The sequence below is a fragment of the Acinonyx jubatus genome, chromosome C1, assembly GCF_027475565.1.
Source record: "Acinonyx jubatus isolate Ajub_Pintada_27869175 chromosome C1, VMU_Ajub_asm_v1.0, whole genome shotgun sequence".
Taxonomy (NCBI): domain Eukaryota; kingdom Metazoa; phylum Chordata; class Mammalia; order Carnivora; family Felidae; genus Acinonyx; species Acinonyx jubatus.
Window position 1 is genome coordinate 18,859,459 of NC_069381.1, and position 283,397 is coordinate 19,142,855.

The following is a 283,397-nucleotide window of genomic DNA, read 5'->3' on the forward strand; positions in this document are numbered from 1 at the left end:
GTGTGGCCTCCGGAATGAAGCTCCCAGAGCCAGGCAGGAGGAGGCAGCCCTGTGGGGCCCCGGGCTTGGCCCTAAGCTGCCAACCCCGCCCATTGGAAGTGCCTCCTGTTGTTCTGTCCTTTACGTCTGAGTCCTTGGCCGGGCTCCTGGGTGATTGCCTCATCTCACTGAGGCCAACAGATGTGCACAGCTGGAGGAGGGGCTGTCCGTGGAATCCAGCCCTGCCCGTCATGGGCCTGGGCCACAGGAGATGGAAATCTGGGTTCTGATCCTGGCCGCCATCTTTCCCTGGTTGTGCGGCCCCGGGCAGGGCCATGGCCTCCCTGGGCTTCAGTTTCTTTTCTGTCTAATGAAGGAGGCTCTTCGTCCGTACGTCGGATGTTGACTGAGGACCCACGATGTGTCGGCTCTGTGCTGGGCCCTGGGCTCGAGCCAGACCCAGTGGTCCCTGCCTTCAAGGAGTCTATGCTCCAGGGGGAGCTGACATTGAGCATCTGTAGTCAGTTTAATGAGCAACCTGATTACAGGGGTATTAACAGCAAACAGTTCCATTTTTCTCCAGTCACTGGCCCCAACTGTTCAGTGGCAGATCCCAGGGTGTTGTGGTCACATTCAGTTATTACATGGCCATCTGTTTGAGATCCTAATCCCAGGGGCAATTCAAAGCTTTCCCTTCCTTTGTTTTCAGATAACAGACTTGTGGGATATGGAGTGTGTGTGTGTGTGTGTGTGTGTGTGCAGCATGGGTGGGGAGGCAATGGGTTCTCCAGTACCTTAGAGGATTTGGGAGTACACAGTCTTGTTCTGGGATACTTCCCTCCCCTTCCATTTTTTTTTTTCAAATTTAAAATTAAATTTTTATTTTTAAAAATTGAGGTAAAATATATGTAACATAAAACCTATCATTTTAGCCATCGTTAAGGGGACAGCTCAGTGACATTACGTACATTCACAGTGTTGAGCAGCCATCGCCCCCGTCGATCTCCAGAACTTTTTTGATCACCCCCCAATAAACCCACCTCCATTTTGAAATAACAGCCGTATCGAGATACCATCCACACAGCATGCAATCCACCCGTTTAAAGCGTACACGTTAGTGGGTCTGTGGTATGGTCACAGCGTTGTGCAGTCAGCATTACAAACCGTTTTCGAGCATTTTCATCGCCCCCACAAGAAATCCCCTCTCCATCGGAAGCCCCCCACCCACCCGCCACTACGGGCTCCTCACCTTACCCAACTACCGGTCTACATTCTGCCTACGGTTTGCCTGTTCTGGGCATTTCATAGCTGTGGAATCATACGCTATGTGGCCATTTCTGCCCAGCATGGTGCTTCCAACGTCTGTCCGTGTTGTAGCACGTGTTGGCATTTCATTCCTCCCTCCCTGTGTTTAAGGCTTAGATGCAGGGACTGAGGGGATCAGGGCTCAAGAGGCAGGATCTCCATGTAATCTGCCATGACTGGGCTCCGCTCTGTGAACCCCTCCTGCTGGCTCCCAGTGCCCTCAGTGTGGCAGGTGTCTGAATGCTGGCTCTCCGCTGGGCGTGCACGTGTGCTCTTGGGTCCTAGGGAGTCCCGGCCTCCACAGCCCCCTGATGTGGGTGTCTGGCTCCCCCATAGCCTCCTCTCCCCAGCTCCCCCCTGCAGGGATCTGCCCCCGTGGATCCTGTCACGGGGCCCTTGTGTGGTGGGGTGCCTTCTTGGGCGGGTACCGAAGACGGCACAAGCCCAGCTCTCCTCTACGATGCCTCAGGACATGGCAGGTGTGCAGGCTGCCCCATTTCCGGTCCTTTCCAGCCTGCCATTCCTCTCTGCTTCTCTCCTGCCCCACTCAGGTGGGCCCAGGTCAAGTCTGCCCCACCAGCAAATATCCCCAGGAGGGAGCTGCCACCCTGGCCTCCTAGCAGGGAGTTTCTTATTTCCATAATAACGCGTGATGTTCTTGGTGCCTCACCCACAGGCTTCTTTGGGAGGAGTCCCTGGGTGAAAAGGGGCACCTGGGCAGGGTGTCTGTCCTGTCCCCTGCCCATTCCCTCTCTGGTACTGCCTTTCCCTAGGAACCTGCAGGGGCTGGGACATGAGCAGGGTATTGGTCAGTCTCAGAGACAAAAGAGGCCAGGTTGGCAAGAGAAGGGTTTTGGTGCTGTAGCAGGCCTGGGTCCTGGTCCCCACACTGCCTCACTGGGCTATGTGACCCAGGATCAGTCCCTTCCCTCTTTGATTGTCAGTCTCCGTATTTATCAAATCCTCACCCTTCTTGATTTAATTTATTCCCGGGGCGCTTGGGTGGCTCAGTCGGTTAAGCATCCGACTTCAACTCAGGTCATGATCACAAATTTGGTGAGTCCGAGCTCCGCAGCAGGCTCTATGCTGACAGCTCAGAGCCTGGAGCCTGCCTCAGATTCTATGTCTCCCCCTCTCTCTCTGCCCCTCCCCTGCTCATGCTCTGTCTCTGCTGAGAGCCCAGTATCCAGTCCAGGGCTCTTTATTCTACACCTGGTGATCCTCCTCCCAGGGGTCTAGGCAGGGCCTGTCCTAGGGGACTCCCGGTGGGCAGTTGGCGCAGGGGCCCAGATTTCTGTAGGCTGGTGGCACTGGGCTCTCATGAGAGTCAAGCTGTGGGGAGTGCAGCCAGAGCCCCCTCCTGCTCGCTGCAGCCACCTTTGTGCCTTCCTGGGAGCTAAGTTTGATTTCCCTGGGGCCCCATCTGATCTGTGCAGACCATTCCCTGCAGACACCAGACCTTAGCAGTGCCACAGCATTCCCAAGGGTCTCATACCTGGATCCGTCCTTCCCACCTGTGTGTGTGTGTGTGTGTGTGTGTGTGTGTGTCTGGAGCACAACACTGCTACAGTGCAGGGAGCCTCAGCTGGGCTGACGGCAGGGTGTGTCTGTCCTCACAGAGTGTTTCCTGCCTACTCCCACCCTGGGCAGGGCTCAGGCTCCAGACCTGAGGGGCTGGGAAGCCAGAGGCCTGACAGTCTTCAATCCAGTCTCAGACGCAGATTCACGTCCCCGAGCCCCAGGCCCAAGGCTTAACCCTGGCTCTGTTTCCAGGCTAAGACCCAAACCTGCCCCTAGACTGAGCCTTGCCCCCACTTCCGTGCTAAGCCCTGATCATAGTCCCAGACTGAGCCCTGCTCCTGGTTCCAGACTGGGCCCCTGGCCTCATTCTAAAACTGAGCCCTGACCTTTTTTCCAGCCTGTTCTTTGACCCCAGTTCCGGGCTGAGCTCTGACCCAATTCCAGACCATTCCCTGACTCTGGTTCCAGGTTGAGTCCTTACTACAAATTAAGCTCTAAACCTGGCCCCCAACTAAATCTTGGGTCTGGCCAGAAATTCAATCATTTTTCAGCCCTAATTTCAGTCCTGCCCTCTGTCCTTGGCCAAACCGTGACCATGGCCACAGACTGATCTCAAATGTCCAAACAACAAATCAACCCTTGACCTAAAACCTAACCCAAGCGGGAGCCAGGATCCCTTCAAATGGCAGAGTCTGCTGGAGCTAGAGGGGACGTCAGTGTCTCGCTGGGCAGAGCTGCAGGGACCAGGCACAAGGGCACAGAGGAGAGAACAGAGAATGACAGCGGCCATCTCAAAGAAGAGAAGAGTGACAAGGACTGGCATCCAGATTGAGAGTGGGGTACAGGAGGGCTCTGGATTCGGAATGCACAGCTCTGGTTCTAATCCAGGCTCTATCGTTTGTTGTAACCTTATTTGGGGTGAGTCCACTGGCCTCAGTGAGGTTGTTTCATCTTCAAAGGGACCCAGCTGCCTTCCTCCTGGATTATGCAGCTCCTGAGAGCACTGTTTCCCATCTTGCCCTTAGGTTTTTACATACCGCCCCCTCTGCCTGAACCACTGTTCTTTCCTTACTCATCCCTACATCCCCAAGGCAAAATGCCTGTTCCTCCAGGAAGTCTTCCTGAAGCTCCTTGTGGTGGACATAAGATGCACCCTGCAGATCCCCCTTCAGCCCAAGACTCGGTGCCCTGGGTCTGGAGTGCTGCCCGCAGACAGCCTGCACCCTTCAGCCTGCACTCATTCCGGGCTTCCTGCGTCCGGTGACTGAGCGATGACCGAAGGCTCAGAATCCGAGAACTCCTTCCAGCCATCCCAGCCAACTCAGGACAACCCTGAAGGGCTCATCTCACTCCAGTGCTCCCCTAGGGTCAACTGAGGTTCTTGGGCCAGTACTGGGGGTCTCCCCGTTCCCCCCACCTGGTTTCCTGCCCCTCCCTTCCACAGGTGTTGATCTCAGAACCCTCCCTGATAAGCACCTACATGCTCACCTCCGGCTGAGCCTCTGCCTCCAGAGAACCCAGCCTGGGACACCCCTAGTCCAAGTCCTAAGTTACTCCCATGGTACGTGGTCATAATAATAATTTGACACCAATAATTGACCAAATAACAATAATTTGGTCACACTCATAATAATTTAGGGTACTTGTTTCCTCTCTGCTTCCACTAAAGTTGCCATGCAGGGGGGCGTGGACACAAAGCCTTAGCACCGCTGGGTGTAGGTAGAGATCTCCTGGGAGGAACAGAGAGGAAGAGAAATGGTGGAGTGTCCCCAGCCCCCTGAACTCTGAACTTCCTTAGCATGGGTCCTCAACATGGTCAGTGTTCAGCAGAGAGAGGCCAGCCGCAGCCAGGGGGGCTGGACGTGCAACCAACTCCAGGAGAAAGGACCAACCCCACGCTGTTGGGCTAAGAGGAAGGAGGGGACACGCAATTTCTCTAAGTAATAAGAAATAACATCAAAGGATGTCTGGACGTGAGCCGCACCCCAAGGACTCTGGGAGAGCCTCGAAGGTCTCGGCACCCAGGAACACCGCTATCTGCTAAAGCTGACGTTCGCTGCTCCTGGTGGGCTTGCCTGGCATCTACTGGGTCCAGCCAAGCCAGCTCTCCGCCAAGATACACGCCTCATGAGGGTAGGAGCTGAGTCTGTCTTGTTCCCTGTTCGATAAATTGTATGCATGCCATATGGATAAATAAATGAGCAGATCAATAAGTAAGGGATGGAAAAGCAATTTACAGACCTGAAAAATTACGCAAGGCAGAGGATCACGGGGGGAAGAGTGCTTCTTCCAGGAGTTATTCCTTAGGAAGGGAAAAAAAAAAAAGTCTATTAATAGACCCGATTAATAAACATTCAGCCAAGGTAAATGTTAACAGGAAGTACCTCTGCAAATGTTGGCGGTCTCCCCGGCAGGGCTCAGGGTAGGCTGGCGGGCAGGCGAAGAAGGCATCCTCCCCTTCTGTTTGCCCAGGGCGGTATCCTTCCTAGGGGAGCCTCCTCCCCGAGTCCCAGAGTGTGGGCCGCAGCCCAGGCTTGCAGCTTCCTGGAAACTTACACTGCTCCCGCTACCCCGGCCCCTTAGATGTTCCCTTGAACACGCCAAGCTTGTTTGTACCTCATGGTCTTCCCCCTTGCCACCGTCCCTCTTCCCCTCACTCCCTTCAGGCTTCTGTAGAAATGTCACCTCCTCAGAGAGGAATTTCTTGACCCCAATCGAAAATAGCAGCCACTGTCCCCATCGCTGTTCCTCTCTCTCTCTCTCTCTTTGAAACATTTTTAAAAAGTTTTTATTTATTTTGAGAGAGAGCCAGCCTGAGTCAGGGAGGGGCAGAGAGAGAGAGAGAATCAGAAGCAGGCTCCGCACAGTCAGCGTGGACCCTCTGTGGGGTTCGATCTCACAAACTGCAAGATCACGACCTGAGCTGAAAATCAAGAGTCTGCTGCTTAACCAACTGAGCCGCTAAGGTGCCCCCCTCTTTCTTTTTTAATTTTTTAAATGTTTGCTTATTTTGAGAGAGGCAGAGACAGAGACAGAGACAGACAGACATTGAGAATCCCAAGCAGGCTCTGGGCTGTCAGTGCAGAACCCAATACGGGGCTCGATCCCACCAACTGTGAGATCAAACCAAGAGTCAGACACTTAACCAACTGAGCCACCCAGGTGCCTCCCCTGCTCTTTTATTAAAATTCCCTAATTCTGTTTTAATTTATTGCAGGGACTTATGACAACCTGAAGTTGTAGACATAATTGATACGGTTTTTAAAAATAATTATTTATATTTGTCCAACTCCCCTCTCTAGAATGAGGACAGGGCCTTTTTCTGTCCCGTTCACTGCTGTATTTGCTTGAGCAGTGCCTGGCCCTTGGGTAAGTGCTCAGTAAAACAAAGGAACAAATAAGTGAGTGGTGACCTGGAGAGTCCCTGTCCTCAGCCAGCTCCCCTTCCAGTAGGCAGCGAGCCAGGCAGTTTCTCCGCTGCAGGCTGGGTGATGTGACGGTTACAGTGGGGACAGCATACAACCCTGCTGGGAGGTTTCCCGCACGAGGCCACATCTGACCAAGACCTGAGAATTCTCCAAGCGAGGGTGAGGAGGAGTGAGTTCCGGGCAGAGGGAAGCAAGGACAGGTTCAAAAGCCTGAAGGCGAGAGAACACCCAGCAAGTTGGGAGAAAGTAAAGAAATTTTGTGGGACTGGACCAGAGTGGGGAAGGGGAAGGGATACCGTAGAGACTGGGGGGTGGGCCAGGCAGGGGTCCCCTAATGAAGGATCTGGAGTAAACATTAAGCCTGGAACGACATGACCAGCTCATACTTCTGCACACTGCTCACAATTTTCAGGAATTGTGCCACATCCGGCATCTCTCGTCCCGGGGATCAGTACTGTTCACGTGATAGTTTCACTTTGCTCGTATACATTCACTTAAAAGGGAAGCCCTTTGTAACACCAACCTAATTTGTACCAAATATACAAAGTGACAGGAAAGTGAAACCTAAGGAAAATGAAATACTGTTCCGTTGCGTCGCCTGCTTGAGGCTCTGATTCCAAAGTCTACCTTCTCTTGTTAAAAAGGGAGATCAAAGTATCAGCAAGGTCCCGAAGACACAGTAGCAACAGGTGGGCCTTTCTCCTTGACGTGATCATCAGAAAGAGGCTGCAAAGGGAATATCTCTCTTGCTTCGTGATTCAGTGTTACTTCAAGCTGTGTCTGGATTTCTTCTGAGTTATTGTATAGCTACATAAAATAATTTTATGCACGACCACGTGTACAATTTCCACACATTGAGAAACTCACTGTAAACCTTTCAGGTGTCTTTGACTCATTGGGAGTATGGAAGATGAAATGGGGTAAATGGCCAAGAAAATGGAACAAACCAATCAAATTTTATCCCCCAACTCTTTTTACATTAGAAAACCCACCGGGGCGCCTGGGTGGCTCCGTCGGTTGGGCGTCCGACTTCGGCTCAGGTCGTGATCTCGCCGCTCGTGAGTTCGAGCCCCGCGTCGGGCTCTGTGCTGACGGCTCGGAGCCTGGAGCCTGCTTCGGATTCTGTGTCTCCCTCTCTCTCTGCCCCAACCCACTCGCATTCTGTCTCTGTCTCTGTCTCTCTCAAAAATAAACATTAAAAAAAAAAAAAAAAGAAAAGAAAGCCCACCCACCCATCCAACTACCCGGGAGTCCACATGCCCGCGCCTATGCCCACCCACCTTTTTGCCTGTCTACTAGCCCACTCACAGATCCCATCTCCTCACCTGCCTTCTACCTACCTGAATATATGCACCTGTCTCATCTGCCAAATGTATGCACGCACACCCTCCACCCAAATAGTCTACTGAACATTCCCCACCCATTCCTCTGTCTACCTGTCTACTAGCCAGCCAGCCAGCCAGCCATCCACCCTCTGCCCACCCACCCACCCACCCAACCTTCCATCTATCTATCATCCCACAAATTACATTTCACACACACTGTCTTAACTCCTGGTTCTGTTCTTCCTGAAATAGAAACTGTGGCCACACCACTTTTACTGAGTTCTCCCTGAGCTGCCCCTCGGGTTGTCCCTAAATGGAATCCCTGAAAATCACCTTATTTTTGCTGTCCCTGACCTCTTCCCCTTATACACTCCTCCCCACTGTGCGTCTTATTTTCCCATAAGCTTACCAGGTGGTGTTCTGGGTTGTCAAAACTGAAAGGGACTGCAGCGACCACTGAACCCAAAACTTTCAGCTTCTAGATGGGAAGGCCAAGGTCCAGAGTGGGCAAAGTCACAGGGTAAGCCAGTCACAGTATTAGGAAACTTTTCTTTCACAAGATAAATCCTTTATCCCCACAAACTTCACATGGATTTCCAAAATGTCAGGGCTTGAAGCGTCCTAAGACATCCTAAGAGTGGAAAGCCACTCGAGGACATGGGCTTTACAGAAGTGGGGGTTGTAAGTGGTCTCGTCTCTGAGTCCCTCCATCCCTATTCAACTAGAGGACAAGACGATGTAAGGTTTTGTTTTTGAACAAAGGGTTTTCCTGCTAAGAAACAAAGTTTAAATCCTTTGTTCTTATCCAATGCCCTCATTTTATGGACAAAGAAATAGGTTCAGAGAGGAGAAGGTTCTTGTCCAAAGTCATAGAGCACGTAAGAGGCAGAACAGGTTTGCTAACCAAGGTTTCCTGGTCTTGTCTTTTTCCTTCGCTGAGTATCTGCTGACTTTAGAGAGACTTGAGTTGTGGTGGCCTGGGGAAGAGGAAATGGCCATTCTTTTACCCCAAGAATTCCCACACCTAGGGAAGGCAAGCCAGCCCATTTTCTGCTTATGGGCTGAAGACATATTACATTAAAAAAAAAAAAAAATCAAGCGTGGTCCTCTGGACTCCTGGGCTCCCTTCACTGGTCCCTGGTAGCCAAGGGGAGGCAGGCAGGGGCACCAACGATACCCTAAGCCCTTCATTTATGATGGTTCTCTCTCCTTAACAGCTGTCTCTTTGCTCTACAAAATTCTCCCTGTTAAAGTTATGAGAACTGAGCATACTTTGTTCACTGTGATTGTGGGTTTTGCCAGCGAAATTGATAATCCCTCTTGGGAGAGACATGAGATGCTTTCCTCCCTCGATACACACTATGAATTGCTCTGTGCTCTCTGGGTAGCAATGTCAGGGGCCTGTGGACTCCTCTAGCTCAGCTGTATTTGAAACTCAGCCTACTGATGTTCTCTGGGAGCTGGGGCCAAGCTCCACGGCATTCGACCTTGTCCTGAGACCTCCCACCTGCGCTGCCTGTCACTCGCACTTTTCTGGGCTTGTCAACATTTGCTGAAGCGTCACCCTTGTTTGTCTGTAGGTGGGGGCGGAGGCGGGGGGCGGGCTTTATGCCTTGCCCCTGGCCTTTTAACACAGGTTCACTGGTCTTTGCCTAACATCCTGCAGCTGTTAAGATCAGACTCTGGAGTCAGGCTGCCTGGGTTCAGGCTCCAGCTGCCCTGTTCACGGGCTGTGTGCCTTTGGGCAAATTACTTAGCCTCGTTGGACCTCAGTTTCCTCATCCATAAAACGGAGATCTGAAATAATAGGAAAGTCAGAGAAGATCTGACTGAGATCTGAAGGAAGAGGAGAAGGAGAGGAGAGGAAAGAGAATTGTGGGCAGGAGAGAAGAGCATGTATGAAGACGCTGTGGCAAGAGGAGGCAGAGCGATTACTAGGGACTGAGAGAGTCGGGATGGTAGAGATACTGTAGCTTGGCTTGCTCAGCATCGTTTGTGGTACAGCCTTCCTGTCCTAGAGAGACCGAGGAGCTGGGCTTTCTGAAGCCAAGCCCCCCGATGTGATTTAGGTTCTATCACTCAGACATACCGTGGACATTAACGCTGTAAGGCAGGGGCCTGTCTCTGAATCGCAGGCGAGGAGACTTAGGAGGGATTTGTTTTTCTGCAGCAGCCGTTGCAGAGAACTCAGCGCCCTAGACGCTCATTTGCAATCGTAGAAGAGCTTGGGGCACCCACTTTCTTGGGGAGGGGATCAGGGCAGAGTTCAGCCCCCGGGGTCAGCAGTGCTGGTGCCAGCCTCCTGATTCCCCAGCTCGTTGATCAGAGCAGAGGCTGCGGTGTCGATCTGGGGATCGTTTCTGGAAGCTCAGCCTAGAGCCGGCCTCTCCAGCCCTCCCGACAGCGTTGTCGGCCCCTGCCCCCTGTGTTAAGCTCCTCTTGGCTTAAATGAACTGGAGCGATTTCTGTGGTCAGAAGCTGAGACTGGCTGTGGTGGATGTGAATGTTTCTGCTTTTTACCTTCTGGAATGCTCACTGTTATTTTATTTATTATTTATTTATGTATTAATTTATTAAATGTTTTTATTTTTATTTTTGAGAGAGAGAGACAGAGAGACAGAGTGTGAGCAGGGGAGGAGCAGAAAGAGAGGGAGACACAGAATTGGAAGCAGGCTCCAGGCTCTGAGCTGTCAGCACAGAGCTAGATGCGGGGCTCGAACTCACGAACGGTGAGATCGTGACCTGAGGCGAAGTTGGACGCTTGAACAACCGAGCCACCCGGGTGCCCCTGGAAGGCTCACTTTTGAGACACTCCAGCTGGCATGCTGGGTGAATCCCAGGCCATATGGAGAGACCACATGTAGCCTCTGGTCCACAGCGCCAGTTGAACTCCCAGGCAACAGCCAGCATCAGTCACCAGATGTGAGCAAGCATCTCGGAGGCCCAGCCCAGTCACACCTCTAGATGATGTCAGTCCCAGAAGAACCACACGGCTGAGCCCAGCCAAGCCCAAGAATCATGAGAGATAATAAACCGTGGTGGTTTTAAGGCCCCACAACTTGGAGTGATTGGTGATGCGGCAACAGATAGCCAAATGCTGACTGATGCAGGCAAAGGGAGTAATAGGAAGTTAGGCAGAAAGGTGACATATTCGCACGTACCTTTCATGTGGATCCCCCTGCCTGCCGTGGGGAGAACAGACCGGAGAGGAGAGCCAGCCTGACCCACCTGTTGTTGGGCTGGGGGAGAGGGGTAGTAATTAAAGGGGAGCAAAGGGGGTGGCTCAGAGATGCTTAGGAGATAACATTGTAATGCTGGGTGATGGCTAGGGGACAGCTGGCCATCTGCGTGGGCTTTACCCGACCAGTTCCTGCTACTCTTGGGGCCCCTCTTCTCATGCCTCGTACCCCTCCAGAGGCATAAAGGGGAGGGAACAAGGGCTTGGGTGTCAGATACATTGGGTGTTCATCCCAGATTCACCGCCTCTCTTCTGTGTTACCTTGGGCAAATCAACTAACTGCTCTAGCCATCACTTTCCCTCTTCAATCAAATGGGAGCAAGAAAAAGATAATTGTAGAATTACATTGGTTTATTGAGCAGTGCCTGGTGCACAGGAGGGGTATGCAAGAAATATTTGTTGAACGAATAATGAATGCAATGGGCTGGAACCAACAGGGTACAAGGAAGAAATGGCCTTAGTTTTCTTCTCCACCTGTAAACTTCCTCTGTCAAAGGCAGTTTGTCCTTCCTTGACTCCTGATGACAGTCAGGTAGATCCATGACTTTCTGGTTCCTTTTGGTTAAAATAACAGTTGCATTTGGGGCGCATGGGTGGCTCAGTCGGTTGAGCATCCGACTTTGGCTCACGTCATGACCTCACAGCTTGTGAGTTCGAGCCTCACGTCGGGCTCCGTGCTGATGGCTTGGAGCCTGGAGCCTGCTTCGGATTCTGTGTCTCCCTCTCTCTCTGCCACTAACCCACTCACATCCTCTCTCTGCCTCTCTCAAAAATAAATAAACATTAAAAAAAATTTTTTTTAAATAACAGTTGCATTTGGTAACTAAAGCTCACTTCCAGTAATTAGAAAGTCCACTCTGAGTCAGTGAGATATGACATTGTGATTTCCCATCCGTCTCAAAGCTCAAACAAACCCCTTCTTTACTGAGGACCTACTATGTGCCGGACCCTGTGCTGGGGGCAGGTAGAGTTGCCAGAAAAAATATAGGAAGCCCCATTACATTTGAATTCCACACAAATTAGTGAAGAATCTGTTAGTATATATTGCATGGGCATACTTAGGGTAGAAATTATTTGTTACGGGTGTCTGGCTGGCTCAGCTGGAGGAGTGTGTGGCTCTTGATCTCAGGGGTCATGAGTTCGACCCCCACGTTGGGTGTAGAGATTACTCAAATAAATAAACTTTGAAAAAAGGCAAGTTATTTGTTGCTTATCTGAAATTCAAATGTCAGGGCGCCTGGGTGGCTCAGTTGGTTAAACACCAACTTCGGCTCAGGTCATGATCTCCCGGTTCGTGGGTTCGAGCCCCGCATCAGGCTCTGGGCCGCCAGCTCAGAGCCTGGAGCCTGCTGCAGATTCTGTGTCTCCCTCTCTCTCTGCCTTTCTCCTGCTCGTGCTCTGTCTCTCTCTGTGTCTCAAAAATAAATAAATGTTAAACAAAAATTAAAAAGAGAACCCCAAATGTAACTGGCCTTCCTGTGTTTTTATTTGCTGTATCGTAGCCCCCATATGCCTTGCCGCATCTCGTGGGAGTGGGAGCCTTCTCTGCCTCGGCCAGAGGCATTTGGCTCTAGGCGAGCAGGCAGACAGGTGGGGGAACACCTTTCCCTCTGTATTCCCCATAGCCCATTTGATCATTTGACGTGAGCATGAGCATCTACGGTACAGTTTGACCACTGCTCCTTTGTCTACCCTATCGCCCCCATTGCCTAGGTTTCCACCATTAGAGCTACAATCCTTTGATCTCTGGGAAGCGTGTTTCTTTTCAGGCCGTTAGAAAGTGCATCTGCCTCTGGGAGGGTTGGAGCCTTATCAGCTAGTGACCTCCGATTGGGAGTAGGAGTTTCTGAGAAAAGCATTCAGTGGTGATTTCCTGGAAGGGGTGGGGCCAGTGCTGCCAGGAGGGTGGGGAGTGACCTGATGGACGGGTGAGAGGGACCCAAAGTGCGGATCCTGGGCCCAGCTACTGGCCGGCCGGGATACTTCCTGCACTGATCTGAGCGGCAGGCTGAAGAGAAAGCATCTGGAAAGGGCCTGGAGGAGGCTGCTGTCTGCCCCAGTGAAGGGGAAGCACAGAGAGAGCTGGGGCTGGGGACAGGGACAGGCTTAAGAGTATAGGTTTGGGGCAAAGTCCTTCCTCCTGGGCCTCGGAGCCCCCGCCTTAACGTGGGCAGTTGGGGCAGCCCGCTAGGCCCCCTGTCCCAGTCCTCTTTGCTCTTTATCTCTGACTCACCACGGAAGGCTGGCCTGTCTGCTTGGTCCCGCAGAGTCTCTCTCCCAGGAGAGAATTTTCTTCATCCTCCTCTGCCACGGGCACCCAGGGCCTGGCACAGAGTGGGCTGCGCGTGCCCATGGGAGCGACAGCCTTTCCCCCCATCTGTCCTTAGGCCCTGAGCCCGGTTTTCTATCCAGAAGCAGTAACTGGTGCAGGGGAAGGCGAGGAAGAGAAGGGACCGCTCTGCTGTCCTTAGCTCCTCCTTACCTTGGCCTCTGTAGGGAACCACTGAGCCTTCTGGGGGGTTCTACGGCATAAGTAGGGCTTCTTCCAGCTTTCCCCATTGGCAGTTTAGGGCGGAGGGTGCCTCTAGGTTACAACCCACCGAAATGCTTTTCCGCCTTCCAAATGTTGTTAATGTTATCTCTTCTGTGCTAATTATCCTCGTGGTTTTACGCCTTTAAAAAAAAAAAAATCCCTTTGCCTTCATGTTAGTGGAGCGTCAGGAGGGAGCAGAGGTGTGTGTGTGTGTGTGTGTGTGTGTGTGTGCACGCGTGCGTGTGCTCAATCTGTCTTATTTAACCAGAATTCATAGTCAGCCTAATGTAATCTTGACAACAGTACCAAGAGGCCAGTTATTACCCTGGCTTTCCCAATGAGGGAACTGAGGCTCAGCGATGACGTCCACGGAGCTAGTAAGTGGCAGGACGTGGTACCTCCCACAACCCTCTGTCTCCAACGCTCTTTTCATCTTACACAGCTCTCCCAGCAGTGCCCCGAGAAGGCCGTGCCCTCCCCACCACCCACAGAAGTCAGCCTGTTCTGTGGTAAAACCCCAGTTTGCCAGAAGGACACCTTGGGGCGACCATGCCTTCCTCTGTCTGCACGTGTCCTCTGTGCCTTCTGCAGGAGCCGAGCCACTATGAGAGCACTGAGCTATTGTCAAATGCAATTAACAATCGGAAATGACCTTAATGTCCAGCGATGGCAGATTGGGTAAACAAATTACAGCACACCCATTTAAAAAATACTATCCGGCTGTCAGAATGATGAGGGAGAAGAATATTTCATTTCATGGAAAAATGCTTTTGACATATTGGTAAATTGAAAAAGCATATTTTCCAGCAACCATAGCACATGCATATAATAACAAATTAATAAAAAGGCAATTAACACCGACCTGCAACCCTTGATCCTGGCGTATACGTTCCAAGCCAACATCCAAAGTCAAAAGGAAGCCTCCCTACCCCAGGATATGAGATCAAGTTCTATGGCCTTAGTCCACCCATCTCCCGCCTCTGTCTCCCCTCCCTCACGATCCTGAAGCCTACGGTTCACATACCCTGGAGAAGAAAGTGCCTTGACTGTTCCCCCACCCCCACCTGGGGCTTAGTGAATCTCTACTCCTGGAATACTGTGGGTACTGAGAACATTGTAAATAGTCAAGTTTTCACTTTACCGTCAAGCTGGGCACTTGAAAACAGCCCCCCCCCCTTCTCTCTTTCTTTTTTTCTTCAAGGGAGAGTACAGGCGAGTGAATTAGCTAGAGGGAGGGAAATGGAAGGGAGTCATAATGATGCAGGGAGAACAGCCCCAGTGCACACTAAATGAGGAAAAATGTACCAGAGATCTAGCCACAGCCTATCTTATGAAACACCGAACTTCCTTTTCAAAAGATCCTCTGGACTAGAATCAAGGTTTGTTTATTCAGGATGCCTTAGAATAGTATGCTTCAAAGTGAGGGTCACCAGCCATTAGAGCTGTGCTGTCTGCTCTAGGAGCCACTAGGCACAAGGGGCTTAGGGCACACTGGAAATGTGCTGTAATGTAACACACACCAGCCCATGAAGACTTGCTATATAAAAAAGAATGTAACTTACCACCTAACTTATTAATAACATAAATGATAATATTTTAGATATATTGGATTAAGTCAAATATATTGTTACAGTTAATTTCGCCTTAAAACTCTTTTAAAGTTGAAAACCTTTTGTAAAGCCCTGTGGTCTCAGTGGCTCAACAGAACACATATTAATTTGTCATCTAAGTTCCATGCCAGAGCCGCCAGTGCAGATATACAGAAGGTTCTGCTCACCAGAATCATGCAGGAACTCTGGCTGATGGAGCAGCTGCCATCTCGAGCCCTGTAAGTCACCTTGCTACGGGGAAAGGTTTAGCTCTAGAGGATACGGCTCTGGCCATTAAATGCTCTGGCCTGGAAGAGACACCGCCCATTTCTGCTGACAGCTCATTGGCCAGAATTAGTCACGTGGCTCCATTCCACCCAAAAGGGGTGGGACAATCCTACCATGTGCCCCAAAGGCACAGATCCAGAAACATTTGGCAAATAGAACACATAACTAACTTGATTTCTGTCAGCTTTTTAATTTTGTTTTAATACAGATAATAGAATAACAGAAAAAGTAGAACGGAACAGAATAAGAAATAGAGGGAATCGCAAAGCCTTTAAATTATGGTGGAGGTTCAATAAATATTTGTGGAATGATGCAAACTCTTTCTGAAAAGGGACCGTAGCCACAACAAACGTGTCTCTTGCTTTCTTACTAACAGAGTGCTTGGCAACTGGTTATCTCATATAGGGTATTATGGGTCCCGTTTCTGGGTGAAGAAATTGGTTCAGAGAGGTGAGTAATCTGCTCGGGTCACCTACTCAAATGGCAGAGCAAGCACTCGGGACAAGTAAGATAACTGGTGGGATTCTGTCTTGAAACCCCAGCCTTCCCTTTCTATCAACTGTGAATCCTAAACTTGCTATTTCCTGTTTCTTTTAATAATACAGACGTTTAACTGGGACTGGGTTTGGCAGTAACATCATAGCTATGTTGCAGCCAAGGATATTGAGGCTGAGCTAGATGAGGTGGCCTGCCCAAATTACACAGTCATCAAGAGGCAGGACTGGGATTCGAGGAGATTCAAGGCTGTAACCACAATTCTTTTGCCACTCTGGCTTATTGACCTGGTTCTAGAAAACACCTGAATGGCATAATGGGTAATGTTTAAGGATACTTCCCGTCCTACCATCCTAACACCATAGGAGCAGATACTTTGAGATCCTGCCTAGAATCTGGAGCCTCAATAACCCATGGACACTAGAAGACAAACAAACAAACAAACAAAAACTCCCTAATATTGGCAAGTGGAACCAGATGACTAAATTATGCCAGGGTTACATTTTAAGGATAATATTTCATTTCTAGCTCTATGGGGCTTGATGTAAGCTTTTGGAAATGTACTTTTATGTGATTCAAAGTTATTTATTTTACATGCTCTTTAAAAAGTGCCAGTACCATAAATAATAACTAACATTTGGTTCCTGCTATATGCCCGGCACACTGCTAAGGCATTAATGTGGATTATTTCATTGAATCCCCACAATGATAATGAGGTAAGTATCACCCTGGATCATAGGAGTGAAGAGAACCCTGATCACTTACTATGCCTGCCTCAGCTGGTATCTGCCTCCAACTACAAGTTACTTACATGCTTTGATCATTAGATTCCACATCTGCAACATTCTACCACTGATCTGCTGGATCTAGAGACTCCTAGAGAGGAGGGGCTTCCTGAGTCACGCTCAGCACAATAGAACTTTCATCTTCTGAAATGAAAATCCATGTCTAATTCAATCTTCACTTGACAAAGGAGAATTCTCATAGAGTCCAGGGACAAAGTGCTGGAAGTTGCTACAGTCCCTGGAAACTTTGTTACAGAGTTTCAGTTTGGGTTGCTAGCTGGCTTCGCATCAGGAAATGAGGCATCACGATTCTTTTTGTCTTTTACAGCATTGGTTCACACTGATCAAGTGCTCACTGTGTGCCAGACTCTGTGCTCAGACATTTACAAAGATTAGCTCCTGTAGTCCTCATATCCACCATATGTGGTGGGTACTGTGATCACGTCCATTTCACAGATGAGGAAACTGGGGCTTCAAGAGGTGGGCAATCTGCCCAAGGTCTCAATGCTGGTAGGAGACTGAGTCCAGACTCAAAACTGGTACTCTGATTCCAGGGTTCTTGTTCTCACCACTCTGCTTTCCCTTCTCCAGCACACTGAGGACTTAGGTTTGGGAGGTAAATCAAGAATAAGTTCAGCTCAGCTCCTGCTCCTTTGGAAGATGAACCCAACATTTGCTTCTTTATAGTCACCTATCTCATTTAATTCTCACATCATCTTCCTGAGGTATGTATTACTATTGATTGTTCCCCCACCACCCCTTTGACAGATGGAGAAAGCGAGCCTCAGAGAGATCAGATGGGCTGCCCAAGCTCAAGCGGTCAATGTGTGGCAAAGCCAGGTCTCTCTGACTTCAAAGCCTTGGCATTACAAGGTTTCTCACCCTTGACACTGTTGACATTTGTGGCTGGACAATTCTTTGTGGTAAGGGGCTGCCCTCTGCATTGTAAGATGTTTACTAACATCCTTGACCTCTACCACTAGATGCCAGGAGCCCTCCTCCCCCAACTGTGACAGCCAAAATTATCTCCAGACTTTGCCAAATGTTCCCTGGGAGCAAAATTGCTCCCAGTTGAGAATTCTTGCTCCTGGCTGACCTCTGATGCAGGGCTGGGGGACTCAGGTAAGAAGAGGTGAAAGGAAACCCCCGTGACTTTCTTTTAAGATCCATGAGGGCAGGTGTTCAGGGCTCTGTGACTCTGAAATCAGCCACCACTGCACAGCGAAGTATTGACTAAGTCCCGTAGCCGGCTGGAGTGAGCCCAGATGTAGGGCCTTTTATCTCGAGACTGACGGGGTGTGCTCTCACTGGGCAGGCCCCCAGTCATCAGTGTCTCTCCTGCCCAGGGTTCAATTTATCTGGAGGCCATTAAGGAACCTGCCTGATGATTATCTCTTGGCTGCAACGTGGTTTTATCTCTAGGCTTCGATTCTAAATGGGACTAATGACCACTTGAGATTCAAATTCTGCACCACCCGCCCAGCACCTTCTTGATGAACAGAAGGGAAATCCCTCAGAGCTTGGTTCACTGCTCCCATCTCAGCAAATGCCACCCCCCCCCCCACCAACTCCAGGGCAAGTTAGAGACCTGGGAATCAGTGCCAATGTCTCCCTCTGGATCAACGTCCTATTTCAAGTATTCACTGAGTCCTATCAATTTTGGATCCGAAATGTAATTTGGACCCTGCCGTCCTGGTGACTCCCACTTCCCCAGGCTAAGGCACATAGACTATTGCAATATCCTCTGAAACGCTCCCATTTTGTTCGCTCCTGCCTTCCATTCTGTTGCCCACACTGCAGCTAGAGTAGCCTTTTTAAAATGTTAATCTGAATCCACCCACCCACCTACGCCTACACACATTCCCACTCCTGCCCTGAATCATTCAGCGACACTTCCTGTCTTTCCCCATCACTCTCTCTACTTCAGACTTTTTCTGTTCTCAAAAGAACAGACTTTTTCTGTTCCCTCCACCCCAGGGCCTTTGCACATGGCGTCCCCTCAGCCTTGTGTTCTCACTATCCCTTTTGGCTTCGGTAGTGCCATTCGGCCTTGGGGGAAGTCTTCCCTGACCACTTCTCATCCAACCTCAGTCTAGGTCTACATTATTCCACATTCCTACAGAAGCATTTCTCTCTTTTCTCGCTCCCCTCTCAGCCCACATCCGGATTTGGGGATTGCTTGTTTGTTGAAACCCTTCTTCCCCGTGAGACTCTAAGCACCACGGGTGGAAACAACGTGTCTATTTTGGCTCACCATTACATCCCTGAGGCTTTGTATATTGCCTGGAACATAGTAGGCACTTTATATGCACATGTTGAATGACTGAATGAGCTCATACAATCCTCCCAACAAGCCTGTCCTCTGCCCTGACCCCTTACAGCACCTGCTCTCATGGTGTTATAAGATAGGAAGCAGTAGACTTTGAAAGACATAAAGGGCTGTGGAGCCTGACTGATTGGACCAAATCCCCCCCCTCTGCCACTTGCCAGATGTGGAACATTGGGCACATTCCTTAACATCTCGGTGCTTTCGTTTCCTCTTCTGTAAAATGTCTCATGGGATGGGTGTAAGGATCAAATAAGTGAGCTTCTATACCATGCTTTTATAAGAGCTTGGCACATAGCGAATGCCCCATTGATCTTAGTTATTATTAATATTACTAACACAAGGAGCATAGATTCTGGGAGCACATGAATCTGGTTTTCTCTTATATTTGCAAATCACTCCCTGTGTGACTCTGGACAAGTCATGTCGTGCGCCTGAGCCTTGGTTTGTCTATCTGCTAAACTGGGATCTCAAGGCCTACTTCAGAGAGAGTCGTCACGAGGGCCTGATAGAATGAGATATGAAGCACATAGACCAGTTCCCCGTGGCTCCCTTCCTGACGGGCTGGATTGGTCCCTGTTGCCTTTTAGACAAGAAGCTTCCTGAAGATAGGCTTCACACCTACCTTATTCACGGCTATTTTCTCCAGCCCCTCCGTCCCTGGTAATTGTAGGTGTTCAAGAAATAGTTCTTTACGGAATGACAGGAACCATGCTTTGTTCATCTTCGTGTCCAACCCGAGACTAGTGAAATACCTAGCATCTAATTTCAATAAATGTTTGTTGTCAGAATGGATTCTTTAAAGGGCTATTTAGCTCTGTTACCAGCCCCATTTGAGTTTCTACATTAAACTGAGAAAGATACTTGTTAACCTATCTTAACTCTCTCTAGCCTTAGTCTTCTTATCTATAAAATGAGGCTAGCAATAAAATGCACCACCTAAGCGTGTTCTGAAAAGTAAGTGAAGTAATATGCATTGAGAACACAGAGAATGTTAGTTCATTATTATTCCCTTCCCCGAGGCTCAGTTTCGTCCTCTGTGGAATGGGCATCCACTCACTCATGTATCCATTGGTTACTCAACAAACACAGCACACATGTGCAAGGCATTGTAATTAAGACCTAGGGCAGTTAGAGAGGTGAACAAGCCATGGTCCCTGTCGTGAGGAAGTATCTGCCGTGCGACAGCATATCAATAGCAGAACCGAGTGACGAAATGACGAAAGAGTCATGATGTGTGTGAGGTCCACGGAGGCTGGGATGGGGACCTGCAGGGTTTCAGTGAACTCTCTAGGGAGAGTGTAAAAGGTCACCAACTCAGTGTAACCACCAACACGACATCAATCAGATGGAGTGGTCCTCTCTGTGCTCTGGGTTTTGTACCCTGGATCTGTGGAATGTGCTGGTTTTGTTGCAGCCCCACTTTCTACCCTGGCCCACCAATGTGTGAGAGGTGGAACCAGGTATCGAAATCCCACTGAGTATCCAGTTCAAACAGACATACCCTCCTAAGACTCAGCCTTGCTTCCCCTGTCCCCCCCTCCCCCCCCGCCCCGCCTTCCCCTGGATTCTACCTCCTCAGGGGACTGAACAGTGATTCCCCTTACACTCTCAACGCTGGGCTCCTGGTTCTCCAAAGACAAGCCCGCTTCTTCCCGAGATGGGACCCAGTGAAGGGATGCTTGGGCACTGGAAATGGGAACAGGCCAGGCCAGGTGTCTGGGCTCCTGAATCTAAGTGGATCACATGTTTGTCTCTGATGCTCACAGCTGGTTCCAGGGAGCTGACTCCTGCCAGTCAAACTCATGAGGGATTGAAACATCCGAATTAGAATTTTACATTTAATCTAGGTATAACTTGTGGGATTTGGGTTGGGGGGACTATTCATCTCCAGTGACCAACATATATGCACCTGTTACCCAGAGCAGTCTTTTACTTTCAATGGAAAGAAATTTACATGCCGAGGGTATTTAAATATCAGGGGAGGGTCTGCTGTCAGTGGCCTGCCTGAGGTAGAAGGATGTCTGAGCCTCAGTGGCCCATCCTAGCAGGCCTCAGGGAAGAAGCAAGATTTACGAGGTGAGAGCCCGCCTGGGCCGCTTCTTCCATCAGTAAAGGCCTCCCTGCAGTATTTTCTGTCTCGTCAATGCTGCATTTCATTTTAAATTGCAGCTGAAAGCAGATATTTTCCCTCTTGCCTATTACACCTCTTAATTTGTCTCTCCCTCTGCTGTTATTTGTCTCTATAAAGTGTTTTGCATGAAAGACCCACACAGCACAATGTTGCTTTGCCCTGGGTTGAGTTTAACAGGAAGGAAAGCACAGAGAGACTCAAGTCCAAGGAGGAAGGTGTGAGGGCCCTCGGGTCGAGACACACGTGTCTGGGAATATATGCCTGGCAGCGTGTACAGGTGCATGGTTTGGGGCCTGTCTGCTGTGAGTCAGTGGATATGTGTGTGCACACGTCAATATTAGTACTAATATGTATGGATGTCTATCTTTGCTCTGGTATAATCACTTGGTATTCATACCTAAATTAAATGTGTGCTTGTGTGCGAATACTCATAGGCAATCCCTGAGTGCATATGTATTTATGCGTAGGAGCACACATGTGCACATAAACACACGCAGGCATCTAGGTTCGCATGTCACATGATATGTGTGGTCTCTACACACGACCAGGGTTCTCCTCTGCGCTCCCATCGCATGTCTCCCTCCCCCAGCTAGGGGCCCCAGCCCTTGGGGCTCTGGGAAAAGGAAGGCAGAGCAGTGGTCTGCGGGGGGGGGGGGGGGGGGGGGGCAGTGGAAACGCTGCCTTAGGCTGGCCCCACCGCGGCCACAGCTCCCCGGCTTGGCCCCGGCCACCCCTTCCTCAGAGCCTGCCACAGCAGCACCACCAGGGCTCCTGCGGGAGCTCTGGGGACCCCTGGGCAGGCCCTCAGCTCCCTGTCAATCCTGGACTGGCACCGAGGAGCGAAAGCTGCTACCGAATGACGGCCAGAGCCCTTCAGCCTGGCCGGGTCTCCGGCCCCCACCCGCAGACCAACAACAGGAGCGGCGCGGGCGGGGACGGCAAGGGGGGGGGGTCTCGGTCGCCCCCAGTCCAGCGAACGCTGGCCACTAACCAATGGGCGACTGCAGCCCAGCGGGGATCCCTCCGAGGCAGCCAATGACCTCGCTCCGCTCTCCACCCCCGCCCGCGCCAACTCCGCGCAGCTGGACCATTGGTGCTGGTGGGATGGGGGGAGTGTGCGCGGCGCTGGCCACTTGAGGGAGGGGGCGTGGCCTGGAGTCCCTTCGCCTCTCCCCACCCGCGCTTAGGCCCCGCGCTCCCTACCCCCAGACGCGAGGCCATTGGCCTGGCTGCGGCGCCGCGGCGGAGGTGGACCGCGGGGCGCGCGCAGTGGGCGTGGCCCGAGGGCGTGGCCCGGAGGGAGGCGGGGCCGCGGGCGCTGTCTCAGTGAAAGCCCGAGCTGCGGCGGCGGCGGAGGCGTCCGGGCGGGTGTGCGCGCGTGTGGGGCGCAGGCTCGGCGGCGGCGGCGGCGGCGGCGGCGGCTCAGCCTGCGGAGGCAGCGGCCCGTCTGGAGCGGCCGCTGCGAGGACGCCAGCTGCAGCGGGAGAGGTGCAACCGGGGCTGCGCGCTCCGCGGGGCCGGCGGGGGCCGGGAACAGGTGATCCCAGCGGGTCGCCGAGCCCCAGCGAGTTGGCGGGGCGGGAGTCCGCACTCCCGGGCGCAGCTGCAGCCGCCCCGCCGCGGCTGGTCGCGGACGGCGGACTGCGCCCGGCGCCGGACCGCGCGGCTCGGGCGTCCCTCTGCTCCCGGGGGCCCAGGAAGCCCTCTGCCCTGGGGGCTCAGAAGTGCCCGCTCCCGCTGCCCAGCGTCCGCTCCGCGGCGGAGCAAAGTTGTGGACGTGTCCCGATAGCCGAGCCGGGAGCTGTCACGACCCGGCCGGGTCGGCGCGCTCTCTCAGCGGCGCTGACACGCCAGCCCCGCCACCGCCTCGCCCCCTGAGCCGGCCCCTTCTGGAAACTGCTTCTGAGGCTGAAACTTTGGGCCGAGGGGCTGCGGGCGGCGCGGCGCGGGGACGAGGCCTGCGGGCGCCCCTCCGCGCGGACAGCCTGGGCGCCGAGGACGGCATGTGACGGCCCCGGCGGCGGCCGCAGCGCGGGAAGTAGCGGGCCCCGCGGGCTCCGGCCGCTGCGAGGAGGGGCTCCGCGGCGGCCGGAGCGAAGGCTGTGGCGCGCGGCCGACCCCTGCGGGCCCGGGCCCCGAGCCGTGACGCCCGGCGCGCCCGGGCCCCGCCGAGGCCCTTGCGCCCCCGCCTCGGCGCGGGGGGACGCGCCCCCAAACTCCCTGAACTTCAGGGGCGGCCCCCGAAGCGGCGAAACTCTCAGGGACCCCCACCCCGGGCGGCGCCCCTCGACGACCTCCCCGCGCCAAACCCCCTGCCGGCCAGTGCCTGCCCTCCGAGGGCCTCGGGGTGGGGGGGCCCGGCCGGAGCTGACCGGCCCCAGCCCCGCGCCAGGCCACGATGCTCATGAGGAAAGTGCCCGTCTTCGTCCCGGCCTCCCCGTGGGGGCTGCGGCTGCCGCAGAAGTTCCTCTTCCTTCTCTTCCTCTCGGGCCTCGTCACCCTGTGCTTCGGGGCGCTTTTCCTGCTGCCCAACTCCTCTCGCCTCAAGCGCCTCTTCCTGGCCCCCCGGACCCAGCAGCCCGGCCTGGAGGTGGTGGCCGAAGTCGCCGGCCACCCCCTGGCCCGCGAGCAGGAGTCGCCTCCCAACCCGGCCCCCGCCGTGCCAGCCCCGGGTGAGGAAGACGCCAGCAGCCAAGCCAATGCCCGGCGCCGGAAAGGGTGGCTGCGGCGCACCCACCCCACCGGGACGCGCGAAATGGCCACGGCGGCCCGGAGCAGCGGCAGCGCGGCCCTCAGACCCCAGGAGCCGAGCATTCCGTTTAGCTTTGACTTCCACGCGTTCCAGAGCCGCCTCCGGCACCCGGTCCTGGGGACTAGGGCGGATGAGAGTAAGGAGCCCCAGAGCCTAGTTCGAGCCCAGCGGGAGAAAATCAAGGAGGTAAGGACTCCCCTTCTTCGGAAAAGGAAGACTCTCTGTGCTTCCATCCGTTTCCCCTGGCCCCAGTCACTTCTGGTCCCTGGACCACTCACTACTTTAGGCCCTCCTGGCACACTGCACCGTCCTCTCTCCTCCCAAACTTTCCACTTTCTCCTTAGTGGGCACTTTCCCACTGCTGGGTTCAGTTCATCCTCCCCATCACTGACAGTAGCTGAACCGCTGGACCGACTCTGGTCCTTCCGGTCAAGTCCCCAGTCCAGGTGGGCTCTGTCCCTTTGTGGAGTTGCTAGTTAGGTTTGTTAATGGACACCCTCTCTGCTTGCACAGGGCCAAGAGCCACTTTCTTTCTCACTGTGTGTCCGTAAGTCCTGACTTTCCCTAAACCCCTGTAGGATCTGCTACCTGGAAATCCAGGATTTGGGGGTGTATCTGGTGTCCTGAAAGTATTTTATAATTAAGCCGGAAAGTGTTGTGGATTCTTGCTAACTATTTCTGTTGAGCTTGGGAACAGTTGTACATAATAGCATGTGATGCAGGAAGGAATGATCAATAGGGTGGTGGTAATGTTACAGAAGCTCTGAGGTGATTGGCCTAATGAAGTGGGTCTTGGACTTGTTCCCTGTAGGGATTGTGGGAGGGAGGGGTTTAGAAGGATCACTTCGAGTGTGAGTCTTGGTCTCAGCTTAAGAAACCAAAAGCAAACGCAGCCTCGCCGTGGCTTGAAGATTGTTGCCAAGCCGCCACTGGTAACTAAACACTCAGCTGTACCACTGTTACAGCTGCCTGCCTGAGGTTTTTGCCCAGCAATGCAGAGGGGGCTGCAGTGACACCCCCAGGCCACGAGGGGGCTATGGGCAAGCAGTGGGCCAGGGTCTCCTCCCTAGAAACGAGAGGATGCTTCCCCCACACTCCCGCCTTGGCCCTCCCCATGCCATGGATGGACCCAGAAGGAAAGGACTGTTTCTGTCTGGACTTTTTGTTTGCTGCAAAGGAGTCAGCAGGTCTGATTTCCAGGGGGAGCCGGCAGCAAGGGTCAGGACCTGCCCTGCCGGGATCTGCTCAGAGCCAGTGGAGAACTTAGCTGTTCCTTTCTCCGTGTCTGGACTGTCCTCCATCGCATTGTCCACCTCTCCCACGCTTCTTACCTCTGTTGGTACTCAGCCCTTCCAAGATAAGCCCCGTTTGGAGACTATCTTAACTAGCAGTCACAGGACATTTTATGACGTCAAGATAGAAAGCCACAAAGATGAGTCCTTGGTGTGTGTGTGTGTGTGTGTGTGTGCGTGCGCGCTCTCAGTTTTCAAATTCTTGTTGAAATCTCAGACGTTAATTGAAGGCTGGAACTTGCAGGAGCTAAGGAAGGGACATCATTTCCCCCTTTTTGGTTAAAAAGTGTGCCGTTGACTACTTATGTGAACCACCCGCAGCTCCCTTTCTTGAAGCCAGCTCTGAGCACATTAGCCCTTTCTGCCTTTTTACACCTCCCTGGAGAGCAGTAACTCCCAGTGACATTACATATAAACTACACGCATGCAGCTTTTCGTGGGGGTGTCCCGTGCTGCCATCAGATTTTCAGAAGCCTCCCCCAAAGAATGAAGAATTAACTGCTGTCCTCATCAGAAGAGGTGCCTTCTGCATTTGCATGTAGATATGTGACCTATTTCTGAAGGCCTGGGGCCGGGAGCCATGGTAGGAAGGGGGTGCTGGCTAGTGGGGACTTGGTTCTGCCCCTCTACATACAGAGACAGCTTCCCTTGCCGGCAGAGGCTGCAGGCTGCAGCAGCTGGGGGGTGGTGGGAGGTGTGGAGACTCTGCTCTGCAGGTGGGTGTAAAATAACATGACGGGCGAAGGTTTGTGTTGGCTGCCAGATGTCTGGATCGTTCAGACTGGCATCTCTGAGCACCCCTGGTAGCAGCTGGAGGCCCGCTTGCATGTACCTGCAGTTGGTGTTCAGTGAGCCCTCTCTTACTCTCCTGAAGACCTTAAGCCCCTCAGCACAGAGGAGGCTGAACCAGATATACTAGAATATGTTGAAGCCTGCTGTCTCTTCAGGCTTCTTGAGTTTGGACCCCCGTCCCTCCCAACAACCTGGAAAATGTGGGGCCGAGTTTTTGGGTTAGCTGTCAACACAGAGCTACCTTCCCCGGTGTCCTGCCTGATAGGGAATGCATAGGACTATGGCTGGAGGATGTCTTTATTTCCTTCTCATTTAAATTTCTATCTGTGCCGTGCCCAGGGGTAGATCATTTTAGAAAGGTGCCTGTTTTCGTAAGAGGGACTGGTGCTTCCCTCTCTGGCTTGTTTATTTCCAGACATGGATTGATTAGACCCCAGGAGCAGAGGGGGAGCTAGTATCAGATAAAAAGGGCTCTGTTCTTATAAGACGAGGTTTTTAAAGTGAAAGTAAACGTCAAGAGAGACACAGAGAGGGTGATAAATGAGAGTGAATGAAGACTGGACACCCAGGCTCTAGATCAATGAAGTATATTTATAAACTTCTGGTTTGAGAGATGACCATGGCCATGGGGTCTGTGCTGATAAGATGGGTTGAAGCCACATGTTCTGGGTGTGTACGTACATCAGGAAACAATCTGTCCATAGAACCAACTACTTTTCTTCACTCTGCATCCATGGAACCTTGCAGGAGGCAATGTGGTGGAAAGGGGGGACCCAGAGAATGTGAATGACAGTTCAACTGTCAACATCTGACTTTGGGCAAGCTACCTGCTCTCATTCCTGGACCTTATTTTTCCTTCTGTAAAATGGAGTGAGGGAGTGTCGCATACACCCTTGCTTCCAGACGCAGTCCCTAAGTAGACTGCCAGTCTGGTCAGGGACTCCTTAGCAGTTGGGCTTTTCCCAGCTCTGTTTGCAATGTGCTAGTTAGTTCCATGAGGTGACAATGGCGTGCTGTTGTTGACGATTGTGGTGGTATTCACTGTTGCATCCCTGGCACTTAGTCAAGAATAGATAAAGCAAGCTCCCACGCTGGGCTCGATCTCACAACCTATCAGATCGTGACAGCCCAAATCAAGAGTTGGACACCCCAGCGCCCCCAGATGGGACTTTAGAGATGGGATTGAACAGTGACAACTCCTCAGCCTGGGATCATGAAGAGTAAAGGAGTTGGCGAGAATGTAAAACAGCTTGCTAGCAGCCTTCTCTTCCAGATCTGAAGATGATATAGGAAATTATTGTCATAATCATTAATTATAGGGGAGCTTTGCCATTGGTGGATTCCTTACAGATTCGAGTTCAACAGATTTTCTCACTCATAACAAGTGCTGGGGGGGTGTGTAGCTTGTCAGGGTTACATCTCAGTGAAAGGGTTCACATTCTCCTGGGTCCTGCTGCTGATGGTTGGTTGCCAATCTGGGGAACCTCAGTTGTCCCTTCCAGTTTAGGGGGCTTTTGTTAAAGGCAACTGGGAAGTCTGAGACAGTGAGAATGTAGTATTGGAATGGAGCTTCCCCTGGTCCATAGGCAGAACATGGGTTGAATTTCATCCCCATCCTCTCTGTCCAGTCCCCTTATGCACCACCGAATGTGGCGGTCCTGCTAAGAATCCAGCCTGGGTTCAAGACCTAGTCATGCCATCAACTCTGACCTCAAAGAAAAACTCCTGTCTATCACTGGACCTGTTTTCCTGGTAAAACAAAGGGACTGGCATTTAAGGGACCCTTGTCTTTCCTTCACTCCCGCCTGTTTACTGTTTTGTTTATGGATCTGCCCAAGCACCTAGAATAGGGTCTGACACCTAGTTGGAACTCAGTTACTTAAATGAGTGGCTACAGCAGAGATCTATAAACTAACAGTTAAAGTTGCTGGTGGCAAAAGTTGGGTCTTCTTCCTGAGGGTACCTGCAATTCTAAGAGTGTCAGCGTAGGGGCCATGGCAAGGCTGGGGACTTAGCAGCTCCGTGACCTGAGAGGCCTTTTAGAAGTTGCAGTAATTTTCCAAGTGCAAGTAGTCTACCTTGAAGAGAGTGGGGAGGTGGCAGCCATGAATAAAGTCTTTTCATGCCTGGATAGCAGGCATCTGGAGGATGCCCGAGTTGCCCTGGAGTGCCTGAAACTTGGCAGGGAGGGCCCCAGCTCTTGCTTTCTATGCTTGCTGCGTTAAGCCTCCAGGATATCGCTGGTTATGATATGTGACTATGTCTGAATAAGTCATCTTGGCAAATGATCTTTGCTCGCCATTAATGGGCTGGTTCGTTAGTCATGTGTGGTTTCCCTGTATATCTGATTTATCACCACGAGGGCCATGGAGGGGTAGGAAAATTAAAGGGCTTTGTGTTCTTTGTACCATGTGAATCTGAGCCTGTGAGATGTTCAGGGTAATTAATATTAGGAACACTCTTTCCTTTGAAGAGCTCTGTTTAAGTCGCAGATTCATTGAAGATCTTTTCTTCTCCCTGTCCTTCAGTTTCACTCTTGTCCTGCTCTATGATACATTTCATGTAGATAGGAAGTCTGGCCCATAGTAACTGGACAGGTCCTTTGGGAGACCCTTACATCCTAAGCCCAGCCACACCTCATCCTTCTTCCTTGGAATGGAGTACTGTGTGTAAAGCTTAGACCTTGTCCCTACCAGGTGGACAACTTCACACCCACAGGTCGGCTGGATCTCTTATTTTGCATTGCACTATCATTTGGGGGAATTAGGTGCAGACATTTCGGGAGCAGTTGTTTGTTGGGACTCACATCCTTACCTCTGTCGTTAGTGTTAGGTCTAGAAACAATGACTTTTAAAAGTCAGCTGTGTAGTTCACACTGTAGTTAGCAGAGGGGTAAGAATATAGATTCCCCTGCGGTTTTTGGAGTGACTGATTTACATCCAAGCTCAAGAAATGCTTTTTCTCTAGCTTTCCCTGAAGACTGATCCATTACTCTACCAAAAATAAATATTGTGATATATATCAGGCATACTTTGCTCAAAGGGACTTACATCTTTTCTCTTACTGAAGAAAATAAATCAGCCTCACAAATTGGAAAGGAATTCCATTCAGGGAAGCGGCTTCATAATCTTGGTGGGCAACCAGTCCTGTGGGTACCGCCTCTGGCCTTCCTGTATCCTGGGTTGAGTCTGTGTTACACAAAGGGAGGTGGTGGGAGAGCTTTAGGGAATTCTCTCCCTGCCTTGTTTTCATTGGCCAGGTTAGGAAAGCCTTAGCAAGGGAATGATGGACATGATTCAGAAGAGTAGCTGCCTCAGGTGAATTCATGGGTATTTATTACATTACTTTAAAAGAGGAACCGTGCATGGAGCAGGGACGAGTGTCTTTGATCCAAGATGATGATGATGATGATGATGATGATGATGATGATGATGATTCCAGTTCTCTACACCTGTGGTCCAGAAATACCAGGCTCATTCAGACAGTAAGCCCTGGTTCTTGACCTCCAACTACCCCAGGGCCAGGGCCTCACAGGCAAGTGTTTGCATGATTTGGGGAAACAAAACAAGACTTTCTTAGCTCTGCATCGTCATGGCAGATGATGACAAGACATCAAATTGAAGACTCCTCAAAAGAATATTGAGGACCCTAGGGCCTAAGTCCCTCTTCTTTCCCCCCACTTGGCTCTGGAGGCTAGTTAATAGCCAAAACAGCATAGTTTTGGTTCTCTTATTTATTACACTTTAAAAAAAATATTTATTTATTTTTGAGAGAGAGAGAGAGAGCATGAGTGGGGAAGAGCAGAGAGAGAGGGAGACACGGAATCTGAAGAAGGAATCTGAAGCTCTGAGCTGTCAGCACAGAGCCTGATGCGGGGCTTGAACTTGTGAACGTGAGATCATGACCTGAGCCGAAATTGGAAGCTTAACTGACTGAGCCACCCAAGCACCCCTATTTTTAATTTTTTAAAGTAGGCTCCACACAGTGTGGGGCTTGAACTCAGGACTCTGAGATCAAGAATAACATGCTCTACCAAGTGAGCCAGCCAGGTGCCCCAATTTGGGTTCTTTTATTTACAAAAAAAATTTTTTTTTACATTTATTTATTTTTGATAGGCAGAGAGAGACAGAGCACAAGTGGGGGAGGGGCAGAGAGAGAAGGAGACACAGAATCTGAAGCAGGTTCCAGCTCCGAGCTGTCAGCACAGAGTCCGATGTGGGGCCCGAGCTCACAAACTGCGAGATCATGACCTGAGCCGAAGTCGAACACTCAACCGACCGAGCCTCCCAGGCGCCCCCAATTTTGGTTCTTTTAAATGTAGAGTTGATGTGGCTGAGATCACTACAAGTCAGACCTCCACCGCCAAAGAGAGCAGAAACCATGGAGACCACAGCTATAGGCTTCAGGCTCAGTATGTGTGGTGGCCCAGGCGTAGGTGTTTTCTTCCCTGAAAAGGCTGTTTTCTAAGATTTGGGTTGAGAGCTCCCCAAACTTGGCAGGCAGGCAGGCAGGCAGTCAGAACAGCTCTTACTCACAAGGAGGCCTGAGTATGTCTCTTAACTCCGCCTTTTCATTAATTAAAGGCCAAGACCAGGGCAGTTGTCCATCTGTATTAGTGCAGAACCGCTAGTGGTAACTTTTACAGAAGGAACTTTGGCAGACTGATTAGCGTTCTTTTTAATCGATGAGCAATAATTGTGCTTTTATCTGGCATGCTCGGGGTATCGCCTGCTCCACAGGTGAAACTTACAGGCAAACAGTGTTCACTAAATAACAACCATTTTCAGTGGTTGAATAATAGATTTCTCCCCGCTCCTCCACCTCTGTCATGACTTGGTGGTCCAGAAAATCGACTGTGCAATACAGCATGTTCTGTAGGGCCTGCTGAGTTGTATAGGTGTCTTTTGGCCTCTCAGTGCCTCTCCCTGTGTTTTTGTCCCTTTTTTTTTTTTTAACAACAACCCTGTGATGCAGGTACTACCTATTTATTTAAGTGTAGTTTACATATAGCAAACTGCACAGATCTTAAATATACAGTTTGCTGAATTTTGACCAATGCAGAAAACCGCATAAAGCACCCATGAAGGTGTGGAACATTCCCATCGCCTCAGAAAGGTCCCTCTGTTCCTTCCCAGGCAATCCCCCATCACCCACCTCCCATCTCCTATTTCAGCGTGTCACAGGAGATTTGTCTGGCCTGTTCTGGAACTTGAAATAAATGGAGTAATATAACATATGCCCTTTTGTGCAAGGCTTCCTTCACAAGGATGTTTCTGAAATTCATCCCTGAACATATTCCATACTTCATTCCTTTTTATTGTTGAGATATGTTCTCTCGCATGAATATACTGCAGTTTGTTTATCCATCACCCGTAGTTGGACTTTTTGGTTGTTTCCAGTGTTTGGCTATTATGAATAAAGCTGCTGTGAATATTATATGTACAGGCTTTGTATAGGCATCGTTCCATTCCTTTTGTGTCAATACTTGGGAATAGAATTGCTGGTTCATAGAGTAGACATATGTTTAACTTTATAGGAAAACTGGAGATACTCTCCCTAAGTAGTTAAGGCCATTTTATTCTTCTGTCAGCAGTGTGTGAGAATTCTGCATCTTTGTCAACACTTGCTATTGTCCACCTTTTTAAGTTTAGCCATTCTATGTGATGTGTAGTAATATTTCATTGTAGCTTTAATTTTTGATTCCTTGTTAACTATCGGTATTGAACATCTTTTCATGTGTTTACTATTTATGTATCATCCTATAAGTGTCTATTCAAATCTTATGCCCTTTTTTAAATTAAAAAATTGGGCTGTTTATCATCTTATTGGATATAGAAATACTTTATATATTCTGGATATAAGTCCTTTGTCAGATATACATACTATAAATATTCACTCCCGGTCTTTTATAAATATTAGCTCCCAAGGGTGCCTGCGTGGCTCAGTCGGTTTAGCATCCGACTTCAGCTCAGGTCATGATGTCATGGCTCGTGGGTTCGAGCCCTGCATCAGGCTCTGTGCTGACAGCTCAGAGCCTGGAGTCTGCTTCAGATTCTGTGTGTATGTGTGTGTCTCTCTGCACCTCCCCAGCTCACGCTCTCTCACTCTCAAAAATAACTAAACATACATACATACATATTAGCTCCCAGAATATTTCATTTTCTTAGTGCTCATTCAAAGAGCAGAAGTTTTTTTTAATGTTTATTCGTTATTTGACACACACACACTTGCATGCGCGCGCACACACACGCACAGTGCAAGTGGTGGAGGGGCAGAGAGAGAGGGAGACACAGAATCTGAGGCAGGCTCCAGGCTCCGAGCTGTCAGCACAGAGCCCGACGCGGGGCTTGAACTCACAGACCATGAGATCATGACCTGAGCCGAAGTTGGAAGCTCAACTGACTGAGCCACCCAGGTGCTCCAAAGAACAGAAGTTTTAAATTTTGATGAAGTCAGTGTATCAATATTTTCTTTTATGGTTAGTGCTTTCTGTGTCTACTTAGAAAAAACAAAACAAAACCAAAAAGCCTTTCCCTTCCCCATGGTCATAAAAATAGTCTCCTTTTAATTCCAGAAGCGTGATCATTTTAGTTTTTACTTTTAGGTCTCCTGTCTACTTCTAACTAATTTTTGTATGTGTTATGAGGTAGGAGTTGAGAGTCATTATTTTACTTTTAGATGTCCAGTTGTTTACCACTTTTTGTTGAAAAGTCTCTCCTTTCCTCCTTGAATTGCTTTGAATACATGGTAGATTAATTGAGCATATATACATGGTTCTGTTTCTGGACTCTTCTGTTCTACTGATTTATGTTTATGCTAATTCATACTATCTTGATGCTGTAGCTTTATAATAAGTCTTAAAAGCAGGTCCTCTATCTTTGAGCTTCCTTTTCAAAATTGCTCTGGTTATTGTAGACCCTTTGCATTTCTGCAAACATTTGAGAATGAGCTTGTCAGTTTCTGCGAAAATTCCTGCTGGGAGTGTGATTGGGTTTGCTTTGAATCTGTGAGTCAAATTGGGGAGAACCCATATCTTAACAATATTGGGTCTTTGATCCATGAATGTGGTATCTCTTTCCATTTATTTAGATTCTCTCAACGATGGTTTGTACTTTTTGATGTAGAGGACTTGAACGTCTTTTAGTACAACAGCCATTTGCTACTGTAAATAGTAATCTTTAAATTTTAAATTTTAAATTTTTGTTGCTAGTACACAGAAATACAATAGATTTTTGTATATTGATTTTGTGTCATGTGACCTTATTGAGTTCATTTATTAAATTTGTTCTTTGTAGATTCTTTAGGATCTGTTAGGTATACAATTATGTTGTCTATGAGTCAAGACAGTTTTACTTCTTCCTTTCCAATGTTTTACGCCTTTTATTTCTTTTTCTTCCTTCATTGCACTGGCTAGGACTTCTGGTTCAATGTGAGATAGAAGTGGTGAGAACTGACCTCTTTGCTTTGCTCTTGATCTCAAGGGAGAAGCATTCAGTCTTTTACATTAAGTATGATGTTAGGTATAGGTGTTGGTAGATGCCTTTTATCAGGTTGAAGTTACCATAACGTTCCTAGTTTGCTGAGAGTTTTTATCAGAAATGGAACTGAATTTTGTCAAATACTTTTTCTGCATCTCTGGAGATGGTCATATTTTCTCTTTAATTCTGTTAATATGGTAAGTCATATTGATTTTATCCTTTTTAAAAAAAATTTTTTTTTGAGAGAGAGAGTGTGCAAATGGGGGAAGAGCGGGGGTGGGGGGGGTGGGCGGGAACAGAGGACCTAAAGTAGGCTTTGCAGGGCTCTGACAGGCAGACAGGCTGACAGCAGCTAGTCTGATGTGGGGCTCAAACTCGTGAACTGAGAGATCATGACCTGAGCCGAAGTCTGATGGTTAACCAACTGAGCCACCCAGGTGCCCCCAAATCATATTGATTTTAAAAGAATGGTAAACTTGCATTTGCTTTTCAAGTATTTTGTTAAGAATTTTTGCATCTGTGTTCATGAGGCATATTGCTCTATAGTTTTCCTGTAAGGGCTTTGTCTGGTTTTTGGTACAGCATTATGTTACTTCATAAAATGAGCTGAAAAATGTTCTCATATTTTCTGCACAAGTTTGTGGGACACTAATATTAGGTCTTCCTTAAATGTTTGATAGAATTTACCATTTACCACCACCAAAGCCATCCAGGCCTACAGGGTGTGTGTGTGTGTGTGTGTGTGTGTGTGTGTGTGTGTGTGTGTGTGAGAGAGAGAGAGAGAGAGAGAGTGAGAGAGGTTTTAAATGATCATTTCAATTACTTTAACAGATATAAGGCTATTCAGAATTTGTCTCGTCAGTTTTGTCAGTTTTGCTTTCAACAAATTTGTCTATTTCATCCAAATTATAGAATTTACTAGAATAAAGTTGTTCCCAAGATTCTCATTTTCCTTTTAATATTTGTAGGACCTGTAGTGGTGCTCCCTCTTTCACTTTCCATATTGGTAATTGCTTTCTTGTTGTATTCTTTAAAAATAGTGTAGCTAGGGGGCGCCTGGGTGGCTCAGTCGGTTGAGCGTCTGACTTCAGCTCAGATTATGATCTCACAGTCTGTGAGTTCGAGCCCCTCATCAGGCTCTGTGCTGACAGCTCGGAGCCTGGAGTCTGCTTCGGATTCTGTGTCTCCCTCTCTCTCTGCCCCTCCCCCGCTCATGTTCTGTCTCTCTTTCTCTCTCTGTCAAAAATAAAATAAAAACACTAAAAAATTTTTGAAAAAATAGTGTAGCTAGTAGTTCATCAATTTTACTGATCTTTGGAACCAACTTTTGATCTTTTTAAAAACATTTTTTTAATGTTTATTTATTTTTAAGAGACACAGAGCATGAAGGGGGTGCGCAGAGAAAGGGAGAAGCAGAACTTGAAGCAGGCTCCAGGCTCCGAGCACAGAGCCTGACATGGGGCTCAAACTCACAAACCATGAGATCATGACTTGAGCTGAAGTCAGGCGCTTAACGGACTGAGCCACCCAGGCGCCGCTGATCTTTTTTTTTTTTAATGTTTATTTATTTTTGAAGGAGAGAGAGACAGAGTGTGAGCAGGTGAGGATCAGAAGAGAGGGAGACACAGAATCTGATGCAGGCTCTAGGCTGTCAGCACAGAGCCTGATGCAGGGCTCGAACTCACGAACTGTGAGATCATGACCTGAGCTGAAGTCAGGCGCTTAACGGACTGAGCCACCCAGGCGCCCCTGATCTTTTTTTTTTTTAATGTTTATTTATTTTTGAAGGAGAGAGAGACAGAGTGTGAGCAGGTGAGGATCAGAAGAGAGGGAGACACAGAATCTGATGCAGGCTCTAGGCTGTCAGCACAGAGCCTGATGCAGGGCTCGAACTCACAAACTGTGAGATCATGACCTGAGCTGAAGTCAGACGCTTAACTGACTAAGCCACCCAGGTGCCCCAACCCCTGATCTTTTTTTAAAAATATCTATTTTTTTTTTTAAATTTAATACTTACATTTGCCTCTGTTTCCTTCCTTCTGCTTATTTTGGGCTTCATTCACTATCTTCTTATCACTTCTTTATCTAGTCTGACAATCTGCTTGTGTTACCCTCTTTTCAGTTTTCATTCTCATGTCATATATTTTGCTTCTACATATATAGTTCATAACACATTAGTAATTTTTTTTGCTTCAAACGGTTTTCTTGAATAAATGAATAAATTGGAGTCTTTTTATTCATCCACATACTTACCATTTATAGTGTCCTTCATTCCTTCTTGCATGTCTGAGTTCTGGTACCTCTTTCCCATCAGCCTGAAAAACAACTCTTAATATTTCTTGTAGTATAGGTTTGCTGGTCATAAATCCTTGTAGCTTATGTTTACCTGAAAATGTCTCTATTTTGCCTTCATTTTAAAAGGCTATTTTTGATGGGTATAAAATTTTATTTTTCTTTAACGAAAGACCCATTGTCTTGTAGCTTTCATTGTTTCTGATGAAAGGTTGGAGTATATTTCCCTGTATATATTTCCCCTCTCTTGGTATGCTACTTTTGCCTTTCATTTTCAGCAATTCAACTGTGATATGCCTAGATGTGGATGTCATTGGTTATTTTCTTGGGGTTTGTTAAGTTTCTTATATCTGCAGATTGGTATTTTTTCATCAAGTTTGGAAAAATTTTGGCTCATATTTCTTCAACATTTTTTTTCTGCCCCATTCCATCTCCTATTACTTTTCTTCTTCGTTCCTCCTCCTCCTCCTCCTTTTTTAAAGTTTATTTATTTATTTTGAGAGAGAGTGTGTGCCCAGGGGAGGGGGCGGGAGAGAGAGAGAATCCAAAGTAGGCTCCTCACTGTCAGCATGGAGCCCGATGCAGGGCTTGAACCCACGAACTGTGAGATCATGACCTGAGCCAAAGTTGAGAATCGGAGGCTTAACTGACTGAGCCATCCAGGCACCCCCATTTAGAACTCCAGTTACATAGAAGTTAGATTGCTTGATACTTTTTTACAGATAACTGAATCTCTTCATTTTCTTTTCAGCCTTTTTGTGTTTTGATGTAGATAATTTATATTAACATATCTTCAAGTTCACTGAACTTTTCCATTGGTTGTTAAGCCCACCCAGTGAATTTTTTATTTCAAGGATTTTTAAATTTTATTTTTTTTACTTCTAGAATTTCCATCTGGACCTTTTCCATTGTTTCTGTTTCTCTGATATTTCCCATCTGTTCATTTATTATTTCCATAGTTTTCTTTAAATTCCAAGGGGTATTTATAATAGTTTTTCAAATGGTGTTTTTTGCTGTTTCCAAAATCTTTGTCATCATTGAGTCTGTACTTACTGACTGTTTTTATCTCCTGGTTATGGGTCACTTTTTTGTACATTTTCATATGTCTACTCATTTTTTAAAAGAGTCTGTGCTAAACATTGTGAATCCTACCTTTTAAAGATCCTAGCTTCATCTGCTTTTATGTGGTTTTTCTCCCCTCTTTCTGTTAAGCTGTCAGCTGTCACTTCTTGTAGTTGTCAGGATACCTGATCTGGCTGCTTTATTTTCTACTTTCCCAATTTTGTGATTTTCTAATCTGTATTTGGCCAAGAAACCATTCAATCTAGATTTGATAATTTAGCATCATATGTAAGTGCAAATGAACACTTTGAGTAGGTTTCTAAACTCTCCTGAATCAATGACGTGAACTTTATCAAGTACGTATTTTAGTGTAATTTAGATATTTAAAGATTCTTATTTATTTTTAGAAATTGGTACTGGGTACATGAAATATAATTTTGTACTGAACCTACATCCTAAATAAAGAGAACATCAAAGGGCTCCTAATTTTTGGTTGATGTGATTTTTAAATTATTTGTGTTTTTTTTTTTTTTTTTTTTTTTTTTTTTTGCTCATCTGTTTTTAGATGTTAGAAGAAATATTTGTTGGTATCTGTGATGTTCCAGAAGCCTCCGTTAGTGTCACTTTCTTCCCAGGATTTTTTAACCTGTCAAATAATTTTTCTGGCCTCCTTACCTTAAGTCTATTTACTACTTTTTAAACCTTGGTTTGTAAATTCTTTCATTAAAAAAAAAAAAAAAAAAAGATGCTTATGTAGGCCAAATTGCTGAATTACTGATCAGAAGAAAGCTAAATACATGTGGCTCAGAATTTCCAAGGTGCATTCTGTGAGATCTGATTATTTCCCCTTATTCAAGAAAGCTCAGTGTGGGGCGAGGATAGTATCTTATGGCACAGGCTCTCTTTAACTTCGTTTGTGTCCTTTGGAATGGGTGGGGTGTTGAATAAAAGGTATAAGTCACTTATTTAAGATCCTTCTCCCCCATTTTCACTCCTGGAATGAGCTTTTCAGAGATTAAGGCTAAACTTTGCCAAGTAGATGCTGATCTCCTGGGAAGACATTACAGAACCATTTTTGTTTTTTTCTGTGCTTGTGTTCTTGACCTAAATCAGCAAATCTTCCTCCTTTCCAACTCTCCCAGAAGCCGTTCTCCAGGTCTACCGCATACCTTACAGAACTCTGGAGTAGTCTTGGTTTTTAATTATAAGAATCAATGGGGAAAGAAGACTTTAGTTTCTTGCTTTCAGGACTGGCCTAGAGAGCAGCCTCTAAAGTATGACCAATGTTGTTACTTTAGGGTATAAGGAAACCCTTTACAGAGAAACCTTAATGCTTAGACAGAAAAATAGCAGCTCAGTCTAGAGACTTCTCTAGCAGTTTCAGATATAAGTCCTTTTGGATGTATAATTATGTAAGGGGCAGAGACTTCACACGGATGTACTTTCAGAGGTAGTACTGTGGAATAGCCTTCTTATAATCATGCTAGGAGGTCCATCTGGTTATTGATCCTTGAGTAGCTAAGAATGGTACCAGAGTAGTGTCAGTCCAGATGGGGCTGAGGGAGACAATGTTAGACATTTCCTGTGATTAGACACTGAATTAGATTAAAGCATAATAAGATTCTCTGTACTCTGAGTAAAGTGCTCTTAAACATGGCACCAGAATTCCAGATTGTCAGCCCTGGTATTTGAAGTCGTCTTGTATGTTATAAAAAGGGTTTCTGACTCTCTGGCCTCTGTACCACCCACTGGCATTTAAATGCCCAGGGTGAATCTGCAGGGCATCTGATTTGGAGGGGAGTGGGGGTTGGGCTGGGACAATGCCCACCTCCTCCTGGGGAGCTGAGATAAACACTCCTTGTGTGTGTGGTATTTTTAGTAGAGCCCTAGCATCCCATTAAGAGTTTAGCTGATCCCCACAACAGCCTGTGGCATACATGGATGGCATGGACTATAATCCCACTTTATAGCTGAGAGAATGAAGACACTGAAATGGCAGTGACCACCTCCAGGCCCTGCCAGATTAAACTGTGATACACTGATGTAAACCCACTCTTCTGACGCTTTGGTTGACATTCATTCTATTACCTCATTTAAGGCTCATGAGTAATAATTTAGAGGAAGAGCTTTCACTTTGGGATGGATTAGAGTAGAAATTGTCAGTCTTGGTAGGTATCAAAAGAACTGGTCTGTTGAATCTTCAGAACAGGGATTCTAGGGGTGCCTGGTTGGCTCAGTTGGTTAAGTGTCCAGCTTCAACTCAGGTCATGATCTCGCGGTTCATGAGCTCAAGCCCCGTGTCCCGCTCTGTGCTGACAGCTTGGAGCCTGGGGCCTGCTTCAGATTCTGTGTCTCCTTCTCCCTCTGCTCCTCCCCTGCTCACACTCTGTCTCTCTCTTCCTCTCTCTCAAAAATAAACATTAAAAAAAAAGAACAGGGATTCTAACCTTTATTACCCCCTGGAACCCCATGGAGGATTTTCGTAAACACTGACACTTGAGTTTCTCCTCCAGAGATTGTGACTTAATTGGGTGCAGTCTGAGCATTGGGATTTTTAAAAACTTCCATGTGGTTCTAATGTGCAGCCATGCTTTAGAACGTACCTATGGCAGTTCTGTCTTCACGTAGGCTGTATCTCCTTCCTGGCTATATTTCCCTTTTACCCACTTATAGAAGAGTTGGGAAATTTTCTGTATTTATTCAGACTGAGACCAGGATCAGATAAGGAAAAAATGAGCTGGAGAAACGACTCAATTAAAACAGAGTTTTCTAGAGTTAAGAGCCTATACTGTTAACGTGATCAAGGGAAGCCATGAATTTATTAAAACTTTTAAGAAAAAGTGTTGAAAACACGAACTGTCTCTTGAGCCTCAGTTATGCCCTGAAGGCTATATGAGCTGAAGGAAAGGCAAAGATGAGTCTCTGGCTTTAAGGGATTTTATAGTGTGATATTATCGTGTGTCTGAGTCACTTCCCACCGCATACAGGTGCATGGAAGGAGGAAAACATTCGTTAGCTGCGTAATATTTGCCTGTCCCACCGAAATTCTTTCTGGAGGAAGCAGGTTAGGACATAAACATCTGGAATGAAAATATTTGCTTGTCCAGAAGTAGATCTCCCAAAAGACCATCGCCCTCCTGCCTATGGCTGCTCCGCCGCTTTCCGGTTAACAGAGCGGCCTTTTCACATTGCTGTTTGGGCCTTAAAATCGAGTACCAGATGCTCGGGAGAAAAGGAGATGCTGAAGAAGTGAAAAGCTGAACCCAGCTCCCAGCGTGTACACAGCAGGCAGCCAGGTCTGCAGTTTCACACGGTCTCTGCCTTGCCAGGTGCTAAATGTGACTTAACCTGAGAATTGCTGTCCTGGGTTATCGGATCAACTCTACCCAGGCCACGTCTGGTGGAAGCTTCAGGAAGTGAGAATAGCTACAGATCGGTGTGAGTGTCGTCCCCGTGGCTTAGTGACAAGTCCTCTTGAGAGCTCTGTTTCCATGCAGGAATCTTCAATCTGTCCCAACTATTTCTAGCAAATTCTTTGGCTGCTGTGGCATCTAGAACAAGTCCTATTTGTCCCAAACTTATTTCATTCCGGCTCCAAGGGGTGGACATTTAGCGTAGGAGCATTAATGGAGACTCAGACTTCAGAGAAGACATTTCCTTCTGTTGTTAAATCTTACATTAAACCGTGCTTACTCAGAGGCCTCTGGCTGCAGGAAGTGGTGACGAGGATGGAACTTGGCAGATGGCTGTGGCTGCGGCTTCATGGAGGCCTGTGTGGGGACACGATTGTTTGTATATTGGTTTTCATTTATGTATTGGTCTTATTTTCATCTTCCTGAGGTACCCAGATGCTATGGTGATAGATTGGTTGGAAACGACTCATTTGTCAGGGTTCCGTGGGGGACGTAGGTTTCCTTCTCCTGTGCACTGGAGTCTAAAATGTTTAATTAGATGCTGAGGCATTTCTGCATGGGTCCATCTCTGCCAGGTCTCCTGGGTGAATGCCATTCCTGGCTTGGAGAGGGACTGGGCATTTCTGGGCCCGACCTCCCCTCCCCTCTTGATGCAATTCTCAGCCCTCCCTTTCTATTAGCTGCTGGGCTTCTCCCCCTATCGTTTTTGTTCTAGAAACTGCCTTTATGTGACTGCCGGAATTTGCAGAGCTGATCCATGTTGGAAATCTAGTTGTCAAACAGGTCCAACCCAGACTTTATGAAATAATGTAGTTGCACTGATACGCAGTGAGAGGAATATTAACTACCCGCTGCTGATCTGTTTTGTTCGGTGCAACTTTTTCGGAGAACTAACCCTGTTCTTCCTGCACACCAGGCAGTGCCTGAGATCCTGAGGGTGCAGAGATGAGGCTTCTGCCCACAACGAGTAGAACATCTGGCCAGAGTGCGATAGACGTGTATAAAATTCTAGCACCGTGGAGGTGCCCAAATAAAGGGGTGACCAAAGGACTGGGGAGTCACATCAATTTGCTATGAGCTTGGGGGAAAGGACAGCATTTCAGGCAGATGTGGAGAGAGTACTAGAGGTAGTGGGCTTGCGGGATAGCATTCTGCTCCACGTGCTGGATCTGGGCAGGGGTCCTGGGTGTGCATGTGGGAGGTGAAATGTGGAATGCCCAAGGTTTCTACTGGGGTAGATGGGAACATCGGGGAGTGGGAATAGTGAGAAATCCTGGGAGGGGAGATGAGTTGAACTCTAGGCAGGATAAAGTGACATGCTTGTGAGATCGAAGTGACACATCCAGTGGGTGGTTGGAAATATGGGTTTGGGACTGGGGGTGATGGCGTGGCAGAAGTCACAGTGTGGCACGACGGGGGTCGAACGCTTGAGTGCAAAGCCATTCAAGGAAAGCTTCGGGAGCACCGGTGTTTAAAGAAGAAACAGATTTGGGGAGAAGGTAGAGTCAGGTGGCAGAGGGACCAAGAGAACCACCTCCAGCCTCCTTTTCCCAGCTGGTTCTGCCACACCTGGCCGCCCAGCTCCCAGACTCAGGCTTGCAGCGCCGTGTCCTCTCCTCTTCACCCCTGCCCTGCTTCGGAGGGCTGTCTGTACTGGCCGCAGACTCCTCGGCTTGCCTTCCTTGCTGACATCAAGGATTAGAGTCTGTTTCTCCCCTTTGTTTTCTGATGCGGATCAAGACTCACCTTCGGACCTTTGCTAAGAGGAGCGAGTGTCCTGCGTGGTCTGCTTTTTGGCTTCTGATTGAGAGCCCACAAGCTAACCTGGCAACATGTGACTCTTGTCCTGGCCTGGTGCTGAGTGACCCCAGCCCGTGGCTTCTTCCTTGCCCCAGCAGAGCGTGCAGACCCGTGCCTCCACCTTCTTTCTGGAAATAGGATGGTGCGTCTCCGGCCTGGCCACGCTCTAAAGATTCGCAGGCCAGCTCCCTCATCAGTAGGAGGAGGCCACGCGTGGAGGGAGAGGGCATAGGTTAATCTTCATTGCTGTCGAGGCAAGGAAGAAGTGGTGGAGTAGTGAAGATACATTTTGTCTTTCCCCAGTGACCACAGGCAGGCAGTGGCCCCACAGATACCACCACATTCTTCTTAGTTTGTAGCCGGAATCCTCCATCCAGTGAAGAGTTCTCTTAAAACCGAGCTGCCGGTCACCCAGCGGGGAAGGTCACTTGGCAGAGTCCCTAAGGAAACCGCCATGTACAGAACATCTGTGGGGCATTCTCACCCTGGACACCCTTCCGGATTTCCTCGTGATGTGTGAGCTGCAGAAGCTGGCCTTCTGGCCCCAGCCTGCGACCGGTGTCTGGAAGAAATCCCAAACGCCCCAGTGCCAGAGCTGTCCCTGTGTTGCGGCAACGAGGTAGTCTTGGCCTCTTCTGTCTTGCCCGAATTGCTCTAAGTTTCCCTGTAGTGGTTTGAGCATCTTGAAGTCTGAATATTTAGGTCTGTTTGTCTTCCTGGGAAAACAGGTGAGCTGTGGCCAGTGCTCGTCAATTCCAGTTCATCACATCAGGACTGAAAAGCGGGTGGTGTCTTTCTCCCTTGTGTCACCGTATTTTCAACAACAGCCTGTGCTGGGTTGCTCAGCCTCCTCAACAGAAGTGACAGAGGCTAAAGTGAGTTCCTGTGCTTTCGTCCATGCTTGTCCTTACACCGGGTTTGTCGGTGCTGGTGGAGGACCTTGGAGCAGCCCCACCAGCTAAGTTGAAAAGCGTCCAACTTCCTGAGTCTCTATATCTATGCAGTGCTACTCGCCCCCACCCCCATCCCCTCCCCAGACCTCCCACCACTGGGCCTGGACCTTCTGCCCCAAGCCAGCACCCCACCCCCGCCAGTCCTGGAGCTGGCACCCCCTTCTAGTCCCAGAGCCAGCACCCCACCCTTGCCAATCCCAGAGCCAGCACCCCCTTCCAGTCCTAGAACAAGCACCCCCACCATCTGGTCCCAGAAACAGCACCCCCCTCTCCAGTCCCCTTGTGCGAGTACGCCACATTTTGTTTATCCATTCACCTGTCGATGGATACTGGGATAGTTCTACCTTTTGGCTATTATGAATAATGCAGCTGAATAATGCAGCGTGAACATCTGTGTACATGGTTTTGGGTGGACATATGTTTTCAGTTCTTTTGGGTGTCTACCTAGGAGTAGAATTACTGGGTCACATGATAATTCTTCCACAAACTTCCACAGCGGCTGTACTGTCTTACATTCTTATTAGCCATGTGAGGGGAGGCAGTGACTTTAGGAGCTCAGTGTGCCAACCCCTGTGGCATAAACCAAAAATGTTATGTGGAGTCAGCCTCAGTGCAGGGCAGCAGGGACTGGTGGCATCAGGAGTGGGCAGAGAGGAGACTCAGGGCCTGGGGAACTTGAACGGAGTTCATAAGCCTACTTGGGTAGCCTAGGGTCCAACCTTCAGGGACGGCTGAGCATCTCTAGTTTGGTGGGAGTGTGTGACAGGAAGTGTAAGGAGCAGTGACTTGGGTAGGAAGGGGCCATGTGGTCGTCTCAGGAGGGCTCATCCAGGTGATGTTTGTGGGTGTGAGGTGTTAGACCCTGAGCCTGGGATGGTGGCAGAGGATGGCCTCACCCAAGGAAGCCTGGTACAGATCCAAGCCCAGCCCACCGATTAGGCTGATGGGGACGTGGGGGGAAGGAGAGTATGATGAGGGATGGGGGTACTTTACTGGGCTCCGGTATGGAGGGCCGTGTTTTACCCTGAAGCAATGCCCTTTTCCTGAGGCAGAGGCAGCTAGGTGATTACCCTCTACATGGGGTTAGGATCTGAATCAAGCATGTGAGGTTAAAGTCACACGTATCCTTGAAAATCTCTCATTGCCAGGACCCTTGCCCTTGGAAGCTCAAAAGCCAAAATTTAGCAGCTTCTTTTGTTTGCTATTCAGTGATGGCTTCTCTTTTCTTGGGGGCACTGGATGCCAGGGTCTAGTTTGCTCGAGGAAGGAGTCATAGGGAAAATAAAGAGATTAGGGGAGGGGGTGGCAGATAGGTAGAATCGAATATGTGTGAGTTAAGTGTACATATGATGCAATGCCCAGGCCCTCTGGCTGCTGTACTGAGTGGCTTAGGACCTAGGGTAGGTGTGGGGGGACTTGGGAGGACCACAAGAGCCTACATCAGAGCCTCTGGGCTGTGGCGGGTGCTGCAGGACTGTTCTCTCACCGCTTGCTGGCTGTACTGGCTCCTGGAGAGACCGGGGAGTCACCATAAACCCACAGCAGCCCCAACTCAGCACAAGCAGGGTTGGGGTGGCCCCTTCACCATATCCAAGCTCTGGAAGCCCAGCCTGCCTCTTGCAGAGGCCTCTTTTGGCATACGTGGGTCAAGTCAGTGCCACCTTGTAAACAGTGTTGTGATTTATCAGTGTTACAGTTTGATAGCCATGCTTCTCCATTCACTGCCTCCTTGATGCATCTGGTGATTCAGGAAGCTTATTCCCAGTTTACGGACTGAGGCTCAGGAAAAGAATGGCTTTCTGAGTTCCACGATTGGGAAGAGATGGAACTAGGACACACACCTGGGACTCCTGGCTGTGGATTCAGCATTCTTTTCCTTGTGTTCCCCTTCTTGGGGGAACTGTCTGATATCAGTGCTAGTCTTTCCCAGTGTTCTCTTTGTTGGAACAGATGACAGTCTTGGGGTCACGGGGTGCCAAGAACCTGGGAAAGGATCAGGGTCACGTCTGATTCTTAACACACATAGCTTTCTTTCTCCCCAGGCTCTGCCCAAACGTGACATAGATCTGCTTCCCTGTCTCTGCCAGGGCCATCTTGGCCCCCTGGTTGCGCCCCCATCTGTCTAAGCCCCTTTCTGGGCAGCAGCCTCCCGAAGAGACAGCCCTCAGCTCAAGTCAGCTGAGATATTTGGGTCGAGCCTCAATTCTGATGAGGCAGAGTTAGCATCTCCCTGCTGCAGCCCCAGCTTTCAGCAAATGGTAAACTCGACTTGAGGGCAACATTCAATTATGAAAATCTATTTCTCTTGCCACATTCAAAAAGTCTCCTAATGTGCCTTTGTGCACATACAAATTTAGTGACACATCACTAAATGTGTATGAGGTTGCCATGGAAATGTCTCTCTTCTAACATGGCACTCCAAAAGCAAAGAGAAGGGAAGTTTTCTTTGTAAAGAGAAGCAGAGCAGAACTTGGCTAATTGTCATCACATGAATCCCCAAACTGTCATTCTTCCCTGACTACCTGTCTCCTACTTCCTGTCAACAACATAATGGTGGAAGCCAAATCAGCATGCCACATTTCCTCAGGACTTCCACAGGCATTGTCCTTCACCTCTATGCCAGGCGCATCCCGGGAAGGATGCCGGGACTCCTGATTTGAGTTGTCACCTAGCTTAGAAAGTGCACCTTCCTGGACCGTCTGGCACTTGCCACTCAGGAACACTGGAGTCCCAGAAGAGCTCTTGGCCCCAGTTTCTTTGTAGAAGTTGCAGGCTGAGTAGGTCTTCTGAGGATGCTCTGCGTTTTCCACCAGAGACATGGGGCTTTGGTTGTCTCTGTGACAAATGCATGATGTGACAGCATACAGAGCGTGCTGATACTAAGGCACCTTTTGAATGTCAGCAATCCCAAATATTTTCCTAGTAGTGGTGTGAATTCCTGGAGTGTGGGGAAAGACGAAGAAGGACCTCAGAGACTTAAGTTTGACTGAATGCCTTCCTTCCTGTCTCTGGCTCACCTTGCCCTGTTTTCACCTCTGTCCGGTTGACTTTCTTCATTGATCTTGTCTGTGAACAAAGAAGTCCGTGTATTTCTGCAACTTCTGAGGTAATCCTTTTCTATATTGGCTAATCCTTTGGTTAGGTCATTGAGTTCATTGGCTTTCCCAGTTTTGGAGCTGGGTACCTGTCCTTATTGGTTCTCAAGTTGAAGCTGATGGGTCTTTTTGCAACTGTAGTTCACTAGTGGCAAGTTCTGAGGTTGGGAACCTTAGCGCCTTGCCCTGCACACTGCCCTAGGAGCCTGTCCTTTCTATTCTCTGTTGTTCTGGATCTCTCTGCAAGCCCCTTTGGCCTATGAGGCTTCGCTGTCATTTCACGGGTAAGTGATGGTTTCGGGGCTCAGAGGCCAGTTCACCCATATGCATGTTTCTCTTCCTGGGTTATCCAACACACGTGTGGCTGTTGGGCTGGAGGATCCCAGAATGCTGGACTCCCTGTCCCCGAGGGGACTTCTTGGTTCCTTGGGTTCCGAGAGCCTGCTTGTTGTTCTTATCCAGCTGCCCTGCATCTGTTGGAAGCATCTGGTTCCTATCTAACATCAGAGGGTGAACTCCAGACGTTGAGTGTACTCCAGTCTTGTTGCTTTTAATGTTGAAAATCCTAGGATGCCCCACCTTGCCCGTGGCTGCGCTGGCTCCCAAGAGGACCTCTGCCACTAACCGAGCCAAGTTGCCCAAGCGGTAGGACAGAAACAGCTTCTGATTCGAAAAGCAGAGGATATTGTGCTGTGAGCCCCCGAGTACACAGATCTGCATTCCCGACGGGATCCTACTGCGTCTCCCCTTAACCTTGGCCGGGCAGCAGGTCTTCCCTGCCACGAGACAGATTGTTCTTGCTTTTACAAACCAGGTTCTCAGCATCGTTTTCTTACCCAACATTTATTTCTCCTGCTGTCAAGGGATAGGTGAGGAGTCACTTGGCTCATTGCTGACTGTGACCTTGTTGATCATATGTAAGTCTGACCAAGAGCTGAGGGGGATCCCAACCAGAAACCCTGTTGTTACCAAGTCAGTGCCCAGAGCTCACCACGCTGGGGCCTCTAAGAAACCCGTCCGCCTCTGCAGGCAGCCACTGCTCCAGGCTGCTGTGGATGCTTCTGAGTTTGTTATGAGCTTATATTGGGACCTGTGTTGGCAGCTTGTGACCTCCCCCTAGAGAGACCAGGTCAGACATTGCCTGCTTGGCTCTGTGACCTAACCACATCTCCCCTCCAGCAAGGGGCAGGGTTTTTTAACGGTAGAAAACTCTGTTTGGGACAATATAGAACTTAATCTCTGACATACAACGTTCTGAATTCTTTTTCTGCCATTTTCGACTCTGGTAAATCTGCCACACTTGAATGTGTAAATACCTTAGAGGACAGCCGGCTGCCCTTTTTTGCTCTTGGCTCGTGCCAATAAATACCAGTTTAGTTCTTACAGAAGAAAACCAAAGGAGACTTGGTTGTCTCTCTAATCCACAAACCCTGTAATTCTCACCTGGAATATCTGGCTCTCCTATCTCAAATCAGTTCTAATGGCAAAGGCTAAAGGGAGGCTTTATTGCTCTTATCCAAGCTTATTTCTAAACTTATTTTTCAACTTGTTTGTCTAATAAATGAGAACCCCTCAAAAGAGAACTGGAGGGGATTGGCGCAGGAGAAAGGGAGAAAGGCACTAATGACCACAGAAAGAGTTAGGGAGGGAAGCTTGCTTCTGGAGAGATTCCTGCCTACTGGACACTCAGAGTGGAGTCCACCAACTAATAAGCAAACATTCTAGAAATCAATGGATGCCAAGAACCAGGGGGCCAGCTGCTGCTGAGTTTTCTAGAGTGCCAGCTGGAAATCCTCTCCTGTACTTTCTTCTGTCCCAGAGGAAAGTGCAGACTTGCCCTTGCCAGAGACTTCTATTGGGCACTGGGCCAGAAAGACAAACTGCCCAGTTGGAGAGGTGAGAGGGCTCTTGGTTCTTCTAGGCCGACCTTGAGCTTGCTTGGCTGTTCAGCTGTACTTTAAACCTCTCTCCAAGCTCACTGCCTTGCTGGGGCCGGGAGGGTTGTTGTTCATTACCCTACAAGTCGTTTGAGTTGGACAGATCCCTGTTCTGCCCTTGTCATTTGTGAGCAACCTTCCAGCAGCTGGAAAGGGCAGCCCGTGCCCAGCACTGTGGATACGACCCCTGAAGGCAGTGTCCGACCCTTCTGTGTCTGTGGGGCCGTGACGCAAGGCAAAACTCCATGACTTCAAGTAAGATGCTGTCTGCAGGGAGAGACTAATGTGCGTTCCTCTGGCTCTTGTCGCTGAGCAGGTTGCCCAGAATTAACACGCTCACCCTTTAACCACAAGCCGATCCTTCTGGCCTGGTAGAGTGCATTCTAATTCCCATGCCGGCCGGGGCCTGAGGTCACCTGTCAGAAAAAGAAAGATGTTCCCCACGGGGAAAATCCGTGCATTGGGGGTTATATCAGGTTTATTCCGGGCATTTCCTTAGACTGCTGGATTGTGGGACTTAGAAAAGCGATGAAGTCCCGTTCAATCTGAAGCATGCTAGCCGCACGGTCCCACGTCAGTGCTGTGCGTCAGTCCTGGGGGGAGGGAGGACACTGCTGCCTGCCTGCTGTGGCCTGAGACTGGCCTGAGCAGGGATTGCTGAGGAGTTTGGGGACCCGGAAGGCCTGTCCTGCTTCGCAGCATTGCCCACCCAAAGTCGAGTGCTTGATCTTTCCAATTTGCTGCTCCAGCAGCTCCGACTCCTGAGTCCGAGTGGCCGGCCCCAAGGCCTCCGGGCACTTCCCCAGGACGTTGGGAGAGAGCAGCCGGAGCCAAGGAGCCTTTGCCCCGCGTGTCGGGGCTGGAAGGCCGTGTGGCCCCTGGCAAGAGGTTCCGGCAGCACCAGAGACTCCTGCTGCAGGACAGCTGCCTCCTTCCTGGTGGCCGTTGGGAAACAAATGGCTTCTCTAAGTGACACCGGGACTCTGGCGAGTACTAGTCGCTGCCAACGAAGTCTGTTCAGCGCGGCGGAGTCGTGCTCTCCTGGGAAGTGAGACTCTGCTAATGTGTTCTCAAGTTCTGTTCCAGCTGGCGCTGGCCCTTCCCCCCCCCCCAGCACCCGCTCGGGCGCGGGGCTGACTTGCCCGTGGCACTTGGCACGTGGCTGCTCAGCAAATACCGAAGCTGCTGCCGGCCTCGAGCCCCGCGGTCTTTCCCCTGCCTCGGTGGGTCTTGCGATCTGGGGCCAGAGCCTCGTGAGCCGCCGTCGTGAAGCAGAGCTTGGGCGTCCTCTCACGCGGGGGCAACGGCCCGCCTCAAGCAAGGCTCAAGCAAGTTATTTAGCTGCTGCCTCAGTTTCCTTTTTTATGCAATGAGCGATGGTGGAACCATCCTCGAGGTAGGGATATGCATAAAGCACTTAGCCGAGTGCCTGGCACATAGTAGGTGTTTAATCAGTATTAAGCTTCTGCTGACACCCCTGAAAATTTCCCAGCACTGCTGGCCATGGCCCAGCTCTTTAAGAGGCCTTTATAGGAAACCATCTTTTCGTGTAGTGATGTGACCACTGTATGCCCTTCCTTCAAATGTGACCACTGTATGCCCTTCCTTCTAATTAGATGTCCTATCACCCTGCCCCGGATACGGTCCTCTGGCTTCTAAGGGGGGAGCTCCGCAGATGCCCTGATTTTTGTGAACTCTCTAAGACCCAACAGCTGTCAGTGGCCTGGGCTAGGGGCCACGCAGGAGAGGGTATTGGTGCTAAGCTGCTTTCTCCAGAACTAGGCTGCTGTGGCTGGCCTCAGTTTCCCTCAAGTCTGGCTCCAACAGGAAACTTGCTGAGTGGCCCAGCTCTTACCTGGGGGGTAAGGGATGAGGCATGTTTGGGAGGACAGTGTGGGGACTGCACCCTGAAACTCACTTATCTATTCCAGTGGTTCTCAGCTGGGATGATGTTGTACCATGTGTCCCCTCCCCCCCCACCACAGGTGACATTCGGCAATGTCTGGAGATACTTTTCATTGTCACAACTGGGGATGCCTTTGCAGTAGGTAGAGGCCAGGAATACTGCTAACCATTGACAAGGCACAGGACAGCCCCCACAATGAAAAATTATCCAGCCCAAAATGTCGATATTGCCGAGGTTGAGAAACCCTGATCTATTCCCAGCTGGATGGGGTGACAAGTCTGGGAACTCTAAGGATTGTAGGAGCAGCGTCACCCAGAGAGATCAGCCCGAGTCCTTTATCCCTTCCTGTCCCCTAGCCCAAAAACCTAGGATCTCTTATCCCTTTCTGATGTGCTGTGAAATTGTGGGCAAATGAGCCCCTCTGAGCCTTAGTGTTCATTCCTTATACTCGGGGATCCTAGAGATTGCCTTTCCAGCTGAGGACCTATCCAAGGCCTCCAGGTCTAATGCTGAGACCGTTATCCTAGGGGATCCCAGGCTGTAACATTGATTCCTGAGGCACCCTACTCCTTCCAGAGGGTAAGGCTTTGTAAAAAGAAAACAGCTCTGACTTCTATTCTGGGGGGACCGTTGAGCTGGATCTAGACCCTGTGTTAAGGAAGCTCTGTCCCGCAGGGTGGGTCGATACTTACCCCCAAGTCCTCCCAAGTCCCAGGATCTAGCTGCTGCTGAAGCAGCCTTTCCCCGTCTCAAGTAATTGCCGTTTCTTTATGCGTCGCGAGCTTTTAGTCTGTGTGTGGCCGCGTTGGGAAGCCTGACTTTATGGCAGATGCTGTGGAACGTAATCTGCTCACGTTTAGGCTGTAAATTTTCTGTGGTTCCAAAGTGCTGCGGAGTTCACCAGAACACATGCTGTCCTCTGATAATTGAAGTGGCTTAAAACAAAGCAAGGCCTTCTTGGTTTGAAATAAACCATTTTGTGAGCTAGGCCGTTTTAAAACAAAAACAAAACTTGGAGCATGTCTCGGACTGAGGACTCCAGTTTACTTCATCCCCACAGGTCGTGGATTAAGGAATTAATTCACTCTGTGATCTTGGGCAAGTATTTTAACCTCCCTGGTCTGAGATTCCTCTATAAAATGTGGGGCCAAGGCTAGATCCCCATGATCCCCTCCTGCTGTGGCCTCTTGCCCAGCTCCTGGGTTTTGTGGAATTTAGGGAGGGGACCTTATGCTGCTCTTCCAGGGTGAAAATCACCGCTTCTGAAAGGTGTGGGCGAGCTGAAGAAATGACCCTCTCCTCCTCTCCATAATTACGCTTCTCAGATGCTCTCGAAATACCAAATGACTAGTTTAGTTACAAGGAGCTGGCTGACACTTGTAGTTTAAATCTCTTTCCTTGGCTTCAAGGGAGTGAGCGGAGTTTGACAAATACAAATGGAAGACTATTCTCCGGCTGTTTCCTCTGACCCTTGGGAACGGAAGATGATCGATGTGTGGGGCAGAGCGTAGCTGGTTGAAAAGGGGGCTCTCCTTCCCACATCCCTCTTCAACTCCTGGTTTGTCTCCTGGGGTCTATTGTTGGCCTCCTATCAGGGGCACTGACTTCCACATCTATTGGTTGAAATCTTTCCCTTTTTAAAACCCTCTGGAAAATGCCAATTTTCCCTCAGAGACTCGTGCCAGGGGTTAATACGACAATGGAAAGAAATTCGCTCTTACCCTGGGACCCCCATTTCTCCTGTTGTGGTTTGACTTAAAGAAAAAAAATCTTGTCCTTGAGTCTGACAGTACGGAATAGCTCCCCCGGAGCTGGGGGTTGGAGAGAGAGCCCAGGGCCTGGACTGGGGGTCCTCATGAGCTGCTTCCTCCTCCGGAGGGGAGGAGGTGGTGAGGTGTGTCTCTGAAGGATTGTCTACAAAGCCGATGGAGGTCTTAGGTTGGGATTCACATGTCCTTTTAAAAAAAAAAAAAAAAATTTAATGTTTATTTTTTTTGAGAGAGACAGAGACAGAATGCGAGTGGGCTAGGGGCAGAGAGAGGGGGAGACACAGAGTCTGAAGCAAGGCTCCAGGCTATAAGCTGTCAGCACAGAGCCCGACGCGGGGCTCGAACCCACGAGCTGTGAGGTCATGACCTGAGCCGAAGTCGGACACTCCACTGACCAAGCCACCCAGGCGCCCCTCACATGTCCTTCTAAAAGATATCATTTCGTCACACAGCTACGGGTACCAGGTCTAGAGGCTCACCAGTTTGGTCGTGCTTCGCTGAAGTGTTAGCTGAAATAGGTTCCTCGGTTTTATAGGGTCAGCTTCGTATTTGGAATACGTAAACCTGAGCGTTAAATTCCTTCTGGGTCTTTGCCTTCTGCAGGTAATTCCATGTATGTTTCTCTGCTGTATTCAGGCTGTGCTTATGTCCGCTTAACTGCAGTGGGTCACGTGAAGGTGCTGTTAGAAGAACAAACTGAAAGGACAAGACACTGGTTTGGTCTTGCCCACGCCGGCATCTTGCTTTTCAAGTTCATTGATCAGGAAGGAGTCAAAGAGGAGAGACGGGGAGCGGATCGAGAGGCCCACTTGGCTGGTAGCCAAGCAGAGGAACGGTCTTATGCGTGGATCTGGGTGGAAATGGATCCCAGGGCCTTCAGCCTTCTAAGTGAGAGCCCGACGTGGTCTAGTTTCTCATTACCCAGCCGGACAGTTCTGTGTCCTGAAATCCTTTTCTAGGAGTGAAGGAACATTCAGACTGAGAATGCCACCCTCCACCTGAAGCTTCTTCCAGAGGCTGGGGAGAAGGAGGGGCAACAGTTACAAGGACAGGGGTCAGGATGGGTGGGGGGTGCTTGAAGTAGAGGAACAAAGCAATGAAGCCAAGCCCCGAGGCTTAAAGTGGTGACGCCTGCCATTGGTGGTTGGAGGTGCTTACCTTCTAGTGAATCATCCACACACACAGCCATTTACGGTCTTTATTATTCTTTAGCAAGAAATGATTTCCTACTCCTCTGTCGGTTTAAGACCAAGGGCCTTACACTCCGAGTGCTGAGAATATAGTAGCTCGTTGTGCCTCAGTTCTGTTCATGTCCCGTTTGGGACATAAGGGGCTGGCCCTTTGACAAACACAGAAAAGAGATTGATGCAGCCAGAGCCGTAGAAGAACAAGAAGGCGGGACCAGGGAGCTTGGTGACCTCAGGTCAGGCCCTGTTACCCACAGGGGCTTTGGCCTCCGTGAGTGATCACCAGCTACCACTTCGATACGTCATTCTTCCTAGAACAAAAACACCTATGTAACTTGCAGGGCGAATCACCCATCCTGTGGTGTGATCAGGGAAAGGAGCTCCAGGCTGTGGATGACCACACGTGGAGCCTGACCCACCACTGGACACCTGCCCACTTTGAGGGCTCACCCACTTACGGAGCATTTACAGCGAGGCCCCTGTTGTGTTCTTCACTGTTTTCTGTGCCCACTTCCCTGCACCACCCCCCCCCCCCCAACTCCCTAGCCTTGAATGGTCTAAGCAAGACACTCCCCTGCTCTCTAAGAACGCCTGGTCTCCCTCTGGGTGGCCTGGCTGGTGTTAGTTATCCAAAGCCACAACTCGGTGACCACTACTCAGTGACCTTTCCCATAGGTTATTCATTTTCACGGTGGATCTAGGAGACAGATAGGATCGTTCTCCTTGTGTCACAGCCGAGGAAGCTGAGGCTCAGAGATGTTAAGCAACATGCCCAGTTACACAGCCAGAAAGTGGCAGAGCCAGAGTGGGAATCTAGAGTGGGACCCTTGGTTATCCCTCCTGCCCTTAATCCTAGGATGCACAAACTGTAGGCTATAAGGGCTGTGTGAGTGGGGAGGGGACTGGAGGTTTCGTGGCAGTGAAGGAGGCTGGCCCAGGGGTGGGAGTGAGCCTGGTAAGGAGACAGCCTGCTGTTCCTCCAGACCTGCCTCCTAAAATTCTTTCTCTTCTCTGAGAACCCTCCCATCTACTCAGCCCATTACAGCTTCTGAAACCCCTTCTCTTCCTTTCCTTTGATCTTTGAAATGGTTCTTACAAGCAGCCGTCTTTTCTGGATGAGGAAATGGCAGCTCACGAGGAGGGCTTGCCTGGGATGGCGTGGTGAACACAAGAGTTAGCCAGACTTTGGGTCTTGAGTTGTGCTATTTCCTATGCCAGGCCCAGCCCTGCTCTCCCCGCCCCCCCCGCCACCCCCCCCACCAGTGTTTCCTAAACCCCAGGTATGACTGTTGCTTGGGAAGGACTCTGGGCCGGGCCCTGGGATAACCAAGCTGGCTCACCGCATCCCTGCTTTTCCTCCAGGTCCTCTGAGCCCCTCCCCAGACCCCCCCTACAGCCCCTCTCAGCCCCTCATTTCCCTGGTGCATCCCCAGTCTACCTGCTCCATTAGACTGAGTCTCCACAGACCATGAAGAAGCTGAGAGAGGTTGCCCTGTTTCCATGTGTCTTCTGCAGTCTGAAACTTCCAGGCCAGGCCAACAGCATCACCAACAACGCTGGCCCTGCCTGCCTCTCCCCTGCATGCTCTACGTAGTTTCTGAGCCCACTGCCTCAGGGAGGAAGAGCAGGAAGCCACAGCGGGGCTGAGGGTGCTTGTCCCCAGCCCCTGACAAAGGACATGAGCTGTGAAGTCACCCGCTTGCCTAGATGGCCCCTGGTTTCACCACAGCCGCTATCAGCTGGAGCTCGGATGTGACTCAGGAAGTTGGGGTTGAGGACTTTCTTGTTGCCTTAGGCAGCCTTCAAAGTCCGGGCCATTTTGTTCTAGAGCCCTTGTCTTCTGGGACCTTTCCCCACCCCCCCCCACCCCCCATCGAGTCAACAAAGCTAGCTCATGGTTCTACTTGTTCAGCACGCCAAACTCTGTCTTCCCACCACTGCCTCAGACCTAGAATGACCTCTCCTCTGACTGACCTGCCAGGGCCTCTACTTGACCCTTGGGCCACAGTTTCCTATGATACGTGCTTCACTGCCTAAAAAGCACAGTACTGGCTCTGTCTTTTTTGAGCCCTTCAAGAGGCAGCACCCTTCCCTCCGGGGAACAGAGCAAGTGTAGGGTGGGGCTGCAGCATAGTTTTTGGAAACCCTAAATCCAGGCAGATTAGCAGGCCCAAAATATAATTCAAAAGAATACCTTCTTTCTCTTTTCTCTTTAATGATAAAACTTACATGTTGTGCACACATGATCACACAGTCCTGGGGGAGTCCATTGAAGCTGGGATCCTATGGTCCCAAGGCAGGGTTCGGTCTGCCTGTGGGATGCACCCAGTGACATGCCAGAGCGGAATTGGTGAATTTTCAGAAATTTGGGGAGCCAGTTGTCAAAAACAGCCATTACTTAAAAATTAATTATGTAAATTTACGATTAAATTATATTAAAAGCAAAGGTAGCCAGTATTTAAACCTCATCACTTCCTAATTAATTTACTGCATTATTATTTATCTCTGCTCTTGAGGTTGGATGCCTCCACTGGTATCTATATATAATGCTGTTCTGCACATCTCTTCCTAACATTATGTCGGTAGCTTGAAATAGGCAGTGGTAGGAATGTTGACACCACAGAAACTGGCAAATGCTATAAATCAGGATTTGATTTATTGTTCTGATGATTATCTAGACTTAGGAAAGTGGTGGAGAAAATGTTAATAACACGGACTAGGCTTAACGCATATCATTGTAAATAGCGCAAAAAATTGAAAATAACATCTTTCCAGTTTTCAAAAACTGCCATCAAATTCAGCAAAGAATCTGCTACTGTCATAGACGAACAAATGGAATTTCTGGTATGTTTTTTGTTATTTCATTTTTGCCTTACTTTTCAAGGTAAACGAAAATATCAACCAGAGCTCCCGTGGGAAGGAGACATTTGCCAGCACACTGTTGGTATAGCTTTGCCACATGTCCCGTGTATTTTGCCACCTGCCTATCTTTGACGGGCACGGCCAAGTCCCCTTTCACTCACCGGCTCATTTAGCAAATAAATATTGAGTGTGTACTATGTGCCAGCCGTGAACAAAACAGACAATAACCAAAATAAATGTCTACCCCGTAGTATGCATTTTCAAACTCTTGCCTTCTTTGAGACACAAGCCCCCCTCCTCTGTGTCCTGATCTTCCCTACGGAGAGTGAGCTCTGCGTTTTCAACCTTTTGCTGACGGGAATGAGCCTCAGCTCCAGGACAGAGTCTGAGCAGAGTCATGTGTGAATAGCTTGGAACTTGAATGAAGGCCCAGGTTTGAATATTGAAGTAGCTTTGTGGGAGAAAGCCAGTAAGAGGGAAGCGAAATCCATTTCTTGGGAGTTTGTGAAATGGGATGAATTCTCTGAGTTTGATGATTTTCTAGTTGTTCTCTGTGCTGTGGTCTTGAAAGAGATCTCAAATGAGACCCATGCACCTGAAAAGGCTGAAAAATATGTCATATAAAAAATAGGACAGGATAACCTGCAGATTCACTCATCTATTTGTTCAGCAAATACGTGTGGTACCCAGCGCCAGGTGGTTGCAGGCTCTGTGAGCTGCCAAGCCAAATGATCCGTGGTCTCTCCCCTTGAGGATGTTCAAACTTGTGGGGCAGTTTATAATCCAGCTTGCTGGCCAGTGAGCACAGAAGCCTTGCTCATCTCTCTGTAGTCAGGCTCCCACAGGCAGCCCTTCTCCTCCTTCTCTGCTCCCCCCCTACTTAGCATTGATCTCAGTTTGTAATTATTTATGTCTGTTTGATGTCTGTCTTTCTTACAAGAATGTCAGCTCGAGGAGGGCAGGGACCTGTGTCTGTCTTGCTCATAGGGCGCAGCGTAAGTACGCGCTCTGGGAAAAACTTGTTGAGTAAGTGGATGAGGGGAGGAACAAGCGTGGAGGAGGGAGATTGGTGTGGGTGAGGGGCCCAGAGGGCATCTGGAGGAAGAGGCTTGAGCTGGAAGGATGCAGCCTTCATTCTTTGACTCCAGGCAGGCAAAGCCAAACCCTTGCATTGGCCAAGACCTTGCCCAAACATCACCTCCACTGCATAGCCTTTCCTTACCCCTTCTCTGTGGGTGGATGTTGGTGATAGAACACAGCTAACGTTTCTTGAGTCACAGATCCCTATGTTTATCTGATAAAAAGTATAAACTGTCCTCTCCCAGAATAATGCTCGTGGTATAAACCACCCAGTTTTATGTACAGTTTCATGGGGTTCATAGGTTCCAATCCCATCCATAAACCCCAAGTTAAGAACCTGCTTTAAAAAATAATTCCCCACATAGGTGCACATCTTGTTCCTCTGAACCAATGTCTAGCATGGTTCTTGGTGTATAGACAGTATTTGATGTGGAATATTGGGTGGGTGAATGAGTATGTTAAAAAGTGTCCTGATTTGCCATGACCCGTTTAGAGTCGAGCTAACAATTCCACTGACGTCATCAAGGGGAGAGGGGTCAGTCAGCTTGAGCAGAGAATGGTAGCACTCTTTATACCCCTGGTCTGTCCTGGCCCTAGGATTATGGTTCAGCCCACACCCAGAGGCCCACCAATTCCATGAGGCCATTTTCCAAATAAAAACTTAAAATGTGGTGTCTGACACATTGTCTGATAATGGGGCAGAATATTTGAAATTGGGCTTGTCTCAAAGAATCAGAGATTTTGTGATTCTAAAGGAACAGAATCTAATCCTAAGGCTGATTGGGTTGTTCTTGGAGCTGCTTTCACTCTCAGAAAGGGGTGATTAGGGACTGGACTGCACTTCCCATAGAGTCTAAGTTAGTCCTCCGGTTCTGGGTAGAGGGGCCCAGCCTGGCAGGCTATCTATCCTCTATATTCTTCTCCATAGTCACCTGTGCTGAGTAGGTGATTGCTAGGTACCTCTAAAGACAGCCCATCTTCTACTTATTACTGTCTCCCCCCACCTACTCACCCACCCACACAGAAGGTGACGTGAATCCCTGGCTTTTAAAATATTCAACTCTGGAGGCTTAGTTTTTTTTGTTTTTTTTTTTTTGTTTTTTGTTTTTGTTTTTGGTGTTTTTTTTTTGCTTCTGTTTTGATCCCTGTTTTTCACATTAGGGCATTTGACAATGTTGATTTTCAGACACTAGAATATTTCAAAACCATGGGAAAAAAAAACTCTACAGTACTAACATTTGCTTGGAAAACAGTTGTCAAGGAAATAGATTTTGCAAAACACTTCCTCCCAGGAGAGCTCTCTCTTTCCATGTATCTCCACATTGAACATTATTCTCCTGTGCAGTGGTGGTAGGCAAGGTACCATTGGCAGGTAATTTGTCTAGCCAACATCTAATTATGAATTAAAGCCCTTGCTTTGCTGGCAAGTTCTCAGGTCGGCAGCCGATGGTGGACGAAGTTCAAGTTCAGTTTATAGTGCATCTGAAACGTTCTTGGACTTACAGGAATGACGGAAGATTTCTTGGCTCTGGCTATAGACTGGGGAATAGGATTCTGTAAACTCTATTAGCAGACAATGGAAGCGCCTGATAGATGGAGCTGAAATTGCAAAACGTTGTTCGATTAAAAGAAAAGGTGAAGGCTCTTGGGGCAGGGGCTGTGACTCAAGGCACTCACATAAGGAGATACTTATCTCATGATTAGAGTGCCAGCAGCCCAGGCACCAGCCAGTGATTCTCAGAGAATCCATCACTGTTAGACATGCCAACGTATGTATGTACTGCTCAGTTGTGATCAGACCTCACAAGCAAGGCTGGCGGGTTTAATTATCACTTGTGAGAACTTAGGGAAGAAAGTGCTGGCCCGGTTAGAGTTATGGCCACCGACACTGGCAGATGGTTAATTACAGACTTCGTCCGTCCAGCGTAGGGTCCGCATGTAGACAGGAAGATGGTTGCTGACAAAGAGGCAGAGAGATGGCTGTGTCTCCATTATTCCCATTTGTGTTAGACTCCATTGTACTTGCAGTAATCTTTAATTATAAAAACTATTACGATGGGATTGATTATCAATGTTATTCATTTCTGTCACGTTGCCTGGTAACGTCCCTTTGTGCCCAAGACACACATGTTTCTGTAGTTACAGGTTGAAGAAGTGAAGCCTTCCTCTCTCTTGGCCACTTTGCCATCACAATATTATAAAAAGCTATTTTGAGAGACTAGTGGAGCCCAGTCCGCGGCATTAAAAAATGGACCTGGTCTGACGACAGCCTGAATCTTCAACAAGACTCCATTTTAACAAGAGCCACCCTTCACGATGCAGCATTCCCCAGTAGCAAGACAGAAAAACATTTCTAAATGGCTGCGTTCTGTTCTCCTCTTCCGGATAATGTTCTGTCCCATTACAGACCAATCTCTACTGCGGGACCCATTTTGCACGTCCCTACGGACTGCGTGAGGCGTGAGAAGTTGTGAGTCTTTAGGTTTTTGACGATTTCCAACCTAAGAAATGATCACTGATGGGGAAAATAGGGCATTAGATATTGCAGGTGGTCCGTTTGCACCTCTGTTCCAAACTCAGGTTATCTCCATCACCCTGCTGGTTTTGAAAATGCCCCATTAGTGGAAGAAATGGCAGAGTTATCACCAGAAGTACTCAAAATCCTTCTCTTTAAAGGTCACAGTGGTGGAATTTTCAGATAACACTTGGCATTGCTGTATTTTTTTTAAGTGGAAAAGAAGCTGCTCTGGGCCCGAGGAGAGGTCATCTGTTGGGTTTCAGATCTCTAGTGAAGGCTGTAACCCCACAAAAGTGGTTATCGCTTAAAGATAATTACATTCCACATTGTTTCTGCTAAACTCTTGAGATGGACTGATTGGCATATTTAAATCTCATCTCCCAGGCATTTGCTAATTATCATAGCCTCATTGGGGGAAAAAAAAAAAAACCTAATCAAATAGCTGTTTAGAGATGCTCTGCATTTTAAAATTTTGCTGGGTTTATCATAAGAAGAGGAGAAATGTGCCTCTGACTTTCCTCTGGTTCTTTCCCTGACCTCAAGAGGGTTTAAACTTCTAATGGCTTAAATAGCCACAGCTAATCACTCAAGAAGCATTTTTGCATTTATATTCTCTGTCTCTTTTGAGTCGTTTCCATCCCTGACCCCCTTTCATCACCCTCGAATGTAGCTTCCTCACTTAGTGACTTCTTATCCAGGAGGGGGCCGCTGGAATCCAAATAATGAGGCTCATCCTTTTTATTCATTTTAAGCGGTACCAGCCAGGCCTGGCTGGAGTCAGATCTGAGAGCAATCGGTTACTCACATCTTTCTCAGGTGCATAAATAGAACACCAAGTCCACAGCGAAAATAAGAGGAATTTCTTCCTCTTGACCAGAAAGAGACACAAAATGAGCAGCTTCTCGGGTCAGCAGGTTGAGTAGAAGCCACCTTAAAGGCACCTAAGACTTGGTGTTATTCTATTAACAGCAGCTGGAAAAGACCCCCCCACCCCACCCCCATGCCCCTGCCTGCTGAACTGATCTCATTTTAGGCAACGTTTTTTTGTTTTGTTTTGTTTTTTGTTTTTTCTAGACACTGTGCTCAGAATTGGGAAAACATGATGGTTTTTCCTTTATACAGAATACATGGCTGTCAGTGACAGAAATCTCACCAAGGCTTTTCTTTTGTAGGGAATGTCTGAAAGGGCCTGTCTTTGAGATTTATGAAAGAGCGCCAGTGAGCCACCGTCACCCAGAGTTGTACCTCCAAAGCAAATCCAGGGAAGAGGAATTTTATGAAGGTTCCATCAAATCACCTGTCACGGGCCATCAGTCTGCTTGTCTCCCTCCTGTGAAAGGGTCTGTTTTGCCCGCTCGGCGGGAGCTGCCACCTTCCTGCAGCAGGTTTACAGGCCCCAGCAGGAAGCCCAGATCTGGAGGCAGCTTAGGAGAGAGAGAATCCTGGTCCTCTTAGAAGCCAGAGCAGCGGAGTGGAGGCAGGTGCATCCAGTTATCTGGGATGCGTGGATTTGAGGGAGGAGGGGAGGAGAAAGCTACAAATCCAGCCAGCCTGAGGCCTGCTCGAGCTTTGATTCGATCACTCACACAATTCAAGAATCTGAAACTCAACAGATCCTAGTCTGTCCCATTAGCTCATCAAGGTTAGCATCTTTTGGTTTTCATAGTTAATTATTCTTTGGTATTCTATTTCAGGGTTTTGAAATCAAATTGCTTGAAATCAAATCACTCCCGTGTGATTAGGTTATCTTTCATAATAGGGCTGCAATAATCCTTTCAAGAACGCTGCCTTTTAGATCAGCACTGTCAAGGAAAATGTCCTGTGTCCCATGAAATTCAGTCTTGTAGGAGTGAGAAAACACCACCAGCCCCTTATTATGCATCCAGAAGTGTGCCACCCCACGTGATCCGTCATCACAGACCTAGAGAAATAAAAAGAAAACCTGTGTTGAGCTGTCTGATTAATGCAAACTCAAAGAGAGCTTATGGGGTGGCAGATACTTGGCTTGGTAGGGTGACTGAGCTCCAAGACCCGAGTCATTTTATCTGGTGTTCATAAGGCTGAGCGGATCTGTTTACGGCTTTGGAATTCTCTCTCCTGGTGTGAACAGGTAACCTTATCAGTGGGTTTCGCAAGCCTTGCTAGCCAAAAAAAGAAACTATGCACTTTGGAATCTCTGCTGATGGAGACCTGGAAGGAATAAAGAGAAAAGTCAAATGCATTTCTCAGGCTGCACATGGAAAACAGGAGGAGCTTTGTTTTTCAGATACTAATTAAGGTCTCAGCTCAGTTACCATCTTGGGGGCCTTCCTCTGCCATCCCCACCCGCTTAGTCATCCTCTACCCCCTCACCTTGCTCCGTTTTTCTTCATAGTGCTTATCAGCATTCAGAATTACCCTGCTTGCTTGTTTCCCTCTCGTTGTCTGATTCCCCACACGGGTGTATGAGCCATGACAGCAGGAACTTTTGCCTGTCTTGTTTATCGCTGTAGGTACCAGAACTCAGGGTACATAGTAGGGGCTCAGTACAGACTTTCTAAATGGTTGTCAGGTGAGGGGAGGTTGAGGAAAGAACAGGAAGAGGCAAAGGGTGGAATTAGACCTGGGTTTGAATCCAAACCTTCCACTTATTGCCTTTGTACCCTTGGAGTAATTACTGAGCCTCAGTTTCCTTGTCTATAAAATGGATATAATACCTGCTTCCCAGAGTAGCAATAGAGGACTAAATAAGATAAAGTATACGATAACATCTGGTGCAGGGGCTGGTACATGGAGGTGGGCAGTAAATACTGGCTCAGTATCCAAGCCTTGATTGAAACCGTTTTACTGGACATTCACTGCCCGTGAGTGCCAGTGGTTCTCAGGCCTCCTTCTTGAGTCCAGGACTGGGACCTCCAAGGAGAAGAGTCCTGATCCTTTTTGGGCACCAAGGAGAATCACCAGAGAATGCAGAGGGCTCCACATGGTTCTACATGGATGAGTTAAAAAGGGGGCCTGACAGATTGTATACCCAAAGCTCATTCTCAAGAGATGGCATCACCCAACTAGAAGAGAAGACTCCTGTCCCCTGGGAGCTATTGTCACCCTCCTCGGCCAGAGGCCTCCCTGTGAGTCCCGAAGGCCCTAAAACAGGTCACTTAGGCTCCTTGCTGTCACTGAGGTGCCACTAGCAGTCTTTAGGTTATCAAGGACGAACTGCCAGATTTCAGATAGCATCACCTCCCTAGGAGACCCGGATTACTCTTCTCCACGCTCTAGTCAAGATCTGTGCAGTGCTCACTTTGATATTTTCCTTGTTTTCACTTAAATCTGTTTTTATTTTCCTTAAAAAAACCAAAAAACAAAAAAGCTCTAACATTTAGGCAAAAGAAATCGTTCTGCCTGTTTCATGTTTCCAAAGGCTCTAGCCTCTGCTGGGGCAGCTTTAAAGCAGGCCATCCATTCCTTCCAGCAGCCTGAGCCTTCGGGAACTGGGAATGTGGACGTTTCTTGTTTTCAAAGAGAAACAGACCTCAGGATGGGCCATTCGGTGCTGGCAGCAGGCAGTAGGCCGGTCCTCGTTTTGATTCTCTGCATGCCACATGCTGTCCAGAGGTGCCGGGTTGATGTTTTGTTCATTCACTCATCAGACAGTGGAGCAGCCTGGTGGGATGGAAGGGACACACAGCCTTTTGAATCAGCCAGACCCCAGCTTCAAACACCAGCCCTGCCACTCTGCACAGCCCCAAATGTTGGGAAAGGGAGCTGCTGATCTCACCTAGAAGGGTGGTTGGGTGGGAAGCACTGTGCTGTTGTGATGAAGAGTGCAGGCTTCCAGGTTGTCTTCTTGCATCCTGGCTCTGCCACTGTTCGTTCTGTGTCCGTAAGCAACTTAGCTAACCCTCCAGGACTCGACTGTATCCTCCTGTAAAATAGGGGCAATAATGGTAGCCCACCTTGCAGGGTTGGTGTAGGATGAAATGCTGCTTCTTTTTTTTTTTTTAATCTTTATTTATTTTTGAGAGAGAGACAGAGTGTGAGCAGGGGAGGAACAGAGAGAGAGGGAGACACAGAATCCAAAGCAGGCTCCGGGCCCTGAGCTGTCAGCACAGAGCCCGACCCGGGGCTCGACTTTACAAACCATGAGATCGTGACCTGAGCCGAAGTCAGACGCTCAACCGACTGAGCCACCCAGGCGCCCCTAGGATGAAATGCTTCTTAAGGGCTTATTAGCCCGGCACTCGGCACACAGTAAGTACTCAGCAGGTGTCTGTTACTGGATATCAGAGAGAACGTGTCTAGCCATTGTTATTACTAATGTGCTATATTGACTTCCTCTCTTGGCCAGCCTCGGTACTAGGGGTTGGGAATGTTTTGATGAATAGGTCACAGAGCTTAAAGGCAGGGTAGACAGACTTGAAAGACATTATTGCCCTGCTGAAGTGTCAAGTATTGTCATTGATGGATGGCAAGGGGCTGCAGGAGAATAGTGAATTCCAGAATGTTGGTACCCATGCTCCAGAATATCAGAATTCCTAATGCAGAAAGAAGGCTGTGGAGGAGTGGGAAGTGCATTGGGAGATTTGGTGGTTTATTGATTCAGTTTTTCATTGGGAAGTGCAAAGGTCCTGCGGTAGTGTGTTATTTTCCTATATAGTACCAAACAGTGACTTGAAACAACACAAATTTATTCTCTTACACTTCTGGAGGTCAGAAGTTCAAAATGTGTCTCACCGGGCTGAAATCAAGGTATTGGTCAGGCTGCATATCTTTATGGAGGCTGTGGGGGAGAATCCATTCCCTTGCCTTTTCCAGCTTCTCAAGGTGCCTGCCTTCCATAGCTCATGGCACCTCCCCCATCTTCAAAGCCAGCAAAGGCCAGTGGAGTCTTTTTCACATTTCGCCACCTGGACACTGACCCTCCTGCCTCCCTCCTTTACTTCTCAGGACCCTTGTGAGTACATTGGGCCACCTGGATAATCTAGGATGATCTCCCCCATGTCAAGGTCGGCTGATTAGCAACCTTAATTTCATCTGAAACCTTGATTCGATGTTACCCTACATACTCGCAGGTTCTGGGGATTAAGACATAGGCACCCCTGGGGGCCATTACCTGCCTCCCCCAGACAGGAAGGGGGCTGTATGCACTTGAAGTGTTGTCCAGAGGTCCCTGGCGTGGACCCCCAGAGAGTGAGAAGGGGCTTGGGGACTGCCCCAGAGCAGGCCCTTCGGGAATGGAGTCTTGGGAGTCTCTTGGAGGCACTTAACATAGAAGAATGGCATTTAACGGTTAACATTTGTAACCCTCTGGCAGTTGGAGAAAGGATGGGGGTGAAGTGGGGCAAGAGAGGAGGCGGGGAGACTGGCTGAGGTTCAGAGGCAGTGGCCTGGGAGGGGAGGGGTGACAGCCTTGCTGGAGGGTGGATGTGCCGTGTGGAGGAGACTCCACGGTTTCAGGAGGACGGCGGTCCTGTTTCCTGATGTAGGAAAGTGATGCACGTGGAACCCAAGAAGGGCAGCCACGAGCGCTGGTGCTCACCACGAATTTTCTGTGTGCCTGGCCGTGCGCTGAGTGCCTCGTGTGGTAATTCATCCACTGGGCGGCACCCGCTGGAGGCCGTCACGCGGTTGCTCCATTCTGTGAGAGGCGATGGGGCCTCTACAGCCAGGAGCGTAGACTGCCTGGGTTAGAATCCTGGTTCTGCCGCTGACTTGCTGTGACACTTGGGCATGTGCCTCAGTTTCCTTATGTGAGAATGGGAGTGATAATATAGTAACAAGGTTAACGTGAAGATCGAATGCATTAATATACATGTAAATCACTGGTGACTTGTGGAAACCCCTGGAGAAGCCTAACAGTATCATTATTTTTAGACAGATGGATAATAGAGGCACAGAGAGGTTAAGTACGTTGTCTAAGGACACACAGGTGGGGAGAGCTGGGATCCAAAGCCAGGCTCTTAGCTCCTGTGCCTTGCTTCTTCCTTGAAAGTGCCTTTCAGAGCCGTGGTGAAAACTGTACATGCTAATACATACAGAAGCCCTTATCATGCTTGGTACATGGTCATGTTCCATAAACGTATGTATGTCGAAGTGCAGTTTCTTTTTCTGTAAAATGAGGGTGATGACACCCATCCTGCCACACTCACAGGTGACCGTCAGGCTCTAATGAGAAAGGGAAAGCACTTTGGAAAGGGTAGAGCTACCTGCACATAGGTGCATTTGTACTAAAATCCTTCAGAGGGCCTTGTTGAACAGTTTCCCCCTGGAATTTCACTCACAGATGAGCTGAGGTCTTCCCCGCTGTCATTTATCTTTGTTCACGCCCCATCTCCCTGTCCTTCCCCCCACACCTAATCTGTGATAAAGTAGAGGAGTGGGGGGGACCCTTCACTTTGCAGGTGGGGAACCATTCTCGATGCCCTGGTAGAGCTCAGATCTCCTTGTGGTCTTCTCCCTCAGTTCCTTTTGTCCGGCTGCAGACTCTGTGTCAAGATCATAAAGGTATCCATAGGAAAGAGTCTCGCTCATTCTTGCTATCCCTTGTGGCCTCCCAGTTGGAGCTTTTCTTGTTGGGCCTTTGGTAAATCTTGCTGAGTCAAAGCCACTGGGCAGTCCCGGCATTGCCCTTACTCCGTGGTCCTCATGGCATGCACCACCCGGGGGGATTCCCCCTGTGTTGTCACCATCCTCAGATGTTGATTTCAGCATGTATTCAGGGAAGGCCTCTGTGTGTTGAGCACTCTGCTAGGGGCTGGGGAGCAATAGTGATCAATGGTGGGGGGAAATAGATACTAATTAATCACACAATTAATACAAAATTCTGACTTTGATGATCTTCTCTAATAGGGGAATTCGACCTGATCCAGGCGGCTAGGCTTCTATAGGACTGAGGTCTGAGAGATGAGTGGAATTTGTCAGGCATAAAGAAGACAGGGGAGTGGTCCAAGGAAAGGTGCTATCAGATGCAAAGGCCCTGTGTCAGGAAGAGGCGTGGTTCTTCAAGGAACTGAAAAGGAAAGCTGATATGGCTAGGGCAGGGATAGGGAAGATAAGCCGAGGCTGGAGGCGTGAGTGGCTGGGACTCTACAGGGCTTGATGGGCAATATTGAGTTTGATCTTTATTCCTGATGGAAGTGTTTTAGTATGTTTTGAGGGTGGGGTAGATAGTAGTGTATTTGCATTTTGAATAATCACCCTGGCTATAGTGTGGAGAGCAGTGTAGGAGGTGGGAGAGGACTCCTGAAGGCCAGTTAGGAAGCTGCCACATGAGTCCCACGGAGAGGTGGGAGCACCCCGGATCAGAGTCTTGGGGCAGAGAGAAAAGAATGGAAGGATGCTTCATGGGTAAATTAACAGGGCAGCTGTGATCCTGGGGCTGTTCTTTATTGAGCACGTGTTATGTGCCGGCTACTGTGCCGCGCAGTTTACATATGTTATTTACTTTCAGGGTTATTATAAGGATTAAATATTCCTGTCCTTATTTTACTGATGAGGAAACTGAGACTCAGAGAGGTTAAGTCACTCACTCCAGGCCACACAGCCAGTTCATGGCAGAGCCCTGTAGCAGCTTCTCAAATTTCAGTGTGCATTTGGATCACCTGGGGATCTTGTTAGAATGCTGGGTTTGATTCAGCAGGTCTGGGGTGGGGCCCGGGATGCTGCATTCCTAACCTACTCCCTGGGTATGCCCAGCTTCTGGTCCCTGGACCGCACTTGAGCGGCAGGGTCTGTCTGCCGCCAGGGCTCACATTCTCAACCATGGCGCCTTAGAACAGCTATAGATGAAGTAAGATTTCTTACACTGTCAAATCTGAATCCCCACGGGCACGATGTGGGAGAGCTGTCTGGACCTCAGATAGGTAGGGAGTGATAGGACATTTTCATTTCCTACATTTGCCTTTCACCCTCTCGAGCGAACCCCAAAGTGAAAAAAAGGTTGGAGGCAACACTTCCCCCTTCTATTCCGCATCCCACCCCTTCACCCCTCAGCACAACCCAATCCCACCTGTATCCAGCTTCTGAACTAGACCAGGGGTTACGTGTAGCCACGGATGTCTCTTCAACAGCCACCAATCAGATCACACTGTGGGGCACAGTGTGATGGGGTTAGACTGAGGAATCTGATATGGATGGTTTCTCAGTACCAAGCTGTCGGCTGTTTCCCTGGACCGTACTGAAAGGGAAGGGGAAAAAAAAAATCAACCCAACATTCCAATCTCTTTAACTGTATGGTCATTAGATCCCAGGATCATTAGAGACCAAATCTTCTCCCGGCTCAGCCCCTGCAGATGGGGCCAGGTGTCACTGCTGGGAGACGCCAATAAGGCTGTGAGTCATGGTGTGCGCACTCGTCTTTAATGACTGGGAAAATCCAGTTCCCTTCTTGGCAGCTTTGAGACGTTGCAACTGTGGTTCTGGGTCACTGCCAGGCCTGATGCTGTCTGTGTGTGGGTTTTCTTTAAAAAGGGGAATGTCTCACCGTTTCATTGACCACTCCTTCCTCCCCAGTTGCCCCAAGGAACTTTGCAACACAACCTTCCTCTTAGTTTTCCACTCTAGCGGCAGGCTGCCAGTCATTCCGATGTCCTCCCTTCCTCGAACGCATCCTTTCTCTCTTGGTTCCATTGTTCTGGGGCTCCTGAGCCAGACCGAGCATCTGTGTCGGGTGACATGGTGGATGCTGGTCGCTTTTCTCAGGAGAGAATTCTAGAGCTCGGAGATAGGTAGAAAGAACGTCTTAAACAAAATAATAACGTCTGCATCAGACTATGAAATAGTTTTCATTTTAAGATTTCATGTCATTGCAATTCGTTCAGGTGGACAAGAACGTCTTTTGTTTGACAGAGAACTGAAGGGATGTCTTAGGATTCAGCTCCCAATGCTCTGCCTGTGTCTCTCTCTCATTGGAGCTTTGTTTCCTGCCTTTGCAGGACTTGGCCAAAGGAAGGCTTTGTGGTCTATTGTTAGGTGTTCTTTGGAATCTATAAATCACAGACTGCTGGGAGGGAGGGGCTTCTCGAGCTCATCGAGAGCTGCCTTCTGTCTCCAGCACAGACGTGCATGGATGCACACGCAAACGATGACTGCCTGTTGAGTATTTCTGGAACCCAGTGGGGGCAGAGGTATACTTTCTCTTGGCATTTAGTTCTCATGTCTCTTGATTCTTAATGTCACGTTCTCGAGTCCATCCCAAATCCCTCTTGCTGTGGCTCAGGCTGCCCCTGCCCTAGTCAGCTGCGCTGCCGTCCTGGCCCACATTCTTGGAGATCGCACCATCCCGGTGCAGTTAGGTGTGTGTCCTGTCCACGGCGAGTCACTTCCCTAGTCTGAGCCTCCCGTGGTTCTTGTAAAATGTGGCTTTGGGAATAGACTGTGTCTCTGGCACTCAGATTCTGTTTGTCTTTGAGATGCAGGCTCTGTGCTTCTGTTGTTTCTCTTGCTGGTTGGCCTTCTCTCTGACGCCCAGCTATAAAGATCTTCTCTTCTGTCAAGCCCGGTGCCATCCTATCCACCCTATGGCTACCCGCCTACCCAAGCACTCCCTCTAGACTTGGGAGTAGCAGCATATCGTTTCTTCCTTATGTTTTTCATCCTAACAACCTTTAGCTTGTACGTTACAAACATTCCTGGATATTCATTATAGAAAATCCAGAAAGAATAGTTCAATAAGAAGAAAAAAACTAACAACCAGTGAACTTCTCACTATCAGACATAAGCACTGTCGGCACTTTGGTGTATTTCCTTCCTTTTTTTTCCCCCCTTAAAATACTTATACATGGTCCAGTAAATTTCACATTATATAATTTGATGCCCTGCTTTTTCACTGAATATTCTATAATTAGCATTTCTGTGTATCACTACGCACACTTAGAAACAATTTTTATTATCTGTTTAATACTTTATATCTCATCCCTTATTGAGCTCTTGCATGATTATATGAACACCTATCCTGTCAAGCCTCTGAACTACCCAGATCAAATGGGATGAAATGTGCAAAGAGCTACACAAATATAAATGACTGTAAGTTTTATGTCCCCAAGCGAACTACATTACTGAATTGTCACAAACTTGTCATATATTTTTCTGTCACCAGGTTTTGCATATCAATGGGCACAACAAGCCGTCTGCATTTGCTCTTTAAAAGGGAACATACATATTAATAAATTCTGATTTCTCCCCCCAGCAATTTCTTAGAGCTTCTGGCCTAAGGAGCTCACTCGAAGTGCAGAAAAGGAATGTGCACAGAGATGTTCGTTAGGGCATTATTTACAATTGCCGCAAAGTAAAAGTCCCTGACACATCTGATTATATGGGAGGAGGGCTGAGTAAATGATGCTGAACCGACTTGCTAGCCTATTGTATAGCTATCGAAAATGATGTTTGCAAAGCCGTTGTAATAAAATGGACCTTGTTTCTGTCATCATCCCTGGAAGAAGCAAAGGTGAATGGAAAAGAGAGGAAAGAAAAGTACCCAAGTGGGAATGGTGGTTATAGTATTCAAATAGTGGGTGGTGGTTTTCTTTTGCTTTTCTACAGTGAGCATGTACATGTTGGATACATTAAGAGATGGATGGACGGATGGATGGATGGATGGAAGGAAGGATAGATAAGGTTAGCAACTTTATTCTTTAAAAGTATCATAAAGAACGTGTACAGAAGAGGGAGGTAGGGGGACCAGAGCTGAGCTCAAGTGTGGGGAGTGACCTGGATGTGGAGAACGAGAATGGGGGCTGAAGCCTGGACCGAGCTGAGACTTCTGGCAAATGCTCAGAACCACAAAAGGGGACTATTTATTTTTGGAATGGGAAGAACAGAGTACGGATGGGCATCTCATTTGAACATAGTAACATCATTATAAAAGGAAAAGCCCAGACTGCTAGTTCCTCATTTGCTCCTACTTTTGACTAGAGCTGGCAGGACAGGCCTTGCAGAGAGTCTGGCAACCGGCACGTTCTGTCATAGTTTATAAAAGTGGAGGTAAACAGCGGGCACCTGGGTGGCTCAGTTGGTTAACCGCCCGGTTCTTTTTTTTTTTAATTTTTTTTAAACATTTATTTATTTTTGAGACAGAGAGAGACAGAGCATGAACGGGGGAGGGTCAGAGAGAGAGAGGGAGACACAGAATCGGAAACAGGCTCCAGGCTCTGAGCTGTCAGCACAGAGCCTGACGCGGAGCTCAAACTCACGAACTGTGAGATCATAACCTGAGCTGAAGTTGGACGCTTAACTGACTGAGCCACCCAGGCACCTCTCTAGCCCCCCTTTTTTAAGTAGGCTCTATGCCCAATATGGGGCTCAAACTCACAACCCTGAGAATAAGCAGTGTATGCTCTACCCACTGAGCCAGTCAGGTGCCCCCCCCAAATGTTTTTTTTTTTTTTAAATAATCTCAGACTTGTAGAAAAGTTGCAAAAATATAAAAAAGATATCACATTTACCCTTCACTCAGATTCCTCAAATATTACCCTGTTTTCTCTTTTCTCTTGCTACACACACATAACAGTTTTCTGAACCATTTGAGAGTAAGTCGCAAGCATAATGCCCCTAACCCTTAAATACTGCATTGTGTATTTCCAAAACCTTCATGCCACTTTTCTACATAACCACAGTAAAACTGTTAAAATAGGAAATTGAGGGGTGCCTGGGTGGCTCAGTTGGCTAAGCATCTGACTCTTGATTTTGGCTCAGGTCATGATCTCATGGTTCGTGAGACTGAACCCCGTGCCGACAGCATGGGATTCTCTCTCTGCCCCTCTACTGCTCGCACTCTCTCAAAATAAATTGAAAGGAAGGAAGGAAAAGAGGAAAAGAAAGAAAGAAGGAAAGAAAGAAAGGAAGGGAGAAATTTGACACTGATATGATACTGCCACCTGATTCTTACACCCCATTCAGATTTTGTCAGTTCTGTTGAAAGTTGTCTTTATAGAAATAATAATAATCGCTGCTCTGGGATTACATTCAAGTTCACATACAGCATTTAGGTCATGTCTCTCTGGTCTCCTTGAGTCTATAACAGTCCCTCCGTCTTTCCTTTTCTTTCATGACCTTAATGTCTTTGAAGAGTGAAGGTCATTTATGTTGTACATTGTCCCCAGATTTCAGTTTGTGTTTTGGGCAGGAATGCCACTGAAATGATGGTGGTGTATCCTCAGTGTGTCATATCACGTGGTGTATGACATCTAATTGTCCCTACTAATAGTTTTTAAAAATATAAATAACTTGGGGCACCTGGGTGGCTCAGTCGGTTAAGCGTCTGAATTCAGCTCAGGTCATGGCCTCACGGTTCGCGAGTTCAAGCCCTGCATCAGACTCTGTGCGCTGACATCTCAGAGCCTGGGGCCTGCTTCGGATTCTGTGTCCCTCTCTGTCTCTGCCTGTCCCCCACTCGTAGTCTGTCTCTCTCTCTCTCTCTCTTTCAAAGATAAATAAACATTAAAAAAATTTTTTAATAAAATAAAATTAAAAATATAAATATTGAGATATAATTCGCATACCATAAAAATCACTTGTTTTGAAAGTATAAAATTCAGTGGTTTTTAGTAATTCACATAGCTGTACAGTCCTCATCCACCAACTATAGAACATTTCCATCACCCAAAAAGGCGTCATACCCACTAGTCGTCATTCTCCATGTCTTCCTTTCCCCAGCCCCTGTGACCACTAATCTACTCTCCGTCTGCATGGACTGGCCTGTTCTGGACATTTCATAGACATGGAAGCCTACATTCTGTGGCCTTTTGTGTCTGGCTTTCCCTTAGCACAGTGTTTTCAAGGTCCCTCCCTGCTCTGGTGTATATTGTACTTCCTTTCTGTTTATGGCTAAGTACTACTCCATTCCATATGTATTCTACATTTTGTTGATTCATTCATCAGTCAGTGGACATTTGGGTTGTTTTCACCTTTGCGCTATTAAAAATAGCGCTGCTGTGCACATTTGTATACAAGCTTTTGTACAGACTCGTGTTTTTTTTTATTTTCCAGGGGACGTGTCAGGGGACCCCTAGGTTCAGTGATTCGCCAGGAGGGCTCACAAGCTTCAGCACTTAGCCCTACTCCCGGCTGAGATTTTTACTGTAGCGACAGGACGCAGAGAGAAATCAGCAGAGGGAGAAAGTGCATGCAGGGAAGCCCAGAGGAAACCAGGCACTGCTTCCAAGAGTCCTGTCCCGGTGGAATCACGCAGGAGATGCTGAGTTCTTCTAGCACGGAATTGTGACAACACGCATGAGGTGTTATTTATCAGGGAAGCTCATTAGAGACTCAGTGCCTGAGGTTTTTACTGGGGTATGGTCACATAGGTACTATTTTATTTTATCTTATTTTATTTTATTTTTGATTTTTTTTAACGTTCATATTTGAGAGAGAGAGAGAGAGAGAGAGAGAGAGAGACAGAGTGCAAGTTAGGAAGGGGCAGGACGAGAGGGAGACACAGAATCCGAAGCAGGCTCCAGGCTCTGAACTGTCAGCATGGAGCCCGATGGGGGGCTTGAACCCGTGAACCGTGAGATCATGACCTGAGCCAAAGTCAGACACAACCGACTGAGCCACCCAGGTGCCCCACATAGGTACCATTTTAACATGTACCAAAACTCTAGACTCCCTGAAGGAAAGCGGGTGTTCAGCATAAGGTCAGGAAACTACCCTCACTACTTAGGATGGTGGGAACATTCGCGAAATCCACGTTCCCACATGCCAGCCAAGGACCAACCTTGCAGGCAGGCCTTTCCAGGGATAGAAGCCTGGGGCCAGCTGTTGGCTCTTTTCTACACAGGTCCACACCTAAAAGTGCAGTTGCTGGGACTATTTAACCAAAATTCTCTCCAACACCAAACTTCTCTCCAATGTGACTATACCATTTTGATTCCCATCAGCAATGCATGAGGGTTCCAATTTCTCCCCGTTGTGGCCAACACTCGCTGTTGTCCGTCTTTTTGATTACAGCCTCCTAAGAGACAGTAATAGGTTTTTAAGTTAGTGATTTGCAAGCATTTAGAACAAAAAATGCTGATTCGGAGGAGCCAAAATGGGTTCTCTAAGAACAAATCGTGCCAGTCTAACCCCTGATTTTCCTTTAAAAAAAAAAAAAGCAGCAATTTGTTTTTTCCGTACAAGCTATGCTAGGGGACTGTTTTGTGTTTCAGCCCTGTCCTTCAAATATCTCCATGTCCAAAAATGGAGACACGGGGCTTGTAGTGATTGGTGGGCTCCTCACTTGCTGACAGATGACACTCAAAAATGCTACATCCAGGAGAAAGGCCCCTGCTGCTGTTCCCCGACGCCGTTCTCAGCCCCCCTGTTTAATGTTTCTGTCCAAAACTCAGGGGGAGACACAGATGGCAGTCCTATCAAGTTTGCAGATTACCCAAAGCAGACAGACACATGCACACTGAATTATAAGATCTGGTTCCAGAAAGATCCTGACAGCACAGAATGGTAGGCAGAGTCCTACAAGATGAAATTATTAGGGACAAGTGGCAAGTCCCCGCCCACAGGATCTGGTCCAGATGAGAGTAGGGAGAGTCTGCACTTTGGTTTTCGGCTCATTAACAAAAGTATAGCCAGCCATAACGAATGGGCAATGAAGTCTCGGGGCATCTTGGAAAAACGGTACGACGTGTGGGTCTGCCGTTTCAGGGGACTCAGGGCTGTGCCGTGAGGGGTGCTGTTGAAGGAGCTGGGCACTCAGTTGGCCAACAGACAGCCTGAGGTGACTGGTGAGTTGACCTACCTGTCGGAAGGTCTCTGCTATGAAAGCAGTATGAACTGTCTTCCCCATGGCCCATAGGGAAAACAGATTTGGACTGATTAAGGAAGAACTTTGTGAAACTACAGTCAGATGGGCTGCCTGGTAAGGTGGTGAGCACCCCGTCACTGGGGGTGTTCAAAGAGACATGGCATAATCTTTTATTAAAGAACTTGCATGAGGCAAGAGGGAGACTTGATGACCTTTGAGGTCTTAGAATTGCCTAACATGAAGCCAGGGACTATCTACCTCTCAAGCCCAGTCTGAGGGTCACCCAAGGCATGTATCACCAGCTGCAGAGTGAGATTAGCCTTTCTGTGGGTCATCCTCAGCTTGTGCCCCTCACAGTCTGTGTGTCCGTCAGCACACTGGGGGATCCACTGGAGACACACACACTCGCCCTCTTCTGAGTGCCTCTGTTGTGCAGAAGCCCCGCCCCTCTGACCCATTACCTGCCTTGCCCATGATGTGTGTGGTCTGCCAGTCTGCCAACCTGATGTGTTAAACTCTACAGCCATTTTCTTGTTCTTACAGTCATTCAGCAAATATTTAGTGAGCCACCTATTACGTGCCAGTCCCTGGATGAGTTGCCAGGCATGTGGCAATGAATAGGGGTTTAGGGGGCTTACCCCATAATCCAAGTATAAAACTTGACTGCGGGCTGCTGCAGGGCGTGACATCAGGAATGCAGGGGAAGGAGTGGGGGTGGGGGCAGGTCTGACTTAGGCCTCCTGCCCTGCAAATTGCCCTGCACACTATTTCCACTGGGATCTGAAGGAAGATAAGCAGTTGGCAGGAAGTAGAGGGTGAGGCCAGGGGAGCATCCCCACTGTGGCTGTGGCCCAAACTGCAGCTGAGCACAGGACAGGACACCTGGTCGGTGCTTGCTTGCGGGGCTTGAGGAAGAGAAGTAAGGACTACCTGGCTGGGGTCTTTTCCCGTCCCCTGCTCATCCAGTGCCCAGGTTGAGCCACTTGTGACCCGAGATGGGAGACATCTTGTGTGTGTGTGTGTGTGTGTGTGTGTGTGTGTGTGTGTGTGTGTGTATGTGAGAGAGAGAGAGAGACCGAGAGCCACTCTGGTTGCTTCCTGAATCTAGTCCCAAGTGGCGCAGGGATTATTTGTGCCTCCGTTCCCCTCCACTGATGTGGATGACTGAGAACGCGGGCCCCGTTCCAAACGTCTCCACAGTGGCAGCTCCTCTGAGAACACGTAGATACCTACGATTCTCCTAATTACCCTGGTATACCCACTTCTCTCTCTTTCTCTTAAGCAGGGGGGATTGGAGGGGAGGGTGCGGTCCTCCCCCTCCAGACCTCTGCTGCTGCTTCCCTGCTGTCATTTATGTTTTACCAGCCTCCTGCCGCTCTCCCCCCCTCCCCTCCCCCCCTCACAATGGCTAAACTGAGGGGGCCTCCAGATAAGAGAGACTGAGGGAGGAGGCCAGTCTCCCTTAAGCACTCATACCCGGCAATTAGTTTCTGTTATTGCCAATTCAGGATAAGTAGAAAATAACAGAGGAATAGAACTAGGACTCAAAGCCTGTGCCAAGTGCTTGGCATGCGTTACCATGACATTTTCATGTATGTCACATGGGAAGCCACATATCAGGCCAGGCATGGGGATGGGCTTGGCCAGTGTGGGAGTCGAAAGAGCTGGATTCCAGCCCTGCTGGCTGTGCTTCCCTGATCACTTCCATCTCGGAGCCTCGGCTTGAACGTCTACGAAATGGAGGGGTGCTGCTAGATTATTCTGCCATTTCACAGGGAATGCGGCACCTAGGCTTGTCACGTCTGCCCTCCTGGTCTGTGTGTTTGGGCCACAGTGGCAAACACAGCAGAAGTTTTGGTCCAGATGTGTCTGGAAGGGACTGCTTCTAAGCCTTGGTACCCGGAGTGGCAGAACATGGAGGATGAAGGTAGAGACGTCCAGAGAGAGGGAGCTGAGACAGGAAGGTAGGCTGGGAGATAGGGGGAGAAAAGTAGAAGGGTGCCGGACAGCGTCTGGAGGTGAGGTTGGAAATAGAAAGAAACACATCACCAGATCTGTCGTTTTCAGGGGTGGCCGATGGACCAGCAGCATCACGCGGGAACTCAGTAGAAAGGCAAATTCTTGGCCCCACCCCCCCAGACCTGCTGAATCAGAAACTCAAGGATGGGGCTGATAGTCAGATTCAGCAAGCTTTCCAGGTGATTCTAGTGCACACAGAGTTTGAGAGCTAAGGGTGACTGGAAGGAGGGTGGTGGCTGAGGCTTGGGGGACCGGATGGGAATTTTAGAGGCTGAGGAGGCTTGTCAATCACGTGCAGGTCGGAAACCAGGCATTTCCAGCTACTTTCTTTCATGCAAACCTTTCAGGATTGGGGATTAAACCTTTCAGCAAAGTAGCCCTTGCTGTTCCCATTTCAAAGAGATGTCCACTGAGGCTCCGTGACTTGCCAAAGTCAAAGCAGAGGTGAGATGAGAACCCAGACCGCTCTGGCCCTGAAGCCTGAGTTCTTTCCACCACACCAGCTGCCTCCTCGCCCACCTGTCCCTCAGCTGTGCCTCTGCCGCCTGCCCCTGCTCCCTCCTCTGCTTCGCTGTCACCCAGGCAACCCACCATACAGAGGCAAAAAGACAGCATCCTTGAGGCAAATAAGGGGGACCCTGGGGGACGGGGGAGCAGGGCTGAGGGTATATTGTTAGCCTGGCTTCCTCCAGCCTCCGGTGCTAAGTGCGGCTGGAGGACCAAGGTGGTTGCATGATGTTCCTACAGGCCAACATAGTTGCCTTAATGTAGTAAGAACTACACAGCCTGGGTGCCAAAGTCAATAAATACTCATTGCTGCCTCCATGTACCAAGCCCTGTGCTGGGTGCTGTGGGAGAAACTGAGGCAAGCATAGTTTCTGGCTTCAAAGAGCTTATGGTTCAGAGCCAGGGAAACAAAAACTGACAGTGACTAGCTGGGGTGCTAGGGAGCCTGGGATGGCCAGGGTACGTCAACAGGTGTTGGAAAAGTTCAGAGAGACTCATGTGGTGACTTTAGGGGACAAAACAAGGACTTTGGGGGGGACAGGTCTACGGCTTTGGGGCCGCAGGGCACCGGTTCCATTCCCAGCACTCTCATTGACCCTGGGTAACCTTGGACAAGTGACCTCATGTCTTTGCCCTGTGTCCTTATCTACAGAATGGAGTCAACAATACCTCACTAGGGGATTGCTTTATTAGATTACACCTGGCACCACTCAGCGAGTTATTTCCTTCCTTTCAGAGGATCAGTTTAGGCCAGAGCAAAACAGGAAGGCTTCATGGAAGAGGTAGCTTTTCTCTTTGGCACTGAAGGGTGGCTAGAATATATTTGGTGCTTTCTGTGTCTTCTCTAAGGAATCTGTGGGTAGACTCTGGACTCATGGGGTCGTCTGAGGAGAACGACCTTTCAGGCAGCTGTGGAGAGGGGCAGAGAGAGAGAGGGACACACACACAGAATGTGAAGCAGGTTCCAGACTCCCAGCTGTCAGCACAGAGCCCGATGTGAGGCTCGAACTCACTAACCGCAGGATCATGACCTGAGCCGACGTCGGACGCTTAACCGACTGAGCCACTCGGGCGCCCCTGGAAGGTTATTTTTTCCATGTGGTTTCGGATCCTGTTGCAGAGGGCAAGGCCAGGTGGCCGGTACAGGTTGTTGGGAACGGCCGTGCTCAGGTTCCGTTTCCTGCTTTTTCTTGTAGATGATGCAGTTTGCCTGGCAGAGCTACAAGCGTTACGCGATGGGGAAAAACGAGCTCCGGCCACTCACGAAAGACGGCTACGAGGGCAGCATGTTTGGTGAGTTGGTGTCCGGCAGACCCACTGCCCCCCCCCCCCCCCGCTGCGGACCGAGTGGGGTGCGGTTTTGACTTTTCACCCCCTGAGTTGTGTTCCTATTTCCCCAGACCTGGGGGATCCCAAGGCTGACTTCCTTCTGGGCTGTTCAGGCTTCTGAGCTTTCTAGATTTGGGGGAAGCCCACACGCTTCCGTCTCACTTCACACTCGTCTTTGTATGTACTTAGTGTGTGTTTTCGAGCGAACACACTCGGACGTGTGGCCGGGGACAGTGAGGAGTGGAGACCTGCTTCCAAGGAGTAGGTTTGGAGCTCTGAAGGACACGGATGCGGAGGGGCTTTAAATCCACTCCTCCAGGCGTAGCTGTAAAATGATCTCGGGTGATTTCATAGAGAAAGAGTGGAGGTTTCTGATGACGTGGGCGTGGGCACTGCCTCCAGGGTCCTACAGGTGCACCTCGCACGCTGACTTGGTGGACGGACAGAACTGTAGCCCGGCAGGGAGCGGCACGGGTGCTACCTCGTGTCACCAGCTCGTGTGTGACCTGCAGCCTCACTTGCCCATGTCTCTTCCCTCTCCAGCCACAGTTCTAACTCGAAAGCCTCTCTCAGCTGGAGAGACTGCAGAGTGCCTTATTGTGGGCATGACCTCACGTTCCAAATTTAACACCCTTCCAAGTCGCCAGCTCTCCTCTCTGTAGGCCTTTCACAAGAAAAGCCTCCCGGCTTGCTTCTTCCTTGAGAGACGGGAGCTGTCTGGGGCTGGAGACAAAAATTCACCTGCTGTGTTCCTTACTCCTTAGAGACACAGGCTCCTGAGGTCCAGACCCAAAGAACCAAGTCAGTTGAAAGGTCCCAGGAAAACCTTTTTAATGTTTATTTATTTTGAGAGAGAGAGAGGGCAGGCGAGAGGGGCAGAGGGAGCGAGAGAGAGAGAGAATCCCAGGCATGCTCCATGCTCAGTGTGGAGCCTGACTCAGGGCTTGATCTCACGACCGCAAGATCACGACCTGAGCCGGTATCAGGAGTCGGCCACTTAACCAACTGAGCCACCCAGGCTCCCCTCCCAGGAAAACCTTGAAGACAAATTTAAAGGAATGGCCTCTGTGTGTATGGTCTTATTAGAAGCATTTGTGTTGCGGGAAAAGAGACACAGGACCTGCTTTCCTCCCTGTAACCAGTCAGCATCACATCCTTTCTGGACGTTCAGATAATTCACTCAGGGTGCGCGCGCGTGCGTGTGTGTGTCTCGGGGGCGGGGGGGGTGGAAAAGGAAGAGAGAGAGAAAGAAAGAATTTGGGTAGCTGCTTTTATTTCTCTGATTATCACAGGAATGTAGGAGAAAAGAAAAAGTATCAAAAGGTGTAAAACAGAAAACAAACAACTCGTTCTGCCACCCGGATGCAGCCTGTGTTGATATCTTGGTTCACTTCCTTCCAGTCTTCTCTGTACTTTTTTTCCCTCTCTGTATGCAATTCCATGTCCTCTTTCTCTCTCCATCTCTCTCTGTTTTGGCTTAATGTTACATTCATAGGTATTTCCCTAACTTATTCAAATTTTTTTCATAAAGAATGTTTTTAATGGTTGCAATTAATGCATGGATGTGCCGTAGTTCATTTAACTATCCTGCTAACGTTGGACAGAAGCCGTTTCCATTTTTTTGCTATTAAAAACAATTCAGCAGTTACCATCTTTGTGCATAAAATGTTGTCTTAGCATAGATTGCTACGGAGGACTCTTGAGTCAGAGGAGAGGAAGACAGATGTTTCCTTAACCTCAAATATGAAATGTGCAGATTTCTGTTGAGGAGCCTGATTGTCCTCCCTGCCTTAGAACAGACCTTCCCCACCATCAGCCCGGGGGAAAGGCGGCTGGCGTGAGTCTCCTCAGAGTTGTTACACCTTTGGCTCCTGGTGTACATCGGGGCTGGAACCACGGAGGCAGTGTGCGAATTTTCGGGGAATTGGTGGAAGTCGGGGGAGGCTGATTTCTGAAACTGCGCAGCAGGGGCATAGCTGTTGCTCAGACCATCCATGGGGACAGAGGGAGCACCACGGGGAGCACTCCAGGGAGGATCGGGCTAAGCCACCTCCCCTTGTGTAAACATTCCTCAAGGCTGCCATTTGCATCTCAACTCTTCAGCCCCTCTTCAGTCACCAGACCTGATGGAGAGTGGGCAGCTGGAATGGTGGCAAGAAACTTGGACCTGGGTACAGGTCCTCACTCTGCCCTGCACTGTGTGGCCAGATCCAAGTCACTTTGCCTCTCTGGGCCCCTGCTCGTCCGTCCTTCACACTGGACTTCTGTGTGAGCACGTATGACCACGTAGAGGGCCAAGCGTGTACGAGTGATTTACGATTTACAGCATAACAAATGCAGTCAGCGGTTGCCCAGGTGAGGCCATGGGAGGTCCTGAGGTTCCCCGGGCATCTGTCTCCCAGAGCAGCCTTAGCAGGACCCCCGGTGCCACATCGTCCAGTGTTTGCAACAGTCCTGGCAGTGATGCAGCGTCTTTCTTCTGCCGCCAGCAGAGAAGTGGCAGTGGGCGGCTGGCTCCTGGGAGAGGAGGGTGGGCAGGGGCCCGGGTACTGGGCAGGGAGAGCTGGTCTCAGTTTACTCTTTCACTCAACGAGTGTTTATTTACCAGCTCCTGGTTGTGTGAGCTTAGGCAAGTCATCTCTCTACGATCCTGAGTTTTTCTGCACAGAGGAGCTAAGGAAGACCTCAGAGCCCCAGCCCAGGGCCTACCTGACACGGAGAACCTGCCAAGTGGGTAGTAGCTATGACCGTGGCGACCGCATGTGTGTCTTATGAGACAGAGGCTTATGGGAATGCAGAGGAGGAAGAGGTTCTGGTTTGGACTGGATCCATGAGGGGCTTTGAAGCCAGACTGTTCCCGAAGACAGAAGGAGGTGAACTGGCCTGAATTCAGCTGCTTGTCACCCTGCCACTTCTTTTTCTGGACTCACGTGGGCCGCTGGGTGGCCTCGTTGCTGGGCTCTGGCCGCTGCCGTCTTCCGTGACTTCGCCGTAAACTGAGCCCCGCCGAGAAGGTCGGGTGGGAGCAGTGCCCACCCTGCCCCACCCGGCCGAGTCGTTTGGACGCTGGCTCTTGCAGTCCCCTCTTCCTGGCCTGCAAGGCCAAGAGGGCTGCATGCGGGGAGGAGTGATGGGTTCACACTGGCGCCTGGCTCTGCAGGGAGAACATCAGATGCCGAGCGTGGTGTCCTGTGCGGCCCTCCTCCGCATTTCACCACGTTGGTTCCCCTCTCAGCTGCCCGTGCACCCCTCCCTGAATCTGTTCTCACTCTGAGAGCGAGACCACTGAGCGAGGTGTCTCTCAAGCCAGTGTTCGTGTCCTAAGCAATTCAGTATCAAAGTGGCTTCCTTTTTACTAACATCCGGCTCAGCAGGCCCTGTCCGAAATTGTTCCCAAGACCCCGGGGCTGTGGGTAAGGACACAGCCTGCTCCTTGCCTTGTGGCCCAGGCCACGGCAGGTATCCGCTTCTTTCCCCGTCCTCTGAGATGTCACCGGAACGTCCCTGTTAGTGTCCAGCCAGGTGGTGGAAAGAGCGTGGACTTTGGATCTAAGCCTGCCTGAGCAGGGCCTCTGTGTTGCCACTTGGTAGCTGTGTGGCCTCAGACTGTGGAGTGGGGCAGAGGCCCCTGTCTCCTGGGGCTGTGGTGACAGACTGGAGACAAAGGCCTAGCCCTGAGCCAGACCCAGAGCAGGCACTCGATGGCAGTGCTCTTATCGCTGGTAACTCTCAGAGGCTCGGTGCCCAGAGGCCCAGCTTCCTTACCTATGCAAAGGGCTGCTGCTAGGAGTTGGAGGACATCAAATGAGCTAGCTGAGGAGCATGGGACTCAGGGGCCACACGGCTTGCATTTGCATGCAGCTCCACACTGATTAGCTGTGTGATCGTGGGCAAGTTTAACCTTTCTGGGCCTCAGTGTCCCAGCTATAAGTTGGGACAACAGTACTAGCTACTCACAGGATTGGTTTGAGAGCTAAAGGAGCTGAGACACAGAAGCGCTCATATTCATGCCTGGCGTTCTTCAAGTCAGCTGATGTGAGGATGATGTGAGTCCCTTAGAACAGTATGTGCCCCTCCTGTTTTGACTGGAGCATGCCCAAGACCCCTGGGCTCAGGGGGCCACCTGAGGGCTCCAGGGCTTTCCAAGCCTGCCCTGTTTTCCCAGCCCTTGAGCACCCATGGCAGAGATCATGGGTTGGCAGCCCACTGGTGGACAGCATCCCGTTCGCTCCTTCATTGAAGCAGCTGACAGAGGAATTTTTAACAGGGAAGAGGCAGGGGAAGGTTAAGGTTCAAGGCCATGGAATAAATCAGCCTCCTGCCAGGATAAGAATTTCCGGGCAGGTAGTAAGTGACACCTTGCATCGGTGCCAGCTGCCAGCCTTGAAGCACTTAACGAGCACTAATCCTCCCAAGAAGTCCGAGTGAGCCATGATAACTTCATCTTGCCTTGGCAGAAGGGAAAATCGGCACGAGCGCAGAGTCTTGGGAGGGTGCCACCAGTGGGACTCTTTGAAGGCAGGTCCTACTTCTTCATCTGAGTGTGGGGGAAGCCAAGCTCAGAGAGGGGAAGGGACTTTCGGGGTGACACAGCCTATTAATTGCAGGACGGAGGCTCAGACTCTCGGCATGAGTCCCAGCCCAGGGCTCTTTGCACCACCCACTCTGAGATTAGCTAAATTGACCGAGGCCGGATTGTCAAAATGCAGGCCTACGGTCATGGCCAGATCACCACCAGGAGCTAGGAGTTTGTGGAGCTTTAGCAGGAGGACACTGTCAGGGAGTGTATGATTTGGGGGTTCCCTGCACATGCATTCTCTTATGTCTTCCTCATAGCCCTTGGAAGGAATAAACTACCCATTTTATCCCTATTTCACAGATAAGGAAACTGAGACTAGGTGAGTTTTAGGACTTGCTTAGTCACACAGTTATCAAGCAGAGACTTCATGACAAGGCTGTCAGACTCCAAAAACCAACCCATAAACCACCGTGCTGCCCTGTCCCCCAGTGACCACTTACGGTGGCCACAGAGAAGGAAACAGGGCAGAAGGATGGTTTCGGGGCTGGTGGTGCTGTATCTTCTACTCCACTGTCCTCATGGAAGCTGGAGAAGACATGTACTTCATGGCCAGAGTCTGCTGCAGCCCATCTCCAGGCATCAGTTTCTAGTGGACATCAGCTGAGGATTCAGGACCTGGAAAAAAGACTCAGATTTTCCTCTGTTCTCCCAGCATAGGAAGATATTTTATCCCTGCCCAATAACCTGAAAACACATGATTGCAAAACACTCCACTGGCCGTCAGCATAATGAGCTAAGAGAGGTATGGATTTGAAAACCTCACCTGCCTGAGTTCGAATCCTGGCTCTGCCACTTACTAGTCATGTGACCAGGGGCAAGTTTCTTTCTTTCTTTCTTTTTAAATGTTTATTTATTTTTGAGGGAGATAACGAGTGAGCAGGGGAGGGGCAGAGAGAGAAGAGGACAGAGGATCTGAAGGGGGCTCTGTGCTGACAGCAGCCAGCCCAGTGTGGGGCTCGAACTCACAAACTGTGAGATCATGACCTGAGCTGAAGTCAGACACTTAACCAACTGAGCTACCCAGGTGCCCCAGGTTTCTTAATCTCTCTGCACCTCGGTTTCTCCATCTGTACAATGAGGATAATACCTACTTCACCCAGCAGCTATAAAGATCAGATAAAGCCGATGTGTGTGAAACACCTGCCGAGTACACTCATTAACTGTAAGCTGCCTCCACTGTTATTCTATTTGTTAAAAGATGATTGTGAAAATAATTCTATTCCAAGGAAAGAAACAGTGCCTGGCACATCACAGGCAGTAGGCTCTTAATCAATATTTTGGAATGAATGAATCGCCCACCTCAGTCTCCGCCTGCCCTGTTTTCCCCTAGCCCCTCGTCCTGGGTTTGGCTGGGGAAGGGCTGGATCCTGCTGTGCTCTCTGTTCCTCTCACTCTCTCCAGTTGCCTTGACCTCCTCCTTTGTCACAAAGTGCACTTGGAATCCGCAAACTAACCCAGGAGAGCAACGGCCCTGCTTGGTCAGGAGATCTGCCTCGCGGGCGTCTTCTCCATGGAGCATGGAGGCACTTGTGTGGCCAAAAGCAATGCTGCCCTGCTCCCAGCCGGCTCAGGATGACCGTGAGAGCCCCAAATTGGATTCCTCCTCTGCCCTGTGAATCCCCGATAGAACTGCCAACCAAATCCCCATTTCGAGGGATGATTTATGGCCTTGGGTGAGTTAAGAGGCAAAATGAACACAGCATGATTTTCAGATCACAGGCTGGGAATGTTCGGCCTTGGCAGAGAGAAAAATCATCTTTGCCTTGTAAACGGAGCAAATATGATGTTGAAGAGGGAATAAATCCAGGTCCCAAGATGTCATTTTTACAATTGCTTTCTGGCGTGTGACTCAGTAGTGCCTCCTGCAAAATGCTCACAGTCTCCCCCCCCACCACACACACACGCACCCTAGTCTTCCTGGCTCTCTTTGTGGGGGTGAGAGTTACTCTGCCAGTATGGCTACCTAGGGAACTGCACACTTTGCCAGAGAGACAGTTTGCGAAAGCCACCTGCTTCTGCGTTTTTCCACAGAGCTCCATGTTGTTCCCGCAGATCTCTGAGCTTGTTTCTGGGAGGCAGCCTTTTGACTTTGGAGGTACGCCTGAGTTCACGTCCTCATTAGCGTTTACCAAGCAAATGAAACTGGGCAAGTCATGGAATTCTCTGAACCTCAGTTTACTCACCTGTGACGGCGAGGGGGGCAGGCCTAGGTTGCCCCAGTACCCTGCCTGGCGTGCACGCGTCCCCTTCCCGGGGCCCTTTCCCTCCTCCCCTGCTATTGGGTAACAGAGCACGTTGACTTCTCTGGCTGAAAACACCCTATCTACTTTGTGGACGGTTTCTTTTTTCTGAAAACCAAAACCAAAACACCAAGGATCCCATAGTTCTTGGGAAAATCAGCGTCAGGCCATGTTGTCACTGATTTTTAGCAGGCTGTGGTGCATATTCCTGACCCAGGCTTTGAGTTTGTTTTGAGAAAGAGCTGTCATCTTCCTTGGAAGTGGCGATGTTGCAATTGCTTGGATGGAACAGGTCAGGCGTAAGGGCAGTGAGCAAACCTTCTGGGCAGTCACGTGTTTGGGGAGCCGTGGCCGCTCCATCCGGACGCTGGAGGCTGTCAAAGTGCAGAGGAAATGGATTAGAAATGCTGGTCACTGGCAGATGGGCTTTTAGCACAAGGAGGGTGATGGGATGGAAATATTAACCCCGCACGTGAAGGACGGGCAGAACTGGCCGTTGCTGGTCGGATGCTACGGCCTCATGGGGACCTCCCTGCGGCCTTGAGTGACGCCTCCGTGATTTCCCGGCCACCTCCTGAAGACCAGAAAGCCCCTCGGGTCACATCGGATAATTACCAGAGCCACGCGCTCACCTCTAAATTAGCCTGCTGGGTTCTCACACTCTGATGCTGCTGACCGTTCGTGGCACGGTGCTGTGTACCCGCCTCCCGCGAAGATTTTTTTTTCCCAAGCACTTTCTAATTAAGATGCATCTTGGCCGTTTCCTTTTTTCTTTTTGTTTAAAAGGCTTCCCACCAGCACGGAGCATAATTTATTTCTCTAAAAAATATAGTAGCAGGTTGTTGTACAAAGAAAACCCGAGGTCAGGAGCCTTGGGTCCCCGTCCCAGCCCTGGCGCCAGCTGCCATGTGAGCCGGCGGCTTCCTCTGGGCCTCGTCCGGTCTTCTGTACAAAGATGCCCATCCCCTCTGTGATTCCTCGTTGGTTACTAGGCTGATTTCTTTCTTTCTTTTTCTTTCTTTCTCCCCCCCTCCCCCCCCCCTGCACTCCCCAACCTCTGAGAGGCTATTTGGGCTGTGCTGGTTCTCTTGACATCTGAAATTTTAGTAGCAAGACTTGTTCCTGTCAGGGAGAAGTGAGTCAGGGTATCTATTCCCAGAGCAAGCTGTTGGATGCCTAAGATGATTCATATTGAAAGCGACATTCCCTCCTGGAGGTGGGGTGTTCCCACCCACTTTCCAAAGACCTTGCCTTCCTTGGAAACGAGGCTGAGCCCACGGCAGACAACCAGCCCCCTTTTCTCCGCACCACATTGATTCGAGTTTGGCGTTTGCCAAATTTCCCAACAAACTCAGGGACAAATAGGTATGTGAATTCGCAGAATCTCAGACTGCCGGTGCCAGCTGGATCCTTTGAAACCATCTGGTCTGATGTCTGGAGGATGGGGAAGGAGGCGCCCGGAGGGAGGGACAGAAACGCTCACAAAGACCTGATAGCCAGGACTTGTGCCCTGGTCTATTCACTTGGGCCTCTCTCTCTCTCTCTCTCTCTCTCTCTCTCTCTCTCTCTCTCTCATTTTTTAAATTATTTTTTAAAAATGGAGATGTAACTTATAGCTTACATGCAGTAAAATGCACACATCTTAAGTGCACATCTTAAGCGCACATCCCAATGAATTTTACGTACAGGTACATCCTATAACTACCCTGCAGGTCGAGGTAGCATTTCCCTTACCCACAGGCCCCACCCAGTCAGTAGCCCCCACGGGTCACCACTATTCTGACTTCTGTCATCTTAGATTAGTGTTGTCTGTTTGCTGCTCTTTACTCATAATTACATCATAAACAGTAGTTCATTCCTTTTCAAGTTTATCCACCCATTCTACTGTTGTTAGACATTTTTGTTTCCAGTTTGTGGCAATTACAAGTAAACCCCATACCCCTCAGCAGTCTCCCCAACCCTCCCTCCCCTGCCAGCCCCAGGCAGCCATTAATCTACTTTCTGTCCCTACATAGAGTTGCCAATGCTGAACGTGTCATATAAAAGGGGTCATATAATACCTGGTCTCTTGTGAATGGCTTCTTTCAGTGGACCTAATTTTTCGAGGTTCATCTACCCTGTAGCATATACTTCCCTTCCCTTGTTGCCCAATAATATCCCGTTGTGTGAGTATACCACATTTTGTTTGTCTTTTTAGCAGTGGATGGACATTGGATTGTGCCTACTTTTTAATTCATTTGTCTATTACGAATCCTACTGCTATGAACATTCACATCCAAGTTTTTGGGTGGATGTGGGTTTTCATTTCTCTTGGGTGTTCGTGTAGGAGTGGAGTTGCTGGATCATATGGTAACTCTGTGTAAACTTCTAAGGAGCTGCCAGACCGTTTGCCACGGTGGCCGTACCATTTTACGTTCCCGTTGAGGGTTACAAACACTTCTGTACGTGCTTTTTGGTGGAAACAAGCAGCCACTTATGTTGGGATCTGCCCAGGGTTCGAATCGCTGGGTCATGCCGTGTTCGGATGTTGAACTTTAGTTGGATGCTGCCAGTTTTGCAAAGTAGATAAACTAATCAGTAGTCCCACCAGCCACGTATGCTTGTCAGTGTGCTTAATCGTGGCCTCCTACTGAACCATACTTCCCTCTTAATCAAGACGCCCCCTCCCTTGTTGAAAGCCCAAGCTTGCCAGTTATGTGCTCCCTGGAGGGTAGCTGCCCTGTATTGTGTCTTCAGCCCTGGTCTAGAAGGGTCCCTGTTCTTCCTGCCTTAACCTAGGGAGGAACTGGGGCTCTCAGGCTGGCTGCCTCAAGTGCAAACGGTCAGCAGAGTCTTCCTTCATTACTCCCTGCCCACGCCGTCTCTCAGTGCCGTGGGGTGACCTCTTTACTCCCCAGCCCATCCCAGCTGTGACACACAGGTCCAAAATGGCATGCATGACCTGGACCTTCTTCCGTTCAGTTACCATGTGGGAAGGAGAAGGGTCTTAATAAAGAAAATGTTGATGTTGGGTCAGAAGACTTGGATTCTCCAAATCCTGCCTCGGCCAACTCACTGGGCAGGGGGCATGTTTGTTTTTGAGCCTCAGTTTTCTCTCCTGTGGAATGGGGAGGTTGACACCTTCTCACAGGATTGTCACTGGGATCCCATGAGACCATGTCTTCATCAATGATTGTTCAGTGCCTGGAATGTGCCAGAAACTCTTCTAGACACGGGGAAGTAGCAGGAGGCAAGAGTGATAGATACCCATGTACACCTCGCAGGCTAGTGGGGAGACAAATACACGAATTTATAGTTTCAGTTAAGGTAGTATGAGTACACCAAGGGCTCTTTGACTCATTCTTGGAGGGATGGGCTTCAAAAAGCCTTCCTGGAGGAGATGGCCTCTACACTGAGACCTGAAGCATGAACAAGGAAGCATAAGAGAGGGGGTCGTGGGCACAGAAGGACAAGTGCAACAGCCTGGAGGGGAGATTGAGTGAGACCATGACCCTTGAGGTCTAAAAGATGTTCAGTGTGGCTGGAGCAGGTGGGGGTGTGGTAAGAGACCATACTCGAGCAGCGCTGAATATAAGTGGGGTCCCACGAATGTAGCCCCCAGTGTTTTCTCCCTATCCTGAACCTCAGGAGCCAGGAGACCTGGCTTCTAAGCACCAATCTGCCCTGTGACCCAGACAAGGCCCATTCTCTCTGTGAGCTCATTTCTCCATCATACAGTGTGGGCGTCTGGCATATGGACTCTCCTGTTGCTTCCAGGTCCTAAAATAGTAGGTGACTGGGCTACTTTGGGGTGGTTTCACCCTGGCTGATGAAAGCCTGGTGTGGCCGGGTGGGCGGTGAGTTCAGCGGTGGGGGCGGAGGTGCGGCACGGGACGCTGGTCCCGAGTGAGGCCCCGGGACCGGCCACTTCTCTGGGCAGTGGGAGCCAGGACTTCCCTTCCCCCACCCCTCCGCGCCTCTCAGGCAGGCGGATCCATCCGTTCCCTGCTCCACTGTGGCTGCCCTCCCCAGGCATGAGAACCAGGCAGGGATCCATAGGAGTTGCTGAGAACTTCTGAAGAGAGCACGGGGGAGGACAAAGAGACCCGGAAGTGTGTTGTCAGCACAATTTAGGGCTAATACTCAAGTTTGTTTTTCTTCTCATCAAATCTGAAAAGCGGTTTGAAATCCACTGCTCTTGTTTTGTTTTGTTTTTTAATGGCTGGATAAAAGCACAATTGCATTTTCTCCCCCAATAACTTTGAATTCTGGGAATAGACCGTGTGGGGATAATTGCCGTTGTCTAATCCTGCCGATGGCCAAGCAAATGATTAGGAAGGGGAGGAAGGGAGCCTCGGTGGCGGAGGCCCTCTGCCTGCTTCTTGTCCAGCCAGCAGGGCTCTCAGCTCCCCAAATAACACTGTTCCTGAAATAGCAGTTGCCCAGAAATGCATCTGGATGTTGTTTTGCAACAAGTAACTGATCGCACTGGGGGGACATGGAGAGTTCCAGTTATTTAAGTTTTAATTCAATTCCACAACTTCGTATTGAGTGCCTACTGTGTGCCAGGCTCAGAGCTAGGGATGGAGCAGGGAGGGCGCAAAGTGAACAAGATACCATGAGCTCATCGGACAGAAGCATAAAGTTCCCCATATTTCAACAAGAGGGTGCATCTGAGAGGCGTCGTATGGGAGGGGGCAGATATTTGGGTGCCAGGGTTGCTTAGCGGGTAGATTTTGACAGACATCAGTGAAATCTCTGTTACAGGTCAGGGAACAGCACAGGCCAAGCCTGGGAGGTCATGCTGGGGAAAGTATTGGTGCTAATACGGAGAAGGGTGTGGTTGGGGGCGGGGGGGGGTGGGAGAAGCAGCTTTGGAGGGGGGAGACCTAGTCCTGGCATCCAGCACCCAGCCGGGCACCCAAGATGCCTCTGCACAGGGCTGACTTCTTCATTAGATACAGCGCCCAGGGCTCACAGAAGTATTTTAATTTTACTTTCCTTTAAAATCCAAAGACAAAAATGAATATAATAATGGATCCAGCCTGGATTATATTCATTTTCATACAAATGCAACTGTAAAAGATCATATTTAAGATATGTTTTTAATGGTGGTAGGGGGCCCATGAAAGTTGTAATGCAGCCCCGCTTCTGTGTCTGTGTCTTCCTTGCCAGGTAAGGGTCCTAAAAGCCTGCACCCTCCCTGATTTTGTAGGAAGGATTCCTTCCTTCTCACTGTTGTCGGGAAAGCTGGTGCATAAACCACTCCAGTTCCTTGTCTCTGTTAGTGCGGGGAGGGAAGGGTGTATGCCCAGGTGCCCACCCGCTTGCCCAGCTACCTTCTGGTGAGTTTCATTTACTCCCCACGGCCCCTCTTTGAAGTAGGTGTTGTTATGACGAGGAAACCGAGACTCTGAGAGAAGGAACTTGCCCAAGCCTGCAAAGAGGCAGAGCGGCAGTTCAGACCCAGGCTTGTCTACCTCCAAAGCCCGCACGTCCGTCCGGTTTCCTCTGCCTCTGGAACTGGGAACCCCCACGGGCCAGGACTTCCCGCATAACCTGCCTGGTGCATCCCTAGGATGGCATCAGGCCCGGATGGTGCTTCTGGGGTACCTAGATGTGCCTTTGGTGAATGGCAAAGAAGGGTCCGTGTGTGTTCATTGATGAAAAGGAGGCTGTGACATTCTTCTTCTGCCTACACTCCTCAGTCTTTGTCCATTACATCCCTCTTTCCTAATTTATTTTTATTTTTAATTTTTTTTAACGTTTATTTATTTTTGAGACAGAGAGAGACAGAGCATGAACAGGGGAGGAGCAGAGAGAGAGGGAGACACAAAATCTGAAACAGGCTCCAGGCTCTGAGCTGTCAACACAGAGCCCGACCCGGGGCTCGAACTCACAGACCGTGAGATCATGACCTGAGCCGAAGTCGGACGCTTAACCGACCAAGCCACCCAGGCGCCCCAACTCTTTCCTAATTTAAAAGGAAAGCCAAGGGGGCACCTGGAGGGCTCAGTCAGTTGGGCATCCGACTTCGTCTCAGGTCATGATCTCATGGTTCATGGGTTTGAGCTTCCCATCAGGCTCTGTGCGGACGGCTCAGAGCTTGGAGCCTGCTTCAGATTGTGTGTCTCCCTCTCTCTCTGCTCTTCCCCTGCTTACTTGCTCTCTCTCTCTCTAAAAAAAAAAAAAAAAAAAGTAAAGCCAAAGATGTTACTTATCTTCCCCCAACTAAGGAGGACAAAATCCCAGACACCCCATGAGGCTATTACATGACACTCCCCTTCTAAGAGGGTATCACAAGGGTCTGGCTGGACTGGAAAAAAAATGCCTCTCCTGATATTTCTCACATCCAGCAGTGGGATCATTCTTCCCACGGCCAGCATGGCTTCATCTGGAGGGCCCTGAGCCATGCCCAGCCCAGGGGACACGTGCAAAAGCAGGTCCCTCAGCAAATGAAATGTGCCCCCTGGGCTCCCTCAGCCTCGAGGTCAGGATGCAAAGCTGGGCAGAGACCATTCCCCCAGAAACATCCCAGAGCCTGCAGCTCAACCCATGGACTGGGGAGGAGGCAAAATCCCTGAGGCAGGGTCCTGGTGATTTGAGAAAGTTGTGCCCTGGATAGGGGCATCGGCTTTGGCTCCATTGCTGTGTGACCTTGGGCAAATGAATTAACCTCTCTGTGCCACAGTTTCCTCTCCTGGAAAAATAGTACCTATTTCATAGACTGGTTGTGAGAATTCAATTAGTTAATACACGTGAGGGTAAATAGTAGCTGCCACCACCACCACCATCATCATCGTCATCACCATTAATATTGTCACAGCTTTCCAGGGAAGCGATGATTGTCTTGTGACCTTGGACAAATACGTTTTTCCCACCCCTCCCTGGGATAGTCTCACCATCAATGGAACGAGCAACTTGGGCCAATTTATGGCTCTTAACCAGGGAAGAGCACCAGAACTCCCTACCTGACTTTTGCAAACATGGATTTCCAGGTTCCATCTCTAAGAAATGCGGGTTCAGTAGAGTCTAGCTGGCACAGGGATCTGTGTTGGTGGATCTGATGCACAGCCTGGGTTAGAAACCACAGGATCCTCTCGGGTCTAAAGTCCATCATTCCTGAAGTGATTCCACCCCCCTCCCCCATAGCCCTGTGAGTCGAGGTAATGCCTTTGGCAAAGGCGAGCACCCTTGGGTGCTGAGTCTGCCGGTGAGCTCCCACACTATTGGATGTGACAGGCCCCCGGTCATCAGGAAGGCTGCGGGGGCCTGAGTCACTGTGTGAGTGAGTCCAACATGTCTAGGGGCTTCCATTCAGCAGATATTTGATGAACATGGCATTTGCAAATGGCAGGCAGAACGGTTGTTTAAAGAGGGTGCCTTCCATTCATGTGGGAGCTAATCCTACCCTGAGGTAACAGGATATTCTTGGCGTGGCTTTGAGCTGTTTCTGAAGTGTGGTTGAGAAAGGGCTGGGAAGGTGGGTGTGTCAGCCCCAGATTTCTGCATAGCCAGGGAGAGGATTTTGGATGCTTTCGATTAAAAAAAAGCCTCAGAGGAGCTTTGTTATCACAAATAGCCCATCTTCTTGGGCACTGGCGGGTCCCAAATTCCCTCCTTCCCCTGCTGAAGCTCCCTGTATGGCCCAGCCCACCTGCAGCCCCCACCTGGCACACTGACCTTGCTCCTTACCCTTCAACATATCCCCGCTCCCTTCTCTGACCAGTAGGATCCAGCCAGGAAAGTAGGAAACCTCGGCCCCTTTCTCTCTCCCACAGCTGAGGGGCAGAACAGACTCTCTATCCATCCCTCCCCTTTATCTTTCTCCCAGCGTCCAGTCCCCCACGTTCCCTTTGCGAGGTAAATTGGATTTGTGTTCTTCTCTTTGAAAAACACGCCCTGCGGTAGAAAGTGGTTCCTGAAGGCAGGCATGGCTTCGGACTGACCCTCATATCCAATGTTGGCACTGGCCGCGGCGCCGATGCTGGAAATGGGTGGGCGAATAAATCAACCCGGCTCCTGTCGTGAGACCCCATCCCAGGGCGGCGGGGCTGTGCAGCCCTCCGTGTGGGGAGCAGAGGCGGTGGGCCGCCGGACACGAGCTCGCTAAAGCATCTCAGTAGTTATTATAGCTTTCGCGTCTAACTACGTCAATTTGGCATGTGTCTTGAGGCGCTGGGTAAGCATCTTGTCAACTTCAGTACAGCTGACAAAGTTATGACATGAAGAATGTTTAGACTTTGCAGTTTTCCCCGACCTCCAGCTGACCCTGCGAAAGCGTCCCTCCTCCTTCCGGAGAGCTGCTTTGTGCCCCACATTTCCTCCTCTCAGCGGGAAGGGTCTCTTGGCAAGGTAAAATAGAAATTTGCTGTCATTCTGATACCCTGATTTCCTGTTCCCCGAGAGGAAGTCCTGTTTCACGTCTGATTTGTTGCTGACGGTCAAGGTTGGTGTCCCTCAGGATGGAGCGATGGGGAAGGATGGCTGGAGACACTTTAATTTTCAAGCTGCTCTTCTTAGACACTAAACCTTGAAACATGGGGTTTTCCCTCTTCTTACGGCTGCCGTTCCTTGTGTCTCTTCTCAGTTGGAGAGTGATGAAAGTTGAACAAATCCTTTTATCCATGCTGGAATTATCTGAGTGTGAAAATCCTTTTCTACCCTTAAAATTACTCCATCTATTCCCCCCCCCCTTTTTTTTTTTTTGAGAAAATGATAAATGTGATACATGCCCATTGTAGAGAAATGGGAAATTACAAGTAAGAACCAGAAAGAAAAGTTCCTGAAGTCTCACCACCCAGAGATGACTCCTAGTCTCACGGGCATCTCCAGAGAGGTCTCCATGAAAATGAATAGATAGAAGTATTATTATTTTTTTAATGTTTATTTTTGAAAGAGAGAGAGAGAGTACAAGCAGGGGAGGAGCAGAGAGAGGAGACATAGAATCTGAAGCAGGCTCCAGGCTCTGAGCTGTCAGCACAGAGCCTGACGTGGGGCTTGAACTCATGAACCGCAAGATCATGACCTGAGCCAAAGTTGGACACTCAACCGACTGAGCCCCCCAGGCACCCCGATATAAATATTATTTTTACATAAATAGAATCATACAATTAGGTACTGGCTTGTAATCTTCACTCAGTATTTTGTGATTGCCTTTTCAAGCTGTTAAACACTAAACACCTATATTGTCCTATTTCATGGCTATGTGGAATTCTGTTGTATGGTATTCACACACATTGTATATACACACATGCATTGTGCAGAATTTTTTCTTATTCCTCTTATAGGACATTTAGGCTCTTTCTGATTTTTTGCCATTCTAAGCAATAGTAAAATGAATTTCCTAATCCAGCTCACTAATCTTCACATATTTGTCCTACTGTTTTCTTAGGATACGTGTTTAGAACTGGACTGGCTGACATGTTCAAGCATTTGCCACAAGCCGCTCTGCTGAGCACGTTCAACATACTATTTATTGAATCTCACAAATGATTCTGTACGGAAACATCTTCATTTTTACAGATGAGGACACTGAAGCCAAGAGAGAGAGAGAGGTTCTATACCTTGGTCAGGATCACACGGTGGGCAGACTGCAAAGCCAGGATTGGAACCCAAGCTCCCTGACCCCAGAAGTCGCTGGTACAAAACGTTAGGTCTGCTTGGCTGCCCCCTGTGTGGTGCCCTCCCCCAGCTCTGTGAATGCCTTGCCTGAGGCCCGGCCTCTCGGATGTCCCTCACGCCCACAGTCACACAATGGGAACAGGAACGGAAGACCTGGAGGAGGTTCACTGTGACCTAGATGTGGCTCTCAGGCCCCGGGAGGTGCCTTCTAGGGAACCATCCAGGGCCGGGCAGTTGAGGTGACTGGAGGCCCGTGTTAGGGGGGCAGGGAGTATCTCTGCACAACTCAGCAGGCTTGGCTGGCCTGCGGGCTGATCTGGGCTCTTTCTAGAGCAGGTTTCTTGCAGGAGCTGGGCTCTGGCCGGGGGAATCCTCACAGGCCGCTCTGAGGACAGTTGGGCACATGCGAGGCAGCCCGAGCCCTCGGGAGGGAGTGCACCGGGAGAAGAAGGTGTGAGTAAGGCAGATTCCAGGATGGGGGCCATGGAGGTTCACTGCTTGACTGGGCAAGTCCAATGCCAGAGCCCAGAAGGTGGGGCCTGTTTTGCAGGACTCACCAGTGAACACTAGGACAGGTTTATGGCCCTGAGGTGAGAGTGGGGTGCGCTTCTCGTGACCCTCACTCTGCCTGACTCATCCCTTTGGGGATAACCGGATTCTGGCTGCCTCGGACTTCAAAGCTCTGCCCTGGTCGTGGTATGTAGGCAGATCAAGGCAAAGCACCTCCAAGGAGCAGAGACTCAAGGATTGCTGCCCTGGCCTCCTTGCAGAGAAAGCATGTCTTGGCCCAGCAGAAGAGCCAGCTGGGGAGGGCCTGCCCTCCACTCGCCCAGCTAGCTCTTCCTGATTTATCCATAGATTGAGCTTGATGATCCAGACTCCTATTCATTCAAATAATCACATGAGTTATTTCTGCAATTTAGGTCTTCGAATAAGTGTACTTGGTTGCTGAATATGTGATCAGCCACAGATTTCTCATTCTTTAAAACCCAAGGAGCGGAAATGCCAATATAGAAAGCCATCCTACAACAGCAGAGATTTCCAAAGCACTGAAATCAGGCCGCTCTAAGCTCTGGACCCTGAGCCTCCCCTCCGGCTGCCACTTGGCCCACCAGTGCTCCTTGCAGAGCCCAGACTGGGGGGCTTTCTCTGTAAAAGCCCTGGGGGGTGGATGACGATCACCAGTTGATCTGCTCACATTCTTTTTCCTTAACCAGAGAATTGGTTTGCCTCTGAAGTAACTGTGATCTGGAGGAGACAATGCAGTTGAGATCTTCCAAAGGGTGTGGGTCGACTGGGAAAAGCCCCTGCAGGCTTTGAGATTGAAAAAGGTCAGCGTCTGTTCTCGCTGCCCAGAACTTCGCTCTAACCTTGAACAGTTTCACCTCTTCCTCCTTATCGTCGTCATCTGCACGGTCGTCCCCATCAGGGCCCCTGGAGCAGGGAAGCAGTCACTGGACAGGACTCCTCATTCATTCACGCTTTCACTTGCGGATTGCCCGAGCCGTTGTTGAAGTCCTGCAGAGTTCCCACTATTGGATTAGACACGGAGATTTCAGAGAGAAAGCAGACCTGGGCCCCGACCTTCGTCTCACGGGGAAGGCAGCTGTAAACAGTTCAGATGCGGGTGTGGGGAAACGGGGGCCTGCGGGGTCTCTCCCCATTGTAGGCACTGGCGTCTGCTTCCCGTTGGCAGGTGATTGGGATAGACTGCGTCAGCAGCCTCGAACCGGCTACTGACAGGAGGCTGTTCTGTTCGTTTCTCTGTGAGCCGCTCAGAAGCTGTAACCTGCAGCGGCCAGAGCTTGGTTGGTGGAAAAGGTGTCCCAGGAACGGGTGACAGCTACAGCGTGTACCTCAGTTGAGTTCTTCCAGTCTCCCCAGGGCCAGTAACACTAACTCGTACCCCAAAGCACAGAGGGGGTGAAGTTCTCCAGCCAAAATAAGTATTTGGGGGCAGAACCCAAAAGTGTGGCCTGGGACAGTAAGACATACTAGAGCCTTCCTTCCAGGACAGACTTGCATCCTTCTAGAACGATAGTCTCATCTTATTTGACCTCAAAATTTATGTGGTTAAAAACAAGAATCCGACCAAAACCCACTGGAAGAACATAAATGGCCCTCTTTCAAGGTGGCTCTTGTGAGAAGCTAGCTCACGTTCCCGAAGCTGCCCGGCCTCAGGCAGCTCTAGCCTCCCGTGCGACAGCGGCTTTCTGGAGTCAGTGCTGCAACCATGCGTTGTTATGTCCTACTGATTTGTTGTCATTCACCCGACTGGGACCCCAGTAAACTCTGATTTTAGGAAGTAGGTCTCTGTCTGCTGCTGGGGAGATTCAAAACGGGTTTGAATTTTGCTTCGCCATTTGTTACTATCGTTACACGGGCATTTTACTCGGCTTCCCTGGATTTGTTTCCTCATCTGTAAAATGGGTGCAGCGCTGTCTCACCTGGTTGTGGGCACACAAAAGCTCCCACGACCCCTTATTTATAAGAGGATTTGAGGTATATAGTAGAAAGAGCACTGGATTGAGTCAGGCAGGAGGCCTATGTGAGCCTAGGCCAGGAATTCACCTCTCAGACCTCAGTTTCCTCATCTGGAAGATGGGCAGACTGTTTCCTAAGTCTGGCTAGCCTCAAAGGATTAGAGTTAGAAGGATTAAATAAGAAGAATCACATGACAGTATTTTTTACTTTTAAGTAGGCTCTGCGTCCATCGCAGGGCTTGAACTCAAAACCCTGAGATCAAGAGTTGTATGCTCCACCGACTGAGCCAGCCAGGCACCCCTAACAGTGTTTTTTAAATATAAAACGTTGGACAACTGCTGACGTGATCTTAGAACCTGAGACTGTGGGAGTTCAGTCTGAAGTCAGTACCAAAGGGCCACTGTCTTGGAAAGGATCTGAGAAAGTCGCAGGTGAATTTCGTGTTCGGCTCCTACTGGGGCTTGGGCTCGTGCATTTTCCTGAGCCCAGGGGAGCGGGAATCCATAGATCTGCCCAGCTGAAACACAGCCAGTGTCCAATGGACTGAGTCACCCCAGGTCACTAAGCAAGGGAGGGCTGGACCAGATGGAAGATCATCTTGCCCCCACCAAATAGCATCCCTCTGGGGCTCTGCTGTAACAAAACTACCACAGGGACGGGCTGAAAGAACAAACATTTATTTCTCACTGTTCTGGAGGCCGAGAAGTCTAAGATGAAGGCACCAGCAGATTAGTTGCTCAATGGTTGGCTTCCCGGTTCATAACCATCTGTTTTCTCTCTGTCCTCACATGGTAGAAGGGGCGAGAGAGCTCTCTGGGGTCACTTTTATTAAGGCCCCAAGCCCGCTCATGATGGCTCTAAGACCTCACGATCTAATCACCTCCAAAAGGCCTCACCTCTTAACACCATCACATTGGGGGTTAGGATTTCAACAGATGAAACGGGGGGGGGGGGGGGGGGGAGTTGGGGGCGGGGCACATTCAGTCCATTGATGTACCTTTCAATCGGGGAAAATCCCTAGGCTTCCATGTTCCAGAGAAGGAACAGCCTTTCCCACTTGAGAAACAAAAGTCAGTGTTTCTGGCAGTGCCTGGTGCTTTGATTATTCCGAGATGGTGAGGCTTGGCTGGGAAGTGACATTTCCTGCTCTCAAAGAGAGGGGACACTTGGGGACCTGGTGAAGCCTACAGAGGAAGTGACCAAAGACCAGGCAGGCCGGTTGAGTTTAGAAAACTCCAGTTGGGCCACCCACTTATATTGCAGTCATAACAGCGACAGCACTGGAGTGTCAATGCCAGCCTAGAGTAAGGGGCTCCTTGAGGTCTGTAGAAACAGTCAGTGAGTCCTCCAGAAAGTAACAGTGCCAGATCACATTAGTGTTCTAGAGTGTTCACCAGTATTTCTTGTCCATTCCACCTCTAAAATCCATGCTTGCTACCACAGCTCTGTAAGGCCTCTTCAGTTGTGTTCATCAGTCAGGCACGGTTGCTGCCCTGCCCTCTTGGTCACAGCAAACGTCCTTTCAAGCACAAGAGCCCGGGATCTGGTGAGGGGGTGGCGGTTGGGGGAGATGGTGCGTGAGAGTTCCAGTTGCTCCACATCCTCACTAACGCTTAATATTTTCGGTCTTTTAAACGTCAGCCCTTCTGACAGGGATGGTGGGGGAGCGAAGAAACTCTATACTCTCTGAACCTCTTGGAATTTAAGTGTTTATTCATTCTGCAGTTTTGTTCAATCCCCACTCTAGGCTAAGCACTAGAGAGAACAGAGATGAGTAATCATGGTCTGTGCTCCCACAGGCTTGCAGCAGACAGCTGGGGTGTGACTCCTCCCCCACCACTTCTCAACTTTACTAACCTTGGGCAAGTTCATCCCACTAAGCCTCAGTTTCCTCATCTGTAAGATGGGGTTGGTACCTCAAAGAAACGTTGTGAGGATTAACCACAGCGATGTATGTAAAAGGCCTGGCCTCCACAGGCACTCAATAAATGTTAGTGCTGCCTGCTGGTTGACAAATGATAGGCACCAAAAGGTCAGAAAGATTTGTGAGAAGTGAATTTAATAATAACAGCTCACACTTATTGAACATTTACTGTGCGTCAAATGCTGTCCTAAGTGCCTTTTAGAGATTACTTTTAATATTTAAAATCCTACTGATTTTGGGGCTCCTGGGTGGCTCAGTCTGTTAAGCGTCCGACTTTGGCTCAGGTCATGATCTCACAGTCTTTTAGTTCGAGCCTCGTATCGGGCTCTGTGCTGACAGCTTGCTCAGAGCCTGGAGCCTGCTTCGGATTCTGTGTCTCCCTCTTTCTCTGACCCTCCCCTGCTCATGCTCTCTCTCTGTCTCAAAAATTAATAAAAACATTAAAAAAAATAAGTAAATAAAATAAAATCCTACTGATTTCTACAGTTTTTTGCAGATTGAGGAAAGAGCCTTGTGGTTTGATTTTCATGGCAGAACACATGGTTACAACGTGTGGGAACGCAGTGGCTTTTGGGGTGGATGATTCTAGAACCTCAGAGGTAGCAAGCTAGGAGCTAACGACAGCTACTTTGTATGGCTGGTGATGACTTTCATGTGCCTCCTCCTGCCCTTTGTTCAGATCCTGAGGGTTAATGACTTAGATGAAATAAATGGGTACTTGAAGAAAGATCAGTGTTCGGTACAGTCGAAAGGCCCTGGGAGAGTGGTTCCCATACCTGGATTCTTGTCACTGGCAGATGTGGTTTTAGGAAAGCTCCCTCCCTTCTCTGGCCCTCAGGGTACCCACCTGTTTGGAACGTTGAACTCAGTGTATCAGTTAGCTATGGCTGTATAATGAGCCATCGCACAGAACATTTATTATTTATGTTTATTCACTTTCGTCGCATTGTGTCGGTCAAGCAAGTTAGAAGTCCAGCCTAGATACGGGGGGGGGGGGGGGGGGGCAGGAAATAGACTCCCATCTCTTGATGGGAGCAGCTGTTAGGTCACGTGGCCGAAGGCATGGATCCGGGGAAGGTTGGAGAATCAGGAACGCTTTTGCAACCCACCACGCTTGGATTCCTTCCTACTCTGACACCTCTAAAGTCAAACAGCTCCTGGATCACTGTGGGAGAAAAACGTAGGATTCCTGTCACCTCAGGCCCAGGCTGGATGTGCCTTTCCTGTATTGGGGATAAATTGACCAGGCACCCAGTCACTGTTGGTGCGGAGCTCAGAGCCAAAAGGACAGAATTAAAGACGTGTGTTTACTCAGCAACCCATTGTGCATGTACTGAGTACCACTTGTGTGCCAGCTACTCAGCTAAGCCCCAAAGAGAGAGAGTAGCCCTGCTCTCAAGACACCCTCAGGCCTTTAGCATAGCAAACACATAAGGCATTATAATGTAGCAGCCCCAGGTTTTATGGAGGCACAGAGAAGGCACCCCTGGACTGGGCTTAACACAGCACCAGAGAGCTCCCTACACTTTCGGCTTCCTTCGGCCCAGTTCTGAGGCAGATTCATAGGCCTCCTTTTAGACCACATACAAGTCAGGGAGCCTTAGGGCCCGACAGTTCCATTTAAACTCCGTGGCTCTGGACTTAGACAGCCCCATCCAAACCCCTCCGGTCGTGGGCAGCCAGGAAATGGAAAAATAGAACGAGGTGTCCAGAGCCAGCGTGTGAATTTGATTAGTCTCCTCCTGTGCTCTAGGACTGTCTCTGTCTGCTATTTGCAGCCGCGAACCAAGGCTACAGGTTACTCAGTGCTTGCAAGCAACTGGACTTCAGAGGCAGTTATATAAACCTTTGCGTTTCCTGAAGCCCCTCCTCAAATATATACCCAGCTGGCATTTCTCCTTAAATATCACTCATTTTTTAAAATGGGAAAAAATGTTGATGGCACTGAAATAGATCGCACTTTAAAATGCAGAGTAGAAGAGAGTCCGTTCAAATTATTCTCTTAATAGAGTTCTTCAGAGGGAGGAAGTGATGGGGGAACATAATCACTTCTTTTGTCGTTGGAGCAAAATCTAAGGACTGCAATCCATTTGTCTGCAAATGTGTCTCTTCAGTACAAATTGCAGCAAGCAATCCATTCCCAGGGTAAATGGTCTTTAATTAAAGTCAGTCAGTTGTCTCGGGTGGTTGGGGGGAAAGAGGGTTGTTTGAAACCCAAACCAATATAAATCTCCTTCCCTTTAAAAATACAAAAGAATATATATTTTTTAAATTACATTTCCCCCCTGATTTGATAATTAGGGAGAAGCTTTGTTTATAAGTAAAACTATTCTGGCTCTATTCATGAATAAAAATTTTGATAGTAAGGCCTCAGAAAAGCTGTATAAGAATTTTTGTATCAATCCTGGTAGAAACACATCCTCAAGCATTGATTTTTGTAGCTGAAGTGCATTATGTGTTTTGCATGAGCTTTTGAAAGCTTAGATAAATGAGGTGGCTCAGAAAGCAGATAAAAAAAATGGGAGGAAATTATACTGATCCAAAAGAAGATAAATGTCCACTAATTCCCAGATTAACATTTCAGACTCCTGTGTTTTTATAGGGGAATTTTTGCAATGCTGATAATGTGAGATTGGTTTACAATGTCACATACCAGGTAGAATCAACAAGACCTCGTTTGAGTTCTCAGAGTCAGCTACACTCAGAAGGAAGTAGAGTTCATGCAATGACCTGGTGGTGCCCTGGTACCAGTATTAGATGACAACACTATCCCCAAATGATGTATTTTAGGGGTGACATTGACCCTGAAGGTCAACTGTGTTCGTGTGTACTCTCTGAGTTGCCAAAAAACAAAAACAAAAAACAAAGACTCAAGCCCATTTGGTTTAAGCCCAGAGGAATTTACTAGACCATTTGATTGACATCACTAGGATTGGACTTCAGGCACAGCTTGATCCAGGCATCAGATGAAGTCACTAAGACTTGGTTTGTCTTTCTCTCTCTCGGTCATCATCTACTTTCTCTGAGTTGCCTTCATGCTCAGACTGGCTGTTCTTCGATAATAACAATTTGGCTACAGCTACTTTAGCTTCCTGTGTGGTATAAAAGTGCCATTTTCTTAATTGTTTCAGTAAAATCCCAAGATTAGCTCTGATAAGCTTCAGTTGGACCCATGGCTCTGTCTGTCCCTATTCCTTATTTCCAGAGAAATGAAAGGTATGGATTGGCTGAGTCTGGATCACGTGATCATCATTGCTTAGGGTCTGGACAATCCCACCCCAAGAAGGACATGGACTGGGAGTGAGGGAGGAGAGGCAGTACCCAGAAGGCATCTTGAAGAAGGATGTTTAGATAGGCTGTGACCTTCGAAACCTCAGACTTCTACTGCATCAGCTTTTCGTTCTTCCCTTCAACAAACACCTGAGATCCCACAGCACATGTGGAGCTAGGTACAAGGTTTACGGTGGTGAACAGGGGGATCCAGGCCCCTGCTCGCAGAGCGCAAGCTCAGTGTGTCTTGTGTATGTTAGTTAATTCGGGCTGCTGTAACAGCATACGACGGGTGGCTTAAACGGGAGAAATGTATTTTTTTTCACAGTTCTGGAGGCTAGAAGTCCAAGATCAAGGTGCCAGCAACATGAGCTTCATTCTGACACCTCTTCTCTTGGCTTGTAGGCAGCTGCCATCACACTGTGCTCTCACATCTCACACAACTTCTTTGTGTACATGTCGGGAAGGAAGGAGAGAGACAGAAGGACCGCGTGCTTTCTGGCGTCCCTTCTTATAGGGACACTAATCCCATCAGAGGGCCCACCTTCATGGCCTGTCTAACCCTAGTTATCTCCCAAGGGCCTCATCTCCGAATGCCATCCCTTTAAGGGTTAGGGTTTCAACACATGAATTTTAGGGAGACACATTCAGTCTATAACATCATGCTTGAACTTGAATCATGGTCTTCCAGCCAACTCGATGTTTTCCCCGCACACCTGCCGTGTGCCAGCCCTGGAAACAGAAATAAGAGGGACCCCAGGGCCCTGCCCCCAAGCAGTGTAGTCACAGCCTGCCGGTGGGTGTCTGGGAGAGCCTACAGCACTGGGAGAAGAGCACTTCTCTGTTATGCCTTTGCTCATTTCATTACTTAGGATGGGATTCTACTGGAACTAAAAACCCAAAACAGCAGTGGCTTCAACAGAATAGAAGTTTCTTTCTCTCTTACAAGTCCGGGTAGTCAGTCTAGGACTGGTATGATAGCTCCGTTCTCAACAGGAACCCAGGTTTGTCCATTCATCCTTAGTGGTGCCTTCTACCTTGTGATCCAAGGTGGCTGCTCCAGCCCTCGTCATCACATCCACATCCCAGCCAGCAGGAAGGGAAAACAAGGGAGAGAATAATATTGCTGCCCTTCAAACACACTCTCCAGAGGCCGCACCCACCACTGCCACTTATATCCCATTGACCAAAACTTGCCTGCACCTAGCCGCAAGGGAGGCTGAAGATACACCCTTTATTCTCATGGCCATGTGCTCAGCCAAAGCTTTGGCTTCTGTTTCTCTGGAAATCAAGGGAGAGTGGATATTAGGGAGCAACTAACAGACTCGACCACACTTGTTTGTGCTGCTTGACAGGCCCCTTGCCCTTTCTTCTGTAGGTCTCTCAAATTCATTTTTATTTCACTTTATTTTATTTTATTTTTTAAGTAGGTCCCACGCTGGGCGTGGAACCCAACGTGGGACCTGAACTCACAACCCTGAGATCAAGACCTGAGCTGAGATCAAGAGTCGGACACTCAACTGTGACTGAGCCACCCAGGCGCCCCTCAAATTCATTTTTAAAAATTAAGCTTACACACCACCTCCTCCATGATGTCTCCTTGGTTTTAACCCCAATGAAATAGCTCTATCCTTTTTTTTTTTTTCGCTTACTAATCAATTACATTGAGGTATAATTTCATATAGTAAAACGTACCCATTTTAAGTGCACAGTTCAGTGCATTTTGACAGATGGTTTTAACTACCCCCCAAAATCAAGATACAGAACATTCTTATCTTGGAAAGTTCCCTCATGTTCCCTTGTGGTTCATATTTTCCTTAACTTCTGGCTTGGGCAGTCACTAATCTGCTTCCTGTCAACCTAGATTACTTTGAACCTTCTAGAGCTTCTTCTAAAAAACCATAATATAATAATAATAAGTGTAGTAAAATCAGCGTGTACTCTTGTGTCTTGCTTTTTCATTTAACGTTCTTCCATTCACCACCTGTTGGACGTGTGGGTTGTTTCCACTTTGGGGTTATTATAAATAATGCTGCTTCGCCTCTTCGCGTACGAGTTTTTGTGCAGATGTGTATTTTCATTTCTCTCGCGTCTATACCCAGCAGCGGGATTGTTGGGTCATATATTAAGTGCATGTTTAACTTTGTAAGAAACTGCCAAACCATCTTTTTCAAAGTAGCTGCACCATTTTCCATCCTCACCAGTTCCAATTCCAGTTCACCCACCCTTGGTATTATCAGCCTTTTTTCGATTTCATTTTGGCTATTCGTAGCTTTATTTACTTTATGCACACATCTCTCTCCCTCTCCCTCTCTTTATCTCCTTGTCTCTGTCTCTCTCCCTCTCTCTCTCTCACACACACACACTTCCCATTCTCTATTCCTTCTGCTACAAAATATTTTTTTAAGTTTATTTATTTTGAGAGAGAGAGAGAGAGACAGCGCGAGAGCACGCACAAGTTGGGGAGGGGCAGAGAGAGGGAGAGACAAAATCCCAAGAAGGCTCTGCACCATCAGTGCAGAGCCCCATGCGGGGCTGGAACTCACAAACTGTGAGATTTTGAAATCATGACCTGAACGGAGCTCAAGAGTCGGACACTTAACTGGCTGTGCCACCCAGGCGCCTCCCTTCTATTACAAAATATTAACAAAATATTGATTGTCTAGTGTTTAACATCATCATGGCAGCTCTTCGTGACTGATCCTGGTAGAGTATGACTTCCTCCTCTTTCCTACCTAGCTGTTTTCCCTGCAGTTTGTAAATGTCCCACATTTGCTACTTAGTTTGTTACATTTATCACCCCTGTCTTTACTTACATTCGCCCTGCAGTGTAAATTCCTCTCCCTGTGTTCAAGTGCATTAGGCGTGGTATCGATTTCATCCTCTTGAAGAGGTCTCTCCTTGAGCCTCTGACCTGCTCCATTCCGGAGACTTGACCTCTAGACCTGCTGCACAGCTGCTCTCTCTGGGGATCTTTGCACCTTTCTTATTTTTATTTTTTAATAGTTAATGTGGACCTATAAGTTACATGCTGTAAAACTCACCCATTTTTAAGTGTGCAATTCAGTGAATTTTAGTATGTATACAGAGCTGTATAAACAGCACCACAATCTAATTTTACAATATTTTTATCGCCTAAAAAGAAACCTTGTGCCCATTCCCACCCCCGGCCATAGACAACTACCAGTTTATCCTCAGTCTCTGAACATTTGCCTTTTTTGGACATTTCATAAAAATGGAACCATACAGTCTGCGGACTTCTGTGCCTGGCTGCCTTCACTGAGCATCATGTTTTCAAGGTTCATCCCTACTGGAGCATGCATCACTTCATTTCTATTTATTGCTGAATGATATTTCATTGCAGACATACTGCACTTTATGCATCCATTCATCAGTTTCTGGACATTTGAGTCGTTTCCACCATAGTTGTTTCCACTGCTATGAATAATGCTGCTGTGAACATTCATGTACAGTTTTGTGTCAACGAATGTCTTTATGTCTTTCGGGCATGGATGCCTAGGAGCGGACCTGCTGGGTCATGTGAGACCTCTATGTTGAACTTTTTGAGAAACGACCAAATTGTTTTCTAAAGAAGCTGCGCCATTTTACATTCCCACTAGCAGCTTACGAAGGTTCCGTTTTCTCCACGTCCTGGCCAGCACCTGTTACAGTCTGTCATCCCTTTCATTATAGTCATCCCAGGTATGAAGTAATCTCATAATGGTTTTGTTTTGTTTTGTTTTGTTTTGTTTTGTTTTGTTTTGTTTTACGTGTATTTATTTTTGAGAGAGAGAGACAGAGACCAAGTAGAGCAGGGGAGGGTCAGAGAGAGAGGAAGACGCAGAATGTGAAGCAGGCTCCAGGCTCCGAGCTATAAGCACAGAGCCCGACACGGGGCTGGAATCCACGAACTGTGAGATCACGACCTGAGCCGAAGTTGGACTCTTAACCGACTAAGCCACCCAGCCGCCCCATTGGTTTACATTCCCCTAACAACTAATGATGTCGAGCATCTTTTTTTGTGTGCTTATTGACCGTTTGTATATCTTCTTTGGAGAGATGTATATTCCAATCCTTTGCCCATATTTTAATTGGGTAATTGATCTTTTTTTTTACTGTTGAGTTGTAAGAGTTCTTTCTATATTCCAGAGACTAGTCCCTTTTGGACACGTAATTTGCAAATGTTTCCTTCCATTTTGTGGGTTGTCTTTCACTTTCTTGGTTGTATAGTTTTCAATAAAAGTTTTTAATTTGATGTAGTCCAATTATCTGTTTTTTCCTTTGGTTACTTGTACTTTTGAGGTGTCGTATCTAAGAAACCATTGCCTAACCCAGTGTCATGAAACTCCTATGTTTTCTTCCAAAAGCGTTTTAGTTTTAGCCCTTACATTTAGAACTGTGATCTATTTTGAGTTGCCTTTTGTGTATGGTGTGAGATAGGAGTCCAACTTCATTCTTTTACACGTGGATGTCCAGTTGTCCCAGCACTATTTTTTGAAAAGACTATTCTTTCCCCATGGGGTGGTCTTAGCATCCTTGTTGAAAGTCAACTGACTTTGTGGAAGATTTTATTTCTGGACTGTCAGTTCTGTTGTACTGATCTCCAGGCCTGTCCTTATGCCGGTATCGCACTGTCTTGATTATTATGGCTTTGTAGTTTTTAAAAAAGGAAATGTGAGTCTTCCAACTTTGTTTTTCTTATTCAAGATCGTTCTGGCTAATGTTTGGCTATTCCTTGTATGAGCGCCTGTACTTCCATATGAGTTTCAAGATCAGCTTGTCAACTTATGCAAGACAAACCAAAACAAAACAAAACAAAAAAGCACTGGGATTTTGATAGGAGTTACATTGAATTAATTTGGGGAGCATTGCCATCTTGACATGAGTAAAGTCTTCTAATTCACAAATACGGAACATCTTTCCATTTATTTAGGTCTTCTTTCATTTCTTTCAAAAATTTTTTCTAGTCTTCAGTGTACAGGTCTTGAAATTCTTTCATTAAACATATACGTGGGGGGGGGGGGCGTCTGGGTGGCTCAGTCAGTTGAGCATCCGACTTCGGCTCAGGTCATGATCTCACGGTCTGTGAGTTCGAGCCCCGCGTCGGGCTCTGTGCCGACAGCTCAGAGCCTGGAGCCTGTTTCGGATTCTGTGTCTCCCTCTCTCTGACCCTCCCCTGTTCATGCTCTGTTTCTCTCTGTCTCAAAAAAATAAATAAAGGTTTTAAAAAAATTAAAAAAAAACATATACCTAGGTATTTTATTCTTTTTGGTCCAATTGTAAATGGAACTATTTCCTTAATTTCATTTTTTGGATGTTCATTGCTAGTTTATAAAAATAGTTGATCTTTGTGTATTAATGTATCCTACAACCTTGCTGCACTGGTTTATTAACTCTAATAGTGATTTAGGATCTTTTAATTTTTAGGATTTTAAAATTCCTTAGGGATTTTTATGTGTAAGATGATGCTCCCTGCAAACAGATAGGTTTTGTATGTGTGTGTGTGCGTGTGCGTGTGTGTGTGTGTGTGTGTGTGTGTGTGTGTGTGTGTGTGTGTGTGTGTGTTTTAAGTAGGCTTTGTGCCCAGCGTGGAGCCCAATATGGGGCTTGAACTCAAAACCCTGAGATCAAGACCTGAGCTGAGATCAAGAGTCAGATGCTCAACTGCCTGAGCCAGCCAGGTGTCCCTGTAAACAGATAGTTTTACTCCTTCTTTTCCAGTGTGGAAGCCTTTTGTTTCTCTCTCTTGCCTAACTGCCCTGTCTGGAATCTTTAGTACAGTGTTAAGCACAGCAGACATCCTTATTTGTTCCTGAATCTAAGGAACAGGATCTCCTCCTAGGGGAGGAGACTTTCAGCCTTTCACTGTTAAGTATGATGTTAGCTGTGAGTCCTCTTGTTTTATTTTTTTTTTAATTTTTTTTTCTTAACATTTATTTATTATTGAGAGACAGAGAGAGACTAAGCATGAGCAGGGGAGGAGCAGAGAGAGAGGGAGACACAGAATCTGAAGCAGGCTCCAGGCTCTGAGCTGTCAGCACAGAGCCTGATGCGGGGCTCCAACTCACAGACCGTGAGATCATGACCTGAGCCGAAGTCAGACGCTCAACCGACTGAGCCACCCAGGCGCCCCGAGTCCCTCTTGTTTTAAAGCCTAACTTTTCTGAATCCCATGTCTTTCTCAGTTTACCCTATCCATGAGTTTCTGGGAAAAGAGTACACTGGGAAGAATTGAGGGGGTAAAATATTTGAAACTTTTAAAATCAGAAAATCTCTCTATTCCAATCTCACTCTTAATTGCTAATGGGCTAAATAAAGAACTTTAAGATGACAGTCATTTTTACTCAGAATTTTGAAATTGGTTCATTGTTTCTAGCTTCTGGCATTCCTCATGAGAAGCCTGATGCCATTCTGATACCTGATCATTTGTACGTGATCTGTGTCTTTTCTCTGGAAGCTTATAGGATCTAATCTTTGTTGTCGATATTCTGAAATTTCATGATGATGTGTCTTAGTGTGAATCTCTTTTTAGCCATTGCGCTGGGAAATCAGGGGACCTTCTCAGTATGCAAATGTATGTCCTTCAGTTCTGGGAAGTTTTCTTGAATGATTTCTTTGATTAGTTACTTCCCTTCATTTTCTCCATTTCTGAAATTCGTACAGTTTGAATGTTAGACTTCCTGAGCCTGGTCCTCTAAATCTCTTATTCTTCTATTTTCTCTCTTCCTCCCTCCTGCTTAAAACAATATATTTTTTGGTTCTGCTCTGAGAAATTTCCTCAAGTTTATATTCCAGCTCTTCAGTTGAGGTTTTTTTTTTTATTTCAATTATCAAACTGTGTATTAATTCCCAAGAGTTCTGTTTTATTTTGTGAATGTTCTATTTTGAGCATCCCTTCTTATCTTGTGGATGCAACATGTCTCTTTGAGGATATTACCCTGTGTAGTTTCCTTCCCCCTGCAGAGCCTCTGTGTCCTCTAAATTTACTTTCCCTATTTATTTGTGTGTATGTATGTCTAATTCATGTGTTAGTTTTTCCACAAATGTTTAGGGATCCTTGATTGTGTGCTCATGTTAAATATGGGGCAGAAAACAAGATGGTTGGGGCTCCAGTGTCGTGACTAGGCTTTGTTGGCTAATGCCTCACTGTCGGGTGACCTGGCAGGGGACTTGTTGATATAGGTTCTTACTTCCTAGGACTGGTCAGATTCTATAGAGAGGATGTTTCCATTCTTCGACCTAGAGGGTGGACTCCTGGCTCCAGCCTGAGAACCAGGTGGGTAAGAGGGCTAGGGGAGCAAGTGGGATATCCCAGAAACCTTTGCCCAGCCCTCATGCTGTCAGGATGGTGCTCTGTGCCTCTCCCAGGAATCCCTGGGGACCTCTGTCTTACTCCCTTCCATGATTCAAGCTCTACTTGTCTGCTGGAGTGGGAAAGGGACGTGTTCTTAGCTGAGTAGGGATAGGGAGGAGATCCAGGGGTCTTACTGCCTTTAAGCTGACTTGGAACAAATCCTTCTGTTGTTCCACTTCCAGAGATGCCTGGTATTCTCGCCAATTCCAGAGCCCTTGGAGTCGTGGATGGAGACCTGGTGTTCATTTGCTTTCGGCGTCATGGCTTAGATTCTGCTTTCTCGGCTTTGCTAAGTCAGTGTTACACATCTGTCTCCTTGCCAGCTGCCAGAACTTTGTTGCTGTTGTCTTTTCCTCTGTGTGCTTTGTCCTTGTGGATTAGTGCCTTTTAGAAAAATTCTCACGCCGTTGCTTTCGTGGAGTTTCAGGGGAGAAATAGAGGTTAACGCATTTACCCAACCTGCTCTCTTGAACCACAATCTCTTGCACTTACAATCAATCGTTGGGTTCCCTGAGCCTCAACATCATCAACCATATCAGTGACGTATTGCCACAGCGATGCTGCCTAACAAACGCCCACAAACCTCACTGGCATGCAACAAAAAGTGTTTACGGAGCGTGAGGGTCTTCACGGTTCAGCCGTTCCTGGCTGGGTCAGCTAAGTGACTCTGCTGATCTTGAATGGGCTCACCCTCCTGTCTGGCGGCGGCCGACGGTGGGCTGATCTAGGAGACCCTGGGCCAAGACAACTGGGCAACTCCACTCTGCTCCACGTGTCTTCCATTGTCAGCAGGCCAGTCCAGGAATGTTCTCATGGCAAAGGGGCAAGAGAGCAAGGGGAAACACGCAGTGCTTTGCTGTAAGAGGACAGAGCCAGACACCCCACTTGGAGTGCCAAAAGGCATGGGTGCAGGGAGGGGTGAGTTGCTGGGGGCCACTGATGGAGCCTCTCTACCACGGATGCCCAGGCTTGGCTCTGGAGCAGAGTATCCCTCCCCACCGTCGAGTTTTCTTCTACTAAACCAGGAACCTGGGGTCCTGCCACCCTGATCTATATTCAGTTGACAGAGTCACTCCTTTGCTTACTGCTTGGAAGAAATGCTGTCCGTCTCTAAAACAATCAGAAATGATCTCTCCGATAGAGAAATGTACTCCCCAAGCACAGGCTGGGGCTGTAGATCACAGGCAACCGATTTAATCTGCTTAATTATTTGATTCAATCAGAAGTTGGCTTAATTATTTTCTTGCTTCTCACCTCTTTTTAATCCATTCTGGAAACTGATTATGTCTTTAACACCAACCCAGAGATAGGAGTTTTCAATTGGGAAATGTAATTAGCCAAGGAAAATGAACGGTGGGCACTGCCTTTTGTTAAAGCACCATTAAAACCTAAGTCTGGTCAATACCCATGTGGTGCGAAGACGAGATGCACCACTTGTGCCTGGAGAGGGGAGGCCCACAGGTGAGGAATTAGGCCACTTGGCATCGTAGCCAAACAGGCTCATTCATTAATTCATCCATGAGGCATTTCTAGGCCAGTTCCGGGCCCGCTGCTAGAGATGCAGAGGTAAACTGACCATGTCTGGCGCCCCCAGAGTGTCTGGGGGGAAGGATCTACACATTATCATGATGTACAAAGTGTGGGGCACACAAAGGAAGGAGCCCCTGATTCTACCTCTGGAGCTGCACAGAGCCAGTAACATCAAGCTGGGCCTTGAGGGATGAGCTAGGGCATCCCCGGCAGAGAAGAGTAAAATGGCATTCTGGGTCGAAGGCACAGCATGTGCAAGGGTGTGGCGGTGAGAGAGCTCAAGAGCGGGTGCAGAGGCAGACTAGAGCAAGGCCACCGTGCTAGGGCCTCCGAGAGCACAGATGCGCACTGTGTCCTTGGGCCATCTCACTTTTCGGTTCCTCTCTCCCCCTGCTAAGAGTACCAGGATTCTCCTAAAGTGTGTTAGTAGAAGTTTAAGATATATGACTTTTGAGGGAGACTGAATAATCTTAAACCTGAGGGATGGATTCAGGGCAATTGAGAACCACAGATGTGCATTCTAGAGCTTAAGAATCGGAGGGCAGATGTTAAAAAATTAAAAAAAAAAAAGTTTGGGGGGGGGAAGCGACTGGGTGGCCCGGTCACTTAAGCGTGCAACTTTAGCTCAGGTCATGATCTCATGGTTCATGAGTTTGAGCCCCACGTCAGGCTCTGTGCTGACAGCTCGGAGCCTGGAGCCTGCTTCAGATTGTGCATTTCCTTCTCTCTCTCTACCCCTACCCTACCCCGCTCGTGCTCTGTCTCTATTTCAAAAAATAAACATTAAAAAATTAAAAAAAGAAGAAGAAGAAGAAGAATAGGAAGGCAGGGGAAGGGAAGGCATTCTGGGCAGAAGGTACAGCCTGAGCAAAGCCTTGGTGATACGGCACACTGAACTGAGTATGACTGCAGCATGGAATGAAACGTGGGCGATGAGCCACCCAGGTGGGCAGGACCAGGTCCACGGAGGGTCCTTTAGAGAGCAATTGGAGGCCAGCTCCTTGCTCTCAGCATCTACGATGGGGGGACTGCAGACATGGGGGCCTCCCTAACGCTGCTTGGGCGATAGCTGCCGCTTCAGGCCCCCTCCTGTGAGTCTTTACTTTCTCAAAAGCTCTAAGTGCTCAGATCAGTGGTCGCTGTTCAGATTCGCTTGGATCTCTGCCCAAGACTGAAGCTTGTCTGGAATGTGGTGAGGTGGAGAGGTTACCTGGCCAGGTGGCTCCTGCACCTGGAGAAAGAGAAGGAAGGCCCCCTGCCACCAGGGCCACCACACCTGCGCCTACCTGGTTCCTATTTACCTTAACCTTCAGCCGTCCTTCCAGAGGAAAATTCAGCCAAGGGAGACCGTGAGCTAACAGAAGTTGCCAGGCCTCGCCTCACTCAGAGGCACACACCCACTGTCTACCGGATCCCACCCCATCGGATCCGTGCCCGCTCAGGTGTTGAATGCAATGGTGACCAACACGTGGATAAAAGCAATTTTATATCCTGCTTTGTTGCTTGATAGGCTCTTGCAGCCTCTTTCCCTGCCTTCCCCAGGTGGGACCCTCCTCACTGGGGAGACAACTGGCATAGGGAGAGCACGCCCACGCTGCAGGCATGAAGGCCGTGGTTCCCGCTTACTTGCCGTGTGACCTTGGACAAATTGCTTAACCTCACTGAGCCTCAGTTTTGTCATCTGGCAACGGAGATAACGTAACCACCTGTGCTGTAGAGTTCAATGGCATGTAGGATGTCCTGAGCAGGGGACTGTGGCTGTTGTGGGGCCTGTAGGACCCAGCTCAGATTACTGCCCAGGGGACTAGCTGGGTGGCCTTGGGCGCTGTTTTATCTCTGTGAGCCTCAGTTTCCTCCTCGATGAAGTAGTGGTGATGGCACCCTCCGGGTGTACGGATCAAACAGGTGCATTACTGTGTGTGAAAAGACTTTGGAAATGGATGCTTTTTGTCTTTGTTGTTTCTTCTCTGTCTTTCCATAGAGCCTAGTCCGGGGCGCGGATGGTTTTTACTCTGTCAGGTGATTTGAGAGCTCCTCAGAGTCCCCAGCCAAAGCCAGGGAGCAGGCGGGGGGAGAAGGTCAAGTCTGTACCCGCTAGCCTGACAGCCAGGCAGCAGGTCCCCTGACTCCAGGCCCCTGTGGTTGGGGGACAGGCACTCTCCACCCCCGCCCCCAAGCTACAGGGGAAGAAACCCCCTCGGCAAAAAGACATGTAGTAACCAGGGTCCCGTTAAAGTCACTGACGGCCAGGTCCAGCTCATCACATCACACGCCACTCAGGCCTTTCTCCTGTCTTCCTGTAAGTCTCGGCATCAGTCCTGGGCTGGGAGTGTGGGACTGCTCAGGAGCAGGGTGCGGAGGGAGCCTCAGCCACTGATGGGGGCTCCTGAGCCCCAGCTCCCAGCCAGACTGGCTGGCGGAACACAGCCACACAAGGTTCTCGGATCTTCAAAGGCAGCAAGCGTGTGGCCTGAGCACAGAGACTGGCAGGAGGACACCAGAGCCGGGGGTGGGGGTGGGGGTGGGGGTGGGGGTGGGGGCTGTGCGGAGACATGACAGGGTTTTGATAACAGTGCCTACCTGGCATGTCTGAAAACTCAGGCGTGCATCTTCCTGGCAGGGCATGCAACTTCCTGCTAATGAGTCTTGAGAGGCTGAAGTCATCAGAAGGCTGGGCTGACTCCTTCCCAGGGGAGCTGCCGGGGATGGAAGCCAGGCGCCAGCCCCCTCCCCCAGGGGGCTCAGCTATTTGGGGGAGCATCTCTGTTGAGGGACAGAACTAAAACCTGGAGTGAGGTCAGGATCTGCGGGTGGACCCTAGCCCTTGCCCAGAGCTTCTCCAAGGCCCTGGCTGCAGTGCTCCCTCCTCGGCAGGGTCTGTGCAGAGCCCCCTCTCCTTCAGGACTTGGAGAGACGGAAGCCAATGACACCAGCAATGAGTGCCACCTCTGTAGTACTTCCTGCTTGCAAAGCAGCCCTCACGTTTGCCGTCTTATTGGGCCTTCGTAACAGTCTGCATGAGAGAAACTGAGGCTCAGAGAGGCAAAATAGCATGCCCAAGGTCGCTCCATTTAGTGGGTGTATTTACGTAAGGTAACGCTAGCTGCTGTAACAGGTAAACCCAGAGAGCTCAGTGGATGGGGACAGCAGACATTTATTTCTTGCTCATATAAAGTCAAACTGACAGGAGGAGGAAGGGGCTCTGTTCCTCACGATCACTTAGGCACCCGAGGTGCTGGAGGCTTTATCATCTTCAGATTGTGACACCCAAGGTCACCTTGGCCTTGGAGCATCCCACAGGTGGATCTGGCCTCAAAGTGGTGTATGTAACTCATGCCCACATGCCATTGGCCAGAACTTGGTCATATGGCCCACCTAAATGCAAAGGGGGTGGGACATGAAGTTCCGGACTGGGCAGCAGTTTCCCCACGATGGCTCTGCCCCAGCCACGGGGAGTGTGTGAGATTTGCTGGGCATAGGACACAATGTTTTCCTGGAACAGAGGCTGGGGACACTGGATCAGAGTTTGATGGGGGGGGGGGGGGTCACTTAGAAGTCAACAAGTGCCCAATGTGGACTGAGACCTGGAAGAAGACACAGGATGTTCCTGACCCTGTGAGGAGCCTGGATTACACGTTGCCCCAGCCTTTTCCACGGCCTCCCTGTGGCCCCTTCAGTTAGCTTTGAATCCGCACCTCCGTGGTTCCCCACAGCCCTCCTGACAGAGTCCAAACTCTTAGCCTGGCATTCACAGACCTTCCCGGGAGGACTCCAAGTTAGCGTGTAGCACAACTCCCTTTATCCCCCCTCCCCACATATGCTCTGCTCCTCCCTGATCACCCTCTCACCGTGTGGGGCTTTTGCCCATGCTGTGCCCTCTGCCTGGAAGGTCTTTCTTCCAGTTCTTCACCTTGCAGACTTCTGCTCGTCCTTCCTGATCTAAATCAAAAGCCATCTATGAGCCTCCCTTCAGCAGAGTTAGCTGCTTAGCCAGCTCTGAGACTGAGAGTTTACTGTATACCGGGCACTGCTTGAAAGGCTTTATAGGGATTAACTCTTTCACAGCCTTCCAAGCCTAGAAGATGGGGAGCCGCGCCTCTGAGAGAGACGGGAACTTGGGTGAGGTCACTCAGCTAGCGAGTGGCAGACGGAGTCCAAGCCCAGGTATGCATGCTCACAGCTGAGACTTACCACTGCCTAAACTCCTGTCTTTTATTAGCCCCTGTCACAATACATCATAATTACTCATGTACTTAATAGTTTGCCATCGAACTTGCCGTCTTTCTGAGACAGCAGCTGCAGACTTCCTGCGGGCAGAAGTCATCGCCCATTCATCCTGGAGTCTCCCTCACCGCTGTCCCCACCACCATCAGGCCAAGGTCTGGGTGGAGATTTTCTCTCAAATAAATCCCTCGCCTGCCGAGAACTAGAACCAGAAATTCCTCAAGTTACCGTCTGTCATAATCCCTTCCCCGCTTGCCTGTCAGTTTTTGAAAGTTAACCTGAAACCATTTGAAAATGATCTGAGAGGCATAGACCAGCCTTCTCTTTGCATGATTAAGTACGATAGCTTTTTAATGATTTGAGCTGTGCCTTCTGTGGTTTGACAAAAATGGATTACCATATATTTCTGAAAACCGTGCCTCTGAAATCAGATTTTTCCCATTTTCTCGGCCATCCTCACAAACCTTTGCTGAGAATGACAAATACTCTGGGCTTTAATTGTTCAGCTGCACGACGGTGGCACCTCCCAAGTTCCAAGAACTGCTCTCTTCGGGGAAAGCCTTGAAAGGCTCCTGGGGTTCGATCTTTAGGAAATTGAACTGTGTGTTTTCTCTGAAGCAGGGAGAGCTGTCTTCTGGGCTTGGCATATTTGCTGCATTTGTGAATTGCTTTGGCCCTGAGATCCAAAACAGAAGCAGGTTCCCCCCCACCCCCCAGGAAGCACACTCAGGGTTGTCACACCAGGCATGTGGTGTGGGTGGGCATGGGCAAGTGGGGTAAGGGGCCTCTCCCTGGGCAGCCCAGGCACAGACCTTCCTGCTCCCCCTTTCTACCTAACTCTACCTTATCCAAGATGCCCACACCTTCAGAGGGGGTATTATCAGTCCGTTTGGACAGATACAGACTCGTGGCTCAGAGAGGTTAAGTAACTTGGTCAGGGCCACAGAGCTGGTAATATACAGAGCCAAGTCTCAAACATTTTGACCAGAAGCCTAGGCTTTTTCCACTATCACTACTGCCTCTAAAAAAACCCACAAATTAAGTCAAATGAAAGGTGACTCACAGGCACCCCCTGCAGTCCTTTTACATTTAAAGAAAAAAACCTCACTCTACACCGACTAGCGCCAGTCTCTAGTAATATGCATTATCTGACATGATCCCCATTTCACAGATGGGGATGTTGAGGCTCACGTGGGTGAAGTAGCTAATGAGAGGTCACACAGCTAGGAATAGCCAAGGTAAGATTTGATTCTCTGCCTACCTTACTCCAAAATAGCTTCCTCTCCCCATCCTTTGTAGGAAATAAAAATCTGTCCCCCTCACCTCGGTCAGGTGGTTAACATAGATCAGTCTGGCAATGAGAAGGCTGCATGACTTTCGGTGTGAAATGTGTGCAAGTATCTTTTCAGCTAAGGAGGTGTGTGTGTGTGTGTGTGTATGTGTGTCCTGTTAGACTCTAGAAGGGGCCTAAGGACTGAAGAAAGGGAAGGTCCCTGGTCAATAGAGTGGGGTGAGTCAGTCCTCTCATCTTCACTGGATGCTGGGAGTGCAGCAGGGGGCCCATCAAGGGCTCAATGGCCATCTGGTCATGCCTGCTCTGGCGCCTGCTCAGCTCTGAAGGTGAATTCAGCACATATTTACTCAGAAAGTCCTGGGTGCCCAGCATTCTACTGGGCTCTTTGCTGACTCCACAGACAAAGATGACCAGCCTCTCTGCCTTCTGGAGCTTCGGCCTGTCAGAGAGACAGACCCACACAGAGTCTCCTGTGAGTCAGCCTGGGCCAGGTGACTAGCTTGACCAGCCCGCATCCCCCGTGGAGGGGATCCGAGGAGGCTTCGTGGAAGCAGGGGTGCCAGGCCGGTCTGTGTGTCACAGTGGGGCTCCTGCGGGGAGAGGCGCCCACCTCTTCTCACGCAGGCAACGTCTACACCGGAGGGCCGTTGCCCCAGCCCGCAGGCAAGGGGGTGGTCTGGAGGTCGTGTGGCTGTGGGCACCTGCCTGGGACCCTCTCGGACCCTCTGAGCTAGCCAGGGTGGCAAGGAAATGCAGACAGCTGAGTTGAATCCTGATTCCACCCTTCGTCCACCTCGGGAGATTTTCATGGCCACTCTAAGTGCCAGAATCCCCATCCGTGGAATGGGGACACGAAATGTGCCCTCCTCATGGGGCTGTTGGAGGCTCGAGAGAGGCACTGCCCACAGGTGCTCAGCAGCAGGGTATCCGCCTCCACAACGGCTGGTGGCTGTTGCTCTGTCTCTGCCGAGGCCCATGTGAGCGGCTGTGTGTCCAGCCTTTTACATGTGCGGTGTGATCCCTCGCCCTCGAGATGGTTCTGCAAGGTGGAGTTATTGTTGGTGCGGTTGTACAGATGTGGAAACGGAGGCAGCTAGTGAGTGTGGCTCCCAGCTCAACCCTTCTAGCCCCTTCCCGGCAGCTCGGCCATCCCAGCGACTGGAAGGACCCTCCCCTGGGCCCAGCTCCGTACCAGGCTGTCTCCGCATTCAGTCTGCCATGTGTCTGTTTCTTGGGAGTGAATAGGGCCTCTTTGATTTCCTTTCTTTTCCCCTTTCCAAAAATCATCATCTTGTTATCAGAGGCACACATCTGCGTCTCTTGGCTCTGACCCACAGGCTGTGTTTGCCGCGATCAATGCGTAGCTCTGTGTGGCCGTGATGTATATCCAAGATGGCACTGTGACCCTGAACCTGTGGGCCAGGGAGGGCAGCGGGAGGCCCCCCTGATGGGGCTGAGGCGAGGCAGCTGGCTGACACTGCCCTGCGCTCAGGGCTAATTCTTCTTGTTCCGGGACTGGGGAACAGCTACCCCCCAGCTTGGGGGCATCCCTAGCTGCCTCAGAGCCTGGGCCCAGGTACTCCCTGCCACTCTCCCGGTGGGCACTCGCCAACCAAGATGGATGGCTCCCTGAATTACTCCACGAGGGGTCCCCGCTGGGTCCTCTCCCAGCCACTCTCCACACCACAGCCAGAGGAGCAGCCGGAAGCCATCCATTTCTCTCCCTGAGTCCTGTAGCCTGGCCCCACCCCCTCACCCCGGCCACCGGCCACCGTCCTCCTCCCTCACTGTGTGTAGTGACCTCCTCTCTGCTCCACAGATATGTCAAGACTCCCCTCAGCTTGGTCTGTTGTCTTTGCTGTGCATTCTGCCTGGCCTGTACCCACCCCTTCTTCTGTCCTCCGCTTCCTTCAGGCCTCAGCTCAAATGCCCCCCCCCCTCCTGGCCTCAGGCCCTGCTCTCCCCTCCTTTACGACAGGCATTACTTTGTAACTGGATGTTGTCTGTGTGACGCCTGGTTGCCGTCATTCTTCCCCACCAGACCTGCAGCTTTTAGAGGGTGGAGATCAGGACTGTCCGCTCCCCTCTGTGTTTCCTGAGCACTCAGAAATTGCTTTTGGGTGAATAAATCAATCTCGAGCAAGCGACTTAATTCCTTGAAGCTTCAATCTTCATCTGTAAAAGAGGGACAATAATAGAATTGTCACAAGGTTTAAAAAAGACGTGTGTGAAACATATGGCCCAATGCCTGGCACAAAGCAAGTGCTGGGTCAGTGCTGAGTGCGGTTATTTTTATTAACCCCTGGCGAGGAGGGGGTTGGTGGTTGGCGTCGAGGAGAACTCCACATTCCACAGGCAAACCTTTGTGGGGTGCTGGCCCTTGGCAAAGATCTCGGGGTGTCATGGGATTGGTCTCTGCCCCCCCACCCCCACCCCCAGCGCCTCACACCACACATCAGCCGCCTCTGGCAAGGGGTGCTTTGTCAGGGAGGCTTTCTCATCCGGGAATGAGGCCGTGGGAGGAGGGCATCCGATCCTTCAATCAGCAAGTCCCAGCGACGCCTTGACTTGGCTTCGATTAACCAGGCTGAGATTCAGCCCCGAAGACACTCACTGCCCAGGATGGACTGGAAAAAAAAAGGACACAGGTGACACGGATTGCCATAATGACAGTTGAAAGAAGTTCTTTTGATAAAAGTGTTCAGAGGAAGAAGACCCCAGATCCAGGTGGAGGAATCAAGGATATCTTCATGGAAGCAGCAGCATTTTCTCTAGGACTTAAAGTAGACATTGGACTGGCGAGTGTGCAGAGACATTTGGGGTGAGAGGAGGGCATTCCAAGCAGAGGTAGAGCTTGAGTAAAGGGCTGGGAGCCTAGAAAGAGGGGACCACACAGTGTAGCTGGAGTATGGAAAGACTATTAAGAAATAAGGCTGGGGGCACCTGTGTGGCTCAGTCGGTTAAGCATCCGGCTCAGGTTATGATCTCACGGTTTCATGAGTTCAAGCCCCACGTCGGGCTCTGCGCTGGCATCTTGCTTGAGATTCTCTCTCTCTGTCTCTCTGCCCCTCCTCTACTCGCACTGTCTCTGTCTGTCTGAAATAAATAAACTGAAAGAAAGAGAGAAGAGAAGAGAAGAGAAGAGAAGAGAAGAGAAGAGAAGAGAAGAGAAGAGAAGAGAAGAGAAGAGAAGAGAAGAGAAAGAGGGTACTGTATCAGTCAGTCTCTTCCAAAATAATGCTGGGGAACAATTATTCTACAATGAGTGGCAGACAAGGAGTGTTTTGTTTTGTTTTTTTTAAGGTTTATTCATTGTTTCAGAGACAGAGCATGAGGAGGGAGGGGCAGAGAGAGAAGGAGACACAGAAACCGAAGCAGAGAGCCTGATGCGGGGCTCAAACTCACGAACCATGAGATCATGACCTGAGCTGACGTTGGACGCTTGACCAACAGAGCCACTCAGGCGCCCCTAGGAAGCGTTTATTTCTTATTCATATAGTTGCAGATAGGCTATCTGGGCTGTGCTCAGCTGGGTCCAGTCTGCTCCATCTGTCTCTCACCCTTCCTGGACCAGTGGCTGTTTGAGATTTGTTCTTCTCACTGTGAAAGGTAGGAGTGCAAGAGGGCAGGCCCAGCCATGCAAGCTTATTTCAAACTTCTATTCAAGTCATGTTCACTAATCCCACTGACAAGTCTCACAGCCGAGCCTAAATTCAAGGGCACAGTTTAATTCCCCACCCACCATGACGCCAAAGCAAATTACATGGGCAAGACCCAGGTTGATGGGCCAGGGATGTTTGCTTCTCCCATGGAGGTGAAGGGAGGGTACGGAGCAATCTTCTAACTTAACAGGTGAAAGCCAGGTAGAAGCCAGTGTGTATGGAGGGACTCAGCAGCTGCCCAGAGCTGCGGCTGGACTTTAATGTCTCTCGGGGTGAGCAGCAGAAGGCTCCGTCTTTTCCTTTCCCGCCAGTGAGCGTTAAGTGTATTGAAAATGCCACAGTGCCTGCCCAGCTCCTATCCTGCCTTCCTGAGGGCTCATGCCTCCTCGCTGCCTGGCATGAAAGCCATGCTAGTCTTTCCTGCTGGGCCAAGGAGGTCAAGGATCTGCAAGGGATCCTAGCTTTGCCAGCCCCGAGGTGGCTTCCTCTGCTGGAACTGAGCCTTATGATAGCAGGCCCACGCCCGGAGCGCCTAGGTGTGCTGCGCTGGGTATATAAAATTCTCTTGGATTGAATGCCTGCTGAATACTCTTTGTGTGCATTTCTCTGAACTGGCCATACCCTTCTAAGAAGGAGACCTTATTCCCATTTTCCTGAGGTCAAGTTAGTTGCCCAGGATCACACAGCTGGGAAGGAACTAAGCTAGGATTAGAATGGAGCCTACAAGGGTGTATGGTCTGGAAGGTGGTACCTGGTCACGGCTCTGCCCTGAGCTACTGAGCCACTGTGTGACTTTGGAGACACCACTGTAGCATCCTGGGCTCTAGTTCCTCTGTCTGCCTTTTCTTCTCTCTGAGATGTCCTGAGATAAAAGCGGCTCCAAATTCGACCCTCAGCACTGTCAGAGGGAGTTTTAAAAGACAAGTTTCCCGATCGGGCAGCACCCTCAGCTCTTACTTAAAAACAAACTAATACGACATTAACGTCTTTACGACACACCCTGTTTTCCAGTGAGGAGCCCTGTCCAGTAGACTAGTTCAGTGAACCATGTCTGGTCATCCGTCACATTGACCCTCATTCAGCAGTCGGCCACAGCAAACGTCCTCCGGCCTGTTACGGCAGCAAAGCGTGACGTCTGTTTGGGAAGCCTGGAGGAATTAGTTCCACCAGGGCCGTGATGTCTGCATGTCCCCATTTTGTCCCCGCGACAGTGTTTTCCTTGAATGGCTGGCCACTGCTGTGTATGGTGTGTTTTCTCCGAGGCCAAGAGCCCTTTTAAAGTGTCCGAGGATCTCCAGGAAGGCGCTGTCAGTGTTTCCACTAGCCGTGCCTTCATTCAACAGCCGTCTGCTCTCACCTTCTCTGTGCCTGGCCTGGGGATGGATGCCCGGGCCACAGGGAAGAGTCAGATCCAGCCAGTGCCCCCTGGGATTCACAGGCACGTACGATGTGGCGGGAGCAGTGCCGTGACCAAGGGGCCTGCGGCAAAGTGGGGCAGGCGTGCACAGGAGGGAGGGGGAGGTCTGCTTGGTGGCTCAGGAATTCCTGAGAGAAGACTCCACGCTCCAGCCAAGGCCAGGACTGAGAGGAGGTGTTCACCAGGCCAACTCGGAAAAGGAAGGTATCCCGGGCATAGGGACCCACGTCAGCAGAAACCCCATGGCCTTCGGGGAGCTCCTGATGACATCATGTGGGTAGAGCATCACGTGCACAGAGAGCAGCAGAGAGGCTGGTGAGGCTGCCAAGGCCTGGACCACAAGCACCCGGTGCACTGTGCCCAGGGACTTTGAATGTGATTAGGGCACCGAGGGCCTAAGAAAGGCAGTGGCGTCATCAGATCTGATCATCTTTTATTGATTCACTCCTAGCAAGAGCGTCCTGTTGAGTGCCAGGAATAGTTCCTAAAAAATATCTTTAGTCCTTCCAGAGGCTCCAGGAAACCTCTGCCTGGAAACACACATCCTCTGAACACAATTTTATGTGATCCAGGAAATAGCCATCGTGGGAAGATTCAAGAAAAGTATTATTCCTGAAGGAAAAAGAACCCTCCCAGACCTGACAGAAATGCAGAGGTCCTAATCCCTAAAAGGATTTCATGCAGCCAGAAGGCATCACCATCCAAGATGCTGTGATATCATGCACTTTGGGGTAGCGGGGATATCATTTCCATCATCCCCGACACCCACAAAGCAGAACGTTCCAGTCGCTACTGCTGTATAACAAATTACTCCAAAATTTGGTGGCTTAAGACAATTCTTTTATTATGCTCACAGATTCAGTAGGTCAGGAATTCATAAAGGGCACAGTGGGTACAGCTTATCTCTTTACCACTGTGTATGCGCCCTCAGCTGGAAAGGCTTGAAGGGTAACTTGACAGGTGGAGCCCACGCGTGTGGGATTGGTGCTGGCAGTTCAGAAGGGGCTGTCACTCAGAAAGCATACACATGGCCTCCCCGTGCGTTCTCTCCTTGTGGGCTCCATTGTCCTTCCTCACAGTAGGGTGGCTTGTTCTAAGCACCAGCCTTCCAGGAGATGGGAAGTGGAAACTGCCAGTTTCTTAAGGTCTGGGCCTAGAAACTAGCACATCGCCCCTTCTGCTTTATTCTTTTGCTCCCGGTAGTCACAGAGGTCGACCCAGATTCAAGGGGAGGATCCTTGGGAGGAGTCCTTCTCATGGGGTGGGGTGCACTGAGGCAGCCATGTTTGGGAAATACAACCTGCCGGACAGCCACACTGAGAAACTGAGAAAGCTTGGAAGCTGAGAAAGAAACACTTGTGTTGTTTCTTTACAGATTAAGAAAAGTCTCTGTGGATTATGTCATCAAATTAAATGCAACCATTAGAGTATGGCTCTGGGGATAGTGCAGTAATAGGCTATGCTTTGGGTGATTTTTTTTCCTTCTGAGTGTTCTTCCTGGAGCTTATGTTGCCCGGCCTGACCCATTTCTCTTTGCTAATACAACATCACATAAAAACCTCGTGGTCATTAAGACAGCAGACTCAGGAGAGGGGATACAAACCCTGTCTAGCAGCCCAGGGTTCCTGCCCAGGCAGCCCTGGGGGGTGGGGGAGGGAGGAGGTGACAGGAGCTGGGGGCCAGTCCCTTACAGAAACTGACCCACGCACAACAAATAGCTTCGCACAGGACAATGGTGTGGACACACACAGCCACCCTGGCTGATCTGGCCACAGCCTGGTGGTGGGGTCTCCTCTGTCTCTTGGCACCCGCCCGTGGAATAGATAGCTAACCTGCCCCGGGCGTGGTCACCACAGACACCTGCATGGTGGGCTCAGTCTATTCAACCCAACACATGTACCTTTGCCTCTGGGTGCCAGACCAGAGCCAGGCACTGCAAAATGTGAATGAGCCACAGCCCCTGCAAACCCTCCCCACCCAGAGTGATGGGCCTTTTATTCTCAAATACTTAGCAGGCACCTGTGATGGGCTGGAAAGTGTCCTGGGCAATGGAGGACAGCAGCGAACAAAACAGGGCTCTCCCCTCCTATGTTCCCTTACGAGAAGACAGTAAACGGGGAAGCAGATCCACACATGACGTCTCTGGGATAAAGGTGCTGAGGAAGAACAGAGAGGCAAGGGAAGCGACAGAGGTGTTGTTGTTGTGGCAGTGTGATGGAAACTGCCAAGGCCTAACAGGGAGCAGTCTTGGAGGGCTGCAAGAACAACATGGAGTGAGAGAAATAGGGAGGAGGAGTGGGCGATGAGGCCGAGAGGAAGCCGGGGCCAGATCACAGGGCCTCAGAGTCCAATGGGAGCCATGGGAGGGTTGTGAGCAGAAGAGTAGCACAGAAGGACTGGCATTTTCAAAGGATCTTTCTGGCCCCCACGTTGAGGATAGATGGGTGGAGGTGTGGGGGTGGGGGACACAAGGGTAGAAGCCCAGGGGCCAGTTAGAAGGCTCTTGGAATAAATCCAAGAGAGAGAAGAAGGTGGCTGGACCCAGGGGGCAGCACAGAGGAGGGGAGAAGTAGGTGGAGTCTGGAAATGGTGCAGAGAGCCACCAGGATTTGCTGCGGGATAGGGTGGAGAGAAGAGAGATGCAGAATCAAGGGCTGGGGCACTGCTCTTGGGAGGAGGGGCTTGGCGTTAACCACTGTGGTTGAGGAGTAGGTTAAAGATGAGACGCCTATGGTCTCCCGGGGGTGAGGACAAGGTCCTGGCTGGGAGTTGACATTGGGGAGTCCTCAGCATGTAGGTGGTTATTGAACTAAGGGAATGAGGGAGGGCAGAGAAGAGAAAAGGCCCAGTGATGACGGAGCCCATCCATAGTTGTCTGGTGAAGAGGAGGAACCAGCAGAGGAGACTGGGAAAGTGCAGATACGGGGTTAGAAAAAGAGTGGTGTCCCGAAGGCCACAGTCCGCTCAGAGCAAGCACGATGCCAGGGAGAGTAAGTGCATCCATCAGAGATGGACCATCCTGGCTCCCTGCCTTTCCCACTTCCACTGGGAAGCTATTTCTTGAGCCGGAGATGAGTCTTCTGCACCCCGGAGTCCTGCTCTTCCGGAAGGGCAGAGACACATAGCTTAGCAATTCTTTGTGGTGCACCGAGGGTGGGGCAGCTCTTGTGGTGGAGATGGGGGTGCACAGAATGGGGGCAGTGTGGGCCTGGAGGAGCTGCTGAAGGTTTTCTCAGGGGAGGAGGGTCCAGGGAGGGCAGGACCTCACGTAGACCATGGAATGACGTTCACAGTGGCTTCCTGAGGGTAGGCTCTAGATCTCTCCAGGTGAAGGTGGGGTGGGGAGGCCGTTCCTAGCAGTCTGCGGAAGAGTCACAGAGGTAGGGACATCTAAAGAGGCCACAGGGAATGGTGGGAGGCCTACTTGGGTTGGGGACTCTGACCTTTGGGGCTGCTTGGAGACAAGGTGCAGAACTGGTGCAGAGAGGCAGCGGGAACCCTTGACCCCAAGGAGCTCGCAGTCAGTTAGAAGGTGAGCAGAGCCCCAAGGTTCAGCACAAGGGTAGACACACCAGTGGAAGCTCTCTCCGCAGGAGGAGCTTGGCTGGATGGAATCAGGGAAGGCTGCCAGTGGGAGGTAGAGCTTGGAGAGCGTGTGGGCTTTGAGTGTGGCCAGATGCACAGAACGGCTTCCTGGCAGAGAAGAGCACGCGTGCCAAGGTATGGAGGCAGGAGTGTGCAGCACGTGTCCAGGAAGCAGAGCTTGATGGGAGAGGAGATTAGCCGGATCCTTTGGAGTCAGCCCCAAAAGGCTTCACCCCCACCCCCCCCACCCCAACCTTATTGCATGGGCACTGGGAAGCCGTTGCAGTTTCCTGAGCTGAGGAGGGACACAGCTGGGTCTCGTTTTAGGAAGACAGGTCAGGCCACAATGTACAAGGTGAATTTGAGGGGAAGGGGAGGGGTCCTGGAGGTAGGAAGACCCTTTCAGAGGCAGGTGCCCACCCGGATTGGGGATGTTAACGGCCTCAGCAGCAGACACAGGTAGGACCGATGTGACACTTTTCCTTTAAGTTGGGCCAAAGGTTTTGTAAGCTGCAGCCTCATGCCGCACTGCCCTGTGGGGCAGGGAGGGGCTGGTAACGCAGGAGCACCACAAGGCCTCGGTGACCCCAGAAGACTGTGGAGGGGCTGCCCAGGGCCAGTTGAGGGCAAGGACGGCCACGCTTCTGTGTGTTGGGTGAAGCTCACATGTACCTAACACTGTGCCAGCACCTTTCCATCCACTGCCCCGCTTAGCCCTCCCGGCATCCTTAGGAAGTAGGTCCTACTGTCGTCCCCATTTTGAAGATGAAGGACACAAGACTCAGAAAGGTACAGTGACTTGCCTTGGCACACAGATAGTATGTGATGGAACCAGGATTTGAACCCACATCTCCCTGACCAGGCCAGTGTTTCAGGATGAGCTACAGGACCCAGGAAATAAGAACAAAGAACTAATTTGTCAAGCACTTAACTCTGCCCCAGGCATACACAGGTGTCTTTATGAGAAAGGCCAGGCACTTATATGATGCATTTATCTCAGCTCAGGAACCTGCAGTGGCTCCCCAGTATCTAGCCTAGTGGCCTTACCTCACTTTACAGAGGAGGACTTTGATATTTGGAAGAGATGTGTGGCTGGCCCCAAGCTGGGGTTTGAACCCAGGGCTGTGTTCTTTTAACACACCTCACTGCCTCCTGCCTGGCGGGGGGGGGGGGGGGGGGGGGGAGGTGTCCTTTGTGCACAATGAGCATTCAGAGCTAGAAGTGGGAGAGTGAGCCAACCTGGAACCTGCCTCAGAGCCAAGGCCAGTGGAACTTTCAAGCTGGCTGCCTGCCTTTTTGTCCCCCTTCGGCTCTGTGCGTCTAAATCGAGTACCTATTCTCTGAATAGGGTTGTGTGTTTTCCCCTGGGGAGCTGCCCCAGGCCGGCTGCAGGTACAGATAGAGTTGAATTCGGGATTGGGCCTTCTCTCTGGCGCAGCCTGGCCGCTGGGTAACCTCTGGCCGGGAATGAAAGGCTTCCCAATAAGTGCCTTGCTGGCCCGCAGCCCGGCTGTGTGGTAGGTGGGGGCCCAGGTGAGAGGTCAACCGAGGAAGGATACAGGAACCTGAGAGCCGGGCAGAACTTTGCCAAAAGCAAAATGCCAAATGCCAAAAGCATTCCCAAATGCTCCGGAGGCCCCGGCTGAGAAGGAGAGCTGGTCACGAGGAGCCCTGGCTGCCCTTCTGGCCCAGCCTAGACCCTTGGGCTTCTCAGCTCAGGCTCAGCCCAGGGAAGGAGGGCCCCTGGGATAAAAACACTGGGCAGCTCAGGGCGGGATTCAGAAATCAGACACCCTGGGTCTCGTCCCCTTGGCCTTGGGCTTCTCTTCAAGCCCTCCCTGGTCAGAGCGGCCTCCTGTCCCTTGGAGGGATAGGGCAGGGTTATCAATCAGATCCAACCGTTTTCACAAGGAATTGAGAGAAGTTGGGTTCTGCTCTGCCTTTGATCTAATCCTGGGTATGTCCCAACCCCTCTCTGGGGGCCCTCTATGAAATTTAGGGGCGGGGCAGTGGGATCTCAAAAATCCCTTCTGGCCCTTAAAAAATCCGGTGTGAGGCCCTGTGATGTAACAGGAGGGGGCCGTAGTTTCAGAGCCAAGAGGATGGACACCAGCTGGTGCTCCGTGGCCGGGCGCATCTCGGCATCTGTGCATCTCGGGCCCATGGGCGTTCCCATGCCCCACTGCCTCTTCATCTGACGGTAAAGCGTCCCTGTGAACCGGGTTTGGCCATTGACAACCACAGGGGAAGCAGCCAGCATAAACCAGGAAAGATCAACTTTGTTTGGCTTGGGTGTTTTCCTACCTATCCTTCAGTGTAGGAGGAGTTGACGTTCTGGAAATTCACTTCATCCCCAATACCAAAACCATCTTGGGATGCCTGACTCTGGATTGGGGAGCCCTTGCTTCTGGAAGCAGATTCTAAAGCCTCCAGCTTTACCCTTCTCCCAGTTTCTCCTGATCTCCCTCTCATCCTTTTCCAGGCCTAGGAAGGTGGTGGTTTGAGTTTCAGGAGTCTCTGCCTGCAAAATCAACACAAGTGAGTAGTTAGAGAAGCGCTAATTAAGGAGATTAGAGGCTGACTCTGAATGCAGGTGTGCCCGCAAAGCCCGAGCTGTGCTTCAGACTCAAGTGGGGCTCAGCCCTGTGTGCTCCAAAGCTCCTCCAGGGGGGAGGTGGAGCCTGCGGTCCTCACTGAGCCTCTTCAAGGCAGAACCGTCAGTCCTCCTGAGCTACGTGCCAGTATCTAGAGGATTTGCTGCTACTTTACTTTAAAGGAGGCAGCTGTCTCTTACAGGAAGCCCTCCAGATGGCCCCGGGCACATCGCTTTCTCCCTCCTTTCTTCCTTCATGGGACTCTACACTCAGGCTCTGGTTGTGCCACGTGGGGAGGCCTTCCACATCACTCTCCTGCCCAGCCCGTGGTGTGGAGAGCTGCGATATTTTGCACCATTATCTCAGCCCTTACTCCCCAGGATAAGACTCTAAGGCCCAGTAGCAGGGGCCAGGCCTCAGAACTTGCGCTTTCTGGACTGACCATCCTAGAGTGGCCACAGAACCTTTGGTTTGTGCATTTGTTTGGTTTCTTTGCCCAAACATCCCCCCCTCATTTTTTCCCCAAATGGAAGTAGGTTTCTGGTTATAAAAATAATCCATGAGCCGAAGAAGTCAAAAGGCACCTGTAATCCCAGCACTCGGGAGGTAACTATTGAATCACATCTTGCCAGACTTAGTTCTGTGTAAGCTCATCCACGTTTGGCATACAATAAAGAAATTATATTGTGTTTGGTTTTTTGTTGGTTTTTTTTTTGCAACCTACATTTTTTAACTTAACAGATCCCATGGATATCTCCCCAATAAACACAGGCCTACGTCACCTGCATGGATGGCTCCATAGTCCTATTTTATGTTTGAGCCACAATTTATATAATCCCCTATTGTTGGATTTGGAGTTTTTTCCCAACTTTTCCCCATTGTATATGGTACCGCAACAATAAATACCTTCCCAGATAAATATCTGTGAACATTTTTTTTTCTTTCCTTGGAATAAAACAAGGAATAGAATTGAAAAGTCAGAGGACTGGCATATTAGGGTTTTGTAAATGAAATGCCAGTTCACCCTCTCCCCAGTGTCACAGAAAAGTAGTGGGCGCCTGACTGGCACTGATGGTTGGCTTGCTGGCAGGTATGGGTGGACTGAGGTCTGGGAAGTGATTCGGCCTGTGAACTTGGTGTCCCAGGCGGCTGGCCCCCGGCCACTGCCCCGAGGAGGAAGCAGCCTGGGGTGGGCGGAGGGGGGACGCTTGCTCCTGGACTCCCCTTCAAAGGCTGGTGGTATTGGAGCCTCCCTGGATCGTGCCTGGGCCAGCCTCGGCCTCGGAACCTGCCTAGGCGTTTAGAGGGGCCGTGGAGAATGGTAGCTTGTGCGGCTGGGGATGGAAAGGACAGGAATGAGCCCGGGTCATGCCTCCGATCTCTGTGCCTACAGGAGGCCTCAGCGGGGCAACCATCATTGACTCCCTAGACACCCTCTACCTCATGCAGCTGCAGGACGAGTTCCAGGAGGCCAAGGCTTGGGTTGAAGAGAACTTCCACCTGAACGTGGTGAGTCAGACACCCTTGGGGTGTTGGAGCCAGAAGGGGTCCGGAAGGGCAGTGGCCAGCTCCACTCGGTCACTTCTGAGACCCAGAGACTCTGGCCCCAAGCTGCACAGCAGAGCAGTCCTGGAACTGGGGCTCTGCCCTCTCTGCTGAGCCCCCTCTCCTAAGACCAGCCTCAAGGTGGCGTTGAGCTCTGGCTGGCCCAGGAGTATTTACCAGCCTGTTGTCCCCTGGGAGGGAAGACAGCCAACGACCCTTCCTTCCCCTCCGTGGGAGGTGGCAGGCACCCAGGAAGTCCCTTCTAGGGTCAAGTCTGATATGGATGTGAGGGGGTGTCCTCCTCCTTCTCGTCATCATCAAGGTTATTTTGAGGCATGTTACGCCTTCTGGTAGTCTGCGTGAGAAGGTCAGAATCCTCCCATTTCCCACCGTATGGAATGGGAGAAGGTGGGAGAAGGAAGGGGTATCTTCATAGACCCACCTTGTCCCTGTGCAGATAGTGGATAGAGAATGGGCATCAGGCAGCTGCCTATGGTGCCAGGTGCTGGCAGGTTCGGGGAGCCTGGGGACATTCAAACAGGCGGGGTCCTTGGAAGAAAGCAAGATGGGGTCACATCCCCTCTCTGAGCCTTGGCTTTCTCACCTGGAAAACAGGAACGGAAACCTCGCGGAGCCCTGTAAGGCTGAAAGAGAGAAGAGCTTTGCAGGTGCTGTGTCAGTGGAAAAGCTCTCCCAGATAAAGGGACAGTCATCGTTGTTGTCGGCAGTAAAGGACAGTGATGTGGGGAGCGCTGGGGGGGCAGGGATGGTAATAGCAGACCCCTCTAGGGAGCCACGCCAGGCACCGCGTGTGCGCCGGGCGGACGTCTCACCTGTACCACTCAGCGCCCCGTTGCCCCCTGCTCAGGATGAAGAACCTCGGGCAGAGAAAAGCTAAATATCTTGCCCGAAGTCCCAAAGCCAAGTAAGAGGCCGAGGTGGGATTTTAACCTAGATCTGGTCCTTGGCATGGTGCCCCAACACCCCTGATTCATAATCCAGACCTAAGAAAGAAAACAATGATTGAGGCAAGTGTGGACATGCCCTGAGGGCTACAGAGCTGAGGCTGAGGATTGCTGATTACCTACAAGTACCTTTCTGGCACCCCTCCCTCTCAGCCTCGGCTTTGTCCCATTTGCCCCAAAACCTCCTGGGAGAACCTTCCCCTCCCCCCTGCCGCCCCAAGGAATGGCCGCCCTACCGTCCAGCTAGGCCAGGAGTTCCCTCAGGAAGGGGAGGTGGCTGGACTAGAGAATCTGCCTCCCCTCAGGCTAATCTTCAGCCCACAGCTCCCCACCAAGTTCTCCAGCTCCTTGGAGGACAGCCAGGCAGAACTTTGCTCTGATGGCCTCCGACAAGGGCTGGGGAAGAAAGCCAAACCTGGTGTTTATTTGCAATGCTGTCAACGAGCTGTGGTGGCCTGCCAAGCAGGTGTCGATGCCTCTCAACTTTTGCTCCGAAAACCACCACCCAGCGAGGCCCCGGAGCCCAGCACAAGTATGGCCAGATCAACGGGGGGTGGGGGGCTGCGGCCAGAGTGACCTGTCTCGAGGACCTGGCTGTCCCTGGGAGCCCTGCAGGCACCTCACAAGTGTCCCCCGCCCCTGCCCTCCCCTTTCCCGCTGCCCTGCAGAGTGGAGAAGCATCCTTGTTTGAGGTGAACATCCGGTACATCGGGGGACTCCTCTCAGCCTTCTACCTGACGGGAGAAGAGGTAAGTTGGCCCTTGGAGGACCCTGGACCATTCAGGTGGGAAAAGGCTTTAGAGAACATCCAGTCCCGCTCCCTCATGTCACCAGTGAGGAAGCAGGGATTCAGGGGGATTTGCCTGGGGCTGCCCATGTCTGCCCAGCCTCCACGGTGCCACCTGCAGGCTCTCTCTCTCTCATGTTTCATCTGATGTTTCCCTTCTCTTGCCCAGGTGAGCCCCTCTGGCTCCCACAGTTGCTAGTAAATTCTCCAAGGACGATGACTAGTCTACTCACACCATCCCTGTAGCTCCTAGCACGGCACCCAGCAGTCTGGGCTCAGCACTGGCTTGTAGAGCCGCTGGACTGGTTTTTGCAGGTGCTAGTTTTCAGCATTGAGAAAGCTAAGACCATTGTTTCGCCATTTCCACCCCTGGGGCCCCTCAGCCTTGTCCTGCTCCACAGCCATTCCTCCACTTCCCCTCCCCTTCCAGTTGCCAGCCACGGGCCAGAGGTCAGCTGCGGGTCTCAAGGGGCAACAGGGAGATGGGGCAGCCACTGGGGCTGGTCTCATGTCCAGAGTGCAAGGCCTCAGCCCCAGGCAAGCTGTGTTGGCTTCCAGAGGGTGGACTGTGCAGTGTGGGGAGAAGACAGAGCCCTGAGCAGGGAGGGAGTCAGAAAACCTGGGTCTCATCCCCACACCACACCTGCCTGTGATCTTGAGCAAGTCCTCCCCCACCCCTGGGCCTCGCTTCCTTCCCCACCATGGGGATGGACTCACAGAGCTCTTGTGAGATGGATCGGGAGGGATAGGAGTTGACCCTGAGCTGACCAGCTCCAAAGCCCATATTCTCCGTGCTACAAGAGAATTTTGAAAACCACAGAGCTCTGTAGAAATAGGAGGCTCTTCCTCCCTTCGAGAAGTCCCACGAAAGTGCAGCCCAAGTATCGGGGGGTGAGGCTGGCCAAGTCCCCAGCCATGGGCCATCATCGATCAGTTGTGTTCCCTGTTACCCAGAGGGGTCACGCTGCTCAGCACAACCGCTGCTCTGGGGTTAGATGCCTTGGCCTTGGCCCTTTCCCTTCCCTGCCCTTCTTCCTGCTCTGTCCGCCCTGAGACAATATCATCCCTGCCCCTGCCGCGGGGAGAGCCGCCAAAAAATCCCTGCTAACCTCTAGTGGTGGTGTCTGAGGAAGTCAGCTGCAACCAAGGGTTCAGAGGCAACAGGTGCACTCTACTTCCTGTCACCTCGGGCCTCTCCCTCAAGCCTGATCTCCTCAGCAGAGATTACCACTTGTACCAATTTGTCTCCAAACCAGTGTGGTTGGGATCCCTTGGCTTTGAGCCACACAAAACCTGAATCGTATTTGAAAACCCTAGGATAGGAAAATGACATGGAACAGAAAAGGCACCCTGTTCTTCCAGGCACTTGCCCAGCCTCCCTGCCACTCATGGCTGTGGAAGGTGGCCATAGCGTACAGATAGGGACAGGGGAGGGAGCCATGCAGCTCAGGGCTCTCAGGGGTCAGTTTGAGGGGCCAGCGATTGAGGGAGGAGCTGGTGCCCCTCAGTCCTGATGCTTGACCCAGCCTCCACCCTCCTCATAGGGTATCCTGATTCTGAAAACCTATCTGAGGCCTTGGCTCCCTAGTGATGTAGTCTGGCTGGGTCTGAGGACCCAAAGGAGGGGAGGTGCCCCAGGACCAGCCAAGAGGGTCCTCGGCTTCATGCAGGGTAGAAATCAAACACAAGCCAAGAAGAAGTGATAGCAGAAGACTGAGGGCAAGTATAGGTACAGACAGAGCATCTGGGAGACTTGGGAAGGAAAAGGAGTCTTGTCTTTGCTTGGGGTCTGGGGTTTTTACTGAGGATTGTGGTCTGATGTACATGCCCTCTCAGATACCCAGGAACTGGTCAGAGCAAGGACAAGGAGCCAGGTGTCCTCTGTAAGTCACTTACTCCTTGGAGTCGGGGGTCTTGGCATCGAGATGTCTAGCATCAGTGTCTGGAATATGCACAGGAGAGCCTCACCCGGTCATTCTTACCTGGTCATTCCCTTGATGCTATCTGTCATGCTGGAAGACTTCAAAGAAATCGTTAACTCCTTGACCCTTGCAAAGAGGGCTACATTATTTGTACTATGAGGCGTGTGTAAGGCAGATGCAGGTCCTGGCAAGAATAGAAGCAGGAAAAGGAGCATAAAAAGCAGTCCCCCACTTCGTGGCGTTGCCTCAGTTTCCCCATCTCACTTTAAGGATCATCAGTCTGACTCTCCAGGATGCAGACTGGACAGTGGAGTGTGGACAGGAGTGCCTGTGACTTAGAAATAGTTCCCAAAGCCCAGGGAGCCCCATGTGGCTCAGAATCCTGAATAGACAGGCTCCTGAGGTTATGGGCACAGCCCCTGTCCTCTAGCCATGCCCTGCTGATCCCTCTCTGTTCCCAGAGACTGTGCCACATGAGCCCAGTCTCACTGGTCCCCAAATACCCCATGAGGTGGGGGTCTTCATCTATTTACAGATGTAGGAACTGAGACTTAGAAGGAATGTGCTCAGGTCGCAGTCCCTGAGGGCTGTGCTGGGTCAGCTCGTGACCCCGTGGCCTTTCCACCATAGGCCTGAGTTGTAGCCCCCGCGCAGCCTGGCCCAGTGTCACTCCTTGTGACCAGGGCTCAGCTGCACCGGACTGGGGCCTCCCTCCTCTCTGTCCTTGGTCTCACACGTAGTGGGTGCCTGTGAAGTGGGGCTTTCCATTCTTCAAATATCCCAGGAGTATTTGTGGAATGGTGCGGGAGACCGCAGCCCCTTCCTGGGCTGCGGCCTTTCCCTGCTGCAGAGGAAACCTGGGGGAGGAGAGTCCCCTTCTGGGTAACCAGCCCCGCAAGACCCACAGGAGAATAGCAAGCCTGCTGACAGCCACTCCAGGTGATGTTTGCACGGCTCTTCAAGTTCACATGGCCCATTCACTTACATACATCCTCTCGTTTGAGTTCCGGACGAACCCTGTGAAACAGCCAGGGCACATGTACAGTTAGTTCCGTTGCACACAGTTATAGTGCTCAGAGATAGTAAGTGGCTCACCTAAGGTCACAAAGCTGCTAAGTGGGAAGATCCAAACCTGGGCTCTCACTCCCAGCCCAGACACCTTTCCACTCTACAGAATGTAATTCTTGCTGGCCTCTCTCACCTCTGTTCTGGAACCTCTGGGCCCTGCCTGTTGCTTACCACGGCTGTCTGCAGCCATATAGCTCTGTGTTCTCTCTCTGTGTTGGAAAGGCAGCTTGGTATCAGTAGCTCCACAACCTTGGGCAAATTGCTTCTCTGAGACTCAGTTTTGTCATCCTCAAAGTGGCCAACATCTTCCCCACAAGGCGGTTGCAAGGATTAAAGGTCATGTAGAGACACTGACACATCGATGTATTGTGCTTTATAATAAGTAATATATATTTTTGGTCTGCATCCTGCTTCTGGCAGAGCTCCTAAAACCGTTGGCATTTCCTAAGTGATGAGAGCAATAAATATGTCTTTTGTTGTGTTGATTGGGTGACTTTTGGACCCCACCAAAGGATAGAGGCTGGTTGCTAGGAAAACCTTGTACTTAGGGGGTAGTTCTTTTCAGTCCCACCACCCTGACTTCCGGGGACAGGAGAGGGGCTGGACGCTGAATCGGTAGCCAGTTGGCAGTGGTTTAATTGGCCCTGCCCATGTGATGAAACCTCCATAAAAACCCAAAAGGACTGGGTCACAGAGCTTCTGGTTGGCTGCGCACCAGGAGATTTGGGGAGAGCGCCACACCTGGAGAAAGCATGGAAACTCCATGCCCTTTTCCCCATACCTTAACCCTCTGCATCACTTGCACCTGACTCTTCCTGACTTCTGTTCTTTTATAATAAACCAGTAATCCAGTGAGTAAAATGTTTCCTGAGCTCTGTGAACCACTCTAGCAAATTAATCAAGCCCACAGAGGGGTTTGTGATAACGTGCTCCTAAGAGCACTTAAGAAGAAATCTTCTAGGAGTCCTCAGGGCAGAAGACAGCCAGTCGGCTGCCTGGAGCCTCAGCCTCGGGTTCAGGTTCTGGAGGGCTCCTTTGTGCCTCAGTGCTCAGCCTCCCAGGGGTCAAGTGATGATGTCAGGAGCCTCGAAGGAGAGCCCTTTGTTGTTGCTGAACCGGTGGCTTCTGGGGCAGAGGGCTTTGGAATCTGGGTCCTAGACAAGCTCCTCGGGGATTGTGGTGTGGCTGGCCCCTGTGCCCACCTCTGGGACCCTCTGTCTGGCACTGGACACTATCCTCTTCTGTCCCCATCACTGCCAGGCCCCACATGTGACTCTTCCCTTCCCACCCCTCCTCTCCCCAGCAACAACCACACCTGCCCTCCGAGGCCTCTCTGCCGCATCCCAGCCGGATCCGGCAAACTGCCCCGCAGCCATCCCTCCACAGCTGCCTCAGCCCATATATTGTGCGTATTGGGGTTGGGAACTCAAGATGACTTTGTTTTGCAACACTCAGGAGGTCCAGCTCCGGAAATGAAAGGAAACGTGTGTTGTTCCACCCGGAATAGTCACGTTTTAAAAAATAAATACTACTTACTGTGGGCTTGTTTTTATTATGAAAAAAAGCACAGAAATAGAGATACGCCAAATGAAGAAAGCAAAATTCCTCCACGAGCCTACCCCCTACCCCTAGGAGACCATTGTTAATATTTTAGTGTATTTCCTTCCCAACCCTTTCTCACGCATCCGTGTGCATGTAATTTTTACTAACTTTGAATTACACTGTTTCAAAGTATATTTTTCTTTTAATGAACTGGAACCCCTTTCTTTGCTGTTAAATAATCTGCATCATGCCAGTGGCTGCACGGTATTCTATTGCCTGGACAAGCCATAATTTAACCACTTCCCTATTGTTTGATATTTAGAATATTCTCATGTTTCCCATGTTTCCCTTGAAGTAAAGTTAAATCTTTACAACATCCTTCATTACTTATTTAGTTAGAATAAATTCCTAAGAGGGAAACTGTGGCGTCAGAAAGTCACAGGTGCTTTTGAATTAGAACAGTTTGAAGGGGTCAGAGCCTCCCGCAGGGCCCTGAGGCCTGGGACCCCCATTCACCTTTTCCGTTCATTCCCATCTAAAAAATGGGAACCGTGGGCAGATTCAGAATGTCAAGGGGGAAAGGCCCCACCCCCCACCCCTGGTGTTACACGTGGGACGGCAGTGCTTTGCTGGGAAGCACACAGCAGCCAAATTGGGAGGCAGGGATTGAACCTGGGGCGGGGCAGGACTCCTAATCCAGTGCTCTTCACACCCTGTCCAAACGTACTTCCCCCGCACCCAGCCCATGGTGTCCTGGTCCATTGGTGACAGCGGCCCTGGCTACTTCATCCTCCTGGCGGCCACCCGGAGCACAGCTGGAATCACTGAGCCTTCAGAGTCCCGACACTGCCGTGAGGACTTTACAGCTATTACCTAATCTTCATTCCTCCCAACAGCCTCTGAGGAAGGCGGTAGTGGCCTTGTGTTATGAGTGAGAAAGGAAACCGAGGCTCGGAGAGAGGTGCCTCGACTAAGGCCACGTCACCAGGAATTCGAGGACCCGGGTTCATAGCCAAGGCTGTCTGACTCCAGAGCCCAACACAGCGTCACCTCCCACTCCGGGCCAGCAGCTCCTGGGTTCATCCAGCGGCGGGAGCAGCTTCTCGAAGTGATGGCGCCCACCCAGCCCCGTTCACGATGCCCCATGCTTCTTCCTTTACAGGTGTTCCGAATCAAGGCCATCAAGCTGGGAGAGAAACTCCTGCCCGCCTTCAACACCCCCACGGGAATCCCAAAAGGTGTTGTGAACTTCAAAAGGTAGGACATCTGCTGGTTTCCCACTTCTGGCTTTGGCTGCTTCCGTGTGGAAACTGAGGCACAGGGAGAGGACAGTACCCGCCTTGGGAATCACAGCGAGCCAGTGGCACAGTGGAGGTTAGCCTTAGCCAAGGACTCTCCAAGGCCGGTGTTTGTCACCACACCTGGGGCTTAGGTTTCATAAGACCTGATCTTCTTGAGGTGTGGAGGGGCAGCTGTTCTGTGATCATCCCCCAACACTGCCTTGACTCACCGCCCTACGGGTGTACCCCATTCACTTCCCTCCCCAGCTAGGGTCAGCAGCCAATAGGCACATCACACCCTCCTGCCATGAGGAGGTGCCCCAAACTGCTAGGGAGTCTCGAGACTCTGAGCAGAGGGACCCCTGGTCTGCCGACTGCCACCCTTGGCCCCAGCAGGGCTGGGTCTCAGAAACCCATTGTCAGAACCCAGAAGGGCTTCTGGGGGGCATCCAGGTCACAGAAGCTCAGACTCCAAGGATTGAAGGCCCTGGCCAAGGTCACATAAACCAGTAACCGACTGACCATTCCAGGACACAAACCCAGGACTTCCAACTCCATTTTTGATCATTCTTATTGGAATTTCCCCCTCTTTAGAAATAATAACTTCTCATTGCAGATAATGTGGATTATACCAAAAGTGTTAGATAAGAGCAGAAAACTCCCATGTGGTTCCACTAGTCACAGAAAGCACCGGTAATGCTTCTGTTCTACTGGCTCGGTATTAAAATGTTGATTCTTATTGGCTGCTTCCATGATTTTGCTTCCTGATCTGTTGCTTAATTCAGTGTGTGAACCTGAGACTTTCTGGGTAGTCACTAAGTCACAGAATGCCCGAGTGGAGGGGACCTTGAGTGGTCCAGTTAGAGAAGAGCAGAGCAGGGGCTGCAGCTGGGTCCAGCTCCAGAGCCCGTGGGGTGCCTGCCTGCCCCCCTCCGCGCTGCTACCCTTCCCTCGCGTGGGGACGGGAGCGTGTTTATATCCACTCACTTTCCAGGTGTGGCGACTGAGACCCAAAGAGGGGAAAGGACAGGGTCACAGTCCAGAGGACTAATGGCGAGCCAGCTTCGTGATGTGTGAATCTTCACGAGCATGGGTCTGGCTCCTGGGGACCCCCGTGTGCCCCGTTGTCTTGCCTTTGCTCACTCTGTTCCTCCACCGGTTGCCCTCCTCTCCCAGCTTCCCTGGCCAGCAAAGCCTGGCTCACATGCCACCTGTGCCATCAAGCCAGGAGCCTTTCAGCCTCTCCTGGCCTCCAGGCACTTCGTTTGCTTCCTTACGGCCTCGTCGCGTGCCTCTTCCTGTTCCCTGCTGGCCTGGGAGCTTCTTGAAGGCAGGATCTTGAGGCAGATATTTATCTTGAGGGCAGATATTTATATGACCCCTTATTCACACAGAGTCTCAGAGAGGAAAAGTAACTTGCCCAAAGTCTTAACAGCTAATAGGTAACTGGGGCTAAGATTCCAACCCATTTTGTTACAGACTGAAAGCTCTGCTCTGAACACCTGCCTGGCCCTCCCTCAGGCAGGACCCATGCTGCCCCCCCGCCCCCGCGCTGCAGGAGCAGACCCCTGGGAGATGTTGTAGGAGGCACCCAGGAGCTCCCTGGGGCCGTTCGCGAGGTTCTCTGAGAACCCCGAGTCCACCTCACCAGACTTCCTGTTCCCTCTCCTGAAGTGATGTCTTTTTTTTTAAATGAAAGATTTTTTTTTAAGTTTATTTATTTTGAGAGAGAGAGAGAGAGCAGGGGAGGGACAGAGAGAGAGGGAAAGAGAGAGACTCCCAAGCAGGCTCTGCACCATCAGCACAGAGCCTGATGTGGGGCTCGAACTCATGAACCCTGAGATCATGACCTGAGCCAAAACCGAAAGCTGGGCAGTTAACTGACTGAGCCACCCAGGTGCCCCCTGAAGTGACGTCTTACGTCAGGACTCTCAATCCAGCAGTGGCTCCAGCCAGCTGCCCGGGAGGGAAGGAGGGCGCCTCACCGGAGGCAGGGGCTCTGGGCTCTGGTCGCATGTCGGCTTCCTCTCTGTCCCGGGGAGGTCCCACTCTCCTGGTCCGCCTGCCTGGGGCCTCACAAAAGAGAGGGGACACATACGCTGCTTTGCCACTTTACTTACTGTCTGATCGGAAAACATTCCTGGGGTGTGACATCACATAAATCCCAGCAGAGGCCACAGAGGGGCCCTCAGGGCCAACCGAATCCCGTCCTCAGTGCCGGGGCTGATGTCTCAGAGCTGGGCCCTTGGAGCTCTGCTCAGATCCCTTTCCCACAAACACCGATCCTGGAGAAACGCAGCCAGCCATCAGGGAGGAGACACAAACACAGTATCTTTGCGGCTCTCTCTCCCAGGGCTAGCTCCCCGGCCTCGCTGCCTGAGTCTGGGATAGGACCTTAGCTTCACCGTCCTTCCCTCCTCTGTGCGTGGCACTGCGCGCCCCCAAGCCCTGCAACCACAGCCCTGCAGGGCTGTCTGCCTTTCCCCTGTCCCTCAGAGCCGGGACCGGATGCAACACAGATCCTGACATTTCTGATTAAGAAAATGCATTTAGTTTTAGGCTATTTGCATGCTGTCAGTGCTGTATACATATGTATGTATATGCATATTTCCTGGCAACTCCTCCCTTTCATTTTCTGGGTAAGAGAGTCTGTTGCTAAAAATGCATCCCTGTTCCACCCCGGGGGAATGTCAGGGATGAGTACGGCGCGGCCCGCGTGGCGCTGAGTTTGCGCTTTGGAGAGGGCCAGCTGGTGGGAGCTGGGGCATACGCTGCTGTCCCTGCCCCGGGCAGGGCTCGCTGTGGGCAGCTCTATGAGGAAGGGCCAGACGGGGTCCCAGCAGGAGGGGTGCGTAACTAGGCCCTGCCCGAAGTGAGCGTGACTGCTCCTCCTGCCTGGGAGGCAGAGGCAGGGACAGCTGTGACCTGTGACCTGCGGGCACCACTGAACCCTCTGAGTGGCAGTGGCCAGTCCAAGGACTAATCTCTGTGCCACACTCGACTGCCGCCCCCCCAAATCATACAAGCAGAGATACGCAACCTCGCCTGTCACCCTCTCTAGCGTCCCTACACTCACACACAAACACTTCCATTCGCACACCCCTGCCACACACACACACACACACACACACACACACACACACACACCTTAATAAGTGCTAGTGTTTGGTGAGCATGTCACTGTGTGCTACACGCAGTGTGAACACATGATATGCATTCTCTCTTTTCAACCTCACGGATCCCATTTCACCAGTGGAGAAACCGAGCCTGAGAGAGGTGAGGTCACTTACCCAAGGTCACACAGCAGTAGAGTGAAGTTGGAACCCGGGTCTGTCTGGCTCCAAAGTGAACAATTATACCAGACCCATGAGCGCGCACACAGACACGCACAGACACGCGGGAGTTTCTGCCATGCTGGGGAGGGGCATTGATGAGCAACCCTTCCCCCAGCGGGGGAGAACACAGGCTGCACACGCACCTGCAGGCTTCAGAGACCGGGACGGGGCCGAGGGCAGACCTTCCATGAGCCCGTGGCCTCGCAGGGCTGATCCACGTGCCTTCTGGTCTCTGGATGCTGCCTAGAATACATGCAGCTGGGGCACACGGTAGCTAGGATTTGGATTTGGATTCGGATTCGGATTCAACGCTACCATTTCTGTCACTTACTCTGTGACCTTGGAGAAGTGTCTCCCCCTCTCTGAGTCTGAAATAAGAATCGCAGGATCTACCTCTGAGGTTGGCTGTGAAGATAAGGTGCTAGAGCTGCCTGGCACCCATCAGGAACTCAGTCACTCAAACGAGTAATAATTTTAATAAACTACAAACACATAATTTATATGTGCATAATTGCATAATGTTAAAAATGACGGCAATTACATGCCTAATTTATAACTCACAATAACTCTATGAGGTGTGGGTACTGTCATTTAACAGATGAGGAAACTGAGGTCTAGAGAGATCAACCGACCAGCCCGAAGTCGCCTGGCCGGGTGCTGAGGGATCCGGCATTGAAGGCAGGCAGGGGAGAGGGAAGGCGACCGCCCACTGCCCGCCTCTGCCCGGCACTTGTGTGCCTGTCTGCCAGGCTGGTTCCGCTGCAGGAAGCCCACTCGGGAGGGTAATTGTTGGGAGGGAGGGGAGAGGAAGGAGAGGCTCATGTGAAGGCAAATGAGAACAAAAGACGGGGGAGGGGGTGACTGGCGGCTTTTTTGACCTTGAATTTCTCTGCGAGGGCGGGAAACATCCATTATTCAAGAATCCCTCTGTGGGTACCCACGGCTCCCACTAAGAAAGCTGGAAAGAGAAGTCTCACTTAGCCTGAAGGAAAAGGGACAGAGAAGGGACACCTTCCCCTTCCCTCTGGGTCGATGTGGGGTCATCTGGGTGGGAGACCGTTAGGGGATGTGCAGAGCCCAGTCTGAATCCCGCCTCCACCACCTCCCGGCTCCAACCTTCCAGTAACTTACTTCCCTCTCTGAGCCTCAGTTTCCTCTTTGCGTATTGGGAATAATGGTATTTTACCTTGTGGGGTTTAAATGAAGTCAAGATGCAAACAGCTTGACCCAGGGCCCGGTATCTTTAGTGGCTCAATAAACAGAAGCTGTTTTATTTATTATCCGAGAGTGAGTCTGCCCTCTCTATGCAACCCATCCCTCCCGATCTGCCTCCTGCCTCCAAATCAGGGAAATACCAAGGAGGTGGAGACAGGAAAAAGGGACCAGTGGTCATCTCTTTATGGAGGCCACTGGAGTCCTCCATTTGTTTCTGGAAGTTGAGACTGATGAATTTGACTTCAGAAACTATATCCAGGCTGGATAATGGAGTTTAGAGAGGAGAGGGGCTGCCTCAGAAAAGCCCCAGCCCACCCCAGAAAAAGGAGTGTCCCTCAGATGGCAAACCATGATCTCCTAAACCCATCTTCTCCCACGCCTGCCTCCCTAGGTCCTGTCCTGGGGAGACAGAGAGACAGAGCCCAGTTCTTGGGGAGGCACAGCTATCCCAGCAAGGAAGCAGAGGGGCTTCCGGAGGCCAGGGCAGAGCCAGCCCCCCTCAGGCTGTACCTTGTAGCCCCTACAAATAGGGGGCACTCACTCCACGCTGCTCTGTCCCACAGGAAAGATCATCATGATACATTATGAGGAAACTGAGGCACAGGGAGAAGCAGCAGCTTGCCCAAGGCCACTCCCACCCTGCACTTTTCTCCTCCCTCTTCACCCCACAAAAGACCTAGGAACAGAGACTGGGACCAATTACTCTTGCCCAGCTTGATGATGCAGGAACTAAGGTGCATAAGGAGGGGATGATTTGCCCAAAGCCGCTCAGCTAACAAACTTGACCCTGGCCCCCTGGCTACAGGTGCCAGGGAGATTTAAGTGAAAGCACCTGGGAAGGCAGCAGCCTTACTTATTATCATATAATTTAAAGAGAGGCAGCCCACATGATGGTTAGGACAGGCTCTGTCGTCAGGCCAGCCTTGGGCCCCGGGTGCTCCACCTAACTGTGATCGAGAATGGGTGACATCACCATCCCAGGCCTTGTCCTCATCTGTGAAAGGGGCAGATGGGAGGGTTACCTGAGACTCTGCACGGTTCCTCCTTAGAAGCACCCAGGTCCTGGAAACGGTTAGTCGACAGTCTTCTCCAGCGAGGTCACAGGGCCAGGCTAGGATCTCTCTAAGACGTTCGTGAGACATGCCTGATCAACAGCTGAGGAAACCTTTGCTCCGAGAGCCCCTGTTTCTTTTGTTCCTAACCTCGGGATCCAGCAGCTCGAGGCGTGTGGGCACGCCAGAGACACCTGCCTGATGGGTATGGGTTCCACAGAATTCCAGGCAGGGGCCATTGTGTGCCCTTGGGCAGCACTGACAGTGTGGGGAGAGAGGGGGAAAGGGCCAGGAGGGGTTCCTGCTTTTCATCTGCCCCCATTGTGACCCAGCCACAGCCATGTACTCTCCACAGGCAGCACCACTGATTGTGAAGCGGTTGGCTTGCCTTCAGAGGACAGAACATGTTCTGTGGGGTCTTTGTGATCGATCTCACCTGTAAATTGGGCATGACTTGGGGGCCAGGTCTTGGCCACCCAGACAGCTCTGCTGCCGTCCTTGGGCCCAGAGGCCTCACAGGGGCTGCTTGACGATGGAAACAAAGAGTCGTGCAGGCAGACGGGTCTGGCTTCAAATCACCTGCAGCAGGTCAGTTCGCTGGCCTCAGTGTCCTCATCCACAAAATGGGGCCCTTGGCAATACTGACCCCCGGGGAGGAGCATCCGAGAGCAGATGGCCTGACGCTAGTGGGTGATCGATGGATCCCCCACTAAGCAATCCCTGTCACTCCCAGCATGGGAGCCAGCCTCACAGACAGTGGGGTGACAGGTGCTTCTGTCTTTTCACAGCAGCTCCAACAGGAGCTGGGGCTGGGCCATGGCAGGGAGCAGCAGCATCCTGGCGGAGTTCGGGTCCTTGCACTTGGAGTTCTTACACCTCACCGAGCTCTCTGGCAACCAGGTGTTCGCAGAAAAGGCAAGTCTTCTCCCAGCTCCTCCCTGTTCTCCATACCGGGAGCGCCACAGGAAAGTGGGTCAGCGATGAGCAGGGTGGCCGGTGGGGACCTGGAAGGCGACCAGCCACCGCTGAGACGGCCCGTGGCTGCTCGTGGAAGCCGTGCGTGTGCCCAAAGCCAGGTGGCACGGAAGGTGAGCACAGGGAGTAATCAGGGCCCTGCCAGGGCAGGGAAGAGGTGAGGCTGCCGGAAGGTTTTCACTGGTGCCGTCGGACCCAGAGAAAGTTCGGCAACGGAAATCCAGGCACCGGCTCGCCTTGGCAGGAATTGGCCACCGGCTGCAAAAGTCCCCTTTCCAGAGACAGTTAACTTTTTCGTGTGAGATCTGCCTGCCTTTCCCTTCCAGATGCCCGCCTAGCTCGTGCTGTCAGCAGGCTGGCAAAGCGGTCTCACTCCGCAGCTGAGGCGCACGTCTGTTCTCCGTCGCTGGTGCCAGGCTGGCTGAGGCCACGGGGTGCTGAGAGCTATAGCATCCAGGCTGTCATCCAGTCTGACAGCTGTCCGCTCCTGCCCCTCCGCGAAGCCCTCCGGAAGACGCAGTTCCTCCACGTTACGGCCCGTGGCAGTCCCACCGCCTGCAGGTGTCTCGCCGGGTCTGACCCCAAACCGGAGGAGGGGAAGCGTATCCGTACCACCCTCAGATGGCCACCCTCAGATGGCGGTCGGGCCCAAGGCAATTGTCCCTTCCTGAGTCCCGCCCAGGGAGATGAGGCCCCGCCTCCAAGGAGAACCCTTTGGAGGCCCCCACCCCCAAAGCCTTCCCTGCTCTGAATATTAGCCTCTTGGAGTCCTAGGAGCACGGGGAGAGCAAAGATTCACGCCCCCACCCGGTGGCTCCCAGTCTCGAGTCCACCATCCAGCCTCAGAGCATCACCCTGCACTCCCGTGAGGAAACACATCTCTGGGATTCCCCCCAGGCCGGGAATCTGCATTTTCAATAAGCACCCATGTGTCTTTTGATGCCAGGTGTAGGAGAAGCACTTATTCAGTGTGGGAATCCCTCTGAGCATTCTCGGGGAGCTCAAGAGCTTTTCAGCCCCTTGATCACTTCCTCTGTGTTGGGGCTCACTACCCGCCCCCCTTAAATGGCCTGTCATGTCAGACCTGCACTTCAGAAGCTTTTCCCTTGTATTGGGAGGACTCTGCCACCCTGGGACCCCACCTTGAAAGTTCATGGAGTAAGTTGAATCCCACCTCCTGATCAGTCTTATTTTCCTATCCTTTTTTCCCTACCTCCAAGCCCTGCCTCCCCCAGCCTCCGTGTTTCCTTTGCCATGGAGCCAAATTCCTCCGGGAAGGTTGTGACTGGCTTACGATGGAGAGGGACAGGGAGCTCACTCTAGTCCCTGGCTAGTCTGGACACACTAGCTACCACTGCCTGAGCACCTACTATGTGCTGGGTGCCTTATAGTATCCCTAATCACCCCTCCAAACCCTGAGGTGAGTCCCCTTGTTGTCCCCTTTAAATAGAGGAGGAAACTGAGACTCAGAGGTTAAGTCACTTGTCCTGGGTCATCCAGCTGGTAAGTGAGAAAGCCAGGATTCAAGCCCAGGACTTCCTGACTGTGAAGCCCACGTTCTTTCAAGACCAGATTAGTATAGCAGGCTTCAGGCTTTCCCCCCTCAAGTCCATCTGCTTGTCTCTCTGTCTCTCTCTACATTTACATTCTCTGGCTATCTTCATCCCCCAATCATGCCTCCCACAGAGGCGATTATTGGCAGTCAACAAATTGGCCCAAATTCTAGAAGCACCCGCACCCTCCAGGGGAGCTAATTTAGCCTGCTTCACTGCTCACCACCAGGACAGTCGAGAATAACTCAGGTACAAGCACATCCCTGTCCCCCATAATGGACTCCGCTAACATAAATGGATATGAAATCTCATGTGGTAGAGCAAAGTGCTGTCCCTTGGAAAGAAAGGTCTGACAGCTAAAAGGCTGCTGCTCTCCCTGCTTCTCGTCTTGTAGATAAATCTGTGAGCATGATATAGTACCATCCCTGAGGGCCTTTCTGTTCTGCTGGATTCTGTGCTGGAAGGATTTCCTGTGCTGCCAGAGAGCAGACCCCAAGGGATGAATGAAGCCTTCCTGCTTCTCGCCCTTTGTAGCCCCGAAGGTGGCAAATCGTGCCTCTTCTCACTCAAGCTGGGGCAGCTTCTGCTACACGCGCTGCACGGTCCCTGCCCTGATCCGTGTTGGACACAGGGGCGACTCTGTGTGGTCAGCCAAGACGTGACTCGTGTCCTGGCTCTGCCACTTGATGAGCTGAGTGGCCACGGGCAAGTCGCCGAAACTCTGAGGCCCAGGTTTGTCATCTGTTAAACAGAGATAATACCACAAAGGTTATTCTCAGGGTTGGAGGTAATGTGTTTATAATGGGCCTGGCTCAGAAGGACTGAGAAATGTTACCAGCTGTTGTAGTGTTGTCGTGAAAACCCTGAGATGCCTCTTAGGGCAGGGGGGTGTTGAGGGGCCCAGGCTCTTCCTCTGGAATGGTTCCTGTGGTGTCAGAGAAAATAACATATTCCTAGGCTGAACCATATGAAAGAGCCAGTGTCTGACCATTTCTGACCCACGAAAAAGGCAGTTGTACCTACTAGCACTTACACATGAGCTGCTATCACTTATAGGAACCACGCCCCCTTCAGAAAAGGCCCATTCCCCGGAGTGATGCACAGTGAGGAAGGGGCGAAGTGAGGGGGGCATGGGGGCCTAGCAGGGCCCCAGGCAGAGTGGTCCGTGCAGAGGCAGCGGCCAGGCCCCACAGTGGCCGTCTCCTGCCGTGCCCCGTCTTGCCACCTCCAGGCCGCGGCCTGCTGTTGGTTACGAAGCTCTCCCTCCTGCCTCCTCGGAGTGGTTTCCTCTGTGGATCCAAACAAGGTGTCTCCGTCCTCATCGGCTGAAAGTCACTGGCTCCTTCCAGAAAGTGAAGGGGCGTCTGGCGTTTGTATCTTGGCAGGTCAGGAACATCCGGAAGGTCCTCAGGAAGATTGACAAGCCCTTCGGCCTCTACCCCAACTTCCTCAGCCCAGTGAGCGGAAACTGGATGCAACGTGAGTACAGAGATGCCACTACCCGCCCCCCGCCCCCCGCCCCCCCCCCCCCCCCCCGACGCACACACCGCCTTCAACTGATTGCCGCCAGCATCCGGTGCAAGGCACCTGGGCCGAGTGATGAGGGACATATTCATCAGAGCCCAATGCCAGCGAGGCTTTTGCTCTGTGCTCCCAGACACCACCTGTCCTGCCAGACACTGTGGGGAGGCTTCACTGTTGTCATTGCTCTTGTGAGGGGTGTGATGGCCGCCACCTAGTGAGGCCTGCCCTGTGCGTCCCCCGCAAGCTCGCTGTCTCCAGCCGTCCGTCTCTCAGGATGCTGCTGAAGCCTCCCTCGTCATCCCCCAAACTTGTGGGAGTGTTCCACGTAGACCCATTTACTCCAGAAGTGGCCCCAAGAAAGACCATACATCCTCTCCCAGCCCCTTTGATCTGGTGCCCCACCTCCAACTCTAATCTTTTTTTTTTTTTTTTTAATTCTTAAGTGGACTATACAGCAGTAAAAAGATCATGAATTCACCTCTGTATCTTACACCTACAAGAATTGGTCCTGGGATTTCCTGCTGTTCTCTATTCAGAGGCTTGTTCCTCAACCAGACACGTGTGGGTCGCCCACGGAGCCTCATTTTCAGCCCCCAGCTCCACCCACTGAAACGGAATGGGGTTTGGGGGGGGGGGGGATGTGCAGGCTGGAGAGTGTTGAAAAGTCTCCCAGGACCCTGGGATTGTTCCCTTGTCTAGAGGCCTTGATTATGAGGCCATAGCACGAATTGGGGCGGCAGGTTCCTTGGGCCCTGCTTCTAGGGGCTTCCCAGAGCACCCCGACCCTCACCTCTGCCATTTCTGCTCAAAGACCCGTTTCCCTTTCCCTGCCTCCAGCTCCAGTTGTTATGACACCAGCAAGGGCTCAGGGGCAAAGTAGATATGAGTCTAATTACTGCACGGCTGTGGGGAATTCACTTTATCTCTCTGAGCCTTGGTTTCCTCTCCTACACATGGGAGGAGAGCTAGAGTTATGTTCTTTGTGCACCATGGAGGGGTGTGGGAGTAACGGTCAGAAGGGGCAGGAAACAGATTTCAGTTCATCTTCCAAAGATGGTATGTGTTGTTCTAAAAGGTGATGAATACCCATCAGTAAAAGTATACAGTCAGGGCCCGGAGGGCTGGCCAGCCGGCGGGGACACCACGGAAAAGCTGCAGAGGCATCGTTCTTCCACCCCTGAGTCTCTGTGATTACAGGTCCAGAAGGCCCAGAAAATTTGACCCAGGAATTTTCCCTGATGATGACCTCACTCCCAAGTGGCCTCCTGCAAAAACCACTTACACAAAAGCAAAGTATTTTTAACCAAAACACACCGCCAAATCCAAAAGTGCAGGGAGAAAATGAAGGTTTGAATTACAGATTATGGCCACGGGAAGAGACAGTTCAATAACTGTTACTGCTTTTAATTGCAAGGCCCGACTGGGTAAAGAGATAAACTGCCCCCCTGCTGGCCTTAGCCGCTCCAGCAAAAGCCATAAAGAGAGGGAGAGGGGCGTGGCTTCCCAGTCCCAACAGCTACCTTGGCAAATTACAGGGAGCCCCCCACCCACCCCGCTGAGAAACATAACTTTCTTTTCAGGCTGCGCCAGGGGTCACAAGACTGAGCAAAGTCGGTCACATACGGAAAATTGTTTCATATTAATAAAATATGAATCAGGGGTGCCTGGGTGGCTCAGTCGGTTAAGCGTCCGACTTTGGCTCAGGTCATGATCTTGCAGTTCATGAGTTCGAGCCCCACGTCAGGCTCTGTGCCGACAGCTCAGAGCCTGGAGCCTGCTTCAGATTCTGTCTCCCTCTCTCTCTGCCCCTCCCCTGCTCATGCTCTGTCTCTCAAAAATAAACAAACATGAAAAAAATTAATAGAATAAAATATGAATCTGAGGCCTGCTAGAGAACAGAGGGAAGGCTATCAAGCCCTGCTCACCCGGCGCCTGCCTTCCTCCTCCCGTGGGTTTGGCACCTGGACTCATCTCAGGTTTTCTGTGGTTTTTGCTGAGACTTTTTGGTAATTGTGTATTTTCCCAACAGATGAGAACATTCCCAACTTGCATAAGCTAAGTGTGTTCGCATTCTTTTCCTTCCTTGAATCCTCTGGATTCAAAGCGCGTTTGCAACCACAGCAATTGCAGCTTGGAGAGAAGGAGCTAGGTCTGCATCCGGGTCCCAGGCCCCCGCTGCTCCCGCTGGAAACTGAGCTGCAGGGTAACAGGGGAGGCCAAGACCCTCCTGCCACTGGGACTTCACAGCCAAGACAAGTTCACCAGCCTCCTGCTGGTACCAAGCACAGATGAGACCGAGCCTCACAGAGCCCCTCAGAGCTCAGAGAGCTGCCCGCCCTTCAGCTTGGCCCCTGGAGTGGCTTGTCTGGTCCACTGCCTGAATCCCACACCTTCCTCGATGAGAAGGTGTGGCAAATCTAGATTCTCCCCAGTGGGTACGTAGTGTGAGCTGCCCACTGGCCCCAGTTTGGCAGCCTCCCCCAGGTTCACGGTACTTTCCTGAGAGCCAGTGTAGGGTGGCGGCCTCCCCCTGCCAAGTGTGATGACACGATCAGGAAGCAGCAAAGCCCATCTCTGTTCAGGCTCATGCACACCAACTCATGCTCCTGTTTTGTATTTTATTGATCAAAAGATTGAGGCCCAGCGGGGAAGATGGCTTGCCCTGAGCTAATGGCAGATCTTCGCCTTCTGATTCCCACCCCTGCGCTCTCTGTGTGCCAAATGACAATTGATCACTTTGGTAGAGGCCCCTGAGAAGCTCTGCGCATGTCCCCAAGAGGGTGTCCTGTCCCAAACTCCCATGGCACTCCTGGGGGCCTGGCTCCCGTCTCCTGCACGTACACACGCTGCAATCGCATGATGAAGTCCAAACTCTTTGGCTTGGCGTTCGAAGCCCTTCCCAACACAGCTCAAACCTACCTTATTTTCTTTCGTTCAGGACTTCCTGGACATCCACTGGGTGCCATACAGGCGCTGGGCATAAAGTGAGAATCATATGCGGTTCCTCCCCATAAAGAGCCCACAGCCTGGTGGGGGAGGTGGGCCCATAAGCAGATACTTACACCACAGCTTTGGGGGCAGCCAGCGGCAAGGACACCCCCAGTAAGAGTAGGACCTGCAACCACTGAGTGCTTGCCACATGAGGGCCGGATTTGCGTGTGCGTTATCTCACTTCTCATGGTCACCCTGCAGGGAAGGACTGTGAGCAGGTTTATGAGGACACAGAAAAGCCTTTCTGAGGAGGGGATGCCCGAGCTGGGGTGTAGCAGGGAGGAAGTGTTAGCCGGGCAAGGGAGGGGAAGGGTGTTTCTGGCAGAGGGGTCACCACGGGTGAGAGTGAGTGTGGGGAGGCAAGGGGCTAGGAGTGTCGGGTGGTGGAGAAAACGGTGACAGGAAGCAGGCCCAGGTGAGCCTGGCGGTAACAGTGCCCTCGGCTGTGTGCCCGTGTGCCTCTTCTGTGGGCTGTGAGCTGTGGGAGGGCCCTGAGTGGAGGCGGACCCGATTTAACTTCCGGCCTTCCTCAGCCCCCTGCTCGGCACGGACCTGCTCCAGCCATGGACATGCCGTGGACATGCGGGGCCTGGCATGCCCCACGCCTCCCTTTGTGCTGCGTCCCGAGCCGCGTCCTCCATGTAGCAGTGGGGGATGGGGGGTGTGCTGCTGAGTCCCCCTTCACAGAGCAAGGTTCAGCCCACACTCACCCCTCCCGTGGCTCCCCAAGGCACAGGATTTCTCTGATCTGTTCCGGTTTTTGCTGAGCCCCTGCTGGGCCATGATTTGTTTATGGGGCCGGAAGGAGCCAGAAGGGCTGGTTTGCTGCGGGTTCTCCTCTCAGCCCACTTGCCTGGTCCCCACCTATCTTTACCCTCTGACTTTTGGTCCCTCTCTCTCCACGCTGTCCTTTCTGACTCCAGGCACCTTTATTTTCATCCTCTGGTTGACTGTCAGGCTGCAGAAAGTGAGGGCTCTGCCACCTTGGTGGCCTTGGAGTCACTATGTAGGCCCATTCCCAGTTTTCCCATCTGGGAAAGGGGTTGACAACGCTTACCTACAGGCTTCTTGGGAGGTTGTTACAGACAATACAGTAAAGTTCCTGGCCCACAGTAGACCCTGGAGAAATGGTAGCTTTTGACAGATTTTCTGTTTCCTTTTCTCTCCCCGCCCCCCACTTCCCCTCCCTTCTGTCTTCCTATCCCTGCTTTGTCCAGAGGAGCTGGAAATAACTTCCCCATCGCTCCTTTCCTGCCTGAATCTGTCCCCCCTATTTTCCTTCCTCTCTTTTTCTGCTTAAATGAATCTTAACAGGGAACTGAAGTTTCCTCTTTGTTTCTCTATTAAATGCCTTTCTGTTTCCCTGTTGTTAATTTTTAAAGCATGTGAGCGAAGTGATTTCCGTGTCTTGCCGCTCGGGTTAAGCGCTCACGGTTGACCCGTCTTTCTCCCGGGACAGCCCTGAGCGGAGTCACCTCCTCATTCAGCCACAGACAGCCTCACGGTCCTGCTCTGTGGCCAACTCCAGGCTGATGCCACCCAGGGCAAAGAGGGGCTCTTCAAAACCCAATTCTTCCCTCCCCCTGCTCCTTGGAAACTCCATTTATCCTAACCTGCTCCATTTAAGCTTGGTTTTTCCAAGTGGTTCTGTACTGTGACTAAATTAAGGCTCCCGTTCCTCCTTTCCATGGCCTTTTATGAACCTGCCCAGCATTAATTACCATGTTTGTCACCGGGTAATAAAAATCTCTGAACTCCCTGCCACCAGATTATCTTTTTAAAGAAATGCAACTCATTTACAGTTAATAACCAGAGGCCCTGCCATCCTCGGTCTGCTAAAGCGACATGATTTATGTACCCGGGTGAGCCTGTGCATTTGCGTGCCGCATGATCGTGTTCAAGGTGGCCCTGGTTCCTCGAGTCACAGTCTGTGCCTTCCTTTCAGCCCCTGTCCTCTCAGGGCTCAGAATTCTGCTGATCAAACACTTGCTCCCCATCGGCACCCAGCACTGGGGGGGACCACAGAGGCCAGCGCGTGAGACTCGCCACCCAATGAGTCTCTCGGTGAGACCTGCCTGGTGGCCTCAGCAGTTAAAAATAATGTTCCCTATGGCGCCTGGGTGGCTCAGTCGGTTGAGCGTCTGGTCCTGACCTGAGCGTCCGGCTCAGGTCATAATCTCACGGTCCGCGAGTTCGAGCCCCGCGCCAGGCTCTGTGCTGACAGCTCAGAGCCTGGAGCCTGCTTCAGTTCTGTGTCTCCCTCTCTCTCTGCCCCTCCCCTGCTCATGCTCTGTCTCTCTCTTTCTCTCAAAAATAATAAACATCAAAAATAATTTTTTTTAATACTTTAAAAATAATGTTCCTGTCCTCTTTCCCCTCACAGACCACGTCTCGGTTGGAGGACTCGGGGACAGTTTTTATGAATATTTGATCAAATCCTGGTTGATGTCGGCCAAGACAGATGTGGAGGCTAAAGATATGTACTATGAAGCCTTGGAGGTAAGACAAGTGTCGGATTCTTCACCGGTGGTTGGTCCTTCCCCACCGGGTCTGGCACAGGCCCCTAAATGCTCACCACCACCACCCCCACCGTGGTGTGCTAGCCAGAAGAACAAGACAGTCTCCTCCCCAGCCGGTTGCTTTGCACACCCAATTTGTGACTCTTCTCGAACACCTTGAAATTAGGGCCATGTTAGCATCCTCGTGTTACACATGCAAAACCCAGGCTCAAGGAGGGAAAGTCATTTGTCCAAGGCCTCACAGGAAGTGGCAGTCAGTCTGCTTCAGAAACCGTGGCGTGTGGGCTTCAGTCAATGTGTCAGAGCCCACAGCATAGTCAGGTGGTGGCCTGGGAGCCCCCAAAAGAGGCCGCCAAAGCAAGACCCTCAGCCCTCTTCCTGGTGGAGCAGAGGTGATGTAATTAGCGTGTCCAAATGGGGAGGGGCCTCCCTCAGTGGAGCATCCAGTTCTGCTCCTTCTCTCTATGTGGATGGAAATCAAGGCCCAGAGAGGGGAAGGCACTGCTCAAAGGCACACAGCACAGCGCTGGCCGAGCCGGAGCTAAAGCCAGATCTTCTCAGCCAGCCCCAGTGTTTCCCCCATGGCCCCTCACCACCGCTGGTCTGGCTATAGGGTGTGAACTGGACAAGAGACGGTAGGCTGGGGTGGTGACTGCAAGGAGGGGGACACCTCAGGATGGAAGAGGGAGTTGGTTAGCCTGCGCTATTGGAAAGGAGGTTATAGACTCCCGTTGGCCCATCAATAGGTGCTTCTGAGCCCAAGTAAGGAAAAGGCCCTGGGTAGACTCCAGGCCTCGGTTTCCTCATAAAGTGAGTTGAGCAAGTCGGATTTACTCTGCTGCCATGTTGGTCTGAGGTCTTATGTCTCCTCAACTAGACTTCTTGCTCTTCTGCCCTTCTAAGTCGGCTCTCCACACAGCAGCCAGGAGAACTGGCTCCTTCACATTTGGAATAAACTAGACTCCTCACCTTTGCCCACCTGATTTAGACCTACCAGTCACCTTGAACTCCTTCCCCTTTGCTGTCAGGTGTGGTCCCCAGCCTCCTGCAGACACACCAGACTCAATCCCACCTTGGGGCTTTTGTATTTGCTGTTGTCTCTATGTGGAATATCATTCAAGTGGCTGTGGCCCATTTGTTGGTCAACTCAAATACCACTAGGAATTGGCCTTTTGCCACCTCTCTCTGTCACAAACCCCAGACTTACTCTCTTCTTTGCTTTCATGGGCACTGAAAATTATCCTGTGCCCATATTTGTTTACTCATTCATTGTCTTCCCCAAATAGAATGTGAGCTATCAAGGAGCAAAGATCTTGTCTAGTCATTCACTGTGTCTGCCTCACTCCTAAAACAGTGCCCGGTACATAGCAAGCACACAATAACTGTTTTGTGAACAATTGAACATATGATTGCTGAAGGGATGGATGGATGGATGGATGGATGGATGGATGGATGGATGGACGGACGGACAGACGAGTGAATGGGTGCATCAGTGGGTGGGTGGAAGGATGGGTGGATGGATGGAGGGAGGGATGGATGGCTGTGTGGGTGGAAGGATGGATAGGTGGGTGAATGGGTAGATAGGCAGGTGGAAGGATGGATGGGTGAGTGGATATAGTGGATGAATGGGTATGAACAGTTGGACGGATGGGTGAGTGATCTCTAACTACCCTCTGATTGCATGAGTCTGACCAGAAACAGTAGTGCTTAAAGGAAGTGCATTGAAACAGGCCTCCACAGCCATGGACCTTTTAAACTGTGGGCTTGGTGAGGAGTTTTCCCCGCCCAGCTCCCCAGCACCAAGACCTTGGTCATGAAGCAGTCCCATCTCAGTCTGAGTCTCAGCCCCAGATTCAGCTCCAGCTGAGCTTAGACCACAGCCAGTGTCTCCTATCTGAGGATCTGTGTTCAGCCTGCACAGGAGGTGCTGCCTGGAAAGGCCTTTCTACATTTCTGTCATTCCTTGCAGGGTAAACACGAAGTTAGTGAACAGCCTGGTTCCCTGCCCTCAGGGCACACTGTAGTTGAGGCTTCAAGGGAAGAAATGGTCATGAATTATTTAAGCAAACGGGAGCTTTATGGAAAGCACTTGATTGAACAGGAGAGAACTTGGCTTTGCTCCCTGAATTTGATATCCCTTGTGAAGAGCCTGGAGTATCTCTGACCCTGGGTAAAGACTGGGCCTCTGGCAAGTTTGGGGCTTTGAAGAATATTCTGGTAGTTCTCAACCTTGTCCACACGTTAAAAATCCCATTGCTCAGGCTGCACCCTGGCAAGGTACATCAGAACCTCTGGGCTGAGGCCCAGGAAACAGCCTTGAAAGCTGCCTGGGGCAGGGGGCGGGGCGGGGTAGGGGGGGTGGGTTCCCAGTGTATAAGTTAGAACAATGTGCGGCACAGGCGGGTGTGAACGATTCAGACACGCAGACTGGGCACACCCCTGGAGGGTCCCAGGAGGAGAGGAGGAGTGAAAAGAAGGACATGGAGAGTATCTGTCACTGTGGCCTCCTCCAGGCAGGTGCAGTGACTGCCTTGTCTTATTTAACCCCATTTTACAGACGAGAAACTGAGGCTCAGAAAGGCCCGAGGTCACACAGCAGCCAGTGTCAAAGCCAGGGTGCAAACACTGACTCCAGATAGAGTGCGCCTGCCAACCACAAAGGAGCCTGGCTTGTCTGAAGTCCCTCTCGGGAATGTACAGATGGGGTCCCCTCCAGGAGGGCCAAAGGAAGCAGAGGCTTCCTCACAGCCATCCCAGGAATTATTCCCAGTTTACAAATGAGGAGAAGGAATCTTCAGAAAAGTGAAATAAATTTGCCCAGAATCACCCAATTCTCAAATTGCAGAGCTGGGCCTCTGTATCCCGCTCGGCTCTGCTCTGTCTCCTGCTATGATTGAAGCCTAACCAGTCAGTTGGCAGCCTGTGTTGTCTCGTGTTTGGCTTAGGGTTTTAGAAAGCCTTGATTTTTAATCTCTGCACCTATCTGCTTGTCTCAGTAGTGTCCTCACAGAGAGACTGGTCTGTCATTTCGTCTTTACCACAATTACTTAGCCTGGCATTAACCCAGAATGGAAATAACCCACGGGAGTCAGTCTGGAAGGGGCAGTTTTTGCACTGCGGTTGAGGCTTCATGGGATCGCCCCCAGATGTCTGTGTTCTCCCCCAAGTGTTGACAGTGGGTAACTGAACCAGATTTCTGCAGCCTGGGTTAGCCTAGGCGCCCCCCTCAGTGCTCCTCCCCACGTGGCACAGGTGCCCTGGGCACGTCACGTCATCAGAGCCTCCCCATCTGCTATTCAGTGAGGGTCCTGCAGCCAGCCCCCCAGCCGGGACCTTGCAGGAGCAGGAAGAGAAACAAACGGATCCAAGAGCCAAGGTGTTGGAGTGCCTTCTGTATGTCAGCCCCTGGCCGGAGGTTGGTGGTGGCAGCTTCTGCTCTCACGCAGCCCTCAGAGTCCCGGGAGAGAGACAGACGTGCCACAGACACACACACAGATACGGACACACAAAGTGGGGACGGCACCACGTAGAAAGGCGACAGGGGAAGAGCGGACCGGGGTAGCCCGGGTATGGGCCAGGGCGCTGTCTCCAGGGAAGCGCATCGTGGAGGATGCCCAGAGACAAGCCGGAGTGGCGCAGTTGGGGTGGAGCATGTTTCTTGTAAAATGCCGACCACAAATCCTAATTCGTGCGTGTATTTGATTTTGTGGGGAAGTCTCTGACTAGCAGGTGAGCCCCCGCCTCCATCCCAGGCAGGGCCCAGGCTGCGTGTCTTCAGGGGCTATATACCCTGCCCGAACCGCTGCTGGCCCCAAGGAGGCGCTCACGGAATACACTCGAATACTGGATGGAAGGAGGGGGTGGAAATGAAAAGAGGCTGGGTGGGGGGGCGGGCTGGAGAGGAGCTGGAACAGCCCACGGGCACTGAGGACTCTCACTGCGCCAGGAAGTATGCTGAGGGCTGCACACACATGTCACCCGGTCCTCACAACCCTATGAGGTGGTTTATGGTCATCTTCCCATTTCATACGCTCGGAGATCGAGGCACTCGGAGAGCACATAGAACCTGCCCAGTGTCACACAGCTTGGAACTGATGGAGGTGGCATTTGAACCCAAGGAATCTGCTTCTAGGAGCCATGTCTGTGGCGTCAGGTTAAACTGGTGCATTATTTACAGAGAGCAGAGACCCCCGGAGAATATATTAGAGGGGCAAGAATGCAGGAAGAGGTCTGGCCAGGGCCCCAGAGGCCTAGCCCTGGACTAGGACCCACGGGCACTGCCATTACCTCTGACTCCTGGGCTCCCAGGGAGTAACGGCAGGGAGTGAGGGGTACAACGGCCTGACACCCACACCCTCCAACCTCCCGGGAGTCTTTACCAGAAGGAGTGGCCATCAGGTAGAGGAAGAGCGGTCTGGACGTCTGGTCCTTGGCTTAATCCTGGCGTGGCTGGGACCTGGGACAAGCCACTCAACCCCTTTGTCTGTAGAGGGCACTGCAGCCATGTGCCTGGCTCGTCGTGGGCATTAAATGAGAAGGTGTGTGATAAGGGCTTGTAGAGAGAAGCTCTTAACTTTCTGTGGGTCCTTTTTAAGACTCAGATAAAATATCTAGACCCTCTTCCCATGAAAATGCACATACACAAAAGTGTCACACACAATTTGACGGGCCTTCTGGACCCCCTGGAGCCCACCTACAGGCCAGCTGGGCTTCAGGTCAAGACTCCCTAACAGAGAATACAGTGGAGGATGGATAGGAATTTTTAAAAAATTTTTAAAAGATCTTTGTGCACAGAAGATTTAAAAGTCTACATAAGAGGGGCACCTGGCTGGCTCAGTCGGTAGAACATGCAACTCTTGATCTCGGGGTCATGAGTTCAAGCCCCACGTTGGATGCAGAGATCACCTAAAAGTAATTTTTTTTTTTAAAGTCTAAATGAGAGACTCACCCTAGGGAGCTGCCTCGTGTGCAAGCCCCCCGCAGGCACCAGGCTTCAGCCAGGCGAGTGACAGAAGGTGCCACTGGCCCCATCAGGGACCACCACCAGCCAAGGTCAAGGGCCTCCTTTGCCTGGGATGGAGGGCCCAGCAGAGCTGCGTTCACTGCTGTCTGCAAAATGTTCATTTTCCGTCCTCTCCCCCTCCCTTCTCTGTCCCGCCCCCCATGCCCCTTCCCCCTGCCCAACTCCCACCTTGCTCCCAGGCAATAGAGACCCACCTGCTGAATGTCTCTCCTGGGGGGCTGACCTACATTGCCGAGTGGCGAGGGGGGATTCTGGACCACAAGATGGGGCACCTGGCCTGTTTCTCCGGGGGCATGATCGCCCTTGGCGCTGAGGATGCCAAGGAAGAAAAGAGGGCCCGCTACCGAGAGCTCGCAGCCCAGATCACCAAGACGTGCCACGAATCGTACGCCCGCTCAGGTAACCGTGCGAGGGGAAGGGCAGCAGGAGAGACTGAGGCTAGACACGAGGAAGAACTAGACAAGCCAGCGGAGCGACAGTGAGTGAAGGGAACACAGTTTCCCCTTGGAAGTTACATAGAATTTGTACGAGGGACGTGCTGTCTGTGCACTGAGATTGTACCCGAACTTCAAAGGAAAATAGGGGTGATGTATCGAGCACCTGGCCAAGGATTGTTCCACATCATGGCCAAACCTCAGATATGCTGAGGCCCAGAGAAGACTTGGCCAAGGGGCACAGAGCGGAAGGTCCTCCAGGCTCCCTGAGCCTAGAGATTTCCCTCTCCCTGAACCCTTACCCCTGAATGTACCTCTCTTTTTCCTCCCCACCACCCCTCCATTTAGGGGATCTTACCGCCCCTGGCACCACCCTGTTTATGACCCTCTTTGTTCCCAGATCACCGGAAAGCTTGAGAGCTCCTTGACCATCCCCCGCTAACACTCCACGCAGAATTGTCAAATGCTAGAATCAGAAGTCACTTTAGAGAACATGAACCCAACTCCCTGTTTTACACATGGGGAAACTGAGTCAGCCCAAAGTGGGGAAGTGACTTCACCAAAGTCACCCTACGTGTGAGTAGCTAAGCCGGGGCTAGAACCCAGGTCTTCTGATGCCCAGCTCCTTCTTATGTGCTGCCTCTCTAGTGCCACTCAGAAAAATCCCTCCTCCAGGGCCCTGAGAGGTGCCCACTGCCCTGAACTTAATCCCAGGCTTGGTTGGAGGAGAGGACCTAAGATTTGCCATAAATATTCGTGGCTCAAGTGCTGCTCTGCCACTCACCAGCTGGGTGGCCTCTATTTTCCTGCCTGCTCAATGGAAACAATAACAGAGGTCTCCCAGGGTGAGATAGAGGGTCCCATAGAGAGCACATTGCCAGCCGCCTTCAGCCACAGCACGGAGGAGTTTATTAGCCTGACATGTGTCCTTGACCCCTCCAGTTGAGTCCAGATGTCTGGGAGCTGTTTTCATGAAGCCAGTGATTTGCAGTGGGTCCTTACAACGGGTCTGCAATTTCATACAAAGAGCCAGGACCATAAACAAACGGGAAATCTCAGGAATAATAAAAAGCTCGCTGTTTCTCTGGGACAATCAGCCCAGACCATAAAAGACATGCACTTAATAGAGCATGCTGTTCCAGCCAGCCCGCTTGTCCACGGACGACCACAGCGGTCGCTCCTGCCCTCACCCCATTAGCCGCTTGGCAGAATGACTGTTTGCTGATGGTCAAGAGCAGCTGTAGCATTTGAGCAATCGAAGGGGCCAGGGTCTGGGGCGTCCCGTTTCCGTGAAGCCTTCCATGGGAGAGTAGGATGTCCTGCAAAGCTCCAGTCGTCTCTTGAGGAAAAACAACCCAGGGCCTCTCAGGGTCCTGACCCAATGGGATGAAGGAAGGGGACACCCGAGGACCAGAGCTGGGCACTCTGCTGACCCAGATGTGATGTACAGGTGTTAAAGGAAGGAGGCCTAGAGTCTCAGACCCAGGAGGAAAAGAGAGAGAGCACAGTCCAGGGAAAGGGCATCAGACAGATCCAGGGTCACATCCCAGCTCAGTCACAGCTCGCTGTGTTACCTTGGACAAATTACTTAGCCTCTCTGACCCTCAGTTTCCATGTGCCTGGGAGAGGGACAATAACATCTACCTTAGCAAAGAAAACCATTTTTTAAGGATTGAAATAATGTATGGAAAGCACCCAACACAGCCCTTGAAATCATAGGTGGTGGCTGTAGTTGTGGTTATAATTATGGTCCTCCAGAAAACAGGGACAGCACCAAATTGTCCAAAAACAAACAAGCCAAACAATGATAACAAAATGAAACTCAGAACTCCTCAGGCCCTCTTTATCTAGCTGCCTCTGCCTGAGTATGTGCCTCTGGGCAGTCCCCCCCCCCCCCCCCCCCCCCCCGTCTCCACCTCGGCATTATCCCAGCCTGTCGGCTCTGGAAGGCTGGTTCTGGGAGGTGTGAAATAGAGGTGCCCTAAGAAAGGGGTGTGTGGAGAAGCATCACTGCATATCAGCATGTTAAAGGATCTGATAAGTCCTGCAGACGGGAGCCTCTTTCACTTTATCTGACCCCCTGTTCCTTAAATGTATTTAAACCTGAAATCCTTTCTTGGCTGAGCTCCGGTTCACATCTTGCAGAGCTAACATCTCAAAATGCACAGCTGGGGAACATCGCCCAAACCTTTGTCTCCCCCGACTGCTAGATAGTTCATTTGGACTCTCAGATTCTAAAACTGCAAAATGTTCAAGGCCTCAAGGGTCTTGCTGTGGCCAACCTAGGCCAAGAGGGAAGCTGTGCATTTGCCAGGCTCAGCTCTGGCTGGCGGTATAGGCAGGGCCCAGCCAGTATCAGTCCATCACCAGCCCTCCCCCTGCCATTGCTTCCAGGCCACTGAGCTCTCTCCTGGGGCAGCCAGGTCCTGAAAAGTAGGAGGTGGGAGGTCTGACCTGGACCCTCTGGTTGGTCATCCCCACAGATACCAAACTGGGGCCCGAGGCCTTCTGGTTTAACTCTGGCAGAGAGGCAGTGGCCACACAGCTGAGCGAGAGCTACTACATCCTGCGGCCTGAGGTGGTGGAGAGTTACATGTACCTGTGGCGACAGACCCACGACCCCATCTACAGGGAGTGGGGCTGGGAAGTGGTGACGGTGAGTGGGCTGGTTGGGGGGAGGGGGGACTGGGTGACAGGGGCCCTGAGAATTCAAGCAGGGTCCAAAACACCCTAGCACAGGCTTTGAGAAGAGGGTCAGACCAGGCTGACATCCGGCCGAGGTTCTGAATGCAAAGGGTCAAGGTGAGGTTGCACAGCTAAGTGTCCCCAGCTGGGCAGAAGCAGGCCAAGAAACGAGCGCCCACAGCTTTGGGGCCTGGACTCTAGGACCAGCAAACTTAAGAGGGCCAAAGGCAGGGCAGCAGCCAGAGGGGTCCAGAGCGCATGGGGTCACTGCTCTCCGACCTTGAAGCCTGAGCAGATGGCTTTAGATTTCTCCTGTCAAGCAGGAATCGGCTGCCAAGCCAGCAGATCACCTCCCTGCTCTGCCCAGAGCCAGCCCAGCCCTGGGCAGCCCCTACCTTTCTCTGGGCTCTGCTCCCCACCGCCCATGTCTCCTCCACCCACCCTCTTGTCTCCAACTACCTGGCAGGAAACCTCATGCCCTTCTCTGGGGTAGAGCCAAAGGCAGGTATGGGGAGTCCAGAAGGATGTCTCTTGATGGATGCTAAGCCTTCTCTGTGCCCCCCTCTTCCCAACTTCTCCTAGGGCCCACGGCTCTGAGGCACAGGCTGTCCTAGGGAGAGCCACACCCAGAGCTTAGACTTGGGCAGGGCACGAGGGCATACTCAGGCTCGCTGACATGGTTCATTGGCCAGAAACCCCCTGTTTCCCTGAAGGCCCTGGTTCTTGACCAGTAAAAGTCAAGTGTTTTGTGCTCCTGAGCCCAGCCCACAGACCCCTCTGTGGGTAAAAATTGCATTTATTAAAAAAAAAAAAAAAAAAAAAGCCGTCAGCCCATGGCCCACCCACCGGTGGAACAGGGACCACATCTGCACAGGGAGTTCCCTGGGGTGTGCCGAGTCCCGTCCCCACATCCCGGCCCTCCACTGCCTTCCTCTGTGGGTGAGTCTGTTGGACCAGCCTATCCCCCTGGAAGGCCAAGAGAACATGCCCCGAGTTCAGACCCAGAGCAAAGCTCGAGCAAGCAGTCTGTTGGGACAGAGTGCTCAGTGGTGGGCCCAGGGTGTGTGTCCCCACCAGCCTGGCAGCAGGTCAGCTGAGCCCTGAACAAACCATTCGGCCTTCTGCTTCCGCAAATGCCAGCAGCCCCTAGCCAAGTGGTCAGGGGCCTGCCCATCCATGAACTGGGCAGGCACGAGAACTGGGCAGGGGCCTCTCCTCTCCCCTCCCCCCGCCCCCCAAAGCTGCCTCCCTTCTCCTCAGGCCCTGGAGAAATACTGTCGAACAGAAGCCGGTTTCTCCGGGATCCAAGACGTGTACAGTAGCATTCCCAACCACGACAACAAACAGCAGACCTTCTTTCTAGCGGAGACACTAAAGTGAGTTGGGGCCCGGCCGGTGTTCTTGCCAGAGGAAACTGGGCTTTCCTAGGGTTGAAGGGCGGGGGTGGGCGAGGGATGGAGTCAGCAGTCCCTCCCTTCACCAACAGTCAGGTTCTGCCATCACAGGGGGGCCCAAGAGGGGCTGGAGGGACGGGGAAGGGGGGTGCTGGGCTCTCCGGGTCACACCCCCAGGGTGCGCCTCTGGCCAGGCCCGGGCGGGACTCCATCCCCTAAGTGTTAGCCGTGTGGTAAGTTAACTCCTTTAACTAGTCTCCTTGGGTTACTTAGTTCTCTGGAACTACGTCCTCTTCTGTAAAATGGGGAGAATGACAGTGATGGGGGTCACTGCTGCGAACCTTCCCTGTGCAGTTTTGCTGCTGCCCCGGCCCCTCGCTTTCTTGGGGTGGAAGTCCTCGATGTTCCCCAAAGCATCCCCCTTGTGCTCAACTCTCTGAAATGGATTAGAATGGTCTGTTCTGCCACCAGAACGGCACATCAGGGAGCAGCCTAAGAGTTTGGACTGGTGCAGTACTCAGGCCACCGTGAAACGAAAGAAGACTCTAGACCTTAAGCGGTCCTAGCAGGCTTCTCACATAGGGTCCTCATTACAAGTGGGGAAGAACCTGGGTGAAGCCAGATGGGTATGAGTTAAACAGAGTGAGGGCAGGGGCGAGCCAGCATTCAACCAGGTGGGACCGCCCCAAGTCTCAGTGCCCTCCTTGGCATCCACAGCTCCTTCCCTGGGACCAGCCCTCCTAGTGGATTTGGGATCTCAGACCTCCCTGCACCCTTAGCCACAGGCCCGTTGTCGCAGTGGCCTCTGAGATTTGTTCCCAGCGGCGGGACCTGTTCCCCAAAGCACTGACGGGCTGTGTTTTGCTTCCCTCCCGGCCCCCCGGGGCGCAGGTATCTCTATCTTCTGTTCTCTGAAGACGATGTGCTCTCCCTGGAAGACTGGGTGTTCAACACGGAGGCCCACCCCCTCCCCGTGAACCACTCGGACAGCCCCGGCAGGGGCGGGGGCCAACTCTGACCCCACCTCCCTGCCGCTCCCGGGGGCCGGGGCCCGGAGGGTCTCCTTGCCTTTTCAGGACTTGGGACTGTTCTCAAAGGGATTGGGAACGTAGGCCCCATTCTGGGCAGACCCAGGGCACAGGTGTCGGACCAGCAACTTCCTTTCCTCTGTGAGGAGACAGGACTTGGAGACGCAGCAAATGTCGCACCAGGCCCAGACTTTCCTTCCTATGGAGAATTTCTATGAAACCCACTCACTTGCCATCCCAGGGCCCAATGACTGGAGGTCTGCCTATTGTCGCCATGTATTTGGGTCACTTCCGTTCATGTGGGGAGGGTTTTTTTTTAATTTGTTTTGCTTGATTTTGCCTTTTCTCTGCAGTTGTGTTTTATCACAAATTATATGCTTTCAAAATCATGTGCTTTCACACGCAGTATCGTCTTGATGAACTAAACCTTAAAGTGTTTGCAGACACAAACCTTGACCCTGTTTTCTATATTTTAAATGCCTTTTGCCCAACACGTACTATACGTTCAACTATGTGGCATTTACCTTATAATTTGAGGAGGCGCTGCCTTTTGATTTGGGCCTAAATGTTAACGAATCACTAGTGCTATTTTCATTATTGTAATGGAAAAATCTGTAAACTTACAATAAAAGAGTTTATTGAATAAGAAATACGATTGGGTTCATTGCACATCAGTGACTCTTGGGAAAACCATTGCAATGCTATCAGAAAAAATAACCAGCAGTTGATTTAATGTGCAATTTAGTAAAGACTTCTATTGCCTTTCCTTAACTCGGTCTTAAAAATTCAGGAAGGGTGAAGCCAATCCTTTAAATGGAGTTGGATGTTTATACTTAGGTCAAAGCTTGGAAGAGGCCCAGAGAGGGCCAGCAACTTGCCTGAAGTCATACAGCCAGTAGAGGCAGAGGGGTGAGCCCAGCCCCTCTTACTCACATGCCCCTCCCACCCCCAGTTATGTGTTCATCTGCTCTCGTTCAGCAGATACATGGTGAGTGCCCGTAGGGGACCAGACACTGGGCTGGACACCAAGGACACAGCCATAAGTGAAACAGTCCTAAGTTCTGTCCTCAGGGAGCGAACGGTCAAGGAGGGGGAAAGACAGACCGGGAAATAAACTGACAGGTAAGTAACATGACTGCAAGTTGTATAAAATGCTACAAAGGAGTCATGTGGGGCCGGGGTACTAATGGCCAGGACCGATCTGCGGGCATGACTTTCAAGGCCTAGAAGATAAGGAGCAGCCGGACGGGCACCCCACGATCCCACTCTCCCCAGTGACGTCACCTGCCTCCCCCGCGGGGAGGCCTAGAACCTTGAGGCATTATGCAGAGCAAGGCGTCCAGGCAGGGGTGAAGGGAGAGCTCTCCCTCCGCTTGGCAGCTTGTCCACACAGCTGACCTCACAGGATAATTCTAAGCCCTGCCGCACGCTCAGTCACTTCATTCTGGCTACTTGAGTAGCCCCAGGACGCCTGGCTGGCTCCGTCAGAAGAGCATGTGGTCTTGATCTCGGGGTCGTGAGTTCAAGCCCCATGTTGGGTGTGGAGATTAATAAACTTGAGTAGCCCCTGGGGTGTTGGAGCCCTGGGCCAAGTCACCCGCCTTTAAGTCCCCACTATGAGAGCCTGGGCAGGTCACCTCACCTCTCCGGTCCCTCTTCCGTCAAACAGGGAGAAACCTCTGTCTCCCAAGGTCGCTATGACAATGAGTGGGATCCACAGGTGCCCTGGCAAAGTGGGCAGGGCTTTTCTTTGTCCTGGGGACGCAGATGCCTCCTGCATCTTTGTAAGCAGTAAGAGCTCTGGGTGAGCAGTCCCCATGGCAGGGACCCTGGAGTTTGGTGACTAAGTCCCTCCCTGAACCCAGGAAATCACTTCACTTTAGACAGGCATCAAGAAAGTGTGACTCTGGCGACCCACCTGTGTCCACTTTTTTTAAAAAGCAAAACAGGGGCGCCTGCGTGGCTCATTCGGTTAAGTGTCTGACTCTTGATTTCAGCTCAGGTCACCATCTCACGGTTCGTGGGATTGAGCCCTGCGTCGAGCTCTCTGCTGACAGCGCAGAGCCTGTTTGAGGTTCTCTCTCTCCTCTCTCTCTCTCTCTGCCTCCCCTCTGCTCGCATGCTCGCTCTCTTTCTCTCAAAAATAAACATTTCATAAACTTGAAAAAATAAATAAGGGAAAACAGAAAAACCCACTGCCAAGCATTGTGGAAAGGTTAGGAGTATCTTTATGCTGAGCAGAAAGAAAAGCCACATACAAACCATCCTACCCTTCGGAATGAAGACCATTATATTTTCTTCTAGATCTTTTTTCTGTGAACGTACAGAATATATTTTGCAAACATGGAATCACACTATGTCTACTGTTTTACTATAATCTGCTTTTGCTCTTAACTATATGCTGTGAAGTTCTTTCCATGTCAACAAATACACACTTACTACCGCACCTGGTTGTAGAATGTTCCATTGTGTACTCTATCGTGCTTTCTGGATCCAAGCCTCTGTGGCTGCGCATTTGGGTTTGTGACAGTTTGGGCCCTCAGTTACAAATAATAGAAACCAACTCTGTCTAACTTAAGCCAACAAAACAAAACGAACAAACAAAAAAAAAGAAAAAGAAAAAAACACGTATTGAAATGCCCTGGGGTGACTCATGGGCTCTCAAGAGAGGCAACAGTCAGACCACAAGAAGGACTAGGAAGAGGAAGTGGCCAGGGACGGGATCTAGGCTGGAAGAACCAAGGGGGTAGTCTCCCCAGCACCTCCGTCAGGCCGGGTGACTCCAAATGGGTCCAGATCCTACCGGCTCCCCTCAAGGAAGTAGGCTTCCAATTGGCCTAACCTGGGTCATGTGCTCCCCAGCCAGGTGCATCTTGAATGACAGGCAAGGACCCCATGCGATAGGGGATGGGCTGGTCCCTGGAGAAAAAAAGGAGGTTTGCTACCAAAATAACGAAGCCACCTGCTGGTAGGGCAGAAACCGCAGGACTGTTCACAGGTTTTGCTTTGATTTTTTTCAGTATTAGAGAGTTAGGAAAGCCTACTTGGCTATTCCTCTTCTTTCCTCTCCTCCGGCCCCTTAGAGCCAACTCCTGGAATGTCTCTCCGTGGCAAAGTCACTTGGCGGTTCCCCAAGGCCCCATTCCCTGCCCCCCCCCCCCCGCCCCGGTTGGGCCCATGTTGCTGTCCCTGTCTCCTGCCACCTGCATTCTTGTCTTCTGCATTATGGCTGGGAGCAAGCTGTAAAAATGAGCATTTTAAAATTCATCCTCCAGGAGGGCCCTTGCAGGTGGAGAAATATCACCCGTTTGGCAACTTAACGCCATCCCGGGGATAAAAATAAGTAAGACCCAAGGTAGGCTGAGAGGAGAGAGACATTAAGGGATGAGTCATCTTCATCGAAGGAGGAGCCACAGAAGCCCAGTTCTGGAACCACTCCCGGGGGCAGACCCTCCTTTCCTGGCAAGGGTCAGCGTGCTGCCGGCCTCCTTTGCAGCCTCGTCTGATGGAACCACCTTTTGCACCTGTTTTCTTCACAGATGGGCTTGATGCTGGTTCCTGCCCGGAAAGCTTCATTAGCACCTGGCTCCAGGCACTGAGGTCTGCAGAGCACCGCACTGCTGAGAAGCAGGACATTTCCTCCTCCAGATGCTTCCTTTTAGATGACTGCATCTGTTTAGACGCTTTGTGCGTCTCGTTGTGTCTTTGGCGATTTGCAAAGTTCAAAAACCAAATGCACTGGAAAGAAAAGCAAAAACAGAAAATCCAATTTAAAGGCGGCAAAGCAAAAAGAGAAAATCCGATTTAAAGGCGGTATCCTTGAGACCCACAATGTGAATCTCAGCTCTGTCCCCTCTGCTTTGGGGAGGGGACCGAAGGGGAGATGGGGAAGAGCCAGCTCCTCCCTGCTACCCCACTGGGGCTCTGTCCTTGGAAATATGCTCGTTGATTATGTAGCACAGAGACGCTCAGCCCTCTGTGACTAAAGCTTAATCACATCGTAATGGGGGGGGGGGGTGCTGATGCTGGTTTTTTGTATCTAAAAATATCTGGTTGGTTCCCTATACTTGGAACAATATTTTGATCCTGCTCCTCCTGTCTCTTAAGACAGAGCTTTTTAAACTTGAATGTGCACCTGAATCACCTGGGGATCTTGTTAAAATGCAGATTCATATTCAGCGGCTCAGGCGCGGAGCCCAAGATACTGCGCTTCTAACAAGGCCCCAGGAGATGCAGTCCTGAGACCACACCGAGTAGCAAGGTCTCCCCTAATGGCCACTGTTTTGGTTTCTGCCCTTTATCTGCATCCATGGAGTTGTCACCTCTCCAGAGTAGAAGGGCTCAGGTGTTGGGATGGCTTCGAGAGGTACCTTGGCTACAGAGGAAGCTATCACCTGCATCAGTGGCTCCCCGCCCCCTCCAGGACGGTCTGGACAACACCAGAGCTGGCTTGCTTGTGGCTTAGGACAATGCCGTCCAGTAGAACTTGCTACGATGTTGGAAATCTTCCAGATCTGTGCTGCCCAACAGGGTGGCCACAGGTGGGTATTGAGCACTTAAAATGGGCCAAGTGCAACCGAGGAGCTGAGATTTTCAATTGTATTTCATTTTATTTTATTTTTTAATGTTTATTTCTTTTTGAGAGAGAGAGAGAGACAGAGTGTGAGCAGGGGAGGGGCAGAGAGAGAGGGAGACAGAAGATCCAAAACAGGCTCTGTGCCGACAGCAGACAGCCCGACGCGGGGCTCGAACTCACAAACCGTGAGATCAAGCCCTGAGCTGAGGTCACTTCACCGACTGAGCCACCCAGGTGCCTCCAATTTTTATTTCATTTTAATTAAAGTTAAGTAGCCATTTGTAGTACTGAGCGCCATTTTGAACAGTGCAGTCCTAGAACTTAGAAAGCCAGTCCTCTGTTCACGGACTCCCTGCCCCACTGGACCCTCCACCACCTGCATCATTACAAAAATAGTCTTAGCACAAAAGATATTGTTTGGGGAGTTGAGGGTTCCCTTGGACATACTTGGTTATTTTTATATTCATTCCGGCCTCTGTTTTCTACAAGAGCCTCTGTTTCTTGTTTTGTTCTGTTTTGTTCTCACCCACTGGTGTATCTGCAGATCCGTGTACATTAGATCAAGTTGAAGATAAGCAAGGCAGAACGGGAGAGGGCGAGCAGAGACGGAAACAGAGGACCTGGGTTCAGCTGTACCCTGCCCTTTCCCTGGGCTGTATGACCTTGGGCAAGCCCCTTAACTCTCTGAGCCTCCGCCTGCCTCTATGGAAAGGGAGGGTGATTACGAGGGTTAATCGAGCTCCCCAGTGTAGTAACTCAATACATAGAGTGATGATCGTTGCCGCTATTATGTGAAGGCTCTCTGTAAACTAGAAAACGCTGCTGTCAAAAATTCTCCTTTTTAAACAAAATGCTCTGAAACTTGGAGGGAACTGCATCAACCAGGCCCAGGAGACAAACCAAAATCTCAAAGCAATAAATCTGAACATTTTCCACTTTCGCATTGAGCAAGCGTTTTGCCGTTAGCCCTGAAGTACGAAATTAGGAAACTGGGAGAAAGATCCAAGGGCTTCCAGGAGCCGGCCTGATGGTGGGGGTGCTCAGGCAGGGGCAGAGGGCTGAGGGAAGATGCTGGGAGCTTGCCCAGAATCTGGCAGAGGCCCTCGGCTTCGGAGGCGAGGCTGGGGTCCTGTTCGCCTTTCCTCTTCAGGACACCCCTGACCAATCCTTCCTACCGCGTGGGGAGGGGGGCACGGCAGGCAGAGACCCACAGAGCGGGAACCTGAGGTGCGGCGAGGCCTGCTCGGGTCCCACAGCTGTCCCTGGCCTCTGGTCACCCCCACAGACACCCACAGTGCTCTCCCTGCCACGCCCACACCCTGCGTCTCCCTTCCTCTCTCAAATGACCCCAAATCTAGGGTGGCCCACGCCCTGCTCTTGCAATTTGCTCATGACAGTTTAGCTTCCAAACCTGTTGTGCCAGCACGTTCATTCCCGATGCCCCCTTTGCTCTCAAAAGTGTCCCAATTTGAACAACAAATGATGTGGCTTCCCTGGTGTAAGTGAAAAGAACGGTGACTGAGATCTGTCTCCCGGAAGCCTTTGGTGCTTCAGGGAATGGTAAAACCCAACCCGGAAAAGCATTCAAGTAGCCCAGAGATTCTTTCCTTTGGAAACCGATCTGGAACTGCCCATGATCTCACAGCCTCCATACGTTTCCATCCCTGTGCCTCTCGCCCAGATTGTCCTCCACCCCCCAGATATGCCTACTAAACTCCTCTTCATTCCTCAAGGCTGCCCTTGAGGCCACCTCCTCCAGGAAGCCTTCCTGGACCCCTTCCTGCCCTTCCCTTGAAACAGGCTTAAAACCTCCTTGTCCTGGGCCCCCACCATACTTGGGGCAGACCAGGTTTGCATGAGCCTCTCCCCGGTAGATCCCAGGGACCTTATCCTCGTCTTTGGAACCCCAACACGCTGTAGGCAGCAACAAATGTTCGTGTTGATGGTTTAGGGATTAATCACCCACCTGCCTCCCACAAATTCCAGCTGACTGAGAATGGGGTGGGGGGTGATGATGAGTTTCATTACAAGGCCTCTGGGAGCTGTCTGGGCTGTGGGCTGACTGTAGATTCCAGAAAGTGTGTGGGAAGGGAGAACGGGGGCTCTTCCCACCATGGGACAGGAAGGTCCCAGAAAGGTGGAGTATGAGCTCATAGGCCCAGTGGCCCTCTGGGCAGGGCGGTGACCCCTTCCCCTAGGTAAAGTGATGAGACTGCCGGGGTTCACCCAGTTCACCCCTCATCCCATGGAGACAGAGGGGAGTCAGGCCATTCTCCAAGTAGGGACATCCCCAGTCTAGGGGCTGAGTAGACAAAAGGCTTCTCACACATGCGTAGGCACGTGCACATACCTCAACTTCCCTCTCCCAAGGCTTTGGATTTATTGGCCAGCCTGTAGTCTCCCTGTGGGGAGACCCCTGGACCCTCCTGCCCTGACCCGCAGGAGTCCCTCGCCCCAGTCACCAGTCCCTCGGGAGTTCTCCTGCCACCTAGGGTGGGAGGCTCTGCTCCGGCCCACAGAATGATCCAGCACTGGCCAATCAGCAGATCAGTGGTTCCCAGAGCATGGAAGTCGGGTCTGAGGCACGAGCAGCACCTGGGAGCTTGTTAGGAATGCAGGTTCTCAGGCCACACCCCCAGACCTTCATAGGTTATGGGGTTCACGGCTGCCGCCCAGGCCACCATTCCAGAACCCTCCAGGCGTCGTAATTCCACAAGTGACCATTAACCTTCTCTGCCGGGCGATGGGCAAGGTGCTGTAACTGCAGCTGTAACACGACAGACAAGGTTTCTGCCCCCGTGGGGCATCCAGGCCAGTGGCGGAGTGGGGCCGGGATGGATGTGTAAACATGTCAGTGAGGCAGCTGCAGACGGAGATAAATGCTTGGGAGGCCACAGGCAGGGCACATATGAGAGTGACAGAGGGACACTGGAGATGGGGAGGTCAGGGATGCCCCCGGGGAACGGACCTGTGTGACAGACCATTCCAGGCAGTGGAACAGAGAATGCAAAAGCTCAGAGGTAGGAGGTAGTGACACATCTGAGGAGGGGGAAGGCCACAGGTGAACGAGGGGCACCGTCCCGTGAGTCAGAGGAAGTCGGAGGGACAGGGCTCCATCCTGTAGGGCCTCCAGGGCCGGGGCAGAGGCTGATTTGAATCCGAGCAGCAAGAAGCCGGGAAGAGGTTAAAGCAGGGCCATGAGATGACCTACTTTGTATTTTGGAAGTTTCCTCTGACTTCTGAGGGGAGAGGCCTCGGGAGGCCTCGGGATTCATCTCGCCCTTACGTCTGTCTCAGTGGAAACTATTCTCGGGTTCGTAAGCAGAAGCTTCTGAAGCCGGTGCCCCTAGGAGCACGGAGAGAAGCAGGGGCCTCCCGCCAAGGGGCAGCCTCTGCTGGGCCCTGGGCCCCGGGCCCCCGCCCCTCTGGAGCGCACAGGAGGCTTCAAGGCACTGGGGCTCCTCCTCTGACCTTTGTTCCTGCAGCCTCCACTCCCCTCCGTCCCCCACTCCTGTCCAGCTGTGCTTCTGGATATTTAAGCTGCTCCCTGAGATGGTCCTTCTCCTTTGCTAGCATGTGTGGAACCAAGGCTGTTTTCCGGCTCTGGGGGCCTTCTCTTTTCTCTTCGGAATCTGCTGGATCTGTGACAGGTAGGATGCCTGGGAGTTCTGGGTCCCGAATATCATTTCCTGTCCACCTTCACCCCAACCCCATGGGTAATTCACACCAGGAGACGGCCTCCCATGGAGCGTCCTGCGCAGGCCTGGATCCACCCGTGTCTCCTGGTTGCACACCCCACCCTTTGCCACTGTCACCTTCCCAGCCCTCGCCATAGGGCGCTGACTCCACACATTCCCCCCCGGCATGAGGTTCCCCACCTACAGTCACCATGAGACCTCTACGCTTTGCCTGCCCAAGGCTCACCTGATCCCCAAGGAGGCCACCCTGACTGCTGGCACCCACTGTGGCTTTAGGGGCCCTCCCGGTGGGGCCCGAGGTTCCTGCTCCTTGGGGAAACCATCTGACCTGCGCTCTGAGGTCCTGCCTCTGTCTCTCTGTCCCCTTTCCTTTTTTTTTTTTAAAGAACTCTTTGAGCCATAGTGTAGACAGTCACCTGTATAAACGTCATTAATCTTAAGCGTAAAGCTCCGGGAATGTTCACCTGTGCGCACGGTCATGTAGCCTTCCCGCCATCAAGATAGAGAACATTCCAGCCCTCGGAGAGCCCCACTCCCACCCTTCCACCCCCCGCTGCTATCAATACTTGCCATCCTTAGAGCAAACTCGGCTGGTCTCTTCCACCACTGGCTGATTTCAGGCACACATAGCCTTTGAATTCCCTCTGTCTTTTTTTTTTTTTTAATGTTTATTTGTTTTTGAGAGAGAGAGAGAAAGTGTGGGGGAGGGACAGAGAGTGAGGGAGACGGAGAATCTGAAGCAGGCTCTGCGCTGTCAGCACAGAGCCAGATGCAGGGCTTGAACCCACAAACTGGGAGATCACGACCTGAGCCAAAGTCGGACGCTTAACCAACCGAGCCACCCTGTGCCCCTGAGGAAGGGTGTTTTTATAAAACGGAACAATTCTTCTAGATTTGGCATTCACTGCTCAGCTATCCAAAACTCCCACCCAGGAAAACTCGGCTAGCACCGGCCCCAGCCCAGGGATGCTCAACCCTGACGGTGCGTCAGAACCACTTGGCTGACAAGCCACTTTAGTGGCAGCCAGGCTAGACGACTCAGGGTCCCCAGGCCCATGGTGCTGAGAATAAAGCTGTCCGTGTGAACAGAGCCCTGGGGGTCTTTCTTGACCCCAGGAAATCAATCTCCCTGCTTGGACTGGACGAGAGCCTGGCCCAAGCCTAGCCAAAGGCTGTTGTGAGCCTTCCCCCCCCCCCCCCCTCTGCCACCAATTAATCTATTTTCTGGCTAATTCCTGTCCTGTGCCTGTGGATCCGGCCAAAGCCACGCAGCACTCCAAGGCACGGCCACATCTGTGGCCACATACCCAGTCGTTCAGGCCGTGCAAACCAAAGGCCTCTCTCTTCTCTCTCCTCAATGATCTCATCGAGTCCTGTGACTTTAGTGTCATCTGTAGGCTGGTGACTTGCGAGGCTTTGGTCCTATAAACTGCACGCACTGCCTCTCTGACACCTCCCCGTGGCACTCCACGTGGCGGCTCAGGGTCATGTCCACACGGCAGCCGGGGCCTCTCAGGCTTTCTCACCTCAGGAATGACACCACCATCCACCTGACACGGGCTGCGTGGCCCGCCCGGCCCAGGACCCCAACGTCTTTGGGCTGGGAGACCGAACCCGCCTCCTCACTCTCTCAGTCTATTCTCTACCCAGAATCCAGAAAGGTCTTAAAAAAACAAAAGCCAAAAAACTCCAGCTTTATTGGGATATGATTTATATGCCATAAAATTCACACACTTAAAGTGTACAATTTGTGTTTTGTAAATAGAGTTGCACAACCATCACTGTAATCTAATGGCAGAAGCTTTATACTCCGGGGCGCCCGGGGGCTCAGTCGGTTAAGTATCTGACTTTGGCACAGGTCATGATCTTGGAGTTCGTGAGCTCAAGTCCTGCATCGGGCTCTGTGCTGACAGCTCAGGGTCTGGAGCCTGTTTCGGATTCTGTGTCTCCCTCTCTCTCTGCCCCTCCCCCGCTCGTGCTCTGTCTTTCTCTCTCTCTCAGAAATAAACATTAAAAAAATAAAATAGAATAAAAAAGAACATTTATGCTCCAAGGTGCTCAGGGGGCTCAGTCAGTTAAATGTCCAACTCTTGATTTCAGCTCAGGTCATGATCTCATGGTTCATGGGATCGAGCCCCACATCGGGCTCTGTGCAGAGCCTGCTTGGGATTCTCTCTCTCCCTCTCGCTGCCCCTCTCCCGTTTGCTTGCACTCTCTCTCAAATACATAAGCATTAAAAAAAAAAAACAACCCAAGAAACCCCGCAAAGAACATTTCTACTCCAAAAAGAAGCCTTGTGCCCATTAGCAGACACTCACTACCCTCACTCCATTCCCAGGCACATGCTAACCTCCCTTCTGTGTCTGTGGATTGGCCTTTCTGGACATTGCACGTAAATGGAATCCTACCTTGTGTGTGCAGTCTTTGTGTCTGGCTTCTTTCTGTTAGTATAATGTTCTCAAGGTTTATCCGTGTTGTAGCACGTATCAGTACTCCGTTCCTCTTTATTGCCCCAAAATACCCATTGTGTGGGTCTGCCACGTTTTGGTCATCCATTAATCAGTGGAAATTTGGGTTGTTTCTCTTTTCTGGCTGTTAGAAAGGTCTTCTTTTTTTTTTTTAATTTTTTTAAACATTTATTTATTTTTGAGAGAGACAGAGAGTGAGTGGAGGAGGGGCAGAGAGAGAGGGAGACACCGATATGAAGCAGGTTCCAGGCTCTGAACTGTCAGCACAGAGCCCGACGTGGGGCTCGAACTCACGAACTGCAAGATCATGACCTCAAGTCAGGTGCTTAATCGACGGGGTCACCCAGATGCCCCTAGAAAGTCTTTTTTTTTCCTTTTTTTTTTTTTTTAACGTTTGTTTATTTTTGAGACAGAGAGGGACAGAGCATGAACGGGGGAGGGTCAGAGAGAGAGGGAGACACAGAATCTGAAACAGGCTCCGGGCTCTGAGCTGTCAGCACAGGGCCCGACGCGGGGCTCGAACTCACAGAGTGTGAGATCATGACCCGAGCTGAAGTCGGACGCTCAACCGACTGAGCCACCCAGGCGCCCCTAGAAAGTCTTTTTAAAGACAAATCAGGTAACTGTACAGGAATTAAAATAAAAAGCTTAATAAAACAAAGAAAAAGAAAAGGAACTCACATGTCACCCACACCCCTCCCCCGCTTAAACCCCTGCGATGGTTTCCCATCATATCTAAATGCAGCTTGTTACTTCGGCCTGCAAGGTTCTCGGACACTCGGCCCCGCCTCTGTCACCAGCCCTTCCTGCCCTTACTCCACTGGGCCTGTTCTGCCTTCTCCAGGTTTCCTGAACACGCCAAGTTTATTTCCCACGCAGGGGCCTCCATGCTTGCACCCCCGCCTGGGATGCCCTTCCTTCGTGCTCCGGGAGCCGGCCTCTTTCCACTCAGGCTGCCGTGTAAATGCCACCTCCCGGGGAAGCTGCCTGACCCCTGCACGTGCCACCCTGTCTTACCCCTTCCTGGTTACCATTGTCCAAAATTATCTTCTCTGTGTGTTTGTCGCCTCTCACCTCCTGCTAGAATATTTAGCTCCAAGAGAGGAAGTACCTCATCTGTCTTCACTTCCGTGCTCCAGGAGGCTAGAACAGTTCCTGACACATAGTAGGCCCTTAGTTTGTTGAGAGGCCCATGGGGTCCAGGCAGGCAAAGCTACTGCTATGCTGACACCAGAAGCCTCCGTTTCCTCAAGTGACAACCCCAGTTTGATCTCCTGGAGGGAGAGAGGCTCCTCCCTGGAGAGTTTGCCCCAGTGAAAAGCAAGCAGAAAAGTGTGTGTGTGGGGAGGGGGGAATAGGGCAGGGTGTGAGGCAGTGACTCCGCTCCTGCCTGCAGGCAAGGCCAAGCCCTGCCTCCCCTGCCAGTGGGGGGGATGGATGGAGGGGGGGAGGCACCCTCCCTCAGTAGCCTGAAGGTGCCTCCATGGCCGAATGTGCTGCTCCTCCGATGACTGGTGTCTCTTGAGGATAAAGTCCAAGCTCGGAGCCCCAACCTGTCTTTCCTGCCTCCTCTCCCTTCACACTCCCTCGTGATCAAACCCGCTGGACTGTGTCCTCATAATGCCGTAGACAGGCCGTTGATTTTCATGCCACCAGGCCTTTCTTTTGTCTCTGCTGTTTCTGCCCCTGGAATGATCTTCCCCTGGTGCTCTGACTGGAGACCTCCTGAACTCGGGCCTGGCCGGACTTCCACTCTGTGAAGCCTCTCCTGGCCCCTCTTGATAGTCACGGGGGCCCTCCTCTGCGTACATCCCTCTCTCAGATCATTCACCTCTGAGGAAGGGGGGGGTGGGGTGGTCATTGTATCCACTGACTTGTCTAGAAGAGCAGGGACTCGGCTTTTCTTCTCTGATGGATCCCCAATGCCCAGAACCAAGCATCGAAGACCCTCAATAAATATTTGTTGAATAGGTGTGATTTCCCTGCTAGCCTGGGAACGACTTATTTTGATGCACTTCATCTGCTGCTACAACCAAATACCACCCTGGCCCACTCATGGCCCAGAAACAAGGTGCCAAAAAAGCCCCTGCAGCACCGCCCCCGACCAGAACCACCCTGCCGGCCCAGTCTCTCCAGGCCTTGCCTTGCCCGGGTCCTTGGTTTAGAGACAAGCCTCCTGGGAAGGGTGCCACCAGCAGGATGCCCAGTCCTGCTCCGTTGCCAAGGCCCAGAGCCTTCTTCCCAGAGCTGGGGCCCAAGATCGGTCCTTTTCCCAGAGGCTCACTGACCTAAGTCAAGTCTCGCACACCCGCCCCTCACCCCAGCGCCCTCCCAACCCCAGCAGCTCATCTCCCCAGCCCTGGGCCGCAGAGACCAGTGGGATGTCTGTGTCTTTAACAAAAAGCAAGTGTAATAAATAAAAGTCATCTGGCAAAGAAAACTTCTCTCATTTATTTTCCAGGGACCTTGGCTCATCAATCTTCCCTTCCTAACCTGCTTTGTCCTCTGTTAGTTTTGCTTCCTCATAGAGCAGAATTTGGTTTTCTAATAGCATCTGTCGTATGCAGGGTGTCCCCAAACATTAGTGGTAATGAGTTGGAAGTGGCACATTTGAAAGCCTTCAGAAGCCAACAGCAGATGTCAGGCTCTCGGTGGGTTCCCCGGGGCTCTGGGGCCAGAGTACTGGGCAAAAGCTAGGTCCACGGCCTACAAGTCTCGGTCCCTGCGAGTCATTCATGCAAAAGACATTGGGGTGCCAGCACTGTGTCAGGTCCTGTGGGGGCTCCGGGAAGATGAGCCCCGCCCTCAGGGCACTGTCAAAGCTGGTTATCCACGAAGGGCGGACGTGGCGGTAGAGAAAGTCCTCGTCCCCAGTCTGCTGGGCCTTCCCCTGCAAGGCAACCGGATAGGAGATCTGGACTCAGATAGACCTGGGTGCCTGAGCTCAGGCTCCTTAATTTAAAAACGAGGCAAACAATCCTCACCTCACTGGGTTGCCTGAGAACAACTAAGCATCAAACACCCAGCACCAAGTCCAGCACAGCGGTGCTCGGTACCTGTTAGATCCCTCCAACATCTCAGACCTGACAGGTGCGTGTGCACTGGGGCTGGCAGTGATCTTCCAGGGTGGTGCTGCTGTTCTCCGCAGCTAGGGTTCTTGTCTAGAGGCTTCGGCAGTTTCTGCCCTCTCCTGGGAAAGAGATAGCCATCCGGGGGCTCCTGGAGACCTTGAAATGATGGAAGAGGGCCCCAGGGGAAAGAGGCTCCTGGAGACAGGAACCAAAAGCATTGACGGATCCAAAAGTGTTTTCTTCAAACTCCATCGGCCTCCATTCCCAGGGTCCTCCTCCAAGCATGCCAAGAGTTGTTCCCTAGAAAAATCACTCCTGTGGCCATGCGACCGTCCAGCAGAGGAGAGAGTAGCTGGCAAGTCACAGTCTGGCCTTGCCGGCGCCAAGAGGCCGCCAGCCCCACCAGCCCAGGTATTTCTTCCGCACCACAACCTGCAGGGAGGGTCTCTTCTGACTCGTCCTGACAGGTGAGGACATTCTAGCCCCAGCAGGTGAGGGTCTCAGGGCAGCACCGCCTGTGTGTGGCGTGGAAGAAGTAGAGCCCCCTCCCCCCACCCCCGCAAATGTGCAGCGATGGCCTTCCAGCTGGACCATGAAGGGGATGGAATACGGCCTGGACTTCGTAGTGTTTTATTCTTTTCCATGACTGAGGACGTTTTAGAAAGCAGGTGGGATAAGGGGTACCCTCCTCCGGCCGACAGAAGGGGACGCGAGGCCTGGCGGCCCACGAGTGCCCTCCCCGGCGACACCCCGCCCCGCCCCGCCCCGCCGCCTCCCTGGCCTCCGCCGGGCGGGCCGCCGAGGCCGCTTTCTCTGCGGGAGCCCAAGCGCAGGGAGGAGGCTCGGCGACGGCGGGGCCGGGCTGGCAGGCGGGTGGCGGGGAGTCCCGGCGCGGCGCCCCTCCGCTGACTCGCTCGGCTCGCCGGGACGCTGTAGAGCCGGCACCCGGCGCGGGGCCCGCGCCCGCCCCCCACGGCCCCGCCCCTCCCCTCCACTCCCCTCCCCGCCCCGCCGCTGCCGCCCAGCCGCCGCCGCCGCCGTCGCGAGTCCGCCAGCCCCGCCGCCGCCATGGGCCGGGTCCGGCCGGGCGAGCGCGGGCCTCCCGGCCCCGGCCCCGGCCCCGGCCCCGCCGCTCCACCGCCCGCGCCCCGCCGCGCCCGCGCCCTGGCGCTGCTCGGGGCCCTGGTCGCCGCCGCCGCCGCCGTTGCCGCCGCCCGGGCCTATGCCCGCCACGCCGAGGCCCAGGCGGCCGCACGGCAGGTCTGGCCCGCGGGGAAGGGCGCGCGCGGGGCTCACCGAAGGCCTGGGCTCGGGGGTCCGGGGGAGGGGGGCTCGGAGGGCGGGGGGAGCCTCGGAGGAGGCGAGGGGAGGGGCTCGGAGGGCGGGGCTCGGAGCGGGCGGCAGCGGCGGCGGCGGGGGGGGGGGGTGGTGACCGGGGTGCAGAGGGAGGTGTGGAGTGGGCGGGGGAGGGGATGGGGAGGCACGGGTTGGAGTTGGGGCAGGGTGAAAGGTCAGGACCGGTGGGCCGGGGACGGTGGCCTGAAAGGGAGGGAAAAGGGGTGGGGAGGGTGGGTTCGGGCAGACTGCTGCGGGGAGGCGGGAGCATCGGCCCCGTGTGCGGCAGAGCCTGGGACAGACTGGAGGGGCTGTCCAGAGAGGTGACCTGGACAGAGGGAGCGAAGCTGTGACCTGGAGAGCCTGGTGGGGACCTGGGGAGTGCCGGGACAGTGTCGGGGGACAGGAGAGGACACTGGCGAAAGAGTGAAATGGAGACGGGGCCAGATGGAAGACTAGGGCAGCCTTGGGGGGTAGTGGATGGTGGATGAAGGAGCAGAGTGAAGCAGGGACCCGGCCGGGGACTGGGGCTCTGGGGTGGTGCAGAGGTGACATCTGAATGGGTGGACTGGAAGCGTCCTCAGAACTCAGGAAGGAGGTGGTGGGAGCTGCCCCCTCTGCCGCTTTGGGACCCCAGCTGGGTATTCACGTGGTGCTCAGCGGAGCCCCTTCCTCCCAAGCAGGAGTCAGCACTGAAGTCCCTGGGGACAGAAGGCCTCTTTCTCTTTTCCTCCTTGGACACAGACCGGGATTTGTACATCAGCCCGGAGGAGTTCAAGCCCATTGCTGAGAAGCTGACAGGTACCAGGAGAGGCTGGGGACTGGGGTGGGGAGCACCGAGGCATGGCCCTCAGCTTCTTGGCCACTGTGTTTGCTCTGAGCAGGAAGGCCACCTGGAGAGGGAGATGATGGGTCCTGACGGCCCTGGGATTCTCCCTGCCCTGACACTTTCTAGTTGGCGGTTTGGGCGAGCTCTTCTGGCACCGCCTGAGCCTGTTCTCAAGTGCAAATACTAGTTAAGGTTGCCTGACCCCTTCCAGACATGACTTGAAGCACTTCATCTGCGTTCTCTCTTTAATTTGCACGGTGTCCCGTGAGGTAGCCGCTGTCCTAATTCTCGCGTTTATAGTTGGAGAGACTGAGGCACAGAGCCAGGATTAGAACCGGGGCCATCTGGCTCCAGGTCCTGCACCTGTTCACAGGTTTGAGGGTTAGAGACAGTACCTGCAGAGTATACAGTAGCTAGCTTTCAATAGGAGTTCTCACTAGTATTACTCAGTGTTAAACTCTGCTTAGGTGCTGTCAGATTCCTAGCCCGTTCTAGCAATCCATTTTTATCTAATTGTAATCAGTTATTATTTTTTTTTTAATAAAGATGAGGGCCTGAATCATTCTAATGAATTGTTAAATGCCTCTCATTGTCTCACCCTTGCCCCAACCGCTGTGTCCGTTTCTCTCCCATTTCTTGAACTTGGGATCTTGTTATCCAAATTGGTGGGTGTAAGTAGGTCAGTAGATGATGGCAAAGGCAAGGGAGGGATGCCGGCCGCTCTCGGGCGAGTAAGCACCAAGCACGTGATGGGCTTTCCGTGTCTCAGGCTGGGTCAGGGAGGTTGGCCACTTGCTGGCCCAGTGACCACAGTCCCCGCCAGAGGAGGAGGGTTAGTTGAAAAGTGTGAATTTGCTGGAGCAGATGTGTGTCAGTGTCTCTCAGTGACGTTCAGCTCTGTCGCGAAAGCAGATGGGCAGGTAAACGGGTCAGCCTCGTGCGGATTTGCTTTGACCTTTTCTATCTGCAGACACTTCCCTGAGCATCCACACGGCCTCCTCCTTGTCCTTTTTTATGGACAGCGAGAGTGGGTTCCCTCATAATGACAAGCTCTCTGGGCTTGAGGGCACTTTTAATTTTTTTCGCATTTATTTATTTTTGAGAGACAGAGACAGCGTGAGCAGAGGAGGGGTAGAGAGAGAAGCAGACGGAATCCAAAGCAGGCTCCAGGCTCTGAGCAGGCTGTCAGCACAGAACCCGACACGGGGCTTGAACCCATGAACCAAGAGATCATGACCTGAGCCGAAGTCGGATGCTCAACCGACTGAGCCACCCAGGAGCCCCCCCGCCCCGCTTTTTTTTTTTTCACATAAATCTTTTTCTCCACCAGGGGAAAATAATCCCTCTCTCCATTACCTCGTAGGCCACTACGAGGGCAAAACGGAACCAAGTTTCAGGAAAACAAAAACTAAAATAATTCAAAGCCCAAAATATCAAATCTATGCAGGAAACAGAAGCAGGCTGTCTAGTTGGTACAGTTATGAGTGTGTTTAATTTTCTTTATATCTTAAAGGTTTTACGAATTGTCTGTATTGAGTCACTTGTAAGGAAATAAAACTTTTTATGAAAAAAAGCAGAAGGCCATAAGATACTGGACACTGTTATTAATAATTATCTCTGATAACAGTAAAAGAATTGAAAAAACTAGGCAGGCCTAATAAGCTTACACATTCCTATTGTTCCCTTCCTCCAAGGTTTCCTGATTGCTCTTTGGAAAGTTTTGCTGCATTGGCTTACAAATGCAGAAATAACAATGGTTCTTTAGAACAGGGGTTTGCATCAGGAGCTGCTGGGTAGTACTGATTAAAAGGGCAGCTTCCTAGGGGCGCCTGGGTGGCTCAGTTGGTTAAGCGTCTGACTTCGGCTCAGGCCATGATCTCGTGGTTCGTGAGTTCAAGCCCCGCGTCAGGCTCTGTGCTGACAGCTCAGAACCTGGAGCCTGCTTCGGATTCTGTGTCTCTGCCCCTCCCATGCTCATGCTCTGTCCCTCTCTGTATCTGGATAATAAATAAATGTTAAAAATTAAAAAAAAAAAGGGGGGGGCAGCTTCCTCATTCTAGCCCCTTAGGATTCTGGCTCAGTAGGTTTGAGGAGGATACGGGGCATCTGTAGTTTAAAAAGACATCCTGAGTGATTCTGATGATTCCTGGTTAAGAACTGCTCCGCACGCACCCAGTTGGTCTGTCAGTAGGTTCATCAGCAGATGCCAAGCATCATCTCTGTACCACGAACCTGCCCGGGGACAGCAGCCATGACGAGACCTTCCACTCACTGTCTTATTCCTTAGAGGTGTCCAGGGCCCCTCCCTCCTGTTAGTCACCCCTTCTGAAATAGGCTTCATTTCTCCCTAAACCTCCATCATGACTCTGTCCACACTTGAAGGGCTTGGACTTGGCTTGCCTCGGGCAGGAAAAGATCTAAGAAATCAAGTTCAGCCACTGCCACTGCAGCCCCTCCTTTTACGGACGGGGAAACAAGGCCACCCAGAAAACCAGGGAGAAGCAAGCATCCTCTCTTCCAAAGGAAGAGGACGTTGTAGCCGCAGAGCTTATGACGCCAAAGACAGTGTCAAAGGTGGTTTGTTTCTCACTTTCATTCCTTGTTCTGATCGAGTCTCTGACAAGCGTTCGTTTCCTCACGAGGCCCCCATGACAGGGACATGCAGGGCAGCACGGTGTTGATTCCCCATGTGGGAAAACCAGAGGGGCTGAGGGATTTGCCCCAGATCACCCAGGAGATGGAACCGACCTCAGCCTAGAGCCCGCGTGCTCTCTTCTCCAAGCCCCAGACAGTAGCTTCTCTTTGGTGCTAGGATCCCGGCCGCCAGGAGAGGCAGCTGCCTGCCCACATGTTGCCTTTGGTGGGCCCAACACCAAGTTCATCTCGGACTCAGTTTGCAGAACAAGGGAGGGGGGACGAGAGTGGCCTTTCTGCAGCCAGCTTGGCCTGGTAGAGCACGGGATGGAGTCAGAAGAATTTGGTTTGAGCCCTAGCTCCGTGGCAACCCGACCCTGAAACCTCTGGTAGGAGTAATATAGGTCAAGTTTATTATGGGTTCACTCTGTACCAAACCTGGTGCTACCGCTACATGAATTCTCTCATCCCGTCCTCATAACAAGCCACTGGCCAGACATCATACGGCTGCTAAGGGGCAGGATTTGAACCCACCTCACCTGGTGCCTGAGCCTTTAAGGAAACTGAGTCTTTGAGATCACAATGCCCTCAGAAGAGGGTCATGGTTGATTGTGGGTTTAGAGTAAAACAAGCCTGGGTTTGAATCCTGACTCCCCCCACTACCTAGCTGTGTGACCTTTGGGAAGTGACTTCACCTCTCTGAACCTCTGCTTTCTCATGTGTGAGATAGAGTTGGCAATGATGGTATTCTCTGCTTCTCAGAGCTCCAGGGAAACAAAAATGTGACACTTACTTGTCATTACTTCGGTCCGTTAACTGTTACTCCAGCTCCAAGCCTGGCTCTCTCACTCACCTGCTACTCACCTGTCTCTTCTCAGGGCTTCCCCTTCCCGAGAAGAGAGGCCCTGAAGCCTGAGAGCAGGGCCCCTCTCCGGGGACCTCACTGACCGTGTCTCATAGGCTCAGCTCCTGCTGCCAGCTATGAGGAGGAGCTGACCCTTGACCCCAGCGAGGAGACGCTCACCATAGAAGCCCGATTCCAGCCTCTGATCCCGGAGTCCATGACCAAGAGCAAAGATGGGTTCCTGGGGGTGAGTTTGGGGGGGGGGGCAGGGGAGACTGCTCACGGGTGGGACCACAGATACAGAATCATCTGTGCACACGCACCTTCACCTCCTGAGAATCGGCCTGTGCCCTGCTTTTCTTTCCTTCTTTCCTTTCCTTTTTCTTTTTTAAACTTATCTTTATTTTTTAGAGAGAGACAGAGAGCACGCAAGTTGGGGAGAGGGGCAGAGGGAGAGAGAGAGACAATCTTGAGCAGGCTCCACACTCAGTGCAGAGCCCCATACCGGGCTCGATCTCACCACCCTGGGATCATGACCAGAGTTGAAACCAAGGGTTGGACGCTCAACCGGCTGAGCCACCCGGGCACCCCCTTTCCTTCCTTCCTTTATTAACTGCCCTCTGTGCCCCCCAGTGTGCCAGGCCCTAAGGGGTCCAGAAGTGGGTGTGGTGCTGACCCTGTTGTCTAGGACACCGTCTGGTGCAGGAGGGATAAGCATGAGCCCCTAACCCAGATGGGATCTGGGCTGGCTTCCTGGAGGAAGAATCTGATAGAGACTGCAGGAGAAGGGGGCTCAGCCAGGGGAGGCAGGGGGAGAAGGGCCTGGGCAGAGGAAGCAGCAAGAGCACTGGAGACTGTGGAGGCAGGCGCCTCACGAAGGCTCGTTACTTTCTGTAACTCGGTCTTTCCCGAGGCTGTGAGTTTCTCAAGGGCAAGGGCTGTGACCTGAACCTGTATGCATCCTCAGGCCCCTAGCCCCATGCCTGGCACCTGACAGCCGCTCTGCTGAACTCTGTTGAACCAGACCTGAGGTTCTATCCCTGGCAGGGGGTCATAGGGTGGGGAGGGCACCTGACAAATGCTCTCCTGAGCAGCCCCGCCCCGACCTGAGGCCTCACGGCCAAGGTCTCAAGCCCACCATGGCACCAGGGCATCCCCACACCCTGCCGGCCTTCCCGGACCTCCCCCCACCGGCTTGCTCTGTTCCAGCTGCTCCAGATGTTGAGGCTTTGTTCCAGCTGTGAGCCTTCTCGTATGCTGTTCCCTCTACCAGGAGAGGCTTTTCCTCTTTGCCCAGCCCACACCTACTCAGCCTTTCTCCTGAAATGCCACTTCGGCATGAACAAAGGTCTGAAGGCAGACAGTGCCAGGCCAGTCACCTGAGGACAGGGAGCTGGTGCGGCTGGACCCAGAGCACAGGAGACACATGCAAGGGCATCCTGGTCAGTGCGGCTAGAAAAGAAGTCACCAGACTACGGAGGGCCTTGGTTGCCTGACTTTGGCCTTCATTCTGTAGCAGCAAGTTACCACAGCAGACTTGGAAATGGGAAGGTTCCCTCGTCAGATGCTCGGCAGGCCAGCAGCTGGGGAAAAATGGGAGACGAGAAGACCAGTTCTCGGGAGGGAAGAGGAGGTGGGGGTGGGGAAGCAGTGATGATCGAGAGGAAGGAAAGTGGGGGTTGGGGCTGGAGGGGTGGCTCAGGCTTCTGGCTGGTGACCAAGTACAGGGTGGGCCCTTGGCCCCATGGGACCCAGAGCAGGGAGTGGGTCTGGTGGGGAGGGCATGAGGTCAGTCTGGACGCACTGAAGTCATGGTGCCTGGGGACATCTAGGGGGACAGTCCAATAAGTGGTTGCAAACACAGGTTTGACCTGCAGAAGATCTGGGTGGGCAAGGTTGGCAGCGATAGTTGGTTGAAGCTGTCCGAGTAGATCAGTCCCTGGCAGAGCAGTGAGGACGGGGTGGGACTGGCAGGGTGCCTGGGCACAGATGCTCTTATAGGAAAGATGGGTCAGGAGCAGTGCCCCACAGAGCGCAGCCCCCCCCCCGCTTGGTGGACAGCTCCCCCTGCAGGGGTGGCCAGCCCTTGGGCAGGACCCAGCAGCAGGCAGCTCAGCCTGGCCCTGCACAGCGGGCCCTGCTTGGAGAACCTGCCTGCTCGGTCCTCTTGGGGATAGCTCTGAGAACCCCCCTCCTCCCTCCTCGCGATGAGCCTGGCCCCCCACCACTACAGAGGCGTGGAAGGGAGAGGGAGCCTGCTACTGTTGAAGACCTGGCAGCTCCCTGGTGGCCAAGTGCCACCCCCCGCCCCCCACAAGGTGCCAGGCACTTGCTGTCCTGGTGGCCACCACCTCCATGCGACTCCTGCCTGGAGCGCAGAGGGCAGGGAGGGGCTACAGAAGGTGGAAGCTGCAGGTGTTATTGGAGGATGCCTTCCAGATCCTGCCTCAGTGTTCTAGATGTGCAGACAGTCAGGCCTGCACAGTCTGACTCTCGTCCCATCCTGCACAGCAGCTCACCAGACGGAGAGGGCACCTTACCAAAGTGACAGGAGATGGCTGAGGGACCCCAGGCATGCCAGGTGCCTAGCCACCAGGGTGCTGGCCACAGGGGAAGTGGGCACTCCCTGGGGATTGCCTTCCTGCCCCTTCTCTGTGGTCACATCCTGCTCTTTGCCCCAGAGATTTCCCCCAAGGTGGTTACCACCTTTCTCCTCAGACCTCCCCCCAGACCCTCTGCCCCCTCGGCAGGACATTATCCTGGGGAGGAGACTTGAAGAGAAGAAGGGGAGGGAGAAGGCAAGGCTGGCAGAAGGCATGGCAGGCAGGGGCAGTTGGGGTCACCAGCTGGTGCAAAGGAGGGAGGCAGGACCATGTGCCAGTGAGGCCTGGGACCGGGGCCGTGTGACTGGGCTTAACCAGGGAGAGAAGAGGCAGGCCGAATCCCTGCACAGAGCACCCCCACCCCCACCCCTGTACTAGCCCCGGGTGGCCCTGCTTGCCTGGGGCCTGGGCTTGGCCTGAGCAGGCCGTGGGGGTGCCGCTTCCTGGGCTGGGGGCTGGTGGAGGATGGTGGCGTGAGGTGAGCCTCGGCTCCAGGGAGACCTCCAGCCACTCATGGAATGGGGACCCCCACATCGTGGTTCTCAGCGCCCCAGGGCTTCTGCTTTCCGCTGCCCCAGGTCTCCCGCCTGGCCCTGTCCGGCCTCCGCAACTGGACGACTGCGGCCTTGCCGAGCGCGGTGTTTGCTGCCCGACACTTCCGGCCTTTCCTTCCTCCTCGGGGCCAAGTGGAGCTGGGGGAGCCGTGGTGGATCATCCCCAGTGAGCTGAGCGTCTTCACCGGCTATTTATCCAACAACCGCTTCTACCCACCACCGCCCAAGGGCAAAGAGGTGAGGGTTGCCTGTAGTGACTCTGGGGCCCTCCACCCAGCCCCAGCCCACCCACGGCCCCCTCTGCACCTGCTCTCCACCTGCTCCGCACCTGGACCCCCAGTGCCAGGACCACCCCGCCTTCTCTCCTGCCTCCCCTTCCTCACCCCCACCCCAGGCCCAGGCCTGCAGGTCCAGAGCGGAAACTCACCTAGGGGATCAGGACCCAACAAGCCGGCACGGGTCTCCACTGCCCTCCCCTCAGGTCATCATCCACCGGCTCCTGAGCATGTTCCACCCTCGGCCCTTCGTGAAAACCCGCTTTGCCCCTCAGGGGGCTGTCGCCTGCCTGACCGCCATCAGCGACTTCTACTACACTGTCATGTTCCGGTGTGTAGTCCTCAGAGACCCCTCCTGGTCTCTCTGCCCAGCTGGGGACCCGGGGGAAGCACGGAAGGGCACAGCGCCGCGAGGGCAGGGCCTGCCTGGTGGCCCCCAGTGCCACCGCGTACCACCCTCTGGTCTTGGGCGAGCGGTGTTGGCTCTCTGGGCCTCGGTTTCTTCATCTGCAGCTGGGGGTGGTGGTGACTTCCTCCTAGGAACAAGGGGAAAGCGTGGTGCTTGCGTAGCATGAGGCCGGTGGCTGTGATTGTCGCCCGCCCAGAGGGGAGTGTCGAAGAGCGGTGACACCGGGTCACACCCCTGCAGAAGCTGTGAGGGCTCAGAGGACAGTTGGTCACACGTGGCCTCCAGTGAAGGCGGAGTGTGAACCGGGCCCTGAGGGCGGGCAGTGCTTCTAGGGCCTCGGGGCTTCTCCCTCCCCAGCCCTGTTCTCCACACAAGAATCTGGCCAAGGGTTCCCCAGCTTTGGCAAAAGAGCCACAGTGTGGTGGCGGTGGGGGTGGGGGGGAGGGCTGCAGCTCAGCAGGGGGCTGGTCCCAGCCAGGCTCCTCTCCCCCCAGGATCCATGCCGAGTTCCAGCTCAGCGAGCCACCTGACTTCCCTTTCTGGTTCTCGCCGGGCCAGTTCACTGGCCACATCATCCTCTCCAAAGATGCCACCCATGTCCGAGACTTCCGGCTCTTCGTGCCCAACCACAGGTGGGAGCCTGGGCCCGAGGCCAGCCCTGCACCCCACCACAGTTTGCCCTGCTCCCCGCCGCCCAGCTCCAGGAGCTCAGGTGCAGGGGCCCCGAGGCCCCCTCAGTCGCTGCCCCTCCTTCACTCCCCAGAGCCACTTCTCTTGGGGGAGGCCTGGAGCTGACCCAGGAGGAGGCAACTTGAGGTGAGCTGAGGTGGGTCATTCCATCACCTGGCAACCATGGCCCAGTTGGCCCGGACTGCCAACTCTGTGCCTGGGACCCAGGGCAGCAGCCAACAGACCCTCCCCAAAGCTGGAGCCCAGTGCCCTCATACTGCTCACAGACCTCCAACAGACCTGTAACCACAGCTTGCTCATGTCCCTCTAGGGGAGGGCTGGCAGGTGGGCAGGGATCTGCCTGGTCAGGGTCCAGGAAGCCTTCCCAGGGGAAGAGACATCTAAGCAGAGACCTGGGGGGTTAGGAGGGTTTAGCCAGGCAGAGGGAGCAGCATGTGTAAAGGCCCGGGGGCAGACCCTCCACCACCTGTACTTGCTACCTCAGGCCCTGGGGGGTAGAGGGCAGGGGGCTTCTGGGAGAATTCCATGCCGGCTTTCCTGTGTGCCCAACCTGCTCAGGATCAGCCTCTTGTCAAGAGCATGGGACCCAGAGGGCCTGGCTTCAAGTCTTTCCAGATTCCTCCCTGACAGCAAGAGGCTGCTTAGTAGGTCTGAGTGACCCAGGACAGGGACAAGACCTTGGCTGGGAGGCCCATAGTAAGTCTCCACCGTGGCACCAGTGGGTTGCATGGCTGTGGGCAAGGCCCCGACCCTCTCTGGGTCTCAGTTTTCTCATCTGCTAAATGAAGGGATAGCTCCAGGGCAAGAGTGATAGTTGGGATAGCCTGGGAACAGAAAGTTGTCCCCAGGAGCCAGAGTGGTTTTGTCTCCTTCTCCTCAGCTGTAGAGGCTCAGCCCAGGGCACACCTACCTCCCTACCCCCCTCCCGGCCCCCCAGAGTTGGAGGTGGGGGTCCCGGATTGGATGAAACAGGGCAGGGGCAAACGACCAGCCCCAGGATCTCCTGAGCCTGTGTCTCAGGAGCTGGCCACAGGGCTGGCTGCCCACCTCCTCCGGCCAGCTCCCCCGGCCCAAGGTGGGTAGTTGTCGGTGCTGGGCTGCCCTCGTGTGGCAGATGTGCAGATGGCTCGTGGTGGGGCCAGACTTCCTGTGGGAGAGGGCATGCAGGGGAGGCCAGCTCAGGGAGGCCGGTGCCAGGTTTTCGCCCCTGCCCCTCTCTGTGTCCTAGGGGAGGCACTGATGATCTTTCTACCTCAGAGTCTTGAGCAGCACTGGAGACATGACCTGGAGATGTGAAAGCCCTTTGTGAACTATAAGGGGCAGGGCCAGTGGAGTGTTGTGTGGTTGCAGTGCCTTAGGCAGAGGCAGCCCAGGGACAGAAAAGGGCCCAGCCTCGGCTGTCAAAACCCCAGTGGCCCCGAGACCACTTGGGTTCACCTTGCCAGGCCTCAGTGTCCTCATCTGTAACACAGGGAGAGTTGTGTACTTCAAAGTCTGACATACGGTTAATGGGCCTTGGTGGTGGGGGTATTCGGCCCTGGCCACCCTCTCACCTGTCCCCAGGTCTCTGAATGTGGACATGGAGTGGCTGTATGGGGCCAGTGAGAACAGCAATATGGAGGTGGACATTGGCTATATCCCCCAGGTGAGCACACAAGTGGTCCCGACCCAGGTAAGGAGACAGGATTCAGCTGCAGGGCTGGGTGTCTCAGGCGGTCCAGGGTGAAGGACAGAGCCCCTGGCAGGCCGAGGCCAACTGTCCCCAAAGCGGGATTCTGGGAAACCACCAGACCCTGCACAGGAAACCCACCAGCTGTCTTCGGCCCCCAGGTGGCTTCACATAGTAGAAGGAGCCCCTGATGGACACTGGCTCTGTCCCAGACTCACTGTGGCCTTGACCAGGCCCTGCCCTTCCCAGAGCCTCAGTTTCTCTACCTTTGCAATGAGTGGGATATCTTTGAGGGTCTCTTAAGGATTCTTGCCCATCTCTGAGACACCCTCACTGATGTCAACCCCCACTGACCTCTGGGCCAGATGGAACTGGAGGCCGTGGGCCCATCGGTGCCTTCTGTGATCTTGGATGAGGATGGCAACATGATCGACAGCCGCCCACCCTCAGGGGAGCCCCTCCAGTTTGTCTTTGAGGAGATCAAGTGGCAGCAGGAGCTGAGCTGGGAGGAGGCTGCCCGGCGCCTAGAAGTGGCCATGTACCCCTTCAAGAAGGTGGGGCTGGGCAGGCGTGAGGGCGAGGGGCGGGCTCTATGCGGCCAGGGCTGGGGGAGCAGCAGGTGGGTGCTAGTCTCCAGGCTGGGTACAGGGCCTGCTGCTGAGGCCACCTCCCTGCAGGGCCTGGCCAGGGGCTTCTCTTTCCTCTCTTTGGCCATTCAGAACTTGGAGGAGGCATTCCCGTGGCTCAACAATACCCTTTCTCACACACACACTCACACTACAAATACACGCACACACACACACTACACAGAGCTCCTGAACAGGACCCTAGCCTCACACTGTAGCTTCTCTCTGTCTCCACTTGGCCCCAGGTCGCCTATCTGCCATTCACCGAGGCCTTCGACCAAGCCAAGGCCAAGAACAAGCTGGTGCACTCAATTCTGCTGTGGGGGGCCCTGGATGACCAGTCCTGCTGAGGTGAGGGAGACCCTGCCAGTCTGGGGGAGATACCATACCTCATGGGGTACAGGTGGCTCTGAGACCAGCAGGACTGTCCTGTTGGAACATAGCGGGGAAGGGACTTGGGGACTACACAGGGCAGGGGCTTGGGAGAAGGGGTTGTGTGCCGAGCTCAGAAGAAGCTGCTGTTCGCAGTAAAAGGGGCCCAGCTTGGTCATTTTCAGCATGGAGACCTTGGCCAAATGACTTCCCCTCCTTTTTTTTTTTTTTTTTTCCAATGAAAGGGAAACTTTATTGAGGCCCTAGGGCCTTGGGGCTCTGGCAGGAGGCCGCCCTGCTGGCAAAGGAAGAGCTGTTGGAGAGGCCTTATTTGACCTTCTTCACCATCAGGTTCATGTTATGGTCTGAGACTCCCCTCCTTAAGCCTTAGCTTTCTCAACAGTGAAGGAGGGGTAACATACTCACTCCCAGAGTTGTGAAGATGGATGTAAAAGTGCCTGGGCTCTGTGAAGTGTTGCACACAAGCGAGAGAGAAAAATAGTGCCAGAGGCTGGCCAGGCATTCACTTATTCAGAAGATTCACCCAAGGCCTACTAGACACAAAGATTCTGGGTGTCCGACAATGGGCCCAAAGATGAGTAAAATGGTGCCCCTGCCCTCATTCAGTCAATCGACAAACCTCTTGGGCACCTCCTGCGCCAAGGCGTTGGCCTGGTGCTGAGAGTCTTCTAATAAGGAAGTCAGAAGTGGTCCCTGTCCTTGGGGAGCACGGTGTGTGCAGAAGGCAGACGTGGAGTGAATAAGTTCAAGTGTGGGGTGGGGAGCATCACCCAGGGGAAGATCCAGAGTGTGACGGGGGGCTCAGGGAAGGCTTCTTAGAGATCGTGGTTTTAAGCTGAGACCTGAAGGATGAGTAGGAATTTATCAAGTGACAGGAGGAAAAAGTGTTTAAGGTAGAACAATCCGTGCAAAGGTCCTGGTCCACAGAGTTTAAGTGGATTTAAGAAGCTGCCACTGTCTGCAAGTCCCTGGCTGAACCCCGCCCCCCCCACCACAGATCTCCGCCCAGGATGCCAGTATATTATTGACTGCAATGGCAGCTACCCAGTATTCGGCACCTACTCTGTGGCAGGCTCTTTGAATCTGTTATCTCACTAGCGTGCACAGACCATTCTACAGCCCACGAGGCTTATTACCCAGAGAAAAGCTAGTAGGACATGGGAGCGGGCCTCACTCTTCTCGCCGTGCTGTTCCCTGAACAGGTTCAGGGCGGACTCTCCGGGAGACTGTCCTGGAAAGTTCGCCCATCCTCGCCCTCCTTAATGAGAGCTTCATCAGCACTTGGTCCCTGGTGAGGGAGTTGGAAGACATGCAGGTGAGTGGCAGGCAGACGGGAACAGCCCCGTGGGAGGCCCTGGGAGAGTGCTGGAGACTGAGGCATCAGGAGCGCGCCCAACTGTCCCCACAGAACAACCAGGAGAACCCGTCCCACAAGAAGCTCGCAGACTTGCACCTGGAGAAATATAGCTTCCCCGTGGAGATGATGATCTGCCTGCCCAATGGCACCGTGGTAGGCAGCTCCCAGTACCTGCACCCAGCCCGGGCCAGGAGCCGCGGGGCGGAGGAAGCAGAAAGCAAGGGCACGGACTTACAGATCGCCTCAGGCTTCAGGGCTGGCTCCCCTACTTCCTGCTGGTCTCCCAGCAGCCTGAGCCTCACTTGTCCCCATCTGTAAAGTGGGAACTGTCCTGCCCGCCCTGCCTGCCCCACCAGGTGCTGGGACCCTCCCGTGAGAAGGAGGACCTCAGTAGCACTTTGGGGATGGGGCAGCCGTGAGCACGGGCCGGCGGCAGAGTGGACAGGAAGGGCAAGCTCACCCTGGACCATTGTGGCCAGCTCTGGGATGGAAGGAGGAAGCAGGGGCCAGGCCTTGTGACAAGCAGAGAGGACCAGGGGGCCCCAGGCCGAGCCAAGCTGCAAGACCCTACCTCTCCTCAGGGGCCCCTACGAGCACTCACACACTCGACACTCTTGTCAAGGTCTCAAACGGCTTTGGGAGATGGACAGTCACGAGTGCCCATTTTGCAAACATGGACACTAAGGCTCAAAAAGGTGCAGAAACTTGGCAAAAGTTGCACGGTTAAGAGATGCAGCTGGTTTTGAAACCAGGCCTGCCCTGTGAGCCTCAGAATCTCCTGCCCCTTATCCTTTGAGTCCTGAGGGATGGTTAGTGTGGGACTGCAGGCCGTGGGAGGGTGACCAGCTTCCCCAGGCTTTCAGGCCGGGGAGCAGTGGGGGAGCCAGAGCCGAGGCCTGCCTGGAAGAGGGCCACTGCTCAGCCCAGCAGAGCCCGGCCGTGGCAGGGCCCTGGCCTCCCAGAGCTCGGCAGACAAAACTTGGCCTGGGGACCGTGCTCTCCTGCTCGCTTGACCTTGTGTTTCTTGGCTCCTGTACTGGGCACCTGCCCTTAAGGAGTGGACTAGCCAGTGTGAGAGGCAGAGGGAGAAGCGGGCACACAGAGTGGGTTGGCATTTTGGCCCAAGGGAGTGTGGGGTTCATGGGTCACAGGAACGGGGGGGGGGGGTGAAGAGGGGCCGTGGGGGGTGGGGGCGAGGAAAAGGCGGAGAAGCAGGAGGTCCCCGCCTGGCAGGTGGGGTGTGGGAGAGGTCTGCCGGCAGAGGGCCCTGTGTGCGCAGAGGTGGGCGAGGGGAACAGCCTCTGGTTGGCGTCTGCCCTGCGTGTTTGCCATCTGCCTCGGAGCGAGGACAGTCAAGGCCTGAGCGTCCCCTTTTCCTAAGAGAGCGGGAGCAGACAGGGAGCAAGAGGGGCCCCCTCGCTCTCCTCACCCAGACCCTCTCCCAGGTCCACCACATCAATGCCAACTACTTCTTGGACATCACCTCCATGAAGCCTGAGGATATTGAGAACAACGTCTTCAGCTTCTCGTCCACCTTTGAAGACCCGTCCACGGCCACCTACATGCAGTTCCTGAAGGAAGGCCTTCGGCGCGGCCTGCCCCTCCTCCAGCCCTAGTGTGGCCTCAGACCATGAGAGGCCAGGCTGGACGGGGTGGGGGGGAGCTGAGGCGAAGGCCTCCAACACTGAAGACAGGCCCCTCGGGCTCAGAGCCAGCGGTCTTGGCACATTTCAAACTTCGGGCACCCCCACCCCGCCGCTCCCAGGCTGCCTGTGCGGTCGGAGGTCAGTGAAGGGTCAGACAAGGGGGTGCCTGGGGTGACCGGACGGATGAACCTCTGACTCCAGCTGCCACCATTAGCCCTTTACCACCCACGTGGTTCCAGAAGCTGCTCAGGACACCAGAAACGGGACCTCAGGTCATCTCCCTGGACCTCACCCACTCAGGCACGAAGCCCAGGTCCTTGTGGGGTGAAGATCCGGGAGGCGTGGTGCCAGGAAGACAGGGCACCCCTCTCTCCTTACATTCACCGCCCCCCTCCCCCGAAAGAAACGTTAAGAAGGCCCGGACTGGGGGCTGGGGAGAGGTTGCCAGGGAAGCACTCTTGTTTGTCTGGAGCCTTCTTCCTGGCTGCCCTCCTATGCCTGGTGTCCCCAGGGGAGTCCGTTTTAGCTGGAGACAGCCTTCTGGAGGCTCAGGGAAAAACCCTCCAGAAGAAGTCACTGTACCCCAGACCTCAGCTCTCCAGACCACTCAATCCAACCTAATGATAGGGCCCCAACCCCTGATTTGGGACTTGCTGGAAGCCAGCTGCTTGGGGAGGTTCACTGTGAAGTAGGCTTCTGCTCTTAGCAAGGGAGTCCACTGAGGAGTTTCCGAGGCCCAGGGCCAAGGCACCCCCACCTCCTACCCAGCAGGGGTCACAGTAGGACTACTGGAGCCAGCCCCCTGCCCCTCAGGCCCCAGCTCCACAGAAGTGTAGCTCAGCCAAAGAACACAGCCTCCCCCAGAGCTGTCAGGGCAGCCCAGACCCGCGTGCCCCCCCCCCCCCCACCGAATGGCCGTTGACCTTGCTTGGCCTCTCTTAAGGCCTTGGTCTATGTCCCAAGCCACTGACTACAGCCAGTCTTTTTTATACCTGCAGAAAAGTGTTTTTACGTGAAGTTTCTCACAGTTTGTAGATATTTTTGATAACCCCAACACTGAGGAGAAAGAAGGGGCGGTGTCTTCCCCCAGCAGCAGCCCCATGATGGCTGGGTCTGAAATCCTAGATGGGCCCAGCTTGATGTCTTTGCAGCTGCACCTATGGGAAGAAATATTCCTCTCTTCCTTTTCTTCCAGCTTTTTAAAAAAGAAAGTCACTGTACCCCCAACCCTATCCTTGTCCTCCACTCAGGCCCATGAGGGTCCCTGGGCTTTCATTAAAGCCTTGGAGCCAAACCTCCCCAAACCCTGCCCCACAGGGGCTCACTCTTAAGCCTGGAAGAGGAAGGCAGACACTTGCTCGGACCACTCCTGGGCCTCCCATATGCTGAGTACCCCTGCCTGCCATTGAAGGCATACCGAGCCTTCTCTCTCGGGCACTCTGTTAACTTTACTTCTATTTTCTCATTTAATCCTCACAACCTGTGAGGAGATATTAATCGATCCCACTTTGCAGATGAAGAAACTGAGTCTCAGGGAAGTGAAGTGACTTGCCCAAGGTCACTGAGTGGTAGAGTTGAGATTCAGCCTGTGTCTTGATTTTGGTGTTTTGGTTTTGCACTGCACCCCCACCTCTCTCCCCTACCCATTTTCACTGAGGTGAAAAAGTTCAAACCAAAATGTCTCAGCCCCCTCTGATCTCCAGACAAAATGAGGCATGAGCCAGCAAGCTCAGCCAAGTTCTTTGTGTCCTTTCTGGGAGGCAGTGCTTCTATGCCCCTTAAAGGGAGGGAGGGCACCGAAGTCTGTCTCAGTGCTTCCTGGGGTGGGTGGTAGTAGCGAGTCCCATGAGCCACCCAGTGTCAGCAGAGACTCCACCTCCCTACCCCACCCGGCAGGCTCTTCCCCTCCATGATGGTCCAGGAGGGCCCACCCCACACTGAGCAATCCTTGTCCCTTGTAAGGCGCTGGTTGCTTGGGCTTTCTGATCTTCATCTCATGCCTTTTCCTGACCGCCCCCCCCAACTGTGCCTTGAAGCTCATGGTGGGGGAGGGCCCTAGCTGCCCTCTTGTCACCCCTCTGCCACTTCTCTCCCCTGTCCACATGTCTTATAATAAAATTGGAGAGACTAGGGTGGTTCCAAGTGCCTTTCCTTTAAGTAGGATATTGGTCAGTTCTATCCTTGGTCTGACTCCTCTTGTGAGATTGGCTTGGCAGATGGGCAAGGGAGCATGGCTGGAATGCCTTTAGGGACTCAATTTTCTGTCACCAGAGGGCTCGAGTGATATTCTTTTTTTTTTTTTTGAGAGAGTGAGAGAGCATGAAACTGAGGGGACAGGGGGAGAGTTAGGTGGGGACAGAGAGAGAGTCCCAAGCAGGCTCTACACCCAGCTCAGGGCTCGATCCTGAGACTCTGGGATTATGACCTGAGCCGGAATCAAGAGTCAGATGTTCAAATGACATCCAGGCGGCCCTCAAGTGATGTTCTTAAAGTAAGTTTGTGATAGACCTAGTTAGTAGAACTTACTACTATTTTTAGAATCTGATGTTCTGTGTTGAGATTCTAAAGTTAATTACACATTGTCTTAGAAGCAGAGCCTGAGACAGGCATTAGATAATTTTTTTTGAAGGATTACACTTCAGGAAAAACCTGTATAAGGAGTCAAGAAAGGGTGCCTGGCTGGCTCAGTTGGAGGAGCATGGGACCCTTGATCTCGGGTTATGAGTCTGAGTCCCATGCTGGGTGTAGAGATTACTTTAAAAAATTAAAAAAAAAAAAAAAAAAAAAAGCTTTAACATTTTTTTTTTAATTAAAAGAAGGAATGACAATGGGGAAAAGAAAAATGTTAAGCAAGGATAGAATCTCCAATCCGAGCCCTAGAATGATCACAGGCGAAAGGTTCTGGAACACAAGCCACACCATAGAGTAGAACCTGCCTTTTGTACCCTGTGTTAGTTGATTTGGAGGATGAAGTAACTTCGCAGGTTAGAGCCTCTGTTCTCCCTCTTATAAGTGCAATTTTCCAGAGAAGGGGGCAGCTGTGTGCAGCCAACACAGCAGCTGGAGGATGGATTCGCTGGCAGGGTAGAGGAGATCTGGGTTGAGCACCAAGACATCCACCACCCCTAGAAGAGACAACTGGGGTGAAACTGCAAGATCTGCAATTGACCAGGAGAGAGAATCAATGATTAATTTGCCATCCTGGAAAGAGGGCTGGACCTGGAAGTCAACCTTCATCATTTGAAACATGATAAGGATCAGGGTGGACAACTCTGAGGTCTCTGGCCAGGACAGCTATATAATTTGCAGGATCCTGTGCAAAATGAAAATGCAGGGCCCCTTGTTTAAAAATATATATAATATAAAATTATATATATATGTATATATTTAAATTTTATTACATATATATTAATTTCAGGGGGGAAGATAGCAGAGCATTAGAGCAAGCACGGAGTTCTGAGCAAGAGGCCCTGTGTGACTGCCCAAACCGGTCCCTGCTATGAAGCCAGCCTGCCCCTGGCAGCTGGGACCAAAGAACTGTGGCCTGGGAGCCAGGCACTGCTGTATACTGAGGTCACAGGAGGGCATGCGACCCAGGCCTGGCTGCCATGAAGACCAGGACCAGGACGGTGAGGGTTTAAGAACAAAGAGGGAGTGGGTGAGTGACGCTGGAAGGAATGTGGGTCTCTTTCCCAATGCCTCTGGGGTCTTGTCCATCAATCTCCCATCTCACTGAAGCTGCCTTGTGTAGATTGTGAGATACATAACGGCTAAAATAGAAAACATTACAAAAAGAGGCCTCTTCCTGCCGGACAGAAGAGGCTGGGAAACATGAAGTGTGAAAAGGGGACCAAGGCGAGATAAGGCAAGAGCTGGGTCCGGAGGGCCTGGAGAGCGCCAGGTGGAGGATTCTCAAGGCTGCAGTAGGCTTAGGGACAGCAGGCGCCACACAATTTGGGCGTCTGAGAGGGGCACGTAGTCGGACATCCGCTGCTAGAGGTCGTCTCGGGACTACCCCGGGAGAGCACCTAGAAGGCGGACACCAGCGGCGGATGCGACCAATCAGGCCGCGGGGATGTCCAAGCATAGTCAACTTTTCCCAGGGGCTGGGCCAGCGCAGGCGTGGTCTCGGGGATGGGCGTGTCCCCTCCTTCGGCGTTCCCACCTGAGGCCGCCCGCCGCCCCGCCCCTGCCGAAGGCGCACTCGCCCCGCCCTGAGTAGGGTCCGCCTGATGAGGGCGCGCGAGGTCGCGGCCCGGTGCGCAGCCGCAGAGGATCACTTCCGGGGGCGGATCGGCGGAAGTGAGGGCGGTTGAGGCTGCGCGGCCGGCTGTGGTAGGAGGGGCCGTAAGGTGAGTGAGTCCCGGAGCCGGAGTCTGAGGTAAGACTAGGTCCGAGTGCCGCTCGGGAGGCGGGAGCGCGGCCTCCCGGCCCGACTGTCAACGCAGTCTAGTGTCAGGCGTTGTGCGGAGCCCGCGGCTCCTGCTCCCGCGCCAGTTCTCGCGGGAGCCCATGTTGTCGGCCTAGCTTGGCTGGGAGTGGGAGGACTCAATGCCCGTCTTCGATGGCTGAGCTATTGCAGAGGCTCCTTAGGCGGCCGGGCTACTTCGGCCGCCTCGCTTCTTCTGGGACCCGAGGGCCGCCAGGGCTGGTAGCGAGAGCTTGGCCGACCTTGGCCCCATGGGGTCGGGACGTTGCGGGGGAGGGGAGGCGTGTCCCGAGCGAGCTCCCCGCAGCGGCTCCCCCAGCGCAGCCACTTAGGGCCCACGCGGACTGTAGCTCGGCGGGGCGCCCGGTACCGGGGTGACGAGAGCAGGCTCTGCTCTGGAGGAGCCCCGAGCCTCCTGCGGGAGAGCGTGTGTGGACAGGCAATGACAGCGGCCCGGAGAGGGGTCGTGGGAGCGCGGAGGTGCTGAGAACCAACCAGCGTTGCCGGCGAACCGGGGGAAGTCTAGCCGAAGACCCTTGGGACGAGGAGGGGGTGAAGGCCAAGCCCGTGTTCTTGTTCGTTCCCGAACAAACGTCGAAGTGCCCACTGCGGACGAGGCAGGCACTGTGCTGTGCCTGGGGAAGGTTCTGCCCTTCGGCAGACAGCACGTTACACGGGGACCTCATTACTGTTGTGAAAGGACTCCGAAGGAAACGTGGGGTGCTGGGGGGGGGGGAGGCGATGCGTGATCTGAGCCCTGAAGAATGATGAGCTTGGTGAAGAAGGTGCTGGCGTTTCCAGCGGAGGGAATAGTGCTGTGAGGCGGCCAGCGTGGCTGGAGGGTTAGGGGAACGCAAGCGGGGTGGCTGTCAAGTGCGCGAGGGCCCAACTGTAGGCCTTGGGGTTTTGTCTAGTGAGGTTGGGCGCGATTGTGGAGAGCCCCGCAGGCCATTCTGTGTAGATGTGATCCTGTTGGTTATAGCAAGCCGGGGGTGAGCTAAACATAGGAGGAATGTGTCCTAGAAAGATCTCTCTGGCTGTTGTGTTAGGCCCAACTGAGTCTTTGGAAGTAAGTTTGGAGAGGAAGTGGCTCTAGTGCCTAGAGTGGGAAACAACAGGGAACCACTGTTCCGTGGAACCTGTGGCAGCACTGACATTCACCAGAGCCTGGCACAGCGGGACTTTGATAAAGGCTTGAGCTGTATGGAGTTGAGCCCATGCAGAAAGTAGCAGGATCTAGACCAGACTTGAAGTGCTTTCTTCTGGTGTGCCCACCGAGTGACCTTAGACAGTTCCTTTCCTCTCTTCAGCCTCCTTTCCCCGTGTGTATCATAAAGTGAGTGATAGATAATTCCCCTCCCACAGGTGAAAGAAATCCTGCAAGGGAGGTTTCAGTCCACTCCCCGTTCAGACCCTGCCTCCCAGTGACTTCTCACCTGAGCATTCCCAGCCCTCACGACCACGTTTACCTTCTGTGCTCCTCTTTACGCCCCTCTCAACTTCCTGTCTTGGACCTGTGCTTTGTGGCTGTTTTTCATCCCTTCCTACCCCCTCTGAACTCACCATGAGGTTGCGGGGCCAGGAGCCTGAATTCACCTGGCCACCTGTTAACTGTACCTTTCTTAAGCAGCGATATTCAGCCTTTGCTAGAATTATGTATTCAGGTCCCATTTCTCTTCCCCATTGTGAGTTCTGTGAGAGCATGGGTGTGTCTTACTCCTTCCAAAGCCCCTACAGGGCCTGGCACAGAGTGGGTATTGTTAGTGTCTGATGAACAAGGGAATGAGTCCATCGATTGCATCTGCTCACCGTCAGGAGCAGCTGTGACCCCATCCGTCTGTGTCTTGTTTTAACAGTTCATTAAGTACTTTAAAATCCTGTTTCACTCATTGATCCTTAAGATAATCTAGGTGGCAGCTGTTCTTGTCCCCTTTACATCTGGAAAAGCCAACCCTCAGAAAGGTTATATGGCCTGCCTGAGGCTAAAAGACATGTAGATAGCTAAGCAGGATGAACATTTGGATCTTTTCCCTGTAGCTCAGTAGATTCAGATTGGCAAGAGCTGGCTGTTCATTCTCCATTTGTCTGTTTTACATCTCCCCCTTGCCAGGACCCAGCAGTGCTAGGCTTGGTGGCACGTGCTGGGCTTTTACATCCCTTCTTTAAGAATGATTGCTGGGTTTGGATGGTACCTACAATTTGGCTTTGTAACTACCAAAGGAATCCCTTTTTTTTTTTTTTTAATGTTTGAGAGAGGAAGAGAATGAGTGAGGAAGGGGCAGAGAGAGAGAGGGAGACAGAATCCCAAGCAGGCCTGTCTGGCACCATCAGCACAGAGCCCAATGTGGGGCTTGAAATGTTGAACTGTGAGACCGTGACCTGAGCTGAAATCGAGTGAGATGCTTAACTGACTGAGCCACCCAGGCACCCCCCAAAAGAGGTCTATTTACATCTTTACCAGTACAGTCAAACCTTGAATTGCGATTAACTTGTTCTGCAAGTGTTCCGCAAGACGAGCAATCATTTCTAATAAATTTTAACTTGATAAATGCGTGATGTCTTGTAATATTGGTAATATGTGACACCGAACATCACATGATCGCAACTGAGCCAATGGTTCTTGAAATTTGCTTTGATATATAAGTGCTTTGGGTTACAAGCATGTTTCCAGAACGAAGTATGCTCGCAAACCAAGGTTTTACTGTATTGCCTCAGGAAAGCTCCCAGAGTTGGCCAAGCTCATGGGACGAGTCTGGAACAGAACCTTTAAGGGTCTGTATTTGGAGCCATTGTTGGGTGAAAGCAGTCTCTTGGGCTGTTTTTCTCAAACCCTGTGAAACATCAGAGCATACCAAGGTTTCTGACTTGATACTTCTATCTTGGTATAAGTCATGGCTCTCAGGACCTGGTTTTTGTGGGACTTGTGTGCTGGCTATCGAGTACCCACTGTGGGGATTGTTTCACAGGAAGAGAAATCTGGTGTTCCTTAGGATGGCCTGATATGAAGGAGTCACGCCTCCAGCCTCCCCGAGCCCCCAGAGCTGCCCCGCAGCTGCCTTGTCCTTCAAGCGCAGGAGCCGGTTGAAATGTCGGCAATGGAAGCCAATGTGGTAAGGGGCATTCCCAGGGCAGGGCTGTGGTGGGGAAGAGTTGAGCCCTGGGCCTGCTGAAGTTCTGTAGGAAATTCTGAGACTCTCCAGTTAATTTTTCCTTCCCCTGGAGGTGACCCTTCCACATACGCCCACCTCCCGCCCTCCCACAGATAAAGCCAACTCTCGTCTTTGAGGCAGTTAAGGAGCCAGCGTGTTTCTGCTTTTCGGTGCAGAGGAAAAGGAAGGAAGCCTACATGATCCCTACACCCAGCTAATTCCTCACCCCCCTTCACTGATCCTCCCAGCATTGGCAGTGCCTTGGCAACAGCAATATCCCCTTAAGTGGCTGGCCAAGGTGAAGACTAGCAACTGGGGAACCTGCCCGAACTCATATTGAGACTTGACTAACCCCCACACTGCACCGTGTCCCTGGGATTGGGGACTTCAGTCTCTCTGCTAAAGGAGAGGGGAGTAGGATGGGAGAGTAGTTAGACCCATCTCTGAGATTCCTTGTCACTCTCTGCTTTAGACCATCCCAATCTGGCAAAACAAGCCACATGGAGCTGCTCGCAGTGTAGTGAGAAGAATTGGGACCAACCTGCCCCTGAAGCCATGTCCCCGGGCATCCTTCCAGGTAAGTGTACTGGAAGGGCAGGGTAAGTAGAGGCTCAGAGACTGTGGCAGGATGGTGCTACTTCTGTGCCCCAGACTCCTTGGTGTTGCTAAGGCAGGTTGCCTTCCTGATCACTTTTTCATTTTGTCAAGAAATAGTACATACAATGGATACTGGTCACTGTGCCTTCCTGATTGCACATGAAACTATGACCACAACTGTCAGACTTCCAATCTGTTTATAAATGAATAATCTTGCATTTTTTAAATATATATATTTCTTACCGTTTATTCATTTTTTGATAGAGACAGAGAGTGAGTGGGGGAGGGGCAGAGAGGGAGGGAGACAGAATCTGAAGCAAGCTCCAGGCTTCTGAACTAACAGCACAGAGCCTGACACGGGGTTCGAACTCACGGACCATGAGATAATGACCTGAGCTGAAGTCGGACGCTTAACCAGCTGAACCACCCAGGTACCCCTAATCTTTGATGCCACTGGGGCCTTTAGCACCCACTCTGCAGCAGATTCTTCCCTAGCCCATCTCTGAGATGTACCCCCCCCAACCCCCGCTTCTGCAGTGGAAAGCTAAGTAGCATTCTTTAGACCCAGCTACCTCCCTCCTCTAAGAACTAATGGTTAAGTACCAGCTCCTGGCTAGGTGCTTAAGGTATATACATTTGGGGAACTGAGGCACAAGTACTTAAACATTCTGCCTACGCAGATGTGACAAATATTTCTCTGAAAAGATATGGGTCCAGGTGGAAACAGAAATGAAGGAGGTGAGTTTCTGTATCAGATGCTGAGCTGTGAAATCTGTAGCTCATTTTGGAGTCAGAAGTGGTGTCAGGGATAGTATTAGAGGCAAGAATGGAGTTAGAAGTGTGTGGTATGAGTGGCTGTCCTGTGACCCAGATTGCCAGTTATCCAGAACTGCCTAAAGGGTATGGGCAGGATGTGGTCCTAGCTGCCTGAAGCATCAGAAACAAAGGGAAGCACAGCTAGGGAATGTAGGGACTCAGTGGATGTTGCCCCCACACTTGGCTATAACCTCTTCAGTCCTTTGGCCAGATGCTGCTGGGCAGGAACAATCAAGGGCACAGGCTCCCACAGAGCAGGAGTATGGCATGAGTAGTAGGAGTAATACTAGCTAACATTTACTGAGCACATACTGTGTGCCAGGCACTGTGCTAAGTACTTTATAGACGTTAATTCATTTAATTGTCAATAGTGGAGCAGCACTCTGGAAAGGAAAACAAATGGAGGCTTCCCCTAAGTGGCCCATCTTAACAGTAACTTCTGGGTCAGTGGAAGTCCTTTTCTGTGTAACCTTAGAGCATCACATCACTCCTGTGAGATCCAGGTTCCCTATCTAAAAGCTGGAGCTATCAATTCCTGATCTACCTGCCAATTTGTAGCAGAAACATCTGAATTTAACTCCTGTATAGATGGGTTTTTGAGAAATTATTCCTGGATTTGGTTGTAAATTCCTTTAAGGGAATCTTGCTGATTTATTTTTTAAATTTACCCATTACCCATACAAAATATTATGGAAAATAAAAAAGGAGAAAGGAAAATAAATTACATGTAATCATATAATAACTATTAATGTTTTGGTGTAGTTCTGTTCCATCCTTTCATAGGTGCATGTTCTTTCACTTTGATATATTCAAAGCATGACAGAATCCTCCTAACCTCCTAATCCACTCAGCCTTGTCTGTTCCCTGGTTGTTGTTCACTGGGTTGAGGGGATATTTTAAGGAATCCTCTTATCCTTTTGGTATAATCATTTCTTGTTATTTAAATCTAAATATTCAAATTACCAAGTTTGCTTAACACAATGTTGCTATAACAGTGTAGATCCCAGTTAGCTACAGAGGTGTTATAAGGAGCTAGCCAGGAGAAACTTCCTGTTGATAACAAACAAGACTGTTGTCCTTCCACCTGTATTCTCCCAGCCAGAGAAAGCAAGATGCTCTTAGTGGCCATTTCTGTTAAAAGGCAACTCTGGCCAGTCCCACTGAAGACTCCTTTGCTCTAACTAGGGGCAGCGAATGTTTTCTTTAAAAGACCAAATAGTAAATATTTTAATGTGTGGGCCATAAATAACTACTGTTACAATTACTCACTTCTGCAGTTGCAGCTTAAAAGATGTCACAGACAATACATAAATGAATGGGTATGAACTTTTCCAATAAAACTTTGTATGTAAAAACAGTTCCCAGGGCGCCTGGGTGGCTCAGTCAGTGTCTGACTCTTGGTTTCTGCTCAGGTCATGATCTCATGGTTTATGAGTTTAAGCCCCGCATTGGGCTCTGTGCTGGCGGTGTGGAACCTGCTTGGGGTTCTCTGCCTCCCTGTCTCTCAAAAATAAAACATTTAAAACAAAAAACCAGATCCCAGTCCTACCCTAGGCTGCCATGTTTTGCTTGGAAGATAGAACAGACTCAAAACTGGTCTCTTCACTCACTCATGCATATTCCACACAGCAACCAGAGTAATCTTTTAAAATCTGATTCTTACTTAAAATCCTCCAGTGGCTCTTATTCACTTTCCAGCCTCTTGCAAATCACCCTCCACCCGTAGCTCTGTCCAGTTGTGCTGAGCTATTTGTAATCCCACAAACTTTCTTCTGACCTTTTATTCAAATTGTTTCCAGGAAGCCATCCTGGTACCCAGGACTGAATTAGGTGCCCCCCCCCCCCATATGTTTTGCAGTCTTTGATAGTCTCCTCATGATTTCAGTAATTGTTTTTTGATGACTTTTGCTTCCCTGTAGACCCTGCCCAACATCTCTGACCTGTGTCTGAGGGATGTACCCCCAGTCCCTACTCTGGCTGACATCGCCTGGATTGCTGCGGATGAAGAGGAGACATATGCCCGGGTCAGGTAGCTGAGGCAGTAGCTGGTCTGCTGGGAATAGGGAGGGAGCTTCTTTCCAGATGAGGTGGCAGGCAGTAGGGAGAGTGTTCAAGAGGGGCCGAGGGCAACAAAAGCTGTGGGCTCTGAACCTGGCTGTGTTACTCTTGTAGCAACGAGTGAAGGAACTTTAGAAGGGGTGCAGTGGCTGGCTGTCTCTGCTGACATACTTGTCTTTCCCTGGTCCAGGAGTGACACACGGCCCCTGAGGCATACCTGGAAGCCCAGCCCTCTGATTGTCATGCAGCGTAATGCCTCAGTGCCCAACCTGCGTGGGTCTGAGGAGAGGCTCCTGGCCTTGAAGAAGCCAGCCCTGCCAGCCCTAAGCCGCACCACAGAGCTGCAGGATGAGTTGAGCCACCTGCGCAGCCAGATTGCTAAGATAGTGGCAGCCGATGCAGGTAGGAGCCCCTGAGTCAGGGCCAGAATATAGCAGGCGGTTCCTTTTACCCTGGCTCTTGGTACAGGATAAGGGTAGGAAAATGATGGTCCATGATTCAGGAGGACATAGGCCCAAAACTCTGGGGCTGTTCTGAGGCCTGACTAGCCTCTGGTACTCCTTGGATGGTTTCCATTGGCCATTTGGGGCTGACTGGTTTGGTTAGGAACAAAACCTTCACTTTACCTGTGACCTCAGGCAGATTCCCTCCCTTGGCCACAAAAATCAATACCCTCATCCAAGTGTCTTTAACATCACATATTCCGTGAGCCCTCCAGCAGCTTTCATTTTTAATGAGAGATAAGCATTCCCCACCATTGAGAGAGCTATCCCCTTTAAGCACTTAGCTTCCGTTTCCTTGTTCTACCAGAGACCACCTCTCCATCCCTCCATCTGTCTGTAAGGCAGAACCGCTGGAAATAGACGGGAGTCTGTCTTGACCTAGTGCATGAAACATCAACATGTGGATCTCGCCCCAGTTGCCCAGGGTTTATCCTCCTGTTCCTTCCATCCTCACTTTTCTGGTCCTTGTTGACTTAAGGTTTGGGAGCTATGACTTCATCTGTTGGTACAACACATGAAAATCATATGGCATTTATATAGAGGAATTATACTTGAGTTTTTCATTTATATGTTGTCTACATTTTTGTCATCCAAGAGACAAGCTGAAGTAGTTGATGAAAAATGAAACTTAAAAATCTTTTTGTTTTGGAAATTCTCCCTTAAGATTTGAGAAACTAGGAGGACTGTCACCATTCTGTTTTTGCTACTTCTTCCAGTCACTCAGAAGCACTAGCCCAGTTAGAGAAAGGACAAATTCTGACTTTGGTTCTGTTACTGTTGCTTTGGTCGAAATAGGGCTGTCACTCCATAGCCCACTGCAGAATGGGAGGGAGATTTTAGGTGCCTAAGCCTTTACGGGGTGGATTCTTCCACCCTCCCAGAACACTGGAAGAACTCAGTGCTTCTGTATCTTCTTTAGATCCTGAGAGGGGAGGGTAGTGGAGGAATCCTCCACTGGCTTACACGGACTCTCCCGGGCTCTCCCAGAAGGTCACGGTGTCAGCCCAGGAAATGAGTGTTGTTGGTAGGCAGTGCTTGTGGGGAGAAGATATTACTGCTGTGTTCTAGCCCAATGTCCATCCATGCCTATTGTTTTCTCTTTCAGCTTCGGCTTCATTAACGCCAGATTTCTTATCTCCAGGAAGTTCAAATGTCTCTTCTCCCTTACCTTGTTTTGGATCCTCATTCCACTCTACAACTTCCTTTGTCATTAGTGACATCACCGAGGAGACCGAGGTAGAGGTCCCTGAGCTTCCATCAGTCCCCCTGCTTTGTTCTGCCAGCCCTGAATGTTGCAAACCAGAACACAAGGCTACCTGCAGCTCGTCTGAAGAGGATGACTGTGTTTCTCTGTCCAAGGCCAGCAGCTTTGCAGATATGATGGGGATCCTGAAGGACTTCCACAGGATGAAACAGAGCCAAGATCTGTAAGTATTTCATAAGGAGCTCTGGTAATGTATTTACTGTTTAAGTCATTTTGGCTAGTGGTCTAGTAGAAACTTACATAGTAAGTCCTCAGTAGTGGCTATAATTTACTCCATTCACAAAACTAGCTTGTTTGCTTAATAACACCCCAGGCTCTGGTTTGAGGAAAGAGCAACATTTTACATTTGGTTGGGTGATCTAACTCAATCATTGGTAGAGATTTATCTAATCCAACTTCTGTCCCCCAGAGGGGCTTCACCACTTTAGTTCTTGCTGGTGACAAGTGTCCCCATGCCCCACCCCTCAAAATAGGGTTGCATAATAATTATTTTAGTATCTCAAACTGGGTTTTTGATAGATGGGAGAATTCCAAAATGTCCCCTGGGGCACCTGGGTGGCTGAGTTGGTTAAGTGTCAATTCTTGATTTCGGCTCATGATCTCACAGTGTTGGGATAGAGCCCTATGTTGGGTTCTGTGCTGACAACACAGAGCCTGCTTGGGATTTTCGCTCTGCCCTTTCCCCCACTCACGCTGTCTCTCTCAAATAAACATTAAAAAATATACAGTGGTCCCTTCTTATACAAGCCAACTGGATTAGCCATTTGAAACTTATGAACTTGGCTGCCCATCAGAATTTGTTAAAAATACACCTTTAAACTTGCTAAAGCAGAACCTCCAAGGAATGGAGCCCTAGGTATTTTAAGTGGGGGTGGGAAGGAGTTTAGGAAATACCTACCTTGAGAAATTCACCTCGCAGAGGAAGCCCTAGAGCTCCAGCCAGAGGGACTCACTACCTTGCAGTGTTTCTCCAAGTGTAGTCTGAGCTACCTTCGTGGGATGCACCAGAGAAGCTTGTTCACATGCAGGTTCCTGAGCACTGAAACACTGAAGTTCAACATCCAGACCCCAAAGGCTGGAGTGTGCAGCTATTTGTAAATGCAGATAAAAAAGCTCTTTTGGGGGCTGGGACATGAAGTTTGTCTCCTGAGTTGGAGTTCTTGTTGAAGGGAAGGTTACTCACCTTGGTATGTCTGGCCCCCAATTACTTGTAAAGGCTGACTGACTCCCTCATTGCTTCCTGGATAGTCAATCCTTTAGGGAAGTCATTTTTAACCTCCCTTCTTGGGGCCTAGGCTGGTTGGTCATACCCACAGTTCCTAGATCTCCTGCATTCCCAAATTCAGCTCCTGCTTCCTTTAAGCTGATCTATGCCTTTTTCTTCTGGTCAATGTTTTATAGAATGACTCTCAAACTTTCTGTTACTTGCCTCTTCACCATATTAGATCCAAACTCCTTCTCCCACTTATTTAATAGAAAGAACTGAATTGATAACTAAAAATGAGAAAGCCCCATCAGCAAAGATTCAGAAATGTGACAGATTGATGTTAACCCTTACACCTAGTAAAATGACTTCATAAGGACATGTGTAATTTAAAGCACCTATTTTCTAGGTATCTAGGACACTCTTTTATGATGTATCAGGTATTCAAACCTACCCCAATCTGGAGTTGATTCTGTTCCCATGGCTCCCTTATGATGTGAATACTTTACTGTGAATTCTAGATCTCTTGTAAAAACCTCAGGGAAGGGGCATTTGGGTGGCTCAGTCAGTTAAGTGTCTGACGTCGGTTCAAGTCATGATCTCACAGTTTGTGAGTTCAACCCCGCACTGGGCTCTGCACAGTCAGCTTCAGATCCTCCGTCTCCCTCTCTTTCTGCCCTCTCTCCAATATAAAAATAAACATTAAACAAAACCTCAGTGATAACAGACGTAGGATACTTACCCGATAAAAAGTTCAAAATGGTCATAAAGATGTAAAACTGGGAAGAAGATGGGGAGAAGAATGGATGAACACAGAACTTCAACAAAAAGATAGAAAATATATGAAAAATACAAGTCATGGAGCTGATGAACACAATAACTGAACTGAATGAAAACACGAGAGGGGTTCACCAGCAGACTAGACGGAACAGAAGAAAGGGTAAGTGAACTCAAACACAAAGCAATAGAATATCTCCAATCAGAGCAGCAAGTAGGAGGAAAAAAAAAAAGTGAAGATAGATTAAGGAACTTAAAGGGGCAACATCAAATGGATTAACATTCTCATTGTAGGGCTCCCAGAAGGAGAGAGACAGAAATCTTATTGAAAAAAGAATGGCTGAAAATGCCCCTTAATGTGGGAAAGGAAACAGACGTCTAGATCCAGGAGGCCTGGAGAGTTCCAAATAAGATGAACTCAAAGAGACCCTAAAAGCAGCAAGAAAAAAATAACTTGTTTTGTAAAAAGGAACCCCCCCATAAGACTCTCAGTACATTTTCCAACACTTTGCAGCCCAGGAGGGAATGAAAGTGTATTCAAAATGCTAAAAGAAAAATTCCAAACAAGCAAAGTTATCATTCAGAATTAATTTCCCAGACAGTTAAAGGAGTTTATCACCACTAAATCGGCCTTAAAAGAAATGTTAAAATGACCTCTTTAGGCTGAAAAAAGCACTAATCAGAAACACATATAAAAGAGCAAATCTCACTGGAGAGATAAATGTAATAAAAATAGTGGATTAATCACTTGTTAAGGTTAAAAACACAAAAGTAAAACAACAAAGACCTAAAAAAAACAAAAGTAAAAACGTAACTGATTATAATAGTTAAGGGATATGCAAGAAAAAATGGTGAAATGTGATCTCAAAAATGGGGAGGGGGAGTAAAAATGTTGAGCTTTAGAATGCGATCAAACAAGTTGGCAACTGTTTTATCAATTTAAAATAGACTTATGGATAGGAGTTCTACTTAAGGCTCATCTTAACTACAAAACAAAAACGTAAATATACACTAGATAAAAAGGAATATAAGCATACCACTAGAGAGTTTCATCAAACCACAAAGGAAGAGAGCAAGACAAGAAAGGTACAGAGAACTACAGAAACAGTCAGAAAACAATAAAATGGCAAGTACATACTTACCAATAACTTTTTTTTTAATGTTTATTCTTGAGAGAGACAGAGTGTGAACAGGGGAGGGCCAGAGAGAGAGGCACAGAATCTGAAGCAGGATCCAGGCTCCAAGCTGTTAGCACAGAGCCCGATGTGGGGCTCAAACTCACAAACCACGAGATCATGACCTGAGCCGAGGTCGGATGCTTAACCAAGCCACCTAAGCACCCCAATAATTATACCCAATAATGTAAACAGACTAAATATGCCAGTCAAAAAACAGTGGCTAAATGGGGCAGCTGGCTAGCTTAGTTGGGAGAGCATGCAACTCTTGATCTTGGGGTCATGAGGTTGAGCCCCATGCTGGGTGTAGAGATTAAATGAATGAATAAATAAAAACTTTTAATGTTTATGCTTAGGAGAGAGAGAAAGAGGAGGGGAGAAGCAGAGAGAGGGAGACAGAGGATCTGAATTGGGCTCTGTGCTGACAGCAAAGAACCGATGTGAGGCTCGAACACACATACCATGAGATCATGCCCTGAAGTTGGACACTTAACTCACTGAGCCACCCAGGTGCCCCAAAAAGGACTAAAATCTTAAGGAAAAAAAAAAAAAAAGGCTATGGCTAAATGGATTAAAAAACAAAACCTAAGTGCTGCCTACAAGAGACTCTTTTAGATGTAGGAACACACAGATGGAAAGTGAAGAGATAGAAAAAGATACTCCATACAAATGGAAACCAAAAGAAAGCTGGGGTAGCTGTAACTTAGAAAAAAATTGACTTCCAAACAAAGATTGTAGTAAGAAACAAAAGGGGTTATATAATGATAAAGGGGTCAATCCACCAAGAGGATATAATATTTGTAAATACTTATGAACCCAATATAAGAGCATCTATATGTATAAATAAATATTGACAGACATGAAGAGAGACAGCCATACAATAGTAGTAGGGGACGTTAATACCCAACTTGCATCAATGGATAGATCATCCAGGCAGAAAATAAGAAAACATCAGCCTTATGTGATGTTAGACCGGACAGACTTTACAGATATATACAGAACATCCCATCTAAAAGCAATGGAATGTACACTCTCAAGTGTACATGGAACATTTTCCAGGATAGATCATATGGTAGGCCACAAAACAAAGAGGACTGAAATCCTACCAAGCATCTTTTCCAGCTCCAGTGATAAGAAACTAGGTATCAGTGGCAGCTCTTTCTGCCCATGGGTTCTGTCCCGTGCTTTAATAAAACCACCTTATTTGCTAAAAAATAAATAAACTAGAAATCAGTTACACAAAGAAAACTGGAAAATTCACAGATATGTGGAGATTAAACAACATCTATGAAACAACTTGAGAATCAAAGTAGAAACCAAAAGAGAAATAAAAAAATACCTTGACACAAACAGAATGGAAATATACCAAAGTTTATGAGATGTAACAAAAGCAGTTCTGACGAGGTTCACAGCAATAGTGCCTATCAAGAAGCAAAATTCCCAAATAACTTTATACCTTAAGGAACCAGGAAAAAGAATAAATGAAACCCAAAGTTAGTAGAAGGAAGGAAATAACAAAGATTAGAGCAGAAATAAATGAAAGACTAAAAAGCAATAGAAAAGATGAAAGTAAGAGGTTGTCCTTTGAAAAGATAAAAAATTGACAAACCTCTAGCCAGAATCACCAAGAAAAGGACTCAAAATCAGAAATAAAAGAGATTACAACTAATACCACAGATGTACAAAGGATGAGACTACTATGAAAAATTATGTGCCAACAGTGGACAACCTAGAAGAAATGGGTGAATTCCTAGAAGCATACAATCTACCAAGACCGAATCATGAAGAAATAGAAAATCTGAACAGATTGATTACTAATAAAGAGATTAAACCAGTAATCAAAAACCTCCCAATGAAAAAAATCTAAGACCAGATGACTTCACTGGGTGAATTCTACCAAACATTCAAAGAAGAATATCAATTCTCAAACTCTTCCAAAAAACAGAAGAGGAAGGAACTCTTTCAAACTCACTTTACAAGGCCAGCATTATCCTTACACCAAAACAAGGACACCAGAAGAAAATACAACTATAGGCCAATATTCCTGAACACAGATGCAAAAATCCTCAACAAAATATTAGCTAACTGAATTCAACAATACCTTAAAAGGATCATACACCATGATCAAGTGGGATTTATTCAGGGGATTCAAGGATAGTCTAATATCTGCACATCAGTGTGGTAAACCACATTAAGAAAACCAAGGATAAAAGTCCTATGTTCATTTCACAAGATGCAGAAAAACCTCTCAAGAAAAGTCAACATCCAGTTGTGATAAAAACTCTCAACAAAGCAGGTATAGAAGGATCATACCTCAACATTTAAATAAAGTCCAGAAATGACAAGCCCACAGCTAACATCACACTGAACAGTAAAAGCTGAAAGCTTTTCCTCTAAGATCAGAACAAGAAAAAAATGCCCACTCACCACTTTGTCCTAGCCAGAGCAATCAGGTGAGAATAAGAAAACCTATCCAAACTGGAAAGGAAGAAGAACTGTCACTATTTGCAGATAATACACAGAATACCTTCAAGACTCAAAAACAAAATGGTTAGAAGAATTCAGTAATTTGCAGGATACAAAATCAGTAAGTAAAAATCTGTTATTTCTATACGTTAATAACAGACTACCTGAGAAATTTAAAAAAACAATCCCATTTACAACTGCATCAAAAAGAATAGAATACCAAGGATTAATTTTAACCAAGGAGGTGAAAACTACAAGATATCAAGGAAAGAAATTAAAGGAGACCCAAATAAATAGATATTGGGAGAAATTAAAGAAGATACAAATAAATATATATTCAGAGAATTAATATTGGTAAAATATCCATACTACCCAAAGCAGTCTACAGATTAATGCAATTGCTATAAAAATTCCAATGGCATTCTGCACAGAACTAGAACAAAGAATCCTAAAATTTGATTTGGAACCCCAAAGACCCCAAATAGCCAAAGCAATCTTGAGAAAGAAGAAGCTGAAGGCATCACACTCCCTGATTTCAAGCTCTATTACAAAGCTATAGTAAATAAAACAGTATGATATTGGCATAAAAACAGAAACAGTTCAATGGAGCAGAACAGAGCCCATAAATAAACTCACACATATATGGTCACTTTACAACAAAGGATCCAGGAACATACAGTGGGGAAAAGACAGTCTCTTCCATAAATGGTGCTGGGAAAACTGGATAGCCACATACAAACAAATGAAACTCAACCACTGTCTTAACACCACATGCAAAACTTAACTCAAAATGTATTAAAGACTTGAATGTAAGACCTGAAACCATAAAACTCCTAGAAGAAAACACAGGCATGTGGACGTAGGACATAGGTTATGGCAATGATCTTTTCAACTGGACACCAAAAGTAAAAGCAAAAATAAACAAATGGGGCTGTATCAAAAAAGCTTCTGCACAACAAAGGAAACCATCAGCAAAATGAAAGGGCAGACTATTGAATGTGAGAAAATATTTGCAAATCATATATCCGATAAGGGTTAATATCCAAAATATATGAAGAACTACAACTTAATAGCAAAAAACAAATAAAAAGACCAAAAACCCAGTCTGATTAAAAAATAGGCAGAGGGGATGCCTTGCTGACTCAGTCGGTGGGTTGTGACTTCGAGCCCCAGGCTGGGTGTAGAGATTACTTACTTTACTGAATGAATGAATGAATGAATGAATGACAGAGAACTGCAATAGACATGTTTCCAAAGACATACAGATGACCAATAGGCACATGAATAGATGCTGAACATCACTAATCATCAGGGAAATGCAAATCAAAACCACAATGTACCTCACACCTGTTAGAATGGCCATTATCAAAAAAATAAATAAGTGTTGGCAAGGATGTGGAGAAAAGGAAACCCTTGTGACTGAGTAGGAATGTAAACTGGTGCATACACCATGAGAAACAGTATGGAGGTTAGTCAAAAAAATTAAATAGAACTACCATATGATCCAGCAGTTCTACTTCTGGTATTATCAGAAAACAAAAACACTTAAGATGTATGCACCCCCATATTCACTGCAACATTATTTACAAAAAGCAATATAGGGAAACAGCCTATCATCAATGGATGAGTGGATAAAGAAATTGTGGTACAGATACACAATGCACTATTATTAAGCCATTAAGAAAGAATGACGTCTTGCTATATCCAGCAATATGATGCCTTGAGGTCATTTATGCTAAGTGAAACAAGCCAGACTGAGACAGAAAAATACTGTATGATAGCTTATATGTGAGTCTAAATTAAAAAATAAAACACAGGGGCGCTTGGGTGGCTCAGTCGGTTAAGCGTCCGACTTCAGCTCAGGTCACGATCTCGCGGTCCGTGAGTTCGAGCCCCGCGTCAGGCTCTGGGCTGACAGCTCAGAGCCTGGAGCCTGCTTCCGATTCTGTGTCTCCCTCTCTCTCTGCTCCTCCCCCGTTCATGCTCTGTCTCTCTGTCTCAAAAATAAACGTAAAAAAAATAAATAAATAAATAAATAAAACACAAAAAACAAGCCTATAGATACAAAGAACAGACTAGTGCCTGCCAGAGACTGCAGTGGAGATGGGAGAACTAGGTGAAAGGTGTCAAAAGGTAAAAAAACAAAACAAAAACAAAAACAAAAAACCTTTTTAATTAAAAAAGACAATTGTGGTGTGTCTGGGCGGTTCAGTCAGTTAAGCCTCTGACTCTTGATTTCAGTTCAGGTCATGATCCCAGACTCAGGGATCAAACCCTGCATCAAGCTCTGTGCTGATTGTGGAGCCTGCTTAAGATTCTCTCCCCCCCACCCCCGCCGCCCCTCTCCCCTGCTCACATTCACATGCGCATGCACTCTGAATAAATTTAAAAAGATTATACCTATAGCTGACAATGTATTATATGCTTAGAAAGTTGTTAAGAGCATAGATCTCTTGTTAAGTGTTCTTTCCAATTAAAAAAAAAAAATCTAAGAGCTCCCCTGATGAACAGATAGGGTAGTAGGAAATCTTCAGCACACCTTTTCTGTAGAACTAATAAAAGAATAGCCAAGAGTCAAGAATCCCTTCCCCTGCAGAAATGCTACAAAGAAAAGACACCAAAAGGTGGGAGAAGCTTAGCGATCATAGACCAGCTCTACCAGGTTGATAGTCCTTTACTTTGCCCACATTCTATAGCCATTTCAGGAAATAGTAAAGCATTCTAGTTAAGAAACCAGCTAGCTTGGTTTTGGATTCTGGATTTGCTACTTACTAGCTGAGTATCTAGTGACTGGCAAAACTGTATAATCCTGTGTGTGCTTCAGTTTCCTCATCTGAAAAAAAGGATTTTAATAGCACCAACTTTGTACGATTGTTGTGAGGACTGAATGAGATAACGTATTCAAAGACACAGAACACTACCTGAGACAGAGCAAGTACTTAATAAATCTAAGTTATGATTTTGTCTGTAGGAGCCGGAGTTTACTAAAGGAGGAAGACCCTGCCGTCCTAATCTCTGAGGTCCTAAGGAGGAAGTTTGCCCTGAAGGAAGAAGATATTAGTAGAAAGGGAAACTGACAGAACTCAGCTCTGCAAATTCAGTCTCATGCTCCTGGAATTCCTTCAATAGCTGCCTTCCTCACCACAGACCTTTCTGCCTCACAGTTAGAAATCTTTTTGCAAAGGTCTTGCGGAAATCTAGAGCTTGGACTGAAAGAGAAAAGTTGGATTATGCTTCCTTTGCTTCAAACCTTAGCAGAAGCTAAGGCATGTTTTGCACTGAGACACTTGTTACAGGTAAATGCATAGGTTGGAATGTCTCAGTCTAAAGGATGAGATAGAAGTTTGGCTTTTCCTGCCTCTGTGTGAAAATCAGTTCTAAGTGAATGGCTTACTACTTCACTGCATTAGACCCCATAACTGGTCTCACCGGACACTTTGTGCCCAGCTATCACTCTCAGCGGCTTCCTTGTAGCAGAGCAGGGCTGAGGGGAGGGGGGCTGTATTTGTATGTGTTGACAGGGCAAGGAAAATCTTATGCTGCTCCATCATAAATGGACACCAGTGCCCAGCAACCCCCCTCTCCTCCTTCCCAGTCCAATACCTAGATATAGAGGGTCACACCTCTGGACCAGCTGACACTTGGGCTGCTGCTGGGAAGCCTGGGCTGCTTTTTTCTTAAATATATTTTGTAATACTCTACAACCAGATCTACCCTCCCAGGCCCTGGGCCCTCACGGGTTCCACTGATTGAAAATGCTTTCTCTTCCGTGGACTTTAGTTTAAGCCTAGTAGGAAAGAGAAATGGGGAGGAGAGAAGAGTACCATCCTTCTTCCAGGCCCTTGACTGCTCCTTTGCGTTGGGCCAAGGTTTGTACCTACCACACCATGCATGACTCAGACGCCCTCGGGTCCCTTTCTCTACGGTATGTATCCTGTGTGTGTGTGGGTTGAAGCACTACCTGACATTAAATGAAGGATATGGAGAGATACTGCACCTGCTCTTTGTCTCTGGGTTGTGACCCCTTGCATCCCCCATGGGTATAGGATTCCTGTTAATTTTAAGGTATGTGAAGTTTCGTAAAAAGAGGCTTCCCCTCTTTTCTTATAAAGTCCTGCCTATATAAAAACAAAAAAAACACTTCTGTAGGGAGCCTCTTGTCCCCTTCTGTAGGGATTTTACCCAAACTCTTAAAGTAGTTCCATCTTACAGCTTGCACACTTGCCCCCTAGGGGCTGTTTGAGCCTCTTAAGGTAGCGTACCTGCAACATGGGAAACTGCCACCTGGTGGATAACATCTCGGCTAGAACACAGGTGTTCAGGTGAGACCCTGGCAGTGACAGAGCATATATTATTAAAAAGTTGCTTTTCCAGAAATAAAGTGGTAATGTTTTAATTACCATCAGAGTCAGCTTATAGAGTCATTTATTTGGATTCGTAGTTTTACAAAGGGAGTTCCCTCATACCTTGTAGAAGAGTGGTATCACATCTAGATTGTTATATAGCTCAGGCTATTTTAAGGGAGATGTTTAAACACAGAAGAAGTCTTTAAAATGCTGTAAAATCCCCACAAAAATAAGTAGAAAGCAGAATGATGGTGGTTTTTTTTAAATCTCTCTATCCTCTCTGACCCCATACATCTGGGCCCAGGAGATTTGCCTTATCACCTCAAAAAGGTGTCAGGAATAATGGTCCCATGGTTGAGTGGGTAAGCTAACAGCCAGAGATTAGAAGAACACCCATCCGTAAGAAGCGCTGTTCCAGTCAGGCATCTGAAAGGGCACAGAGGTGGCTCTGCAGGCTGAGTAGGGACTCTTTAGTGGAGGGATAAGTACCTGCCCTGCCTCCTCATTGCTCATCAGAGACTCGCACAAGTTTACCAGCCACCTCTTCCTCAGGGAAAGGCACCATCATACCCCCTCAACAAGTGGCCCCATTTGCTTTATTTACACCAAGAAAATGCTCAATTATAACGTCATCCCTTGCCTCCCTCCCACCCACACTCCCAACCCCCCACCCCAATATTTTCCTACAGCTCTGTCATTTCGAGGTACTTTTAGAACAAAACCGTCATAAAGACATTTAGACTTGATGCCTGATAACCTGATTACCTTCTGAGTCCTGGGTAAAGAGCAAATCAGGCTGCAGATTTAACTGAGTGGGCGTCTCCTGGCACTGAGCCCAACGGCTGCTAGAAAACTGCCCTAAGCCCTGATTCTGGTTGTTGGTTACATCTTGGAAAGGAGCTCTAGAGTTGTGGGCAATGACTCGCTGGCCCTGAGAATCCTCAGTAAAAAGCTGACTCCAAGAGTCCTTGTCATTCTTTTCACTGTCCCAAGAAAATAGAGGGATAGGACAAGGGCTTTGTTTCACTGAGTGTGTGTTTTCCCCATTCCAGGAATCCCTGTATGTTTGAAAGAGGATCGGGGTCTGTCTGGTTTCTTTTGCAGACACCTTTTCTAATGGCGTCTTGTCCAAGGGCTCATGGCCCTTGCCCCGAGGTGGTTTAATGGGTCTCTCCACACCCTGATAGTTCTTTTTCTTAGATCCATGAAGCCGTTCCCTTTTCCAGGAAGAGTCTTTCTCTTCCTCCTTTTGGTCCAGTGAGCGAGAACCTTCCAAGTTCTTGGTGAAGGAACAAGATGGAGAGGCTTTAGTCTTTCCAGCACAGACTAAGGTGTCAGGCTGGAGCAAAGACAGCACAGTCAAAAATGGTGTTCCCATTCTGTGGTGGCCAGAATCCTGGAGGGGCTGTGGAGAAAGTCCGGCTTCCTGGGTGTCTGCAGGGGTTGAAGTGGCTAATGGGGGTGCCATGCAATCATCCCCTAAGCCCTGGATCAAATGGTCTAGCTGGGTTACATCATTCTTAGACTCTTTGTTGGTCTGACTTTCTATAGGAGATGAAACATTCCTCTGGTCACCACCAGTTGTCCTTCCTAGTAAGACAGACATGAGCAAATATTACTCTGCAGGAAAACTCTGCCCTGAGCAGGATTTAGCTGGGTTTTTTTAAAATCAGTATCAGCTACCACCACTACCTAGTGCAGGGGTCTCAGACTTGTCACACACCTTTATAGCTGGTCTTCCTGCTTTTAATCTCTACTTTCTCCAAAATGATTTTTCTAAAACACAGTCCTCATACTCTGCTGCTCAAATATATGGATGCTTCCAGTGATCTGCCTAACAGAGTCAAACATGCTAGTTATGCTCAGATCACACAGCCTACTTTTCTGGCTGCGTTTTCATATGTGGGGTTTGTCTAACAGGGCACATCAACTTTGCTTTTGTTTTTTATTTAACACGGTTTCTGCTAAACAGTGATTTTGGCTAAATATATCGTCCTTTGAGAAGTATGTGAAACAGTTTTCACCGGTGACAACTGCACTGGTGACAGTGCAAAGAACATTAAATGCCCCACTCTGCAAACATTTCATGGGAAAGGGAGTAAAGACCATCAGGATGCTAAGTCAACCAGTAGGAAGGACAATAAAAAGGAACTGCTAATGTTCAGCCTGTCCCTTTGATCAGGCATGGAATGGATCCTGTTCTGCCTTGATGAATTACATGGAATCCTCCCGCCCATTATACCAAGATCTAATTACAAACAAAGCTGAATGATTTCCTCTTCCTCCAACAGGAATCATAGGGCAGAAACCATGTTTTGTGAAAGATTTCTCAACGTTGCCTAAGAATTCAACAGATTATAGAACATGCCAGAATTTTGAAATAGGAAGCATCCTTGAAGAAAATTAGCCCTTGTTACTTAGAGCAAAAAGTTGCTTATTTTAAGTTCTTGTTTGGGGCAGGAAGAGTGAATTTAAGATTTATGCAATGCAATCCTGGGAATCAAAAGACTTAAAGCTCTCCCAGCACCCTTCATCTGGCAGACACCCTGCTCTGTAAGCCCCAGCCTGCTCTGAGGTAGCATATCCTCTGAAAAGGGACACGTAAGCGAAGAACTACCAAAGGATGATGAGACACAAGCAACTTTATGCCAACCTTTCTAACAAAAACACATCTTTGACTAATTTGAGAAGCTTTATACAGAAACACCTACTATTAAATAATCTTAGACTGTTCACTGTGGCCAATCCAAGACCTAACTAATGGCAGGTCAGCTCCCCTGCACACCCCAACTCCCAAAGTATACCTTTCTCCTCACCGCTCTGTCAGGAAGTACAAATATTTAATATTAGACTGAGTGAACCAGAAAGAAAATGTTTGTAAAAGCACGTATATATTGCTTTGCAGAAGGGGAGGTTTTGTTGTGTTTTATAACACAACCTCTTCTAATAAGTCACTAAGTTTAACACAAAGCACTAGTGTCACCACTTCTCATAAACGATGCAGCAGAGGAGAGTGCATGCATTCCTTTCTGCTCCCTGGGTATTCCCAGGCGGGTCACCATACCTGGCTGCAAGGTGAAGAAGGAAGCGATGCTGGTCTGCCGAATGCCTGCAGGTGCAATTCTTTGAGTAAAGGAAATCTTAGCCTTTTTTTCTCCAGGAAAAAGTGTTAGCATTTTGGTGTTTGGCTTCATTACATGTGTCTGAGAAGGGGGAGAAAAAGAACAATAAAACCTATTAATATCAAAACAGGTGCCAGATGGGAGAGATTCAACAAACACCAGTGATCCTCACAGAACCCTACTGGACCCTTTGGACTCCACCCTATCCTAGTCTCTGGGTAGTTTTTGCTGTGTACATCATCATCTACCATTTCCTGCCATACTGATGGTATTTTTCTCAGCAAATCACATATTCCAACTATAGCCCAATCTTTCTGCTTCCCCACGGAAATCAGGCTGACTAAACAGGATTTGTTGAAGTGATTTCAGGGATGACACTCTCTCTTATATTTAAAGATAATGATTCTACATTAGCAGCAGTGGACACATACCTAGTGGTTTTCAAATAGCCACATATGGTTAAGAGCACGGCTCCACAGTCACACAGCTTGGGTTCAAATCAATCCCAATTCTGCCACCGCTACTTATTAACTGTGTGATGTTCTTCAAGTTGTTTAATCTAGGTCTCATTCTCGTGTGTGAAATGGGGACAGTAAAGTACCTATCCCATAGGGCTGTTAGGAGGATTTGGTGAGTCAATTCACATAAAAGGCTTACACACAGTTCCTGGGATTCATACTAATTGGTTATTACTAGAAGGAAAAGCAATGAAACAGCTAGTCTTACACACTTTCAGCCCCTTTATACTTTACAGTATGAATTAGAAGATGTACCATAGAGATTTGGGAAGTTTTCCAACTAACTATAAATCTAACCTCATCTTTATTTAGTGTGATTTGGTTTTGTTTCGACTTGCTGGTTAAGAAATGCCTGAGAAGTAACCTGAGAACGGGGCTATACTCAATTCAGTTTGGTGTGAAAACCAAAGAAGAAATGGCATTTGCCAACATTCATGCTACAAATTGGAGATAGGTCTGAAACTTGAACCCAAATTATTAATTCTAGCCAAAGCTGACTTCATTTTTACATTTGGAAACTAAAATGTACTTTAACTGGTGAAAAAAGAAGGAACTCCTTGATATAAAACTCATACTTTGACTTGCAGTACTGGCTTGGAACTTTCCCTTCCACTACACAAAACTAGAAAACTGGATAAGATACATAACACAACTGATTTTAGACGGTGGACAACAGGTATTGCATTGGATTGTGAGCCCTGAGAGAAGAAAAACAAATGAGGTGAGCCCTATGATGACCCTAGCTTTCTTCCTGGAATCACCTGTCGATTAATTAAATATATGGAGACTGGAATTTGGAGAAACTGAGGTGGCCACTCCTCCTCTTAAGTTGTGAAGTCCCCCACCTTGAACTTCGGAAGAATTTTGTGACTGACCAATAAAGTATGATAGAAATAACACTACATGGTTTACAAAACTAGGTCATAAAAATGTCATGCACTTCTGTCTTGCTTTCCTGAAATGCTCAGTCTTGGAACCTGGCCGCCATGCTATGAGGAAGCCCAAGTAGGCACATCACTCTCTAAATGTTATGAGACACATCCTAGATATGGGAAATAGTGAGACAGAATGCAAACAAGTATTTTAGCACCTATATGCTAGGGACTGGGAATATAATGATGCACAAAAATATACAGACTGTTTCTGCCCTGGTAAAGCTTACAGCTTATGGGGGAAAAAAAGACTAATAATATACAGTTATTTAAATGACTTACAAGAATGCCAAGTCCTGCATACACCATAGAAATACAAAGGATTGTAAGAATATTATGAAAAATTATACGCCAACAAATCAGACAACCTAGAAGAAATGGATAAATTCCTAGAAACCTATAACCTCCCAAAACTGAATCAGGAAGAAGTAGAAAATTTGAACAGATGGATTACCGCAATGAATTGAATCAGTAATCAAAAAACTCCCAACAAACAAAAGTCCAGGACCAGACAGCTTCACAGGTAAATTCTACCAAACACTTAAAGGAGAGTTAATACCTATTCTTCTCAAATGATTCCCAAAAATTGAAGAGGAAGGAAAACTTCCAAATTCATTCTATGAAGCCAGCATTATCCTGTTATCAAAACCAGATAAAGGCACTACTACAAAAGGAGACAACTATAGGCCAATATCTCTGATAAACACAGATGCATATAAATCCTCAACAAAATATTAGCAAACCAAATCCAACAAGACACTTAAAAAAAATCATTCACCACAATCAAGTGGGATTTATTCCTGGGATACAGGGTGGTTCAATATTCACACATCAATCAATATGATATATATCACATCAAAAAGAAAAAGGATAAAAACGATATGATAATTTCAATGGGGTGCCTGGGTGGCTTAGTGGGTTAAGTGTCCGACTCTTGATTTCGGCTCAGGTCACGATCTTGTGGTTCGTGAGTTTTGAGCCTGCATTGGACTCTGTGCTGATGGTGCAGTCTGCTTGGGATTCTCTCTCTCCCTCTCTCTCTTCCCCTCCCCTGCTCATGCTGTCTGTTTCTCTCAAAATAAACTTTAAAACAAAATGATTTCAATATATGCAGAAAAAGCATTTGACAAAGTACCACATGTATTCATTATAAAAACTCTCAACAAGGTAGGTTTAGAGAAAACATACCTCAACATGATAAAGACCATATGAAAAACCCACAGCTAACATCATGCTCAATGGTGAAAGTTTAAACTGACAGCTTTTCCCCTAAGATCAGGAACAAGACAAGTGTCCACTCTTACCACTTTTATTCAACATAGTATTGGAAGTCCTAGCTTCAAAAATCAGACAAAAAAAAAAAAAAAAAGAATAAATGGCATCCAAATTGGTAAAGAAGAAATAAAACTTTCACTATTGGCAGGTGACATGATACTATATATAGAAAACCCTAAGGACCCCACCAAAAAAACCAGTACAACTGATGAATGATTTCAGTAAGGTTACAGGATACAAAATCAATGTACAGGATGCAAAATCAATGTGCAAAATCCGTTGCATTTCTACACACTAATAATGAAGCAGCAGAAAGAGAAATTAAGAAAACAATCCCATTTACAACTGCACCAAAAATAATAAAATACCTAAGAATAAACGACCAAGGAGGTGAAAGACCTGTACTCTCAAAACTATAAAACACTGATGGGGGCACATGGGTGGCTCAGTTGGTTAAGGTTAAGCATCTGACTCTGGGTTTCAACTCAGGTCATGATCTTATGATTCGTGAGTTCGAGCCCCCTGTCAGGCTCTGCGCTGACAGTGCAGAGACTGCTTGAGATTCTCTCTCTCTCTCCCTCTCTCTCTGCCCTTGCCCTGCTCATGCTCTCTCTAAAGAAATAAATAAACGTAAACAAAACAAAACAAAAAAAACAACACTGATGAAATAAATTAAAGATGACACAAACAAATGAAAAAAATATTCCATGCTCATAGATTAGAGGGACAAATATTGATAAAATGTCCATACTACCCAAAGCAATCTAAATATTTAACGCAATTCCTATCAAAATACCAACAATATTTTTCCACAGAACTAAAACAAACAATCCTAAAATTTGTACAGAACCACAAAAGACCCTGAATACCCAAAGCAATCTTGAAAAAGAAAAACAGAGCTGGAGGTATCACAGTTCCAGATTTCAAGTTATATACAAAGCTGCAGTAATCAAAACAGCATGGTACGGGCACAAATATAGACACACAGATCAACAGAATGAAACAGAAAGCCCAGAAATAAATCCACAATTATATAGTCAATTAATCTTCAACAAAAGAGGCAAGAACATGCAATAGGAAAAAGTCTCTTTAACAAATGGTGTTAAGAAAACTGGACAGCTACATGCAAAAGAATGAAAATGAGGGGTGCCTGGTGGCTCAGTCGAAGTGTCTGACTTCAGCTCAGGCCATGATCTCACAGTTTGTGAGTTTGAGCCCTGCATCAGGCTTCATGCTGACAGCGCAGGGCCTGCTTGGGATTCTCTCTCTCCCTTTCTCTCTCTCTCTCTCTCTCTGCCCCCCTCTCTGCCCTTCCCCTACTCATGCTCTGTCAAAATAAATAAATAAACTTTAAAAAAAAAAAAAGAAAATGGACCACTTTATTACACCCTACACAAAAATAAACTAAAAATGGATTGGATTAAGGATCTAAATGTGAGGCCTGAAACCATAAAAATCCTAGAAGAGATCACAGGCAATAATTTCTCTGATAGCAGCTGTAATATTTTTCTAGATGTCTCCTGAGGCAAGGGAAACAAAAGCAGAGCAAAAATAAACTATGGGGACGACATCCAAATAAAAAGCTTCTGCACAGCAAAGGAAACTATCAACAAAACTAAAAGACAACCTACCGAAGGGGAGAAGGTATTTGTAAATGATATATACAATGAAGGGTTAATATCCAAAGTATATAAAGTACTTATATGACTCAACACCAAAAAAACCCCAAAAAAACAAAAAAAACAAAAAAAAAAACACCCTCAAATAATCCAATTAAAAAATGGGCAGAAGACACAAACAGACATTTCTCCAAAGATATACAGATGGCCAACAGACATGAAAAGATGCTCATCATCACTCATCATCAGGGAAATGCAAATCAAAACTAATGACATATCACACCTGTCAGAATGGCTAAAATAAAAAACAAGAAACAACAGGTGTTAGCAAGGATGTGGAGAAAAAGGAACCCCTGTACACCTTGGGAGTGCAAACTGGTACAGCCATTGTGGAAAACAGAATGAAGGCTCTTTCAAAAATTAAAAATAGAACTACCATGGGGCACCTGGGTGGCTCAGTCAGTTAAGCCTCCGACTCTTAACTTCGGCTCAGGTCATGATCTCATGGGTTCCTGAGATCAAGCCCCGCGTAGGGCTCTGTAATGACAATACAGAACCTGCTTGGGATTTTCTCTCTCTCTCCCCCTCCCCTGCTCGATCTCTCTCTCTCTCTCAAAATAAACAAACATTTTTAATACAAAAAACCCCACAAAACTACCTGGGCACCTAGGTGGCTCAGTTGGTTCAGTGTCTGGCATGGCTCAGGTCATGATCTTGCAGTTCTTAAGTTCAAGCCGCATCAGGCTCTCTGTTGTCAGCACAGAGCCAGCTTTGGATCCTCACTCCCCTCTTCCTCTGCCCCTCCTCCACTTGCATGCTCTCTTTCTCTCTCAGAAATAAACATTAAAAAAATTTTTTTTTGTTTAAAGAATTACCATATGATCCAGTAATCTCACTACTGGGTATCTACCGAAAGAATACAAAAACACTAATTCAAAAGGATATATGTGCTCCTATGTTTATTTCAGCACTATTTACAATAGCCAAAATATGGAAGCAGCCTAAGTGTCCACTGACAGACGAATGGATAAAGAAGATGTGATATATATATATATATATATATATATATATATATATGGAATAGAATATTATTCAGCCATAAAAAAGAATGAAATCTTGCCATTTGCAACATGGATGGACCTAGAGAGTATAACACTAAGCAAAATCAGTCAGAGAAAGACAAATATCATATGATTTCACTCATATGTGGAAGAAACAAAACAAATGAACAAAGGAAAAAAGGACAAACCAAAAAACAAACTCTTAACTATAGAGAACAAACAGGTGGTTACCAGAGGGGAGGCAGGTGGGATGCTGGGTGAAGGGCTGACGAGTACGCTGATCTTGATGAGCCTGGAGTAATAATACATGAGATACTAAGTCACCGAAACTAATTTAACACTGTTAACTATACTGGAATTAAAGTTTTTAAAAAATACTAAGTCCTATAGAGAAGACTTACAGAAACTACACATTATGTTGAATACCTGAAACTAATTTAACACTGTATGTTAACTCTACTGGAATTGTTTTTTTTTAAATACAAAGTCCTATAAAGCAGACTTATAGAAACTACACATTACCAGATAACAGTAAGACCTCAATTAGCAAAACATCTTGGAATAAAGCTTTTCACCAAGTTGGCCATCTTAGCAGGAATAGAACATTCTTTCCTCAGGTCAGAGCAGTATCAGGAGTGACAATGTCCCCACAGTTATAACTCCCTTACAAGACTTATGGCTTTAAGGAACTATGTTTATCTCAGTGAAATGAGTGAGCACAGGTCATCTGGAACTGAGGGGACCCAGGTACAGTCCTTTAGCTCATTATCCTTACCTCAAAATAGATCCAACCCTTGTGTGTATATTACACAGTGTAAGAAAGCCTGTCTAAAAGGCACAGGGTTCGTACAGAACCAAACACGTTGGTAAGCCACAGCCTAGGTATTAACAATTCTTACCCTGTAAGAATGCCTCAAAGAATCTAACTTCAAGAAATACATTCCCTCCAACCCAAAGCATCTCTAGTCCTTTGGCATTATCACATTCATGGTCCCATTGAGTTTTCTTCTTTCAGAATGGTAGGAGTAACTGACTTCCTACAACCACTGGAGGCCCTGCTATTGCTATCACAAGGATCCCCTGGGATGTATTTCTACAGAGAACAATGTTTCTTTTGGCTGCAAATCACCTCAAAAGTATGGCCTTTTCTTAAAGACAACTCTATTATCAAAGCAGATCTGGGATCATATAATTCACCCTTCTAACTATTGGAAGATGTTTGTGCTTCCATGGCATTGAAGTTCAGTTTAGACCTCGTTCTATTTTTATCTCTTCCAATAATTTATCTGCAAGTCTGTCTTAAAGTTCTGCTTTCAAACCAATTTAATTCCCCTTTTTTATGATTCATATGGCCTTCAAGTCTAGTATATACTTTGATCCAACGTACTTTTTTCATTATGGTCACTGGTCTTGAATTTATGTATGAAATCTCATTACCCTTATATACTGATAGCTTTGAAAAAATACGAACACGTGTTTCTTTTTGCCCTACTTCTTTTATGCTTGAGATCCCATACTCCTCTCTTCCCACTTCTCCAAGTCCCCCCTCCTCCTCAGTCTCTCACAGAAAACCTTTTCCAATCAGTCACTGTCACACCTTATCAAGTCACGCTGAAAGTGATGCTAGCTAATAAGGACACCCAAAAGAGGACTGTTTAAGGGGTCTGACCCAGAAAAGCTGCCAAGATTCCCATCATCTCCAACATAAATGAGCTTGGTTGAATGAATAATAATAAAGTATTCATTCAAAACTTGCTTCAAGCTCTCCAAACCTGTGAAACAAATAACACATTATCCTAGTTCAGATATCATAAACTCTTGCCTAGTCCTAGACTATTACAATAGTTTCTTAACTGGTCAGGCCCTCATTCAATACCTGTTTCAATGAGTCCCCCACCCAATAACTAGACTAATCTTCTTGTAGTATAACAGTCAGCATACCATCTTGCTCAAACTCTATCAATCATTTCTCTACTACCTTGTAGCATAAAGTACCAACTCTCAGACCGCACACATCAATGATTCCAGTTTACCTTTTTCTCCATTACCAAAACCTCTGTGTATACTGTAGCATAATACTTACCTATATGCCAGTTCCTATTATGGCCTCCACCTTGCTCATTTCTGTGCCTCACACAGAAGGGCCTTTTTCACACCCAAGTCTGGAATGCTACATATACTTCAGTTTAGCCCCAAGCATTCCTGATTCCAACAACCAGAGGTGATCTCTTCCCCTTACAAACTTGGCATTTATCACTTGGTATTTCAAGACTTACCTGACAAAATCCTGGTATCAAAATTTGATTCACATACTTTTTTTCTGTCCTCCACAGAACTAGCTTAATGCACAGAGTGAGCACTTAATTCAGTAAATATTTTAGGAAGAAAGTGGGTATATAGGAAGGAAACATTCTGGTTGTTTTATATATGTAACTACTCGTTACATTTTCAACATCAACAAAGCTCTCAGAAAACATTAAGCCTTTTCCAATACTGTGATCAAAGCCAAGGTGAGCTCCTGTCACTGTAATTGGTGTCACCCATAGGTCCAGAGCACAGACTGGATGAGAAGTACACCCATGGAAAACTAAAGGTTTTCCTCCCAAAATAATCTAACAATACAAAATCTGTTACAGGAATCTTCTCTGCAACCACCCGGCACTGATTTTTCATCTTAACCTAATGACAACTTCAACAGGGGTAACAGCAAAAAGCAATTTCTTTTAAGTGTCACAACTAAACTGAAGACCTGATATGTCTACATCCATTAGCATTACTAAGTCTCATAAAAAGGGCACTTCTTGCTAATGAGATTTTTCTCACTTAAAGAATGTCCCGCATACCAGATCATTATAGTACGGTGTTTTCATACACATGCCATCAATGTTGCCCTAATAAGACTATGTACTGAAGGTCTGTTTAAGCTTCCTGATTTTAACTACTTCCAGTACAGCAATGGCCAAATGTGGCCCTCTCAATAGCAGAGATGATGGTCCCATGCGAAAAGAAGAGCACTGTGTTCACTTAAATTGCAAAGCAGGTGCCTTAAATAAAATGCAATGGAGCAGAAACCCCCACTCTGGAACAAATCTTCAAGTCCCCCTGGAAGGTGTCAACTTTGTGAAAAGAATTACTGTGTATGTGTGTGTGTTTGTGTGTACACACACACAATATATACAGTTGACCCTTGAACAATGTGAGGGTTAAGGTCACCGACCCTCCCACACAGTTGAAAATCCACACACAACTTTTGACTCCCCCAAAAACTTAACTACTAATAGCCTACTGTTGACCAAAAGCCTTGTTGATAACAGTCAACTAACACATTACATTATATGTATGTACATACATTATATGTATTCTTACAATAAAGTAAGCTAGAGAAAAGAAAATATTAAGAAAATCATAAGGAACAGAAAATATATTTACAGGACTGTACTGTATTTATCAAAAAAAAAAACCTGCAAATAGACCCACGCAGTTCAAACTGTGTTGTTCAAGGCTCAACTGTACATACAACCAGCCCGTGTTATATCTATTCTCCCAATTTCCAAACACTATTTCAAGACTTTTTTTTTTTTTCTTTTTTCTCTACAATCATCTACTTACTCCAGTCCCAATTTCTGGCTCCTAAATGTAAACAGAACTAAAGGGAAAATGCAAACGTCCTTTAAAAAAGGAGAGATGCCAAGGGCTGCAGATAACTGGACAAAAGCCACAGTTTAAAAACATTTAAGAGACTTCCCAACTCCTACCAAGCCCACATTTAGGTCCTTCTTTTTTTTTTCTTTGTAGTGTTTATTTATTGTTGAGAGAGAGCTAACTCAAGTAGCGGTAGGGGTATGTGGGCAGAGAAAGAGGCAGAGAGAATCCCAAGAAGATTCTGAGTTGTCAGTGCAGAGCCCGAAGAGGGGCTTAAACCCACAAACTGTGAGATGACGACCCAAGAGGGTCGAAGACCCAAGAGGCAGACACTCAACCGAGCCACCCAGGCGTCCTTCTTGAGCATAACCATGTTTTAAATATATCCATAGAAAGCGATAATCCGCCAAAAATAACAATTTAAACTTATACTATTCTGAATTAGGCCCTTGTCATCTCTTGCCTAAATTTCTGCACTATCCTCCAAATTCCTCTAAACTTTCAGTGTACCACTTACTTTCACGTAAGTACAACTGGGCTAATCTTGGAGACTGTTATGTCAAATGCCTTCCATGAATTTCCCACCACATGGTACTATTACCCTCCTAGTCTCACCTTCAACTCCCCTACATTTTTAACAGCTTTTTAACAACTACATAACAGATATATAACCTTTTTAACAGAGATATAATCCACATACCATAAAATTCACCTACTTACGTGTACAGTTAAGTGTTTTTTAATAGAGTTGTATAAACATCACCACTATCTACTTTTAGAACATTTTTCATTGTACCCATTAGCAGTCATTCCCCATTCCCACCCCACCCTAGCCCCAGGAAACACTGACTTACTTTTATGTATCTAGAGATTTGTCTATTCCGGACCTTTCATACATCATACAACAGCTGGTCTTTTGTGACTGGCTTCTTTCACTGAGTGTGTTTTGGAGGTTCATCCAGCTTGCAGCAGGTGTATGAACTTTAGTCCCTTTTTATTGCCAAATAATATTCCATTGTTTGGATATACCCTTTTATCTATCCATTCATCATTGTCGGGCGACTGGGCTGTTTTTATTCTTTACTATTACAGGAAATGTTGCTACAAACATTCAAACATTCACTCATTGGTGTACGAGTTTTTTGTGAAAATATCTTTTCATATCTCGGGTATACACATAAAGGCAGAAGTGCCAGGTCATACGTTGAACGTATAGGTAACTACGTTGAACGTTTTGAGGAACTGCCGAACCGTCCTGCAAACTGCCTCTACCGTTTTATACGTGCACCAGCAATGTATGGGGGTTCCAGTTTCTCCAAGTTGATAACAACTTGGTATTCTCTTTTTGATTATAGCCATTCTAGTGGGTGCCAAGTGGTTATCTCCTTGTGGTTTTGATTTGCATTTCCCTAGTGACTAATGATATCGACTATCTTTCCAAGTGTATATCTGAATAGACCTATAACAAGTAAAGAGATTAAATTAGTAACTTAAAAACTTCCTGCAAAGAAAAGTCCACTGTGTGCCACCTGAATTGGCTGAGAATTGTCAAAACCGGCAAGTTTAGGCTCCTCTTTGTTTAAGAGGCTTCCTTTAGCTCCTGTCTCTCCTCTGACACTTTGCTATAACCAGCAAGAAGAAACGAGGTAACACCTTCGGTACTGCCTAGAAATCTCCTTAGCTGCATCACATCACCCAGTTCCTTAAGTACGTTCTCCACCTTCCACCTCACTACAGCCAGCAGTAGTTGTAATAAACCTCCTGTCACTACGTAACAAGGATCCCCTTTCCTCTAATTTCCAGTAACATTATTTTCACTTTCCTTTAAACCCTCACCCACAGCTTCCTCAAAGACCATCCTAGTTCTAAAAGCAGTTTTTAAAAGCTCTTCAAGCTTTCACTAGCACTCCCTTCCAAGTCCTTCCAGCTGCCACCCACTGCCGCATTCCAAAGCCACTCCCCCATTTTCGGTTTTTGTTAGGCAGCACTCCACTGCCAGAACCAAAATCTGCATTAGCTTTCTATTGCTGCATTAACACACTGCCACAACACTTAGCAGCTTAAAACAACATTTATTATCTCACAACTTCTGTGCATCAGGAATTTGAGAGCAGCCTATCTGGGTGGTTCTGGCTCACAATCTCATTAGGTTGCATTTAAGATATCAACCAGGACAGCAATATACACTTTCAAGGTGGCTCACTCACACAACTGTTGGCAAACACAGTAAGGTTCCTCTATAAAGCTGCCTGCATATCCGCACAACATGACAGCTGACTTCCCCTAAAGAGACAATGAGGCTGAAGCCGCAATGCTATTTATGACCTAGCCTCAGAATTCTAACATTAACACTTCCATCACATTCTAGTCATCAGAGTCACTAAGCACAGCCCACACGTGGGGGGTTGCTTAATCTCCACCTTTTAAAGGAAGGCGTATCAAAGAATTTGTGGACATATTTTTAAACCACCACTCCTTCACCCACTATAAAAAATAATCTCGTCGTTCTCTAAATGCTTAGAATTTCCTTACACCACTAAGGCACTTATAGTCTGTCTGACAGTTATGTGTGTACCTACATATCCCATGCTACCAGGATTGGAACCATCTTATCCACCTTTTTATCATCTGAGGACACCTTACACATGATGAAAAACACACTGGACCAAGAGTCAGAAGACCTGGAATCGAGCCTTAGAGCTGCACTTACTCCGAAGTGATCTTGAGGAAATTTCTAGCCTAACTTCAATTTCTTTGTCTGCAAAATGGAGATCATCTCACCTCCCTCACAAAGCTTACTGAGAAAGTTAGGTCAAACAATACATGTAAAGAAGTTTTACAAAACATAAGCCATTACATAAAGATCACATTGATAAACATTTGTTAAGTTACATTTACAGACCCGTATCAGTATTATAGTACTGACCCTAATATAGTGTTGCTACAATGGATTTCAGTATTATTATTATTAAGCCTGTTCAGTTTCAGTGAAATACTTTTCTCCTCTATTTTTTCTTCTTCTTTTTTTTTTTTTTGGTTAAACACTTTGACATTTTACCAGAGGGCTCCAGGCCATCTTTGCTCTAAAAAGCTCAACGTCCTCCCACTTATCTTCTCATCAGAGTGAGAAAAATAGAATCAGCAACTATAACCGTATCTAAAAGGTTTTATCTAAAAGCTCAGATGGATCAGTTCAGTCACTCAATCAGTTTTTACTGAGTACCTACTACGTGCCACTGTTTGAAGGACTGCCCAATGCAACTTTCATTCTAGTAGAGGAAAATAATAAATGAAAAAGTAAATATGTAGTATTGTAGTATATCTGATGGTAAAAGGGCTACAGAGAAAAATAAAACAAGACTAAGGTGTTAGGGAGTATGGGGAGTAGGCGCTAAGTGAAAGGCATTTTTATGGTGGTTAAGAAGTGGACTCAATGTTAAGTTGACATCCAAACAAATGAAAGAGCAGAGCCATGTGGCATTTTAATCCCTATGTATTTGAAGTGAGGTGTATAAAAGTCCCTGCAGAGATACGCTTGGTTGGAAGACCAGTATGACTAGAGCAGAGTGAGGCAGAGAAAAGGAGATGAGGTCTAACATGTGAGAGGGAGCCTGCTTGGGATTCTCTCTCTCTCTCTCTCTCTCTCTCTCTCTCTCTCTGCCCCTCTCCTCCACCCACCCTGTCTCTCTCTTTCTCTCTCTTGAATAGATAAAATAAAACATAAAACATAAAAAATATTTAAAATGTGTGAGAGGACATACATAGCCAAATCTTCCCTTGCAAGCCTCAGAGATTCCGGGTTTTACCAAAGATAGGAAATCACTAGATGGTTAAAATTAACAGTGAGCAAAGGGTCACTCTCATTCTGACTCGGGCAGCAGTGGTAGAAAGAGTAGGAAATTATGAGATTATAAACACAGTTGAAGGCAGAATCCAGAGATTTGCTGATGGACTGAGTGTTAGTAAAGCCGCACAGTGGCATTCAGCGTTCTGCCAAGGCTGGCCAAGAAACAAACCACTGATGCCTCAGCCAAGATTTCTGACAGCTTCACATTTCTGTCTCCTTAGTTAGGCCCTCTTCTCCTTCTCTGCTGCATGTATTTCAAGGGTAAGAAACCTTCTGCATTATAGGTGAAGAAATAGAAATTATTTTTGAGTTGTAATGATTTTTTTTTTTTACATTTATTTATTTTTGAGAGACAGAGCATGAGCTGGGGAGGGGCAGACAGACAGGGAGACACAGAATCCGAAGCAGGCTCCAGGCTCTGAGCTGTCAGCACAGAGCCGGACGCAGGGCTCGAACTAACAAACCGTGAGATCATGACCTGAGCCGAGGTCAGACGCTTAACCGACTGAGCCACCCAGGTGCCCCAATATAATGACATTTTGAATATAGTACACCTAAGAGACAGCAAATACACAAAACACATACTGAATCTTCTTACTTCTTTATTGTGTAGAAAAATCTTAGAAATATTCTTCAATATTTTAATATAGAGGTATCAAAGTTAAAATACAAAATCTAAAAACCATGTAAACAAGATGGCCTTTTCAAAAACTCATACTAAAACTCATGTCTCACATGGAAAGTTCTCCCATCATGTATTTAATGAAAGATGAACAGCAGAAAAATGTTTGATATCATCTCATTTGTGGGGAAAACAGATTTATATACATAGAAAATGTCTCAAAGGATACCAAATTGTTAAAAGTAGCTACCATCAATGAAGCTTTTTACTCTTTTGTTTTGTGTATTTTGGGTGTTTTACTGAATACAGTTCTATACTTATTTTTTTTTTTTACAAACATATATTACTCTCAAATTAAAAAAAAAAAACACTGAAATGAAAACAAATACAGTAGCCTCCATACCAAGGCCTAGGGAATGAGGCTGAGCTTGCCATGTCTGTGGAACCAGGAGAGAAGCAAACTCACTCCAAACTCATCAGTATCTATCTTCCAGCCAGACTACAAACCACCCCAGTAGTCTCCCCAAAATAACAGACAGTTATGTTTAGAGATCAAGTGGGAAGGGGCATGTTTTCTAAAACACTTGGCCACTAGCAACTGCCTTAATGCCTGACATTAAAACTCAAACAAATGTGTGCCTATTTGATAGCTGCTTTAGGGAAAGGCAGGTTTCTACATCCTGTGAAAGGGAATCTTTAGTACTTTGCTCTGGGCTGGAAGTCTTAAAAAGTTAGAGGAAAAGGAACTAGTCAGAGAACCAAAGTTTTCAACAAAATTTAATAGAAAATTTTAGGGACGCCTGGGTGGCTCCTTTGGTTGAGTGTCTGACTCTTGATTTCGGCTCAGGTCATGATCTCACAGCCATGAGATGGAGCCCTGTGTTGGGCTCCTGCGCTGGGCTGGGCATGGAGCCTACTTAAGATTCTCTCTCTCCCTCCCTCTACCCCTCCCCTGCTCACACATGTGCTCTCTAAAAAACAAACAAAACTTTTAACACACATTTCTCTCCACACACATGCACCAAGAAAAGGCCATGGGAGCACATGGGGAGAAGGCAGCTCACTGTCTGTGAACCAAGAAGAAAGTCCTTACCAGAACTGGACCAAGCTGTCACCCTGATCTTGGGCTTCCAGCTCCCAGAATTGTGAGAGAATGAATTCTGTTGTTTAAGCCACTCAGTCAACAGTAGTTCGTTATGGCAGCCTGAGTAGACTAAGGCAAACTACTGCATGCAATGGATACTATTCCACATCATGGAATACTATATAGTCTTTAAAAAAGAATAAAGCAGCTCTTTGTGAATGCATATGAAATGATACATAAGATGCAACAACAAGTGAGAAAAAGCAAGTTGCAGAACAATGTAGAATATGCTACTTATATGAAGGAATAGATATTGTATTTGCTTGTACACATACAGAATATCTCTGGAAGGATACACAAGAAAGTTGTGGCCTCTGAGATGGGTCAAGGATGGTTAAAAGTATTAGGTAGATATTTCACTGTATATCCCATACATTTTAAATCATTACCAGACAAACTGTAATACCTACCCCAAATATGCTTTTTTTAATATTTACTTTTTAGAAAGAGAGAGAGAGTGTGGGCACATGCAAGTGAAGGAGGGGCAAAAGAGAGGGAGAGAGATGATCCGAAGCAGGCTCTGTGCTGACAGAGAGCCTGATGCAGGGCTCGAACTCACAAGTGGTGAGATCATGACCTAAGCCAAAGTCAGACTCTTAACGAACTGAGCCACCTAGGCACTGCTACTGGCCCCCCCTCCCCCCCGGAAAAACATTTTCAAGTAAAAAAAAAAATTTGTTTTAAGGAACAGGTGGTTTGTTATTTCTCAAAAAAAGGACTTTAATGGAGGCACCTGGGTGGCTCAGTCGGTTAAGTATCCAACTTCAGGTCAGGTCATGATTTCACGGTTCATGAGTTCAAGCCTCACACTGGGCTCTGTGCTGACAGCTCAGAGCCTGGAGCCTGCTTCAGATTCCGTGTCTCCTTCTCTCTCTGTCCCTCCCCCACTCACACTCTGTTTCTCTCTCTCAAAAATTAATAAACATTAAAAAAATTATTTTTAATGACTTTAGGGGCGCCTGGGTGGCTCAGTCAGTTAAGCATCCAACTCTTGACTGCCACTAAGGTCATGATCTCACGTTAGTGAGATGGAGCCTCACGTAAGGCTCTGAGCTAACACTATGGAGCTTGCTTGGTATTTTCTCTCTCCCTTTCTCTCTGCCCCTCCCCTGCTCACACTCTCTCTCTAAATAAATAAATAAACAAAGAAACGGTTTTTAAAAATGATTTTAGAGGCACCTGGGTGGCTCAGTCGGTTAAGCATCTGACTTCAGCTCAGGTTGTGATCTCTCGGTTTGTGGATTTGAGTCCTGTGTCGGGCTCTGTGCTGACAGCTCAGGAGCCTGGAGCCTGCTTTGGATTCTGCGTCTCCCTCTGTCTCTGACCCTTCCCCACCTGTTCGCATTCTGTCTCTCAAATATAAATAAATAAACATTAAATAAGAATAAAAAATGACTTGAGTTGTAAGACACTTTTTAACAGTCATCAATTACTTTGTTCAGGAGATTGTAGCCACTGTAAGGGAGCAAAATTTGCCACCCCAAAATGTGTCCCTTTGGCATATGTATTAGTTTAGGCTGATTACTTTAAAAATTTTTTTTATGTTTTGTTTTGTTTTTGAGAGAGAGACAGCGTGTGAGTTGGGGAGGGGCAGAGAGAGGGAGACACAGAATCCAAAGCAGGCTCCAGGCTCTGAGCTGTCAGCACAGAGCCCAAGGCAGGGCTCGAACCCGTGAACCGTGAGATCATGACCTGAGCCGAAGTCAGACGCTCAACCAATTAAGCCACCTAGGTGGCCCTAGACTGATTACTTTTTTGTTGTTGTTGTTGTTGTTTATTTATTTTTGTGAGAGAGAGAGAGAGAGCATGAGTGGGGGAGGGTCAGAGACAGGGGGAGATACAGAATCAGAAGCAGGTTCTAGGCTCCAAGCTGTAAGCACAGGGCCTAACACAGGGCTTCAACCCACAAACTGTGAGATCATGACCTGACTGAAGTCGGACATCCAAACGAATGAGCTACCCAGGCACCCCTACAGGTGCATTTCTATACACTAATAAGGAGCTATCAGAAAGAGAAATTAAGAAAACAGTTGCATCCATTTACAGTTGCATCAAAAAGAAAAAAAATACCTAGGAATAAATTTAACCAAAGAGATAAAAAGACCTGTATTCTGAAGACTGTAGGACATGGATAAAAGAAATTGAAAATGATAAAAATAAGTGGAAAAATCGTGCTCAGGGACTGGAAGAATATTGTTAAAATATCCATACTACCCCAAACAACCTACAAATCCAATACAATCCATCAAAATACGATTTTTCACAAAACTAGAACAAATAATTCTAAAATTTGTATGGAACCCCAAACAGACAAAGCAATCTTGAGAAAGAAGATCAAAGCTATAAATATCATGCTTCCTGATTTCAAACTATACTACAAAGCTATAGTAAAACAGTACGGGACTGACACAAAGACACATACATAGGTCAATGGACTAGAGAGCCCATAAATAAACCCACAAGTATATGATCCGTGAACCTACTACAAAGGAGGCAAGAATATACAATGGGGAAAAGATAGTCTCTTCAATAAATGGTGCTGGGGAAACTGGACCACTATCTTAACACCATATATAAAAATAAATTCAAAATGGATTAAAGACCTTAATGTTAAGACCTGAAACCAGAAGACTGCTAGAATGAAAGGCAATAAGCTCTTTGATGCCCATATTAGCAGTTCTTTGGACCCGAATCCTCAGGCAAGGACAACAAAAGCTAAAATAAACACAGGGGATTACGCTGAACTAAAATGCTTTTGCAGAGGAAACCATCAACAAAACAAAAAGGCAACCCACTGAATGGGAGAAGATATTTACAAATCACACATTCAGTAAGAAGTTAACATCCAAAATAAAGAACTGACACAACTTAGTATAAAAAAAAAAAAAAAAAAAAAGATTAAAAAGTGGGCAGAGGATTTGAAAAGATATTTTTCCAAAGAAGACATACAGATGGCCGAGAGACACTCCTGAAAAGGTGCTCAACGTCACTAACCATCAGGGAAATGTAAATCAAAGCCCCAGTGAGACATTACTTCACACCTGTTAGAATGGCTAGTATCAAAAAGATAAAAAATAACAAGTGTTGGAGAGGATGTGGAGAAAAGGGAACCCTCATACACTGTTGCTGGGAACACAGACTGGTGCAGCTACTATGGAAAACAATATGGAGGGTCTTCAAAAAATTAAAAATAAGGCGCCTGGGTGGCTTAGTCAGTTAAGCAACCTCCGCTCAGGTCAAGATCTCACAGTTTGTGGGTTGGAGCCCCATGGAATCCTCTGTCCCGCCCCCCTCTGCCCCTTCACTGCTTGCACTCACATTCTCTTAAAAATAAACATTAAAAAAAAAAAAAGCAAAAAAAAAAAATTGAAACTAGAATTACCATATGCTCCAATAATTCCACTTCTGGGTATTTACCTGAAGAAAATGAAAACACCAGTTGGAAGAGATACATGCACCCCTATATTCATTGCAGTATTATTTACAACAGCCAAGATATGGACGCAACCCAAGTATCCATCGATAAACATAAAGAAGATGTGATAATACCTACAACGAAATATTACTCAGCCATCAAGAATGAAACCCTGGGGCGCCTGGGTGGCTCAGTCAGCTGAGCATATGACTCTTGATTTCGGCTTAGGTCATGATCTCACAGTCCTGACTTGGGTTTGTGACCTTGAGCCCCACATCTGGCTCTGCGCTGACAGCACAGAGCCTGCTTGAGATTCTCTACCCTCTCCGTTGGCCCCTCCCCCGTTTGCGGGCGCTCTCTCAAAATAAATAAATCTTTTAAAAAAAAGAAAAAAAAATGAAATCCTGACATACAGCATGGATGGACCTAAAGGGTATTACACTAAGTGAAATAAGCTAGACAGAAAAAGACAAATAGGTCTGACTCCACTCATATGTGGAATCTAAATAACAAAAGAACAAACAAAACCGAAACAGATACACAGGTATAAGAAACAAACTGTTCGTTACCAGAAGGGGGAGGCGCAGGGAGCCGGCGAAACAGGTGAAGGGGATTGAAACAGGTGAAGAGGATTAAGTCACAAACCTCCGATTATAAAATAAGTCATGGGAGGTCAAGTACAGCGAAGGGACTATAGTCAATAACACTGTAGTAACTTTGTAGTTACAATAATATCGTAGTAACTGTATGGTGACCACAGCAACTAGACTTATCGTGGGGATCACTTCTTAATGTGTAAATGTTGAATCACTATGATGTACACCTGAAACTACCAGGATATTGAATGTCAAGCATAGTTCTACTCAAAAAACAAACAAAAAAACAACACTCCTCGGAGCACATTTTCTGTCCACCCTCCCCCCACACCTGGAAGCCTTGCAGTCCCAGTCTCTTCCTTACCCATCCACAGCCTGCCTGCCTTCCCCCCCGCCCCATTCCTCTCCACTCTTCCCAAACCCCATTTTTCACCCTTCTTTAGGCTCCAGTCCCTCTCGCCTCTGAATTCCCAAAGCCGTTCCTTTCTTGGTCCCCGACTTTACCTCCATCACCTCCCCTCTCACGCCTCCAGGTCCCTAACCCCTCCCCCAACACCCTCCCGCGCGCCCACGGCCCACCTGCACTTTCCGCCTCTTCAGCGCTGCCGCGTCCAGCCACACGCCGCAGGCCTCCTCCTCCGGGCCTCTCCGCCTCATGGCCGCCGCGGACACCCAGCCCACAAGACGCGTGGCTCTTGCTGCCGGTCCCGCGGCCTCAGGGAAGGGCTATAACGGCCGCCGCCGGCGTTCGGATCTCGCGCCAACGCTGGGGGGCCGAGCCAGGACGTGGCCGCCGGCGCAGGCACCGCCCCGGCGCGCGCCCCGCCCTGCCCCCAAGCCCCGCCCCTTTCCTTAACTCCCGCCGGAGGCTTTAACCGTGGGTTCGCTCCTTGCCCTTAACCGAGGCCTTCACGTCATTTGTGACGGGTCTTCTGACTCGAGAGTCGCTTTCCCGCGACTGTGCTGTGTCAACGCGTTCGCGACACTGCATAAGGAATATATGCTTATATGCTTTTTGCTGTGTTGGTTGCACTTTTTAAAAAATTTTTAAATGTTTACTTGTGACAGACAGTGAGTGGGCGGGGGAGGGGCCGAGAGAGGGGAGACACACACAGAATGTGAAGCAGGCTCCAGGCTCTGAGCTATCCGCATAGAGCTCGATGGGGGGTCCGAACCCACCAACTGTGAGATCATGACCTGAGCCCGAGTCCCACTGCGCTTAACGCACTGAGCCACCCAGGCGCCCCTAGTTGCACTTTCTTGCTGTAAATGTAACTTCCCTGGGGCTTTGGGTTTTGAGTCTCAGTAACCAAACACTCGAGTTTATGAATTACTCTTGAAAGTGAAAAAAAGATCTAAGCATAACTATGAGACCACATGGGAGAGGATTTAGAAAATGGGGAGAAAAATGAAAGCTCAAAGTTTGGAGTCCCAGGCCTATCAGCTCCCAGTCCTGCCTTCACAGCTCGTGTGTGACCTTGGATTTTAAAGAGGATCAAGTGAGGTAACATTTGTGAAAGTACTTTGCAAATTCTGAAAGCCCCTCAGAAATGCAGAAGTGCTGGCATCCCACTCATCCATTCCATCCCTAATCACGTGTCCCATAGATGTTCTTTATATATGTATATATATAAATTATATACATATATACATATTATATGTATATAACTATATATAAATATAAATCATATACAAAAAATTATATAAAGTTATATATATTATATATAAATTATATATATAAGTTATACACATATAAAAATATATATAAACATATAAATATATAAATATATAAATTATATACATATAATATGTATGCATATATATAAATTATATACATATAATATGTATACATATATATGTTTATATATATGTGTATATATTATATATAATATATACATATTATATGTATATAATTATATGTGTATAAATTATATATAGTATATTATATATACATATATGTATATATATAATATATAATAGGATATAATATATATAATAGGATATCCTATTATATATATCCTATTATATATCCACTGTGTGTGTGTGTGTGTGTGTGTGTGTGTGTGTGTGTGTACATATCGGGAGAATGATATTTCTTATTCATTTGGGCTTTTTTAAATTATCTGTACTTCCTAATTTTCCTTCACTGTACATATAAAATCCTCCTTGATTGAAGGAAAGACCAAAAAATGAAGTCCTTGTCAAGTTATAAAGTGGGATTATGTTCCTTTATCTTCTAAAACATATTTAGTAATACAACTGTGCTCCCTTCCTTGCCAAAATGAAAAAGTTCATACATATAGTGTATAGGGCCCCCAACCCCATCCCCAGGCAAAGATAAAACAGGAACTGCCTTCCTCCTCCCTGTTCTGATCCCTGGGGGCCCCAGCTTCCCCTGGAAAGCCCCCTCAACACAGTGAGCAGGTCCATGGGGGTTCCTGGGAGAGGAGACAAAAAGCCAAGAGGCTGGTGTTATCACAGTTACTTTATTGCATCAGAGTTCAGACCACCCCTAAGTCCAGCCCCACTGAACTCCTCCTTCCGTACAAAGGAAGGCCTTTGTATAGGTTTTCCCTCTACCAGGAATGTACTTCTCCATTCACCCTTTCCAACCCAAGACCTTGAGGGTCACAGGCAGCACTGATTATTCCCCTCCTCAGTGCTTCCCCTGACAGGTCATTCTGATGTGAAAGCTTTTATCATCCTGCATTGATCCACAGGCCAGCTGGTGGCCTGCCTCTGAGCAGAGGTCCAGGAAACACTGAAAGCATAACTGAACGGTGATCAAGGAAACCAGGAGACAGGCTGGGAACAGGATATGCAGGACATCAAGGCCGGAACTAGAAAGGCTGGGGGCTCACCGGGTGGGGAGATGACTGAAGAGGCATGGGGCACTGATGGGATCCATTTCCACTTAACACAATCTTCTATCTTTGGGGACGTCCTGGAACTCTAAAGCTCCAGGCTGGAGGTCAAGGAATGGTAAGAGTAGGCTACACACATTAGGAGCCTCCCCCTTTCCTATCCACCAATGACATCTGGGTAGAGGGGGTTTGCTGAGCCCTCTTCTGCCTTTCAGATCAAAGCAGACTCTGGCCTGAATTCCACTGTCACTCCCTCTCAGATCATCTGGAAGCTCCAAACCAAGGTCCTGGGCCCAGCTGACCCCCAATCCTCATCCCTAGCGAGAGGCAATGGGGGGAGGCAGGCCAAGGTGGCCCACATTTTTCTCTCTTTTCCTCTCCCAGGGCAGGCCCAAGCGGTGAACCCCAGCAGCTCGCGGCCAATCCCCAAATCCAAGGACTGGCCATCACCACCCCTGGCAGCTGAGGCATACACAGAAAGTCACCGAACGCCAGACACAAACAACGTTACCAGGCCTTGTTCCCATCTGGAGCCAAGCCCGGACCCCTGGGCCCCCACTACACCTCCCTCCCTCCCTCCCAGCTGCCCTCCCCCCCGCCCGCCCCCGCCATTCACTGGGCCTTCCGGTTGAGTCTGTGCCGTACCAGCTGGCTCAGGAGGAACGCGGTCAGGACACTGCTGCCCACGGTGAGCAGAAAGAGGCCAGAGAAGTTGTGGGGCCAGCGGGTATGCAGAGGCTCATAGATGGGCCGCCGGGCCTCGTAGTCCAGTGCCACGGCCTCCAGCTGGGCCAGCGTGCACAGCACCAGGAAGACATGAAAGAGCTGGTGGCCCTGCCCGAAGACGTGGCAGCTGCCAGGAAACCAGCGCTCAGGCATGAAGGTGGAGAAGAAAGCGGCGGCCAGCAGGAAGAAGACCACCTGGCACTTGTGATAGAGAAGAGCCGGGTCGTCTGAGGTAGGGTCAGGGGACACCAGGATGCGATGCACCACGGGGCTGATGTCCAGCGCGTAGGCCAGCGCTGAGGGCACCTCCTGGCAAGTGCGGCCCAGCAGGCCAGGCTTCTGGATGTACTTGTTGTAGCAGGAGCCAGTGCAAGAAAGCCAGGCGAGAAAGGTGGCCACGGGCAGGAAGACGGCCTGCACCCGGGCGTGCCAGGCAGGCTCGATGGCGTAGTAGAAGTGTGCCAGGGCGCTGCTGAACTGGTACACGGCCACGCCCACGTAGTCCAGGAAGAAGAAACTGTAATGCCAGAACTCGGACTTGGCCTGCAGGAGGTGAGCCAAGGCGCTGAAGGAGAGGTAGGTGAAGGATGCGAGGAGGAGGATGAAGAGGGGCAGCGCGTGCGGGTCTCCCCAGATGCCCACGGTCCCCACGAAGACGGCCAGCCGCAGCAGCAGCACGACGGCTGCCAGCAGGTGGGTCCACACGTTCACCGCCTCGTTGTGCTGCTGGAACAGCGTGCGGAAGTAGAAGCGCCAGGTCTGATGCAGCGGCCGGTAGCCCACGTAGATGTACGGCTTCCAGAAGAGCGGTGGCACTTCGGCACGGTCCACTGTGAACACGGGCTCTGGCCGCCTGGACGGCCGAGGCTCCTGGTGGGCCTGCCGCAAACTGGGCAGGAGATGGCTGAGCTTCTGGGCCACCATCGTGGCCATGGCTGTGGGCCAGGCAGGGAGCTGGGAGAGAGGCCAGAGCAAAGTCAGGGGACTGGTGTCCTCGACCCTTGATGGCACCACCAGCAGCAGCTGGGAGGCTCGGAAGCCCAGTTCTTAGTCCCTCCTTCCTGCCCCCTTGTCCCCACACTGAGTTTCAGAAGAGAGGAGTCGTCCTAAGGAAGAGCTAGCTCAGCGAGGATCCCGTGACTGTACTCCCCGATGTATCCCATGTGCCTCGAACAGTGCATGGCATGTAGTAGATGTTCAGTAAATTTCCGAGGAATAATTAAGGAGGCTCACTACCTCAGCCATTTCCATCCCAGTCCAGGCTCCACACAGCAGCCCCTGCTGTTTCCTCCTGTGTTCATGCCGCCATCTGTGTTCATCTGGTGGTGACAATGACCTTGCTGACAGACCCGCTGCCTCTACCTTTAGCCCCTTCCGAGTGACCAGGGTCTCCCACTCACCTTCCATCACCCTACATGATCTGGCCCCTGCTACCTTTTTCCAGCCTTATTGCTCAACCGCAGTGCCCTTCACACCCAGCCATAGCCTCACCACACCCCTGGGCCTGCTGTTTCCCACATGTCCTCAGGTTGACACAAGCTGTTCCCTCTGCCTGAGGCATTTTCCTCATCTTGCCTACATGGCAAACTCCTAATTATCCCTCAAAACCCGTTTCTTCTGTGATACTTTCCCCGGCCCCCCGAACCTCTGATGATGACCTCTCTACCTGAGTGCCTACCATAAGATACCCATCCTTTCACTAGTATAACGTTCCCCATGGGCATTAAACTTGCTCATGTGAGCTCACTAAGGGTAGGCAGTGTGTGTCATTGTTTTGTGAACCGCTGGTGCTTAGCAGGCGGCTGGCACTCAGTACTCGTTAAATCAAAGAACATAACAGCGTCCCGGTAACATTTCATACCCTTTAAGTCTCCAACTCAAAAAGCCACTTTTGTTCCTGAAAGTCCCTGGTAACAACTGGTCTGTAAAACAGCCCTTCCCCTCATCCACAACTCCCCTCAGAAGATCCCTCCTCCAACCTTTCCACTCCCACCCATGCTTGTTAATGCCAAAGAAGTCAAATCTAACCCCTCAGCCTGCGTTCGAGACCCTGCTCCTACCCTCATTTCCCACCTAACCCAAATAGCACACCCTGTGCCAACTTCCTTTCCCTCACCGAAATGCTTTCGGGCCAGGGGACCTCCTTACTGCCCCCCTCCCACTTCCCCTGTATAGGTTATACAACATAGCATATCAAACATATTCATTCATTCATCCATTTGTGCATTTAGCAAACACTGAGCCCCTCCTCTGCCTCCGATCCTGTGCTCGGTCCAGGGGAGGGCAGAGAGGAAAAAGATTTGATCCCTACCCCTGGGAACTTCACAGTATGGTGGAGTTACCGAGATGAAAACAAATCATAGCAAATGCTTATACACTACTTGCTATGTGCAAGACACTGTCTCAAGCACTTTATGTACAATTGGCTCATTTATGCTTCTTAACCCCCTGTGAGTAGGTGCTCTCATTATTCCCATTTTTCAGATAAGGAACTGAGGCATGGAGAAGTTAAGGACCCTGCACCACCCCCCCCCACCTAGGTAGGATCTGAACTCAGCTTGCAATCTTAACCACTGAACTGCCCTTTGCAAGACACGGTGGAAAGTGCTATTCATCATTCCCTAATTATATACCCTATATACAGTTTGGCCCGGAACCAGTTGCTTAATTCAGGCTTATCAGTATTCACTATGGCATTCATTAAATCAAAACATCTACTGAAAAACTAGCACCTGCCAGACGACTCCCACCCCTCAAATTCTCTCTAACAAGTTTATTAGACTCAGCATCCTGGTTTGCTGTCCATCTTTCTTTCTTTTCTTCCTTCCTTCCTTCCTTCCTTCCTTCCTTCCTTCCTTCCTTCTTCCTTTCTTTCTTTCTTTCTTTCTTTCTTTCTTTCTTTCTTTTTCTGTCTTTTTTTCTGTCTTTCTTTCCTTTTTCATTTACTTATTTTGAGAGAGAGAGAGCAGGGGAGGAGCAAGAGAGAGAGGGAGAGAAAGAATCCCAAGCAGGCTCCAGCCTGATATGAGGCTCGGTCCCACGACCGTGAGACCACAACCCGAGCCAAAATCAAGAGTTGGACGCTCAACTGACTGAGCCACCCAGGAGCCCTGTCCATCTTTCATCAGATATTTATTGCAACTACCTGTGCACCAGTCACTGTAACAGGCAAGGAGATCCAGGGCAGGATAAAGCACTCACGTTTCTGCCACCAGCAGCACCATGATCACCCCCAAAAGCCCCCTGATAATTTATACACAGTCCAAGTAAATGCAGGGAGCTTGCCATGCAAAGGCAGCAAGACAAGCCGCCAGCCCATCAAGCCTCCTCACCCTAGCCTGAAGCTCCCCCCACATTAGACTTCTCAAGTCAGCTCTGGTCTCTGGCCTCTCCTGGTCCAATGAGGAGGCAGGAGTTAAATAAGTTACTACAATACTGCACAAGGGGAGTACAGGACGCCTCCACTTCCTATTCCCCAGACAGCCTTGCCGGCCACTTCCGTCCAGACCACAAGAACCCCCTGGCCTGCTGTGCTAGTGGCGGAACCAGCAGTGGAGGTCCTCTCCTCCCCAAGAGCCTGGGCTTCAGCCTTCACCCCTGTCTACAACTTTGGCTTCCCAACTCGGAAACTTGGGGAGCCAGAAAAGGCCTCTGAAAGCATCTCATGCAGCACCCTTGTTTTACACTGAGAAAACAAGAGCCCAGAGACAGAAAGGCCTTCCCCAGCGTTGCCCAATCCAGCAAGGTTTCCATTCCACCCCAAGGGAGAAGACCAGGGAATGATAATGTGCGATGGTGGCCTAGTTCCTGGGTCCCCGTGATCCATTGAATACAGTCCAAGGCTCCATATCCCACCCTTAGAACTTCCCAAGGCATAACAGCCTATTAACGTCTCTGAGAAGTCCTACAGCAAAGAAGCCAGCTTCCCTCTGTTGAACCTACATGTGTCAAGCCTACCTGACCAAGGATTCTTTTCCTAGTAATAATTATATTACAAAGCCAGCTGAATTGGGGGCACCTGGGTGGCTCAGGGCATGATCTCACAGCTCGTGAGTTCGAGCCCCGCATTGGGCTCTGTGCTGACAACTCAGCCTGGAGCCTGCTTCAGATTCTGTGTCTCCCTCTCTCTCTCTCTGCCCCTCCCCTGCTCACATTCTCTCTCTCTCTCTCTCAAAAGTAAATAAACATTTGAAAAAAAAAAAAAACCAAAACCAGCTGAAATGTAGTGTTTACTATGTGCTCAGTCTTTATAACCTTGTTACAATTAATTCTCATAACTAGCCTTTTGAGGTAGGTATTATTATGCCCATTTTGCTGCTGAAGACAGTGAAATTCAGAGAGGTTAGGAGCTCCTTCCCAAGGGAGGAACATGGACAGAGAAACAGAGAGAGACAGAGACAGAGAAGCCAGAATTTGGACCCAGCTCTCTGACTGCCAAGTACAGGCCACTCTGCTGCTGCCCTGCCTCCTGTCGCACCAATCTCCATCATGCTTTGGAAAAGAATGGTCTAAAGCAGGTAGCCAAGGCCTTTCCCATAAATCTTCCTTAGTCTTCCAGCAACTGACACACATCTAGAGACCTCAGCCTCCCCACATTACCAAGCCACCCACTGTCTCTACGCCAACGAAGCCCTATCTCACAGCTCTCTCCTCAGGTGGCAGTAGGTCACTCAGGGCCCTCCTCCTCCACCAGACGCAGTGGACCCTAAGCACAGACCCCAGAGGCTCCATCCTGGGATAAAGAGATCCTGTTCCCTACTTCCTTTAGACTTCACCCAGCAGCCCCATTCCATCTGAACAGGTCTGTTTTCAGAATTCGTTCCCATCTCCTCACTCCAGGGGAAAGGAGCAGGTGCAGGGGTCCAGTAAGAGCTGGAAGGATGAGGGGAGGGATCCAGAGGCCACCCTCAGAGAATCCTGAGTCATCTGCCCACCAGGCTGCCAGGACCTGCCTGCTTCAGGGCCCCCCTTCCTGGCCCCCCTCCAAACCTAGGTTACCTAGGGAATTTTCTCGAGCCTGGGGGCCGATGGATTCTGCTGTGGGACTGGGCAAATTCTCCAGATGCCAAGCACCTGTGGTACTTCCACAGGTGAGGGTCACTAAGGGCGGGGCTTCCAGGGACTGGAGGTTGTCTTGTGTGATGTCACCAGAGGGTGGGGCTAAAGACAACCTCCACCTCTCCCTTCCCCCCCCCCCAACACCATTCCCACATTGGTCAAATCCAGGCTAACCACTGCCCTCCTAGCCAGGCCACGGCTGCACAAGGAAGCTCAGCATTAGCCTCCACAGGAAACATCTGGGAAAATCCAGTGGCTGGCTACAAAGTTGTGACTTACCCAAGATCACACGGCAAGGCAGGCAAAGCTGGCTGAGACCAGGTGACCAGGGCCTGGTTGATGGGTGTCAGGAAAACTTGACTGGCTTCTGTCCCCCTACTCCCCAGGAATCATAATGGAAAGAAGTTAGGACTGAAGGAGAAAGCAGACACTATGAAGGCTCATGAAGGAGATGGACTTCAGATTCAGACAAACCAGGTTTGACGCCTGCTTCTGTAACATGCTAGCTTTGTGATCTAAGACAAGCGACTCACCTTCTCTGATCCTTAGTCCCTCATGGGAATTACAATATCATCTACGGCACAGACTGCTTATAAGGATCTAACTTTATTCGGACAAATTTTTAGCACAGTTTAGCAACTTGATAAATGATTGCTACTATTGCTAATTATTATTAATAGTAGTCGTATTTGAAATACCCCAGCCTGAAAGATTCACTTGATGTCCTCTAAAAAACTGTCCTCTTTTCGCCATCAAGAGCTGGTTCCACTGGACTTGGGGGCTTCAGTTAACCTTGTCCCTTGAAATATTTACTTTTCTATGAGGATGCATGTAAGGACCAAGGAAATTTGGCTGGAGTTGGAACTTCTGGAGACACTGACCTTATTTAATGATTAAATTCTCCCCAGCATAGACCATTCAGAGTAACCCCTGTGGATTCACAGAGCCCTGAAGATTTGCACTTGGGCACAGACGCAAGAGAGGTGGCTGGGAAATGAAACTGCCAGGGAGAGGGTTGCCACTCTGGCTGCCCCATCCCCCAGTGGGAGGGTGAAGGGGTAGACCATGCTAGCAGGTGATCCAGAAGGCATAAAGTCTGGCCAGGGCGTGTCCTGCAGGTTTGGGAAGCTTCCAGGTTGGCCGAACCCCAGAACAGAGATCTCCAGGGCTCAAGTGGGAGCTCCTGTCCATCTGAGGCGCTCTGTCCTCCTCTGCCCTCCCACCTCCCATTCTCCTTTTCCATCTCCTCACCTAGCTTCTCAACCAAGTCTTGCCCCAGTTCCTCCTGGCCTCTACCTGACGCACATGGTCAAAAAGTCCCGTAAGTACCTGTGAGCAAAACAGAAGACCAGGTTGTCGGGATGGGGTAGTAAATGGGCTTTGAAGTGGGAGAGCCCCGGGTTATACCCATCCCGTAGATTTTAGTGCACATGGCAGGCAAAATGCGACAGGGCTGGGGCACATGTTGAATGAAGCAGACAGGCTCACCCACACAAACGATATGCCCACGGGCCTAGGAAAATCCAGCCCCAAGAGAAGCCACCGAGGTGGTGACCACGCAGAATTGGAGAGAGCTGACGTCCCAAGGGAGGGCATCTACCACTCCGGCAGACTACTTCAAGTGAAGCCATGTTCCCATTTTTATGTGAGGATGGGATTTCAAGTCTGAAATTTAACAGCTCTGTGACTTTGGTAAGTCCCTTAACCTCTCTGAGCCTATTTCCTCATTGATAATCAAAGGATAATAATAGCTACCCCTTGGGCTCTTGTGAAAGCAAAACAAAGTTACTGATGCAAGATGTTAGTTCTGGCACAGCATGGCACCGCTGTTTTTGCTGTTTGTCGGATTCTAGTCCCGGCTCAGCCGCTTAATCCCTGTGTGACCTTGGACAAGTCCATTCCCCTTTTGGCCCTGTTTCTCCAGATGTCAAAGGAGAGAGTGAATTTATCAGTAACGTCAAAGGTCCCTTCAGGCCCTGAGACATTCCAATATTTGTTTTAGGCCCACTATGTGCCAGGTGCTAGAGCGTCAGAAGTGAACAAAGCAATTAAAACACTTCTCTTATAGAACTAATAGCCCAGCTAATCAACAGCTAAGGGTAAGAACTAAGGGTGTTAATACCCTGCCTTCTTGGAGCTTAATAGCCTAACGAAAAAAAACCCACCTAATATGAGTATTTGGTTATAATTAACTTTGTCTCTTGCCTCCATCTTGGCACGTAAAATATTCATTGTTGCTTCTCTGGGCCTTCATTGTTCAGCACACTCCCTCAAGACAACTTTATCTTGCCATAGAAGACGAAGTCTAACCTCGTAAAAATAATAGTAAGGCAGGCTTGGCTGGCTCAGTAGATAGAACACAAACTCTTGATCTCAGGATCGTGGGTTCAAGCTGCACATTGGGTGTGGAGCCTACTTAAAAATACATACATACTTACATACATACATACATACATAAGATAGTAAGGCCAGATCTGCGTTAACACAGGAGTTGTTAGGAGATCCTTGAGGGATCCTGACAAGGACAATACCACATACAAGCCCAAAATATTAATAAGATGAGGCACTAACATCGGTAATTTACAGTGGCTTGCTGTTTACAAGGAACTTTCACCCACATTTCACTTCTGCCTCAAAGCAACTCTGAGCCTCCGTGTAAGCTGGCATCACAGCCCAGGAGGCAGGATGGCAGAGGGCACATCATCTGACTCCAAAACCAGTGCTCTTGCCCTTTATCCATTGTGGTCAACCTCCAGTCACCCAGGGGATGGCCATACATTACACAAGCAAAGTTTTCATCCCCGGCTGGCCTCCTGATCTCCCAGCAACTGGGTGACCTCCTTCAATGCAAACCAATTCCCAGACTCGGCAGAATGTGTTTAAACAAAAAGTCCTTCTATTTCTTCCAAAACCAAACGGACATCATTTTTGCTTTTTGTAACCGCACTTTGGGCCTCCATTTGTGATCGGGATAGAATAAATAACTCAAAGGAATTCTTCTGTGGAACTCGGACTCACAAATGCTCTGAGGACAAGGTAGAACTCTAAGAGGAAGGCAGGCCCAGAGAGGTTGGGTGAGCTGGCTACAGTCTCCCAGCACAAGGGATGGAAAAAGGACCCAACTTTCACCACTGGCCAGCAAGGGCCCCTCTGGTTAGGGAAACTGAGGCTGGAGAGGGACAGCCTTTCACCACGAGCCTCAGAGGTGGCACAAGACTCTGGTTGTGAGGCTGAGACCCTCTTCCATAGGAGCTAAACAGAAGGTCTTGGGCCATCCATCCGGGTGCAGCCAGGCTCCGGGAATCCGTCAAACCCTCAAACTCACCAGCGGTGGCCTGACCAGGCCCCCCTACTCAGGCCAGGCCAGAATGGGCTGCCCCAGGGAAACCTTTGGGGAGGGGGGTCCTCAAAGCCTGCAGGCTTGAAGCAAGTGCTATGGGTGGTGTGGGGCTCCCTCCCCTTTCCTCATTGGGTGGGGAAGCCTCCCATGTTTTCCTGACACCAAGGCAGGCCTCTCCATCCCAACCGGCCCAGGCGTCCCCAGAGGGGGACCCCCTCACATCACCCAGTTCTAGGTACTCATGCACCTTCTGCTCCTGGGGTCTCCCTGGATCCGCCTCCCCCCCAGCCCCGCCGCAGGCGGAGCAGCGAGCCGCCGGCCTCTCCTCCTCCCGGCCACCGTGGCCACCACGGCCGGCCCAGGCCGGCCCTCCGCCCTGCCCACTCCCTCGGAGGTGCTCCCTTCCAGCTGGTCCCCCAGCATCCTCCCACTCTTGCCCGGGGGTGCTCCGACTCCAGCCTCTCACCCCGCCCGCGTGCGCGCCGCTCCCCGGGAGCACGCCCCGCGCCCCGCCGCCGGCTCCCGGTACCTGCGGCGGAGCGGAGCGGCGAGGCTGGCCGGCTCGGACCAAGGCCCGCGGCGTCCCGGCGCCCCGCCGACTGATAAAGGGGCGGCGGGTGGGCCGGCCCGGAGGCGGGCGGGGGGCGGGGCGCGGGGCGGTGCTTCCCTACCCGCCGCGCCCACGTGTTGCGCCCAGCGGCAGGGGGGCTCCCCACCCCCGCGACCGTGCAGTCCTGGGAGTTCCTCTGGCGATCGTGGGGCAGAAAGACGCGGAGACGGAGGCCCGGACAGCAGAAGTGGTTGCCCAAGTCCCCGGCTGGGCGGTGGCGCTGCGGAGCCCGCTGAGCGGGTCCCACTTCCGCGGTCTTGAACCACCAGCTCCCGAGCCCGGGTAGCTGACTTGCGGGCGCCGGGCAAGTCGGAGCAGGAGCGCGGATAATTCCAGCGAAAGCCCGCCGCCCAGCCCCGAAGCCAGCAGGAGCCACACACGCCACCGCTCACTGGGCTGTTTCTGGTCGAGATGGGCCTGGCCTTCCCCGTCTTCGTGTCTCTGCCTGGGGAGCTCCACCCCGCCTCTGCACCCCTGTCTCATTTAAGTTCCCACCTTAGCTCTCTCCGTGGGCGGTTTCCCCTGGTCGGCCAGCCCAAGGCCTGGTGTTAAAACACCCACTTTCTACTCCCTAGTGTAATATCTCCCCCCAGAAGTGGGAGCACCTAAAGGGTGAGGGATCCCTGCATACACGAGGCCCTCAGCGTATCGTCCCTCCCCCGCACTAGACCAGGAGAGTGGGAGACACCCCCACCGCGTCTGGGGTGCACACAGCCTGATGGATACAGAGCAGAAAGGGGACAGTCTAAAAGGGGACACTGCTCTGCCCTCAGGGAGTTTTGAGTCCATTCAGAGAGACTGTGCAGGGGGCTGGGCGAGGTGACAGGATCCACATCCTGGTGCTACCCTTAACTCACTATGTGACCTTGGGCAAGTCTCCTTGTTCTCAGCCTCCAGTTTATTACTTATAAAATGGAAACAGGAATACCTGACAGGTTGTTAGGAGAATTAATAAAACAACGGGTATGAAGGTTCATTGTCAACCGCAGTGAATACTAGACGAATGTATATTTCCTTATTATATTATAACAAAACATATATAATCATAATGTACTAGGATGCAACAGGTCTTTACTTCAACAGATTCAGACAAACCCAAACCCTGAGATTTAGTGAAATCCCTATTACTCATGTGGAGAGACAAAATAGCAAAGAAGATCCCATCATTTAGAACAGGTAGGGAATAGGAAACGGACAAGTAAGGACATTATGGAAATTATATTCTAAGGTTTATTTATTTATTTTGAGGGGGGAGGAGCAGAGAGAGAGAGAGAGAGAGAGAGAGAACCCAGGCAGGATCCACAGAGCCCAATGCGAGGCTCAAATTCACGGAACCGTGAGATTATGACCTCAACCTAAGTCAGGCACTTAAACGACTAAGCCACCCAGGCACCCTGGAAATCATGTTCTATATGATGGAATATATTCTATCATAGTGAATAAAAACTGAAAACTTGGAAGGTAACTTAGACTCAGCTTCCAGTTTGGAAACACCTGCTCTGTACTCAACATGTTTTTAAAGCTACAGTTTATTAAGCTCTTGCCCTCAGCTGAGAGCCGTGTGCTAAACAGTTGCCATAACTACCTCCTTTGATCCAGACAACCCTATCAACACATTTTACAAACTGGGAAACTGAAGATCAGAAAGGGCACATGGGGCTGTTATATTATCTCATTTAGTCCCATGCATTCCTACAAAATTGAGTGAGATGACCCCCCCCCCATTTTATGGATAGAAAAACCGAGGCCCAGAGGACAGAAATGATGTATTCCAGGTCACATAGCTCCCGATATACTTAGGTTCTGAGAAATGGATCTGGAGATGTGCTTGGGGAGAAAAGTCACTTGCCCGTGACACTTGGCTATGGATATTTAAGAGCTGAATGATAAAAATAATTTTAAAAAGGAACAGCGATCAGTTACGGAGCACTTGCCGTGTGCCAGGCCCCATGCAAAGCCCCCCTTACATGCACTATAAGCCCATGAGGATGTAGTTTCATTATCTCATTCTGTGGATGAGGAAACTGGTTCCAGAGATGCTACTTGCCCAAGGCCACCCAGTTGGCTAGTGGCAGGCCTGGTTCCCAGCCTAGCTCTTATCTGGTACACAGTACTGGCAACAAGATGTGACGCTGTGGGGCCAGGACAATTCCTCCCCTACCCTGCTGCCCCCCCCCCCATTCCTTTTCCAGCCCAGGCAGGGTGAGAGCAGCTCCAGGGCAGCCAAGGGCACCTCCCTTCGCTGCCCTCCCCCAGTTCAGCTGCCTGGGTGAGGCCCAATGCCTTCCTTGCTCCCAGACCCCAAAGCCCTGTAATCCTTTGCATCCACACTCTAGGAGAGGGTGGGTGGAAAACCTATCCAGTAACCTATGCATCATCCAGCTGCCTTCCTAGGCATCAGGTCGGGTCATTAGAGGACCAGGGTGTCCAGGGAGATCAGATTCCTGGATAGGCCTAAAGAGTCAAAGGGCCTCAGAAGTCAGGCGCTGAGCCAGGAGACCACCGGGAAGGGCTTCAGCGCATCCAAAGTAAGAGAAAGGATGTGTGGCCTGAACTGTCCTGAACACATTCTTATCTTTTCCCCCAAACAAGGGCATCCGCTCATTGGGGGCAGCAAAGCAGTGACACACAGGAGTGTATCCTGTCTGGGTTCGCACCTTAGCTCTGCCCCTCCCCCCAGGCAAGTTAGGTAACCTCTCTGGGTATCTAGTTCATTCATTCTCAAACAGGTCAATACCCTCCATATAGGGTTGGTATGAGGAGTAAATGAAATAACCCATGAAAAGTACTCACACTGACTGGCAGAGACTGCTTCCTCAACAAATGCCAACTATTACTCTATTTCAGTTCTTTATTCCCTCCCTTTGCCAATGAGGAAAAGGAAAGGCTTGTTATAAGCGCCCCCTCCCCAATGTTTAGGTGGTTTGTTACACAGCATGGTTGAAATAATTCCTGACTCATACACATAGCGAGGCCAGGATTCAAACCCAGAGGGTCTGACCCAAGACCACAGTTTCAACTGTGCATGGTGCAGTGGGGGCACAGCGCCGGGGGGTACTGATTGCCTACAGAAATTCTCTGCCTAAAGTCCACTTGGAGAGAGTCTTACAGGATGAGGAAGAGTTCACCAAGGCATGAGGAGGGAAAGGACTTTCTAGACAGGGGGAACAGCATATGCAAAGGTGCAGAGGTCTGAATGGCGGGGTGAGTTTCCGAAATGAGCCATCACGTGCTGGGGCTGGGGCACAGAGGACCGGCAGGCAACAGATGGCATTCGAAAGGCAGGGAGGGGCTGGAAAGAAGAGAGCCTTGCCAAGGTGGAGGGCTTTATCCTGAAGGCAGTGTGGAGACTGGAGTCCAAGAGTAGAGAGAGGGTTTTCTTTGGGTGGGATGGGGTGAGGGGGTTTCAAGGACACCAGAGAGGTCGGGGGTGTCCCCTGGGACTCCATGGCCGGGTGTCTGACTCTTGCCCGCAAGCCCCAAAGGGGACGCAAGCCAGGAGAAGCAGAGCGGAGGCCAGTGGTAGAGGGAACTAACTGCATTTCCACGGAAGCAGGACACAGGTATGTGCTGCCCCCAGGCCTGAACTGCGCCACAGGAGAGAGGCGGCCTTAGATCCAGCCCCAGAGTCTCCCGTAGGGGCCATGAGGTCTCAGCAGAAAGTGGCTGGAGGTGTCCCGGGGTGTCCTGCAATTGTGGGAGCCATCGTAAACAGCCGTCCCTCCTCAAGGGATCCGCAGATGAGCCCCCATGGTGACTGTCCCCAGCAAGGCAAACACAAGAGTGGCCCCGGGCCGCACCGTCACGGCTCACCACAGATTTCAGCTTCGGCACGAGTGGGCAGTCCCATGCCCGCTGACCTCAGCCCCACTCCAGCGGGCATGCCTCTGCTCTCCAGCCTCTCGGCTCTCCCGGAAGCCTTAGCTCAGCCTGCCGGTTTAGGTGCAGACTAGAAATGCAGGCTGTTAGCACCCCGAGAGCAGCACTCATGGAAGCTGTTGGAGAAAGCTCCAGCGTCCTGCTCAGAAGAAGACAACTCTGGGAGGCATTCTGTCTGCGCCAGGCTTTCTGGAGCCCGGGAGACCGACCGAAAGCAGCAACCTAGAAGATACCCCCCACCCTCCTTTGTGCTTTGCCTGCTTCCTCCTCTCTGTCTCCTTACTCCCTCCCTTTCCGCTTTCTGGGGCCACCTCCCAAACAAACTACTCGTGTCTAAGTCTCTGTCTCAGGCTCTGCTTTGGGGGAAGACGAGACCAGGGCTTCCAGGACCACCCCTTCCCCCCGCCAAATAAAAGCTTGAAACACCTGCCGAGTCTGGAGAGCTCAGGACAAATACAGGGTAAGGCAGACCTTTCCTGAACCTGTAATCACACTGCCCCTTCCACGTGCCCTCCCGGGCAGCCCTGAACAGGTCAGAACCTCAGCGAGCAGCCGGGGCGAAAATGAGGGCTCAAAGGGCAGAAATACAGAAGCTAACCATGTACTTCTCTCCTACTCCAGACTCCAGGTTGCCAACACATTCCTACCTCCTGACCTTTCCACTTGATACTCCCTCTGCCTGGAACTCACTTTGCCCCAGATAGGACCGGCATGAGTCTGGGGCCCTCTACAAAATGAAAATGCAAGTCTTTGTTCAAAAATTAAGAATGTCAATATAGTAAGAACAGAACGTGAAACCAAGCATGGGGACCCTCCTGACCACAAAGTCCTGTGCGACTGCGTGGGTCACATGGCCGAGAAGCTGGTCCTGGCTCCAAACAGCTGAACTTCTGTCTGCTGCCCCACTGCCTTCAGGTGTCTGTTTAAATGTCACCTTATCTGATGGAGCTCCTGGTTGGCTCAGACGGTAGAGCATGCGACTCTTGATCTCAGGAGCCCCACATTGGGTGTAGAGATTACTTAAAAAATAAAATCTTTTAAAAATATAAATAAATAAATAAATAAATAAATAAATAAATAGGGAGGCCTGGGGTGGCTCAGTTGGTTGAGCGTCCAGCTTCACTCAGGTCATGATCTCACGGTTCATGAGTTCAAGCCCCTCATCCGGCTCCGTGCTGATGGTGCAAAGCCTGCTTGGGATTCTCTCTCCTCTCTCTGCCCCTCCTCCACTCGCTCGCTCGCTCTCTCTCAAAATAAAAAAAAAATAAACATTAACATTTAGAACCTGCTGTTCCTCCTCACGTGCATTTTGTTTTTAATGTTTATTTATTTACTTTGAGAGAGACAGAGCGGGGGAGGGACAGAGAGAGAGAGAGAGAGACAGAATCTTAAGCAGACTGTGTGCTGACAGCACAGAACCCAATTCAGGGCTTGATCGATCATGAGATCAAGACCTGAGCAAAAATGAAGATTCAGAGGCTTACCGACTGAGCCCCCCGGGGCACCCCTCCTCACCTGCATTTCGAACTCAACAGATCACTTAACCGAAAGTAGGTTCGAACACCAATGGTCATTACGGGAGACTTTCAATCTCCCCAAACTTACGTTTCTCGAAACTGGATTGGACAGTCATGGCTCTAAAATTGTCAAAACGGGTGCCTCGGTGGCTCAGTTGGCTACTTGGGATTCTCTCCCTCTCTCTCTGTCCTCCCCCACTCACTCTCTCTCTCTCTCTCTCTCAAAATAAATAAACATTTTAAAAAATTAAAATTAAAATTGTGAAAACAGCATGGGATGCCTATTTTGATAGGTATTTTGAAACTTCCAAACATTATCAGCGGTCTAAAATTGCCTCTCTGCAAAATACAATTTCTAGACTGAGGCAAAGAAAGAATAAAAGGGCTCCTCTTCTCCTCTCCCATCTTCTCTGCCTCAGGACATGCTTGGGCTCCCGCCCCACTGCTGGTGCCACATCCCCCTATTCCCTGTGTACCAGCCCCCTCTCCTGTGCACCGACCCTTTTCCCCAAACCTCTCCCTGCGTCCTTCCCTCCTGAACCTATTAAAACCTGCCCCGTTTAGTTAGGGCCTCTGAGGTTCCAAATAACCCTGTAGTTTTTTCATGTTCCCTGGACAAAGGCCAGATTGCAAGCCATAGTTAAAAGAGTTTCCTAAAGTGGCAGAGGATATCCATAGCTTTGCTGAAGAATTAACAGGTATTCAAACTCACCAACCTGGCTTCTTTTTTTTTTTTTTTTTTTTAAGATTTTATTTTTTAAGTAATCTCTACATCCAACATGGGGCTCGAACTCACAACCTGGAGATCATGAGTCACATGCTCTACTGACTGAGCCAGCCAGGCACTCACCAGCCTGGTTTCTAATCAGATTTATATCCATATGCTTTTCAGTGAGGACCAGGCCAAACATTGGATAAAATGAGCCTGATGCCAGAAAACTCCCCGGAAATGTCCGTGAAATATTTACAGTGGCTTTTCCTCAGCCCACTGATCGGAACAAAGTTCACAAAATTCGGGCTTGCACACAAAAACCTTATGAACCTGTTTGCAACTACTACCGCTGACTCCAAATTGTCTTTAAAGAAAATCCTGATCTTCCTTTAGATGTTGGATCTGCCTGAGGAGCATTTCACTCCGTGTTTATTAGTGGGTTAAACCAGGACCTTTCTCTTTTAGTTAAAAGGACCAGGATGGAACAGGAAACTATGTCCACTCCAGATCTAAGCTGGCAAACCAGCTCACTTATACCCTAGATGAGTCACCTAAAAGAAAGACCACTAAAATTTGGGGCACCTGGATGGCTCAGTCAGTTGAGCTCCCAACTTCAGCTCAGGTCGTGATCTCCTGGTCTGTGAATTCAAGCCCCATGTTGGGCTCTGTGCTGACAGCTCAGAGCCTGGAGCCTGCTTCAGATTCTGCGTCTCCCTCTCCCTCTCTCTCTCTCTCTGCCCCTCCCCCCCACTCTCACTCTCTCCTTCTCTCAAAAATAAATAAACATTAAAAGCAAGACCACTAAAATTGTTAATTTTCAACTCCAGCAAATCAAGGCCCCTCAACAAAACCAAACTCCCCCCCCCCCCCCACCATTTCTGCTATTATTGCAAAGGATCAGGACCCTGGAGAAAAGATTCTTACAACACAAGCGCTCCAGGCTCCTTCAGCCCCCTAGCCGCCTTTCCTGTGTCGTCCTAATTGGTAGGTGCTCTTCCCAGTCCCTCCTCTTTATCAGCTCGGAGAAACCACTCTCCAGATTGGGAGTGAATCTCTCCGTGTCCTCAGACCTACACTCTCGGCGCTCACACCCCTGCTATAAGGCATCTGCCTTGGAGTGCTAATACAGCCCAAGTAGAGGGTCCCTAATAAACCTCAGCAGGTGCCTGCCTCTGAACCTATTCCCTTTTGTTTAGGCCCTTTGAGAGATGCGCACCCTTTTCTCCTTAGGTCCTCCTCCCCTGTCCATTTATTGGGCTGGGAAAAATAGAAGAGGAGGCTAAAAGGGGAAACCCTGAGACAAACGTCTTAAACACCATACCTCACAACCTGGTTGAAAAACTTTTTTTTAGGTAAACTCTACCCCCAACATGGGACTCAAAATTGACATATATATTCAATCCGTATCAAGCTCCCAGCAGACATTTTTTGTAGAAATAGACAAGCTGATCCTAATATGTATATGACAGTGCAAAGGACCCAAATTAGTCAAAACAATTCTGAAAAAGGAGAACAAAGTAGAGGACTTCCTGATTTCAAAATAGACTATCAAGCTACTCAAGTAAAACACTATGTTGCTGGCATATGAGTAGACCTAGATCAATGGAACAGAACCAAGAGTCCAGAAATAAACCCTTACATTTACGATAAGCTAACTAAAAAAAAGATAAGTCAGCCTGGGAGAAAAGATTTGCAAACATCATGTATCTACTAGATGTATCTACTAGAATATATACAGAACTCAAACTCAGTAAAAAGATAAATAATTCAATTAAAAAATGGGGCAAAGGATCTGAACTGACATTTCACCCAAGAGGATGCCCAAGGGCCATCAAGCACAGGCCAAGGTGCTCAGGATCCTTGGTCATTGTAGGAATGCGAAACAAAACCACACCTAGGAAGCTACCCACAAGAACTGAAAACATGCATCCACACAGAGAATTCTACACGAATGTTCATAGAAGTGTTATTCATCATAAGCCCCCAACAAAGGGAACGACCCTAACATATACCAATGTTAAACAGACAAATGTACAATGTGGCATGCCCGTACAATAGAATATTCTTTGGCCATAAAAAAAAAAAAAAAAAAGAATGAAGTAAGATGCATGCTAAAAATGGACGAACCTCGCAAACATTACGCTCTGTGAAAGCAGCCAGGTGCAAAAACCATAATGCGTGATTCTATTTCCACGAGATGTCCAGAAGAGGGGAATCTCTGAGGCGGAAGGTAGTTAGCAGTTGCCAGGGGTGGGGGTGGGAACAGACACGAGAGATCTCCTTCAGATGATGGAATGTTCTCAAATTAGACTGTGGTGATGGTTACATTACTCTGTAAACTTCCCGAAAATCTGGAATTATACACATACGAGAGGTAAAGCTTATAGTATGTTAGAATATGTCTCAAAAAAGCTGTTCAGAATGACATTGCCATCAACATCTTTAAACTAAAGATTTAAATTTTTATATTTTCTCATTGTGCAGAGGAGATCACTTTTCGGACATGCTGCCTGATTTCAGACCCATTGCCTGACTAGCCCCCTATGGCCCACCTGAGCTAATTGCTTGGGATACATTTAATTTTCCCACTTGGAACGAGAGACCTCAAATCCTTTTTCACACGGACTGGCAAAGTCTGGTAGGGCCCTCGGAAAAGGGAGGCATTTCACAGCTGGAAGAAATAGAGGCCCAGAGAAAGAAAGGGTCAAGGCCACACGGGCATTTGGCACAGGCCCCATCAGGGCCTGGCACAGACTGGGTTCACCAGACAAACCCCAGGGGAAGCAGTCATTGAATGAGCTAGACTTAGTGTGGCACAGGCAACCCCTCAATTCTTTTTTTTTTTTTTTTTTTTAATGTTTATCTATTTTAAGAGAGAGGGAAAGAGAGAGAGAGAATCCCAAGCAGGCTACGTGCTATCAGTACAGAACCCTACTCAGGGCTCGATCTCACAAACCGTGAGATCACAACCTGAGGTGAAGTTAAGAGTTGGATGTTTAACTAACTGAACCACCCAGGTGCCCCAGCCCCTCGATTCTTTCTTGTCAGAGCCCCGTTAGCTCTGTTAGCCCCATTAGACATCTGTGCCTGCTTGTGGCTTGTGGCTTCTCTGTCCTGGGGGTACATAGTACAGACACAAGCTCATTTTCCAAGTATTAAAAAGTCTGGTCCTGTTTACTATCGTTTTTCTGTTCTATTCAGTCTCAAGCTTCTCCTCCCTGATAGCTCAGAGGAAGAGACAGAGGTTGAAAATGCCATCGCTGGTGTGGTTGTAATCAGGCATTGGTGCCTCTGGGCATGGGAGGTACCCAAATGCTGATTCTGTTCCCATGGGGCCCTTCGCGGGCTCCCAAGGGAAGGCCCCCCCCAGGGACCTCCCCCAGCATTCCCAGGCAGAGGGTGGTACTCCCTAGTGGATCTCTCCTGACCACCCCCCTCGGTTTCTGCACCCCCCATTCCCTGCTCTGCTGTAGTTGTCCTGTCTTGGAGGAAACCCCTTGGGTAAGATCCTTTTCGGGAGGCTCACACCTTCCTTTCCACCATGGAAACAGTCATCGTTTGCCACCGGCAGGCAGGAGAAGCCTATTCCCAGAGCAGCTGGTTGGTGAGCTGCTGGGCCCTCACAGTCATTGGATCTTTGATCCTTACAACAGACTACCAGGCAGGCATTTTACCCCCACCCCATCCGCCTTCAAGATGAATAAACTGAGGCCCAGGCAGCAAGCAGAGCTGGCTAGCGTTAGAATCCAAGTTTTCTCGACCCCCAAAGCCCTTTTCCTTCTTTCACATCAAGGATCCTCTTGGCCAGACTGAGGTCATTACCATCATTAACAGCGAGTACTTAGTGGGTGCCTAGCAGGTCAGACCAGGCAATCTAGGCAGACGGGAGCCCCAGGTTTGGAGAAAGGGCAGAAGCAGGAGGGACACAGGACTGGTCATGGGACCCATGAATCCAGAAAGTAAATCTGGAGGAAAAAAAAAAAAAAAAACAACAAGTCACTAGGTGATCTGCAACCTGGGGCCCTGGGACAGGAGGTGGAGATGCCATTAATCGAGGCTAAAACAGTGGTTTCCAAACCCTGCTACAAATGAAATCACCCAGGATGTTTAAAATATACCAAGGCCTGTATCCCACCCCCAGACACCCTGATCTAACTGGTATGGAGAGCAGCCTGGGCATTGCAGCAGGGGTCCTGGCAGGGATGGGGTGCGTGGAGGAGAGGTAGGCAGCTCTGGGGGTCTGATAGGAGTGGCAGTGACATGGCCCCAGGGAGCCCGAGCTCCCAGCGGGCTGGCCCAAAGTGGCACTTGGGAAAAGATTAGTTGGAGACTGGTGGGAGGGAAGGGCAGGAGGGCAAGAATGGAAGACAAGGGGCACCCAGGTGGCTCAGTCAATTAAGCATCTGGCTTTGGCTCAGGTCATGATCTTGCAGTTCGTGAGTTCAAGCTGAAAGGGCGGGCCTACGCCAGCCGACTCCATCTTGTTCTGTGTCCTTCACCTTGACCACACCTCCTCCCCTTGAGTAACCCCCCCTCACCTGCCTAACAGGACTCGGACCCTTCCCCAGGACCCTTCCCCAGCCAATCGGCTGAGGCCATAGCCATTACCTCACCAACTGCCCCCAGGCCCCAATAAAACCTTTGTCCTTTTGAAACTCGCTCTCTTTCCCTGGTATCTCACTGCTGCGTCGGTGCAGGTAGGGGATTGAGCTCGAGCTAGCTCGAATAAAGGCTCTTTGCTTTTGCATCGGACTCGGCTCCCTGGTGGTCTTTGGGGATCACGAATTCTGGGCATAACAAAGCCCCGCGTCCGGCTCTGTGCTGGAACCTGCTTCAGATTGTGTCTCCCTCTCTCTCTCTCTGCCCTTCCCCCACTCATGCTCTGTTTCTCTCAAAAATGAACAAACATTAAAAAGAAATTAAAAAAAAAAATGGAAGAGAAGAAGAGAAGCAAAAACCCAGGAGGTGCAGTGAGTTCAAGTGCACGCCCTGTCACTTTCCCTGTGACTGGGGACAAATTGCTTCCCCTCTCTGGGCCTCAATTCCTCCATCTGGGAAAGGAAGGGATTGAACTTCATGACGTCTGAAGATCCTTCTGGCTCCAGGGATGCACCTGACCAGGCCCCAGCAAGCTGGAGCTCCTGCTGTGCAGTAAGCACGGATGGCCTTCCTGATCTACAGATCTGGAAACAGATCTGTGAACACACAGCACACCACACTCTGGGCACGGGACTGGCACAGACGTTCACAAGCAACCCTGGGCCCTCCCCAGACTCCCTGGCCGCTGCTGCATCACGCTGCCAGCCACAGTTTGTGGAAATTTCCTCTCAGCCCCTCTTAGCGCAGCAGGGGAACGTGGCTGTCCTTCCAGCTTCCGGTAAAAATTTCCAACGGGGGGGGGGGGGGGAGGGGGGCGGGGCACAGCTGGTGGGAGACGCAGCGCCTCAGAGCTGGGGAGAGACAGAGATCATGACAATGGGAAGGAGGCGGTTCCTAGTTACAGGCCACACAGGGTTCATGGGCGGGGGGGTGGGGGGGTGGGGGGGGGCGGTGCTGGGCATCCTCCTTCAGCAAGCATTTGCAGAGACCTCACCTACTGTGCCCTGGCCCCTATTCCAGATGCCGGGGACACAGGACAGGGTAGTCTCTGGCCTTCTGGAGCATGTCTCCTAATGGGGAGAAGAGAATATACATGAATACTGTGAATGAAACGAAGCAGGGTAAGGAAACGCGGAGCGACGCTAGCAGCAGGGAGGCAGCTAGTTTAGACGAGCTGATCAGAGAAGTGGGTAAGGCGACATTGTGTGATCTTTGCAGAGAAGAGCAAGCACAATGACCCTGAGGCAGGGCCTCAGCCAGGGGTGGGCGTGTTGAGGCTGGCGGGGAGGGAGGGGGTGTGTGGAAGTCATGAGATCAAGAGTTTCCTGTGGGGCCTTCCCATGGCGAGGACTTTGGGTTTTATGCTTAGCGCTATGGGGAGTCCACAGGGTGGAGGTGGGCGGTTCTGAGCCGGAGAGTGACAAGACCTGACTTAACATTTTACGAGCTTGTTTCTGTGTTTGTTTTATTTACTTACTTTACAATCCAGGGCTGATATTTCTCTATCAGGGTCAGGCTGGCATAAATGCGCACCTTTGGCCAGAACAAAGTTACACTTGGGAACGACCTCGTAAAATAAACACTGTGCAGTTATATCATTCAGAGGCATTTGCAAAGGATGATGGGTGGGTCTGATTCACCCTCCTGCTGCTCTCGATGGCCTGCAATCTGCCGGAAGGTGGAAAGAGCAGACTGCAAGGAAGCCGGCTTGCAGGGGATTTTAGATTTTAGGGCCAGAGGCATAGCCCTCTTTGATGGCTATGGTTTCTTCCTGCATTCTGTTGGTACCCTGGCAATGCCTCATGGGCATACAGGTCTTTTTGGGACCTCAACATCGCACTTCAAGACTGAATGAAGAGTGATTCCATGAAATGCCACAGGACTCTGTTAAAGAAGACCATAGGCCCCAAATGGTGTCACTAATGTTAAGGCCTTGTTTCAGTCAACCAAGACTTAACACCTAACCCAACAACAGTTTCAATGCCCCAGGAATATACCCTTTAACCAGTCCAACTGGAATTTCCTGATCAATACTAGGAGGTAATCCCTTAATAGACCCCTCCCATCCCCTTTAGGAGGGCAACCTTGTCTAAAACAATGCATTTTTTGCTAACAAATTCCTGTTTCCCCCTCTCCCCGCCCCAATCTTTAAAAACCTTTCATTTTGAAAAAAAACCAAAAAAAATTTAATTTAATTTAATTTAATTAAAAAAAAAATGGGGGGCGCTTGGGTGGCTCAGTGGGTTAAGCGTCCGACTTTGGCTCAGGTCATGATCTCGCTGTTTGTGAGTTTAAGCCCTGCGTCAGGCTCTGTGCTGACAGCTCAGAGCCTGGAGGCTGCTTGGGATTCTGTGTCTCCCTCTTTGTCTGCCCCTTCCCTACTTATCCTCTGTCTCTCTCTCACTCAAAAATAAATAAACATAAACAAAAATTTTTTTAATTAAAAAAAAAATCTTCCATTTTGCACAGCTCCTGGGAGCTCCCCTCTACCTGCTAGATGAGTTGTTGCCATATTAATGAATTATTTAATAATGCCAATTTACTTGGTTACATTTTGTTTTTTAACAGATTTGGTGGCAAGAGTGGGATCCAAAGCGAACCCTTTTGAGTTCACTGTGTTTCTCACCATTTCCTAGGGCCCTTGGTAAGCTCCTCTTGGTTTGAGCACTACTCTTTTTGTGTTGAGCTCCCAATCTAACGGACCTTCCAGGCCAGGGTTAACAGGCCAGTCTAGATTAACAGGAGAATCTAACAGAGCACCAGTCGTTAGCCCTTGGTTCAGTCTGTAGTTCCCCACTTGTGTGGAATCCCTTTCCCCCATTCCAGTCCACAGTCCCTGTTTACTGGAGTCTGCTGGCTTAGTATATTCTGGAAATTGCTGGTGGCATACACAGGCCTTCTACTGGCCAATCTGCAGGAACTTCTAAACCACAGACCGAGGCTCTGTCCTCAGATTCCACACTGGGAGCTGCAGATAGCAGCTATAGTCCTCCATTCACTTGGATCAGCCCAACAGTCTCCATTCTCTGATGTCTGCTGGTTCAATCCTTTCCCATCCCCAGTTCTTTGGCTACTGGTGGTGTCCACGGTTCCATTTCCTGGGCTACTGTTGGTTTCTGTCAGTGTGCATGAAGTAAAGGCTTAGCTAAAAGAAAAAAATAAATAAGATGGGATCTTTGAAATCCAAAGGGTTAAACATAGCACCTTCCAGCACACCTGTTTATTTTATATCTAAGAACTATGGGGTTTCCTGGGTGGCTCACTCAGTTAAGTGACTGACCCTTGATTTTGGCTCAGCTCATGATCTCATGGTTTGTCAGATGGAACCCTATGTCAGGCTCTGTGCAGCACAGAGCCTGTTTGGGATTCTCTCTCTCCCTCTTTCTCTCTGCCTTTCTCTTTCTCTCAAAACAAATAAGTCAAACATTAAAAAACAAACAAACAAACAAACAAACAAATAAAACCTATGGTCCCAAAAGCTATAAATATCTTGAAATTTAAAAAAAAGGCAAAATCTTACTAAGCTTGTTTTGTGTCCTGAAGAACTTGGCTTGGTAACCATCAGGTTGGGGACCCGAAAATAAGGCCAGACAGATATGTGAGTTGTCCCCCTTTGGTGGCGAGATATAGTGAGATATGGAGATATGGGTTAAACTCCATTTTTGGCTAAGGTTCAACCAAACTGCTATCAGCCCTCAGGGGAAGGACAACCTAGAATTACAATGGCCTTTATGAGGAATGTTCCAGGTAAATAAGATCATTAAGAAGTACACTTAAAAGCAAGGTTTGGGGGAGCCTGGGTGGCTCAGTAGGTTCAGCATCTGACTCTTGATTTTACCTCAAGTCATGATCCCAGGGTCGTGGGATTGAGCCCCATGTCAGGCTCTGGAACCTGCTTAAGATTCTCTCTCTCTCTCTCTCTCTCCCTCCGCCCCTCTCTCCTGCTCACATGCTCTCTCTCTTTAAAGTAAAAAATAAAGAAGTTTAAATTTAAAAAAAGACAACAACAAAGACCAAGAATAGCAAAAAGTTCAACTCCATTGAAAGTTTATGCAAAAAACTGATAAAAAATCAAAAGACACAAGAGGAACGTAATATGTAAGACTGAAGGCATTCTTACTGCTTACCTCCACACTCCTTTCTTTGAACATTCATTCTAGTTATCCTTTGTCTGAACTGCCTTTACACAAAAGTCTGCTAGGTTAATGGCTTAACAGACACCTCCATATCTCCCTTCAAAGAAGAGCCCTTGGTGAGCCCCTCCTGGAGGTGATGAGACTAAGGGATTTTCTGGTAAACTGCTATTCCTTTAAGCAACCAAGGGAAAGCTTAAATTAAAAAAAAAAAAAAATCTGGGTGGCTCAGTCAGATAAGTGTCTGACTCTTGATTTCAGCTCAGGTCTTGATCTCACAGTTCATGAGTTCAAGCCCTGCTTTGGACTCTGCACTGACAGCACAGAGCCTGCTTGGGATTCTCTCTCCTTCTCTCTCTGCCCCTCTCCAGCTTGCATTCTCTCTGTCTCTGTCTCTCTCTCTGAAAATAAATAAATAAACATTAAAAAAAAAATTCCAACATTCGTCAGTTCTTTAACATCTAGGCTACAATCCAATCCTTTGAGGGATCGAAAGCAACTGTCTTTATCTTACAAATCTTTATAAAACTAGAAACACAGCTCTAGAGGCAATTCAGAACTCACTTAGTCCTTTAGGCAACCCTAGACCTCCTCTATTTGTCTCAAAAGGCTTGTAAAGTATTAGCCTTAGGAAACCAAAGTCCTTTTTGGAGGAACTTGCATTCTTTCCCTCTGTCTTTAAGATGAAAATGTTAAAAGTATAAACCTCAGGGATATAATTCTTCTCAAAAGGAAGACTTAATGGGGAAAAGTCATTTGCAATTTAGACAAACGAAAAATCATGTGTCTTCTCCACAAATATTAGTAGAAAAAACTTTAGCCGTCTGAGCAGGTAACTTTAACTCATTCCATCTCATGGAAAATCGATTGGGATCCAAGTGTTCTTTTATCAACTAGGGAGTTTTGTATTATCATACTTATCGCCTGGCTAAAAATGTTCAAACAATAATTATAGGCACTCTGTTTATATGCTTATGTGTGCCTATTAGAGATGCGTGGCATTTAAAAAGAACTCTATATACATTTTAATGATCAGAAAAAAATCAACTAAAGGGGCGCGTGGGTGGCTCAGTTGGCTAAGCGTCCAACTCTTGATTTTGGCTCAGGTCATGATCTCATGATTCGTGGGATCAAGCCCCACATCAGGCTCCATGGTGACAGCACAGAGACAGCCTGCTTGGGATTCTCTCTCTCCTTCTGTCTCTGCCCCTTCCCTGCTCATGCTCACACTCTCTCTCAAAATAAATAAATAAACCTAAAACAACAACAACAACAACAACAAAAACCAATCAACTATGCAGTCGTAGCTGCGATTACTAGGGTCTGAAAAAGCCAGTCAATAAAAATAAACTTAAACTCTATACTGAACTGTCCCAAGTAGAATGTCTATCTTATTTTATTCACTAAAGTTTTTGAGGGCTCCAAACTATGGGGTATGTGGCCAGTGGCACACGTGTACAAGACCTCAAGTCCAAGTGTGGGACAAGTGTAGCCAAAGCATAAAGCGAAGCTAATTATGTTTAGTAGACTTGGGGCTCGCACCCAATGTCACTTGTCCCATGAGCACTGTGCCATCAGCAAGTGAGACCATGGTGACGTCAGCAGAATGAGAGGGTAACAACTGTAGAACCACAAGGTTACAGCAGAAATGGAGCCATTAAAAGACTCCATGATTTGCCTTAGGTCACAGACATGTTAGTCACAGAGCACGGACTGTCCGGAATTTCATGGCCACGAAGCACTTGCATAAATATTGGAACGAACAACCATTCAGTTTTTAGTTTATTGATTACAAACCACAAAAAAAGCAAGTGTTAAAACCATTTAAATGATGGATGCCCTAAATATGAGGATTTATCCCACCTAAATGGCAACTGAACTCTACTAAATTGCTTTGACGTATAAGTGACGATAGCAAACGTTTGAGCATTTCCTATACGGCAGGCATTGCATGTGACATATGGGGTGCCTGGGTGGCTTAGTCAGTTAAGCATCTGACTTCAGCTCAGGTCATGATCTCGCGGTTCATGGGTTTGAACCCCACGTCAGACTCTGTGCTGACAGCTCAGAGCCTGGAGACTGCTTCAGATTCTGTGTCTCCCTCTTTCTGTGCCCCTCCTCTGCTAGTGCTCTGTCTCTGTCTCTGTCTCTCTCAAAAATAAATAAACATTAAAAAATTTTTAAAAAATGGGAATGCAAGCTGGTGCAGCCACTCTGGAAAACAGTATGGAGGTTCCTCAAAAAACTGAAAAGAGAACTACCCTACGACCCAGCAATTGCACCACTAGGCATTTATCCACGGGATACGGGTGTGCTGTTTCGAAGGGACACATGCACCCCCATGTTTATAGCAGCACTATCAACAATAGCCAAAGTATGGAAAGAGCCCGAATGTCCATCAACGGATGAATAGATAAAGAAGATGTGGTATGTATATACAATGGAGTATTACTTGGCAATCAAAAAGTTGCCATTTGCAACTACGTGGATGGAACTGGAGGGTATTATGCTAAGTGAAATTAGTCAGAGAAAGACAAAAATCATATGACTTCACTCATATGAGGACTTTAAGAGACAAAACAGATAAACGCAAGGGAAGGGAAACAAAAATAATATAAAAACAGGGAGGGGGGCAAACCATAAGAGACTCATAAATATGGAGAACAAACTGAGGGTTACTGGAGGGGTGGTGGGAGGGGGGATGGGCTCAACGGGGAAGGGGCACTAAGGAATCTACTCCTGAAATCATTGTTGCACTACAGGCGAACTAACTTGGATGTAAATTTTAAAAAATAAAAAATAAAATTTAAAAAAAACTTTTTTTTAAGTCGTGTGACATGTATTAACTCATTTAATCCCCACAACAACCCCAGGAATAGCTGTCATGATCACCCTCCCAGGGAGGAAACCGAAGGACGGGAAGCAGTGTGCCGGGACTCAGATCTACATGTCTGGTGTCTGAGGTTGTGCCCTAACTACTGGCTTAAACAAATCCACTTTAACAAAATGGATATTAAGCATATATATCAGAACTTAAAAGTGGGGGCGCCTGGGTGGCTCGGTCGGTTAAGCGACTGACTCTTGATTTCTGTTCAGGTCATGATCTCACAGTTCGGGAGATTGAGCCCCACGTCAGGCTCTGTGAGGTCAGCGCAGAGCCTGCTTGGGAATCTTTCTCTCTCAGCACTCTCCCTCTCTGGCCCTCCCTGCTTGTGCACTCTCTCTCTTCTCTCTCTCTCATAATCAAAATAAAACATTAAAAACAACAATAAAAAAACACATTGTGTTGATTGCTAAGCCATACAGCCATAATTTCCTGCTGTTTTTCTATATTCCCCTTCACTTCCTTATGATCTTTACAGTATTTTTTTTTAATTTTTTTTTCAACGTTTATTATTTATTTTTGGGACAGAGAGAGACAGAGCATGAACAGGGGAGGGGCAGAGAGAGAGGGAGACACAGAATCGGAAACAGGCTCCAGGCTCCGAGCCATCAGCCCAGAGCCTGACGCGGGGCTCGAACTCACGGACCGCGAGATCGTGACCTGGCTGAAGTCGGACGCTTCATCGACTGCGCCACCCAGGCGCCCCGAGGAAGTTTTTAAAAACAGTTTATTACACTAAGGGGGCACCTGGCTGGCTCAGCCGGTCAAGCTGACTCTGAATCTCAATGTTGTGAATTCCAGACCCATGCTGGGCGTGGAACCTGCATAAAATTAAAAACAAAAAAACCCAAAAAACAAAGTTACACTAAGAATTCATTATCAAACTGAACTGTATTTTCACTCATTATAACATTAAGGTATAAATCCAGGAAACTAAAGAATAAAACATTATTTTAAAAAGCTAATGTGGAGGGGGCGCATGAGTGGCTCAGTCGGGTAAACTTCCAACTCTTGAACTCATCTCTGGGCTTGGTCTCGGGGTTGTGAGTTCAAGCCCGGAGTAGGGCTCTGCACTGTGTGTGAAGCCTTCTTAAAAAAGAAAAAAAAAAAAAAAAAAAGCTAATGTGGAGAAGTTAAGGGGAAAATCAGTATGTATTAACCTATAGTTTTATCAATATGAAGAAAACTTCAAATATTGTACAGCGAGGTGTGCAGAACGCCATATAGTTATGACACTATTACCAATTATTTATCACTCAAATCAGAAAGTAATGGGTGCCAGCCAGTGTCTTAGGGATGATAGAAACATCTTGACTATTCAATTGAGCAGTAAAAGCATCTGTTGCCTAGTTTTTCAAAAATTAACTGTTACCACTTGTTTTTACATATGCTAAAGAGCATTTCCCTCCAACAGGTAGATTCTCCAGCTCTTGGCACTGATACTTAACGTCAATAACTCTGAACATATCAATAAGCTCTTCATTCTTTCATTGTTCTACCACAGGCATAAAGGCGCAGGAAAGGACTTGCGTGTTCTGAAAGAAAAGTACGCAATGCCTTACGGTTTTAAATACTAAGTAATTGATCCTTACAAGCAGATAACATCAACTAAAACTTTTTTGTTGCCAGTTTTCCTTTCCTTTTACAAGAGACTAATCATTGTATTAATATGAAAGATTTTATGATTAAAAAAATTTTTTTTAACGTTTATTGATTTTTGAGACAGAGAGAGAGACAGAGCATGAACGGGGGAGGGGCAGAGAGAGAGGGAGACACAGAATCGGAAACAGGCTCCAGGCTCTGAGCGGTCAGCACAGAGCCCGACGTGGGGCTTGAACTCACGGACCGCGAGATCGTGACCTGAGCTGACTGAGCCACCCAGGCACCCCAAAGATTTTATTTTTAAGAAATCTCTACCCCCAACGTGGGGCTCAAACTCACAACCCTGAGATCCAGAGTCACATGTTCTACCGACTGAGCCAGCCAGGCGCCCCACTGTATTAATATTATACGACAAAAGCATCTAGACTCCCCAATTTAAAAGGTTAAATGTCAGATATACAAATAATGGTATTTTCTCCAATAAATCACAATTTTTACAATTTCTGCTATTTTGGAACAAATGTTAAAATTCCCACAATTTAAGTATCATTAAACATGAGTTGAAACACACTTAGCATCTCAAAAATTGTTATGAATGGTAGAATCTACAATTAACTGTAAATCTTACATTGGTGCTATAGCTCCCCTTTATTATTTTATTTCTTAATTTTTTTAATGTTTATTTTTGAGAGAGAGAGAGAGGGAGAGAGGGAGCATGAGTCAGGGAGGGGCAGAGAGAGAGGCAGGCAAGAGAATGCAAAGCAGGTTCCACATCGTCAGCACAAAGCCCTGTGAGGGATTCAAACCCATGAACCATGAGATCATGGCCTGGGCCAAAGTCAGACATTCAACAGACTGAGCCACACAGGTGCCCTTGTTATTTTCTTTCTTTCTTTTTTCTTTCTTTCTTTCTTTCTTTTTTTAAATTTTTTAATGTTTATTTATTTTTGAGAGAATGAGAGAGAGAGAGAAACAGAGCACAAGCGAGGGAGGAACAGAGAGAAAGGGAGCCACAGAATCCAAAGCAGGCTCCAGGCCCTGAGCTGTCAGCACAGAGCCCGACGCAGGGCTCGAATTCACGAACCGCGAGATCATGACGGGAGCCAAAGCCGGATGCTCAACCGACTGAGCCACCCAGGCGCCCCTTTATATACATATTTTTTAAGCCATTTATTTTTGGTACTCTCTATACCCAATGTGGGGCTCAAACTCAGGATGCTGAGCCGAAGTATCCCATGCTCTTCCAACTGAGCCAAGTAGGTGTCCCTGAGTCCTTTCGATACTAAAAGAGATAAGGCTTTTTACAAATATTTAACTTTCTTACTGTCTACAAGTTGTCATTTTGGTTAAATGGATAGCTAAGTATTATTTCACAGTGACCTATGATCTTGTTTGCCCAAGTGTTTTAAACCTTTTTTTTTTAACTTTTTAAATTTGAGTATAGTTGACACACATGTTTTAAAACCTTTCCTATATTTTTCATTTTGTTCCTTTAGAATTATTTTGTTAAATCATAAACGTACAACAGCTCCTTAGCTCTACACATGCACTTACATTTTTTTTTATTTTTTAATCTTTTTACATTTTATTTTTAAGTCATGTCTACCCCTAATGTGGGGCTAGAACCCACAACCCCAAGATCAAGACGGGCAAGCTCTACGGACTGAGCCAGCCAGGCGTCTCAGCACTTCATTTTTTTTTTTTTTTTTTTAAGGAAAAACAGTATGTCTTATTACACCATGATCCTGGCTAATAGTTTTTCAAACTGTGAGAAAAATCTTTAAAAAGGTTTCACATGTCACCTGAAACTTACAGATTCAATGTCATCAAAAAAAAGAATCCTTCCACACTCTTACAAAGACCACTAAAAAGAAACAACAATTAAAAAGCTGTCTCAAAGGCATTTTTTTTTTTTTTTGGACAAATGTCCCAGAAGTCAAATTCTAAATGAAGTCACTTTTACCTCTAGCTAACTTGGGGGATTTTTCAGGGAACCCCTAAAACATCTCAAACAAAGAGAGAGTTTAAACTAGTCAGATTTATCTGGCACGTTGAATTAACAGGAAGCACTGTCCAGTAAATGAGGATAACCCTTTTTTGGTTGTACCGCGTCGGTCACTGTTATTCATATACGTGTTTTAGAAATTGCGGGGCGCCTGGGTGGCTCAGTCAGTTAGGTGTCCAACTTCGGCTCAGGTCACGATCTCCCGGTATGTGGGTTCGAGCCCCGCGTCGGGCTCTGTGCTGACTGCTCAGAGCCTGGCGCCTGTTTCAGATTCTGTGTCTCCCTCTCTCTCTGACCCTCCCCCGTTCATGCTCTGTCTCTCTCTGTCTCAAAAATAAATAAATGTTAAAAAAAATTTTGTTTAAAAAGAAATTGCATACAATTCCTCAAGTTCCATATGCCCTGGTATAATGCTATCAGTCATAATTCTAGCTATTATCTTAAAATATGTGTCACAGAAATAACCAAATTTCATTATCAATTAGATTGTAACAAACTCTAATTAGACTTTTAACAATGCCATTTTTAAGTCTTTTGACATTTACAGACAGTTATTGTTTCACTCGGATGTTTTTGCAAAAGCTTCCTGCAAATGTGTTTCATCCTCAGAGAAATTCATGGAAAGGAATCGGACAAATACCCTGGAATACAGATTTCTGAGAACTTTCAGATCATAAAACTAACCTAAATAAGAATTTCCAAAGCCAGTGGAAAAATGGAGTCAAACAGAGTGAGAATTAATAATATGGAACCAAAGGAACTGAGGAAGATGATCATTTTTATGACTTTTGTTTAAAATATCACTGGTTTTGGGGCACCTGGGTGGCTCAGTGGATTGAGCATCCGACATCAGTTCAGGTCATGATCTCACAGTTTGTGAGTTTGAGCAGAGCCTGCTTGGGATTCTCTCTCTCTCTCTCTCTCTCTCTCTCTGCCTTTCCCCACCTCTCTCTTTCTCTCTGTCTTTCTCTCTCTCTCTCTCAAACTAAATAAACTTAAAAGACATTTTTTAAAATATCACTGGTTTTCTGGGGCACCTGGATGGCTCAGTCAGTTGAGCAACCAACTTCAGCTCAGGTCATGATCTCGTGGTTTGTGAGTTGAAGCCCCACATCAGGCTCATAGACACTGTCAAGCACAGAGCCTGCTTCAGATCCTCTCCATGTCCCTCCCCGCTTGCGCTCTCTCAGAAATAAATAGAACATTATTTAATAATAAATAAAATATGTCACTGGTTTTCTAATGTTTTACTTTTCCAAATTTGGGGAAATCTTTGTCTCTTTTACGCTGTCAATAGTTTGATAAGGTATACCTTTGTGAACAAAGAGACGTTCACTTTTCTTCCCTACCTGATCCTTCCAGAATTCAAAAACTCTTGAGTATTCTTCTGATGGCAAAATAACTAGTTATTTACATAAGTTCAATGAGAGTCTATTCTCCTTGTAGCAGGAGACAATTAGAAACATGGATTATGTTACCAAAGCTTTGACCGGAATATTACATTTGGAAGAGATGTGCCTAGATTCAGGTATGACCAGTTTTAAGGAACTGAGGCTGATTTTACAAGGCCAAGAAAACCGCCTAAGAAAAAAATTAACCTGGTAACTTGCTTAAAATTTTCCAGCAAAGCAGTTTTAAGAAGAGGCACCGGGGTGGCTCAGTTGGTCATGCATCCTACTTTGGCTCAGGCCATGAACTCACATTTTGTGAATTCGAGCCCCACATCAGGCTCCCAGTCAGCACAGAGCCTGCTTCAGATCTTCTGTCCCCTTCTCTCTCTGCCCCTCCCCTGCTCATGCTCTCTCTCTCGAAAATAAATAAACATTTAAAAAGAAAAAAAGTTTTAAAAGGATCTTACATACAAGACGCCTCCTGGCTCAGTCCACGGAGCATATGATTCTTGATCCCTGGGTCATGAATTTGAGCCCCATGTTGGATGTAGAGATTACTTTTTAAAAAGAAGAGAGACCTTATATGGCCAAGCATTATTCCTGCAACAGACATATAAATAATCAGGCAATGTTTAATGCAAGTTAGTTTTACTATTAAACATATAGGGTAATTGTAGGGGCACCTGGCTAAATTGGTTGAGCGTCCGACTTTGGCTCAAGCTATGATCTTGTGGTTCGTGAGTTAGAGCCCCACATTGGACCTGCTGCTGTCAGCCTGTCAGCACAGAACCCACTTTGGGTCCTCTGTCCCCCTCTCTCTGCCCTCCCTCACTTGTGCTCTCCCAAAAATAAATAAATATTTTAAAATAAAATAAAATAAAATAAAATAGGGGCGCCTGGGTGGCTCAGTCAGTTGAGCGTCTGACTTTGGCTTAGGTCATGATCTCACAGCTTGTGGGTTTGACCCCACGAGACCTCATACATTAAACACGCAACCTTTTCTCCATTCCTTTCTTTCCTTTATTCTGACCCTGGCCTGGAAGGACGTGACAAAGGGGGTAAACTTTGCCCTTCAGATTGTGGACTTGTCATCAAACGTTCCTTTGTGAACTCAAAGTCATAACCATATCACAGATTATAATCTGGAAAAAAAAGTCACCATCTGGGATTATTGCACCAAAAGAGAAATGAAAGATTCAAGAACCACAGAGTACTCCTGAGAGTGGTGCTAATGTCTTAAATTTTGATCACATCTTTCGGTTAAGCTGAGAGTCTGATCAAAAGGGAGGAACTATTTAAAAAAAAAAAAAAAGGCTCAGAATGGTGTCACTTATGTTAGGGCCCCACGTCAGTAAACCATGACTTAATGCCTGACCTAACAACGGCTTCGATCTCACAGAAATGTAACCCTTAACCAACCCAAGTGGAATTTCCTGGTCAAAGGGAGGAGGTAACCCCTAGTGTTCCCTACCATTCCCCTTAGGAAGGTGACCTTGCCTAAGACAATACATTCTTTGCTAGTAAATTCCTTTTTTTCTGCCCCTCCCTGCTTTTAAAAACCACTTTGCACAGCTTCTTGGCGTTCTCCTCTACCTGCTAGATGGGATGCTGATTCATAAATTGTTTAATACAGCCAATTAGATTTTTAAATGGACTCGGTTAAATTTTTTTTTTTTTTTTTAAACAACTCCGATCCCAGGAAGGAGGGCTGGAGGAGACGCTCTGGAGACGTGGACCTCTTGCTGCCCAGGGTGACGCCTGACCATCAGAAGCTCACAGTCCTGCTCCAGGGAGGGGAAGGAGGAGGACATAGCAGGGCATCTCCTGTTCCAGATCCCTACAGATGTGGCTCAGCTCTCCTCCCTGCCACACGCCAGCTCTCTCTCAGCAGTGGCAGTGAAACTGTAACCTCAGCCCACCGAGATCCTGGATCTGTCATTGTCTCTCCATCCCATCTACCCCACCCCCATCCAAGCCACCCTCCTCTCTCTTTCCCACACCCCTGCTCCCCGCAATCCACTTTTTTCATGGTGGCCGAAGGATCCTTTACAAACATAATCCAATCCCACCCCTCCCTGCTTAAAGCCCCAGCAGCTTTTCATCACTTGTAAAATGGATTGCCACCCTTCGTTCTGGCCCACAGGCCTCCATGGCTGGGCCCCGACCACCCTCCTTGCACCGGACCCTCTTCTTCACTTATCCAGCCACATGGGCCTCGCTTATGCTCCTTCCTCACATCTGCTGGTTCCTGCCTTTGGGCCTTTGCACGCCATTCTACCTGCCAGGAACACACGGCCCCCCACCCACCATATCTGCAGTGACCCTCAAGCCCTGCCACAGTCACTGTCTATTATATGTCTATTATATCAACCCTTTTCATTTCCCCCATAGCATTCATATATATATATATATATATATATATATATATATATATATATATATATATATTGTGTCTCCTATACCAGAATCGAAGCTCATGAGGACAAGGACCTTGTCTGCCTTGTGCAACGCTGTGTCCCCAGGGCCTAGTACTGTTACCGGCATGTAGGAGGAACGCTTGTATCTGCTCAGTAAATAAATGAATGAATGAATGGCGAGGCTTGCTTTGGGTACTGTCTTAGGGACACCTAAAGAGACAGGAGAGGAAGGAGGTCGGGACTAGAAGACACGGTGTCTTGAGATAGGAGTCAGAAACTGGAACCAACCAGCGATCATCTTCCCACCAACAGCCAAACCGTCCTCCCTGACTGCCCAAGTGATCCTGCCAGCAGGAGCGTGTCTGAGATGGGAGTCAGAGTCCGCCTGGGGAAAACAGGAGGGAGAAAGTGAGCGTGGGCACGTGCCATGTTGAACCCACACAGAATACAGGCTGGGATGGGACCTGACCATTTGGGAAATGGTGTTGGGTGCGCCACCTGCTGGCTGTGCCACTGACCAGCTATGGGTCAGTGATGAAACTTTTCTTTCCTTCTTTCTTTCTTTTTTTTTTTATTTAAGTGTTTATTTATTTACTTTTGAAAGAGGAAAAAGGAGACACAGAATCTGAAGCAGGCTCCAGGCTCCTAGCTGTCAGCACAGAGCCTGATGCGGGGCCTGAACCCATGAACCGTCCGATCATGACCTGAGCTGAGGTTGGACACCCAACCAACTGAGCCACCCAAGCACTCCTGTGACGAAAGTTTTCTGAACCTCAGTTTCTTGTCTGGAAAATAGGATAAGAATAGCATTTACTTCACAAGGACGCTTTAAAGATTTGGTAAGATGAAACATGTGAAATGCCTAAAAGCTACGGTGCGCAGAAAATGGTTAAGTGCTCAGGAAACCTTCACCAGAAAAGAGAAAGAAAAGAGAGACAGGAAGGAGGCAACACAAAAACAGGTAGCTAGCGGGGCGCCTGGGTGGCTCAGTCGGTTGAGCATCTGACTCGATCTTGGCTCAGGCCATGATCTCATGGTTTATGGGTTCGAGACCTGCATCGGGCTCTGTGCTGATAGCATGGAGCCTGCTTGGGATTCTGTCTCCCTCTCTTCCCCTCCCCTGCTTGCTCTCTCTCTCTCTCTCTCTCAAAATAAATAAAAATAAACTTTAAGCAGGGCGCCTGGGTGGCTCAGTTGGTTGAGCGTCCAACTTCAGCTCAGGTCATGATCTCGTGGTTTGTGAGTTTGAGCCCAGCGTTGAGATCTGTGCTGAGCTCAGAGCCTGGGGCTGCTTCGGAGTCTGTGTCTCCCTCTCTTTCTGCCCCACCCCTGCTCGCAGTCTGTCTCTCTCTCAAAAATAAACATTAAATTTTTTTAAATAATAAAAAAAATAAACTTTAAGAAAAAAAAAAAAAAAAAAAGCAGGTGGCTGGTAACCCCGTGGGAGCCCAGTCTGACAGGGTCTAACGTGCTGGGAGTTTGTACCTGAAAAGACACAGAGATGTAAAGCATCCCAAACTTTAGTACTCTCTCCCCAAAATGGGCTTTTGAGTTCTTCTGGTTCAACTCCCTCATTTTACAAAGGTTCTGAGTTCCAGAAAGGACAAACATTTCTCCAAGATGTCCAAAGAGTTGGCAGAAGAGTCAAGAACTCAGAGAAGGCCAGTTGCAGTAGATTAGGAGCTCCCTGTTCGCAGTCTGGAGAGGGTCTGCCTTCCTCTGTCCGCCCAGCTGCAGTGAGGGGACATGGAAGACAGAGAAGGCCCTACAGTTTGCAGAGTGGGCTTGGAGGGACAGGGAGAGGCAGGGGACTGAGACAGCTCATCACCCAAGCACCAGGCTCTGTGCTTCGTTAAACTTGTCCCCAGGCTCAATGCTCATCCCGCCTGTGACGGATTATCCCTATTTCACTGATGAGTGATGCCCAAAGTCCCTGGGGAGCCAATAGAGCTGGAACTTCAACCCCATTCCGTGTGACTCCGGGAACCCCTGCCCTGCTTCTACCTGGGAATGGAAAGGTTTGCATTTGGGACCACCGCTGACTGATCGTCACCTGGGGCAAGTCTTTTCTTTCTGGCCTCACGCTCTTTCTCCGAACAAGGAGGGCAGACACAGAGGTCTCGGAGGGCTTTTCCAGCTGTAGCTGACTTTATTGGGATTCTCAGCAAATGCACCTCCCCCAGCTGAGTCAGGAGGAAATCCTGCCTTCCCAGAAAGCCTTGCAGCCTCTCATCCGCCTTTCCTGCCACAGGCGCTCAGAAGCTGCCCTGTCCCGGGGACAGCCCAGGTCCTGCCCCAGCCCCAGGCAGCACGGAAGCTTCTTTCTCCTCCCTTCCAGGGTGGTGCCCATGACTCCACTCCCCTTGTCCAGGGAGCCTGGACCTCAGCCCCCGCCACTTCCGGGGCTGGGGGGGGGGGGGGGGGGTGGGTGGGAATCTCAACGCCACAGGTTGGGAAAATGAAGCCAAACATTGTATCAAGTTGTGCAATCAGGTGCCCAAACCTTCAAGGCTTTGGGAAACCCACAGGTCAGTGTTTCTCAAACGAAATTAAAAAAGAAAAAAAAATTATCTGCAGAAAGCTCACACTTTTGTAAAAGTAAAGAAATATACTAGACAGTGGCAATGGTTACATAACATTGTGAATGTGTTAATGCCCCTGAATTGTACACTTAAAAATGGTAACAATGACACATTTTATGTTATGTAGATTTTACAATTTTTTTAGATACAGTAAAAAAAGATGCAAAATACCAGCCTCAACTTTAATAGTCTTCGACTGACGTTGTAAAATTGTCATAAAAGTTTCGAAATGCTTACTTTCAATGTCTGTATTATCTCATTGAAGCCCAGTAGCCTGGCAGTGGTCCGAGGGCCACTCTTTGATAGCGCTGATTGAGGCCGTAGAGAAGGGTGGACTGTGGCCGGAAGGAACAAGCCTCCCACATCCCTGCTTCCTCAAGCAAGCACTTCTGGAAACCAAGCCACCTAACCCCAAGCAGCCTTAGGCCAAGCATGCTGGTCTGACTTATGGCTGGAGCCCTCCTTATATCTTAGTCGGTCTCCCAGGGCCTTCTCCGTTGTACACTGTTATTAAGATCTCCCTATCAGTGACCCCTAATACACACAGGCAGCTGTGGGTTGGGGTGGGGAACGGGGTGAGGGAAGTACAGAGCAGAAGAGTGACTTCTTTCCTTTTAACCCCTAGACCAAACGTGGCCCAAGCCTCACCTCTTACAGGAAGTCATCCTGGGCCTACAGCTGCACTGAGGAGCCCCCATCTGCATAGCGCACGTCTCCCTGGATTTGCATTGAATGGTTGACATGGTAAATTCAGAAGAGGTGCCGCTCCTCTGTGGGTTGGGAGGGCGGTGGTGTAACGTGGCCTGGTGTGAAGGTCTGGCCAGATTTCAGGCCCTGGCTGAGTGCCCCCAGGCAGGGTACAGTGTGTACAACTGAGCAGTGGCCTCGATGGCTGCAGCTCTGGGCCCATCTCTGCCAGACTTTGGGGGACTGGAGAGTGGGAACTGTTTTAGGGACGGTACACCTTGAGTACGGTGGTCTCTGTCTTGCTGAGGAACAGAAAACATTGTGGGTTCTAAAAAAAAAAAAAAAAAATCTAGGGGCGTCCGGATGGCTCAGTCGGTTAAGCATCCGACTTTGGCTCAGGTCATGATCTCACGGTTCGTGAGTTCGAGCCCCACGTCGGGCTCTGGGTTGACAGCTCCGAGCCTGGAGCCTGCTCCGGATTCTGTGTCTCCCTCTCTCTCTGCCCTCCCCAGCTCATGCTCTGTCTCTCTGTCTCTCAAAAATAAACATTAAAAAAAAAAAATTAAAAAAAAATGTAGACACCTAGACTCCAATTTTAGAAATTCTACCTCCAAAGGTCTGATGAGGGTCCCAGAGTCTATTTTGAAAATTTGTCATGTGACTCTGCTGCCCAGCTGGTGTCTGGCCCCTCAGAGGTGCCAGCAAGCATTTGGAGACTGTGCTAAGGGAAGTGCAGCATGTCTGTGGGACAGTTAGGGACCTGTGGCCTCAGGGGACAGAGCTAGGGGACATCAGAGGGAGGGGAGTCACTTTTTATTGTATTTCCTTTTGTACCAATTGGACCTTTGACCTACAAAAAAAAAGTTTGACTGACTGATGGAGTTGCTGTCATCTGTGTCAGGGACAGCAAAGGCAGGCCTACAGCCCGGCCCTGGGTCCGGTCAAGCACAGAAGTGGGCGGGCCAGAGGACCGATTGCTGTAGTGCGCACATCCCACCTCAAGGTGGCAGCAGCTGCCCAGAGCCTGCCGACTGTGTCTGGGCGGGACTGTGAGCCCAGGGTTGCCAGATCTTCCAGGTTTTTCAAGATAAGCCTGAAATCAAATTTTCTAGTGGAATTAATTGTCAACTCATTCAAAAATTTAAGCAGCACATGCTGAACACAACCTGCCTGCAGACCGATGATTCTGACTGCAGGCCACGGGTTTGTGCCTTTGGATCTGAAAGGATGCCATTAAGTGTAGGGCACCTCCAAGGCCGATCTGCAAACCAGGGCAGAGCCATCTTGTGCTTCTAGAAAATCGGAATGACTTCCCATGGGGTCCACACAAGAAGAGGACAAAGCAAGTGCCCCAAGGTGGACCATAAGAGTCACTGGTCCACTCATCATGATTTAATTCAGCACAGATTTATTAACCTCCTACCGTATGCCAGTCTCAGAGCCAGAGATCCAGCGGTGAATGTGACAGGCACAGTTCCTGCTCTCTGCGACCCTTCATTCTAGCTGGGGAGACATACTCGAAACAAATAATTGCCTAATAATTCATTTGTGATATGTAAGGTGCTACAGTAGAGCTGGGGGTTAAAAGTTAGGGTTTGATTCCTGACCCCACACCCTTAGGTATGTCACTTTGGCAAATCACCTGATCTGAGTCTCAGTTGCCTCATTTCTTGCCTATAAAGTGGGTAAGATAATGTCATAGGGTTGTTCTGGGGACTCATTGAGATCAGGCAAATAATAAGCTGCTGCACACAAGAGGGGGGCCTAGGTGTGGCAGGGAATCCCCCCCCCCCCCCCAGTGATGTTGGGCTTCCTGCCAGCAAGGGCAGTGGGAGGCCTCCTGTACGTACAGAGGCTCAGTCCCCTGGTAACCGCCATTCTGCTGAGGTGGTGGCCATGGGCATCTGGCTATTCTGCCTCTGTTTCTTACCCTCTCTGTCCACTTCACAGTAGGATCTGGTGCCCAAGGACAGGGAAGGTACTGTTCTTGACCATACCGGGAGAAGACTGGGCCTTTCAGCTATGGGCGAGAGCCCCCTCCACTGAGGCTGCTGCATTTTAAGCTCCTCAAACCCTTAACTAAGCTTTAAAACTCTGGGGGCATGTATAAACCAAGGCAGAAAATCTTCCCCATGCCCCTTCAGTGCAGAATACCAGCTTCGGCGGGCAGAGGTCTCAGCCACAGGGCCCTTTGGACCTTCTGAATGACCCGGCCCAAGAGGCAGGAGGCAAATGGCAAGGGACTGAAGTGTCAGCAGTGTTTCTGGGGCCTTGAACTTCGGCTCAGTGGGGAGAAACCTCAGTGGTCAAAACATGGTTCGAACTTCCTGGGCACCTAATCCAACATTCTGCCCAAAGGGAAAGCTCCTTCTTTTTCTTTTTCTCTTTCTTCTTTCTTTTTCTTTCTTTCTTTCTTCCTTTTTCTTTCTTTCTTTCTTTCTTTCTTTTTCTTTCTTTCTTTCTTTCTCTTTCTTTTTCTTTCTTTCTCTTTCTCTCTCTCTTTCCTTCTCTCTTTCTTTCTTTTCCTTCCTTCCTTTCTTTCTTTTCTTTCTTTCTTTCTTTCTTTCTTAAGTTTATTTTGAAAGAGAAAGAGAGAGCACGAGAGCAGGAGCACGTGGGGGAGGTGCAGAGACAAAGGGGCAGAGGATCTGAAGCAGGCAGGCTCTGCACTGTCAGCACACAGCCTGATACAGGGCTTTAATTCATGAACCAGGAGATCATGACCTGAACCAAAGTCGGCTGCTTAACCAACTGAGCCACGCAGGCACCCCTGGGGAAAGCTCCATTTTTTTTTTCCTTTAACATTTATTTATTATCAAGAGACAGAGAGAGACAGAGCGTGAGCAGGGGAGGGGCAGAGAGAGAGAGGGAGACACAGAATCCAAAGCAGGTTCCAGGCCCTGAGCTGTCAGCACAGAGCCGGACGCGGGGCTTAAACTCACAAACGGCGAGATCATGACCTAAGCCGAGGTCAGATGCTTAACCGACTGAGCCACCCAGGCGCCCCTCAAATATCTCTTTTCCACCAAGGCCTGCCCATCCCATGTCTAAGCACAAAGGTCCCAGGAGGAAGAGACAAGCTTCAGTTTCCACTCAAGCTAAAAGGAATGGAGTGTGCTCCTTGATGACAGCCCCCAGGCTGAGGTCACACCGCCTGGCCTGGAGTGCTGTCAGGGGAGGCGGCCCCACTGGGGGATGGGCACTGGAAGACAGGATAGAGGACGCCCAGGCTGGGGAAGTGCTCAGGCACTCCCCACTCACAGGCACCCACTGCTCCTTCCCTCCAAGTTGTAGGCCTAGAATTTGAATGAAAAAAAGATTTCACTAGCCTAGCTCAGGCTTCTCATTTTAATTTGATTTTTATTTTTTTAATTTATTTTTATTTTGTATTTATTTTAGGAGAAAACTGAGGCCCAGGGCTAAGTGCCTCTCCCGAAGGTCAGAGGTGAACCAGAAAGCCAGGATTTTTTGAGGTCATGGTAAGAAGCATCAGGCCTTCAGTTCCTTGTGACGCATCACTGTCACGAGGTAGGAACTCAGGACCACTGTGGTATTAAGTCAGAGCCACCACGGGGTTGTTGGGAACTAACTGGGTGGGGTATCCTCCCTCAGCTCATCTGGACTCTTTTCAGGCTATTTCCTAAGCTCTGCTCCCTTCCCTACCGGTCTTATATGAACACGAAGTTCACTGCCATCTGTAGGACGCCGAGCGTCAACACAAATTCCTATCTTCACACGGTCTTTATGTCCCAGTTACGCAAAACCGGCATCTAAAAGATCCCTCCAGGGACCAGGTCACCCGTGCCAACCTCTAACTGCTCCATGCCAGAGGCTGAGGCTGAACAACGCTGAGTCCCTGCACAAGCCTCACTTTGTCCTATCGTCTGAACTATCGTTCTACTAAACTCCACTTGATCTTGTTCCTGTGTTGCCCCACGTGGCCATAACCCTTTAAATTCAGCTTTTTCCCCCAGAACTACAACTGATCATCTTGGTCTAAGTAAATCTGGAAGCCAATTCAAGGCATCACAAACGCTCATAATCCTTCCCAATTTGAGTATAAACTTGGCTCACTCACCGGCCTCCCCGGTTGATAAAGCCAGAGCCGAGGAAGCACGTGCAAGGCAACCAGCAGACCCTCCTGCAGTCTGGCCACCGGCACTGTCTCACCTCTCACTACAGATGCGTGGCTTCCAAGGGCTTTTATACAGATGTCGAAGCAAATAATCCTAGGCAATTAAGGCCATTTCCCAAATAGCACCAAGGAAAGCTGCCAAAGGCTTTCCCTGAGTTGAGAAGCAAAGCTGACAATGGTGAATATCATAACCTCTGGATACAAGATGAAGTAGATTGCGAACCTTAACCACTCAGATCAGACGCTACTCTAGAAAATAAAGCTCCCTTTAACCTCTTCCCAGAAGGTTGCTACATGGGCGCAGAGGATTAGACGAATATTCCCACTTTGGAGTCATGGCTTCTTCGGCAGTAAAGCACTGGAGGGCACATCCCCACCCCACTGGTAACATAAAGCAAATACACTGTCAAATACCTCTAACTAGGATCTCCAGATTTCCTCTGAAGCCTTCTCTAGAAAGCCCACGAAGCCCATGCCTTAATCTGCCTTTTTAACAGGGACATGGGAACAAAAATAAGCTTGTTTGTGAATAAACATCTGAAAGACCATCGGGACAGCTGATCTGGGCGGGGCATCAAAACACAGTGAGGATTGTGGAAGAAGACAAAGCAGGACCACTCTGGGGCAGAGAACTTTCGGTGATGTGTGCACGGGGTGTTTCTGGAGGCCAGAGGCCCCATCTGGAACAAACAGCAACCAGGAGGGCCTCTAACACGTCACAGTTTATTACCTGTAGAGAAAGAAGTCACTGCCACCAACAGCACTGTGCAGTTTTATTAACCATTCAAGTACAGTAGCATCTGGTAAGATCGGGACAGAATTGGGATTTAAAAGTGAACAGATATTCAGCATCTAACAGTTTGAAAGAAGCCACTACATACTCTTTTCACAAACAGGTTTTCACAGAGCCAATACAGTACTAGCCATTAACCCAGCACACCAGGTGTGCTGAAGTAGAAAAGATGCAACAAGAAAAATAGCTACATTAGAAAGACTTCAACACTTTAGAAAAAGAGTAAAACACTTTCAGTTTCTCCCCTTTAGCCCCTAAAACAACATCATACAGTCTGGGTCTACCTATACAGTCCTACATCAGCTTCTAGAATATTTGTCAGGAGGGCAAAAATAAAATGACACTGGCCAGTACAGTCTTTGGATATTTGGGAAGGGGAAGGGGAGAAAGTCAGTTCTCAGAACAAATTAGTCGGCTTCAGTTTCATCAGCAGGGTCTTTGGACTCTTTGTTCTTCCGTACTTCTTCAATGTGCTTGTCCTGTGAAGAAACGGCATTCGTCATCAGTCTAATTCGAAAGCCTGCCAAGGCGCTCACCCCAAGAGTCCCAACGGCAGCATCAGGGCGTGTATTATAGATCAGTGGGAATCACATTGCATACTTAGAATTCTAAACATGATCTTCCAGCTTCCTTGGGTCACTCGGGGAACCTACTGACTGAGCCTCCTACGACTCTTCCACAGAATGTACAACTATTCTGGAAATTACTGCATAGTCTGTCTTATTTCATTTTAATATATTTTTTAAAGATTTTATATTTTAAGTCATCTCTCCATTCAACGTGGAGCCTGAACCCCGACCCCGAGAGCAAGAAAAATCGCACGCTCCACTGACTGAGCCAGCCAGGAGCTCTGCTCCACCTTATTCTAAAATAAGATACCTGTCATTTAATGTGTCAGGGCCTGAAA

At 49.6% G+C, this 283,397-nt stretch overlaps 6 protein-coding genes and 2 long non-coding RNA genes across 25 annotated transcripts in view; 3 read left to right on the forward strand and 5 right to left on the reverse strand.

Moving 5' to 3' along the window:
- The first annotated feature begins 23,149 nt into the window (after positions 1 to 23,149).
- MAN1C1 (mannosidase alpha class 1C member 1) lies at positions 23,150 to 162,952 on the forward strand. Of its 2 annotated transcripts, none has more exons than XM_027060037.2 (12): positions 23,150 to 23,884; positions 77,573 to 77,669; positions 128,859 to 128,974; positions 130,644 to 130,724; positions 136,457 to 136,551; positions 142,968 to 143,091; positions 146,090 to 146,183; positions 151,603 to 151,718; positions 156,941 to 157,160; positions 159,679 to 159,851; positions 161,141 to 161,256; positions 162,166 to 162,952. In XM_027060037.2, the coding sequence occupies exons 1-12, from the start codon at positions 23,345 to 23,347 to the stop codon at positions 162,290 to 162,292; spliced, it is 1,899 nt and encodes a 632-aa protein (XP_026915838.1). In that variant the 5' UTR covers positions 23,150 to 23,344; the 3' UTR covers positions 162,293 to 162,952. The 2 variants fall into 2 exon arrangements, with proteins under 2 accessions (XP_026915838.1, XP_026915836.1); XM_027060035.2 differs by having other exon boundaries at positions 23,157 to 23,884; positions 142,965 to 143,091.
- LOC113599480 (uncharacterized) lies at positions 78,576 to 85,538 on the reverse strand. 2 transcript variants are annotated; one of them, XR_003420345.2, is made up of 3 exons: positions 85,157 to 85,538; positions 84,468 to 84,898; positions 78,576 to 82,899 (listed from the first exon to the last, which is right to left on the reverse strand). It is a non-coding gene; the product is annotated as an uncharacterized LOC113599480 (long non-coding RNA). The 2 variants fall into 2 exon arrangements; XR_008293091.1 differs by having other exon boundaries at positions 78,576 to 84,898.
- Positions 162,953 to 177,168: 14,216 nt separating the features above from the next.
- On the forward strand, positions 177,169 to 194,109 carry SELENON (selenoprotein N). 2 transcript variants are annotated; one of them, XM_053209250.1, is made up of 12 exons: positions 177,169 to 177,375; positions 178,134 to 178,251; positions 181,874 to 182,004; positions 184,939 to 185,151; positions 185,309 to 185,520; positions 186,093 to 186,230; positions 187,852 to 187,933; positions 188,323 to 188,511; positions 188,829 to 188,934; positions 190,179 to 190,291; positions 190,385 to 190,486; positions 191,779 to 194,109. In XM_053209250.1, the coding sequence occupies exons 1-12, from the start codon at positions 177,184 to 177,186 to the stop codon at positions 191,947 to 191,949; spliced, it is 1,767 nt and encodes a 588-aa protein (XP_053065225.1). In that variant the 5' UTR covers positions 177,169 to 177,183; the 3' UTR covers positions 191,950 to 194,109. The 2 variants fall into 2 exon arrangements, with proteins under 2 accessions (XP_053065225.1, XP_053065228.1); XM_053209253.1 differs by having other exon boundaries at positions 185,396 to 185,520.
- Positions 194,110 to 196,190: 2,081 nt separating this feature from the next.
- On the forward strand, positions 196,191 to 214,822 carry MTFR1L (mitochondrial fission regulator 1 like). 2 transcript variants are annotated; one of them, XM_027060031.2, is made up of 7 exons: positions 196,191 to 196,331; positions 199,375 to 199,518; positions 200,030 to 200,134; positions 202,890 to 202,999; positions 203,219 to 203,430; positions 204,637 to 204,958; positions 213,389 to 214,822. In XM_027060031.2, exons 2-7 carry the CDS (start codon positions 199,495 to 199,497, stop codon positions 213,492 to 213,494), a joined length of 879 nt encoding a protein of 292 aa, XP_026915832.1. In that variant the 5' UTR covers positions 196,191 to 196,331; positions 199,375 to 199,494; the 3' UTR covers positions 213,495 to 214,822. The 2 variants fall into 2 exon arrangements, with proteins under 2 accessions (XP_026915832.1, XP_026915831.1); XM_027060030.2 differs by having other exon boundaries at positions 196,216 to 196,360.
- Positions 214,501 to 237,355, reverse strand: AUNIP (aurora kinase A and ninein interacting protein). 5 transcript variants are annotated; one of them, XM_053209256.1, is made up of 4 exons: positions 237,136 to 237,355; positions 217,828 to 217,966; positions 215,529 to 216,353; positions 214,501 to 214,747 (listed from the first exon to the last, which is right to left on the reverse strand). In XM_053209256.1, the coding sequence occupies exons 1-4, from the start codon at positions 237,211 to 237,213 to the stop codon at positions 214,608 to 214,610; spliced, it is 1,182 nt and encodes a 393-aa protein (XP_053065231.1). In that variant the 5' UTR covers positions 237,214 to 237,355; the 3' UTR covers positions 214,501 to 214,607. The 5 variants fall into 5 exon arrangements, with proteins under 5 accessions (XP_053065231.1, XP_053065238.1, XP_053065236.1 ...); XM_053209263.1 differs by lacking the exon at positions 237,136 to 237,355 and adding an exon at positions 233,725 to 233,875; XM_053209261.1 differs by lacking the exon at positions 237,136 to 237,355 and adding an exon at positions 229,140 to 229,229.
- A 2,669-nt stretch (positions 237,356 to 240,024) lies between these two features.
- On the reverse strand, positions 240,025 to 249,192 carry PAQR7 (progestin and adipoQ receptor family member 7). 7 transcript variants are annotated; one of them, XM_053209280.1, is made up of 3 exons: positions 249,074 to 249,111; positions 245,484 to 245,579; positions 240,025 to 241,100 (listed from the first exon to the last, which is right to left on the reverse strand). In XM_053209280.1, the coding sequence occupies exon 3, from the start codon at positions 241,077 to 241,079 to the stop codon at positions 240,033 to 240,035; it is 1,047 nt and encodes a 348-aa protein (XP_053065255.1). In that variant the 5' UTR covers positions 241,080 to 241,100; positions 245,484 to 245,579; positions 249,074 to 249,111; the 3' UTR covers positions 240,025 to 240,032. The 7 variants fall into 7 exon arrangements, with proteins under 7 accessions (XP_053065255.1, XP_053065246.1, XP_026915830.2 ...); XM_053209271.1 differs by having other exon boundaries at positions 240,025 to 241,465; positions 245,145 to 245,579; positions 249,074 to 249,088; XM_027060029.2 differs by lacking the exon at positions 249,074 to 249,111 and adding an exon at positions 246,456 to 247,623.
- A 9,266-nt stretch (positions 249,193 to 258,458) lies between these two features.
- Positions 258,459 to 272,683, reverse strand: LOC128313033 (uncharacterized). Its single transcript, XR_008293143.1, has 3 exons — positions 272,344 to 272,683; positions 260,856 to 263,006; positions 258,459 to 259,227 (listed from the first exon to the last, which is right to left on the reverse strand). It is a non-coding gene; the product is annotated as an uncharacterized LOC128313033 (long non-coding RNA).
- A 9,770-nt stretch (positions 272,684 to 282,453) lies between these two features.
- Positions 282,454 to 283,397, reverse strand: part of STMN1 (stathmin 1) — a 6,152-nt gene continuing 5,208 nt past the window's right edge. For all 4 annotated transcript variants that reach the window (XM_053209366.1, XM_027060022.2, XM_027060023.2 and 1 more), the window contains exon 5: positions 282,454 to 282,969. In XM_053209366.1, the coding sequence (XP_053065341.1) occupies positions 282,898 to 282,969 (72 nt within the window). In that variant the 3' untranslated portion in view covers positions 282,454 to 282,897. The remainder of the gene's footprint in view (positions 282,970 to 283,397) is intronic.

Coding starts and splice junctions, on each gene's coding strand:
- MAN1C1 (XM_027060035.2), top strand. CDS start 23,345: ATGCTCATGAGGAAAGTGCCCGTCTTCGTCCCGGCCTCCCCGTGGGGG. Junction 128,975..130,643: donor AGAACTTCCACCTGAACGTG/GTGAGTCAGACA, acceptor GCTGCCCTGCAG/AGTGGAGAAGCATCCTTGTT. Junction 146,184..151,602: donor GAGCGGAAACTGGATGCAAC/GTGAGTACAGAG, acceptor TTCCCCTCACAG/ACCACGTCTCGGTTGGAGGA.
- MTFR1L (XM_027060031.2), top strand. CDS start 199,495: ATGTCGGCAATGGAAGCCAATGTG. Junction 199,519..200,029: donor CGGCAATGGAAGCCAATGTG/GTAAGGGGCATT, acceptor TCTCTGCTTTAG/ACCATCCCAATCTGGCAAAA. Junction 204,959..213,388: donor ATGAAACAGAGCCAAGATCT/GTAAGTATTTCA, acceptor TTTTGTCTGTAG/GAGCCGGAGTTTACTAAAGG.
- AUNIP (XM_053209256.1), bottom strand. CDS start 237,213: ATGAGGCGGAGAGGCCCGGAGGAGGAGGCCTGCGGCGTGTGGCTGGAC. Junction 216,354..217,827: donor CTTCTTCACCTTGCAGCCAG/GTATGGTGACCC, acceptor CTGTCTTACTAG/GAAGGACAACTGGTGGTGAC. Junction 214,748..215,528: donor CTTTACCCAGGACTCAGAAG/GTAATCAGGTTA, acceptor TGTCACTGCCAG/GGTCTCACCTGAACACCTGT.
- PAQR7 (XM_053209281.1), bottom strand. CDS start 241,079: ATGGCCACGATGGTGGCCCAGAAGCTCAGCCATCTCCTGCCCAGTTTG.